The sequence below is a fragment of the Papio anubis genome, chromosome 10 (genome assembly GCF_008728515.1).
Source record: "Papio anubis isolate 15944 chromosome 10, Panubis1.0, whole genome shotgun sequence".
Taxonomy (NCBI): domain Eukaryota; kingdom Metazoa; phylum Chordata; class Mammalia; order Primates; family Cercopithecidae; genus Papio; species Papio anubis.
Genome location: NC_044985.1, coordinates 16,427,328 through 16,715,685, shown reverse-complemented (window position 1 = coordinate 16,715,685; position 288,358 = coordinate 16,427,328). Strand labels below are relative to the sequence as shown.

The 288,358-nt window shown below is 40.9% G+C and overlaps 1 protein-coding gene, 3 long non-coding RNA genes and 2 other non-coding genes across 15 annotated transcripts; 2 read left to right on the top strand and 4 right to left on the bottom strand.

Moving 5' to 3' along the window:
* Positions 1-60,863: 60,863 nt before the first annotated feature.
* On the bottom strand, positions 60,864-72,153 carry LOC103877279. Of its 2 annotated transcripts, none has more exons than XR_004176494.1 (4): positions 72,107-72,153; positions 69,339-69,432; positions 66,466-66,601; positions 60,864-60,911 (listed from the first exon to the last, which is right to left on the bottom strand). It is a non-coding gene; the product is annotated as an uncharacterized LOC103877279 (long non-coding RNA). The 2 variants fall into 2 exon arrangements; XR_636916.4 differs by lacking the exon at positions 60,864-60,911 and adding an exon at positions 64,421-65,886.
* Positions 72,154-74,229: 2,076 nt separating this feature from the next.
* Positions 74,230-74,333, bottom strand: LOC116269334. Its single transcript, XR_004176808.1, has one exon. It is a non-coding gene; the product is annotated as a small nucleolar RNA U13 (small nucleolar RNA).
* A 10,303-nt stretch (positions 74,334-84,636) lies between these two features.
* LOC116269143 lies at positions 84,637-120,160 on the bottom strand. 5 transcript variants are annotated; one of them, XR_004176490.1, is made up of 5 exons: positions 119,824-120,160; positions 118,475-118,625; positions 101,802-101,847; positions 94,382-94,664; positions 84,665-84,711 (listed from the first exon to the last, which is right to left on the bottom strand). It is a non-coding gene; the product is annotated as an uncharacterized LOC116269143 (long non-coding RNA). The 5 variants fall into 5 exon arrangements; XR_004176492.1 differs by lacking the exons at positions 101,802-101,847; positions 119,824-120,160 and having other exon boundaries at positions 84,637-84,687; positions 117,649-118,841; XR_004176493.1 differs by lacking the exons at positions 101,802-101,847; positions 118,475-118,625.
* On the top strand, positions 118,869-193,797 carry ACTR3 (actin related protein 3). Of its 2 annotated transcripts, XM_017947906.3 has the most exons (12): positions 118,869-119,254; positions 142,597-142,652; positions 146,307-146,431; positions 156,427-156,537; positions 160,374-160,469; positions 163,094-163,201; positions 168,424-168,567; positions 170,634-170,807; positions 183,684-183,776; positions 183,947-184,072; positions 187,841-187,924; positions 189,583-193,797. In XM_017947906.3, the coding sequence occupies exons 1-12, from the start codon at positions 119,211-119,213 to the stop codon at positions 189,676-189,678; spliced, it is 1,257 nt and encodes a 418-aa protein (XP_017803395.1). In that variant the 5' UTR covers positions 118,869-119,210; the 3' UTR covers positions 189,679-193,797. The 2 variants fall into 2 exon arrangements, with proteins under 2 accessions (XP_017803395.1, XP_021779218.1); XM_021923526.2 differs by lacking the exons at positions 183,684-183,776; positions 183,947-184,072; positions 187,841-187,924; positions 189,583-193,797 and adding an exon at positions 183,075-183,658.
* A 10,209-nt stretch (positions 193,798-204,006) lies between these two features.
* LOC103877280 lies at positions 204,007-221,455 on the top strand. 4 transcript variants are annotated; one of them, XR_004176488.1, is made up of 3 exons: positions 204,007-213,846; positions 217,248-219,573; positions 220,872-221,455. It is a non-coding gene; the product is annotated as an uncharacterized LOC103877280 (long non-coding RNA). The 4 variants fall into 4 exon arrangements; XR_002516040.2 differs by lacking the exon at positions 204,007-213,846 and having other exon boundaries at positions 217,144-217,384; positions 218,004-219,573; XR_002516041.2 differs by lacking the exon at positions 204,007-213,846 and having other exon boundaries at positions 217,144-218,093; positions 218,722-219,573.
* A 19,267-nt stretch (positions 221,456-240,722) lies between these two features.
* LOC116269353 lies at positions 240,723-240,938 on the bottom strand. The gene has a single exon (XR_004176819.1). It is a non-coding gene; the product is annotated as a small nucleolar RNA U3 (small nucleolar RNA).
* Between the last annotated feature and the right edge of the window lie 47,420 nt (positions 240,939-288,358).

Sequence of the window (288,358 nt, the reverse complement as noted above, 5' to 3'; positions counted from 1 at the left end):
CTACCTCTCCTCCCACTTAATCCCAGCTCACAAGATTCCAGCCAAAGCACCTTCATGCTGTTCCTTCATGATTCCTTGCCTAGGACATTTGCATTCTCTTCTTTTACGTTATTTCCAAAGTGTTCCAACATTACTTCCTCAGAGAGGCTTTTCCCAATCCACCCAATCTAAAATTACTTCTCCTGGCCGGGCGTGGTCACTCATGCCTGTAATCCCGGCACTTTGGGAGGCCAAGGTGGCAGGATCACTTGCGGTCAGGAGTTTGAGACCAGCCTGGCCAACATGGCGAAATCCTGTCTTACTAAAAATACAAAAATTAGCTGGGTGTAGTGGTGTGGTCCCAGCTACTCAGGAGGCTGAGGCAGGAGAATCACTTGAACCCAAGAGATGGAGGTTGCAGTGAACCAAGATCATGCCACTGCACTCCAGCCTGGGCGACAAGAGTGAAACTCCATCTCAAAAAAATAAATAAGTAAAACAAAATTACTTCTCCCATCGTAGTGTGTGCACGTGCATGTCCCCCACCCCCAACACACTCCCATCACTCTTCATTCTCCTACCTTCCCATATTCTCTTTAAAATAGCACTTATGGCTGGGCATGGTGGCTCACACTTGTAATCCCAGTACTTTGGGAGACTGAGGACAGCGAATCACCTGAAGTCAAGAGCTCGAGACCAGGCTGGCCAACATGGTGAAACCCCGTCTCTACTAAAAATAAAAAATAGCCAGGCCTGGTGGCGGGCGCCTGTAACCCCAGCTACTCAGGAGGCTGAGGTGGGCGAATCTCCTAAACCTGGGAAATGGAGGTTGCAGTGAGTTTGAGATTGCACTACTGCACTCCAGCCTGGGTGACAAGAGCAAAACTCTGTCTCAAAAAAAAAAAAAAAAAAAAAAAATATATATATATATATATATATATAGCACTTATCCCTAATTGGAACTATTGTATGTGTGTGTGTGTGTGTGTGTGTGTGTGTGTGTGTTTTCCCACCAGAATATCAGCTCCATGAGGGCAGAAACTTTTTCTGTCGTGTACAGTGCTGCATTTCCAGCACGTAGATCAGTGCCTAAAGCACAGAAGGAGCTCAATTATTTGTTGTTTAATTTTTTACTTTTTTAGAGACAAGGTCTTGGTCTGTCACCGAGGCTGGAGCATAGTGGCACAATTATAGCTCACTGCAGCCTCAAACTCCTGAGTTCAAGCATCCTCCAGCCTTAGTCTCCTGAGTATCTGGGACTACAGGCGCATGCCACCATATCCAACTAATTTAAACTTTTTTTTTTTTTTTTTACAGATGGGGTCTTGCTATGTTGCCCAGGCTGGTCTTAAACTCCTGGCCTCAAGTGATTCTCCTGCCCTGACCTCCTAAAGTGCTTGGATTACAGGAGTGAGCCACTGGGCCTGGCCTCAATTAATATTTATTGATAAATTAAACGTATGACAAATGTTCCCTGACAGTTTTTTTTAAAGAAGCCTTCTGCTCCCGTGTAGTCAGCTTCAATTGATGGCATTGGAACCATTATTCTCAACTTTTCAGAGCTCATGCTGTTACTGCTCCCTTGTCCTCCTAGGAGCTCTTAAAAGCCAAGAATATGAGGGCAGAGAGAGAGAGATTCAGTTTGGAGGAGATCCATTCCCTTTTCAGTTTTGATTTACACATTGGTGACAGAGTAGGTGTCTGAACACACAGGATTATTTGAGACAACAGGAAAGGCAACTGTGATTTAAAAAAAAAAAATACCTTCTCTCCTGGACTATCATCACAACTGAAATTCAACTCTTAAGGATTAAATTATTCAGTTATCTACATCAAGATATTGATTCTTCTTCAATTATTCAGACCATTAACCAGTTCTTAAAAAATGGTGTTCTCCCTTCTCAGTGCCTAGCACATGCCTTGCACAGAGAGGTATTCAATAAATATTTGTTCAATAAATGAACAGACTCCCGTTTCTGAATTTACTACTTCCTTTTCCTCAGCATTCACTTGAATCTCTATTCTGCATGTCTCGCCTTTAGCACTCTGAACTCTGATAGTTGTAGTCCACCTTTAATCATACTCCTAGACATTTTGCCACAATAAATATGCTAGCTATTGGGTAACAGCAAAGACCTTGGCAGCTGACATGAAGGGCACAGATGCTTTTCTGAAATCTAATCTCTCCAGCCTAACATTTAAGCTTGCCAAGAAACTGACTCCAGCCCATGTGTTCCACACATATCTGCCCAACTTCCTTATCAGAACCCTCTGTTCCAAGGTGGCTGGCCTTCTCACTGTCCTCCGAGGCACTTGTACCTCCACCTTTATAACTGCTTCCATGTTTCCTCACTCCCTTTCCTTCTTCTGCCCATGGAAACGACACCCATTCGTTAGGGATTAGATCAAGGAACAACTTCTCCATAAATCCACCTCGGACCACGCTAAGCTAATTCATCTCACGTTCTTCTGAAATCCCACAGTGATGAGCATTAGTACCACTTGTTTGAACATATAATTACATATTATCCCGGGTCATAATTTAATTTTTCCTGCATTTATCTTGTCTGTATGCTCAGAGAATTTATTTTATTTTTCTTATCTATTTCTTTTATATTTCATATAGAGCCCAGCTGGTTGCTTTTACTCAATGCTATATCTCAGTTCGTACTTCTTTTAATTGAATTGAACTATGAATGAAATACATTTGACTATAGAAGAGATGTAGCTGTTATCACGAAGCTCTGGCTAAAGCCAAAGATGAATTCTAGTGGTTGGCATTGACAGCGAGACATCACATAGAAGAACCCTGTTTCAGGACTGGGAAGGGATGAAGGCTGATAGGAAACATGACAGAGATCTTTCTGTGAAGTCAGCCCCCATAAATATGGCCTGGCTTTCCTGCGGAAATACAGTAGAAATAATTATACTGCCAGATTAAGTATGTTGAATTTTTACAGCATATTTTTACACATAATTTGTCCTGGTAACCAAATTACTTAATCTTTCAAAAGTAACCTCTTTTCAGATACATTAGAAAATAAGTAGACCTTCCATCACTGGATCTACCTGTACATTATAACATCAAGTGCTGAATGCCTGATTTCAGGTCTGCAATACCCTGTCATATCAGAAGCAAGGAAACTATCAAAGATGACGGTGGCCATGTGAAAAAGATTCTGAAACCTCTTCATGAGGCTCCTCCTGGCAAAAGATGGAACAATTTTACCAATAATCAGAGTAGTGATTGTCACAGATTAAAATATATCAAATATGTTTTAAATCCATAAAGTAATTTTGAAAAATACTTTAAAAACTCATTTGTCACCTTTCTGGTTACCTTTTGTTAGTTTATTTAAAATCCATAAATTTTTTTTTAAATATGTTAAAAACTCATTTGTCACTTTTCTGGATTTTGTTTGTTTGTTTGTTTGTTTTTGAGATGGAGTCTCACTCTTGTCATCCAGGCTGGAGTGCAGTGATGCAATCTTGGCTCACTGCAACCTCCACCTCCTGGGTTCAAGTGATTCTCCTACCTCAGCCTCCCAAGTAGCTGGGACTACAGGCAGGTGCCACCATGCCCAGCTAATTTTTGTATTTTTTTTTTCGTACAGTCAGGGTGTCACCATGTTGGCCAGGCTAGTCTCAATCTCCTGACCTCAAGTAATCTGCCTACCTTAGCCTCCCAAAGTGCTAGGTTTACAGGCATGAGCCACCCCACCTGGCCATTTGTCACTTTTCTAAAGTGCTAAACATTAGGTAATCATTTTGAAAAACTTGTTAGTTTTTCTTTCTAGAAGTATTGTTGCTATTCAATAAAGGAAGAATAATAGTGGAATATCACTGACTGGTAGATTATGTTATTGACATAATTCTTCACCCATTGCAGTAGCCATATCTCTTTTCTTTTCTTTTTCTTTTCTTTCTTCTTTCTTTCTCTTCCTTTCCTTCCTTCCTTCCTTCTTTCTTTCCTTCCTTCCTTCCTTCCTTCCTTTCTTTCTTTCTTTCTCTCTCCTTCCTTCCTTCCTCCCTTCCTTCCTTCCTCCTTCCTTCCTTTCTTCTTTCCTTCCTCCTTCCTTCCTTCCTTTCTTTCTCTCTCTCTCTCTCCTTCCTTCCTTCCTTCCTCCCTTCTTTCTTTCCTTCTTTCTTTCTTTCTTTCCTTCTTTCTTTCATTCTTCCTTTGGACAGACTCTCACTCTATCACCCAGGTTGGAGTGCAGTGGCGCTATCTCAACAATCTCAGCTCACTGCAATCTCTGTGTCCCGGGTTCGAGTGATTCTCAGGCCTCAGCCTCCCGAGTACCTGGGACTACAGGTGTGCACCATCATGCCCAGCTAATTTTTGTATTTTTAGTAGAGATGGGGTTTCACCACGTTGGCCAGGCTGGTCTCAAACTCCTGAGCTCAAGTGATCCACCCACCTAGGCCTCCCAAAGTACTGGGATTACAGGCCTGAGCCACCACACCTGGCATGTAACTTTGTTTCTACGTAGCTTTTCCATGTAACTCCCTCCTGTAGAGCTGCTAGCTGTCAAGGTGGTCAATTAGGACAAGACTAACTTAAAGTAACAATTAAGCCTTATTCATTACTGTGATAATGCAGGCAAGAGACAAAAGAGAAAGGCACCAGCTTCCCAGTGTCCCAGTTTTCCCAGGGAACATCACCAGACTAGGGTCAGATGGGTACAGCAGAGACAGTGGGAATCATCTCATTGCTGAGGAACCCTGAAAAAATCGAGTAAGGGACTGGAAGAAGGGAGAGAGGGAAGGGCTCAGAGTGCAAAAGTACTGAGTTAAATTACAGAAAAAGGCCTCTGTCAAGGCCCCCAATAAGGGGATCTTGGAAGATGCACGTCGGAAGTACCTTAGCTGAGGCCCCCAGTAGAGAAACCTCTGAACGGAGGCACCTAAGTTAGGAATGCAGAATGTATAAGGACATGGCTGGCCTGCGGAGAGGGCCACGGGTCCTTGACTAACTTCCTGCAGAGACTGCAATGCACTGGCTGTGCCCAAGTGTGGTGTGAAGAGGGCAGCTTCCCGCCATGAGTCTTGCCAGGTAAAGCTTTCTAATTTCCCATCATCAGGTCTGGAAGATCACACATAAGATTCTGGACTGGAAGCTGACTCCTCACCTTCCACTCGAGGCAAGATTACTTTGTTACCGCTTGACTTTGGATTTGGCCATATGACTTGCTTTGGCCCACAAGATGAGGTGAAGGTGATGTTAAATAAGTGAAATAAATATTTACTATTGTATGCTGCTGAGATTCTTTGTTTATGTTCTTATGCAGGTATAGCTAACTAATGCAATCTTCATTTTGCAACCCAAATTAATTGATGGATCAAGGCAATGATTATCAATGGCCGCTAACATCATAGAACAAGAGGCAATCTGATATGATGTGTCTCCTGATAGAAGTATACACCACCACCGTGAAATAGCCTTGTCAAAGATCAAACGTGAAATGGATCAAGGCTCTAGATCTAACTACCAATTTACAGGAGACACAGGTAATAGGAGAAAGTGTTAACAATGCTAAAATCCAGGATGGGAGTGGTGCTTCACACCCACCTGTAATCCCAGCATTTTGGGAGGCTGAGGAAGGAGGATCACTTGAGGACAACATAGGAAAACCCTGTCTCCCCTGAAAATACAAAAAAATTAGTCAGGAGTGGTGGTGCATGCCTGTAGTCCCAGCTACTTGGGAGGCTGAGGCAGGAGAATTGCTTGAACCTGGGAGGTGGAGGTTGTAGTGAGCCAAGATCATGCTACTGCACTCCAGCCTGGGTGTCAGAGCAAGACTCTGTCTCAAACAACAACAACAAAACAATACTAATTTCCAATTATGGAAAATTCTGAGAACAAATTATATAGTTTCTTAAATAATTTGAAACAGAAAAAAACAAGAAAGAGGAAACTATTAAAAGAGACTTAGGAAATATAAAAATCAGCCAGGCACGGTGACTTATGCCTGTAATCCCAGTGCTTTGGGAGGCTGAGGCAAGCGGAACACTTGAGGTCAGGAATTTGAGACCAGCCTGGCCAACATGGAAAAACCCTGTCTCTACTAAAAATACAAAACATGGCCAAGCATGGTGGTGCACACTTGTAGTCTCAGCTATTTGGGAGGCTGAGGCAGGAGAATAGCTTGAAACCAGGAGACAGAGATTGCAGTGAGCCAAGATTACACCACTGCACTCCAGCCTGGGCAACAAAATGTGACTCTGTCTCAAAAAAAAAAAGAAAGAAATATAAAAATCAATTACCCTGTATAGCCCTTATTTAGATCCCACTTAAAGCAAAATATTCAAGATAATTTTGAAACAAAAACAATTCTTCGTAGCTGAGCGTGATGACTCACACCTGTAATCCCAGCCCTCTCGGGGGGCTGAGGCATGAAGATTGCTTGAGCCCAGGAGTTCAAGACCAGCCTGGACAATATAGTGAAACACTTGTCTCTACAAAATAATAATAATAGAATTATTTCAAAAGATTAGTTGTGATTCCAACAATGGATATTTGATATTTTAGGGAATTATTGCTAATTTTTTTAGGAGTGTTAATGGTTCTGTGATTGTTCCATTTTATCTATTGCAGCATAATAAATAATCCCAAAACTCAGTAGCTTAAAGCAACCACCATTTTATTAAATCTTACAACTCTGTGAACCAGGAATTTTGAATAGGGCTCCGCTGGATGGTTTTTCTGCTTCACAGTGGCTCTAACCAAAGCCATTTGGTGGTATTCACTTGGCAGATGGGCAGATCTAAAAGGTCTAAGATGGTTTGACTTACATGTCCGGTGCCTTGGAAACGAAGACTGGAAGGCTAACCTCAACTGAGACTTTACACTAAAGCACTGACATGTGATCTCATCAGCGTAGCAGTTTCAGGGTTTTCAGACTTCTTATATGGAAGCTTAGAGTTCTCAAAGGATGTATCCCAAGAGGTCAAGATGGCAGCTTCAAAGCTTCTTAAGACCTAACTTCAGAAGTTCTGGAATAATACTTCTGCCACATTCTACTGATCAAGCAAGACTCTATGGCCAGCTGAGATTCAAGATGAGGGGAATTAAACTTCCCCTCTCAATGGGAGAAGTAGAAAAAATGTAAGATCATCTATAATCTACCACCATGCTTATATTTTTAAAAGATTCTCTTATCTTTTAGAGGTATATACTAACTAAAGTATTTATAGATGAAAAATATGTGGTCTGAGATTTCCTTCAAAATATTTGGGGTAGTAAAGGTATGGAGTATGGATGAAAGGAGGATTAGCCAAGAATTTATCATAGTTGAAGCTGGATGATAGGTATATGGGGAGTTCATTATATTATTCTACTTTTATATATGTTTGAAATTTTTCATAAAAATAAATTTCAGGGCCAGGCATAGTGGCTCACGCCTGTAATTCCAGCACTTTGCGAGGCCCAGGTGGGCAGATCACGAGGTCAGGAGATCAAGATCATCTTGGCCAAGGTAGAAAAACCCCTTCTCTACTGAAACACACACCCACACACCCACACACACCCACCCCCCCACCCCCACACACACACAATTAGCCAGGCATAGTGGCACGTGCCTGTAGTTCCAGCTACTCGGGAAGCTGAGATAGGAGAAGCGCTTGAACGCAGGAGGCGGAGCTTGCAGTGAGCAGAGATCGCGCCACTGCACTCCAGCCTGGCGACAGAGCAAGACTCCGTCTCAAAAAAAGAAATTTCAGAACAAGTAAAGATTTTTTTCCCCCTAAAAGCTGTGTAATGTGAAAGACAAGGCCACCAGATACACCTCTGGTACCATGAATTTGGTATATAATATATCTTTACTGTTATCAAACATTTAGAGAGCCTGAATAAATTACTACTATGGTAGTAGGAATTTCACTTTGGGAGGCCGAGACGCTCGGATCACGAGGTCAGGAGATCGAGACCATCCTGGGTAACACGGTGAAACCCCATCTCTACTAAAAAAAAGTACAAAAAACAAGCCGGGCGAGGTGGCGGGTGCCTGTAGTCCCAGCTACTCGGGAGGCTGAGGCAGGAGAATGGCTGAACCTGGGAGGCGGAGTTTGCAGTGAGCTGAGATCGCACCACTGCACTCCAGCCTGGGCGACAGAGGGAGACTCTGTCTCAAAAAATAAAAAAAACAAAAAAATAAAAAATTAGAATTTGAAGGAGAAAGTTTCATTTCCTTAAATTACTAGTGTGCAATTATATATATGGTTTGAATTTATAGATGTTTTGTATTTGCTATATTGTTAGTAATTTTAGAGTTCCATAAAATGCTTGCAGTACCTAATACAACACAAACCTCAACTGGGTGCTGGTTATGTGGCTTAAAAAGTTTACTTTTAAATAGTTATATTGCTCACATCCTTCCAGGAAAAGAGTCAGCTATTTTTCAGTTAAAAATTAATGTGCTTTAATAACCACATTTTTCCTTAAGGCATGATACGATGACTGAATTTTTTTCCACTCTGGTAGACTTGCCACAGTATCTCTAATCCAGGCACAACTCAAATGAATAACTAAATGAAAACAAGAATTGCATGACATCTGAATGTGTAAAATGCATGCAGCACTTTCAGTTTCCCTAAACACTTATTTTCATGTTCACTCTGCCTATTGTTGAACAATGTGCAACTCTAAATAATCTGATTCTTGCTGATCTCTCTTTATGCATAAAAATAGAGAGGCCAGGCCACTAACACTTCCATTACTAACTATGTGACCAAATGCCCATAACTACCACATTGGTATTGTGCCGTATGGAGGATTCAAATCCACACAGTCTCTGGATTTGATGCCAACACTTTCTGTTACACTATAGTGAATGGAAGTCCTAAACAGTGGGTGGGGAGGTTCCAGCCCCGTTTAACAAACATACGGTGATTCAGAGGAAAAACAGCTTGGGGAGAAGACAAATGAAGTGACACTGGTGCTCTGTTTGTGTATAGCAACTCGCATTCCCATCTCAACACTATGAAAGCCCTGTATAGAAGCATCTCCTTCCCACAGTCCTTCCGCATGATGCTAAAGTAGGAAAACTAGAGAATGAATTAGATGCATTAGCCGTGTGACCTTGAGGAAGACATTTACTGTTTCTATGCCTCAGTTTTTTTGTTCTTTTGTCTCGTATTTCTGAGACGGAGTCTTCCTCTCTCACCCAGGCTGGAGTGCAGTAGCACGATTTCGGCTCACTGCAACTTCCGCCTCCCGGCTTCAAGCGATTATCCTGCCTCAGCCTCCCGAATAGCTGGGACAACAGGCGCATGCCACCATGCCCTGCTAACTTTTGTATTTTTAGTAGAGATGGGGTTTCACCATATTGGTCAGGCTGGTCTCGAACTCCTGACCTCAGGAGATCCACCCACCTCGGCCTCCCAAAGTGCTGGGATTACAAGTGTGAGCCACTGTGCCCAGTCTATGCCTCAGTTTTATCATCTATATAATAAAGGTTACAATCTGTTTCACCTATCACACAGCACACTGTTAGGACCATCAACTTGTATAATGTTCTCTGAAACAATTTTGCAAACCTTGTAGCTCTCTACAAGTTATTATTAGAATTAGTATTCAACATACATAAACATTTTTCTACTAAAAGAAATCTACAGCTATTTTACCCCCCCAAAAAAATCTTCCTCATTTCCAGTCCCTCTAGAATCTTCCATCATGTATCTTTAGACAATTAAATGCTATCACTTTTAAGATTAAAAAAAAAAAAAAGACTGGGCACGGTGGCTCAAGCCTGTAATCCCAACACTTTGGGAGGCCGAGCCAGGTGGATCACCTGAGGTCTGGAGTTCAAGACCAGCCTGGCCAACATGATGAAACCCTGTCTGTAATAAAAATACAAAAAAATTAGCTGAGCATGGTGGCAGTTTCCTGTAATCCCAGCTAATCAGGAGGCTGAGGCGGGAGAATCGCTTGAACCCAGTGGGCAGAGGTTGCAGTGAGCTGAGAGCACGCCACTGCACTCCAGCCTGGGCAACAAGAGGAAAACTGTCTCAAAAAAAAAAAAATCTGAATTACAAGGACATGAAAGTGACTTCTAGTCACCTACTAAATATTCATTCTGTCCTTCTTCTATTCCAAAGGAACCAAGATTTTATTCACAGTGACAATGTGCCCAGCTAAAAAGCTGTATTTCCTGTTCCATCTTATTACTAGTTACAGTCTTGTAACTAAGGCCAATATTGTGACAGGTTATTTAGAGATTTGGAGGTGAACACCAAAACAATCAGATGAAGGAGTTGAAATCACATTTTTCTCTCACTCTCTTGTCACTGTGTCTATTTGCTAGGAATACTTTTCTGTGCAGATACCACACTTTTTCCAAAATGCTCTCAACTGGCTGTCGAATGTGGAAAATTCTGATTCATTCATATTAAAGCATTAATGGCTAATAGTAATATAATGTTTGAAACTCTTTAAGGATGATTGAACTTAATATGATCCCCCAGTCAAAAGAAGGAAGAGCTTAAGAAAACTTAATTTTCATATACTATAATAAAAATTTGATAATGTCTAAAATGAAGGAATAGCGTAAACTGTGGCAAACAAAGGAAACAGCAAAAAGATGATAAGCATGGAATGAAGATGGTGAGTGGGGCAAGGTCCTGTTCTTAAGGAGACATCATTCCTATGCTGTTCTAAACCTTCACATTTCTGCTGCTTTTCACCAGGCACGGTGGCTCACGCCTATAATCCCGGAACTTAGGGAGGCTGAGGCAGGTGGATCACTTGAAGTCAGGAGTTTGAGACCAGCCTGGCCAACATGGTGAAATCCTGTCTCTACTAAAAACACAAAAGTTAGCTGGGCATGGTGATGCACACCTGTAATCCCAGCTATTTGGGAGGCTGAGGCAGGAGAATCGCTTGAACTCGGGCGGAGGAGGTTGCAGTGAGCCAAGATCACGCTATTGCACTCCAGCCTGGGTGACAGCAAAGTCTGTCTTCAAAAGTGTCCTTGCTACTTTTGCTACCATTCAAAAAAGCCATAAGTACTTTTTTGTTTTCTTTCTTTTTTTTTTTGAGATGGAGTCTTGCTCTGTAACCCAGGCTGGAGTCCAGTGGTGCACTCTCAGCTCACTGCAACTTCTGCCTCCTGGGTTCAAGCAATTCTCCTGCCTCAGCCTCCCGAGTAGCTGGGACTACAGGCATGTGCCACCACACCTAGCTAATTTTTTGTATATAAGTACATATTGATTAGATTCTTAAAAAAAATGTAAATAGTTGTTGTGCATAGTAATATCATAAGATATATCCAGTGCTTCTATATCATCTTTCCCACAACCAGGTGCTACTATTTATTAATACTGTTCACAAATATCTTAAAAATGTATGTATTAGCTCAACACCTTAATTTTGTGTAGGACTGTGCCTGTTTCTATTTATCTTCACTTGTTTTGTGTCATGTGACCACAGCTGAAACAATTTCCTGACCAAAAAGGCAACTAGTTATAGGTTGAGCTGGCCTTGCTCAAAAGGTCAACCCAACTGGAACATTCTGTATCAGATGTCAACTCAGAGATTCAGATACATTTTCTCTTCAGAAGATACGAATGCAAAAGAAAGAACAATTGGGCTGAGCACGGTGGCTCACGCCTATAATCCCTGAACTTTGGGAGGCCGAGGTGGGTGGATCACCTGAGGTCAGGCGTCCGAGACCAGCCTGGTCAACATGGTGAAACCCCATCTCCACAAAATAATACAAAAAATTAGCTGAGTATGGTGGTGCGCACCTGTAATCCCAGCTACTTGGGAGGCAGAGGCAGGAGAATCGCTTGAACCCGGGGTGCAGAAGTTGCAGTGAGTCGAGATTGGGCTGTTACACTCCAGCCCAGGTAACAGAGAGAGAGCCTGAGGAAGGAAGGAAGGGAGGGAGGGAAGAAGGGAGGGAGGAAGGGAGGGAGGGAGGGAGGGAAGAAGGGAGGGAGGGAGGGAGGGAAGGAGAGGAGAACAATTGAAATGGAGGCTGAGTAGAGGAAGACATGTACAGAGAGAAAAGCTACCTTGCAATTACGGTGAGGTCATGAGAATAGGAATAGTATGTCTGCTTTTGAGGTGGCCACAAGCTTACTGGGCAACACAAGTACTGTGCAACCCTCAATGATGTTAGGTTTTCTATGCAGTCAGTATGTAGAACTGCAGAGAGGTTTCCCCGCCAATTTTCTTTTTTTTTTTTTTTTTTTGAGACGGAGTCTCGCGCTGTGTCACCCAGGCTGGAGTGCAGTGGCGCGATCTCGGCTCACTGCAAGCTCCGCCTCCCAGGTTCACGCCATTCTCCTGCCTCAGCCTCCGAGTAGCTGGGACTACAGGCGCCCGCCACCACGCCCGGCTAGTTTTTTGTATTTTTAATAGAGATGGGGTTTCACCATGTTAGCCAGGATGGTGTCGATCTCCTGACCTCGTGATCCACCCGCCTCGGCCTCCCAAAATGCTGGGATTACAGGCTTGAGCCACCGCGCCCGGCCTTCCCCGCCAATTTTCTAAACTTATAAGAAATGCCTCTTATCTGACATGTCTGTGCCGTAGAATATAGTGGATGCTGTTGTGAGATGTAAGATTATAATGGATGCTGTTGTGAGATGTAAGATTATAATGGATGGTGTTGTGAGATGTAAGATTATAATGGATGGTGTTGTGGGATGTAAGATTCATCTCCCCCCTCACCTGGTACCGTCTTTTCAGAAATACAGCACTGATTTTCCTAGCTGCTGGGAGTATTGAAGGCTGACAGCTCTCAGCTGAATTGCCTGAGCTGCCTCACTCAAGGTCACTGCCCTGGAGGCAGCCCTTGTCTAAACATGGGAAGGGCGAGGATGAGAGGAATCAAAGCCCAGCATGCTTGCCTCTACTGGGGACAACTTTACAGGTCCACAGTGTGTCCAGGGATCAGCTGAGTCCTTTATTGTGACTACACAGAAATTCATCATTTCTGTCTGCTTATTCCTGTGTCCTTCACTCCCCCGCAGATACTGATGCTCAAAATACCCACCATGCATCAGCCCCCATAGACTCCCTACATGCAAATCTCAGATTCCCAATGTATGATTTTCAGGGAACACAGCCTGCCACACAGATTAACACACACTGGTCCTTACGCCAAATAAGACAAGCAGTCCAACCGTTTCTGTCACCCTGCCACCAACATCGCTGAGAGTTCCTGCCAGGCTTGAATTAACAGCCATCACGCTCCTCTTCCCAAATACAACTCAGTTATCAGCACTGGGAAGTACAGCCAGCTCAGCCTCAATAATGTTCAACTCTAGAGCCACAGAAGGTATTTCCTGGATCCTGCAATGACGCAGAAAAGCAGCCACTGCCTTCTCAGCTGCCTTTTCCAGGGTCCATTTGAGCCTCCATTACCACTGGCTAGTTAGAGATCATGAATGTACCACTGCACAGGGCACAGAAATTAATGTTTCAGGTGTGGATGCCACAGACCTGAAATGCTCCTCTGGCATGGGTGTGGCCACCAAACAAGAAGTCTTGGTGGCAATGGCTTTACCTGAGCCAGAGGTCTGCATTTGGTTTCTGTTTGTCATCTTTAGGGAGATGGCTGGAGCACTTGCAGCTAGAAGCCCAAACTGAGGAGACTCTGTTGCCACAAATAAGAACGGCAGACTGGCCATCTGATTTGACCATGCAGGTGAGCAGGAGGGAGATTCCTGTGGGATTCCAGCTAAATTCAAAATGGCAGTGCCAATGTGATGTGTTTACAGGCAAGCCAGGAACTTTGTCTCAGCCCCAAGCAGCAGACATTAATAGTGATGGCGTTAAGGAAAAGACATCGGCTATGTGTTATGAATGAATATCAGTGCACAAAATGAGTTATCCAAAAAAACTACATGTCTTTCCTTTTTTTTTTTTTTTTTGAGACGGAGTTTCACTCTTGTTGCCCAGGCTGGAGTGCAATGGCGTGATCTCGGCTCACCACAACCTCCACCTTCCGGGTTCAAGCAATTCTCCTGTCTCAGCCTCCCAAGTAGCTGGGATTACAGACGTGCACCACCACGCCTGGCTAATTTTGTATTTTTAGTAGAGACAGAGTTTCTCCATGTTGGTCGGTCTGGTCTCAAACTCCCGACCTCAGGTGATCCACCCACCTTGGCCTTCCAAAGTGCTGGGATTATAGGCATGAGCCACCATGCCAGGCCATCTTTACTTTCTTTAAATTAACTTCACTATGGCTACAAGCCTGTCTCCTTCAGACTGGTGAGAAACTCAACTTCACTCATTTGGGGAGTTGTCCTCCAGGGAGAGTTGTTCAAGGGTTCTGGAGTTAACTTAGTGTGATACTTGTAAAAAGTAAAGTAGAGGTTCCTCTTCAAAGACTTTCCTCCCCGTCTAATTAGGAATAAACAGTAACTTCTCTTAGAAGCAAAATGTATTCAAAGACCTGTGCTAACATTCTTTAGTATCTGCTAGCCGTAATAAAGAAATCGATGTACTTTATGTTCTTAGCTCCCACAATTCAGCCTAAATATTTGCCCTGGCATGCTTATACTGGTCCAAGCAAGCATTAGGTCATAACCTGTTCCTCTTCCTTATTTGAAGGTGTTTTTACCTTTCTCAGCATTCCACAAGTTAATTCCTCCCTCCTTTGTTCTCTGCCTTTGCCTCTTTTAAAAAGCTCTAAGTTGCTAGCCAATCGGGACAAATACAGAATGTGAGGTCCCGTTCTAGCCAATGGAAACCGGACACAGCAGTCAGGTGGACGTGTCAAGTTATAAATGACTCTGTCTCCTTTGTTAGGTGTACTCTCATGACAAAACTGCTGGCTAGTGTTCCCTTTCTGCAGAAAGTATAAAAAAGGCCTTGCTAAAGAAATTAAATTTGTGTTCAAGTGCTATTTCTTTACGGCACCAGGGAACAAGCATTTCAAACATGCTGGTTACCTCACAAACACACTAATGTGTAGTTTAGCTGCTTCAATCCATCCCCCATCCCAAGTACCCTACAAGACCATTCCCATGGTCTCCTAGTGACAGTGGAAGGGAGCAAAGCCAGGGTACTCACAGCCCAGGATTGTAAATAGATTTCATTGCCTCTGGGAACATTTTCTCCCAGCTGTTGGAGCTTCTCAAAGCAATGTTTCCCCTTCCCTTCTCCTCAAAGAAAACTAACAGAAGCCCTTCAGAGAGATAAAGCTTCAATTAACCCTAGAGGATCCTTGGCTTCAGGCTGCTTTTGCTTTCAGCCTCATCATAAACCCTTAGACAAAGAAAGGCAAAACCTGCTGAAAATGAGGTAGGAAAGAAAATTTTTTTGTTGTTTTTGTTTTTTGTTTGTTTGTTTGATATGGAGTCTTGCTCTGTTGCCCAGTCTGGAGTGCAGTGGCGTGATCTCGGCTCGCTGCAACCTCCACCTGCCAGGTTCAAGTGATTCTCCTGTCTCAGCCTCCCAAGTAGCTGGGACTGCAGGCGCCTGCCACCACCCCTGAATAATTTTTATATTTTTAGTAGAGATGGCTTTCACCATGTTGGCCAGGCTGTTCTCAAACTCATGACCTCAAGTGATCCACCCGCCTTGGTCTCCCAAACTGCTGAGATTACAGGTGTGAGCCACCACACCAGACCAGAAAAATGTTTTAAGAACAGGCCGGGCACAGTGGCTCATGCCTGTAATCCCAGCGCTTTGGGAGGCCGAGGTGGGCAGATCATGAGGTCAGGAATTTGAGACTAGTCTGGCCAACATAGTGAAACCCCATCTCTATTAAACATACAAAAAATTAGCTGGGCTTGGTTGTGTGTGCCTGTAATCCCAGCTACTCAGGAGGCTGAGACATGAGAATCTCTTGAACTTGGGAGGCAGAAGTTGCAGTGAGCCAAGATCGCGTCATTGCACTCCAGTCTGGGTGACAGAGCAAGACTCTGTCTCAAAAAAAAAAAAACAAACCACATACACACAATTTAATAATTCAATAAAATTCTCCTGCTACCATTCAATAGCTTCCCTTCCCACTTGGCATACAATTCCGACTTTGGTCTACAAAGTCCGACATGATTTGATCTCCTGTTGCCCCTCAGATCCTCTTTCCTCATGCAGCCCCTCTCTCATTCTACTGTAAGCACATTGGACTCCTTCATGTTCCCAGGACTTGCCACCTTCTCTCCTTATCAGGGCCTGTGGTCGCCAGGCTCCAAATTATCCCCAGTGGTCCCCCCCCATGGTGTTCATGAGGCGTACAGTCCTACACTGAATAGGGTGGACCTGTGAAACAACTGGATATTGGTGGTGTGTGACTTCTGAGGCTAGGTCATAGAAGACGCATGCCTTCCTCCTTGCCCCTTCTCAGACTTCTTGCCCTGGAGAAATTCAGGCATCTACTATGTCATGAGGACACTCAAGCAACTTGGAGAGGTCCACACAGGGAGGAACGGAAGCCTCCTGCCGACAACCACATGAGGTGAGTGAATCACTGGAAGTGGGATCTTCAGACCTTGTCAAGCCTTCAGGTGTGATAGCCCTGGCTGACATCTTGATTATAATCCCTGAAGAGACCCTGAGCCAGAACCACCCCATAAAGCCACTTTCGAATTCTTGACCCACAGAAACTGTGTGAGGTAATAAATATTTCTTGTCATTTTAAGCCACAAAGTTTGGAGATAATTTGTTTTGCAGCAATAAATATCTATTACAGGCCTTGGCATGCCTTCAGCTGGAATACTTTATATCAAAACTCCTACATGATTGCTATACTTCCTGTCTCCTCTAATGTCACCTTATAATAAGGCCTGCTCTGACCACCTGTGTAAAATAGCCCTCCCTCTCCACTGTGACATCATGCTCAGTCCCCCTTTCCCTGCTTTCTTTTCCTTTAGTGGCATTTACAATACACTTGTTTACTATGTGTGTCTCCACACTCAAATAAAGGCTTTTTGAGAACAAGGATTTGTCTCATTCACTGCTGTGTCTCCAAGGCTGAGAATAATGTCTGCCCTCATCATATGGTAGATATCATGCCATGCCTGGCTTTCCCCAGGACAGGCAGTCCAAGAATGGGCAAGGGGGAAGCCGCATGTCTTTTATGATCTAACCTCAGAAATCACACACCGTCATCTCTGCAATATCCGGTTGTTTCACAGGTCCACCCTATTCAGTGTAGGGCTATACACCTCATGAACACCATGAGGTGGGGACCACTGAGGATAATTTGGAGCCTGGCTACCACAAGGTCCTGATCAGGAGAGAAGCTGGCAAGTCCCAGGAACATGAAGGAGCCCAGTGTGCTTACAGTAGAATGAGGGAGGGGCTGCATGAGGAAAGAGGGTCTGAGGGGCAACCAGAGATCAAAACCTGTTGCTGGGTGAGAAGGAAAGCTACTGGAAGGCGGCAGGAGAATTTATTGAATGCATTTCCAATCGCCTGACATATTATGTATTTGTCTACTATCTGTATCTCCACACTCAAATAAAAGCTTTTTGAGAACAGGGATTTATCTCAGCCACTGCCGTATCTCCAAGGCTGAGAATAATATCTGTCCCATAGGGCGCTCAATAAATATTTGTTGATGAAGGAAAGAAGGAAATGAAAAGTCAGTGAAGGATCATCACGGAATTATGGAATCTTGCTAAGCATATGAGGTTCAGCTTGGGCCTTGAACACAATAATGACAGATTGTTGTTGGAGTGGTATAATCCAGCTCTGGTCTAGGCAATTACACCAAAGAGAGGTATGCAGAATGAGAGTCTTGTAGGAGAACAATGAGGGACTGAACAGCTAGAAAAGGTTGAATCGACTGGGCGTGGTGGCTCGTGCCTGTAATCCCAGCACTTTGGGAGGCAGAGATGGGCAGATCATGAGGTCAGGAGATCGAGACCAGCCTGGCCAACACAATGAAACTTTGTCTCTACCATAAATACAAAAAATTAGCCAGGCATGGTGGCAGGTGCCTGTAATCCCAGCTACTCAGGAGGCTGAGGCAGGAGAATTGATAGAACCCGGCAGGAGGAGGTTGCAGTGAGCCGAGATGGCACCATTGCACTCCAGCCTGGGTGACAGAGTGAGACTCCGTCCCCCATCAAAATAATAATAATAATAATACCTTTTGTAGAAGAATTCAGTAGAATATCATTGAATTAACAACAATAACAACAACAAACAGGGATTAGAGTAGAGGTGGCTATTTTCCAGAATATATGTAGAGTGGGTCACTTACGTGCGTCAGCAACCTCTTTTGCTTAAAGTGCCAGAAATGAAATCTTTTTTGAGGAGAAAAGAATCAGGGGCTGTCGATCAGGGCCAGCAGATCATATGGTTTTGTTAACATCTTGGCATGTACTTTTTGGTAGTGGTTTATTTTTCGAAATGTCATTTAGGGCCAGGCGCGGTGGCTCACACCTGTAATCCCAGTACTTTGGGAGGCCGAGGCTGGCAAATCACAAGGTCAGGAGATAGAGACCATCCTGGCTAACACAGTGAAACCCCATCTCTACTAAAAAAATACAAAGAAAATTAGCCGGGCGTGGTGGCGGACACCTGTAGTCCCAGCTACTTGGGAGGCTGAGGCAGGAGAACGAAGTGTGAACCCTGGAGGCGGAGCTTGCAGTGAGCTGAGATCTCACCACTGCATTCCAGCCTGGGTGACAGACTGAGACTTCACCTCAAAAAAAAAAAAGCATTTATCTCTTAAGATACATTAAAATATTTTAGTATATTCGATCTCATCTTATTTTCATTTCTCTTTCTTTCTCGTTCTTTTTCTAACATTCTGGCCACTACAGGTTTATATTTACTGAGTTTGTTAGTCCATGGCTATTCAGTATATTTGTTGAAGATTGGAAAGAAATTATTTTCCTCCTTCTCTATTATTAATATTATAATATAGGCTCTATGTGTTCCAATTGGGCTCAACTCCTATCATTATCGCTTGTTGAATGTTTGGACAGTAACCCTATTGAATATTTTCTTATCAGAGCCTCCTTTGCAAATACTAATGCCTATTGTTTACCTGTTTTACACCTTGTATAACACATTCTTATTGCTCAAAAATGGTAAATGATAACAAAAACATTTATTGAACAGCATGGTCTTTAATAAATATATATTACTACTTTTCACAAAATGACCCAAAATCATGCTTTGACCTCTTATAGTGTCTTCCATTTGACACATAAATGTTTGAAGGAAGGCCAATCTGTTTTTTTCTCTATCTACCACAGTTCAACTTGGGGAGGCAAAATGGCATAATCAGTGAGTCAGGAGAATTGTTCAGGAAAGAATCAGGTTGTTTTTTGTTTGTTTGGTTGGTTTTTTTGTTTGTTTGTTTTTTGAGACAGAGTCTCACTCTGTCGCCCAGGCTGGAGTGCAATGGTGCAGTCTCAGCTCACTGCAACCTCCGCCTCCTGGGTTCAAGCGATTCTCCTGCCTCAGCCTCCTGAGTAACTGGGATTACAGGTGTGTCCCACCATGCCCAGCTAATTTTTTGTATTTTTAGTAGAGACGGGGTTTCACCATGTTGGTCAGGCTGGTCTCAGACTCCTGACCTCGTGATCTGACCGCCTTGGCCTCCCAAAACACTGGGATTACAGGTGTGAGCCACCGTGCCCGGCCAATATTTTCAAGCCTGTTTTATGATCTTCTTGGCAGACTACTTAACTTGCACTTAATGTGAAAGGAGAAAAAATATAAAGCCATTCATACTTCTACAAGTTGACCTTAAATATATCGTCAAGCCATAAATTGACTTCTAGAAGAGGACAAAAGGAAACATGCCTATAAAAATCTTAGAACAGCCTCTATGATTGTCCAATTGTGAAGATTAAAGCAACTCCATCTTGGATGCTATCTGCTATGTTGACTTCTGATTGACCCCTGTTCCAGGAATGCCTCTAAGATTTCTGCCTTATCTACTGTTACTGTAAATCCTGCCCTTTGTTCAAAACAACCTTTACCATACAGCCTGCCTTTAGGTAGATTCACATTGCCTTCTTGCCTTTCCCTGAGGGGTCAGCTTTAATTGTCCTACACATTCCTCCCCTACGGTGTATACCCTGAGTCTGGGTGGTAATGTCCTGGGAATCCGCCATCTCTTTCTGTGGCTGCCTAGGACATACCTTCCATTCATAACTCCCTGTTAAATGTTTCTTTCTGAGGGAGTGGATTTGTCAGCCTCATTCTTCAGCCTCTCAGCTTCCTTGGCCTTTGGGGTTAGGTTTGCATAGACTTACTCACTGTGGAACATCAATGAACCTACAAATTCACTTGCCTGAGACATAGTGTAGGAATTACAGCAGATACATGAACAGAACATTGTCAAATGAAATAATGCTCTGTGCATGATTATTTAAATAGGCATTTAGTATCTTCTTGTTGTAATATATAGTATACTAATAAAAACTAACAGTAGGATATTGATGGGGAAAGCCTTATTCAGTATAAAACTGGTATTTTAAAAGACCCTATCATATGTTTGCAAATATACAGGTGGAAAGCCTCTGGAGAATTTAAGTTATCTTTTCAACTTCAATGTGTACATGGAAATGTCATTGCTAATGACTGCAATCGGCCTCTTCTGTCAATAGAGTCAGCAATGTGTTTTTTAATTCCATGAACCTGCTGCATTGTTTTACCCAGGTTTATCCTTTTTGGCTACTGTGGCAGCTCCTCCTGATTACATTTCCTATACTCCTTTGCAGTTAGATTGACTATATGACTGAGTTCTAGTCAATGGAATGTGAAGTTATGTCTCTATCATGTTTTTTCTTTTCCCTGTGTCCCCATCAGATGGATACAACAGTGGGGAAGTACCAGAAAATTCCCACAAGGTAGAAAAGCTTGAATCCCTAAATTTCCTGTAGAGAAAGCCATGTTCAACCAGGAACCCCTCAATGGACAGTTACATGCACAAAAAATAAATTTCTATTATGTTACACCATTGCAATTTTATTTATTATAGCAACCAGAGTTACTCTAATATAGTGACCTAAGCTAAGGAGTTTCCCACAATACTGGGTAAAACACACACACACATACACACACATTACGTACACACACACAAATATACAAAAACACACAGGCACACTTTGCTTTTTTTTTGTTTTTTGTTTTTTGTTTTGAGACGGAGTCTTGCTCTGTCGCCTAGGCTGGAGTGCAGTGGTGCAATCTTGGTTCATTGCAACCTCCGCCTCCCAGGTTCAGGTGATTCTCCTGCCTCAGCCTCCTGAGTATCTGGGATTACAGGCACACACCACCACACCCGGCCAATTTTTGTATTTTTAGTAGAGACGGGGTTTCATCATGTTGATCAGGCTGGTCTCGAACTCCTGACCTTGAGATCCACCCACCTTGGCCTCCCAAAGTGCTGGGATTACAGGCGTGAGCCACCGTGCCCAGCCTCACTTTGCTTTTTTAATAGGGCTATAAAGTTCCACAATCTTTCTGGAATACAATTTGACAGTACTTATCAAAACTTTAAAATTATATACTTACCTATTTGTGCTTAACTATGTGATTACCTTTGACCTACTTCTAGGAATTTATCCTGAGTAAACAATCACCATTGATACATGCAAAAGATTTAGCGCCAATGATTTTCAGTGTAGCATTTTTTTGTTTTGTTTTAAGACGGAGTCTCTCTCTGTAGCCTGGGCTGGAGTGCAGTGGCGCAATCTTGGCTCACTGCATCCTCCACCTCCTGGGTTCAAGCGATTCTGCTGCTTCAGCCTCCTGAGCAGCTGGGATTACAGGTGCATGCCACTATGCCCAGCTAATTTTTGTACTTTTAATAGAGACGGGGTTTCACCATGTAGGCCAGGATGGTCTCGATCTCCTAACCACGTGATCCACCCATCTCGGCCTCCCAAAGTACTTGGATTACAGGCGTGAGCCACAGTGCCTGGCTATATTTTTTTTTTCTATATTAGGAAAAAAATGGAGGCAACAGAAATATCGAAGACTAGTAAATGATCTGAATATTTTTTGGCACTTTAGACAATGGAATATTTGAGATAATTAAAATATTATAGAAGATTACTTTAGGATAGAGAAAAGTGGCAATGATATATTGTTAAAAGAAAACAGCAAGTGATAATATGTTATATTTGTATAATTAATTGTTTTAAAGTGTGTATCTCTCTGTGTGTATATATATTTTTTAAAAGCCCCCAAAAGACTGAAAGGAAATGCCACAACATATTATTAGTATTAATATCTAGATAGTGAGACTAAAAGTGATTTAAAAATTTTGCTTTTACTCCCATATCTTCTACATTTTCTTCAATGAATCTACACAGTTTTGTTTTAAAATTATATATATTAATATATGTTTTATATATCATATATAAATAACTGGGAAACGGGGATGATAATCCTCCTGCAGAATAGGCTTTCTCCCAGAATAGAAAATGAGGAATCCAGATCTCTGGTAGTGGTAGAGACATGAAAGAAGGAAGTGGTTTATTAAGAAAATAAAAAGGACGAAGAGGCACCCAGTAGAAATCATACCACATTAAGTTGATTCTGCAGAGAACTACAGAGGGCACTAAAAGAACACTGAGTATTTTGCATTATAAAACTGTAAAAATTTTACTGGTCCCCACAGTACTCATGTGGTGATTCTGGCCTAGCATCCATGAGTTATTCCCATGCTAACCACTATTTCACAATACTGCAAAAGGTGTGCCTCTGTCCAGGAGAACAAAGGTTATCATGGCAAATGTATATTTTGTGTTTTAACATCCCCCCACTTCCTGCTTCTTTGTCCTCTTCTCTGTATTTTCTCCTATTTTAAGACAATATTTCAAGGCCGGGCGCGGTGGCTCAAGCCTGTAATCCCAGCACTTTGGGAGGCCGAGACGGGCGGATCACGAGTTCAGGAGATCGAGACCATCCTGGCTAACACGGTGAAACCCCGTCTCTACTAAAATACAAAAAAAATTAGCCGGGCGAGGTGGCGGGCGCCTGTAGTCCCAGCTACTCGGGAGGCTGAGGCAGGAGAATGGCGTGAACCCGGGAGGTGGAGCTTGCAGTGAGCTGAGATCCGGCCACTGCACTCCAGCCTGGGCAACAGAGCCAGACTCCGTCTCAAAAAAAAAAAAAAAAAAAAACAAAAAAAAAAACAATATTTCATAAGTCATTTGAGACTTGAACTCTGCTAACCCTAGCTTCTTTCATACTGGACATGTGATCTTGAGAAAGTCACTACACCTCTTGGGACTTTGTTTATATCATTCAGTGAAAGAATTAGATCAGGGTCCCCTCCCACTAGAAGATATGGAGATTCTGTGTTAATGAATAATCACCTGATACTGATCTTGAAATTCACCCAAGGTCCTTTTTCCCAAGTCTCTGTTTCCTGCCCTAAAATATACCTAGTGCCCAAAGACTGCAAGAATCTTCCTCTCTCCTTCCCTCCTTCCCTTCCTCCCATCCTTTCTTCTTTCCTTCCTTTCTTTCTTCTTTTTCCCTTTCTTCCTTCCCTCACCAAACACTAAAAAAAAGTTTGAGGTATCTGGTCAAATCTTTTGTCTACTTCTTAATTGGCTCGTTTGTCTTTTTATTATAGAGTTGTAAGAGTTCTTTATGCATTCTAGACATATATCTCTTATCTGATAAATAATTCTTTTTTTTTTTTTGAGACGGAGTCTCGCTCTGTGGCCCAGACTGGAGTGCAGTGGCCGGATCTCAGCTCACTGCAAACTCCGCCTCCCGGGTTCACGCCATTCTCCTGCCTCAGCCTCCCAAGTAGCTGGGACTACAGGCGCTCGCCACCTCGCCCGGCTAGTTTTTTGTATTTTTTAGTAGAGACGGGGTTTCACCGTGTTAGCCAGGATGGTCTCGATCTCCTGACTTCGTGATCCACCCATTTCGGCCTCCCAAAGTGCTGGGATTACAGGCTTGAGCCACCGCGCCCAGCCCCCTGATAAATAATTTGAAAAAATAATCCATTCTGTAGGTTGTCTTTCCAATTTTTTCCTTTTTTTTTTTTTTTTTGAGATGGAATTTCGCTCTTGTTGCCCAGGCTAGAGTGCAATGGCGTGATCTCGGCTCACTGCAACCTTCACCTCCTGGGTTCAAGCAATTCTCCGACCTCAGCCTCCCAAGTAGCTGGGATTACAGGCATGTGCTACCACGCCCGGCTAATTTTGTATTTTTAGTAGAAATGGGTTTCTCCGTGTTGGTCAGGGCTGGTCTTGAACTCCCAACCTCAGGTGATCCACCTGCCTCGGCCTCCCTAAGTGCTGGGATCACAGGCGTGAGCCACTGTGCCCAGCCGACTTTCTAATGTTTTATGGTGTCTTTTGAAGCATAAGAGTTCTAAATTTTGATTAAGTCCAACCAATCTATTTTTCTCTTGTTGCTTGTGTTTTAGTTGTCCTATCTAGAAAACCACCACCTAATCCAAGCTCTGAAGATTTATGCTTATATTTTGCCTAAGAGTATAATAGCTTTACCTCTTACGCTTAGGTCTTTAACCATTTCCAGTTAATTTTTATATATGGTGGCGGGTAGGGGTCTAATTTCATTTCATTACACTTGAATACACAGTTGGTGTCCCAGCACCATTTATTAAAAGGGACAGCATTTTGTTTGTATTTATGTTGATAATTCAGTGGCCTATACGTGCTTTCTGTGTGGCCAATGGCCATCATTTCCCTTTGAATCCCCTGAAATCTTCTACAGTAGTGGTTTTTATTTTTTCTCTCAAACCTCTAGAGAAGGTCATGAAACTAACTTAGTGATTCATAACCAACAAAATACAATAAGAAATAGAATTTTAAAAATCAGGCCAGGTGCAGTGGCTCACACCTGTAATCCCAACATTTTGGGAGATTGAGGCGGGAGGATTACTTGAGGTCAGGAGTTCGAGACCAGCCTGGCCAACATGGTGAAACCCTGTCTCTCCTAAAATTACAAAAATTAGCCAGGTATGGTGGCGTGCACCTGTAATCCCAGCTACTAGGGAGGTTGAGGCACGAGAATGGCTTGAACCTGGGAGGCAAAGGTTGCAGGGAGTCGAGGTCGCATCACTACACTCCAGCCTGGGTGACAGAGTGAGACTCCATCTCAAAATAAATAAATAAATTAATTAATTAATTAAAGTAGATACATAGGTACAAGCATTAGCCTAGAAGTCTCCAGGCTGGGCACAGTGGCTCATGCCTGTAATCCCAACACTTTGGGAGGCTGAGGCAGGTGGAAGCTGCTTTAATCAGGTCTCAGTTACGAAACCGTAATTCATGTATTAATTCAGTCATCCACTGAAAATAAACTGAATGCCTACTTTGTGTCAGGTAGTCTTCATGACAAAGTCTCTGCCTTCAGGAAGCTCACTTTTAGTGGGGGTGAGAGAATACGAATTATTAATGAAAACTAATGATGAAGGTCTTGCAAAGATTATTGATATGGAGCAGAACTTTAGGTCTTTGGTTAATAGGCATTTATGAGTGTGGTGACAAAAATATAAGTGGAGTAGAGTATGACAGTCCCAATTCCAGCTCAGCTCATCTTCCTCCATTCTAGGTATTTCACTGAACCCAGAGATTGGAAGATATTAAAAAGATTTAGTTTCTTCCTTGTCCTGGGGCTACTCTGTCTCTCCACATTGAAGGATTTAGTAAGGGAAATAACATTATAGGCTATAGAATGCCTCAGATGAGTGGGAGCCAAACTGCCTCTGTGAGTAGATTTACAATTTTTTTTTTAACTCAAGAAGGAAAAATATTTGTAAAGCAAACAGCAACAATAGCAACAACAAACCATACCCTCCCCCTACAAGTACGCTTTTTCATTTTGTCTTAACAATATCAACCACCTCTAGGAGGAGGGGAAATACTGATTAGTAACACTGTTGTTTAAAGAAGTGGTACATAGCACCCATTAGAAAAAGATTTTGAGCAGTTTCAATTGATACGGAAAATTTCCCACAACAAAAGAAGCAGGCAAAAACAAGCAAGCTAACAAAAAAAAGTCAAACAGCTTCTCCAGTCCTGGCAATTCCAGAGGTGCTAGCTTGCTGCATCAGTCTCTGAGTAACCTCAACAGGATGAGGCTGCTTTCTTGAAAGGTGACTTAGCAGTGACTTAGGAATCAAGAAGCAAAATCAAAATTTAGCATTCAAAGACCAGGATTACAGAAGCAAAGACCTATCTACTTTTCTACAGGGTTGAAATAACTGATGCATGGTAAACATTTTTGTCAGGCCTCTGAGCCCAAGCAAAGCCATTGTATCCCCTGTGACTTGCACATATACGCCCAGATGGCCTGAAGTAACTGAAGAATCACAAAAGAAGTGCAAATGCCCTGCCTCGCCTTAACCAATGATATTCCACCACAAAAGAAGTGAAAATGGCTGGTCCTTGCCCTAAGCGATGATATTATCTTGTGAAATTCCTTTTCCTGGCTCATCCTGGCTCAAAATCTCCCCCACTGAGCACCTTGTAACCCCCACTCCTGCCCGCCAGAGAACAATCCCCCTTTGACTGTAATTTTCCTTTACCTACCCAAATCCTATAAAACGGCCCCACCCTTATCTCCCTTTGCTGACTCTCTTTTCGGACTCAGCCCGCCTGCACCCAGGTGAAATAAACAGCCTTGTTGCTCACACAAAGCCTGTTTGGTGGTCTCTTCACACGGACACACATGACAATTTTATACTGAGCTAGTCAGCAAAAGTCTTAGAATTTGCAGATTAAAAAAATCTTCATTCCAGCCCTAAATAAAGGATTTAGATTCCAGCCTTAAATCCAAAGATAACCCCTTGGATAGAAGTTACTGGCTCACACCTGTAATCTCAGCACTTTGAGAGGCTGAGGCGGGCGGGTCATCTGAGGTCAGGAGTTCGAGACCAGCCTGGCCAACATGGAGAAACTCTGTCTCTACTAAAAAAAATACAAAAATCAGCTGGGCGTGGTGGCAGGCACCTATAATCCCAGCTACTAGGGAGGCTGAGGCAGGAGAATCACTTGAACCCAGGGGATGGAGGTTGTAGTAAGCCAAGATCGCACCACTGCACCCCAACCTGGGCAACAGAGTGAGACTCTGTGTGAGGGGAAAAAAAAAGAAGAAGTTACTTAAATTTGCCAAGCATACAATTTTTCATTTATAGAATGAAAGTAATAATACCTGCCTCACGGATGTAACGGAGTAATACACACTGTTGAGTACTGTTTGGGTGAGGGAAAAGGGACAAGATGGAGGAAGGTGAACAAGATGGAGCAGTCCCTATTGTTTCCGGGTTCTTCATCACAGATTTTCCCGTGCCCGGGAAAAGAACCAAATCAACTGAGCATGCGCAGAATGACGTCAAGCCGGGGACACCGAAATTCAAGAAGCCACTCCTACACACACGCCCCAAACTCCTCCCCTTCCAGCTCCCAGGCATAAAAGTCCGCCGCCGGCGGGAGCTGTGGTGACTTCTTCGGCCCCCCGCATTCGTGGACCGGAGAACATCACCCGAGAGCACCGGGGCGACTTCCCTGGCCCTTTCTCACGGACCCGTGAACCTCGTCCGAGAGTGCGTGCATATTTGCAAATAAAAGGGGCTGCCACTTTCTTCGCTCGTTTTGGCCTTTATTGATATTTAGTCTTTGCGTCTATTAATATTAGTAATAGAGAACCAAAAACGAAACAAAACAAGTACATCATACAGGTACTCAATACAGTATTGAGCAGAGGACTAAGCAATCAATACCTTTTGCCATTAGAAATCACATCAGCAACAATAATGAAACAGATTCCCACTGGAGGAGTTAAATCACCCAAGTTACTCCAGACTCACTCTAGGAAGGGCTTCTGAAAATCTCCCATAACTCAAAATATGCACAATTCCAGATGGATTTTTCCCTTGAGAATGAATGTAATGCGAGAAATAACAGCCTCCGTGCATATAAATCTAGGGCATTGTAGTGCATTTCTTATAACAAACTTACCATTGAATGCAGAATAAACAAGTTTTAGTGTGAGGAATTTACATTCTTTCAACTTGTGTGCTTAAAGTGAGACTTTAATAATATTTTTCATCTCTCACTGTTTTGAATTTGCTAATTCAAATTAGTGCAAAATATGACTGCACTGTTTATTCAGAGGCCACTCAGTATCAGTGGCTATCACCTGTATAAGAAATGAGGCACAGACGAGTGTATAATCGTATTTCAAAATATATACTCTAAGTAGAGGGGGAAACAGTAGGAACTGTAAAACCTGAAACACCCAGAACTTAAATTATTAGAATTTCTTTTACAACGGGGAAGCCCATAAAAAGATACATTTTATCTGCAAAGAAACATGAATGCAAAACACTACACCAAAACCCCTTCCTTCATTCCCAAGACACTTGCTGTGATGGGAGAGGAGAATACAAAACCACTGGACAAGAGGGTCTCCTTACCAACTTCATGAGCAAAGCCCAATTTCTCGTAAAGATTTATGATTGTGGCTGCAAGGTTTGGATTTATGTGCTTACACTTCTACCTCTTAGAGGTGGACAGAAAGCCCTACCTGGGACCCTGGCTCCAGATTCCACGCTTAAAGCCAGAGTTCCACTCACATACTAGTCCAAAGATCATCATAGCGTGATGAGGCTTTACTACCACAATTCCAATGCCAGAAACTGGAAAAGAGAGAGTTTGGGTTTTGTTTTTGCTTTTTATTGAAAGGAAGGATTTCTTTTAGTTAATGATTCAGAGGGCTGGGCACGGTGGCTCAGACCTGTAATCCCAGCATTTTGGGAGACTGAGGCAGGGCGGCTTACTTGAGGCCAGGAGTTTGAGACAGCCCTGGCCAACGTGGTGAAATCCCATCTCTACTAAAATACAAAAATTAGCAGGGTGTGGTGACCCCCACCTGTAATCCCAGCTACTCTGGAGGCTGAGGTAGGAGAATCGCTACCTCAGAATTGCTCCCGTAGAACTCGGGAGGCAGAAGCTGCAGTGTGCCGAGATCACGCCACTGCACTCCAGCCTGGGTGACAGAGTGACACTCCATCTCAAAAAAATTTTTTTAAAAATTATGATTCAGGCTTTGATCTTTAGTTATTCCTATTTTAGTTTTCAAAATAGGATGTGAATACATAATTTACACGGCAATAATTATATTCAGGAGATAAGGACCTGAAAACCTCACATAACTCAAAACTTGCCTAATTCTAGACAATGTATTCCTCCAGAGGAATAAATATAACGTAAGGAAAAGTATTCTTAGAACACATAGGCCTATAACACTGTATAACGTTTCTTTTTTTTTTTTTTTTTTTGAGACGGAGTCTCGCTCTGTTGCCCAGGCTGGAGTGCAGGGGCGCGATCTCGGCTCACTGCAAGCTCCGCCTCCCGGCTTCACGCCATTCTCCTGCCTCAGCCTCCTGAGTAGCTGGGACTACAGGCGCCTGCCACCATGCCCGGCTAATTCTTTTTGTATTTTTAGTAGAGATGGGGTTTCACCATGGTCTCGATCTCCTGACCTCGTGATCCACCCGCTTCGGCCTCCCAAAGTGCTGGGATTACAGGCGTGAGCCACCGCGCCCGGCAACACTGTGTAACATTTCTTAGAGCAAATATTTAAATGCTTAAAAAAGGGCTGGGCACGGTGGCTCATGTCTGTAATCCCAGCACTTTGGGAGGCCGAGGCGGGTGGATCAGGAGGTCAGGAGTTTGAGATCAGCCTGGCCAGCATGGTGAAACCCCATCTCTACTAAAAATACAAAAAAAAATTAGCCGGGCATGGTGGCACACACCTGTAGTCCCAGCTACCTGGGAGGCTGAGGCAGGAGAATTGTTTGAATCTGGCAGGCGGAGGTTGCAGTGAGCCAAGATTGTGCCATTGCACTCCAGCCTGGGTGACAGAGTGAGACTCCATCTCAAAAAATAATAATGATAATAAATTTAAAAATAATCAAATAAATAAATGAATAAATGCTTAAAAAGCAAACTTCTCATTTTGGAATAATTTTAGACTTATAGACAAGTTGCAAACACAGTATAGAGAATTTCCACATACTCCTTCACTCAGTTTTCCCTGTTGCTGATATTTTTGATATTTTACATTACCAAGGTACATTTGTCAAAACTAAGAAAACAACATTGATAAAGTTAACTGTACTTTAGATCTTATTTGAGGTTTTCTGATTTTTCTGTTTTCCCATTAATGCACCATTTTTTTGTTGTGGTTCTAGAATCCAATCCAATTTTAGTACTTTTGGTTTAGGGAGAATTCATATTATTCATAATTTGCACAAACTAATAACATTTTTATATAGCTCTGTTTCCAATTTGTGAAATTTAAATTGGTATGAAATGTAATTGCACTATGTATCAAAGACTTTTTGTTGGTTTTAACAAAAGAGTAGCTGAAGAATTAACCTACTAGAGTGGGTTGAGCCAGTGGTGTTCAAATTAAACTGGCAGGCGAGATGTATTTTGTATTGGGTTTCAGCTGAAGATTCCATTGAAGAAAATCACCAGTAGAGAGAATCCAAGGAAACTATTCAGAATAATTTAAGGAATGCTAAAAATGAACAAACTCAAAACTGGATATGATGGCCTTATAAGAAACTTTCAGAAAATTTTCTAGCCAGGCATCATCTTTATATCAATAGTTTAAGCTTTTTACTGCAAAGAACACACAAGTAAACTATGTGGTCATACATATTGTAAAATATCCTCCATTTATTATGACTATTATTAAAATAGTAAAAGCTCCTACAAATCAATAGAAAAATGAACTGAGGGTATAATCAATTTATGACTAATAAGCATGTGAAAAAATGTTCAAACTCATTTTCAAAGAAATGCAAATTAAACTGCAACATACGTATTTTTTAATTTGTCAGACTGGTGATGGTAATGCAGTGTGGGCTTCTATTGGAAGGATAAGGCACTCCCACGCATTGCCAATGGGAGTAAAACTTGATATGGCTTTATTTAATGACAGCCAAGCTGTCATTTTATTGCTAATGAACCACTCCAGGCTAGGCGCAGTGGCTCAAGCTGTAATCCCAGCACTTTGGGAGGCTGAGGTGGGTGGATCATGAGGTTAGGAGATCGAGACCAGCCTGGCCAACATGGCGAAACCCCATCTCTACTTAAAAAATACAAGAATTAGCTGGGCATGGTGGCGGGCTCCTGTAATCCCAGCTACTCGGGAGGCTTTAGCAGGAGAATCTCTTGAACCTGGGAGGCGGAGGTTGCAGTGAGCTGAGATCGCGCCATTGCACTCCAGCCTGGTTGACAAGAGCAAGACTCCGTCTCAAAAAAAAAAAAAAAAAGAACCACTCCAAAATACAGTGGCTTCAATGCACAGTTTATTATTTCTCATATTTCTCTGGATTGGTGAGGCTGTCTTCTGCTTCATGTAATGTTGGCCAGAGTCCCTAATACAGCTGTACTTAGCTGGGAGCCAATTTGAGGCAAGAATGCCTAAGGCTTCCTTCCTTTTCTACTTGTCCTTTCTTTCCATTTGGCCTCTCATCATTCATGAGCCTATCTTGAAGATCCTTCAGGTTGGGTGGATTTCAAGGAAGCAAAAATGGAAGCTGACAGAGCTCTCAAGGACAAGGTCTGAGAGTAGTGACATGCTGAAGCCAATTTGTACAGGCTCATGAAAGCCAATTGTGCTTGTCCATTCCCAACTCCATGGTCGGTGATATCACATTGAGAGCTTGAAATCAGCCATGGCAGGAGTATTTACACCACAGAAATAGGTAAATGATATTAATTAGGGCTTTAACAAATTTTTTTATAGAGCTGGTTTTCCAGAACACTACTGCCTAAAAGTCACACAGCAACTTTGTTGCCTTCTGTTTGTCCAAGCAAGTCACAAGGCCAGTCCAGAGTTCATGGGGGGGTGGGGGTGAGGGCAAATAGACTCTGTCTCTCACTCAGAGAAGTGGCAATAAAACCATGGCCATCTTTAGTCAACTACAGTCTGCCCTTTGGCAATAAATTATTTACGTTCTTTCAACCCCTCCCAACACACTGCAAAGTCTTATCCTATTAAAGCATCAGGCCTAATATTCACGATCAGGTTTATGTCCAGATGTGGATGTAGCTCCTCTGGTACAGCTTTCCTGGATCTAAAGACCTGTAAACTGTTTTCTGATCCCAGATACCTCTAACTCCCTCACCCCCACCAGGATTGCAATAGTGAGAAAGGGACAGGAAACCCACCACGGACGTTCCATTCAGTTGCGGCTGGAATATATAAAATCACTTCTCATCTTCTAGGCCTTCTCCAGGTGACCTCTCTTCATTCAGTAGTCCAGCCCAAAGTTCTTTATACCATAGTAGCTGGCTTCTGGAGGGCAAAAGGAGAAACTGCCAGGCCTCTTAAGGCTACACCTAGAACTAGAAGAGTGTCATCATACGTAGTGTTGCCAGATTTAACAAATAATAATACAGAATGCCCAGGTAAATTTGAATTCCAAATAAACAACAAATTTTTTTAGTGTAAGTGTGTCCCATTTTTCTGTTTACTTGACATTCAAATTTAACTGACAAGAGAAAAAACTGTTTTTCTGTACTCCTCACACAACACTTCTGACACCAAATGTGTGGGGTTTTTGTTTCCCCACACCAACCAATTCCCCAGTTCTTAGTGGACATTGACTGAGCATCTTACAATTTTTTTTTTTTTTTTTTGGGATGGAGTTTCACTCTTGCTGCCCAGGCTGGAGTGCAATGGCACGATCTCAGCTCACTGCAACCTCTACCTCCCAGGTACAAGCGATTCTCCTGCTTCAGCCTCCCAAGTAGCTGGGATTACAGGCACCCACCACTACACCAGGCTAATTTTTGTATTTTTAGTAGAGATGGAGTTTCACCACGTTGACCAGGCTGGTCTCAAACTCCGGACCTCAGGTGTTCTGCCCTCCTGGCCTCTCAAGTGCTGGCATTACAGGCATGAGCCACCGCGCCTGACTGCATCCTACCATTTAACTCAATTCTGACACTAACTGGCCAGAGTTAGTGCAAACCCCATAGGTTAAGGGTTGAGTCCCACAAAACCACCCCCATCCACACACACTTCAGATGCCAGTCACAAGTGGTGGGCACTTGTCCACAACTTCTGTATGTCTTGGCTACAAATCAAAGGCTCCCACAACCACCTCTTCAGGTTCAATAATGAAACCGCCTTTGCAAAATTATGAGAGTAAGAGCAATCTGACAGTGTTCTTCATCTAGCTTCTAACCTCCAAACTGTACTTGGTTATTCCTGGGCGTAGACCAAGATAACTTTGGGAGGAATTTAGTTTACAGCTTAACCTTAAAGATGATAATAGCCTTTTCCAAAACTAAACCGCCTTTGTAAAACTATGAAAGTCCGCAAGGTTATGGTTATGAGGGAGGCCTGAATTCTGCCAAGATGTAAGCATAAACAAAAACCAGCCATTGCTCCATAGGTCACAAGATTTGTAACTTATTCCTGTAGATAACATCACTGTTTTATTGTATTGTAGATCCTAAGATTGGCCTTTTGAGATGTCTTTTCAGACTTTGGCGTTTCTTTTTTTTTCTTTTTTTTTGAGATGGGGTCTCACTCTGTTGACTAGGCTGGAGTACAGTGGCACGATCTCTTCTCACTGCAACCTCTGCCTCCTGGGTTCAAGCAATTCTCCTGCCTCAGGCTCCTAGGTAGGTGGGATTACAGTTGCCTGCCACCATGTCCTGCTAATTTTTGTATTTTTAGTAGAGACTGGGTTTCACCATGTTGTCCAGTCTAGTCTTGAACTACTGACTTCAAGTAATCTGCCTGCCTTGGCCGCCCAAAGTGCTGGGATTACAGTCATGAACCACTGCACTCAGCCAGACTTTTGCATTTCTTATCCACCCTAACCATGCGGTCTGTGGCCCTCACCCAAAGGCCACACCCATATTACCTCATCTTCAGCCAATCAACATTCCCTATTCCCTAGCCCCCAAACCAAGCTATCCTTGAAAAACCCTAACTAACTGTGAGCCTTTGAGGAGACCAATTTGAGTAATAACTCCATCTACTGCAATGCTGCAGTCTCAGTGAGTTGATTTTATCTGTGCACCCATTGTGCAGTTACAATAATTTGCTAGAATGGTTCACGAACCTAGGGAAAGCTTATTTACTATTCCTGATTTCTTACAAGAGAAATTTTAAAGGATACATATAAACAGATGGAAGAGGTGAGAAATAAAATAAAATCCTAATCCCCCCCCAACCAATGGAATGGACCTCCTCTTGGCCAAGAGAACCCCCAAGAAACCTTGGAAATTGAGTTTCCAGTGATAACTCTATGGGAGATAGGACACATCTCATTATACCCCCTTCCTTGCTAGCTGCCATTAGGCTTTCTTCCCTAAGGGTTAAACAGAAACCAACCCTTTCAAAAAACTCTTTGCACCACTGATTTCAGCCAACCATCTGATGCTGCTTCTCCCTTCTGTGTTTTTGACAAAGCAACTGACCAGCATTCCTTCCTGTTAAGAGACCACTGACAATGGAGTGGTTCTGGCCAGTCTATGGAGAATCCACAATAAGGGTTCTCATGTCCCGTGCTTCACCTTTTGACATAAGAGGGCTGAAAACTCCAACCTCAGATTATGCTAATGAGGCCATTTTTTTGAACAGGGGTCCCATGAAGGGACATGAAGCTCAATTGTGCATGCACATGTTTCTCCTTTCATAAATATTCATGCCTCCTCCTATAAGTTATTAAATATGTATATTCAGTCACCCTGCTCAGCATAAATTCGTGTTCCTTTTGTCACTCCCTCAAAGTATCTGTTTCCAGCTTCTGACCAGAGGCTGTATTTCTCAGCCTGCCAGAATAGCCACCCTCAGGCCTGCAACCCTTTATAAGGAATAAAGCACTCCTTTACAAATGTATGAACCTCATCATTCTTCAGTTGACAGATGCACGGCACAAGGTATAGCGGTGGTATATGCAGCTTCTATGCCCTCTCTGGGTCACCACTCTCCTAGCACCTCCATGTGTTCATCACCCTGAAAGCTCTCCAAAACCCTGCCATGCAGGGTTCTTACAGAGGTCCATTACATTGCCATAGTATACGTAATTAAATCATTGGCCATTGGTGATTGAACTCAATCTCTAGCCCCTCTCCCTTCCTTGCAAGTCAGAGGATCGGCTGAAGGGTCCAACTTGCTGAAGCCTCAATCACCTGGTTAGTTCTCGTGACAAACAGCTCCTCATTCTAGGGCTTTCCAAAAGTCTTTTCCCTGGTTAGAAGGGGCTTGCTATGAAGGACAAAAGACGCTCCTTTTCCTCTATAACTAAGAAACTTCCAAAGGTTTTAAGAGCTATGTGCCAGGAACTGGGGATGAAGACCAAATATATATATTGTATTATATCACAATATTATAACTGGGTATTTTATTTGGTGGCCCTACTTCCACCACATGATAAAGGCAAGTGATCCAAGGATAAGGGAGTAACATCACCTTTTGATGGGATGAGGGGCTTGCTCGTACAGGAAAGAAAGGAGTTAATGGTGTTCAACTTTGCAGACTACCACCCTATAGCAAGAGCCTTGAAAATGTATACTTCACTGTTAAACCAGTGATTCTATTTCTAGTGATTTATTTAAGCACATGAATAAATATCAGCCAAAGATTTAGCTACATGGATGTTCATTGTAGAAGTGATTATAATAGTGAAAAATAGGGAACAACCTAGATATACAAAGAGACAAATTTATTTACTAAATTATGGTATATCCCTGAAACAATGCTGTGTAACTGTTAAAAGTTATGTAGAACATCCATCTCTTTATTCTTTTTTTTTTTTTTTTTTTTTAAACAGAGTTTTACTCTGTCACACAGGCCGGGGTGCAGTGGCGTGATCTCAGCTCACTGCAGCCTCCGCCTCCCAGCAATTCTCCTGCCTCAGCTTCCCAAGTAGCAGGGATTAGAGGTATGCACCACCACAACCAGCTAATTTTTGTATTTTTAGTACAGGCAGGGTTTCACCATGTTGGCCAGTCTGGTCACAAATCCCTGACCTCAAATGATCCACTCACCTCAGCCTCCCAAATTGCTGGGATTACAGGCATGAGCCACTGCACAGGCCTCTTTATTCTTTCTTCAAAAACAACAAATTTATTGAGCTCCAAATATGTGTAAAGTACTATGTTGAGCCCTGAGGATACAGTAAACAATGCAGCAAATTTCTGGCTTCAGGGATCATAGAGGCCAAAGAAGGAAGTTTGACGTTAAAGAGATAATCTGACTAATTGACTATAAGTGGGATCATTACTCAGAGAAAAAACTATTAGGTGTTATGAAATCATCAAGGGACCTAATGTACTGGGGGCTGGTCTAGGAATAGGGGCAGGAAATGAAGGCAAAGGGTAGGGAGAGAGAGTATGAGGCAGAGGAAAGAGGAGCAGAATTCTAAATGTATATTCATTTACACTGAATGATGATCATAATATACAGTTAGGTATCAGATGCTAATTAGACATCCAAGTAGAGACACCAAGTAGTATTTAGATATAGAGGATGGATGGGACTCTAGGGAAGATTAGAGTTTGGTATTGATATAGTCTGGATCTGTGTCCCCACCCAAATCTCATGTTGAACTGTAATCCCCAATGTTGGAAGTCAGGCCTGGTGGGAGGTGATTGGGTCATGGGGGTGGATTTCTCAGAAATGGTTTAGCACCATCTTGTTGGTGCTGTTCTTGTGATAGTGAGTGAATTCTTACAAGATCTGGTTGTTGAAAATGTGTGCAATCCCTCCCCTCTCCTGCCCCATTCTCATCATGTGATGTTCCTGCTCTCCCTTTGCCTTCTGCTATGATTGTAAGTTTCCTGAGGCCTCCCCGGAAGTAGATGCCACTATGCTTCCTGTACAGACTGCAGAACCATGAGCCAATTACACCTCTTTTCTTTGTAAATTACCCAGTCTCAGGTATTTCTTTATAGTAATGCAAGAATGGCCCAATATAGATACATACATTTGAGAGTTACTATCCTATAGTCAATAAAGTAGACAGTGCTATTAAAAAAAATCGGGAGAGTGGGGTATTATGTAAGCCAAGATAAGAAAGAGTTTCAAGAGGTAGAAAGTGGCCACTTGGAACAAAGGCAGCTGAGGAGTTGAGTAAGATGAAATCAGGAAAGTGACCATTGCATTTGGTGACGTGAAGGTCACTGGCTAATCTCTTAGAAGTTTCAGATGTAGTGGGAGGACAGAAATCTAATTGAAATGGATTGAGGTGAGAGAACAGGTGATGTCATGGGGAAAGCCATTCATTCAGCAGCTAGACAGGAATGGGAAATCAGGAGCAAGTTTATTTACTGGTGAAAAAAAATCCCCTGGAGAGGGAAATTAAGAATGCAAGAGAGAAAGGTTGATTTGTAGGAGTAAAGTCCGTTCTAAATTACAAGAAGGTAAGATCCAGAGTAGAAGTGAAGGGTTGGCCTTAGCTAGGAGGCAGAGACACATTCCTCCTATAGAAAGAATGGGTCCCAATTCAGAATGCTAGAGAGATGAGAGAGTGCTTGTTTGCTTCTTTTTTTTCATGAATCATGAATCAAGGTCATCAGTAAGAAGGAGAGGGAGGAAAGGGGAGATTAGAAACATACCAGAATAGCTTCAGCCTGGAAGGAGGAGGTTGCAGTGAGCCAAGATAGTGCTCCTGCACTCCAGCCTGGACAGAGGCAGACTCTCTCAAGAAAGAAAAGAGAGGAGAAGAGAAGAGAAGAAAAGAAAAGAAAAGAAAAGAGAAGAGAAGAAAAGAAAAGAAAATTCCCCAAGTGTACTTTAGATCTCAGGTTCATTACACTAATTTGAAAATAACACAGGTACACAACACTTCCACTTACCCAATAAACTCTACAGTTTCTCAGGGCCCCAAACAAGAGAAAAAATGACGAGGAGGAGAGCCATCGTAAGTATCAAGAACAATAGTGCACCAATCAAGATGAATTTTTGGAAGAATTTTATTTAAAATCCCTAGGGGAGGCTGGGCGCAGTGGCTCATGCCTGTAATCCCAGTACTTTGGGAGGCTGAGACGAGCAGATCACTTGAGGTCAGGAGTTCGAGACCAGCCTGGCCAACATGATGAAACCCCATCTCTACTAAAAAGTACAAAAATTGGCCAGGTGTGGTGGTGAGCCCCTGTAATCCCAGCTACTCGGGAGGCTGAGACAGCAGAATTGCTGAACCGAGGTGGCGGAGGTTGCAGTGAACTGAGATCGTGCTGCTGCACTCTAGCCCGGGTGACAGAGTGAGACTGCATCTCAAAAAAAAAAAAAAAAAAAAAAAAAAATCCCTAGGGGAATTTAGTAATCACATGTTAAAACTGTATTGTCTTAGTCTATTTTGTGATGCTACAAAAATACCTGAGACTGGGTGATAGGGTTTGGCTGTGTCTCCACCCAAATCTCATCTTGATTTGTAGCTCCCATAATTTCCACATGAGAGTCACCTGGTGGGAGGTAATTAAATCATGGGGGCGAGTCTTTCCCATGTTGTTCTCATAATAGTGAATAAGTCTCATAAGATCTGATGGTTTTATAAATGGGAGCTCCCTGGCACAAACTCTCTCTTGCCTGTCACCACGTAAGACGTCTCTTTGCTTCCCCTTTGCTTTCTGCCATGATTGTGAGGCCTCCCAGCCATGTGGAACTGTGAGTCCATTAAACCTCTTGCCTTTATAAATTATCCAGTCTCGGATATATCTTTATTAGCAGCGTGGGAACAGAATAACACACTGGGTGATTTATTTATTTCTACTTTAATTTTTTAAAATTTAGAGACAGAGTTCGCAGTGTGGCCCAAGCTGGAGTGCAGTGGCTATTCACAGGTGTGATTATTGTACACTGCATCTGGAACTCCTGGGCTTAAGAGAATCTTTCCACCTCAACCTTCTATGTAGCTGGGACTACAGGCACATGCTACTGTGCTCAGCTCTAAGACTGAGTAATTTATAATAAACGGAAATTGATTGGCTCATAGTTCTGAAGACTGGAAAGTCCAGTATCAAGGTGCCAACATGTGGCAGGGGCTTCTTGCTGTGTTACCATATGGTGGGAGGTGAGAGGGCAAGAGCAGAGGGAGAGAAACAGACGGACAGAGGAGGCCAAACTTGTCCTTTTATAATGGCATTAATCCCACCAATGAGGATGTAGCCCTTGTGACCTAATCACCTCTTAAAGATGTTACCTCTTAACACTGTTGCAATGGCAATTAAATTTCAACATGAAAACAAAAACAAATTTAAAAAATAAATTTCCATACAAGTTTTAGAGGGGACAAATATTCAAACCGTAACATTCATTAATGTTAATGTAGCAATCAGGAAAATTCCTAAGTCATGGATGGAAGAAGGTGTCAAAGTCTTATTCAGAGTAATGCATTATAGAATGAACACAGACCCAGTGCAATAATGTCTAGTTTAGTGACTTAACCAATGCTTTACATTGTTTATCTAGGCAGGCATGGTGACACATGCCTGTCAATCCCAGCACTTTGGGAGGCGAAGGCAGGCGGATCACCTGAGGTCAGGAGTTTGAAACCAGCCTGGCCAACATGGTAAAACCCTGTCTCTATTAAATATACAAAAATTACCCAGGAGTGGTGGTGCACGCCTGTAATCCCAGCTACTCGGGAGGCTGAGGCAGGAGAATCGCTTGAACCTGGAAGGCAGAGGTTGCAGTGAGCCGAGATTTTTATTAGAAAAGAGACTAAATAAGCAATTAAATGATGTCTTTATCATGACCAAGGCCGACAAGACATGAAAGGACTTGTGAGATGAAGTCACTATGATTAAATGCAATGAACTACTGGAAATTGCACAAACTACCTAATTGACACCAAGAGTTGATCCTCCTGAGAGTATTTTTCAGAAGCTATTAGAAATAAATGAAATTTGAGAAGAGCTTTTGGGTCATCAGCATCTATATTTAGACTTTTCACATAATCATAGATCGCAGCACTTTGTCACCAAGAGGAAAATGAAATGGGGTTATCTCTTCTTTTCATTGCTTTTTTCTTTTTCATTGAATACACTAGCAGTTTCTGTGATGAGACAAATCCCATTCTAAGGCTTAAAAATAGATGTTACTATTTTCACATGGGTTAAAATACAATCATTTAAAATGTATTAGTATTCAAAATGTAATACAAATTTTTTAAAGCATGGCCAGGCATGGTGGCTCATGTCTATAATCCTAGTGCTTTGGGAGGCCTAGGCAGGAGGATCTCTTGAGGCCAGAAGTTTGAAATCAGCCTAGGCAAGATAGCGAGACCCCCCACTCTCCATAAAAACTAAAAATTAAAAATTTAATTGGGCATGATGGCATGCACCTGTAATTCCAGCTACTTAGGAGGATGAGGTGGAAGGATTGCTTGAACTCAGGAGTTCGAGGTTGCAGTGAGCTATAATCACGCCACTACACTCCAGGCTGGGTAACATACTAAGACCCTGTGTCAAAAAAAAAAAAAAAAAAAAAAAAAAAAAGCAAACACTTACTGAGCACTTAAGTACTAAACATTATTCTTGCTTGTACTTTTTGTTTGTTTGTTTGTTTGTTTTGTGAGACAAAGTGTCGCTCTGTCGCCCAGGCTGCAGTGCAATGGCATAATCTTGACTCACTACAACCTCCACCTCCTGGGTTCAAGAAATTCTCCTGCCTCAGCCTCCCGAGTAGCTGGGATTACAGGTATGTGCCACCATGCCTGGCTAATTTTTGTATTTTTAGTAGAGATGGAGGTTCGCCATGTTGGGAAGGCTGGTCTCAAACCCCTGACCTCAAGTGATCTACCTGCCTTGGCCTCCCAAAGTGATGGGATTACAGGTGTGAGCCACTGTGCCTGGCCTGCTTGTATGTATTATTTTAAGTAATCTTCAAAACACCTAAAACACCTTTATGCTATTTACTATTACTATCTACATTTTGCAGAACAGGAAACTGTGGTTCATCAAATCCAAAATAACAAAAACAGATACTTACAAATACTGCATAACTGTTCTAAGCCAAGTGTATTACAGTTGTCCCTCAGTATTCTTGGGGATTGGTTTTAGGACCCCTGCAGATCTTTCAGGTCTGACTACAGGCAATTATGAAGGCAAAATCCAGGCATACTCAAATCTTGCAGTGGGCCCTGGGGAAACTACCTGTACAAAGATTGGCCCTCTGTATCATGGGTTTCACATCAAGAACACTGTATTTGTCATCCTCTTTTCGTTGCGGATGTGGAACCTGAGGATAAGGAGGATCGACTACATTTATTGACAAAAACTTGTATGTAAGTGGATGAGGATAGTTCAAACCAATGTTGTTCAAGCTGTACCATGTTCAGGGGATGCCGAAAGTCTGTTTGGAGGGTCAAAAAAGTTTCACAAAAGAGGTATCATCTGAGCTGGATCTTTAAGGATGAATAGCCAATGGGAGAAAGACAGATAAAATAACTGGAGGCTAGGCGCAGTGGCTTACGCCTGTAATCCCAGCACTTTGGGAGGCCAAGGTGGGTGGATCACGAGGTCAGGAGATCAAGACAATCCTGGCTAACATGGTGAAACCCCATTTCTACTAAAAATACAAAAAATTAGCTGGGTGTGGTGGCGCACGCCTGTAGTCCCAGCTACTTGGGAGGCTGAGGCAGGAAAGTCGCTTGAACCTGGGAGGCGGAGGTTTCAGTGAGCCGAGATCACGCCACGGCACTCCAGCCTGAGAGACAGAGCGAGACTCCATCTCGAAAACAAAACAAAACAAAAAAACAACTGGAAAAGTGTACAGCTGGGACAAGGTCCTGGTCTCACAGGAAACTGAGCATTGAGTGCAACCTGAGCAGAAAATATGAAGTTAGGGAGTGGTGGGAAATGAGGCTGAAGATGTAATGAGAGGCTGACTGTGACGGTCAATGTATGAAGCTGTCAAGTTTGGGATGAATTCTGCAGTCCCACACCGCATCAGAGACATACCCACTGAGTGACAGGATCAGCTTTAGAGCGAAAAGGATGAGGTCTACAAATAAGATATTGTTCATGAACGTAAGCAGAGAAGCCACATTTATAATATGTTTCTGAGCAAACATATTAAGCTTTGAAATTTAATGACATAAAACCTGGATTTGTCACAACGTATCTGCATTATGGACTGATGCTGGCAATTACCAGGTAGTATCATTGGAAGGTTTTCAACTAATAGACAGCTACATCACAGCTGCCACCTGCTTGACAGGAATTATAGAAAGCCATCCCAATTAAGATGCAATCTGATTTTAGATACGTTAAGATATAAGGGGGGAAAACAGGTTTAGAATGAATGAAATGGGGGGCACTGAAATAGGGGGCACTGCATTAAAAATATATCCAAAAAGGCTGGGTGCGGTGGCTTATGCCTGTAATCCCAGCACTTTGGGAGGCCGAGGCAGGTGGATCACAAGGTCAGAAGTTCAAGACCAGCCTGGCCAAGATGGTGAAACCCCGTCTCTACTAAAAATACAAAAATTAGCCAGGCATGGTGGCAGGCACCTGTAATCCCAGCTACTGGGGAGGCTGAGGCAGAGAATTGCTTGAACCCGGGAGACGGAGGTTGCAGTGAGCCAAGAGTGAGCCACTGCACTCCAGCCTGGGTGACAGAGCAAGACTCCGTCTCAAAAATAAATAAATAAATAAAATAAATAAAAAATATATATATATATAAATCCAACCAGCTCTCCCTACTTCCAGTCTCATCTCTCTGGTCCAAACAAACGTCATCTCTTTCCTGGATTATTACAGTAGTCTCCTGACAGGTCTCCCTGCTTCTGTCCTTAATATCCCCTCCTCTTCTCTCCCAAATCTGTTCTCAGGAGGGCATCTAGAGTCAGAGCATGTAATTCATGCAAAGTCCTCAGTGGCTTCTCATCTCACCCAGAGAAAAATCTCATGTCCTTACAGTGGCTAGAGGGCCCTGCAAGACCCAGTGCCTCATTAGCTCTCTGTCTCCATCATCCCTGCTCCTCTCCCTTTGCTTGCTCCACTCTGGATAAACGGGCTTCCATCTCCTGAAATTTTTACCTTTTGTTCCCTCTGATTGACCTGCTCTTCTCTTGGGTAGCTGCAAGTCTCAATTTCTGAAGTGTTTCAACAAATGCCACCTTTTCAATGAAGCGTCCTTTGCCTGTCTCTGACTCAAATTGCTATCACACTCCTACTCCCTAACTCTCATTTACTGCCTATCTGCCTTCCCTACTTGCTTGCTTATTTATTTATTTATTTACCTTTTTTGTCAGCACTTACCACTAATACAGCATATATTTGACTTGTATATTTCTTGTCTAGAATGTTAGTGAGGAGTCTGGCTTTTGCTTAAGCCAAATGTGTGATCTTTCAGGCCCAACTACAGGCAATTACGAAGGCCTTACCTGGCAGACCTCACACAGAAAGCTGCCACCCTCTGAGAGACATTTGGTGCACAGCCAGTGAGTCACGGTCTCTGAAGGAAGTTGTAGTCAAGGACTCAGGCTCTCCCGGTCAGTCATGCTTTTTCTGTATTTACATTCCTGGCCCCAGAGTCTTCATTGCTAGATGGCTAGCAGACCTTGGGTAGACGTCCTTTTCAGATGCCTTTGCCAAGACCTCCTTATGCGGGGAGGAGGGAGACCTTGATGATGCATTTCCCTACTCTGACTCATCACCCAGGACTTTTCCACTCCAAGCTCTCACCGCTGCCCTCCTGCTTCAGGGTCCATACAACTGCTTTAAGCTCTTGCTTTTACCATTGCAGCGAGTGATTAAAGGGTCAGTTCTTTCATCGCTGGCTTGTTGCTATAACCGGCTACTCTGACAGCTCTGTCTCTCCCTGCTCAGCTGAGCTCCTGACAATTCGTTTCACAAGCGTCAGGGTTTGCTCTTTGTTTTCACTGCTGTATCTCCAGCACCTAGAACAATATCTGGCACATATCAAGTGTTGAGCAATTTTTTGAATGAATTAGTAAGTGTCTGTTAAACTAATATAATTAATTAATTCTTGGAATTGATGCCTTCTTTGTTTTAAAATTTTATTACAGATTGTTAAACCAATGTATTATGCACAATGTGAAAGGAGTTATTACAATAGATTAAAGCTTCAAATAATTCTGATATTTTCATTGCGCATGCCTTAGCTTGGGCTGCTTGTAACAAAGTCCCGTAAACTGGGTGGCTTCTAAACAGCAGGCATTTCTTAGAGTTCTGCAGGTTGCCAGTTTGAGATCAGGGTGCTAGCACGGTTGGGTTCTGGTGCAGACCCTCTTCTGAGTTGCAGATGGCTACTGTCTTGTTGTGTCCTCACATGACAGAAATAGGACAAGCTAGCTTTCTGGAGTCCCTTTTATAAGGTCACCAATCCCTTCATGGGGGCTCCACCCTCATGACCTAATTACCTCCCAGAAGCCACATTTTCTATAACACTGGGGGTTAGGATTTCAACCTATGAGTATTTTGAGGGAGACTGGTGGGGGGACACAAACATTGAGCTCCATTGTCGCTCATAACTTTGTTTCTTCTTCCAACCATATAATCACAGCTAAAAGGGCCAATGTTTTCTAAACTGGAAAAAAAAAACAAAAACAGAACAGATACAGTTTTGTTTGGTGTAACCAAAAGGAAGAAGCCCGGGGAATTAATATTCAAAAAGAGAAGGGGGGCCAGGTGCAGTGGCTCACACCTGTAATCCCAGCACTTTGGGAGGCTGAGGCGGGTGGATCACCTGGGGTCAGGAGTTCAAGACCAACCTGGCCAACATGGTGAAACCTTGTTTCTACTAAAAATACGAAAATTAGCCAGGCGTGGTGGCGCACGCCTGTCATCCCAGCTACTCGGGAGGCTGAGGCAGGAGAATGATTTCAACCCAAGTGGCAGAGGTTTCAATGAGCCAAGATTGTGCCACTGCACTCCAGCCTGGCTGACAGAGCGAGACTCAGTCTCAAAAGAAAAAAAAAAAAAAGAGACAAAGAGAAGGGGTAAGATCCTGGATGTTAGGTCCTGGTGTTCCATTTGTCACTAGGTTGCCATTTGAAGGGTCTATACTAACAGAAACAAAATCCAGTGTGCAAGTGGCTTTTCTTTAAGGGTTTCGAAATATCAATGGGGAAAGGGAAAGCAAATTAGAGAAAAATGTCTGGGGAAACTAGAGACATTTGTAATATTGTCAGCTTTCAACCAATCGCTATCATTGTTACAGTTCAAGAGTTGCATGCATTGGGGATGCACTCTTGCGCTGTGTGTGTAAGAGCAAGGAAACAAGTACTGACAGACTCAAGAGCCTTTCACTTCTTCCAAGAAGTTCCTGGGCTGCCCCAAAGCTCAGACTGTCCCAGTCCAGAGGAATTCAGTCCCAGGAGAAGTTCTTAAAGGACACTACAAAGTGAAGGACTCCTGGACTGATGTGCCCTAATGAAGCCTTTGTGTATTATAGGTACATCAATCCCACAAGTCCCCTTCCTCTAATTGCAGCTTTTTCCTACCTTACCTTTCCTCGCGCTGGAGCGGCATGGTAAGGGATTGTCTGACAAGACCTGTGTTAGTCTGCAGTCTGGGTGAGTGAGAAAGAAACAGGATCAACAATGGCCATAGCTGGGTGTGGTGGCTCAGCCTGTAATCCTAGCCTGTAATCCTCGGCCTCTGGGAGGACGAGGTGGGCAGATCACCTGAGGTCAGGAGTTCAAGACCAGCCTGGCCAACGTGGTGAAACCCCATCTCTACTAAAAATACAAAAAATTTAGCCAGGCACGGTGGCACGTGCCTGTAATCCCAGTTACTTGGGAGGCTGAGGCAGGATAATAGCTTGAACCCAGGAGGCGGAGGTTGCAGTAAGCCAAGATGGTGCCACTGCACTGTAGCCTGGGCAACAGAGTGAGACTCCATCTCAAAAAAAAAAAAAAAAAGAGGAAGAAGAAGACAATGGCCACAAGACCCCTGCATCCCTTCTCTCCCTTGAAATGTGGCCCAGTCCTTTTATGCCACCTCTAGTCCCCTAAAGCTTTTCCCAGTAAGACTCATCCACCATTCACTATTCCAAGACATTTCCTATTTCCTCCCCACACATCTGAACTGTTCTTTTGTTTTTTTGTTTTGTTTTGTTTTTTGTTTTGTTTTGTTTTTTGAAGCGGAGTCTCGCTCTGTGGCCAGGCTGGAGTGCAGTGGCCTGATCTCAGCTCACTGCAACCTCTACCTACTGGGTTCCAGCGATTATCTTGCCCCAGCCTCCTGAGTAGCTGGGGCTACAGGCACGTGCCACTAGGTCCAGCTAATTTTTGTATTTTCAGTAGAGACAGGGTTCCACCACGTTGGCCAGGATGGTCTCGATCTCTTGACCTCATGATCTGCCCACCTCGGCCTCCCAAAGTGCTGGGATTACAGGTGTGAGCCACTGCTCTCTGCTTGAACTTGTTTACTCAGTATTCCATAATGTTTTCTTTATTTTTTATTTTATGTTATTTTTTGAGACGGAGTTTTGCTCTTGTTGCCCGAGCTGGAGTGTAATGGCGCGATCTCAGCTCTCACTGCAACCTCCACCTTCTGGGTTCAAGAGATTCTCCTGCCTAAGCCTCCAAATAGGCACCCACCACCACGCCCGGCTAATTTTGTGTTTTTAGTAGAGATGAGGTTTCACCATGTTGGTCAGGCTGGTCTTGAACTCCTGACCTCAGGTGATCCACCCACCTCGGCTTCCCAAAGTGCTGGGATTACAGGTGTGAGCCACTGCACCCAGCCCTCATGATGTTTTTTACTAAGTCAATAAACTAAATCATAGGAAGTGACTGAACAAAAATGGCGTAAAGCACTGCCTCCTCCAGAGCACTCAGTGGTCCCTGTTCCTACCAGCTTCAAATGTAGCCAATTAAGATTGCAATGATGGACAACAGGCTTCTCCAGCTCTGTATTATCCTGTCTATAGCTGACCTCATCTACCCCCTCTTGCTGACTCGCCACTGGAGGAATAACTGTACTACATGGTTGGACTGACTCATGAGTGACGGACCAAGGGCCAGGCTGACCGGCATCTTACCTGTTCTGCAGGAACTCAAAAGCCAACCTCTTACAAAAGTTGAGTAGAGTTGCTGGGTGAAGCATTCTGGATCTGTTTATCATCTCACTGCACAACTCCTGGACCTGAGATAAGTTCCATGACAATTGTGCTGTCATCAGAAGACTAATTTATCTCAGATGTGTCAGAAAAGGGGCTGCACAGGCAACCTAAAAGTTCATCCACTCTACAGCTGGAAACTTCACCTTATGTGAAGTGGGATTTTGTTGGATTTTGTTTAGCTGTAAGGAAGACAGCTTGAATACACATTTCTCCAGAAAAGACATACAAGTGGTCAGCAAGCATGTAAAAGGATGCTCAACATCAGTGGTCCTCAGGGAAATGCAAATCAAAACCACAATGAGGCACCACTGCAAACCAACAGGACCTCTAAAATTGGGGGAAAAAAAGTGGGAAAAAAGTCCCAAGTCCCTCTGGGGAATTCCCACAGTGCCAGGCAAATTGAGATGATTGCTCACCCGAGGGCCACCGATAAAGCAAATGGACCGTGGAGAGCAGCTGTTTGTATTGATTCTTGTAACCAACAGGCCACGGCAGGCAGAAGTGATTACAATCTCTTCTGCCACAGGAAATAGATTTTTGTCTGTTCCCCTGGTGTCCTGGGGCTCAATACTGCCTTTACTCACCTTAGAAGAGTTACCAGAGTCCAGAAACAATTCATGACAATAAATCATAATTCAGCTTTAAAAGCACCAGAAAACACATCCCACTGGTGAAATTCTGTCTCACCCAAATATTAGCACCATGCTGGAAATTTACAGCAAAATTTATAGTATATTATACTGAAGACAAGCCAGGAAGAAAAAGAAAAAGAAAAAATATAAAATATAAATAGAATTTCTGCCAACAAGCAGAGATTAAATAAATCATAAATTCCAACCTGAAATTAAAACTATGGATGAAAAGTGTTCATGGGTGATGAAGACTTCCAAGATTCTATGTGCTTCCCTAGCTAAAAAATGTCCTAGAATCATAATCATAGCTCTCTGAAACGTCCATTTAATAAAATTTGTAAACTATACCCAACCTCAAATCCGATCAGAATAAGCAATATAATATTAAAGGATTGTCATTTTATCCATCAAAACTAAATTCCTGTATTCCACAGGGAAGATATAACATCCATTTATAATCAGCTACCAATGTTTTTGAAAATACATATTTTCTTTTACAGTGAGACACATTAATGTTTTGAGTTTGGAGAATCTCAGAAACAATGGCCATCTGAAAATAGGTCCAAGCCTAGGAGATACAGGGAGACCCCATCTCAACAAAAAATTAAATAGTTAGCCAGGCATGGTGGTGCATGCCTGTAGTCCCAGCTACTCAGGAGGCTGAGGTGGGGCCCAGGAGGTCAAGGCTGCAGTGACTTGTAATGGTGTCACTACACTCTAGCCTGGGTGACAGAGTGAGACCCAGCCCCTCCCCACCCTTACTTCCCCCCAAAAAGAAAAAGAAAATTCCTTCTCAGGAATTTTATTCAGGCTTCTACATTCTATTCAAGAAACTGTAAAGGAAGTGAACAAATAGTAGTAGGAAAGTTTTATGTAAAAGAAATGACATCTCAATAGCAATACCCATGATGTAGGCCTACCCTGACAGTTCCTTAGCTTCTGTGTAGCTCATCCAAGTGATGTCTTGCCATCAGCAGAACCAGACGGTTTTATAAAAATAAACTGATATGAAGACCTTTTCTCCAGGATTCATGCAAAGAAGATAATTACAATTTAAGATGAGCTGCCAAACTCTTCCTCTTCACATGATGAGCTTGTGGTTTCTTAGCTGTTGCACATAAAAAAGACATTTGACCAAAAATGACTCATTTTGTTATATAGCTTATAAATATTTTTAAAAAGACAACCCCTTTTTCTTCTTCCCTTACTATCTATCTTATCTATCTATCTATCTATCTATCTATCTATCTATCTATCTATCTATCTAGCCTGACTTTCTATAAGAGAGAGAGAAAAAGATAAAGCGAGACACAGTTTTACAATTGGCAGGGGCCAGAGGCATTTCATGGCTTTGGAAGTCAAACACATGTTTGTTACTCAATTGATAAATTCCACATGACAATCATAGGATGAGTTCGTTGTTTTTTCCAAGGCGTCACTACATCATGCTTCTCCTCTTGCTTAAAATTGCTCAGCATCAGCGGTGTCCTATTCCTCAGCAATACACTTCTTTGTTATAAACTTAAAGTCAAATTCCATACTACTTCTATAATGAAACCTACAAGAATATCTTGGATTTCAGCGCATCGTGTTAAACTTCATTTGGAAAACGAAGGAGGCAGCTGCTGAGGAAAGCAGATCAAAAGAGGATGTGCTTCTATCATCTGCTACCACACCTGAGGCTGATACGCCTGTCCCCAGGCCCAGGGCCCTCTTTCATTAAGCCAAAATAATAGGATTGTCTCTTTCCTTCTCACGTCCCTCTATCTAGGTTGTCTTTTAAGGACTTTTCCCCTTCAGATTTGTTCTTAGAGATCAGATAAAGTTTTTTTTTTTTTCCCCCCAAGGGCATGGAGTCTTGCTCTGTTGCCCAGCCTGGAGTGCTGTGGTGCAATCTTAGTTCATTGCAACCTCCGCCTCCCATGTTCAAGCGATTCTCATACCTCAGCCTCCCAAATAGCTGGGATTTCAGGGGTGCACCATCATGCCCAGATAATTTTTGTATTTTTAGTAGAGACAGGGTTTCACCATGTTGGCCGGGCTGGTCTTGAACTCCTGACCTCAGGTGATCTGCCTGTTTGGGCCTCCTAAAGTGCTGGGATTACAGGCGTGAGGCACTGTGCCTGGCCAGATAAAGCTATTATCACCCAGATATAGTTTTATTTGATCCAGCTTCTCACAGCTTTGGAAACAGTACAGGATCCTGCTTTCCTTGAAGATAGATGGCTTTGAACCATCCACGTCCTAGGGCGGATATCAATCACACTACATAATTTTAGTAACTACAAATTTAAAAATAATTTAAGGTGCAAGAAGGCCTCCTGCCTTACTCTGGGCTTAACTGAATCAACTTTCCATTGTTTCAACTGTGAGAGAAAGAAGTTCCTCTCCTCTGGAAGGGAAAGTGTGGGAATACTTCCCGGGAGGTCCTGTCTGATCGGAGAGTGGGGAGAAGGAACGGAGCGTGCTCAGCTGAGTCCCTTTGCTGTATTCTGTTTCTCTGTCCTACTCTCCTCAAGAACTCCTCCTTCTACATCTCCATGAGAGACTATGCTTTTTTTTTTTTTTTTTTTTTTTTTTTTTTTGAGACGGAGTCTTGCTGTGTCTCCCAGACTGGAGCGCAGTGGCGCGATCTCGGCTCACTGCAAACTCCACCTCCCGGGCTCACACCATTCTCCTGCTTCAGCCTCCCCGGTAGCTGGGACTACAGGTGCCCGCCACCACACCCGGCTAATTTTTTGTATTTTTAATAGAGAGGGGGTTTCACCGTGTTAGCCAGGATGGTCTCAATCTCCTGACCTCGTGATCCGCCCGCCTCGGCCTCCCAAAGTGCTGGGATTACAGGCGTGAGCCACCGTGCCCGGCCTGGGAATATGCTTTTTATATCAGGATCTGGCCCTACAGTGGAGAGACATAAAATTTGGGATGGGTAGGATCAATTTAGAGGGAAGTTATTAGGAACCCAATTTTATCTAATGTCTATGCTTTGTTCTCCAAACCAGCCCTTTCAGTAATAGAACTGGGCTTTCTTTTTTCTCCAAGCTGTCTAATTCTTCTGTTCACTTCCGAAGTGGCTTTGAAATCAAAGGATTGATAGGAAATTATTACTTCTATAGAAACAAAGAATCCCCAAATCCTAGTGGCTAAAACAACAAAGATTTATTTCTCACTCCTGATACAAGTTCACTGGGGGTCCGATCATGTGCTTTGACTATGAGTTGCCACACAGTGGGAGTTTAAATTTTTTTTTTTTTGTGAGACAGATTCTCGCTCTGTTGCCCAGGCTGGAGTGCCATGGCATGATCTTGGCTCACTGCAACCTCTGCCTCCCAGGTTCAAGTGATTCTCCTGCCTCAGCCTCCTGAGTCACTGGGATTACACGTGACCATCACCATGCCTGGCTAATTTTTGTAATTTTGTAGAGATGGAGTTTCACCATGTTGGCCAGGCTGGTCTTGAACTCCTGACCTCAGGTGATCCACCGGCCTCAGCCTCCCAAAGTGTGGGATTACAGGCGCTCACCACTGTGCCTGGCCCTTTTTTTTTAAGAGTTCTTAAAGACCAATTTCAAGTGTTAGCACCTCTGAGTAAGATTTTATTAGAAAATAGAAGTAGAAGCAATTTTCAGATTTGAATCCTGGGATGTAATTACAAGGACTGTGCCAGAGTAGTGTTTTTAAACTTAACGCTTTCTATCGGGGAGCCACATTTATAATAAACAGCAAAAAGAATTATCATCAACAACTGAATAGGCCTTTTCACATCCCCCAGATTTGCTGAGAATTATTTTTGGGAATACTTAATTCAGAGCTTTTCTTTCAGGGTGTTGGCACTTTCCCTTTTTGGATATGAGTTATACAAGACTAACCTCTATTATTTCTGGATTACATGTCAGTGATGGAAAATGAATTGAGTGCTTTGAGGGGGAAAGAAATCATTACCAGAAAAATGAATAGACCGATTGTACTGGATTACTAAAAGTCGGGGCTCTGGAAAGATCTTTGGTTTGATTTTCCGGGAAACGTATCTTCTTGGATACTCTTCAGAGTTGTGATAAATTCCTCCAGCAGCAGGTGGGAGGTAGGCCTATTTATACCACACTTTCTCCTGGTCCTGGGCTTCCTAGGCTGACTTCAAAGAGAGGCCTTTTCTTTGCTGTGTGGTATTTAAAGAAAAAAACTGCTTTGAACTCTCAGATATCGGGCATTTTGGGAACAGTCAACAGCCAGCCAGATTTACATGTTTATCACTTTTGCCAGAGGATGCAGAAAATTTTTTCCCTCACTCAGTGAACAATGGTATGTATCTGTTCCATAGGTATGTACTATGTGCCAGATAGTACTGTGTACTGATGATACAACAATGATCAAGTCTGATACAGTTCTTACCTAACAGAGCTCTCAGTTATGGATCAGGGAGGTGGATCTAGACAGGTAAACAGCTTACAATTCAGGGTGAGAAATGCCATGATAAGGACATACCAGATGCTGTGGGAATCATGCAGATAACAGAAAACCAAACACCACATGTTCTCACTCATAAGTGGGAGTTGCACAATGAGAACACATGGACACAGGGAGAGAAACATCACACACCAGGGCCTGTTGGTGGGTGGGGGGCTGGGGGAGGGAGAGCATTAGGAGAAATACCTAATGTAGATGACGGGTTGATGGGTGCAGCAAACCACCATGGCATGTGTATACCTGTGTAACAAACCTGTACATTGTGCACATGTATCCCAGAACTTAAAGTATAATAAAAGGCAAAGAAAAGAAAAGGAGATCAGAGAAGACTTCCTTAAAGAAGTGACTCATAATTGTGATCTGAGGGATCGTAAGTCATAACCAGAGGAAGAGAGGGTGAGCAAAGGCCCTGAGAGTGGAGACAGCGCGGCATATTTGAAGGACTGAAGGTAGAAAGTATGTGTGTAGGTGAGGGGAAAAGACACTGTTTTTAGGGAATTGTTGAATAGGAAAGGAATATGGTGTGAAGTTAAAGTGTAAGCAAGTACAAGGTCCTGCAATGTCTGGAAAAACCTGTTAGGACTCGCAGCCTCTATCCTCAGGGAAAGTCACTGAATTACTTTTAGCAGACAGGATGCATAATTGAACGTAGGTTTCTGGAAACCACTTTGATTGTTCTGTTGCCAATGGATTAGAAGCGACAAAGTCTGGAGATAGGAGTTGGAAAGACCAATGGAGGGGCTATGGAGGCATCCAGGTGAGAGATGGTGGTAGCCTTGAGACTATACATTGGCAGTGAAAGGCACAGACTGGGTAGATTTGAGAAAAGTTTAAAGGTAGAATTGACAAGACTTGGTGACAGACATGATATAGATGGTGTAGGAAAGGGAGGAATCTAGCATGATACTGAAAAGGCTCAAGGTTCTGGCTTGGCAGTGAGATCATTTAATAAGACAGGAAACCCAGGAGAAAGAGCAGACTGGGAGGTTAAGATCATGAATTCAATTTGGGGCATGTTGATTTGAGGTATTTATTAGAGGCTGTTGATGACCCACTCATATCCCCTTGACCAACCATTGAAGCGAGTGGCAAAATTGCCCAGTGGCTGAAACAATGGACTATGGATGCAGTCAATGCATGTTATAAATCATAGTTCTTTCAATTAACTAGCTGTGGGTCATGGTACATCTTCTCTTATCTGTTTCCTCCTCTATAAATTGGAGACAGTCACTACCTCATGGGGTTGCTATACATACTAAATACCTGTATGTATAATATAATTTCCCATGTAAACTCCATCATCAAGCAACATCTGAACTCTACATAGCAGAAGGCTGTTCTCTCCTTGTCCACTAAGCACTTGCTATTTGTGTTTGCAGTTATAGCACAGGTATTCTCATATCAGTATCATCTTTATTGACAAAAGCCCTCAGCAGCAGTGTATTAGTTTCCTATTGCTGCTGCAACAAATGAGCACAAACTTAGTGACATAAACCAACACAAATTTATTACCCTGTAGTTCTGGAGGTCAGAAGTTTGAATTGGGTTTCGTGGAGCTAAAATCAAGGTGTTGGCAGGACTACATTCCTTCTGGTGGAGGCTCTGGGGGAGAATCTGGTTTTTTGCCTTTTTCTTTTCCAATTTCTGCATTTCTTAGCTTGTGGCTCCTTTCCTCCATCTTCAAAGACAGAAGGTAGCATCTTCAAATCTCTTTCTGCCTTACTCTTTGGGCTCCCTCTTCTACTAAAAGGATCCTTGTGATTACACTGGGCCCATGCAGATAATCCAGGATAATCTCCTTATCTTAAAGTCAGCTCGTTAGGAACCTTAATTCCATGTGCAACCTTAATTCCTCCTTGCTATGTGTGTTAGTCCACTTGTATTGCTATAAAGGAATACCTGAGACTGGCTAATTTATAAAGAAAAGAGGTTCATTTGGGCTCTGCAGGTTATACAGGAAGTATGATGTAGGCACTGGTTTCTGGTGAGGGCCTCAGAACCTTCCAATCATGGCAGAAGATAAAGGGGAGCAGGAGTGTCACATGGCAAGACAGAGAGGGAGCAAGAGAGGAAGGGGAGGTGCCAGGCTCTTTTAAACAACCAGCTCTCGCAGAAACTACCAGAATGAGAGCTCACTTATTACCATGGGGTGGGTACCAAGCCATTCATAAAGAATCAGCCCCTATAATTCAAACACCTTCCACCAGATCCCATCTCCAACACTGGGGATCACATTTCCATATGAGATTTGGAGAGACAGGCATCCAAACTACATCACTATGTAACATAACATATTCATAGGCTCTGGGGACTTAGGGATTCTTTTTTATTCATAGCTCCATTTTTCATACTGTCTTATCATTGCGTTGTGTCACCCTCTGCTAGGACTGACATTTCCAAATCTTGTGATATTCTTGCACATAATACATGTTGTGCAATAAAAATAGATCTGGCCTGAAAGCAGTAGTGATGATTTTTATTTTATTATTCATAATTTATATGAGAAACACAAAACTCAAACTTTCAAGTGATATAGTAAATAGGTGGTACAAAAGAAATATCCACAGGACTTTTTCCCCAGTCTTCCTAACAATGACAAGATAGCAGCTGGAAGATTATGAGAAAGCAATAAATATTAAACACCAATGGAAACAGTGGCTGTCTAAAGGCACCCAGAGCACACAGTCAATCTTTACTAATGATTCCTCTCCAGACCTGAAGTTCTCTGTTGGCACTACCCCTATAAAGCTTTAATGAGCTCTATTCCACTCTGACCTGGGAAGGAAGGGAGAAGTAAGAAAGGGAAGCAGAAATGTAGTGTCATAAATATGAACAAAGACCCCAGAGTATGAGAAGAGCAACCTCAACCACCCACCCAACCATCCTCTAGTACAAGAGGCCAATTCATACAGGGGCCACAGCCCAGGCTGCCAGGCTGACCTGTGCCAAAAGAGACGTTACCTGAAGGCCGCTGAGTGGTCCCAGCTGGCCGCAGCCTGAAACACTTCTTAATCTGTCTGTCTCTAAGTAGAAAAGTCAAATAAAGTCACTAATACCTCTGCAATAAATAGTTTACAAGATTGATCAGCAGATTAGCAAAGGATCCAAGAGAATGGGACCTCAGCCTAGCAAAGAAGCAGGCAAAGTTCCCCAAAGGTCTGTTGCAGGTCATCCTGGGCAGAGTAAAGGAACTGAGCACCAAAAGCATTTAAACAACTTCCTGGAACCCCCCACATCCTCATTTTCAGATACATAAAATTGGCATTAATGACCTATCATACGAAAATAGCTTCTACTTTCTGAATATGAATTAAACATCAGACCTGGTACACTAGGTACATTATACTTATTATCACTAGTTCACTGGGTTCCTTTCAGCACCTACAATTAACAGAGAGAGCCAATTGCAGTGGCTCACGCCTATAATCCCAGCACTTTGGGAGGGCAAGGCAGGCAGATCACCTGAGGTCAGGAGTTCAAGACCAGCCTGACTAACATGGTGAAACCCCATCTCTACTAAAAATACAAAAATTAGTCGGGCATGGTGGTGGGCTCCTGTAGTCCCAGCTACTTGGGAGGCAGAGGCATGAGAACTGCTTGAACCTGGGGGTGCTGAGGTTGCAGTGAGCTGAGATGGTGCCACTGCATTGCAGCCTGGGCGAAAAAGTAAGACTCCATCTCAACAACAACAACAACAACAACAACAACAACCACCACCACCACCACCATAGAGGGATCTGATGCCAGAGAAGTTCAGTTACTTACCTAAGGGCACACAGTTGATACATTTCACGGCTGGGATTCAAATTCAAGATGTCTGACTCCAGAGCCCTACCTTTCAATCAGGAAGTACCTTATATAGTCTTTTCCACAGGATGGTTTCTTCCTCAGTGGGAGAATGATTTAAATCATCAGCTCATCATGTCCTACGACAAGTGGCTTTTTCTAGGTTTATTTGGGACAAATGCATAAACTAAAAGCTATGCAAGAATATCAGCAAGGGAAATAAATGAATGAGAGCTAGGTATATTGCTCCATTCTGCATCTCCAGAAAGGGTTAACTTTTGGCAGTTTAGCTGAGATGTAGGAGAACAGATGTGTAATACTTTGTATCAACAAATATTTAGTGATGCCAGAAACAAAGATGGCTTCTGGTATTTCACACCTAGCCTTCAGGAAGGCCTGTTAGACTTGATTTTCCTCTCTGCCTTGGAGAGACACGAAGTTGCTAAGCTACCATGGGGAAGGCAACTTCCGCTGTAATTGCTTTCCCAGTTTTCATACTGCCCTAGAATTTTTAGTTTTCCACTTTTGCTGAATCATTTTCACACCAGCACCTAGGACAATGACAATGAACTGTAAAAGCATGTCACTGGGTACGTCAGGACCATCCACCAAAGTCTAATTAGCTGGTGCTTTCACATGGGAGAGTACTTACTGTCCATAGCCACTGTGTTCTTGTAAAAATAGGCTAGACTTACTCTCTCGCTCTTTCTGAAAGAAGTAGGGAGAGGATTAGGGTTATTGTGTTGAAAGAGAACAGGATAATAACGGCCACCAAATCAAATCACAAGCAAAACCTTGTTGATACAACTCTATTTTGGTTTTTTTATTTGCTTTTTAAATTTTTTATTTTAAATATTATTATATAGTGATTTTGAGTTTTTGAATTTTATTTATTTATTTTGAGACAGGATCTCGCTCTGTCACCCAGGCTGGAGTGCAGTGGCACGATCTCGGCTCACTGCAACCTCCGCTTCCCAGCTTTAAGCGTTTCTCCTGCCTCAGCCTCCCCAGTACCTGGGAGTACAGGCACATGCCACCACGCCCGGCTAATTTAATGGCTGATGAATGTATCATCATCCTTAACCTCTTAAAAGTTAATTTTTTTTTAATTGAGATATAATTTATATACCATAAAATTAACCACTTTACCTTGGTTTTGAAAAAGAAGAAATCGATCACGTGATAATCCTCACCCTATAAAAAGATAACCTTTAAGCTGGAAACAGATTTCTGAACATGCCATGTTTGTCTAACTTTCTCTGGCTTCCTGCCCCTTGTTCTTCTGCCTTTGCAGAAAAAAAATCAAATTATTTCTATATTTGGAGAATTGTTCAGTACAAGTTCCTTCTCCATCTGCTTGCACTCATGTTATTAACAAATGTTCACTCTTTTCTATTGATTTCATATTGGCTCTCTAACATTCTACACAGCTTTTTTATTAATTAATTTTTTAAAGATAGGAATACTTGTATTTTGCACAAAACACAAAGTGGAATACTGAGGTAAGTCTCCCTTACCCTGTCTCTCCCAGCAACTCAGTTCCTTTCCGAGACCAAAATTTTCTCAACTTTCTTAGGCATCATTAGAGAGCTATTCTATTCATTTACAAATATATACATATACCAATGTATACAAATATATGTATATAAACATATATAGAAGCATACAAATATATGTGTATATGTGCATATAAAATATAAATAGGTACATAAAATCAATGCATATACATACATACACATATACATTTTCCTACACACAAATGAGGGCATATTCTACCAAATGTTCTATGCTTTACTTTTTTCTGTTAATAATAACCCTATTCTTGGGATTCTTTCCAGAAAAGTACATTTATAGGAGTCTATTGTGTCCATTTTACTATATTTTAGAAGTATATAATAATTTACTGAAAACCATCAAATTACTGGCTGGGTGCAGTGGCTCACGCCTGTAATCCTAGCACTTTGGGAGGCCAAGGAGGGCAGATCGCGAGGTCAGCAGTTCGAGACCATCCTAGCCAACATGGTGAAACTCCGTCTCTACTAAAAATACAAAGATTAGCCAGGCATGGTGGCGGGTGCCTGTAATCCAAGCTACTCCGGAGGCTGAGGCAGGAGAATCACTTGAACCTGGGAGGCAGAGGTTGCAGTGAGCTGAGATCACACCACTGCACTCCAGCCTGGTGACAGAGGGAGAGTCCATCTCAAAAAAAAAAAAAAAAAAAAAAAAAAAAAAAAAAACCTATCCCATTACTGTCATGTACATTGTTTCCAAACTGCCCTTACAATGTCTTACAAAGTTCCAGAACAGTTGCAGGCTCATGTGTAACTTCCGACCTCAAGTCATCTGCCCACCTCGGCCTCCCAAAGTGCTGAAATTACAGGTGTGTGTCACCGTGCCCAGCCTGCTGCCCTTACAATGAATACACAATTTTATTAAAACCATTTCACACATATGAAACCAACTCTGTAAGCCAATTACTTATAAGTGGAATTTTTGATCAAAAAGTATGTACGTTTCTGCTTTTGAAGGGTATTGCCAAACTATCCTTCAGGGAAATTGCATCAATGTGCACTCTGTTAGCAGTGGAGCGCGGTGTTTCTACATAGTCTACTACGTGTACTTAGTAACTATTGTAACATAATTTCAGACTAACTAATAATAAATATTCAATGAGTAATATCAGGAAATTAGCATTAATGGTTTCTCAATCTTTATTTTCATGACATTAACATTTTTGAAGAGTGCTGGCCAGTTACTTCAAAGAATAGCCTTCAATTTGGGCCTGTTTTTTTCTTTAAAACAAAGAACCAGAGGGGGTGGGGTAGCATAAAAAAACAAAACAAACAAAGAAACAACAAAGAACCAAGTGCTGGTGGGGGGCGGTGGCTCATGCCTGTAATCCCAGCACTTTGGGAGGCCGAGGAGGGTGGATCAACTGAGGTCAGGAGTTTGAGGCCAGCCTGTCCAACATAGTGAAACCCCATCTCTACCAAAAATACAAAAATTAGCTGAGCATGGTGGCCTGTGCCTGTAGTCCCAGCTACTTGGGAGGTTGGGGAAGGAGAATCACTTGAACCCAGGAGGTAAAGGTTGCAGTGAGATGAGATCATGCCACTGCACTCCTGCCTGGGCGACAGAGCGAGACTCTGTCTCAAAAAAAAAAAAAAAAACTAAATAAAAAGAACCAGCTGCAAAAACTCAAAGCAGAAAAACAAAGAACATTTGCAAGGCATAAAAAAGAAAAAGCAAAGGCGGGGCGTGGTGGCTCACGCCTGTAATCCCAGCACTTTGGGAGGCCGAGGCAGGCAGATCAGGAGGTCAGGAGATCCAAACACGGTGAAACCCCGTCTCTACTAAAACTACAAAAATTAGCCGGACGTGGTGGCACGTGCCTGTAGTCCCAGCTACTAGGGAGGCTGAGGCAGGAGAATCGCTTGAATCCGGGAGGCAGAGGTTGCAGTGAGCAGTGAGATCACGCCACCGCACTCCAGCCTGGGGCAACAGAGCGAGACTCTGTCTTAAAAAAAAAAAAAAAAAGAAAAAGAAAAAAGAAAAAGCAAAGGCCAGGTGTGGCGGCTCATACCTGTAATCCCAGCACTTTGGGAGGCCGAGGTGGGCGGATCACCTGAGGTTGGGAGGTCGAGACCAGCCTGACCAACATGGAAAAACCCTGTCTCTTACTAAAAATGCAAAATTGGTGGGGTGTGGTGTGACACGCCTATAATCCCGACTACTCCAGCTGAGGCAGGACAATCGCTTGAACCCGGGAGGCAGAGGTTGCGATGAGCTGAGATCAGGCCATTGCACTCCAGCCTGGGCAACAAGAGTGAAACTCTATCTCAAAAAAAAAAAAAAGAAAAAACAAAGAAAAATAAATGTTAGAAATAACAGTTTGTTTTTTTAAAGACTATTTAGTATTTTTCTTAACACTTATGCCAGATATTGAGTTACGCATTTTGCACAGTGGCAGTAGCTAGCATTATTACGCAAGACAAAGTGCTAAGCACCTTGTACGCATTGTCTCATTTAATCCTCAAAAATTCTTTCAAGTTCTCCATATTATGGATAAGTAAACTGTGGTACAGAGAGGTGGAATTGTTTGCCTCAGGTCACAGAATTGGTTCTCTTCCTCTTCCTCTTCTCTTCCTTCCCTGTCCTTCCCTTTCTTTCTTTTCAAGTTACAAAAGTTATGCATGATTATTATAATAAATTAACATAACTCAGAAGGGGAGAAAGTAAACATGGAGTGCCCTAGCCCCTCTCCAGTGTCCCACACCAGAGGTGACCTCTTTTAACAATTGGCGGGCGCAGTGGCTCACACCTATAATCCCAACACTATGAAAGGCAGAGGTGGGTGGATTGCTTGAGCGCAGGCATTCCAGACCCGCCTGGGCAACATGGCAACGCCTGTCTCTATGCACACACACAAAAGCCCAGCACGGTGGATCATGCCTATAATCCCAGCACTTTGGGAGGCTAAGGCAGGCAGATAACTTGAGCCCAGGAGTTCGACAGCCTGGGCAACATGGAGAAACCCTATCTCTATTTAAAAAAAAAAAAAAATTAGTTAGGTGTGGTGGCACGCACCTGTAGTCCCAGCTACTTGGGAGACTGAGGTGGGGGTATCACTTTAGCCCAGGAGGTTGAGGCTGCAGTGAGCCAAGATCTTGCCACTGCACTCCAGCCTGGGTAACAGAGTGAGACCCTGTCTCAAAAAAAAAAAAAAAAAAAAAAAAAAAAAAAAAAAAATCATGAGAAACAGAAGCTTAGAGAGAGAGAGAGGCTGGGCGTGGTGGCTCACGCCTATAATCCCAGCACTTTGGAAGGTCGAGGTGGGCAGATTACCTAAGATCTTGAGTTCAAAACCAGCCTGGTTAACATGGTGAAACTCCATCTCTACTAAAAATACAATAATTACCTGGGCGTGATGGCACAAGCCTGTAATCACAGCTACTCGGGAGGCTGAGGCACAAGAATCACTTGAACCTTGGAGGCAGAGGTTGCAGTGAGCCGAGACCGTGCCACCGCACTCCAGCCTGGGCAACAGAGTGAAATCTGTCTCAAAAAAAAAAAAAAAGAGAGAGAGAGAGAGAAAGAGAGAGTGAACGAGAACAAACAACTGTGCATGTTTATTTCCAGACCGTTTTCAACTAGAATCAAGAATCCGATCTGAATCCAAAGCCCTTCTTGATAATGAATATTCGCTGTCACCCTCCATATGCAAATAGCAAAGTTATATTATTATATGTATACTATAAAACAAAATGACTCTTCAAACTGTTTTATCATTTTATCTTTTTTTTTTTTTTAGAGACAGGGTCTCACTATGTTGCCCAGGTTGGTCTCAAACTTCTGGGCTCAAACAATCCTCCCACCTCAGTCTCCCAAAATGCTGGAATTACAGGTGTGAGCCACCACACCTGGACTTGAGGTTTTGATATATGTATCAAAACATATTGATACATATATCAATATGTGATTGTAAAATGATCACCACAACAAAGTTAATCGACATATCCATCACCTCACATAGTTACCATTTTCGTGACTCACTGCAGCCTCGACTTCCTGCACTCAGGTAATCCTCCCACCTCAGTCTCCCCAGTAGCTGGGACCATAGGTGCCTGCCACCATGCCTGGCTAATTTTGTAATTTTTGTGGAGATAGGTTTTCGTCATGTTGCCCAGGCTGGTCTCCAACTCCTAGGCTCCAAAGATCTGCCCTCCTCAGTCTCCCGAAGTGCTGGGATTACAGGCTTGAGTCACTGCACCCGACCTCTTCTTTCTTTTCTAACTTCTTGAATTGTACATTGAATGCTTAATTGACTTATCTTTAATTTAATTTCTTTTTGATGTAAACACATTTTAAGGCTCTATCACTCAAGATGAAACTTTAGCTGAGGGTGGCAAAAAGCAGATTTCCTGGGTCTGGATCCCAGCTCTTCACTACTAGCTACAAGACCTTGGGCGAGTTATTTTATTGCTCTGTGCCTTGGTTTTTCCTTCTTGTTCAAGTCACTTATTCTTTGTCCTTATTATGTTTTAAATACTTGATCCATCATTGTCTGATGTGCATGTGTTAATTCTCCCAGTTTGAGAATTAACATATTCCAGGACTTTTTTTTTTTTTTTTTTTTTTTTTAGTGCATACAAGTACATGATGATTCTATCCTTTTGGTGAACTGTTCCTTATCATAGTGTTAATCCCTCTTGATTCTTTTTTTTTTTTTAGACAGAGTCTCGCTCTGTCTTCCAGGCTGGAGTTCAGTGGCGCAATCTCAGTTCACTGCCACCATCACCTCCCGGGTTCAAGCAATTCTCTTGCCTCAGTCTCCCGAGTAGCTGGGACTACAGGCACATGCCACCATGCCCAGCTAATTTTTTGTATTTTTAGTAGAGACAAGGTATCACCATATTAGCCAGGATGGTCTGGATCTCTTGACCTTGTGATCTGCCCGCCTCGGCCTCCCGAAGTGCTGGGATTACAGGTGTGAGCCACCATACCCGGCCCCCTCTTTATTCTTAATAATGCTTTTTTATCTTAAATTATATTTTTGCAAATATTAGCATTTTTATACCAGGTTTCTTTTGTTTGGAATAGATGTTGACAGGTTTATATTTTTTCATATCTTCGTTTTCAAAGACACCCAGTTTCATTCCTGCATCCCCTGACCCCCAGTCCATTATTCTTTTTCTCCTGTCTCAATATGTCTCAGGTCCACCTTCTTTCAAGATTCAACAGAAGTCACTCTTCACTTTGAGGGTCTCCCAGCAACTCAATCTATTGTGATTGCTTCCTCTTCTGAGTGCTCAGCGTCCACAGTACTCATCTGATCCTTAAAATCTTAAAAGTATGCTATCTTGGTTTTGTGTTGATATCTATCCCGGAAGTTCTTTGAAAGCTACAATATGAATTATATCTCTTCTGCAGACTACTCCAGAATTACTTTACTAGGGGGGCTAGTGGTACAATCTGATTGGGAAGGCAGTGCCTACGGGACTTGTCTTGAAACTGCACTTGCATAGCAGACATTTCATTTTATTTGCAGTGATAGAGGGTGGGTGTTTGGGAAGAGGTAAGCTAATGCCCCCATATGCCACTCTGTCAGCTGTCACTGACCTCTACTGGCTTGCCTGTGATAGTGGTTTCCAACAAATTTAGCTGCTCTTCAAAATCGCCATGGGAGTAAGGTTTTTTTTAAGTACTCATTTTCAGATCTCCCTCCAGAGCCACTGAGTCAGAATCTCTTGAGTGGTGCTTGGGAACCTAGTGTTTAAGGAGCTCTGTTCAAATTCAAGACATCTAAGCACCTAGTCCGTAGGCAGTAACTGCTTGTAAATACACGATGGGTACCAAGTCGGGAAACAGAAAAGCTTTAATTGACATTACATTATAATGTATAAGAAAGTGATATCTGTTTCCAAACTCCCATTGCTACAAATGGTTTAGTGTAAGATAAGCTCTATTCAATCCAATTTAGTAAGCATTTCTATATGAAAGAGGCATGTAATAATAACAAAAGTAATATCTGACATCCACTGAACACCTAATATGCGCCAGCACTTCGTCGAATGTTGTATGCACACCGTCTCATTTATTACTCACCAGGCTTCTCTGTGTGCCCTATAATCAGGGTCAACTTATCCATTAGGCTCAGTAGGCACTATGTCTAGGGTCCATGATACTATTAGAGGCTCGTAAAAATGTTTTTGTTCATTTTAGCATCAGAAAGGAAAAAAAAAAAGAAAATAATCCCTGATGAATTATATTAGTCTTTATACCAACACAGTCACAATATATAATTGGTGATCATTTTCATGGAGAAAGAGGCCTATGAAGGCAAAAGTGCCTTGGGGCTCTGAAAGTCATAATGCAACCTTCACCATAAGCATTCCCATTTAACAGAATATAAATTAATGTCTAAATTCAGTGACAGATCTAGATTGTGTGGGGCCTGGGGCTTTTACAATTTAAATGATCTTCTTAAGGAAAATAATGCAAAATTATAAATAAAAATTAGGTACACAGTCTTGGAGGGGACTGTCCAAGTAAGGGGCCCTCAAGGGTAAGCCTCCTTAGCAATATGGCCTATCCGCCCTTGCCTAAATGTCTTTGGGCCTAAAGAAAGCCAGGGAAGGAATCAGTGTAAACCAGGGCATATCAGCAAAGGACTCAAGGAGGAAATGGGACTTTGCAGTATGACTGTGAGTTGGGCACCCTGAGTGCAAACCCTGGGGGCTGAGTGTGAGCATAACATGTTTAGGGGAAAGCAGAGAACTCACCCAACTGTCTGGGGTAGGGAGAGGATCCAGGGTTCCCTAAGGAAAGTGAGGCCTGTTTTGTATATATTTATTTATTTATTTATTTATTTATTTATTTATTTATAAGACAGGGTCTCACTCTGTCAACTGGCGGGATGCAGTGGTGCAATCACGTTTCACTGCAGCCTTGACCTCTCAGGCTCAAACAATCCTCCCACCTCAGCCTCCTAAGTAGTTGGGACTACAAGTGGCTAGTTTGTTTGTTTTTTTTTTAATTTTTAATTTTTTGTAGACACGGGGTCTCCCTATGTTGCCCATGCTGGTCTTGAACTCCTGGACTCAAGCAGTTCTCCAGCCTTGGCCTCCCAAAGTACTGGGATTACAGGTGTGAGCACCGTGCCTGTTGGTGCCTGTTTTAAATACCAGGATGGAAAGACCACTGGGAATCCTTATACTTGCTCTTGGGTCTTACGTCATTACGTAATAGTAGGGCAGGACTCTTGGGAGGGTCAGGAAGAGGCACAGAGGTCTAATTGGAGGATTAATCTGGGTGTGTTTTAATAAGCACCTGAAATTATGGTTGGCTGGGAGGAGGGAAGAGAAAAAAAATGAGTAAGCATCAACAAGGTTCAGTCAAGTAGACAATGAGGACTACAGGGGAAGAAGAGTCAGCCGTCATTTATACATTTTGAGCCTGGATCACTGAAGGAACGGTGTGGGATTGCCAGAAATGTAGAGACTGGTTACATTGGTTCTAGAGAAGTTAAATCCAACAAAATAATCACCACAGAGAGGCATCCTGAACTAACTTGACCAGACCCGCTGGCCTTAGCCTTTGCTGTTGTTTTCCAATTGCCAATGCCCCATCTGATTGAAACACTTTTTTCTCAGTTGTGTTAGCAGCATTAAGACATTACAGTCAGGTTGGCCTCCTCTTCTTGCTGGCTAGGAAGCTATGGTGTTATTATATATATATATATACACACACACACACACATACACATTTCTGTCCACAGTTCCTAGACCATATCTCCCAGAGCCCTCGTTACAATCTTTCATTATAAGGTTGGGTGTGTTAGGCCTCAGGAGCAGATTGAGAAAACAGAATCTCTCTGACCTTTTCGTGCCCTTCTTTCACCTTCCCCAAGACAGGACTCTAAACTTACCCCACCTTTCTGACTACGGGTCTTAAGATCCTCTCCGGAGATGGTCCTGCCCTATAAGCCGGGGGAAGGAATGCTGGCATCATGAAGCTTCCATAAAAACCCAAGAGGACTGGATTCAGGGAGCTTCCAGATAGTTGAACACATGGAGGTTCCTGGACAGTGGCGACCCAGGGAGGGGATGGGAGTTCCACGCCTCTCTCCCCATACCTCACCCTATGCATCTCTCCATCTGTGTCCTTTGTAAAGTCCTTTATAACAAACCAGTAAACTTAAGTGTTTTCCTGAGTTCTGTGAGCTGCTCTAGCAAATTAACCCAACACAAAGAGAAGGTGTGGGAACCCCAACTTGAAGCTGGTTGGTCGGAAGTTCCAGAGGCCCAGATTTGCAACGGGTGTCTGTGGAATGGGCAGTTTTGGGGACTAAGCCCCAAACCAATAGAATCTGATGCTATCTCCAGGTAGATGGTGTCAGAATTGAACTGGAGGACATCCAGCTGGTGTCTGCTGCTACGTGAGTCAGGAAATTCCCCACATATTTAGTCAAAGAAGTCTTCTTCCGTGTTGCTGATTGTTGCTGTGGTTGCTGATTGTTGCCAAGAGGAAACTGGGTTTGAGAGAATTTTTGAAACAGAAGCACTTTGCCTTTAACACGGCTTTTGTTAAACACCGTCATTAGATTAGTTATAATTCAACTCCCAGAGTTACAACCCTCTCCACTGCCTTTCCAGGCGAGCAGCCAGAGGACTAGTCACAACGAAATAGAAAGAGGAGAAGGGATTTGAGAGGGCATTACAGAGGTATAAAAATTGGAGGCCGGGAGCGGTGGCTCATGCCTGTAATCTCAGCACTTTGGGACGCCGAGGTGGGCGGATCAGCTGAGGTCAGGAGTTTGAAACCAGCTTGGCCAACATGGTGAAACCCCGTTATTACTAAAAATACCAAAAATTAGCCAGGCATAGCAGCGGGCGCCTGTAATCCCAACTCCTCAGGAGGCTGAGACAGGAGAATCACTTGAACCTGGGAGGCGGAGGTTGCAGTAAGCTGAGATTGTTCCACTGCACTCCAGCCTGGGCAACAAGAGCTAAACTCTGTCTCAATAAATAAATAAATAAATAAATAAGAAAGGGACTGGAAATGAGAAAGAGAAAGGAGTCTAACAATCATTTGAAAAATCTTTACATACCTGTCAGGCTCTGGGCTTGGAACAAAAGCCATTAATGACAGAGATGCAGTCAGTACCCCAAGGGTATCTGAGATTTCCAGGATGGGTGTTTGTGGGAAAGTGCTGGAGTCAAGTGCCGCATTAGGAACAACATGTTCTAGAGAGTGGGGAGGCAGATGGTAAATTTAATTTTATCCATGTAAAATTTGGCATTCTGAAAATGTAAAGTGGAGATGTCCTGTACGCAGTTATAAACATGGGAAAGAAGGTCAACAGAAAAGTCAAGGCAAGAGACAGATGTTTTAGAGTCTATCTGTTGGCATAAAGTTTATGAGGCCAACATGAAGGAGGCGGAGGTTGCAGTGAGCCGAGATGGCACCATTGCATTCCAGCCTGGGCGACAGAGCAAGACTCCATCTCAAAAAAAAGGTTTACAAAAATTGACTATGTCTTATGTCTCGAAGTGAGTCAACGAACACCACAGTCATTATTATATAGACCGGGGTGATGGTAGGACAAGTGGAGGCTCCTAACAGAGCTACAGATTCTTCAAACATCAAGGAATTGGGGCCAGGCAGAGTGGCTCATGCCTGTAATCCCAGCACTTTGGGAGGCTGAGACAGGTGGATCAACTGAGGTCAGGAGTTCGAGACTAGACTGGCCAACATGGTGAAACCCTGTCTCTGCTAGAAATACAAAAATTAATCGGGCATGGTGGCGCATGCCTGTAATCCCAGCTACTCGGGAGGCTGAGGCAGGAACATCACTTGAACCTGGGCGGTGGAGGTTGCAGTGAGCCGAGATCGTGCCATTGCACTCCAACCTGGGCGACAAGAGCGAAACTCCATCTCAAAAAATCAATCAATCAATCAATCCATCCATCCATCAAGGAATTATACAGAAATGGTGAAAGAAAGGAAAAAAGTTAGATTGGTGAACAAAGTGCAAAGAAGTCAGCAAAACGAGGAGGAGGCTCAAAACCAGAACTTGCCTTTTGGGATATGAATTTCTCTGTAAGGAATCCTCTCCCTGTGCCCCCATAGCAATCCACAGGAAGTGGAGAACATTTTGCCTTTTCCCCCTGTGCCGCCCCAGGTTGCAGTCAGTGCTTCCCATTGCAGAGCCTACCAGGTTGCCAGGGACCATGGGAGCTGGAAAATGCTAGTTCCTTTTTATAGAGAAGAGTAAAGAAGAGTTAACGCACAGAGGGGTTAACTATCTTTTTGTTCCTGATTTGTAACTCTATTATATTGTGATAAGGGAATGTGATCTATATAATAATGACTGTGGTGTTTGTTGACTCACTTTAAGACATAAGACATAGTCAATTTTTGCAAAAAAAATTTTTTTTTTTTTTGAAATGGAGTCTTGCTCTGTCACCCAGGCTGGAATGCAATGGCGCAATCTCGGCTCACTGCAACCTCCACCTCCCAGGTTAAGCTATTCTCCTGCCTCAGCCTCCTGAGTAGCTGGGACTACAGGCATGTGCCACCACTCCTGGTTAATTTTTTATTTTTAGTCGAGGTGAGGTTTCACCATGTTGGCCAGGCTGGTCTCAAACGCCTGACCTCAAGTGGTCCGCCTGCCTCGGCCTCCCAAAGTGCTGGGATGACAGGTGTGAGCCACCACGCCCAGCCAATTTTTGTAAATGTTCTAAGTGTTGTTGTGTATTCTTTATTTGTGTGTGTGTGTGTGTGTGTAGTGTTCCACATATTTCCATAAGATTTGGATCATTAATTGTGTTATTTGCACAATAAAAATAAATCTTTTTGAGTCAAATGACTATTTTGTCTGCATGAAGTCAGTTTTTGAAAGAGTTTTTTACCAGCCCGGCTCAGTGGCTCATGCCTGTAATCCCAGCACTTTGGGAGCCCGAGGCGGGCAGATCACCTGAGGTCGGGAGTTTGAGACCAGCCTGACCAACATGGAGAAACCCCGTCTCTACTAAAAATACAACATTAGTCGGGTGTGGTGGCGCATGCCTGTAATCCCAGCTACTCAGGAAGCTGAGGCAGGAGAATCGCTTGCACCTGGGAGGCGGAGGTTGCAGTCAGCCCAGATAGCACCATTGCACTCCAGTCTGGGCAACAAGAGTGAAACTCCATCTCAAAAAAAAAAAAAAAAAAAAAAAGATATTTTTAAAAATCTCTCATTATGATTATGGATTTATCAAATTCATATGTCATTTATATGGAGAATAGTCTATAAAGGAACATTAATGGAAATAGTTGGAAGGATGGTGCAGTGGTCTGGGTGAGACATGGTGGTAGCTTGGCCTGAGATGGTAAGAATGTGGAGAGAAAGGGAAAGAAAACAATTAATCCTGATTATTAGGTTTCTGGTGTGGACAACTGACTTCATGGTTGGTGGTACCAGTTACCAAACGGCATGCCACTGACCAATGTTTTTCCTTGAGCAGATTACATAAACTCTCTGGATTCTATTTTCTTATTTATAAAAATGGGTATAACAATAGATTGTATTTCATAGTGTCACTGTGATGGTGAAAAGAGTTAATATATGTAAAGTTCTTAGCACAATATTTAAGTCATTGTTCAATATATGCTTTTGTTATTACCAATTAGGATATAGTTAAAGGAGGAAAGCTTTGGGTTTGTTCGAGGTGGGAAATGAAGTTTGTCTACGGGGGCTCATGATGTGTAAGTTGTTTTATAAGTTATCTGTCAGTAAAGAGGGTCTGAGCCATCTTCACAAATGCCGCCAGGGCTGAAAGAGAATGGAAGTGAGAGAAGACCACCGGAAAGTCAAAGGTAACTTTCAAGAAGTGGCAGAATGCAGGAAAGATTTTCTTAAGGTTGGGAAGGTAAATAATGGTTTCAGGCCAAGAATGAGAAGACGTTTCACAAAGAGATGAAATACCTGATTCTACTTACTTTCCTGTTTATTTTTGTTTTTTCAGTGTCGTGGTGTGATTGATTCTGGGTATGGAAGCCAGCCATCCCCAAAAGGCTGCAGGAGAGCACAACTCTGGAAAAAAATGACGGCAATTAACAGAGTAGCAGGAACTTGCAGAACAACAGTAACTTACCTCAAGTGTGATTTATCATATGATTAGTAAACAGATTACGCTAGCGACAGTTGTTAAGAAGTCTGTTTTAAATTTTTGGTGCAAAAGGAAAAAGTGATTAACTTGACAAAGATTCATAAGCACATATGTTTCCAGCTCTGAGTTGTGGGGCAAAATGAAAACTGAAGTTGTGAATTCTATAGTATTCACTGCCTTGGCAGATTTCAGTGTGAGATTATGCGTGACTACACCCCTCCCACAAGTTTACACAGGCTTAGGAATTTTCTTATTAAGGCTGTTATGCAACCTGCATTTTAGCAAGGGCATACAAACGCATGGAAAGAATATTCCCATACACAAATCTCTTGTTAACTTTTGTTTTTGTTTCTGAGACAGAGTCTCGCTCTATCGCCCAGGCTGGAGTACAATGGTGTGATCTCGGCTCACTGCCACCTCCGCCCCCAGGTTCAAGTGATTCTCATGCCTCAGTCTCCTGAGTAGCTGGGATTACAGGCATGTGCCACCATACCCGGCTAATTTTTGTATTTTTAGTAGAGACAGAGTTTCACCATGTTGGCTAGGCTGGTCTTGAAATCCTGACCTCAGTTGATCCACCCACGTTGGCATCCCAAAGTGCTAGGATTACAGGCATGATCCACCGTGCCCATCCCCCATACACAAATCTTGACTTATCTGTATCCCCCTTCACTGGGTTAGTGCTGAGTTGCTTTTTCTTTTCTATATTTTTAAGGAGAAAGACATTGCTTTAAGCCTACTATAATTGAAGCCATCTTTCATTAACCAGTTTTAGATCTATCACAAACAAATTATAAGCTAGATTCAATTATGAAGCCATTAACACACTTCCCATAAATGGAAAATGAAAAGCAAGCTTTGTGTAAAGGTAGGAGATTAACATACACTTTTATGTTGTTGACTTCCAGGAATCCCAGTTAAACTACCAGTAAATAGATATTTTAAGGCTTAAACCCAATAGATGGCGAGAGCTGAAGAAGGGACAATTTTGGAAGCTGGAAAACAGATGAATACATAGTGATAGAATGAGCAGATTTGAGAAGTTTAAATCTCATCAGGCAGAAGAGAAAACTAAAAACTAATCTGATTTATAGCATATCTGAAGACTTGGAAACTAATGGCAGCAGGTCCCTGAAGAAGTGAGGGTAAAAGGGATATGGACTAAATAAGGAGGATTGTTTGGAAGTATTCTTTAGGAGGAATTGGATTGGATCCCTAGCCTTCTCCCCAGATCTGTGCAGCATCCCAGAGACTGCACCTTCCTTAACTGGCAAAAGAGTGATAGCTTATTTTCAGAATGGAGTAAAATAGATGGTTCTACACTAGAAGAACACCAGTGCAGTTGAGTGTGAGAGAACTGTACTAAAAATAGAGGATTAAGTGAATTTATGCATATTAGCTTCTGGGATACCCCATACCATATCCATCTTTTCCTTCTCTGGGCCAAGAACACTGAAAGTTAGACCTTCACCCTCCAGGCAGGACATGGAGTCTTCTCTGGGAAATATGCTTGGTCCATTATGAAATACCTGACCTTGGAAAGATATTGACATCAGAAGTTCCCTCAGTAGACCCAGCCCACCCTGATGCTCTTACAGTGAAACCCACATCAGACCAGCCCAGCTCTCATATTCTCAGGGCTTCAGCATCTCACCCTTAAATATTATCAGATACAAAGATGATAAGATATGTGAGGAAAGCCTTTAACTCGGAAGATAGAAAATGAATAAAGAAAAAAAATTAATGTCAAGGAAATAAAGATAAAATAAAAGTCAAACATCTCACAAAGAGAAGCTACTATAACCACAAAACAAGAAAATAATTCTATGCAAAAATAAATAAGCAAATAAATAAATGGAACAAAACGCATACAGAAGGTCTTGAAAATTAAATATGTAGCAGAAAGGAATATTTTATTTTCTTTCTTTGTTTCTTTTTTTGAGACAGGATCCTTCTCAGTTACCCAGGCTGGAGTGCAATGGCATGATCATAGCTCACTGCAGCCTGGACCTCCTGGATTTAAGCAATCCTCCCACCTAAGCTCTCTGAGTAGCTGGGACTATAAGTACATTCCACTATGCCCGCCTAATTTTTTTTATGTTTTGTAGAAATGAGTCTCATTATGTTGCCTTAGTTGGTGTCAAACTCATGAGCTCAAGTGATCCTACAGCCACAGCCTCCCAAAGTGCTGGGATAATAGATGTGAGCCAATCCACCCGACTAGAAATTAATATTTTCAATAGAAAGTTCAGAATATAAAGTGGAGAATTTTTCCAGCAAAAAGAAAAGGGGATGGAAAATAGGAGATACAAATGTAAGACAATTAGGAAATTGGTCAAGGGTGTTAGCGTCTGACATGGTCTGGCTCTGTGTCCACACCCAAATCTCATCTTGTAGCTCCCATAATTCCCATGTGTTGTGGGAGGGAGCCAGTGGGAGACGCTGAATCATGGGGATGGGTCTTTCTCATGCTGTTCTTGTGATAGTGAATGGATCTCACGAGATCTGATGGTTTTAAAAAATGGGAGTTTCTCTGCACAAGCTCTTTTTTTTCTGCCTGCGTGCCATCCATGTAAGATGTGACTTGCTCCTCCTCACCTTCAGCCATGATTGTGAGGCCTCCTCAGCCATGTGGACCGTAAGTCCAATTAAACCTCTGTCTTTTGTGAATTGCCCAGTCTTGAGTACGTCTTTATCAGCAGCAGGAAAATGGACTAATAGAGCACCCAAAAGAAAAAAAAATGAAGAGAAGTTAATAATCTGAATTTCTAGACAGAAAAATGTATTAAGTGAATACAGTCTTAGGCTAATGCACACATTGTGAAATTTCAAGCATTGAAGGCAAAGAGAAGAGCCTGCAAGATTGTAGAAAGGGGAAAAATATACAGGTCATATACACAGGATCAGCAATTTATGAGAATAAAAATGTTCCCCAAAACTTAGTGAAAGGCAATTGTTCTGTAGTCATAATAAGAAGTAGCTATCAAAAACTGGTTTTAAACCCATGTAATCAATCAACACAATCCCCCTCAATGTACACACTTTTACAAGCCAACTCATCAGATCAGGTCTTCGTTTCTGAAAAACAGCCAGTGGTAGATGAACTCACTCCTGTAAAAACACCTTTGAGTGGTGAACAATCAATGAAGTTTCCCCGAAGGAATTGTGATTCTGCAAATGATAACATCCTACTGCAGTCTCTGAACTCCCTGAACTCATCATGCTTCCTCAAAACTCTAGTAGTCTGCTCTGTATGGAAAGACTGTTTCTGAGCATCATAGCTCTCACTGGAGCAAGGAGTAAATTCAGCTTTGTCCTTTTATTTCAGATACTAAGTGGTGATCTCATCATCTTTTGGCATAGACTTTTAACTTGTGAACAGGAGTACTGGCTACAAAGCAATGGAGAAAGGTTTTCAAAATGTTAAGAGAAAACAGTTAATGACCTAGAATTCTACTCCCAACCAAACTAGCACTTAAACATAAGAATCGAAAAAAATTTTTAAAAAAGACATTTTCAGACATGCAAGGTTTCATACAATTAATTTACTGCTCATGTACTCTTTCTTGGGAAGTCACTGAAGGAAACCAAGCAAGAGGAAGACGTGGATTACTAGAAATATGAGATCCAATACAGGAAAAAAGCAGAGGACAGCCCCAGGATGATGGTAAAGAGACATCCCAGCATGGTATCTGGTTCATGCTGCAGCTTGTATCAATTATTTTGTGCTGCATAACAAACCAACTCAAAACGCAATGGCTTAAAACAACCATCTATTTAGTTCATAATTTTGCTAGGCGGTTCTTCTGGCTGATCTTAGCTAGGCTCACTCATGCATCTGTGGTCAGTTGGCAGTTTAGCTGGGGCTGACTGGTTCCAGATGGCCTCAGTCAAATGTCTGACACGTGTCTCGGTGTTGGCTGCGGTGATGGGATGACTGGACTATGCTTCTCTCCTCATCAAGAAGGTGAGCCTAGTTCATCACATGACAGCAGAGGTCCAAGAGCCCAAACCACAGGGACTCTTCAAGCCTCTACTGTGTCATATTTCATTGGTCAAAGCAAGTCACATGGTCAAGGTCAGAGCCAAAGTAGAAAGTACACTCAGAGTCACAGAGCAAAGGAACACAAACACAAGAAAGGGAATCACTGCTATTGTTGCTGTTGCTGGCCTTCCTCTTTTTTTTTTTTTTTAAAGTAAGGATGAGGTCTTGTTTTTATGCCCAGGCTGGTCTAAAACTCCTGGGCTCAAGTGATTCACCCGCTATGGCCTCCCAAAATGTTGGGATTACAGATGTGCACCACCATGCCTGGCCTTATTTAATATTTAGTTTTTTATTAGCTGTTTCCCCTAACAGAATGTAAAGTCCCATGTGGGCAGCCTTATTTGTCATATTTGTCCCCAAGTGCCGAAAACAGGGTCTGGTGCACAGGAACTACTAATCTGTTTCTTTAGAATAAATTAATAAAAACAAAAAATACACAGCGAAAGGAAAAAAAAAGCAACTCTTTATAGTGGCTGCTTTGGGAGAGGAATTGAGAACTTGTCAGGAGTGGAAGAGCAGGAGAAATGAACTAACTGTTACTTCTTTAGGTCCCCGTCTTCCAATCCCTACAGCTTTCAGGGTCCAAGTGGTGGTCTCCACAGCGTTGCACACCCACAGGGATCCATGAGAGTGAAGAAGGGAAATGTGAGAACTATTTATCTACGATTTCTTTTCATGTCAGATGGGCAAAGTGCTGACATTGTGGCAAGGTTTGAGGATGGCACATCCCACACTTGAATGTGAACACCGAATCATCATGCTTATGAACTGCAAAAGCATCAAAATATTTATGTTTGGTTTCTTCCTAAGAGAAAAAAGGCATTATTAATATTTAATTTATAGATTTTGAGTACATGCTTATAATTTATAAATTATATTCTAATGCATGCTCAGTGATTTTATTGACAAGAGTATGGAATCAAAGACATTTGGTCTGAAGAAGTTTAGTTACAGACTAATAGCCCATAGGTCTTGTAAATGGTGAACATGTTTGACTTGTCTTGTACTGTTTTAAAATGGTTTAAATAAAATCCAGAGATTTCACATAAAATTCCACAGTTCCGGCTGTTTTGGGGATGCTAGAGGAGCTGGCATTGCTGGTCCTGTGATTTGCTGGAGCTGGAGACCATGTGCACGTTTAGAAGTGTGTGGGTATGTGTGTGTTTGTGTGTGTACGTGTACTCTTGTGCACCAAGGTCTTCCTGATGGCTTCCTTTGGGTTCTCATATTCAGTTCACTTCACTAATTTATCAGCCTGGCCTTGCAGACATTTTAGTTTATTGCCCTTTTCTGACAGTTTCTCAACATCAGTCAAATCACTTGTGCCTGCTAGCAGTGAAAGTGATGAGATTTGCTAATAATGTAATTTTCTTTTTAAAGACTGATTTGAGAGCTACTGCTACCCTAACACTACACTTACATTCAGTCCTGGTGAGTAAGAATAACAGGGCATGTGTTGACACACCAGAAACCGGGCTTAACAGGGGAGTGTGTCCTTGTGAATCACCATTCCTCAGGTGTGTCCTGGCTGAAAGCAGGCTGACAACCACTGATCTTCAGTCGACAGTTTTGTACCTTGATATTCTAATTATGTGTAGTCCTCCTTTGTTACATATGTAACTATAGCTTCCTAGGAACTTCTTGCAGGTACTGCTTTATCACATCGATCACCATGGTTTGCATAGTGAAATACAGAGATGGTAAAGGAATACACACACACACACACACACACACACACACAGATATATGTACATATAGTAAAAGCAGGAAGAGAATATCTCATTTTTGTTTTGTGGTCTGTCCTTAATATCATTTTTTCATTCAATCCTTATAATAGTCATATATGGGCAGATTTTTCTTTTTATCTTAATTTTAGAGATGAGAAAATGAGGCTTAGAAAAGTGAAATAAGGGCCGGGTGCGGGGGCTCACGCCTGTAATCCCAGCACTTTGGGAGGCTGAGGTGGGTGGATCACGAAGTCAGGAGTTCGAGACCAGCCTGGCCAATATGGTGAAACCCCGTTTCTACTGAAAAATACAAAAATTAGCCAGGCGTGGTGGCGCGGTCCTGTAGTCCCGGCTACTCAGGAGACTGAGGCAGGAGAACCGCTTGAACCCAGGAAGCGGAGGTTGCAGTGAGCCGAGATCGTTCCATTGCACTCCAGCCTTTTCATTCCAGAAAAGTGAAATTAGTATTCCAAAGTCACAACTACTAAATGACAAATCCAAGATTCAAACCCAGGTTTAATTCCAAAGGCAATGGTCTTTACTAACTAATATCCCCCGCATTCCAAAAAACAAAACAAAATCTCTTGATAAGATACTGAAATTTCTCCAATAATATATTTCCAACAAATGATTTCTTTGTCAGTGAAAAGAAACTATAAAATCAATATATTCTACTACAGCCAATGGAGAAGTTAAAGATGTCTTCAGCCACATTAATAGAGGGAAAACTCCAAAGGGTGCCCCAGAGCGGAATTCAGTACAGGTTTAAGTACACGGTCAAAAAAAGCTAAAACCTTAACATTTAAACATTTTTATCAGAGGTTAGAGATAACCTTGAAAAATAATAGACCATTTACTTGTTTCAAAAATGACAGATTGCTTCTTGGTTGCAACTTCTATTCACCAGAGACAAAAAGTACAGACTAAATGAATTTTTTTTTTTTTTTTTGAGACGGAGTCTCACTCTGTCGCCCAGCCTGGAGTGCAATGGCCGGATCTCAGCTCACTGCAAGCTCCACCTCCCGGGTTTACGCCATTCTCCTGCCTCAGCCTCCCGAGTAGCTGGGACTACAGGCGCCCGCCACCTCACCCGGCTAGTTTTTTGTATTTTTTAGTAGAGACGGGGTTTCACCGTGTTCACCAGGATGGTCTTGATCTCCTGACCTCGTGATCCGCCCGTCTCAGCCTCCCAAAGTGCTGGGATTACAGGCTTTTAATACAAGATCAAAACTCCAGTTTCACTCATGCAGTAGGAGGCTTTCCAATATGACCAAGGGGTACCGTTGGACAAAAGAGACATAAACAGTTTAAAGCCTCAGGCCCCACTCACAGGAAGTTTATCATTCACCAGAGGAGCGGAGAAGTCTACCTCTGGGTGCAAGAAAGTACTAGGTCAAATGAGGCGCTATTCCAAAGTGTCCTGACAGCCAGGCAGAGAATTTTGGACTGACAGCTGTCAAAAAGGGAGTTTGGGGCAGCAAAGGGTTAGGAGGCCACTCTGTGCCCAGGCCGCATTAAACTCAGCGTGTGTACTACTAAGAAAAAGAGATGTGGTAAACAGAGGCTTTCACAATGAGATAAGATAAGAGGCTTAAGTAAATTAATCGAAATGGTTCTGAACATGATAAGATGTAGGGTTTAGATGAAAGAGGGTGAGGCAGCTGCTAAAAAAGAAGAGATGTACATATTTCTCCAGCAGAAACAGGTTATGCCATCCAGGGCAGCTTGTACAATGGAAGGAAAATATGTTAATTAGATGGAAAGTGGGCTGTCTATTATGGGTGTGTGTGTCTTGGGGGGCAGAATTATAAGTGAAAAATCAGAGATGAACTCCTAAGCAGAGCTTTCATGGGGTGATATGAGGGAGGTTTTGTAGTTTACTTTTACAATTTTTCTATTTTTTTCTAATTGAATAAATAATACACAAATAAATTTTCCTTGAAATAGTTACAAAATTTATAGGTCAAAATGAAGTCCCCTTTGACCATCTCTCAACTTTACCCTGCTAAATCCCAACACCCTCCCCAGTGTATCTTTTTGGGAAATCTGGAGTACAAACATATGTAGTATTTCAGCATGATGAACAAAATAAAAAAAAAATTATAAAAAAAAAAAAAACAGGAAAAGGAAAGCTTGCAGTAATCCTAACGCTAACACCCTTTTCTTAAGCAGAGGCTGTGTTAGTTACAGATAAGCTATTAGCTCATTCAGCAAATGTGCTGTGAGCAACTACGAAGTACCAGGAACTGGGAATACAACAATGACCTCAAGGAGAGCATAACCACTTCCAAGGCTGGCATCATTTCCCACAATATACTGATAAGAAAAGTGAGACTCAGAAAAATTACACAACTCACCCAAGGTTACTGCAAGTTAAGTGGTAGTGCTGGGATTCAAATTCTGGCCCTCCTTCTACAACTGTCTTCAAAGCCTGGCTCTCCTTCTAAAACTATCTGATGGTTTTTAAACCATTTGTTATAAAAGCAGAAGTCTTTTTAAAATTTGTAATGAAAATATGATAAAATTACTATATTGTAGTTCAATATAGAGAAAACAAATGTAGAAGTGGATGTGCTCTGTTTCATTTGAAGTGGCCTACTCAGAAAGATGATTTTGTTTTTATTAAGACGACTGGAAGGGATTGCTTATATGAAATACCCCAAAGGCCGAAGTCTTCTATTGCCAAACAGCTTTAGGTGTAACTACTAGGCATCGTTGGTAGAGATCATCAGGGCTAATGAATTACAAACTGGGCAGTGCCTGGGAATTACCTCCATTGCTAATTTTGAATTCAATAGGATTCAGAGATCAGCAGTTGTTAAAAGCTACCCTTTGGTGACTCTGATGATCAGCCAGACTTGAGAAGCGATTCTAGTGCAACTTGTTGTTTTGCTTAATTCCTCTCCTTTAGGGATCCTGCTTTGCCACCCCATCCTCCACCTGTTCTTTCAATCTAGAAACAACTGATCAGACTTGTGCCGTAGGGACACTGTGTGGAACGCCCAGCTCTTGTGGATTACCGTCCCAGAATGCCTTGGTTTCCTTCCTTCTGCTCTGATTTTTTATTTCTACTCACTCTTCAGTTATGAACCACATAATCCTTTCTAGAATGATACAGGTCTGGTTATTCCTAGCCCTGCTCTAATCATTGTTTCCTAATTACCACTTTAACTTCACATCTATCATTGCTGAAATTTTAAATTCCCTCCCAGGTAATAAATACCAAGGATATTTCATGTGGCATCTACACTTCTTTTCCTGATGGTGTGTCCTAGTAGGACTCCATGTGCCTCTGCTGCATGAATCTTCCCAGATTAATCCCAGCTTCTTGTTCTCAGGACACTACTGTCTATTGCAGCAATCATTTTTATAATATCCCCCAGTGAGCAATTATTCAATGTCTGCTTATGTCCAATAATAGAAAACCCGTTTTAGGAAAGAACCTGTTCTACTGTTGAAGAATAGTAGCTGCTTTAAAGAAAGATTCCACCAGATCTTGAGCTAAACCTAGCTTTTCTGTACCTTCTGTCCACTGGTTCTTCCCTCCTGAACAGTGGTTCTCAGTGTGGTTCAGCCCCAGCAGCAACAGCTTCACCTGGCAACTTGTTGGGAATGCAGTTCTCAGGCTCCACCCTAGACCTACTGAAGAGAAACTCTGGGGAAGATGCTTAGGGATACAGCCCCCGAGGGATCTGATGGACTCAAGTTTGAGACCCTCTGCATTAGAAAGCAAAGCTTCTCCCAGACCACTGGTCTGGATACTTTTAGCCTGGCCTGGAATGATACTACATCTCTTGTTGACTCAATCCCCAAAAGACACTTTAGTTTTCCAATGTAGTTTACCTCTTGGTCTAAGGGCATAATATTTATTGTAGCCTTTGGATGGGGTGGAAACAAGTGAAGCTTTCAGTATTCTGTTTCTAATCATGTTTAGGCTTTCCTGGGGACAAAATATTCTTTAGGTTTTTTGACACCATTGGCCAGTCACACAAAGCAATCAATATATTTCTAGCATAAACACAGAATATTAGTTTTTGATACACAGTGTGTCTTGTATATATTTAACGGATAGATGGTTTGGAATACCTGGGAGCTAGGAGGGTTAGTTTTGGTCAATATCAGGGGTTGTTAATTAAAAGGACTTCATGAGGGCTGTGAGAATTATGGTGAACTTTGATAGATGGAAGTAATGCAATTAGGTTATTAATTAGTTATGCTGGAGTTCATCAAAAGAGAGATAATCCTAGGTGAGCCTAACTTTTAGAAGATAACTTTTGGCCAGGCATTATGGCTCACACCTGTAATCCCAGCACTTTAGGAGGCCAAGACAGGAGTTGCTTTAGCCCAGGAGTTCAAGACCAGCCTGGGCAAAATAGAGAGACTCCATCTCTACAGAAAAATATTTAAAAATTAGCAGGGTGTGGCAGTGTGTGCCTCTAGTCCCAGCTACTAAGAGGCTGAGGTGGGAGGATTGCTTGAGCCTAGGAGGTCAAGGCAGCAGTGAACTGTGATTGTACTACTGCACTCCAGCCTGGGCAACAGAGTGAAACTCTGTCTCAAAAAATAAAAATAAAAATAAGAAGAAGGTAACTTTCTTGAAGGTGAAGACTCAGAGAGACTCTGCTGGCATAGAAGAAATCAAACAGTCCTTGAGAAGAGGTAAGAGTAGCTACAGGAGCCACTTGGTAAGAAGCTGAGGGTGACCTCTTAGAGCTGAAAGCAGTCCCTGACTGAGAGTTAGCAAGAGTTAGCAATGACCTTGGTCAGTGTCTTAGTCTGACTGTGCTGCTATGACAAAACACCTTAGTCTGGTCAATCTAGAAACAACAGAAATTTATTTCTCACAGTTCCGGAGGTTGTGACAGTGAAGATCAAGGTGCCTGCTGACTCAGTGTCTGGTGAGAGCCCACTCTTCATAGACAGGCCCCTTCTCTTTGCAAAAGGGCAAAAAGGGCAAACAAGCTCTCCATGGACTCTTTTATAAGGGCACTAATTCCGCCCTCATGACCTACTCACGTCCCAAAGGTCCCGCCTTTTAATAACATCGCTTTGGGAGTTAGAGTTTCAACATATACATTTGGGAGGGGGGAATGCATACATTTAGACAATAGCAATCAACGTACTGCAAGGAAATGAACTGTGCCAACTACCAGTGCACCTGGAAGAGGACCCTGAGCTTCAGATGAGGTCATGGCTCCAGCTTACAACTCCATGTCTGAGCTGGTGAGACCCAGAGCAGAGGACCCAGGTAACCCACACCTGCACACCTGACCCACAGACACTGTGAGAGAACACATTTGTTTTAAGCCACTATGTGTGTAATAATCTGTCATGCAGCAATAGAAAAGCAATGTACTACACGTCAGCAAATTGTTGCACTCAAAGAAAAACGTTTCTGAAGTTAGTTACCACTGTGCCCCACAAACGGTGAATATTTAATAAGCCTTGACTGTGGATGTAATTTTGGATGACCATGTTTGAGAAAGGAAGGTGATGAGGGGTAAGGGTCCTGTTGAGAAAGAGGAAGTTATGTGCTGCTTTGTGAGAGGGCATGGTTAGTGATGCGCATGTGGCTACATGAGAAAGGCCTCAAGCCCCGTGTTCTTTGAGGACCACTTAGGAATATTGGAGAGATGTTTCAAGACCCAGTTGGTAGGGGACTGAGGCACCAGTGGGGGGAAGCAGTCTCTGGTGAAGTGGAAACTGAGGACATCTGCAAGGCCACACTCGTTGGGTCAGGAGGGTTTTTCTCCAGGTAGGAAGATAAAATCTGGTCCATAGACCAGCTGTGGATCCTGACAATGCAGCAGTCAGCAGTGGCCTTGCACCTGGAGTAATGAGGCTGCTTCTCAGACCTCCACCCGGGCTGTCCTCTGAGCTTTGGGATGCTTCCCCCATCAGATCTTCACCCGGCGCCTCCCGAAAGACGCCCCTGGTCAGACTCACCCGGGCTGTCCTCCGAGCCGCATGCCTCCATCAGACTCACCCGGGCGCTGTCCTCCTCTAGCTGGAGCCACCACCAGATCTCACCCGGGCGCTGTCCTCCCAGCTTCCCCATCAGACTCACCCGGGGCGCTGTCCTCCGAGCGCATGCTTCCCCCATCAGACTCACCCGGGGCGCTGTCCTCCGAGCTCACGCTTCCCCCATCAGACTCACCCGGGGCGCTGTCCTTCGAGCGGATGCTTCCCCCATCAGACTCACCTGAGGCGCTGTCCTCTGAGCAGATGCTTCCTTCCCCTGCCACAGACTTGAGTAGGATCTGCAGTGTCCCTCTGCCTGACTTGCAGCTCGGGAGTCTCCTGTACTCAAAATTCCTCTTGCCAACTGAATGAACTCCATCACCTTTCCTCTGACCGTTATCCTATTAAAAACCTCTTCCTGAACTGACCTCATCGAAGCCTTACCACTAATTTCTGCTGGTTTTGACCTAAATAGGGTCAACCTCAAACATGGTCCACAACTGCTCTGATTTCACCAAACTGAATTCTTGTTAATCTGACTGAATAGGACTCTTTTCAAAAAGAACACATTTTTTAGGAATTGACTGACTGAAAATAATTAATGGGTGAACAACTTTCATACGGTTTGAACTTAGGATAATCTGAAGTGGCAGAACATTGACTAAATTATTAAAATTGTGTATTGAGAACATACAACAAGCAAAGTGCTGTATCACATACTATGGAGATTCGGAAAGTGGAAGGTGTGGTTTATTTTCATCTCATCTTATTTGGTAGATAAAGTAGAACATAAGAAATTAACAACACAGGCCGGGCGTGGTGGCTCACGCCTGTAATCCCAGCACTTTGGGAGGCCGAGGCGGGCGGATCACAAGGTCAGGAGATCGAGACCACGGTGAAACCCCGTCTCTACTAAAAATAGAAAAAATTAGCCGGGCGCGGTGGCGGGCGCCTGTAGTCCCAGCTACTCCGGAGGCTGAGGCAGGAGAATGGCGTGAACCCGGGAGGCGGAGCTTGCAGTGAGCCGAGATTGCGCCACTGCACTCCAGCCTGGGCGACAGAGCGAGACTCTGTCTCAAAAAAAAAAAAAAAAAAAAAAAAAAAAAAGAAATTAACAACACAAATCACATATAATAAGTTAATATGGCAAAACAAGAGGCTGATTACCAATGAATGACAAGGATAAAAACTTTGATACAAGTTCTATAAGGATCAAATCACAGTGAGCTCTTTGGATCAGGAAACTTCCTGGAGAAGAAGAAAAGAAATTAAAAAAAAAAAAAATTTTAAAGAGACACAGTCTCACTATGTTGCTGAGATGGGAGGTGAACTCCTAGGCTCAAGCAGTCCTCCTGCCTCAGCCTCCTAAGTAGCCTGGGATTGTAGGTGTGTGCCTTTGTGCCTGGTAAGAAGTAAAATTTTGATCTGCATTTTAAAGCATCGGCAATGGAATGGGCTGAATATTGCCCCCACCCCCAAATTTAGATGTTGAAGTCCTAACCCCTAGTATGCCAAATGTGACTGCCTTTTGTATATTTTGAGATAAAATCTGCTATGGTTTGAGTGTGTCCTTTCCAAAATTTAAGTGTTGCCAATGTATTAAGAGGTGGGACTTTTAAGAGGTCATTAGGCCATGAGGTCTCCTTCCTCATGAATGGAATGAGGTGCCCTCATAAAAAGGCTTGATGAAGGGAGTTCGTCCCTTTTTGTCCTTCTGCCTTCTGCCCCGTGAGGACACAGCATTCCTCCCCTCTGGAGGTCATGGCAGTCAAGGCACCATCTTGGAAGCAGAGATCGGACCCTTACCAGAAAATGAACCTTCCTGTGCCTTGATCTTGACCTTGGCCCAGTCTCCAGACTGCTAAAAATAAGTTTCTGTTTTTTTCTTTCTTTCTTTCTTTCTTTCTTTCTTTCTTTCTTTCTTTCTTTCTTTTTTTTTTTTTTTTTTAACAAATTATCCAGTCTGTGGTATTCTGTTAAAGCAGCACAAACAAAGACAGGGTCTATAAAGGGACAATTAGGTTAAAATGAAGTCATTAGCGTGGGCCCCATCTAATATGACTGCTGTCCTCATGAAAAGCACAAATTAAGACAGACACACAGAGAGGAAAGACCTTGTGAGGATACAGGGTGAAGATGGCCATGTACAACCCCAAGAGAGGCCTCAAAAGAGATGAACCTTGTGGACACATTGGCCTTGGATTATAGCCTTCAGAATTGTGAGAACAACTTCTGTTGTTTAAGTCACCCAGTCTGTGGTACTCCATTACAGCAGCCCTACCAAAGCAATACGAGAAATATCTGGTAACATTTACTCTTTTGAATACAGGGAATTAACTAATTCTATAAGAGAAAGAGGGGATAAAGGGAGCAATAGAAGAGATTGGATAAAAACAAGAAGATGAATTTCAGGAAATAGTGGAGATAGCAATAAGAGGATAAGAAAAAGTGGCCGGGCACGGTGGCTCACGCCTGTAATCCCAGTACTTTGGGAGGCTGAGGTGGGCGGATCGCGAGGTCAGGAGATCAAGACCATCCTGGCTAACACAATGAAACCCCGTCTCTACTAAAAATACAAAAAATTAGCCGGGCGTGGTGGCGGGCGCCTGTAAGTCCCAGCTACTCGGGAGGCTGAGGCAGGAGAATGGTGTGAACCCGGGAGGCAGAGCTTGCAGTGAGCCGAGATCACACCACTGCACTGTAGCCTGGGCGACCAAAAAAAAAAAAAAAAAAAAGCACCAGGGATCCCCAACATGAACTTTTGCTGATGAAAGAAAATCAAGATTACTTACTCCAACAGGGACGCCTTTGTCTTGAGACAGTGGAGAAAACTTCATGAGCTCAATGAGAAAGAGGCAAGGAAGAAGCAGGAGAGAACTTTAGGAAAGTGAATGGAATGAAACTAAAAGGAAATGAGCAGCACTATGGAGATACCTCAGCTACTGGAGACAGAGTACAGGAAAGGGAAGTAACATGAATCCCAAGATTAAAGAAAGTAAAACATGAAGAATGTGAGGGAGTAAAAGGAGTTCAAAGGAAACCTGGAGGAGCTAAAAACGAACCATACACATATGGGCCAAGTGTTATGTAAGTGAGAAACAGGTCACTGAGAGAGCATTAGATCATTCAAACTCGGAGTCACAGTTTATGGGGATCAGAAAACAAAGGAAATAGGGTTTAATTTTAAAATAAGAAACAGGCTGGGCGCAGTGGCTCATGCCTGTAATCCCAGCACTTTGGGAGGCTGAGGCAGGTGGATCATGAGGTCAGGAGTTCGAGACCGACCGACACAGTGAAACCCCATCTTTACTAAAAATACAAAAATTAGCTGGGCATGGTGGCACGCACCTGTAATCACAGCTACTCAGAGGGCCGAGGCAGGAGAATCACTTGAATCCGGGAGGTGGATTTTGCAGTGAGCTGAGATTGTGCCATTGCACTCCAGCCTAGGGAACAGAGTGAGACTCCGTCTCAAAAAAAAAAAAAAGTAAAAGTAAAAATAAAATAAGAAACAAAGTTATATGGGAAGACTGGACTCGGACATCAACTTTTTAAACCTTTCCTGGATCCTGTGAGCCAATAAATTCCTCTTTTTGTCTAAATTAGTTCAAGTTAGGTTACTGCCTTTCAAAACCAACCAAAGTAAAAAAATAACTATAAATGGAGGAGGAGTGAGACATCTCTTTTTGGCTATATTGAATAGATGAGATATAATTTACCCAAAGTGTAGTGTACAGACAAGCCAGTCACCACACAGCCCATTTCTGGGGGGAACTGCGGAGCCTGCAGGTCCTACTAAGAAGGTCGCCATGTTCTATGCCACGTTCTCTACCCAGCCTCTAGAACCCCTCAGCCCCCAGTTCCCCAGCTCAGCTGACTAGAATCAGCAATGTGCTCATGATCCAAAGGCCATCAAGTTTTCTATGGGTTTATGGCCCACGAGGAGGTTTAGCATAGAACCTCTGTTTTAGTAAGGATACTATTGAGTCAAACAGCCATTATTACCTAGAAAATTCGTGTGGAACTGACAAATTGTGAATAAGTTGAAGTTTTGAGTTATCAGAAAGGATGAGTGAGCAGTTATGAACAAGCAGAAGCTATAGGTAAGCCAAAATCAAAAGGTATTTATAGGAGAGTTGAAAAATTAGTAGAAATGGGAATGGTAGCAGTACAGATGGAGGGATGCTGAGTCACTGTATCTATGGGATCCCTGAACTTGCCAAGGCAGCAAGAAGATGACTCAGATCGGTGACTCTTCCACGGGATGCTTCTAGTTCCTGAGTGACTTCCAGAGTCCAAGAGGCCCAGCTCGACAGCTTTTCTTGATACATCAGAAGATTCTTAAAGTCCTTATTTCATAAATACCGTCATGATACCCCTGCTCCCATCACCCAGATGAACCACTGTTCTTTGTAGTGAAATGGTCTTAACAAACATCTCAATAATAACATTGGCTAACACTTATTTAACATGTATTATGTGCCAAGCACTGAGATATTAATTTGACACATTGTACCTCACTTAATTTTCTGAACAATCCTACAAGGCAGGTACATATTATTCTTATCAATTTATGGATGGAGAAACCTAACTTAGAGAGGTTACCTTGCTTGTCCAAGTCACATCTTCTGTGGGGGAGCTAAGTCTGAAGCAGAGCTGTATAACTCTGGAGTTCAAACATGTAATTATATTTAACTTCTCTCAAGTTACTCAGTTCCCTTGGGATCATTTCGGATGTACAGAGTGGAAGTAATTGAAGTCATAAAATCAGAAATGTAGCAACCAGAACTAACAGGGAAAAAAAGACTCATCATGAATATCATGTGTTATAAAATAATCATGTGTCTTGCTGAAACTTCATAAAAGAGAAGTTCTAGAAAGTTCTCCCAAACAAGAAATGGTGAATGGGAATAATTACTAATTTCAGATACATAATATGTGCCAGATGTATTATCCTATTTGAAGAAATGGTTAAGGAAAACATGTGTTCTTTCTAGTTTAATAGTGGCCTCAGTTTTCCTAATTTGCTTCATAAAGTCTTATGCTCTTGACAGGGAATTCTCCTACAAAGGGGTTTTCTGAAATCAACCATGGATGTAGAGAAGAGACTACTTTGCATTAAAAAAAAGAGAAATGAAACTGTAGAGTTAAAAGAAAAAAAAAATGTGGCCAGGCACGGTGGCTCACGCCTGTAATCCCAGCACTTTGGGAGGATGAGACAGGCGGATCATCTGAAGTCAAGAGTTCAAGACTAGCCTGGACAACATGGTGAAACCCTTTCTCTACTAAATGTACAAAAATTAGCTGGCTGTGGTGGCGTGCACTTGTAGTTTCAGCTACTCAGGAGGCTGAGGCAGGAGAATTGCTTGAACCCAGGAGGTGGAGGTTTCAGTGAGCTGAGACTGTACCACTGCACTCCAGCCTGAGCAACAGAGCAAGACTCAGTCTCAAAATAAATAAATATATAAATAAAATAAAAAATGTTATGTGTAAGAAAAATAAGCTGTGAGATATGAAGTGTAAGATATCAACACTTCTAATTATGCTGCATTAATAACTAAAATTTATTTCTCAAAAACTGGAAAATTTAGCAGAGATGTAGCTATTTAAAAATGAATAATAATGTTGAATATGTGTTTGCTCCATGAGGGCATAGATTTTTGTGTTTCCTTCACTGCTGGATCCTTAGAAGCTGGAACAGACTATGTTATATAGTAGATGCTCAATAAAAATCTGCTAAATAGAACGAATAAATGACTGAACTCAGAAGACTGAGATTATTCTCTGAATTGTATCTCTGAATGATACATGAGCAAGTCATTTAGCATATTTGGATGCAAGTTTTATTTATTTATTTGTGGGATTTTTGTTTTTAAAAATATACTGCAAGGAGATGGAATTTGTTCCACTAGACATAAAACCTAACAGCATGGTACTGGTTTAGGAACAGGCAATAAGTCAAAGGAACAGACTAGAAAATTTAGAGATAGACTTTGTATACACACACACACACACACACACACACACATACACACACACTGTTAGTATTTTAAATAACATCAATATATAATATAAAATGAACTGGTTTATGACATCTGGCCATTGATTAGGACAAATCATATTAATTCCCTCTCAAGCCATATACAAAGCCACATTCCAGATAGATCAAGGACTTGAACATTTTTAAATAAAAAAGCAAAGTATGGCCGGGCATGGTGGCTCATGTCTGTAATCCTAGCACCTTGGGAGGCCAAGGTGGGTGGATTTCTTGAGGCCAGGAGATCGAGACCAGCCTGGCAAACACGGCAAAACCCCATCTCTATTAAAAATACAAAAATTAGCCAGGCACGGTGGTACACACCTGTAATCCCAGCTACTACTCAGGAGGCTGAGGAATGAGAATCACTTGAACCCGGGAGGTGGAGGTTGCAGTGAGCTGAGATCGCCCCACTGCACTGCAGCCTGTGTGACAGAGTAAGACTCTGTCTCAAAAAAAAAAAAAAAAAAGCAAAGTATAAAACCACTAGGAACAAAATTCACAAATTCATAGAAATGTTTTTATAACCTTACCATGGTATACCCTTTATAAGAGTAATGCCAGGCTAGGCACAGTGGCTCATACTTGTAATCCCAGCACTTTGGGAGGCTTAGGCAGGTAGATCACTTGAGCCTAGGAGTTGGAGACCAGCCTGGGCAACAATAGTAAGACCCTGTCTTTATGAAAAGACAAAAAAAGAAATTAACTGGGTGTGGTGGTACACACCTATGGTCCTAGCTACTTGGGAGGTTGAGGTAGGAGGACTCTTTGAGTCCTGGAGGCAGAGGCTGCAGTGAGCCATGACTGCACCACTGCACTCTAACCTGGGTGACAGAAAGATACCGTGTCTCGAAACAGTATTTTAAAAGAGAGTAACACCAAAGCCAAAACTATAAATAAAACAGATTAACGTATGAACAATTATATGCATTAGAGTGCAGGAGAAAATAAAAAGTGTTATGGAATTAAGAGGGAAACTTGGACAAATGAAGATGGTACCATAAATCCAGGCTAATTATGTTACTTTAAAATATTTCTTATGCCTGTCACAGTGGCTCACATCTGTAATCCCAGCACTTTGGGAGGCTGAGGTGGGAGAATTGCTTGAGCCCAGGTGTTCGAGACCAGCCTGAACAACACAGTGAGAACCTGTCTCTATGAAAAATAAAAAATTAGCCAGGCATGGTGCCATGCACCTGTGGTCCCAGCTGCTCAGAAGGTTGAAGTGGGAGGGTCACTTGAACCCAGGAGGTTGAGGCTGCAGTGATGGCACCACTGTACTCCAGCAGTGAGACCCTGCTCAAAAATAAAATAAATAATATATTTCTTAAATTATGAAACTATTATCACATTCTCAAAACTTTAGGGAAATAGAAAATAGAAGAAAATCCCCTGATTATAACACAATGACTATCATTTTTGTTTATTCCCTTGCAATATTTTTCATAGGAATTTTTTTGTTAAGATATTTCACATGCCATAAAATCCACTCCTTTAGAGTGTACAATTTAGGGGATTTTAGTATATTCACAAAGATGTGTAAGCATTACCACTCTTTAATTCCAAAATGTTTTCATCCCCCACCCCAGAAAAAATGATGACAACACATTAGCAGTTACTGTTCATCCCCCTCCCTCAGCCCAAATCTACTTTCTGTCTCTATTTGTCATAGGCATATTTTAAACCCATTTGAATTGTAGAAGCCTCCCTTGTTTCATTTAACTGTCTGTCAGAAACAAGCTTTCCATAAGTGAATAGTCTTCAAACTTTTGTATAGAAAAACCAACTCTAAAATGTTTGCAGAGGGCAAAAAATAAAAGGAAGAAAAACAGAAATAAAAAAGATCATTCCAGGACAGCAATTAAAAGACGAAAATATGCATAATTTATTAAAAAGTATACAATACAGGTCAAGAAGTGAATAGGGGTTCTTTGATTCTTCCACCTTCTTAGTAAACTTGCTTTCACTAAAAAAAAAAAAAAAAAAGAAGTAAATAGGGCCAGGTGCGGTGGCTTAGGTGCGGTGGCTCACACCTGTAATCGTAGCACTTTGGGAAGCCAAGGCAGGTGGATCACCTGAGGTCAGGAGCTCGAGACCAGCCTGGACAATATGGTGAAACCCCATCTCTACTAAAAATACAAAAAATTAGCCAGGCGTGGTGGCGGGCACCTGTAATCCCAGCTACTTGGGAGGCTGTGGCAGGAGAATCCCTTGAACCCAGGAGATGGAGGTTGCAGTGAGCTGAGATCGTGCCATTGCACTCCAGCCTGGGCAACAAGAATGAACTCCGTCTCAAAAAAAAAAAAAAAAAAAAAAAAAAGTGAAAAGGCACTAGGTCAGATTATTGAAGAAAGGAACATTTTCTTGGGTCTGATGATTTTACTATTGTGTTATCTTCAAAAATTTTTTTTTAACGAAAGCAGTACATGCACATATTTACAAAAAAGTCAACAATGCTTAAGAGCTTATTGTAAGAGGTAAGAAAGCTTTGCTGCTCTATCCCGCCCCCAACCCACCCCTATGCCTTCCACTCAAACCCTAGAACCAAGTCTGACTTTTTAACGGCTACAGTTTTAAAAATTCTTCTGGGTGGTTACTTCCCTATCTCTAAATACTACAGTCATATCGCCACTTCTTTATTTATCAGACAGACAGGCTTTATCTGTGGACTTCCTTCCTATTCTGATAGATGAGAACTCAGTTCACTTACACCCTCCTCCCTCCCGATATGGATGTCTCCTTATTTTTAGTTCCTCTATTGTAATTTTAGGTAACTTATTTACTTGAGTTCCTCTTTGTAATTTTCTTAATATATGAATATTCGCTTCCTGTTCTGCTAACTGTAACTTGTATCTCTCAAGTCCCCACTTTGCGTGGGTCCTCTTCCCTTCTACTTCCAAAATTCTCTCTGCATGTTGTTTTCTATAAGATTTCAACAGAATAAGTGAAAAAGTTCAAATGACCAGCACAATGGAATATGACGTTTTAACAATGGCATTCAAAAAACTGTGAAGTTGTTCACGCACATAAGCAAGAAACTAATAAAGGAACACACATCCATCCATCTTTCAGCTTTTTCAAATCTTAACATTATCACACATTTGCTTCCCTTTAAAGAGAGAAAACACTGTCAATCCACTGAGGCCCCATGTACTATTGATTGTATTTCTCTCCTACCTCAATGTTCATCATTATATAAAAATCGCTCTTATTCACTCAGCATTTACCATTCTACCACTTGATTTTATACTTTTGACACATACTTTGGCATCCATAAACATTATGTATTAGGCTGGGCATGATGGCTCACGCCTGTAATCCTAGCATTTTGGGAGGCTGAGGCGAGTGGATAGCTTGCACTCAGGAGTTTGAGACTAGCCTGGGCAACATGGTGAGACCTCGTCTCTACCAAAAATACAAAAATTATCCAGGTGTGGTGGTGCACACCTGTAATCCCAGCTATTTGGGAGGCTGAGGCAGGAGAATCACTTGAACTTGGGAAGTGGAGGTTGCAGTGAGCTGAGATTGTGCCACTGCACTACAGCCTGGGTGACAGAGCAAGACTCTGTCTCAAAAAAAAAAAAAAAAAAAAAGTATAATATACAATTTTGTATGTCATACTTAAAATTTAACATTTTTATTGACACAATTTCATTCATTAGACTTACCATTCTGAATATCATTTGATAGTGTGCTTAACATCCTAATTGCTTACTATTATAAATGATGCTGCTATAAGTACTTTGGGTATTCTTAGCATAAATGGGGGAAAGGAATGCTAAGAAAAATTAGCAAATAAATTTTTAAAAGAAAAAAGATAAATGTGGGAGATTTAGAATTTACCTTTGGATTCAATGGAACTGGGTCCTGTTTCTTATACATTAATTATGTTTTAGCCTAACCTAGTAGCTATGAAGTTCTGCTCACAGAATTAAAAAAAAAATCTGGAGACATTTATAAATGAGAAAAAGCATAGATGATAATAAAAAATATACATCTACCTCCTACAATTAATCAATGTTCAGCAGAATATTTTTTTTTTTTAGAGGCGGGGTCTTGTTCTGTCACCCAGGCTGGAGTGCAATGGTATGATCATGATCATGGCTCATTGCAGCCTTGAGCTCCTGGGCTCTGGCAACCCTCCTGCCTGAGCCTTCTGAGTAGCTGAGACTACAGATATGGGCCACCACACCTGGCTAATTCTTAATTTTTTTTTGTAGAGATGAAGTCTTGCTATGTTGACCAGGCTTGTGGGAGTTCAGTCAGGCTGGTGGAAAAAATTTTAAAGATAGTTATAAGAAATAGAGCAAACCTTCTTGGAAGTCTGTGGGGGTTTACATCGCTTCAGTAACAGATTTGGCTGAAGACAGCCTAATCCTTTCTACCTTTAGCTGACAGCAAAAAAGCAAATAATAAGGGAATATGGGGAAGTTTATCTGAATAGCTTGTTTACTCATGTAGTCCTAAAACCAACCTTTGATCAACCTCAGGTGTATAATTGCTCTCTATTTGGGGGTTGAGCAATGTTAATTACCCTCTAGTGGTGTTTACTCGAGACCTTTGTCATTTAATCTGTACTAAATAAATGTGAACTTTGCTAGCTTATTGAGATGATGCTCCAGACCAACAGCAGAGCCCCTTATCTAGACTGACAGGCAAAATATCTGTGTCAGTGTATGTCTCTCATCTATCACTGGGTCAGGGTCTGCGGGCTGAATTCCTGCACAGGCTGGTCTCAAACTCCTGGGCTCAAGCGATCCTCCTGCCTGAGCCTTCCGAGTCGCTGAGACTACAGATACAGGCCACCACACCTGGCCATTTTTTAAATTTTTTAGTAGAGATGAAGTCTTGCTGTACTGCCCAGTCTAGTCTTAAACTCTTGGGCTCAAGAACTCCTCCTGCGTTGGCCTCCCAAAGTGTTGGAAGTACAGGCATGAGTCACGGTGCCAAGACAGACGTGTTTTTAAAAATAAAGGAATACTCCTGAAATGCTGAAGTCTTCTTTGTACCCCTTTGTGATAACATGAGTAGCCTCTTAATGACACCAAGGAACAAGTTAGTCCCAAAGTAGCTCACATAAATGGTGATAGAGGAATGAGGGGTGGGTGTGATCTATGCAAAAAACCTTTTCTCTTTAACGGGTTGCTGTTTCTAACATAATTGCAGTAGTACCCTATGTTGCTATAATGCATTATAGTTTTCAACGTGCTTTTGTGGCCTCCATAATAGAGGGGTTGTGAGGTAAGCTTCAACCACAGCTGCCCCACTACCCAAGAGAGGATACACAATGATGAATAGGTGAATTTCTGCCTCTTAGTTTCTTAGCTGGGGAGGGGCACTTACTGGAACAGCACAGAAAACAGAGTCTTTGGCCCAGTTGGGGAATCTTTATCAGGTTATGCTACTTCAAGCTTTCCTCCTGTTAAATGTGAGAGGAATAAATCCCTGTTCCTTGGATCAGTGTGACTCTGAAATAGCTGGAGGAGAGATAGCTTTAGGTAGGTTGAAACAGAGAGCTCCAGCATGTGTACTTTTTTTTTTTTTTTGAGATGGAGTCTCGCTCTATTGCCCAGGCTGGAGTGCAGTGGCATGATCTCGGCTCACTGCAAGCTCCACCTCCCGGGTTCATGCCATTCTCCTGCCTCAGCCTCCTGAGTAGCTGGGACTATAGGCGCCTGCCACCACGCTTAGCTAATTTTCTCGTATTTTTAGTAGAGACAGGGTTTCACCATGTTAGCCAGGATGGTCTTGATCTCCTGACCTCATGATCTGCCGCCTCGGCCTCCCAAAGTGCTGGGATTACAGGCGTGAGCCACCGCGCCTGGCCTCAGCATATGTGATATTAGGAGAAAAGATTCCTAAGGGTTAACAAGAGAGCAATGCTGGGCATGGAGCATCTCCTCCAAATAAAGAAAGCAGCACTTTCTAAAGCTCAAGCCGATTTGAAAGTTGCTGAATTGAATGGAGCTTTGAAAATAGAAACAGGGGCTACATATAATACGATAATACTGGGCTTGCTCCACTTTTCCAGGGATCCAGGTGCACATTGCTGGGTCCCAGGCTGGGTGGTGCTGGCAAACTATAAGACAAGCATGGAGAAGAAAATACATGGTGAAAAGTAAAGACAGAAGTCTTAAAAAAGAAGAAAGAAAGGTATTTTTGAAATTAATGTCAAAGGAGTGTGTGTGTGTGCATGCATATATATACATATATAAAATAATAATAACTGTACAGTAAGGTGACCCCAGTTTTGGCGAATTCAGGGGAAATCACCAATTATATCTACAATGTATAACAGAAGAAGCATGGCTTCAAGCCCTTGAACATTTAAGCTAGAGAAGCAAGACCAATAGTCACAAAAGAAAGCCCAGTATTTCTAATATATACATATCCCCGATAGACACACATATGCATACATATATATGTATGCATACACTCACACACATATACACACATATGTATACATATATATACACACATTTGTGAAATAAACATTTATGTATAAATTGAAAAGATTAGTCAGGCACAGTGGTTCACGCCTGTAATCCCAACACTTTGAGAGGCCGAGGCAGGCAAACAGCTTAATCTCAGTTCAAGACCAGCCGGGGCAACATGACAAAACCCCATCTCTACAAAAAATACAAAAAAATTAGCCAGGCATGGTGGCATGTGCTCGTAGTCCCAGCTATCTGGGAGGCTGAGATGGGAGGATCACCTGAGCCTAGGAGGCAGAAGTTGCAGTGAGGCGAGATCATGCCACTGTACTCCAGCCTGGGTGACAGAGTGAGACCCTGCCTCAAAAGAAAATAGAAGAATAAGGACAAACTCGAGCTTTCAATAAACTCCATAAGTTATTTCATTTTTACATAATAACTGCTGGCTAGATTCAACATGAAGACCCTAATTAGCATCTGTATTCCCCATTGTGTGACACCTTCTCTTTACCCCCTAGCTAGAACTGACCATACCCCTTCTGATAACCACAGAGGATTTTCATCTTGGCTCATATTTCAGCATGAACCACCACCATAATGTGTTACATTATTTCATTTGTCCTTTCCCACTAGGCTTTGACATCTTTAGGATAAGAACCACGTTCTTACCTTCCCATCTCTGGCACCTGATGTGTTATTTGGCCAATGTATGTACTCAGCACATCCTCAGTGAGTCAGCACATCCACTGCCAGTCACAGAGAGATGGGTTGTGCTGTTGAAGCAACTTCTTCCTACCATCTCGTGCAGCCCTTGCAGCTTTGTTCTCTTCTTTAGGCAGACAATCAACAGCTATCGTATCTAATTCACAGGGGCTTTCTTATATTTTCTCCCATGGGGAAATAACTGCCATCCCTCTTTCTCCAAGGCTAAGATACAAATTCTTCCAATGTGCTGTTAAAAAACAAAAAAGACTATTAAGGACCTAAGATTGAGACAGAAAGGAAAAGTTTTACTGCCAAGTGGGGAACCTGGCACAAACAGAGGCAACAGTCTAGGAGACCCTCAGGGATGAGATTTAGAAGAGAAAGGAGGTAGGTCCTTTAAAACAAACACTGAAACTATCTCTGTCCCACATTATGAAAGTAAAATGTCTGGGTGATGTTGATTGGCTGACAAGGTCTGCGTTTGTTGTTACATAATTCTGGAGCTCGTTGGGCTGGTCACTGTGCACTGTTGGGGCCATCTTGGGATAATGGTATCCAGGTGGACCTCAGGCGATCTTCCTGCCTCAGCTTCCGAAAGTGCTGGGATTATAGGCACGAGCCAGCGCACTGGGTCTCACTTCTCTATTTCTATGGAGATCATATGTAACCCTTGTCTCCTAAGCGGTGGGTGACTCCTCTCTTGGGCAGTGCTCCTTCTATGAGACAAGGGAGAAGAATGAAACTCCTTCAATGCCTACTATATGGCAGGAACTCTACCGCACTCAGAAACTTACAAACAACATTAAGTGGTTATCATCATTTACAGAGGACACCACAAAGCTATTAAATGGTAAATTTAGGGTTCAAAGCCAAGTCTAGTTTGGCTTTCAAACTTTGGGTGATAGCCCTGGATGTCCTTCAACAGCCTCAATAGGCCACAGTGACTCTCCCACTACCAATGAGTGACCGAGCAGCTGGCTATGACATAGGAGGCCAGATATGTATCCCAACCCAGACTTCTAGGTCTTACAAGTCCTGGTTAGTTCACTAAGTGAAGGACTAGCAATTTGCCAGTCAAGAGAACTGCTCAGCAGCATAAAATGCTCTCTAGTCAGGAGGAAAGACAAAGGAAACAATAAAGAGAAAACTGTGAAAGGTTGAAAGATTGAGGTTACAAGAAACTAATTAACTATGCTAACCTTATATGGGTTTTGATAGTGAAAAAAGCAGTATGTAAAAAACACATGGTATAGAAAATGCCTTTTATGCTAGACTGTACTGAAATTTAAATGAGGTAATGCATCTGAAAGCGCATTACTTTTTTTTTTTTTTTTTTTGAGACGGAGTCTCACTCTCTTGTTCAGGCTGGAGTGCGATGGCACAATCTCGGTTCACTGCAACCTCTGCCTCCTGGGTTCAAGCGATTCTCCTGTCTCAGCTTCCCCAGTAGCTGGAATTACAGGCACCTACTACCACACCCAGCTAAGTTTTTGTATTTTTAGCACAGATGAGGTTTCATCATGTTGGCCAGGCTGGTCTCGAACTCCTGACCTCAGATGATCCACCTGCTTCGGTCTCCCAAAGTGCTGGGATTACAGGCATGAGCCACTGCACTCAGCCAAGTGCATTATTTTTAAAAGTATAAAGTATTACGCAGCCATGAAGGATTATTTGTGCAAGAAGAAAGCTTTTACAGGAAAAACTTGAAACATTGGTATTTTTGCCTCCTTTTTAACAACTAGAGTCGTTTTGGGAGTTGTTTCTTGTCAAAGAAACAACCCATGTTTATTTTCCCAGTATGGCAGGACCATGTAGGAAAGCAAAATTAGCGCTCAGGAGAGGAAATTCTCTGAGACTCTATGAGACTCCATTACCCTCCTCTAAACTATGGCCAAAAAGATTGGATAGCACTTTTTAAGGTAGTTTAAGAAAAATAGGCGGTGCATGGTGGCTCATGTCTGTAATCCCAGCACTTTGGGAGGCCGAGGCGAGTGGATCACCTGAGGTCAGGAGTTCAAGACCAGCCTGATCAATATGGTGAAACCCCATCTCTACTAAAATTACAAAAATTAGCCAGGTGTGGCGGCAGGTGCCTGTAGTCCCAGCTACTCAGGAGGCTGAGGCAGGAGAATTGCTTGAACCTGGGAGGCGTTGGTTGCAGTGAGCCGAGATGGTGTCACTGCACTCCAGCCTGGGTGGCAGAGTGGGACTCCATCCCAAAACAGAAAAAAGAGAGAAAAAAAGAAAAATATATAGTGAGCACAATAAAGCTGTATAATTTAAATTAAATGTGAATAGCATGCCTGGAGACGTTGTACTAGAAAAATATTTCTGGCCGGGCGCGGTGGCTCACGCCTGTAATCCCAGCACTTTGGGAGGCCGAGGCGGGCGGATCACAAGGTCAGGAGATCGAGACCACGGTGAAACCCCGTCTCTACTAAAAATACAAAAAATTAGCCGGGCGCGGTTGTGGGCGCCTGTAGTCCCAGCTACTCGGGAGGCTGAGGCAGGAGAATGGCGTGAACCCGGGAGGCGGAGCTTGCAGTGAGCCGAGATCGCGCCACTGCACTCCAGCCTGGGCGACAGAGCGAGACTCTGTCTCCAAAAAAAGAAAAAAAAAAAAAAAAAGAAAAATATTTCTACCCAAAAAATCAAATTTTATTTTCTCTTATAGATATTCAATCTGCTTTCATCTCAGTTCTCCCTACCTTATCAAACCTCTCCCCACATTTCCTATTCTTTTTCTCATCAGCCTGATGTCTCTCATTGTACTGCTTAAGAGAAATGTTACGTTACTATTCTTTTCTCCCAGAACTGTTTCTCTGGTTCTTTAAGGTATCTGAGTACACACTGTGCCTTCTTCCTTTTAGCCCTCCCTTCTCCTTGTTCCCTGAGCCTTACCTTTATGACCTTAGAACTTCAAGTTCCCACTACAATTTTAAATATAGACTATTTTGCTTTTCCTCCTACGAGGGAGCTTAAATTGCCTCTAATTATACTGTTTTCCCAAGTCCTTCCTCTCCTTTGCAATTTAGATATGGCACAGAAGTACATTTTGCTTGACTGTCCTCTGAACTGTCATGCTGTTTTGATGCGGTTCTATGGTCCAAGAGTCTTGGTTAAATAATGGCCCAGCACCCACCTGTGTTTAAAAGAACTGCTTCACAGGCAAATCAAAAAGCCCATGGATCCGAAGTCACAATGGGCGTTGCTATTCAAACAGCACCGGATTGCTATTCAACGCTTGGTTGAAAAATAAATTTCAATTTCATTCACCTAAAATGTTTCCTTCTATTTTGTAGGATTGTATGCTCTCACTTCAAGCTGGACTTGATCACAAGTGGACATTAACATAGTCTTATAGATTAGCCTGTTTTCATTGGTCCAGAGTATTCTCCAAATAAAGCAGGGTCTGTGCATTTGAAGCAACTCCCCTGAACAATTTCATGGGCATTCTCAAACTTGAGAGCTACTTGAAAAGCTGTGTTGGAGAAAAGAACAACCAATGAATGTGGCAGGACAGAATGTTGAACATTAACTTCCCTTTTCCTCTTCCCCCATCTGTTCTCTTCCATTATCCCTACCACTCCACTCAGTCTCATTATTCAGGCAACAGTTATTTGCCTTTATTTCCTCAAGAAAGGAACAAAAGAAAACAGAATTGCTTTCTGATTTTTTTTTTTTTCATTTTAAAATGGACTTTGAAATCATAAGCAAAGAAGTGTTTAAGAGTCTTTCCAAAGTCAAACATGAAGGTTTTGAAATTTCGAAGTCACTGCCTTGAAGAGACTCGAGGCTTGGAGTGTGTACAGTATGTCAGAGCCGGACTTTTCTCCTTCCTGAGACTAGATAATTGTCTGAATCCAAGACAGTCTTCACGATTTCAGAGGAAGTGGTCAAGTGGTCTCTGAGGTAGACCTTCTGCTTAAGAGTAGTCAGGAGGCCGGGCGCCGTGGCTCACGCCTGTAATCCCAGCACTTTGGGAGGCCGAGGTGGGCAGATCACCTGAGGTCGGGAGTTCAGACAAGCCTGACCAACGTGGAGAAACCTCGTCTCTGCTAAAAATACAAAAAATTAGCCGGGCATGGTGGCACATGCACTCCAGTTTGGGTAACAAGAGTGAAACTCCATCTCAAAAAAAAAAAAAAAAAAAAAAGAAAGAAAAAAGAAAAGATAAGGAGCAGTCAGGATGTATGCCTCCAAAGCTGAGGTAGGTAGAAAGACACCAGAGTTCTAGAGGCCTGCCAGCCACAGCAGCAGCAGAAGGAAGGTGTGGGGGGGGGAACAGGGCAGCTAGGTCTGTGCCACCTCCCAGACACAATTCTTGGGAACGGAGGGTAAGTGGTGATGGGAGAAAATCTTGACTTAATTTATGTTAAGATTAAAGAAATGCCATCTGGTGTCATTTAAGTTCACACATAGGTAAAGAAAGTTATGCATTTACTGTGAAATTCATCCCACTATTTAGTAGAAACAGGAGCTCTGGGTTCAGGTCAAAAGTCTCTTTTGTCAACTGTGGCACCACTGAGCAACCGCTCAGCTTTTGTGAATCCTGGGTTCTTCATTATTAAAATGGGAACATTAACATTGGATTGAGTATAAGAAATGGACATTTCTGCAGGTCAAAAATGGTTGAATATTTGCATTTTCATATGATGTAACCTAATACTTACTTCACAGGCATAAGGAAAAAACCAGAATAACATACAAACAACTGTCCCTGGAGTAAGTCCTTAATAAATACATGATTTATAAAGAAGATACGTGAAAGATACTTGTTAAGTACATGATTTATAAAAAGATATGTAAATATGTACACCCTTGTTGTCTAATGGTCATAGAATAACCTGAGCTTAAAATCCCTGCTCCCTACCATACAGAAGGCAAAATGCCTATTAGGGGTTTTCTTTCTTCTCCCTCTCCTTCTTTTTCCTCCTCCTCTTGACTCCTCCTCCTCCTCCTCTTTCTTCTTCCCTTTAAAGTTTAATGTCTAAAAAGGGGCTGAGCACGGTGGCTCATGCCTGAAATCCCAGCACTCTGGGAGGCTGAGGTGGGCAGATCACCTGAGGTCAGGAGTTTGAAACCAGCCTGGTCAACATGGCAAAACCCCATCCCTACTAAAAATACAAAAATTACCCAGGTATGGTGGCAGGCACCTGTAATCCCAACTACCCAGGAGGCTGAGGCAGGAGAATCACTTGAACCTGGGAGGCAGAGGCTGCAGTGAGCCAAGATTATGCCACTGCACTCCAGCCTGGGTGACAGAGTGAGACTCTGTCTCAAAATAATTAATAATAATAATAATAATTTCTAAAAAGGTAATATATTCTCACAGTTCAAAAACCAAAAGGTATAAAAATACAGCAAAAAAGTCCTATCATATCGCTGTCTAGAGTACTATTTCTTATATATTTTCCTGATTTTTGAGTATTTTAAAATGTGAGTATTGGATATGAGTGTTGGATTTGAAAAGTTTGATGATAATTTGTGTATATTTATGTGTGTGTGTGTGTGTGTGTAGTAGTCCAAGACGATCAGTTTATGAATAATAAGAGGAGACCCACGGAAAACCAGTCCCTTTGACCAAGTTCACTCAGATAATCAGCAGCAGGGCTTGGACATTAACTACACTTATCCAACATCCTTTGAGGTCTCACATGACAAATTACAAATATGGAGTGTAAATGTAACCCACTCGGCTAGGCAAATAAAGTCCTCTTTTTAATTAATTAATTCATTAATTAATTTTTTGGTTTATAGGTAATAGAAGCCAGGGTGACGTACAGTCAAATCTCATTTCTCATGCCTTTCATATCTGCAAATTCTCGTACTCATTAAAATTTATTTGTAGCCCCCAAATAAATACCCACAGCACTTTTGTGATCATTGGCAGACATGCACAGAAAAGAAAAAAAAATTGAGTTGTTGATTGTACACATTCCCATCTGAATTTCAACAAAGCAACACTCTGCCTTCCCACTTCAGCTTTCTTACTATATGTGTATCCTTTTCCTGTTTATTTAGTATCATGTTTTTCACACTTTTGTTCTTCTTGGTGGTGACTTTGCTGTTTAAAATTGCCAACAAGTATAGTGCTAAGTGCTGCCTAGGATTCTTAAGCACGAGAAGGCTATGATGTACCTTACAGAGAAAATATGTGTGTTGGATCAGTTTCACTCAGGCATGAGTTATGGTGCTATCAGCTGTGGGTTCAATGTTAACAAATCAACAATATATGCTAAAGTGTTTTTAAACAGAAATACACATAAAACAAGGTTATATGTTTGGTTGGCAAAAATGTCGTGACCAGAAGCTTGCAAAAACCTAAATCTGTATTTCCTTTAAGAGCAATGGTTCATTATTCACTAATTCAATGTTTACAGCAACTTTATAAACTATAACTATCATGAATAATGAGAATTGACTGTATTTTAGATCATAATACCTGAAGTGAACTTTTCCATCATGGTTTTTAGTTCTTAGAGTCCCTTGGATTAAGTTTTAAAAAATATGATAACTGTGCTCTCATATCCCACATTCTTGAGGTAAAAAAATTATTTTATTGGGTACAGAAATGGCTCCTGCATGCATTTTTGGAGGGGCCGGCCCTCTGAGGAAGCCATGGTTGGCTCAAGTGGTTTAAATGTATTGCTAATTTCATAGCCTCTGAACCACTTATGAAATAATACTGATGATATGTCAGCAGCTGTGTTTGCAGCTCCTTCAGGCATGCTTGTATCTTTTACTACTGGTAAAGAAGAAATTTATAGTAACATATTTTTTTTTTTTTTGAGATAGAGTCTCACTCTGTCACCTAGGCTGGAGAGCAGTGGCTTGATCACGGTTTACTGCAGCCTCGATCTCCCAGGCTCTCCCACTGTAGCCTCCCCAGTAACTAGGGCCCCCACACATGCATCACCACACCCAGCTAATTTTTTTATGTTTTGTAGAGAGAGGGTCTTACTATGTTTTCCAGGCTGGTCTCGAACTTCTGGGCTCAAGCAATCCTCCTACTTTGGTCTCCCAAAGTGCTGAAATTACAGGCATGAGCCACTGCACCTGGTTTCTGGTAATCTTAAGTAGAGACTTATGAGTGCATACCATTGTATCACCAAACTGGGACTCACTTTTATCTTTCTGTTAATAGCCAATGCAGTTTTTCTGTTAATTACAATGAAAATCAATGGTTGCTTAGCAAGCTTTTACTCATAACTCCAAGTTTTGTGACTTATAATGAGAAATGGGTATAACTCTTTGTAATTTGTTAAAATGCAGATATTTCCAGGAGAGATAACATATAAAATATAACAGTTTCCTATCATTATTTTTATCCTTTTGAACCACTGTATACTACGGACAGACAAAGGCAGTTTTGGCCACTTACTCCTCAGTGTGAATAAGTTGACCAGATGTTTTCCAGACCACAGGTTCTGTTAAGAGACAATGTGGAGAGAAATGGGTGGGCAGGTATGGAAAGAAGAGTCAGAAACAGATAGAGAGCTGATCTCTATAAATGGCTCATTATCAGTTGAACTGTGTTCTCTTCTCCGCAAAAAGATACGTTGGAGTCGTAACCCCCAGTACCTCAGAATGTGGCCTTATTTGGAGATGGGATATTTACAGAGGTAAGTTAAAATAAAATCACTAGAGTGGGTCCTAATTCAATACAACTGGTATCTTTATAAAAAAGGGGATATTTAACCACAAATACAGACACACACATAGGGAGAGTGCTAGTGAAGATGAAGTCAGAGATTGGAATGATGTAGCAGAAGCTTAGGAATGCCAAAGATTGCCAGCAAACCACTAGAAGCTGGGAGAGTCGCGTAGAACAGATTCTCCTTCGGTCCTCTGAAAGAACCAACTCTCCTGACACCTGAATTTCAGACTTCTAGCCTCCAGAGCTGGGGACAATGAGTTTCTCTCATTGAGCCATCATCCAGTGTGTGGTACTTTGTTATAGCAGTCTTAGCAAACGCATGGTTCCTTAAACCATGCATTTCCATGTGTTTATTTTGTTTAAATAATAAAATGAATCCCTCTTGTGACTCGTAGTTCTGTTCCATTTCAAAAAAACCAAAGGAAGATTTATTTAGAAGCTAGACATGATGAACTGGATCTTGCCCAAGGTCATAAAACCACAAAACCCTTTACAGAGCACAGAAGTCTGATTTTTTCAAAGCTTGTCTCAAAAGATGGGTCACTCCTTAGTCATTTAGGCCACTGACAACTGCCCTGGACTCTTTTATATATATTAAGCTTATTATACGACTTATAATTGATGCTTTCACGTCATGAGAAGATCAAATTAATGCAGACAGCGAGTATGTTTCTGGAGGGAGAGCAGCAGGGGTCTTGAGAGGAACAGCAGTGTTGACTGTGCTTTGCTACCTACTCTGGGTGCTGATTACATCTTTCTTTTGTGCAGGCAAATCCACTTGGAGCTATTCTGGGCTCAGTGTGGCCATCATTCTTTGTACACTCTGCTCCTTTCCCCCATGGTTTTTCTATTGATGGGGGATTACTAAAGAATGAACGAAATGAAAGTGGCTTTTAAAAAATTTAAAATGACTCTCACTATGTACTGTGTATTTTCAGTAACATATTCATTAATTATTTCATGTCTCCACTGGACGTTTTGGAGATGTGAGCCTTGTAATACCTACATGAATGCTTCTAAGATTATGATAATTGTTCTGCTCTTTGCCTAACAACTTGCCAAGTATTGTCAGCCTCAGTGTGTCAGGTGGGGTCCACTCAAACATCAGGGCCCAAGTCAGGTAGTTCAGTGACTTTAATACTAGGAACTAGTTACAAAGGAGTTGGAATGGCTGGAAAGTCAAACTGGAGAAGAAGGGGAACCCCAGAGAGTAGTAATAGCAGGAAGCCTCTACCATCTACCTCTAGGACTGGGGAGGAGCTGAGTTAACAAAGCCCTGGACCCACTGCCAGGGAAGAAGAACCGCAATTGCAGAGGAAAAGTGGCCATTGTGAAGAAGGTGATGGTGGAGAAATTGTCTGAATCAGAGGGGAGAAGATATGTTGGCTCCTCCTCTTATTCTACCAGTGCTCCTACTTTATCTCCTTATCTTTCATTGTCCTAATTCATTCTGGGCATGGTTAAATGAGCCCAGGAAATGCAGTTGGCAGGAATCAGCTTCCTGTGATATAGACAGAGTAAGAGAAGGACAAAAATGAATGAATCTGAGAGCAAGCAGGCAAATGACCAGCACATTAAGCCTAGCACACAATATGTTATACGTGGTTTGGGATAGCAAAAGACGAAGGCAGGTCAGAGAAGCCAGAACCAGGGGGTCGGCAAAGCCAATGAGGTATGACGGGTATTGCATACAGGAAGCGGGTCATAAACAGGAGTGGAGTCAATAATACAAGAGACTAGTATATGAACATCATATATATGAGTAGAGAAGCATAAAACAGTCTCCTGGAGATCAAGGAAACAGGAAGTTATAGATTTTTCAGGATAATTCAGCCATATCCAGGAAACAGAACATCAACACACACAAGGAAGTAACAAACAGTCAATAGGCTTAGAGTGGCACAATTCATTATGCACTTGTAGGAATTCATTCCAAATAATAGGCTGAAATGTAGACATGAGAATCCAAAAAAGACATTTTCTTAGTTTTTGCCAATATCTTAGCTACGTTTTTTTGTTGTTGTTGTTGTTCTCCAAAGCAAGTTAATGCTCACGTCTGCTTGGAAATTGTATTTAGGAACAGCTGCCAGGGTGCAGTGGCTCATGCCTGTAATCCCAGCACTTGAGGTGGCTGAGGCAGGAGGTGACAGAACAAAATCCTACTAAAAAAAAAAAAAAAAAGTCAGGCACGGTGGCTCACGCCCATAATCCCAGCACTTTGGAAGGTCGAGGCAGGTGGATCACAAGGTCAAGAGATGGAGACCATCCTGGCCAACATGGTGAAACCCCGTCTCTACTAAAAATACAAAAATTAGCTGGACGTGGTGGCGTGCACCTGTAGTCCCAGCTATTCAGGAGGCTGAGGCAGAAGAATTGCTTGAACCCAGGAGGCAGAGGTGGCAGAGAGCTGACATTGGGCCACTGCTGTCCAGCCTATCGAGACTCTGTCTCAAAAAAAAAAAAAAAAAAAAAAAACGAAACTACTGAAATAGCTGATAATTAGCTTGCTTACTTGTTGTTACTCTTTCTCATGATGGACTATAAAGAAAAGTTATAGCTATTTGAATTTTCTGCTGATTTGAAATCTCTATATAAACAGTACATTCCTGTTTGGCTAACTCAGAGGGCACTTATCTGCAAGAAAGGCAAAGAAAACGGAAAAGTTAATGAAAAAGGAATCATCCAATCCATGAACAGAACAAAACCATATACACAGTGAAGACACTTACTTGTCTTTTTTTTTTTGAGATGGAGTCTCGCTCTGTCGCCCAGGCTGGAGTGCAGTGGCCAGATCTCAGCTCACTGCAAGCTCCGCCTCCCGGGTTTACGCCATTCTCCTGCCTCAGCCTCCCGAGTAGCTGGGACCACAGGCGCCCGCCACCTTGCCCGGCTAGTTTTTATGTATTTTTTAGTAGAGACGGGGTTTCACCGTGTTCGCCAGGATGGTCTCGATCTCCTGACTTCGTGATCCGCCCGTCTCGGCCTCCCAAAGTGCTGGGATTACAGGCTTGAGCCACCGCGCCCGGCCCTTGACACTTACTTGTCTTACATTTTCTTCCTTGTATGACTTATCATTCATCGTAGTGACTACTTTGGGGCTTGAGTAAAGCTTCTCTAATTTATTCAATGTAATGTCACATGTGAAAAAGACACACAGATACTTTAGACATGATCATAACACTTTATTATTTATTTATTTATTTATTTATTTATTTATTTTGAGACAGAGCTTTGCTCTTGTTGCCCAGGTCGGAGTGCAGTGGTGCCATCTCAGCTCACTGCAACCTCTGCCTCCTGGGTTCAAGCGATTCTCCTGACTCAGCCTCCCAAGTAGCTGGGATTACAGGCATGCATCACCACGCCCAGCTAATTTTTTGTAACTTTAGTAGAGGCGGGGTTTCACCATGTTGGCTGGGCTGGCCTCAAACTCCTGACCTCAGGTGATCCACCCGCCTCGGTCTCCCAAAGTGCTGGGATTATAGGTGTGAGCCACCGTGCCTGGTCCATAACACCTTATTTAAAAATAATCTCTCTGGATCCATACAACTTGTCTGGGTAACTAAATTGAAAATTATTCCTTGTTTTAAATTAATTCAATTGAAACATTTAAAAATTTTTTTTGTTGCTAATCAAGCACTTTTTGGTGGAATCTAAATTAGCACGTGTAGGAGATGCCTGTTTCACTAATTATACAGGCATCTTGCAGTAATTAATGTTTGGGAGAAAGGAATGTCTTTTGCTTATTCTCTTATTCATCACAAAAATGTGAATTTTGGAAAGTAATAATGGAAGCATGTAGAATTACAGAAATACAAATGTATATAATTATCACAAAAAATGAGGCCAAAGGACTATTCGGATATAATGAGGCTGTGGTAGCTGTAATTATCTAGGAAATTAATAAAATTCATTCACCTAGAAATTATTAGTGAGTATCAAATATGTGTCAGCACTAGGCTGGGGTCTGAGAACATACAGATAAACCATAGTTCTGGCTTCAGGGAGTTATATAGACTAGAGATAAAACCTAACTACAGGGGCTGGGCACGGTGGCTCACACCTGTAATCCCACCACTTTGGGAGGCCGAGGTGGGTAGATCACCTGAGGTCAAGGAGTTCGAGACCAGCCTGGCCAACATGGTAAAACCCTGTCTCTACTAAAAATACAAAAATTAGCCAGGTGGTAGTGTGTGCACCTGTAATCCCGGCTACTCAGGAGGCTGAGGCTGAGGCATCTCTTGAGCCTGGGGCGGACGTTGTGGTGAGCTGAGATCACGACACTGCATTCCAGTCTGGGTGAGAGAGTGAGACCCTGTCTCAAAAAACAAAACAAAACAAAGAAAAAAACCAAACCTAACTACAGGGTTATGAGAGATGACTACTGGCATGAAGCCACAGGTACAACAAAGGGGATGTGTCCCCAGGCAAAGGGTAGTCAGCAAGCCTGCAACCTCAGGGTTCCCAGATCTGAGCCTCTGGCTCTTGGCTAGCCAAACCCCAAGCCTTGGCCTTCTGCCATGGCAAGCTCCAGCCTGGTCTCCCACCTTGAGCTAACATTCAGCTGTTGTACACGTAGCCACGCTTCCTGCTTACCTGTCACTTCCAGTTCTCAAGGGCACCCTTTGCAAACTAAAATCCACCCCTTTTCACTTTTTCACATCAAACAGATCATCTGGTCCTGTGGATTACATTTCTCAGAAATACCTCTGAACATTTGCCTCCTCTCCACCCCCACTGCCTCTGCAACAGTGCAGGTGCTCACCATTTCTGACTTGTTCTGTCACACACTCTCTTATCAGGTCTCCCCGTCTCCTGTTTTGACATGCTGTAAAGCAATTCGCCACTGGAAAAAAGGGCTGTCTCTCTCTCTCTCTTTTTGAGACGGAGTCTTGCTCTGTTGCCCAGGCTGGAGTGCAATGGCATGATCTCGGCTCACTGCAACCTCTGTCTCCCATGTTCAAGTGATTCTCCTGCCTCAGCCTCCCTAAAGGCTGGGATTACAGGTGCACACCACCAAGTCCAGCTAATTTTTGTATTTTTAGTAGAGGCGGGGTTTCACCATATTGGCCAAGTTGGTCTCGAACTCCTGATCTCAGGTGATCCACCCGCCTTGGCCTCCCAAAGTGTTGGGATTCTAGGAGTGAGCCATCGTGCCTGGCCTCTCTTTCCAAAGTATGTCATTATTTTTCCCAAGACCCTTTGACAGTTCCTCATTTCCTACATACCGTGGTTCTCAAACTTGGATGTGCTCCAGAATTACATAGGAAATTTTTCATTTTTTTAGACGACGTCTTGCTGTATTTCTCAGGCTGGTTTCAAACTCCTGACCTCGTGTGATCCTCTGGACTCAGTCTCCCAAGTAGCTGAGATTATTGGTGCATGCCACTGAGCCCAGCTGGAATTTTTTTTTTTTTAAACACAGATTCCTGTGAATCAAAATTTCTAGAAGTGAGGTCTGAGCAATCTGTATTTTTAACAAGTTATCCAGATGGTTCTTTACTGTCAGTCTGGTTCTAGCTGAGGGAGTTTTAGAATTACAAGGCAAAGTCCAAACTTAGCACACAAAGTCATTCACATCAACTCTTCCCCTGTACACACCCTATGTCATAGCCAGAGTTGTAACCCATTTCTTAAACACCCAGGGTTCTTTTAAGTCTCTGTGTCATTGCATGTTATTTTCTCTAGAATTGCCTTTAACCTCCTTTCCACCCTGGAGAGCATTCCCTAAGCCATCTTTGAAGCTTTCTCTGATCTCTAAGTTAGAGTCCTCCTCTGCTTCTCAAGCCCTGTGTTAATCACTTGTCATGGTGTACTTGAATTTTTACTTGTCTGTTTCCCTTTACTGTACTTTGACTTCAAAGGGTGGGGCTGCAAATTAGTCATCTCCTTAGAGTCTAGCCTTGTTCCTAGTTCCTAACTGGCACATAATATAAACGAATGAATGAAAGGACAAATGAATGAAGAGAATGCTAGTTATGATAAGGAACTGGCTGTGTATGAGACGACTTCTCTTTATGAACTAAATATATGCCTTTTAATAAAATACTATCCACGTGTAGCTAGCACAAGCTCATCAGCATTTGAGATGATATGGAAACCAAAATAAACAAATGCTACCACAAAAACATAATGACTGCTTTCCCCAGTGCAGGATTGATGGAATCATCAAACATTGAGATTAATGTAATGTTTGGCAGATGTCCAGTGTTTTTAATTTTCATTTGCCTTTGCGTTCATTTATGGGCTAACAATATAATAAACACACACTCACAGTACATCTTTTTTTTTTTTTTCAAAGCCCACAGTTTTTTTCATTGCATATTATTTGTTGTCGTCTTTTACAGTATCCCCTTACTTAGTGTTGGTAGTATTTTTTTAAAGAAATATAAATCCCTAACCACTAAGCAAGAAATGAGACTCTTAATTGCATTAGTTTACAGTTCAATGTGAGTGTAAATAGGAATTTTTTAATGGACTTTTTTTCCTTGTTTTTGCTTGCCTTACATTCATTATCCCTCTCTGGGTAATAAACATTTATTTTTCCTTTTGTAATCACTCCTCCCCTTCTGTCCATGTGGTTCTTTAGTGGCGCTGGTGGTAGGCATGCGGTATGAGATTCAAGTTTGGCCACCTGGAGTTACAGTGTTGTGCTCCGGCAGGACACCTGATCCAAGTAAGCCAGTGAGAGTCAGTCCCAGGAGTTTTGCTTGGACCACTGAGGAAAAGTGTACTCTGCCCTGTGGTTGATGAACCATTAGGACATAAGCCATTGTTGCCACTGTGTGAGTAAAGCTACCTGAGAATGAAGACAACACAGTGGCAAGCAACACCAAGAGAGAAAGAGAGGCAGATTCTGATGCCATTTTTGAGTCTTTGCATCCAGCTATGCCTGAATCCAATTTATCCCCTGGAATTTACACTTACTTGAGCTCCAACCACTTGAAAGAAAAAAATTTCTTTTTATTCTTAGCCTGATTTGAATTTGGCTTCTCTCATTTACTACCCAAAGTGTCTTGACCACTAGAATATTATGCCAGACTTCATAGCATCATTGAATTTGCTATTTTCCAGAAGAGTTGTGTGAATTTTCAATGTAGCTTTTACCTTCTATGAGTATCTAGAGATATATTTATGTAGAAGTACTTCACTAGTTTGTTGTGAGATCTTAAGTCACTTAATTTCTCTGTATCCTAGTTCCCTCATTTGCTAGACTACGGAGCTATAATGTTCCATCTGCAAAATTATTATTTTGTGAAATATTCTGGAATATCTAACTGATACACTGCTAGAACAACTGACTGCTATTTAAGAACAATTGGCTGCTATTTAAGGATCATAATTCTCTAGGCATAACTGCTGTGAGGGCACAGCGTGTGCATCAGGGGCTGGGGGGGTGGGGTGGAGCAGAAAGTATGAGGAGAAAGTTTGATAAACTTCCTTTGGATAAACTGAAAACAGTCAAATAATTTATAATTTATTATATTATCATCATTAGCTTCTTCTATAATTACGAGACTTGTTCCAGAAAGTGAGAATTGTCACAAGTTGTCAATTTCATCGAAGGATGAAAATGGATGCCTCATTAAAAAAAAAGGATTCTCAGTCCAATTTCTTCTCATCACACTGGAATAAACTGCAGTTTTAGATTGAGATGAGGAAGAAAAAAATCAAGGTACCGTTTGTACCATTTCCTGGATTTTCTCCTAACTGGCAAGGTCACATGTTTATATATTAGACTCCCAGTTTAACATACAGCAGACAATAACTTTTTTTTTTTTTTTTTTTTGAGATGAGTCTCGCTCTGTCACCCAGGCTGGAGTGCAATGGCACCATCTTGGCTGACGGCAACCTCCGCTTCCCAAGTTCAAGCGATTCTCCTGCCTCAACCTCTCGAGTAGCTGAGATTACAGGCATAGGCCACCACGCCCAGCTGATTTTTGTATTTTTAGTAGAGATGGGGTTTCACCACGTTGTCCAGGCTGCTCTCGAACTCCTGACCTCGTAATCCACCCACCTCGGCCTCCCAAAGTGCTGGTCCACCCCTCCTTCTTTTCTCCCTTCTATCCTTCTCCCTTTTATTTCATTTTCTAAATATTAGACCATACTACAAATCAAAAGTCACAAACTGATAGGCTGCAGTGTAGATACAGCTGGGAAAATGTTTTGCTTGCAGAACATCGGGGAAATTTAACATGAAAAACTGGAAGATCTCAATCCACATGGCCACATGGTAATAATATTATTAATGTTGCAGGGGCTTTCCAATTCAATATGTCCTCTGTATCCCTACTATTTATACTGTCACTCATCCACCTTTCTGTATTACTGGCCTATTACCTATACACATTTATTTGAGTTTATATTCTTCTGGCATTACTTAGCAACTTAGTTTTTATATTTAACATTATAACATGGTATTATCAATTAGTATTTGATTCAGTTGCATATAACCAAAAATGACAAATTATAATGGCTTAAACACTAAGGGTTTATTTTTCTGTCATACAAAATAAGTCTGGAGGTGGGTAGTCCAGGGCTAATATGACACTCCAGTGTCACAAGGTACCTGGGCTCCTTCTCGTTATCTTTCACAGGACATGGCTTCCAATCTCAAGGTCAGCTTGTCATCCATAATGGCCAAAGAGCTGTAGTTACCTTACCTGTTTCAGGCAGGAAGAAGGGTGGAGGGCAAGAAACAAAATGGTGCCCCTCCTAATTGAGTCAGCCTTCTTTAAAGATGTTTGCCAGATGTTCCACCCAGCTTTTTTTTTTTTTTTTTTTTTTGAGAGACAGGGTTTTGCTCTTGTCACCCAGCCTGGAGTACAGTGGCATGATCATGGCTCGCTGAGGCCTCAATCTCCTGGGCTAAAGTGATCCTTCCATCTCTGCCTCCCAAGTAGCTGGAACCACAGGCACACGCCACCATACCCAGCTAATCTTTTCATTTTGTGTAGAGACAAGGTCTCACTATGTTCTCCAGGCTAGTCTGCAGTTTCCAACTCCTGAGTGCAAGTGATCCTCCTGCCTTGGCCTCCCAAAGTGCTGGGATTACAGGTGTGAGCCACTGTGCCTGGCCCAGCTACTTCTACTTATATCTCATTGGTCATAACTTGATCACACAGCCACATCCAGCTACAATGGAGATTGAGAAATGTAGTCTTTTGGCTGGGTACACTGCATCTGAATAAAATCCAGGTGGTGTTACTAAGGAAGAAGGAGTAAGTGTCCATCTCTGCTTCATATCTCTCTAGGTTAATACAGACAGATGGAAGAGATTGCTAGTTGCCCCTCAAGATCCAGCCTTGCCTTCTGGGATAAGAAAGCCCCTGCGATTTACCTGGCCATAGTGGCACTGGGAACAAACAATATATTTCTAAATACTCTGATTTTAAAATCTTTCATAATCACGATCTCTCCAACATCCGTATTTGTATATCTTTAGAATTCAACAAAATGAAATTTCTAAGTCTAATATATGTGAATGTTAAGTTTTAGTGGACACTGCTAGATAACTTTCCAGAAGGGTGTGGCAATTCACATCTCCACCAGTGATCAGCATGTTCATTTTCCATACAGCTCTGGATAGTTTTTCTATTTTAAAATATTCTCTTCTAATCTGTAATTTAAAAATGTATCTTAGTTAGTGGGAATTTAATTGCTCACGTAACCAAATCTTCCCACTAATGGCTATGGGTTTCTTCTTTTACTTAAGAAAGTCCTCCCCACCTTGAGATTATATAAACTTTTTTTTCTAAATTCCCTTCTAATTTCTTATAATTTACAGTTTTATTTTTGTTATTTGATTCATTTATTCTCTCAACAGATATTTATTGAGCACTTATTACATGCCAGACTCTCTTCAAAGTTCAGTGGGAGTATTTTCTAACTGGGAGAGACAACCCTAGTTGATAAGAAACAAACAAACCAATAAGTAAATGAGACATTTCCCCCAGAGAATTAACACTTGGTGACGGGGGAGACAGTGAGACAGGCTACTATACATTGGGTGGTCAGGAAAGGCTTCTCTGAGGAGGCAAGTGATTCTGGATTAATTGATGACTGGTGGAGAAGTGCGGGGAGTGGACGCAGGTGGGAACAGCCTGGTGGGTGTGCACAGCAACAAGAAGGTTAATGCAGCTTAATGGAACGGGGGTGAAGATGAGACAAGCTGAACACTGAGGTGGGCACCAGATCATGGGGGACTTTGTAGGTCCCAAAAAAGGGGTATGGATTTTATTGGATACTAGAGATTTGTCATCCATTTTTATATATAACAGGAAGTGTATATGTTTGCGCAAGTGTGTGTGTGTGTGTGTGTGAGAGACAAGGGAGATAGGGCATAACTTCTCTTTCAAACTGAGAGTCAAAATTGAAACTATTCATACTTTACAGGCAGTGAGGGGATTAGGATTCTATCCCACAGAATCTCACCTCATTTCAAATGTTGTACAGACATTATCGCTCTGTGAAATATATTTTCAGGCTGGGTGCGGAGGCTCACATCTGTAATCTCAGCACTTTGGGAAGACGAGGCGGGTGGATCATTTGAGGTCAGGAGTTCGGGATCAGCCCGGCCAACATGGTGAAACCCCGTCTCCACTAAAAATACAAAAATTAGCCAGGCGTGGTGGTACATGTCTGTAATCCCAGCTACTTGGGAGGCTGAGACAGGAGAACTGCTTGAACCCGGGAGGCGGAGGTTGCAATGAGTCTAGATCACGCCACTGCACTCCAGCCTGAGCGACAGAGCAAGACTCCGTCTCAAAATATATATATATATGTATACATACATATACATATATATATTTTTTCAATGAAATCAAGCATATAATGACTATTTTTATCCCAGCGTCTTGGCTTGTTCAGACTGCTATAACAAAGTATCCCTAGTGGAGCATCACCAATCTGAAAATCCAAAATCCAAACTGTTTCAAAATCTAAAATCTTCTGAGCACCGACATGACACCACAAATGGAAAATGCTACACGTAAACACTTATATACAAATTTTGTTTCATACACAAATTAAAAATACTGTATAAAATTACCTTTAGGCTATGTGTATAAGGCATATATGAACTATAGATGATTTTGTGTTTATGCTTGGGTCTCACCCCCAAGATGTTTCATTTTGTATATGTGCATATTCCCAAATCTGAAAAAATCCAAAATCTTAAATATTTGTAGTCCTAAGCATTTTGGATAAGGGATATTCAATCCCTTATACAAAAACAATTTATTTATACATAATAAAAATTTAGGCTTTGTAAAAAATAGAAATTTGGCCGGGTGTGGTGGTTCACACTTGTAATCCCAGCACTTTGGGAGGCCAATGCAGGTGGATCACTTGAGCTCAGGAGTTTGAGACCAGCCTAGTCAACATGGTGAAACCCCATCTATACCAAAATTACAAAAATTAGCAGGCCTTCGTAGCGTGCATCTGTTGTCCTAGCTACTCGGGAGGCTGAGGCAGGAGAATTGCTTGAACTCAGGAGGCAGAGGTTGTAGTGAGCCAAGATTGAGCCATTGACTCCAGCCTGGGCGACAGAGTGAGACTCCAGTTCAAACAAACACACACTGTAGAAATTTATTTCTCATAGCTCTGCAAGCTGAGATGTCTAAGATCAAGATGTGAGCAGATGCACCTTTGGTGAAGGGCTGCTTTCCAGTTCATAGATGGCTGTCTTCTTGTGTCCTCACACAGTGGAAGGGGTAAGGCAGTTCTTTGGGGTCTCTTTTAAAAGGGAACTAATCCTATTCATGAGGGGTCAGCCCTCATGACCTAATCACTTCTCAAAGGCCCCACTTCCTAATACCATCACCCTGGGGGTTAGAATTTCAACATATGAATTGGTGGGGGGATGAGAGAACACAGACATTCAGTCTATAGTACCCAGGGATGTGGCCACTGAATAAAATATTCTAGAACTGCATTTTAAAACCAGGGTAGAGGCAGTTTATAAGTCAAATAAGAAAACCAGTTTTACTTATAGTCACATAAAACTTCTGATAAAACACAACCCTAGTTGATAAGCCATTTACTTACTGGACTTGGCTCTGAACAAATGACTTTTGGCCAATCCTGAAAATGAAATCTACTCACAAAGGGCAAGATCTGCCACCAGTGAAGACATTTAAAACAATGTGCTGTAGGCTTTGAAGGCAAGTCTAGAGAAGAGCTTCTAAAAATATTTTGCACAATGGTAGCATCAAAAGTGTAGGCACACGGGCCCCAAGATAACACCTGGGAAGAGGACAAGCTTTTGTGTTTCATTTTGTATGTTTAAGTAATAAGTCAGTCATGACTTTATAACTAAACCATTTTCCTCTTGATCTGTCCATAATAAAATCACTCTGTAATTTACAATAGGTTTCTTACAAAATTCAAGCTTTATGACAACCCTATAGGTTAAATATTCCTGTCAATTTTATAGATGAAGAAACAGAGTAAGTCAAAGAGTTCATACTCAAGTCTTTTGATTATAAAATCGGTGCTCTCCCTACACAGTAAGTTAGTTGCTAAGATCAGTCCCTCCCCTCTGACCACTAGGCTGCATGGGGTACCTCGACCACTTATCTGCTCTGAATTGATGCTCTCTGTGAATCTGGTTCATCTGCCAATTTGCAAAGTCATCCCTGTAGTACACACCTAAGTTGATTTTTAAAATACTATTCTTCATCTTAAAATAATGGAAATTGAGTGGTATGAATTTCCTGGACACTTTTTAAGATCCAAAGACAATTTGCTAATTTGTCGTTACAATTAAAGAGCCCCTAAAAGGCGTAAGAACTAGATTTTGGTTTAGACTCTGTTCCTTAGTTTCTTTAAGATTTTGGAGTCCGGAAGTGGTGGCTCACACCTGTAATCCCAGCACTTTGGGAGGCCGAGACGGGCAGATCATAGGGTCAGGAAATCAAGACCATCCTGGCTAACAAGGTGAAACCCCGTCTCTACTAAAAATATACAGACACACACACACACACACACACACAAAAGCCGGGCGTGGTGGCAGGCGCCTGTAGTCCCAGCTACTCAGGAGGCTGAGGCAGGAGAATCGCATGAACCCAGGAGGTGGAGCTTGCAGTGAGCCGAGATCGCACCACTGCACTCTAGCCCGGGCAACAGAGCAAGACTCCATCTCAAGAAAAAAAAAAAGAAAGATATTGGGAAAAATCACTTAAACTCTACGGGCTTCTGTACCACTTAGGCTTCTCAAATTTGATGCAAGTAACGGGAACTTGCTATGGCTTACTTGAGCCACAGGAGAAAGGTACTGCAAGACTCACAAATGATTGAAAGGTTGGGAACAGGTTTGGAAATGGGTAAGAACCAAGCACCAGGTTGACCTGAACTGAAAGGAAACTGAGGTGCTATCAGGGAGAAATATGAAATGAAGGATGAAATGTGTCTGACATCCTTTGCTTCTGTGTTTGGAGATGAGTAAGCAGGGAGGGGGTGCATATGCAAACAGGGTGGTCAGAAATGCTTTGGCCGGATGTGTATCTGAAGGCTATGTGCAGCTGAGGAAGGCTGGGCCACCACAGGAGCAGAGTGGCTGGCCAAGTTGGCATGCAGCAAACAGGAAGTAGAAGGGATCTTAAGCAAGCAAAGTGGGTAGACAAGATTATGAGGAATAAGCACCAATGACGTTTTCAACAAGCATTGAAAGCTTCCAAATGCTTCTAACAGTTACTGCCTTTACAAACACAGGACAGTCTTGACTATGTGAGACTGTGACAGTCTCCTCATGCCTAGGAAATGACAGATAGTACTTAGCACTGACATGAACTTCATATTTGAAGGCAACAAACTTCTGAACCACATGTAGCTTCTGAAATCAAAAGATGCAAACTGGCAGGCCACAGGTCAGATATGACATGCAGAAAAAAACTAGTTACTGTCTTAGTCTAGTTTGTGCTGCTTACAGAATATCAGAGACTGGGTAATTTATAAAGAACAGAAATTATTTTTCATAGTTGTAGAGGCTGGGAAGTCCAAGATCAAAGGGCCATCATCTGGTGAAGGCATCCCTGCTGTGTCAAAACACCATGGAAGGCATCACATGGGCAAGAGAGAGGGAAGGGGGGCAAACTCCTTTTTATCAGGCACCCAGTCCTGTGATCCATTTATGAAGACAGTGTCCTCCTGGCCTAATCACTTCTTAAAGCTCCCACCTGTCAGCACTGTTGCATTGGAAATTGTATCTCTTACACATGAACTTTGGGGGAACACATTCAAACCGTTACAGTAACCAAAGATAAAAATGCAGATTTCAGACTTCTCTTGGGAAAAAAAAAAAGGCTCTGGCAATACCAGGGCTGTATTTCCACATGGCAACAGTTGTCTGCTGCCTTCTGTTGGGTTGTGGGCTCTTCACATTGCCATCCCTCCTTATGGCCCCCTTCACTCATAACAGTACCTGCCTAGACCTCGAAGCACTAGTTTCCAACCCTGCTTGAGTTAACGACTTCCATGACAACGGTGCAAGGCCAGAGTGTGGGCAGCCATCTTGAGGGTTACTGGCATGGGCTGCCCAAGTGACCGAGGGTATTAACCTCTGCTCTTGGAACTTCTTTAGTAGGATCTCTTCACTCCTGACTTACTACTTGTAACTGCTGGAAACAATCATTTATTCTACCCTTACTAAGCCACATCTGTCTTTTCTGTCAGAGCCAATCTTCAAGCATATGCTTCCTCAAAGGACTTTAATTACCAGATAGTAGAAGTGGGAGCAAAGAATCCCCATCTAGCACCTTCTAAAAGGTAGTGGAGAAACCAACGACAACAAATCTGAGAAAACCAGTTGTTTGACTTCTTTGAAAACAACCTCTAAGAAAAGCCTTCTCTTGTGAATAGCTGTAGACATGCTGGACACTAATTAATGATGATGCCCTTTAGTGAGTCTCCTCTGCACATACCTGATTCCATCTGGATGCTGACCCTCACATACTTCTATCCCTGAACTCTGGAACACAGCGTATCATACAATGTATGATTTAATCTGGACTCTGCTGGAGCCATTCTCTACAAAGCAGCCACAACTTTTTCTTGCCTAAATCCTGTCAAGTTGCTTAATTTTTATTTTTAAACAATTACCATAAATCTACTTTATCAAGCTGCTTTTAAGATAAACTTTAAAATGCTTAGAGCAGTCTACAAATTCTTGCACTGTTTGACTCTTCCTTATCTCTCAGGCTTCATCTCCCATTGCATCTTCTCTGACTCTTTCGTTTTGACCATATGGATCTTCTTTCAACTTGTGGAAGATGCCAAGCTTGTTCCTGCCTCAGGTCCTTGATACTTGCTGTTCACTCTCCTGGGAGACTCTTCCTCCCATCTCAGCTTTTAAATACCAGCTGGTCAGACTCCTTCCCTGCCTTCCACCTTCCTCCCATTCTCCCACTCCTTGCCCTCATTTCTCAGAGTCCTCAGCTCTCCTTTCTACTGCTCTTAACACAATTTGTCTGTTTTCCGCTAATCTGCAAACTCTACGAGACCTTAACTATTTTGTCCCACCGAATACTGAGTCAGCACAGTCCCTGCCATAATAGAGTAGGTAAGCAATACTTACCTGTCAAGTGAATAAATGAAACACCCGATTCCATCCCCCAGGCCAGCTTAATACCACGTTAGATGATCTCACGGACTGAATAAGACATCCTTCCTTTTACAGAATATTTTTATTTTAGCTTCACATTAGCAAACTCAGAATGGCTTATTGTAAGATGAGCCTGGTAGAGAGGAAAGCTATTAACCTTCTAGGGTCCTAAAGTGGAAGTAGGAACTGATTAGATACGCAGATTTTCAGGCATTATTTCAGACAGCCCAGTCAGAGAATTCTGGGGGTGTGGCCCAGTAATCTGTTTTAACAAACCTTTCGGGTGATTCTGACACACACTAAAGTTTGAAAGGTTTCTTTAAGGCTTTCCAGTTTTCTTTTCTTTTTGGGGGGGGATGGTGGTGGGGGGGGTCTCCCTATGTGCCCAGACTGATCTCGAACTCCTAGCCTCAAGCTATCCTCTCCTCCCACCTCGGCCTTCCAAAGCATTGAAATTACAGGCCTGACCCACTGCGGCCCGCCTCCGTCTTTAACTTAAAAAAAATTTTTTTGGGGGGCTTAATCCTTTCTATTATCCTGCTAGTAGAATCTTACTACTCCTGAGGGTAAGCTTTGTCATAGTCCAAAAGCCTTGAATAAAGGCTGTTTGTAGTTTTGCAGAATATATTCCTGGGCGGTTTGCCTTCCTCAGGACTCAGGCCTTGGGAGGTGGGGGTTGGGGGGCAGGGCTACATTCTGAAGTCCTGTAACAACGCACAAGTACAACTGAATAAAACTCGGAACAAAGGCATCAGGGCCACGGTGCAAGCCTTTGTTCATCCGTTCCCCGACTGCTCACCCTGTGTGATATCGCTCTTTTCCACCCAGAAAAGCAGCCACTCAAGTTTTAAGAATGGATGCATGCCGCGGACGTTTTCGATTAGGCCGTTTTCTCCCAGGCACTGGAGGATAGTCGTGGCTGCAGGAGGCGCTTCCACTCTTTCCTCAACCTAGCAGAGAAGTAACTGAAACTAACCCAAGGGCTACCACCGAAAAGCCCCTTCCAGCTTCAGAAGCAGAACTAGAAGCTCGGCTAGACTTCTCCGTCTCTACCCTCCTGGAAAACCCGCAGTGGATTTCACTAACTTCAGGATCGGAGCCCCCGCAGGCGAACGCACCTTATTGCGCATGCTCGCTAGCCCCTCCCGCTCGGAGCGGAAGGGGGAGTGCTCGGGGCCTGGGCCTGGCCTGGCCGGGGCGTCGGCACCGGCGGCCATCTTGGCTTCCCGGGGAAAGGCGGCGTGAGGGGAAGAAGTTGTAGGGTGGGGGCAGGAGTGGGGAGGAGGGAAGAGAGAGGGGGAGGAGGCCGCGGCGGGGCAGGGCGGGGACTGCCTGCCTGCTTGGGTTGCGGAAGTGATAGCCGCTGATCGAGCCTGCTGCTTTCTTGCTACTGCTTCGGCTTCCCGGCTACCCCCCGGACGGTGAAGGCGGCCCGGCTGTGGATGGTCAGATAGCGCCTGTCTCCCGCCGCCAATCTCTGGCCCCTAGCAGCACGGAGCAGACGGCGGCAGCAGCAGCAGCAGGCGAGGAGGAAGATGGCGGGACGGCTGCCGGCCTGTGTGGTGGACTGTGGCACGGGGTAAGGGGGCTTACGGGCGGGGGTGGGGAAACTGAGGCGGAGGAAGGAAAATGGCGGGGGAGGGAGGAGGCCGGGAAATGAATGGTGCGGCGGGGTGCTGCCGCCGGCTGTCAGTCCTAGACTCGCCGGCCAGCGAGGGGTGGGGCCCGGAGCCGGGGCCTCGCCGGTCCCCTGGTTTCTCCCTCCTAGGACTGGGGCGGGGGCGCGGGCCCCAGTTTCAACCCGCAACCCTCCCAGCAGCTTCCTCCGCGCGACCCCTCCCGGCCCTTCCCCCACTGCGGTGGGCAGTGCCGCCCAGAGAGTGCTAGGGACGGTCGTCTTAGGGGTGGTCCCCGGGCCCGACCCATCCGGCTTTGCTTTCCCTCCGTGTGCCTTTTTGCCAGTCGGTTTGGGGACCCAGGGGCCGAGCTCGGGGACTGGCCTGGTAGAGGAGCTAGAAAAGAGAAGCGCTCCTGGTAGGTTTTGCAAGATCGCTGTGACAACATTCTGCCCAGGGTGTGGGTGGGGAAAGGGAAGAATCGGACTCTGAAAATGGGAACCTACAGTGGGGTTTTCATTTGACCACCCACCTTCTCCTTTCGACTCCCGGTCATTGCCATCTCCCTCTGCGTTTCAACCGGTGAACCGAGTCACATTTTAATTCGAGGGAGAAAGATGTCATGTGTTACTTCTGTAGCCTCAAAAAAGTCCCCCAGTGAGCAAGCGCGCTGTAACTTCCTTAGTTTTGTCAAAGCCGCTTCCTGCTTTCAGTCTTTTATACCCTTATAAGGTAGTTTTTAGTTTCCAACCTGAACACATCTTATTAGAACTTTTAAAATTAAGCAGATTTTAAAGAGACTGAATTACAGGTGCTTGGTATCCATTTATATGACTTAAAAAATGTGCTTATGTTTCATGGAGAGGGGTGAAAGGAAGCACCCTGGGAAATAAACTAATTTAAGTTGTATTCGTTCATTCTGTAAAGGTATCTTGAAGGAAGCAGAAAGGTGTAGAGGTATATAGGAATGTGTTTAAGTTGCAAGTAGTTACTCCTAGATCTGTAGGGTAGTTTGCTAAAATGTAGAATGGCTTAAAAGTGATCTTTCATTTTGTATTAATAGACATTTTAGAGAGTTGTACCACACTCATAACTACATAGAGAATAGACTACTCTTATTTTAATGTAGAATCACTGCTTCACGATGACTTATAGGAAAGGGTTTTTTTTTTTCTGTTCTGATTACATCTCTCCAATTCCCAAAACACTCCCAATTTTTTTTTTTTTTTTTTTTTGAAGGGGAAGGCAGTGAGAGGCTTGTTTTTTTATTATTAATTATAATTATTAATTTCATTATTGTTACTTAAAAGATTGTGTGTCCTTCACTCTTTATGTGAAATTTCTTTAATCTTCATTCTCATAACTAGCTAGTGTGGCAGTTTCTAAAATCCCAGTTAGGTAGAGAGAAACAACCAACTTCTTAATATTCTCCCTAGGAAAGCACTAGCCTAGATTAGCCTTGGAACTTCCATGTATTTTATTGATGAACACTTTATTATAAAGTTTTTGATGAACACTTTATTATAAAGTTTTTTCTTAATTGGTTCTCATTTCTCGGAACCAATAGTTTTTTTTATTTCCCCCTTCTTAGTCTAATTGGTGAGTAGTTTTATGTCTAAGTTCAGTTTTAAAATTAGATTTGGCCTGAGTCAGTAGGATAGAACTTTTTAAATGTGTTTTGTTAAAGTGACAAATATTGCTACATAATTAATGCTTTAGAAATTACTGAGTTGTCAAAAAAATAGTGTAAATAACTGTGGCCCTAAGAAATAATATGGTAACATCTCAAGTAGTATGTTACTTTTCTAATCTCCATTTTTCCCTCTTTGAAATAGTTTCGAATTAGTATACAAGATGTCTCATTGAGGTCAACTGTCCTTAAGTGACCTCCTTTCCTAAAGGGCAACCTTGAATTTAAAACATGCTGAATGACCAGTAGGATCGGGGAGAGGGGTTCAATTTAACCTAGAGTATTTCTGTTTTAAAATTACAATTATTACAATAGTATATTTTTAAGTTATTACACTGGTTTCTCTGATAAGGAGAGGTTGTTACTGCACATTGATGATTTGAATGGAACTGATTCGGAGTCCCCTTGCCACCTCCCTCCCTTTACCATTTGTCACAATCTGAAATTCCCCCTTTAGAGTTTCAGTTATTTTGGTCCTCAAAAGGCTTTTTGGTCTTGCAGGTTGCCAGTGGTGCCTCCTGGGAAGTTACACCTTCAGCTTTATTAGCACATGGAGGATAAGTCCTTGAGGTCGAGGACCCTGAGATAAACATCTCTAAGTATGGCCTTAACAGGGAGCTTTTACATTTCAAAATTCTGTGGGCCCCGAATGCAAATTGTGCACCTATAATTTGTCTATTTCTTTATGCTTTAGAGAATGCATTCAGTTCTTAGGTCTCTAAATTACAATTACCCACTTAGTTTAAGTAAAAAGTTGTAACCTGAATCAGGTTGCTCATTTCATTCGTTATATAAATTAGGGAAAAGGTGGCTGGAAAAAAGTGGCCGTCTGTAAAACTTGATCGTCTTAGATAAGAAAGCTTTTAAGAGTTAGGAAACTTGAAACTTAATCCCAAAACTTGTCGGGATCGTCCAGCAGAACTCAACATATGAATCACCTAGATTCAGGTCATAAAAGAGAATGCTTATTTTGAAAAGAATTTGAAAAGAAATGCTTCATTCACATTGATACCCTTATCTACACACTTTTTTGGTTTGTATTGGAAAGTATTGTAAAATACAATTTGGGCACATAGATTCCCATTGATGGCTTAAAAACTAAACAACAGAACTCAAACTTGCTATTAGTGGTGAAGAAAGCATTTTTTTAAAAAGGCATTCACAAACATTTAAAAAAAAAAACCATTGTAACACTTGTACGATCATCCTAAGGCTTTTTTTTTTTTTTCTGGGCAGTGGAGGGGATCATTTTTTAAAATGTGTTTTTTTTTTTTCTGAGATGGAGTCTCGCTCTGTCGCCAGGCTGGAGTGCAGTGGGACGATCTTGGCTCACTGCAACCTCCACCTCCCAGGTTAGAGCAATTCTCCTGCCTCAGCCTCCTCAGCCTCCTGAGCAGCTGGGACTACAGACGCGTGCCGCCATGCCCAGTTATTTTTTGTGTTTTTAGTAGAGATGGGGTTTCACCATGTTGACCGGGATGGTCTCGATTTCCTGACCTTGTGATCCGCCCGCCTCGGCCTCCCAAAGTGTTGGGATTACGGAACTGAGCCACCATGCCCGACCTTAAATGATTTTTTAAAATGCATGTTTTTACTCAAGTTTCTCCATCGTTCAAGCCAAATGAGGGGACTCCTTATATACTTTTGTTAAATTGTAGCTTGGTTACAGAACTGCATTGTGAATTTCCTTTTCCCTTTTATGTCTTTTTTTTTTCCCTGTGGTAAATACAATATTGGTAAATTAGTTTCATTGATTATGATAGCAGAGGTTAATATAGCCTTATGGTCAAAGTCTTGGATATATTCATATCTGGAGTGGATTAAGGAATTTTGCTAATTGACTTCAACTTCTTAGCAATCTTATAATGTAAGCATAAATATTTTGTAGGAGTCAGTGAAAGAGGAGCTGTTCATCTTGTGGCCACATTCTAGCAATTAGTGCAGATAAGAATGATCTTGTTTGAAGAGCAGTAGGGAAAAGCTGGGTAAATGAGGGAAATGTATGTGGGAAGTTCATGTTTCTTCCATAAATTCTGTGCATGTTGTTTAATAATAATGCTGTTTCTTTTTTTTTTTTTTTTTTTTTGAGATGGAGTTTTGCTCTCGTCTCCCAGGCTGGAGTGCAATGGCATGATCTCGGCTCACTGCAACCTCCCTCTGCCTCCTGGGTTCAAGTGATTTTCCTGCCTCAGCCTCTGAAGTAGCTGGGATTACAGGCGCCTGCCACCATGCCCGGCTAAATTTTGTATTGTTAGTAGAGACGGAGTTTCACCATGTTGGCCAGGCTGGTGTTGAACTCCTAACCTCAAGTGATCCACCCACCTCATCCTCTCAGAGTGCGGGGATTACAGGCATGAGCCACTGCACCTGGCCGAATAATGCTATTTCTTTAGCCATCTCCAAAGGCAGAAATACTCACAATATCTTAACCAAAAAGCACTCATTGAAATTCTTATTCCTTGATGAGTCATGTTTTGCATGCTGTTTGAAGTAAGTACAACAGACATGCTCCTGGTGAGAAGTCAGATTCTTACTTAGACTTAGCGAAAAACTCACCCTCCTTTCCTGCCTACCAGTTTCATGTTGAGATATTGACTTTGGATTGCAAATACTATATGGCGGTGAATGAACTTTCAGGCTCATTGTAAAACACAGTTCAGAATTTTAGGCACAGAAGGGAAAGGTCTGATAGAGGACCTGCTGGCCATGCTTTCTGTGACACCTATTTTTTAACCTAATTTTATAAGTGAGAAAACAGAATTAGAGAATTTAAATTACTTTTTTGATGCTGTCTAGCTGGCAGGTGGTTCAATCTGCTATTTGGACCTGAGTTCTTCTGTATTTAAGTCCTGTGTTCTCTCTGTTAACACTTTGGGGACTCCTGACTGCCTTTTCAGAACTTTATGTGTTGCTTCATTTTTGTTAGTAAAGTTAACTCTATTTCTGTTTAAAGAAATCTTACAAAAAAAAAAAAATCTCAGCCTTATGAATTTGATTCACCTAATTAGAGAAACCCCTCTGTGTAATCATTCTTACCTGGTTTAGATTCCCCCCCGCCCCCCCCTCCGCCCCACCTGGATGTGTGAATGCCTAGACTATTTCCTTGTTACTTTGCTTAAATTTAATCTCTAGAAAAAAATTACTCTCTAGGTTGTGTTTCTCAGGAAATAATAATAGCTAGCATTTATCAATAATTGTATGTCAGGCCCTGTGCTAAATGCTTTATATTATCTCAACTTTATATTATCTTAACTTTCACAAAAGATAACCTGGAAAGTATTGTCTTTGTTTTATAGGCTAGAAAATTTAGACTTAAGAGAGGTTAAGCTACTTACCCAAGATACTGTAGCAAGTAAGTGTGTCTGAGCCTCTACACTAGATCTTCCTTCTGTAGAAGATAAACCTTTGACATGGCTTGGTGGATAGTAGGAATTCAAATCTTTGTTGTGTGGATGAATGAAGAATTAGGAGTATGGTTTTTAAAAAAAACTACACATCAGAAACACTCCATACCCAGTGACTCAGAATCTCAAGGGTTGGGCTGTGAATATTCATTTACATAGGCTTCCTAGATGATTCTTCAGCAGCCCATTCAAGGGCCAACTTTGCAGAAATTCTGAAACCTAGTATTGGCAGTGGAGATGGAGCAGAAGAGATAAGTTAGAAAAAGATTGTTTTTTTCTTTTCTTTTTACGTTTCTTCTGGCAGTTATATTTTGGGTTATTTTATTTATGGATAGCAAAGGCTTTGTAGTCGTCTGTTTTTGAGTTCAAGCTCTATCACTTAATAGCTATATGACTTTATACACTTCAACCTCTGCAGGTCATATTTCTTCCCATCCGTAATTTGGAGATGATAGTGTATACCATATAGGGTTTTTTTGTTTGATTTTGAGACGGGGTCTCTTGCCCAAACTGGAGTTCAGTGGCAAGATCATGGCTCACTGCATCCTTAAACTGCTACGTTCAAGCTGTCTTCCTACCTCAGTACCCCGAGTAGCTGGGACTACGGGCACGTGCCACCGTGTGCGGCTACTTTTAAAAATTTTTTGTTGAGATGGGGTCTGACTGTGTTGCCTCAGGCTGGTCTCAAACTTCTAGGCACAAGTAATCCTCTTGCCTTGGCTTCTCAAAGTGTTGAGATTATAGAAGGGAGCCACCACGCCCAGTGGTTTTTTTTTTTTTTTTTTTGATAATGCATGAAAATGGTTCGGTACAGTGCCTGGCACACAGTAAGAGCACAGTATATTATACTAATCAGTTGGGTTTTTTTTTTTTTTTTTGAGTTTAAGTTCTTAAAGAAAGGAATACAGTATGCTATGCTTATTTTCTTATCTCCTGTAGGCTTTGGCCTACCTACCACACACAGTTCTCTGCACAGTCAAAATGTTTTTGCTGATTTGAGAGATTGAAGGAGGTATAACTAGGACTTGGCAGTTGATTCCAGTGGATTGTAAATAGGCATCAATGAATATTTCAAGATTGTAAGCCTGAGTGGTTGGGACAATAAGGGAGTTAGTTTTAAGAAGCTGAGTAAAATTGGAATTTGTTGTTGAATTTGGAATGATGATTTATAATCGGAAACATTCTAGAGGAAATTAAAAATACAGGAGCTTTGGGAATGAAGGTGGATATTTGGGAATCATAATTTGTTAACTGAAGTTAATCAAATGAGAGCATTCAGAGAGAAAAAAACAAAGATTATCAGTTTCCCTTCTTTAAAAAACTGTGGATATGTGATCTAGCTTCTTGAGCATCACAGTGACTGATCAGCTCGTGGTGATTGATCACTATGCTGACAGTCATTCTCTACCTATCTCATTCCGTTTTCTAAGAGGCAAAATCCTTCATCAGGAGGAGAGTTCAGCTCTAGCTAAGTTTCCCTTGTCCAGCATGCTCCTCCTCCCCCAACTTGTGGAAACAGTTAAAGGATTGGACTAGGAGCAGAAGTTTGGAATGGTTAAAATGTAGCAACATGTGTTTCCTGAAACAAAATTCCACCATAATAAAAAAGCATTTGAATGCTCCCTTGTAATTCTATTAGACATGTAGCCTTTTTAATGACACAGCCATAATCAGTGATAGGCAGTAGCATAAAGAAGCAAGTGCAAAGCGATTAAGTAATAATAGCACTACAAAAATGTGTGCTGTAGCTTACCAAACACAACATTTATGAATTATTAGATAGGAGATAAGGCGATGTTGGATTGTTTTAAATTTAGTTCTTTAAAATAGGATAGTTACTAATATTAGTTTGTGTGCTGATTTTATAACTATGTGGGCCTTTATATCAGGAAACAACATAACTTACATAATTGACTAATAGCAGAGCAAAAAAAAAAAAATCTAGTTTTTTTAAAGACGATTTTGCAGAATTTTAATGATAATTTTGTTTCAGAATTTTCAAAATTCTTTCCAAACTGTTGATTTAAACTCAAGTCATTTTTGCATACTCCTTGAAACCAGGAAAGGAATAGCATGAATTTGTTTAGCTAGATGTATTCTTTTTTTTTTTTTTTTAATTGAGGCAGAGTGTCACTCTGTTGCCCAGGCTAGAGTGTGGTGGCGTGATCTTGGCTCACTGAAACCTCCGTCTCCTGGGTTCAAGCTATTCTTTTGCCTCAGCGTCCCGAGGAGCTGGAATTACAGGCACCTGCCACGATGCCTGGCTAATTTTTGTATTTTTAGTAGAGATGGGGTTTCACCATATTGGCCAGGCTGATCATGAACTCCTGAGCTCAAGTGATCTGCCCGCCTTAGCCAGATGTATTCTTTTAGCTTTCCTTCTGCGCCCCAACCCTAATACACCTGAGAAAAATATTCATCTGTTCGGTTACTCAATATGCCATCTTTTCCTCCTGCCCAAGGACACTACCTAAACATTTTGTTTTTAAACATTTTGTCCTTGCTTTGGGACTTCATGTCATTTGTGAAACTGCGATACTCTTGGGAAGGGTTTTGATGCTTTTCAGTATTTAGTGTAAAGGAGAGGTTACAATGAGGAGGATAAAAGTCCTAGAAAGAGAATTAGGGTGCAAAAGACCTTGTAGTTTAGGGTTGGCTTAATCTACTGTAAACGTGTAAACCCTGTTTTTAGTATTAGTGTATAACAGGACACAAGTGTTTGCCTAGTTATAGAGATTATTTTAATTAAATCTAGTGTGTTTTTCTTCTGCTATAAGCATTTTTAAAATTCAGTTACTCAGGGGTACGAATATAGCATTTTATGTGTATTTGTGAAACTTGCTTTAGTAAATTAAGGGAAATGCCTAATGACTCACGCAGAATTATAGAGCTGAAAAGGGATTTTGAGAGAGAATTTAATCCACTCTTCATTTACAAATGAAACAGAGGCTCAGAGTTGAGAAATGTCTTTTGGGAGTGTTCCTAATTATTAATTGATAGTATTGTTGAATTCTCTTAAATTTTCTTGTGAGTTCACATTTATGAGTTACAGTAGTTGAAATGAAGTAGTTGGAATAACAGAATGTATTTTATTTATAGTTAAAGTAGTTTTAGTTGAGGCCTGCATCAGAATTCTTCAGTGTTTCATTGTAATGCAGAGGCATACTGTATGGCACACATGAGAAACTAATTTTATGTTTCCCAATAATAATGTTTTAAACCAAGTTTAGAGACTTTTTTAAAGTTGTACTCTGTAGGTGCCAGGACAGATGACATTCATAAAATGAATGCTGTTTTTAAAAAACTTTTTCTTTATGGTTTCAGAGATTTATATCTTTGGATTTTAGTTATTAAAGATGTGTTAAATGGGATGTGTACCAGCAGCCATTTCAAGGCCCTTTACACGTTTTGTTTTTTATGTTATTACCTTTTCAGAAGGCTTATGAGGTAGTTACTGTTATCTAAATCCCATTTCAAAGATAAGTAAACTGACGATATAGTTAAGTGGTAGATTTAGAATTTTAGCCCTGGCATAGTCTCATTCCAGAGCTCACAACTCTACTGTTCCCTAATTAAGATACATCCAAGGAGAGTAGTCCAATTATTAGTCCAGTTTTTAAGAGTGTTCATTTTATACATACTTAAACCCAGAGCTACTAATTTTTAGTACAAATATGAAACATATAGGGAGGTCTTAGTGACCAATTCACTGATGTGATTAACCTATAACACATTAAAGTGAAATATGGATTTACTTACTGCTTATTTGCATATTGCAAGGACTGGTAATTGCTGATAAATTCGGGACAGCTCAAGGAAATGATGCCTAATTACATATATCTTCAAAAGGAAGGCATACATATTTCTGAAGCTGCAATTTGAAAATGAATAATCTCCACTGAACTATATTTTACTCATTGTGTATTGTGTGCTCATTAATGACTGCACAAAACACAAATGAAAGTAAAAAAAAAAATAGAAGAACTTAAGAAAGTAATCAAGTATTTATTTCAATCTCAGTTCTATGCTGAACGCCATGGTATATACAAGAAAACTAAGGCATGATTTTATACTTGAGGTTTACAGTTTAGTTTCAAAGATGAAACTAATATGTGTGAAATAGTTATGGATGGCTTATTAGCATTTAGTTATTTGGGGAGATTAATAAGGGCTGTAGTATTTGGAGGATGATTTATGAAGAAGCCAAACTTGATCAGATCTTGGAAGAGCGTGAATAGGATGTGATCGATATATGGGAAGGAGGACTTCAACAATCTAGGATGTGGCTAAACTGAAAGCTCCATAATGGCAGGGTTTATTTCTTTTCATTCATTCTCTATTCAAGTGATAGCCTCCTGCATGGTATTAAATAATTCCCAGTAAATATTTTACTGATGAAGGGAAGACATGAAGGAGTTTCAAAGTATTTGGGGGATGGGTCAGTTAGGAAATTGCCCTACCTGGAATTCAGATATTTCTATTGGGAGCTGTGGGACAGCAAGTAGTTTATTTACTCATCTTGCCTTATTTCAGAAGGATTTTAAATGGGGCAGAATGGTTTGCAATTTATTTGATAGGCAGTAGTAGATTGTGTAGATCATTAAGCAAAAGAATGATAAAAGGTAAATTTATGCAGTATTAGTCTGGGTCTAGTATTTTATTTTATTTTTATTTATTTTATTTTATTTATTTATTTATTTATTGAGACGGAGTCTCACTATGTTTCCCGGACTGGAGTGCAGTGGCGCAATCTTGGCTCACTGCAAGCTCTGCCTCCCGGGTTCACGCCATTGTCCTGCCTCAGCCTCCCCAGCAACTGGGACTACAGGCGCCTGCCACCACGCCCGGCTAATTTTTTTGTATTTTTTTTTGTTTTTTTTAAGTAGAGATAGGGTTTCACCGTGTTAGCCAGGATGATCTCGATCTCCCGACCTCGTGATCCGCCCACCTCGGCCTCCCAAAGTGCTGGGATTACAGGCGTGAGCCACCGCGCCTGGCCATTTTATTCTATTTTTAACAGCTTTATTGAGTTATAATTCACATACCATAAAGTTTACTCTTTTAAAGTGTGTAATTGAGTAATTTTTAGTATAGTCACAAGGTTGTGCAACCATTTCCAGTCAATTTTATTTTATTTTTTAATGCCTGGATGCTACTTATTGGAATCTAGTCAATTTAGAACATTTTCATGACCCCAAAAAACCCCACACCCAGTGGCAGTCATTCTCATTACCTCTACCCTCAACCTTTGGCAAACACTAATTTACTTTCTGTCTTTATGGATTTGCCTAGTTTGGCCATTTCATGTAAATGGAATCATAGAATCTGTGGCTTTTTGTGACTGATGTCTTTCATGGGGCAACTGCTGACTGCTGTAGTTGTCTTCAGTGGGGATAGTTGGACGTGTAGCAAAGGGATTGGGAAGACATGGTTGAGAATCTTTGAAAGCAAAATTAAAGGAATGGGTAGAGGGATAAAGGGAGGCCTATGGATAAAGGAAAATCATCTTGGGAGGGAAATGTTTACCGAATACTTAGTGATTTCTATTCACTATTAGGTCGTTTAATACTTATGACAACCTCTGAATTTAGTTTTGTTCCCTATGCATTAGGAATAGTCTATGATCACAGGATCACAGGCTAGTAAATGGTGGAAGAAGCATTCACTAGTGTCTTTTTAATTTCAAGGTTCATGTTCTTTTCTCCCCACTAGTGAAAAGCAAGTTAAGATTTTAAGGTTTAGGCTTGAAGGGACCAGGAGAATGTTTCTGTTGACACAGAGTAGGCGTCCAGGTTCTTCCACTCAACAGTCCATCAGTATTTTTGTGTCAGGTTAAACATTGACTTGCATGTAGTGAGAAAAATATTGGAAGGAATTGGAAAAGTTTTTTAAACCATTGCTGTTTATCTTTATAGCTAATATTGTCTTACTCTACTTGACAAATTTCCCTGTGAATTAGCCACTACATTCTTACTTTAAAAGTGTCTGGCTGGGCACAGTGGCTCATGCCTTAATCCCAGCACTTTGGGAGGCCGAGGCCGGCGGATCACCTGAGGTCAGGAGTTTGAGACCAGCCTGACCAACATGGAGAAACCCCATCTTTACTAAAAACACAAAATTAGCTGGGCGTGGTGGCACATGCCTGTAATCCCAGCTACTCAGGAGGCTGAGGCAGGAGAATCGCTTGAACCCGGGAGGCGGAGGTTGTGGTTGGCCAAGATCGTGCCATTGTACTTCGGCCTGGGCGATAAGAGCGAAACTCCGTCACAACAACAACAGCAACAACAAAGTTTCTAACACCAAATTACCTTTTTGAGCTTTGGTATTGTATGACGAAAACTAAGTTGAGAATTGAGATATTATGGGAGTAGGCATTGGGATCAATTTGTAAACCTCTATTTTCATTTGGGATTTATTTGGTAATCATATCTTACATAAAATTATGTAAGATGTGCTTTATTTTTATGATATGGTAAGGGTATAAGCAAGTCATTCATACTAGGATAGAATTATTTGAACTTTAGTGGTTGTCAGTATTAAGGTTTTGGAAAGAGTTGTGCTAGATCCTTAAAGTCTCTTCTATCCTTAAGTTCTGGGGTCTTGTATTTATTTTGTTACATCATTTCATTTGTTGAACTATTGAAAGTTAAAACTTGTTCCATATATAGAGGCACAGGCAGAGTAGATTTAGCATCATTCTTAAGGGCCCTATAATTTTCAGAATTATAATGGAACATTGGCTTCAAAGTCACCACTATATTAACCCCTAACAAGACAGTATAATTGTACATGCTTTTAATGTACAAGCATTTGAAGTTTGTAAAATTAAAAATAATATCCAAGGCAAGGGATGTTAATGCTCTTACAATACAGGCATAAATTGTTTTACTACTGAAAAACGTTCTTTCTTTTAATGGATTTCTTTTCTTTTAGATAAGTACAGTCAATAATATAACAGATACCTGAATTCATTGTTTTAAGGAACAAAACAGCGTTATTGGTGACTGTCCCCGAATCCACTTCCCCTTTCCTCAGAGGCAATTACTGTTGTGACAGACTCACCTTTTTTTTTTTTTTTGTATAAAACTCATCTTTCTTTTGCTGTTGATTTCTGCCAGTCCAGCCTCCTCTCTCACCTAGCCTTCTTATATTTCTATTGTTATTCTTCTAGTCACCAAGGCTTTGATAGCTTCAAAAGTGCTTTTGAATTCTTTTCTCTATATTCCTTTCTCTAAGCAAGTCATTTTTAAAGTCCCTTAAAACTTTCCTTTCCCAGCCAAAATCAGCATTGTAGATTTTTTTCATTGCTGTCATAGTAAGAGCTTTTCTTTGTATTTAACTTGCTTCTCTAAGGCACAAAGAAACATTTTCGGTTTAGTTTTTTTTTTCTTTTTGGAGACAGAGTCTCTCTCTGTCACCCAGGCTGAAGTGCAGTGACGTGATCTTGGTTCACTGCAACTTCTTTCTCCTGGGTTCAAGCGATTCTCCAGCCTCAGCCTCCTGAGTAGCTGAAATTACAGGTGCTCATCACCACGCCTGGCTAGTTTTTATATTTTTAGTAGAGATGGAGTTTTGCCATGTTGGCCAGGGTGGCCTCAAACTCCTGACCTCAGGTGATCACCCGCCTGGACCTCCCACAGTGCTGGGATTACAGGCATGAGCCACTGCTCCTGGCCACAACCTGATGTTTTGATATAAGAAAATCTTGTGTCATGAGTCTTACGTCAAGCTAATTAATGTATTTGTTACCTTTTTTGTGTGATAACACTTAAGATCTCCTTTAGGCAAATTTTAACTGTAAAATACTGTATATTATTAACTGTAGTTACTATGCTATAGCTTAGATCTCTAGTACTTATTCATCTTATAACTGGAAACTTGTACACGTTGATCAACATCTCTCCAATTCCTCCATCTCTCAATACCTGGCAACTGCCATTCTACTTATTTCTCAGGTTCTATTTTAGATCCCCATATATGAATACATTGTTTTGCTTATCTTTGATTTTCAGTAGTTTGACTTTGTGCCTAAGTGTGGTTTTCTTTATATTTATTCTGCTTGGGTGTTCTTGAGCCTCTTAAATCTCTAAATTTCTTTCACTAAATTGGGAAAATTTTTGGCTACTATTTCTTTTTATTTGTTTGTTTCTAAGACTGAGTCTGTGTCGCCCAGGCTGGAGTGCAGTGGCGCAGTCTTGTCCCACTGCAACCTCTGTCTCCCAGGTTCAGTGATTCTTGTGCCTCAACTTTCTGAGTAGCTGGGATTACGGGCTCGCACCACCATGCTCGGCTAATTTTTTTGTTTGTTTATTTTTGAGATGGAGTCTCGCTCTGTTGCCAGGCTGGAGTGCAGTAGTAGCGCGATCTCGGCTCACTGAAACCTTCACCTCCCGGATTCAAGCGATTCTCCTGCCTCAGCCTCCCATAATTTATTTTTAGTAGAGGTGGAGTTTCGCTGTGTTGGCCATGCTGGTCCTGAACTCCTGGCCTCAGGTGATCCGCCTGCTTCGGCCTCCCTAAGTGCTGGGATTACAGGCATGAGCCACCCCGTCTAGCCCGCCGCTATTTCTTTTAAAAAATATTTTTACTACACTCTCTTCTCCTTCTGGGACTTCAATGTGTCACTTTTTCTTTTCTTTTTTTTTTTTTTTTCTTGAGACGGAGTCTTGCTCTGTTGCCCAGACTGGAGTGCAGTGGCTCAATCTCAGCTCACTGCAAGTTTTGCCTCCTGGGTTCACGCCATTCTCCCACCTCAGCCTCCCAAGTAGCTGGGACCACAAGCGCCTGCTACCGCACCCGTTCAATTTTGTTACTGTATTTTTAGTAGAGACGGGGTTTCTTTGTTAGCCAGGATGGTCTCGATCTCCTGACCTCATGGTCTGTCTGCCTGGGCCTCCCAAAGTGCTGAGATTATAGGTGTGAGCCACTGCACCTGGCTGTGTGTTTCACCTTTTTGATATTGTCCTTGATAAGTCCCTGAAGCTCTGTTATTTTCTTTCTTTGTTTTTTTGCCCACCCTGTTTTCAGAATGAATAATTTCTACTGCTCGGCCTTTATTTTTGTTTATCTGGTGATATTTCCTTTATTATCAATTGCAAGTCTATGTTAATACTCATTGTTGATTCGAAGTCTTTATCTGATAATTCCAGCATTTGGGTCATCTTAGAATTGCCTTCTGTTGAGTGTCTTCTGGGAGAATGGGTTACGTTTTCCTGGTTCTTCTACGTGAAGTAATTTTGGTTTGTATGAATGTAACACTCTTGTTTATTCATTCTCTTGTTAAACATTTGTTTTGCTTCCAGTTTTGGGTCTTTATGAACTATTCTGTTGTGAACATACATGTACACAATCATGTGGACAACTGTTTTTGTTTTTCTTGTGTGGATTCTAACTAGAGGTAGAATTCCTGGGTCAGATGGTAAGTGATTGCTAAATTGTTTTCCTAAGTGGCTGTATCATTTTGCATTCTAACTAGTAATGTTTTTACTTTTGTTGTTGTTGTTATACAGCCCTCCCTCTAACAAGTAATGTTTGAAAGCACCTCAGTGCACTTTTAATTTGCATTTAAAAAATCCCATGGAGTTGAGTGTCCTTTTGTTTAATAACCATTTTTCTTTTTCTGGGAATGGTTAGTGTCTTTTGCCTTTCCTTCTTTTGTTTCCTCTCTTCCTCCTCCATCCCTCCCTTGTCATGAACATCTAGGTACCCTTTATATGTTGAAGAGATTATCTCTGTCTCTCAGTGTAGATAATTTTTCTCTATTACTCATTTTTTCTTTTGGCTACTTTAGGTGTGTTTTTGTAAAGAAGTTTTTAATCTTTACATAATTGAAATAAACTTTTTCAGTGTATGGATTTTAAGTTAGAAAGTCTCCTGCACTCCAGGGTTATAAACTATATCACGTTTTCTTTTAAACCTTATATTTGATATATTTAGATTTATCCTGCTTTAACATGTGCAGTAGGTATCCAGTATTATTTTCTTTCTCATAACTGCTGAGGCTGGCAGGTCACGAGGTCAGGCATTCAAGACCAGCCTGACCAACATGGTGAAACCTCGTCTCTACTAAAAATACAAAAATTAGCTGGGCGTGGTGGCCGATGCCTATAGTCCTAGCTACTTGGGAGGCTGAGGTAGGAGAATCGCTTGAACCCAGGAGGCAGAGGTTGTAGTGAGCCAAGGTGGCGCCATGGGACTCCAGCCTAGGTGACAGAGCAAGACTCCATCTCAAAAAAAAAAAAAAGTGTGTGGTAGAATACTCATAAAGTTTACTGTTTAACCATTTCTAATTGTGCAGTTTAGTGGCATAAAGTACATTCACATTATTGTCTAGCCATCACCATCCTCCATGATCCAGAACTTTTTTATCTTCCCAAACTGAAACTCTACCCATTAAACAGTAACTTCCTATTCTCTCCCCACATGCAAAGTCCCAGGCAAATACCATTCCGCTTTCTGTCTTTATGAATTTGACTTTTCTTTCTTTTTTTTTTTTTTTGAGGTGGAGTCTCACTCTGTCGCTCGGGCTGGAGTGCAGTGGCTGGATCTCAGCTTGCTGCAAGCTCCGCCTCCCGGGTTTGCACCATTCTCCTGCCTCAGCCTCCCGAGTAGCTGGGACTACAGGCGCCCGCCACCACACCCGGCTAGTTTTTTGTGTATTTTTTTTAGTAGAGACGAGGTTTCACCATGTTAGCCAGGATGGTCTCGATCTCCTGACCTCGTGATCCACCCGTCTCGGCCTCCCAGAGTGCTGGGATTACAGGCTTGAGCCACTGCGCCCGGCCGAATTTGACTTTTCTAGGTACCTCCTGTAAGTGCAATTGTACAATAGTTGTCCTTTTGTGATTGGTTTGTTTTACTTCTGCTGTATTCAAGGTTCATCCATGTTGTAAGCACGTATCATGTGTTTCCTTTTTAAGGCTGAATAATACTCCATTGGAAGTATATATCATATTTTGTTTATCCATTCACATGTTGATGGATGCTTAGGTTGCTTCCACCTTTTGGTTATTGCGGATATTGCTGCTATGAACATGCATGTACAAATACCTGTTCAAGTTCCTGCTTTCAGTTCTTTTGGGTATATACCCAGAAGTGGAATTGTTGGGTTGTGTATTTAATTTTTGGAGGAACTATTTTATAGTTTTCCACAGCACTGCACCATTTTAAACTCTCACCAGCATTGCACAAGGGTTTCAATTTCTTTACATTTCCCCAACATTTGTTATTTTCTGGTTTTTTTTGATAGTAGCCATCCTAATGGGTGTGATGTGGTATTTCATTCTGGTTTTGATTTGCATTTTCTTTATTATTAGTGAGGTTGAACATCTTTTCATGTGTTTATTGGCCATTTGTATATTTTCTTTGGAGAAATGTCTGTACAAGTTCTTTGCTCATTTTTCAGTTGGGCTTTTTTTGATTGTTGTGTTGTTCTTTATTCGGGATATTAATCCCTTACAGATAGTGATTTGCAAATATTTTCTCCCATTCTGTAGATTGCCTTTGCACTGTGTTGACTGTGTCCTTTGATACACGAAGGTTTTTACTTTTAATGAAGTTTTTCTCTTTTTTTCTTTTGTTACTTGTGCTTTTGGTGTCATAGTCAAGAGATTACAGCCAAATTTAGTATCATGAAGCTTTTCACGTTATGTTTTTTTCTAAGAGTTTTATAGTTTTAGCTCTTGTGTTTAGGTCTCTGATCCACTTTGAGTTAACTTTTGTGTATGGTATAAGGTAAAGGTACAACTTCATTCTTTTGCATATGGATATCCAGTTTTCCAGCACCATTTGTTCAAAAGACTGCCCTTTTTTCATCTTAGTAGTTATGGCATCCTTATTAAAAATCATTTAATTATATATGTGAGAGTTTATTTCTGGGCTCCTTATTCTGTTAGTCCTTATGCCAGTACCATACTGTTTTGGTCACTATAGCTTTGTAGTAACTTTTAAAATGAGAAAGTGTGAGATCTCCAACTTTGTTCTTTTTCAAGATTATTTTGGCTATTCAGGATGCTTTGAGAGTCATATGAATTTTAGGATGGATTTTTCTATTTCTGCAAAAATGTTATGAGGATTTTGATGGTAATTGCCTGAATCTGTGGATCGATTTGAGTAAATAGCTTTCAGATATGCAAGTTTGTCCCAAGTCTGAATGCTATACTAAATGCAGTTGTCCAGATGGCAAAGTTAAGAAAAAAATGAAGCCATTTAAACCTATTTTTAAAGCTTATTAGGAGGGAATGAGATCAGATTGCTTACTAGCTGTCCAAAAAAGAGTTTTTGCCAAAAGTAACTTAGAGCAGGGGAGAAGCTGCTTTTATGAATTACTTTTTTGTTTATTTTTTATTGTAATTTTATAATAATTTTTTTAAAGACGTGGTCTTGCTCTGTTGCCCAACTGGAGTGCAGTGGGGCAGTCATAGCTCCTCCATGGCTCAAGTGATCCTCCCAGCCTCCCAAGTAGCTAGGACTACAGGTGTGAGCTGCTATGTTCAGCTGATTTTTAAATTTTTTGTGGAGATGGGGATCTCGACTTGTTGCCCAGGCTGGTGTTCACCTCTTGTCCTCAAGTGACCTTCCTGCTTTGGCTTCACAAAGTGCTGGGACTACAGGCGTGAGCCATCACACCCAACTCATAAATGACCTTTTTGAATATCCAGGAAAACTTTACAGAAAATTGCAAGGGCTATGGAAAAATAAATTACACTTGTAGGATTTATAAATTCAAAGCAAAAATTTATTTTGGAAAAGTAAGGTTAAAAGCGGGTTGTGGCCAGGTGTGGTGGCTGACACCTGTAATCCCAGCACTTTGAGAGGCTGAGGCCGGCCGCTCACCTGAGGTCGGGAGTTGGAGACCAGCCTGACCAACATGGAGAAACCCTATCTCTACTGAAAGTACAAAATTGACCAGGCATGGTGGCTCATGCCTGTAATCCCAGCTACTTGGGAGGCTAAGGCAGGAAAATCGCTTGAACCTGGGAGGTGGAGGTTGCGCTGAGCCGAGATCTCGCCATTGCAGTCCAGCCTGGGCAACAAGAGCAAAACTACCTCAAAAAAAAAGAAAACAAAACAAAAAACAAGAGCCTTGAATTTAAACATAGTGATTACATCCTTAAATTATAATTTTAAAAGTTCGTATGTCAAGTGCCAATTAATTGTTAGGCAACAGTTTTTTTTTTAATCAAAGAAAAAGCGAGAAAAACTTCTACCATCTGCTTGTACAAAATTTCTTCTTTATGGTGACTATCTAATTTTTAGAGTTCATAAAAATATCGTAATAATACGTAGTTATTTCATGTGTAAAACTCAATAGAATTGGTAGGTTAATGGAGGCTAGTTTACATTTGAAAAGCTTTTATTTTGAAGTTTTAAATAAATTTAATATTCAATATACTTTCTCATTTTTTTCTTTTTTCTTATTATTATAAAGAAAATTCAAATGAAGTTTGTAAGCAAAACTTATATAGCTGTATCTAAATCCCCTCCAGTTTACTTGACTGTGCTTCTCTAATACTACTGTATTTTACTTGTGTTAATTTGAAAATGGTTGGGGATATACTTTGTCCCATTGTATCCTTTTAACTCAGTTCAGCATTTCCTTCAGGTCTTTCTGGACTCAACTTTTAAATCTCTTCTTGTCCTTAAATGTTTCGTATCTCCTATATGAGCGTTAAAATATTTTTATATGAGTGTTAAAAAGTATTTTTTTTAGTCTCAGATTTCTACGGTTCTATTCTTATTTTTAAAATTATTGCAGTGTATTTTCTGTATGCTTGTTCTCTGAACTTTGACTTGTGGTTTTTTTTTTTAGTTTCAAATCTTAATTTTTAAAGTTTGCTAATAATATAAGACAAGTGGTTTTAAAGAGTGATGTTTTTTGGTCATTCAGCACTTTCCTCCCTGATGGAGAAAATGTGAGTTTTTGAAGGTTGAGCCTTCAAACCTTTTTTAAAAGTTTAGGAGATAACTTTATTTTTTTAGATTGTATCCTGTACCACATTTTTTTTTTGAGCCAGGAACCAAATTAGTTTTTAGAGTCTAAGTAATTTATAAAGTTAAGTAAACTGTGATATTTCCCCTCATATTTTTTAAGAATTGGTGAAAATACTGTTGTCTTTGATTATTATCAAATGCTGTAATTTGGCAGTCTGCAGAACTAATGTATACAGACTTTACATGATTTAGTTCTCTTGGGATATTAAAAATTTAAATCTAAGGTAGTAGAACATTAGTTGCTGCTCCCCAAAATGTAGTGGATTATTTTGCTGTGGCATTTAAAATGCATTAGAGGTAATTAAGTAAATTACGGTATATCCATACAGTTGGATACCATATGCATTTATTTTTGTGTTTTGGGAATAGCATATTTGTTTTATGTATTGACTGTTTTGTATTAGGTTCATTCGATCCTTTTGGTGTTTATTATGAAAGTAATTCATTGATGAATATACTCAGCCTAGGAAATTCGATTTTGGCCAGGAATGGGGTCTTGATCAGTCTGGTAAGCTAGTTAAATGAATGTTTCTTAAGGGAATTTCTACTGCAATGTGGTTTGTACTTCAAATATGACTGTTGTATTTAGGAGATGGTATTTACACACATAAAAATATGTGTGACTTGTAGTTGAAATGAAGAGTAATTGAAAGAAAAGATGCCTGATAGTTAAAATGATCAAGAAAGACTTCCTGGAGAAGTTTTAAGTTGTGATAAAAGCTTTTCTTTTTTTTTTTTTTTTTTTTTTTTTTTAAAGCGGGTGCAGTGTGAGCGTAGATAATGTGGGGGAGGGGGAATGGACAAGATACAGGGGAAAAAAGAGTAGCAGGTGTAGTGAAGCTTAGAACTGGGTTTATGTAAGCAAGTGATAGCAGATGCTTATAAAAATTGGAAATGATTATGGACAACTTTAATATTCAGCTGCAGGAATCAGAGAATGATATAATTGTTCATGTGGATGGACCTTTAGGAACAATTTTACAATGAGTAATTTTACAGAAGTGGAAACAAGCTTGTACTTAATCTTGTAGGCAATAGAGCATCATTTGAAGATTTTTGAGTTAGGCCGTTTGAAATTGGGAAATACATATTTGGTCTTCAACCCTGTTTTCAGACATACAACTCCTAAAATTCTTAGAAACTCCAAAGTGATGTCTGTTTGAGTGCTAATGGGATGACTGTTGGCTGGCAGCCCCTAGGTAACTTCAAGATGGGGCTGGTCACTTGAAAGACCGAGGCATGATTAGTGAGTTGGGACTTCCAGCCCCACCCTCCAACCACTGGGGCTGAAGGTTAAGTTGATGAACAATGGTTTAATCAATCCTGTCTGCACTGAAGCCTTTATAAAAACCCCAAAGGACAGGATTTGGAGAGCTTTCAGATAGCCGAACACGTGGAGGTTCTGGGAGGGTGGTATGCTCGAGAGGGTGTGGAACGTCCACGTCTCTTCCCACACACCTCACCCTGTGTGTGTCTTTATCTGTATGCTTTGTAATATTATTTATAATAAACCAGCTAATGTGTTTCTCTGAGTTTTGTGAGCCACTTTAGCAAATTAATTGAACTCAAAGAGTTCATCTTCAAGCTGGTGAGTCAGAAGTTCCAGAGGCTGGGGCTTGTGACTGGTGTCTGAAGAAGAGGGGCAGTCTTGGGGACTGAACCTTCAACCTGTGAATTCTGATGCTATCTCCAGGTAGATAGTACTGGAATTGAATTGCAGAACACCCAGCTGGTGTCCACTGAAGAACTGATTGCTTTTTTGTTGTTGGGAGAGACCCTGCACACATTTGGTGTTGGGAGAAACCCTCCACACATTTGGTCACGGAAGTCTTCTGTGTTGATTGTTGTGGTGGTGGTGTGAAAGCAGAGGAAAAAACAATTTGAGCATTGGTTTTTAGGTATATTATTCTCTTGTCCTTTGTAGGAGTTCTAGAGTTGAAAATACTGTTTTGTCCTGTTTTAGGGTATTGTTGGATATAGCAACTTGAATTGCAGTGGTGACAAATAAGAGTAAAAGTAGAGAGATTAATATATGGGATCAGACCAAGGAATAGTTAGGTGTTAATAATTCACTAAGTATTGGTCAGATAGTAGTAGGCTTTTAGATAGAGTGTTTTAGTTCAACAGTTTTAGACTGCCTTGTATTAAACAAGTTTTTATTTTCATATAGTATACTAGTCAGTTTCATTTGTCCACTGGTAAGGTATTAAACTATACTGGATGGGAAGGAGAGCACCTAACATAGTAGGAGCAGTGTTAATAGTGGCTTGGTGGCATGAAATGGGTTGGAGTGTTGAGAAATTGTCAGCTGTTTTTATGGTTAAGGAGTTTAATGTGGTGTCAGGGCAGCTGGGAGAGGTCAGAGGCCAAATAATAAATGGACTTTTTTGTGTACCTTACAAGGAAATTTTTGTTTTGTTTTGTTTTGTTTTAAAAAACATGAACAGTGGGGAACTGTTGAAGAGGTTAGTCAGTAGACCAATATCACTTTTTTTTTTTTTTTTTTTTAAACAGATTACGGTTTCCCCTTATTTTTGATGATTTACTCTATTTGGCACACCCTTTTTTTTTTTTTTTTTGAGACAAAGTCTTGCTCAGTCACCCAGGCTGGAATACAGTGGCATGATCTTGGCTCACCGAAACCTCCGTCTCATGGGTTCAAGCAATTCTCCTGCCTCACGTTCCTGAGTAGCTGGGATTACAGGCGCCTGCCACTACGCCCTGCTAATTCTTGTATTTTAATAGAGATGGGGTTTCCCATGTTGGTCAAGCTGGTCTCGAACTCTTTACCTTAAGTGATCGTCTCTCCTCGGCCTTGGCACACTCAGTTCTTGAACTTAATTTAGAGGCTAAAATATTCCCCAAAGGTATTATTTATTTATTTGTTTATTTTGTGAGACAGAGTCTCATTCTGTCTCCCAGGCTGGAGTGCAATGGTGTGATCTCGGCTCACTGCAACCTCCACCTCCTAAGTTCAAGCGATTCTCTTCCCTCAGCCTCCCAAGTAGCTGGGATTACAGGTGTCCACCGCCACGCCTGGCTAATTTTGTATTTTTAGTAGAGTTGGGGGTTTACTCATGTTGGTCAGGCTGGTCTTGAACTCATGTCCTCAAGTAATCCACCTGCCTCAGCCTCCCAAAGTGCTGGGATTACAGGCACGAGCCGCTGCTCACAGCCTAATTTCTTTAGTTTTAGTAGCGAGGGTGTTTCACCATGTTGGCCAGGCTGGTCTCAAACCTCTGTAGCCCAGTAAGTTTTTTTGTGTTTTTTTTTCCATTTTATCTTAGAAAAAAAGATTCTACAGATATTAAGAGTCCAAGAATGTCACAGCAATTACCTGTCTGCTATTTAGCAGTGAGTTTGAATATGGAATAAAATAAAATGTTATATTCTCTTTAAAGCCTGCTTATAGTTAATAGCTTTTCCCACATAGCTAAAAAGTGTCCAGCTATCTCCTAAGTAGCCCCCACATACTGCTTGTCAGAGCTCAGCTTTTATAATTTCTGATCCTTATTTATGTTGTTGTTATTTTGTTAGAAGAATATAGGCCAAATCTGCTGTGACAAAACATTAAATATTTAATTTGGTATGAAATGATGTACAGTGAAAAAAATCTCCCTCTCATTTCTGTTCATCACCTCCCCAGTTCCCTTTTTTGGAGACAACCAAAATTATTCTTGTATAGTCTTCTAGAGATATCTTGTGCCTATACAAAATATTTTATATGTTTTTACTCCTCCCCATTACTTTTATACAGATATACCATACTTGATACTTTGTTCTGTGTCTTTGTTCAATTAGTAATACATTTTGGAAATTGTTTCATATCGCTGTACTAAGAGCTTCCTCAGTCTGTGTTTTGTAGCTGCATAATGTTCCATAGTATAAACTTAGCATATTTCAATAGTTTCCAGTTTGATTGTTATTTCCAGTCTTTTGCTGTTAGAAGCAAGATTGTAGCTAATGACCTTGGTTGTATATTATTTCACATATATTCCTGAAGGATCAATTTCTTGAAGTGGAATTTCTTTTCAAAAGCTCTAGGCATTTATAATTTTGATACAATTGTGAAAGTGTGGTTAAATGAAGTGAAACTATGGAGTTTGGTATATTATTTACCTACGATGGAACCTCACTTCATAACAAATGAAATTCCAAGAAATAAATGTATAATTGCTAAAATATTAGTGAAATCTTTATAAATTATTTTGTTTTGCAGGTATACAAAACTAGGATATGCTGGAAATACAGAACCACAGTTTATCATCCCTTCCTGTAAGTATTTCTTTTAAGCCACAAATGAGCTGATTTAAAATATCTCCTTCCCTTATAATTTAAGTAAAAGAAGTAATCAGTTCTGAAGTCCTGTAAGATTTAGTCCTTTAAAAACATGATTTGCTAAGTTCTTAAGTGTAGCCCCATTTTTGTACCTCTGACCATTCATTTCAGCTTTCTGTTTAGCTCCCCATTTGCCTTGTCTACCAAATATCTCTTTTTAAAGAAAAAAAGAAATGAACTGATAATAAAACAGTACTCCCATTTTTAGGGTGATATTGTAGTTAATAGTATGTGGGTATAACTAATTATCAAGTAGTCTGTTCCTCATCATGTACCTATGAAGACTGTCCTTTGGTTTGTGGATATGACTACTTTTTGCAAGGCCTATATCTGTTGACATCCTCACTGAGTGTCCATGTTTCAAAATAAGGATGGAAGGACAGTATCTCACCTTTAGAGATGTTGACCTCAGCTATTTTCTAATATCCTATAACCATACTGTTGTATATTATGTCTTTAGAGTACTTTTGTTTTATCCTGTTTTTGTTAATCTTGCTTAAGCTGACCATTAACTTTCAGTAGTTTTTAAAAAATATTCTGACATTGGTTTGTTAGTGCTCTTGTTTGTTAGCATAGATCTGTTCCTCGATGAACGTAGTTTTACACTTTTGACTTGCAAACAGTTCACGTTTTTTGTACATAATATAGTAATACTTCTGATCTATTTGTCTTACATCCAAATTAAAACTTTTGCATACCAAATGACAAACCTTTTGAGCCATTGCTTGATGATTCTCACTCCTACATATTTTAATTTTGAGAGTGTCACTAATTTTTCACAGTCTTATTTATGTGACTGAATTTTTTGTATTTCATTGTTACTCATTTATGAAAATAAGAAAATGGAGAAATGAATATGTAGAGAGTAATGAAAGCAGTGTATGTTTCAGAATCAGTGAGGTTGAGAATAAGATAGGTATTGTTATGCTTTGCCAAAAACTGGATCTTTAGTATCGCTTGAGTATTCATTGGACACAAGAGGTCAACTGTTGTGTCATTTGTGTAGTAAGAACAAAATTAAATGTGTGACATTAAAGAAATAACACTGGCCGGGTGCGGTGGCTCAACTCCTGTAATCTCAGCACTTTGGGAGGCCGAGGCAGGCGAATCACGAGGTCAGGAGTTCGAGACCAGCCTGACCAACATGTTGAAACCTGTGTCTACTAAAAATACAAAAATTAGCCATGCATAGTGGTGCGCACATGTAATCCCAGCTGCTCAGGAGGCTGAGGCAGGAGAATCACTTGAACCCGGGAGGTGGAGGTTGCAGTGAGCTGAGACCACGCCACTGCATTCCAGGCTGGGTGACAGAGCAAGACTCAGTCTCAAAAAAAAAAATAAAATAAAATAAAAAATAAAAAATAGAAATAGAAATACACTGTCAAAATTGCACCTAAAAAGGGAAATGTTTTTAGGGTTTTTATCCACTCCTCACTTTCTAGAAACAAACTTACTTGACTTTTGCGTTTCTCATATTTTGATACACTTTTCTAGAAATCGATGATGTAAGAACTTAGGCTACTACTTAAATCTAACACTTTTTTAAAACCCAGAATGGATTTTAGGTGATACTGAGGAAACAGCTCATTCATGTGAGTCTAGTGACCTTTATTATTACCTTTTAAATATTTTATTCATGCATGTTTGTTGTCTGCTGAACATGAAGAACAGGTTTGCTTTTCTTCATAGTTTTTCCCACATTTATATGTCAATACATTGATTGTTTTTTTTTGTCTGTTTTAAGAATTCAGTGATACATGTTGGCTTTATTGCTGACTAATGTAGAGGTACTTCTTTGGGCTAGTACTTGACTTTAGTTGTATTTCAGTTTAGTGTTAGACCATTGTGTATGTACTTACTGGTTTCTTTAAGCTACCGTAACAAAGTACCAAAACCTAGTTGGCTGAAAACAACAGAAACTTACAATTCTGGAGTCCAGAAGTACAAAATCAATGCGGCAGCAGGATCGTGGTATTGCTGGTGTCTTCTAGCTTCTGAGGTTTCCTCAGGATCCTTGGCTGGTAGATGCATCACTCCAGTCACACGGCTGTCTTCTTGCTGTGTATCTTTAGATCATCATCCTTCTGTGTGTCTGTGTTCAAATTTTCCCTTTCTGTGAGGACACTAGTCATATTGGATTAGGGGCCACCTTGATAATCTTGTTTTAACTGAGAAGACCCTGTTTCCAAACATAGTTACATTCTGAGGTACTGGGGGTTAGGACTTCAGCATATCTTTTTGGGGGTGCACAATTCAACCTGTAACAATGCTGATGGCTTTTAACCTTTTGTGTATAATCTTTTGTTATGATTGTTTCAGGAGACTACTAAAGTTATTTCTGCCATCTTAGCAAAATTGGTTTTGGTTATATTCTTAAATGGCTGTGTTAACTTTTTATTGGAGGCCTACATAATCTTGATTGTTTGAACCATTGGATTTCATCGCTGTTGAATTCATTTTTTATTTTATCTCTCTGCCAAAATGTGAAGTCTTTGCTATGACTTGTTGCAGTATGTTAAAAATTCGTTTGCCTGGTATAAGAAAGTTTTTGATTCTTGAGTGTTTTTTCTTACCCAGTTTTAATGCTGCAGGTACAGTGTTTATAATTAGCAGATAAAGACATTGCCACTATCTTTTACTGATGAGTATTGATATTTGATCTGGAAAGCCTATGCGACTGGTTCCAGGCTTTTTTTTATATACATGTATGTATATTTTTAGGAAATTTATAGTGAGCCACCCGGATGTCTATGTACATTATAAGTAAATTGCTAGAAAGAATTTCTGGCATTTAGAAGGACTAGATGGTGGATTTAAAATGTTTTTTCTTCCAGTTATTTTCTGCCCACTTTCTTAAGGATATAGCTGTTACTAAATGAAAGTAACAGTTGCATGCCAGATCAGTTTAAGTGCATTCAGACAATTATTTTGAATGAAGAACTGAACTTGAAGGATGCATACATTTATAACTTAATCTAAAAATACATAACAAGTTTTAGCTTTGAAACTGTATGCTGGATTTCTGAAATTATTTAAGGATATTGTTGTGGGTTTTACCTAAATGAATTCAGATTTCCTTTTGTGTGTGTAGTTTAACAGATCTGTATTACATTTAAATTACTAGACCACAATAGTAATTACTATTACTAGACCCAATCAGTATTACTAGACCCAATAGTGATAGGGTAGAGATATAAAGAAAGTTGAAAAAATTATCCTTGAAGTTTTTTTCTCATTTGTGTTTTTCAGTTTTTTCTTTCCAGTTGTTCATCAAGCATATGTGGACTTGGTGGGATTACAGTTTTACTCAGAATCTAAAGAGGATTTTTATAATTTAAGAAATATATATTTGAAACATTCACACAGATTTTTTTTTTTTTTAAGTCCTTGTCTCTGAGTGGGAGTTGAGGTTTCATTGTGTAAAATGAATTTTGTCACTAGTTTCTTATGATTTTTGTGAATTAGTTTGACAATTTAAATATGCTAGGTCATGTTTTACTTTGTAACACTTTGTAATGGAAGAAGTGTAAGGTAAAAGTTTGTCTCATTTGAAGAAGATGAATTATTTGACATGTCTTACTTATTTTAAAGGTATTGCTATTAAGGAGTCAGCAAAAGTGGGTGATCAAGCTCAGAGGAGGGTGATGAAAGGTGTTGATGACCTAGACTTCTTCATTGGTGATGAAGCAATAGAAAAACCTACATATGCAACAAAGGTATGTTTTCATGATTTGTATAAATAACATTTTCAAAAATTAGTTTGTTCAATGCTTGTGCCCTCTGGAATACACTCTATAATAGATCTTATTAATATCCTCAAACCTCTTCTCAGTAGAAATTTCTTTTTCCCTGTGGCATCCTTCCCTGTTGCTTTGACTTTGCTTTTTTTTTCTTTTTCTTTTTTTAATAACCCCTAGGAGGAAAAATTTAGCCCTTTCAAATGAGCAGTTATTATTTTTCCACACCCACTGGATCTCATGGCTCTCAATAAAATTAGCTTTACTTCCACATTGCTACTTCTGCAAACATTTTTTCCACGTCTTTATTCAAACCTATACCATTTTTCTCTTTTTTGAAGCTTATGCCATCTGTAAGTGCTGTTCTGTTTCTCCCTCTTTTTCTTTTTCCCTTTTTCTTTTTTACCCTTTTCCTTCCCTCTTTTATTTGAAGTGTAAGTATGTAAGTGTTAATTATATAGTTTGAAGAATTTTTATGACGGTAATCATAACAGGTAGAGATACAGAACAAATCTAGTAACCCTGAAGCTTTCCTTGTACTTGTTCACACAGTCACTACTCCAATCCCGCAAATAAATAAATGCTATTCTGACCTTTATCATCTTATTTTTTGACATTGACTTTGTCTGGTTTGTAAATATCCTCCTTTGTACTTCTTCCCTTCTCATAATTTATTTATTAATGAACAACTAATAAATACTTTGTAAAATACTTTGCCAAGTATCATGAGTAAAATGGTGTATAAGAAAAATAATTCCCCTGAGTTCAAGGCTATTATAATGCGGTGGACTTCAAGGCTATTATAATGTGGTGGAAGACATTGAAGAAATAATTACAAGTGTGTTGGGGATTAGAAAAAGGGAAACATACACAAAGTGCTCTGGACATGTATTACAGGAGTAGCTAACCTAGTGTGGGGGTTCAGGAATGTCCTCGAGGAGTAAATCTTTAAGCTGAGGCTTGAAGAATAAAATAGGAGTTAGCTGCTGAGGTAGGCAGGCTGAGTTGTTTTAGGTAGAGAAACCAATATATGAAGAGGCTTTACTATATGAGGGAGACTAGAAATGCATGACCAATATGCCTGAAGCATGGAGAATGAGGTAGAAAGAAGTGAGGAGGCTGGATAGGTAGGCCAGGAAAGAGCACTGTAAGTGTTGTGAGACCATGCTAAAGAATTTGAACCCTATCCTATAGGTAACATTATACCTAGAGGAATAATTTTTGCGCTTAAAGTGCAAATATTGGAATCTACCTGTTTGAACTTGAATCCTGTCTATGCTAATTTCTAACTTTGTGATATCATTCAGTGACTTAATCTTTCTTAATTTTGATTTCTTCGTCTGTAAAATGGAGATGTTATTAGTACTTCAGGATTTTTTTTCTTTTTTCTTTTCTTTTCTTTTTTCTTTTTTTTTTTTAACACAGAGCCTCACTTTGTTACCCGGGATAGAGTTCAATGGCGTGAACATGACTCACTGCAGCCTTGATAGCCCAGGCTCAAGTGATCCTCCTACCTCAGCCTCCCAAATAGCTTGGACTACAGATGCATGCCACCAGGCCCGGCTAATTTTTTGTATTTTTGGTAGAGGTGGGATTTCATCATGTTGACTGGTCTTGAACTCCTGGGCTCAAACAATTTGTCCCCTTGGCCTGCCAAAGTACTGGGATTATAAATGTGAGTCACCACGCCTGGCCCAGGATTGTTAAAAGGCTTAAGGAGATGTGTATAAAGAAATTGTTATACTCTACTGCTTTGAACATAGTGATTACTCTGTATATGTTGGCTATTTTTACTTATAAAAGATTACTCAGGCCACATAGCAATGGAGAGAAATTATTTGGGTAAGATAAGCATGATTCTGGGGAAACCAGATAATTGACTATTGCTGTAATCTAAGCAAGAGATATTAGTGACGGCAGTAGGAATAGAAAGAAATGGAAATTGTGTATGTGCAATCACACACGCAGACATTTAACTTTTATTGTAGAAAACTTCACATGTCAAAGAAGAGAAAATAATATCATGAACCCCTGTGTGCGTACACACAACTTTGGCGGTTATCATCTTTGGACAATCTCATTTTGTCTATAATCTTTCCACCCCCAGCCTCCAATTATTTTGAAGTAAATTGTACATACTATTTCACTTACAAATATTTAACTCTTAAATATGAAGACTTCTAAAAAAGAAAATTGTGACACCTTAATTTAGTGTGCAGTTTCTTTACGTGATATCTAGTTATTGCTTAAATTTCTTTGATTATTTTCTATATTGGTTATTCTATTTGAATCAGCATTAAAATGTGGTCTACTCACTGGGTTTAGTTGATAAATCTCTTAAGTCTCTTTTTATCTGTAGGTTCTTTTCCCTGTGTGTTATGTTTCTTTTCTTTTTTGTTCTTGCCATTTATTTATGGAAAAAAACTTGGAAGTCTTGTAAACTTTCCTATATTGTAGGGATTCTGATTATTACGTCCTCATTGGGTCATGTAACACGGTACCCTACTTCCTATATTTACTTTTTGTTCTTGTAAATGGTAGTTAAATAAAAGTCTGATTAGATTTATAGGAGATTTTTGTTTGTTTCGACAAGGGGAAAACAGTGGATAATTAAAGAGTAACAGGGCGTGATTAATGGGATATTGGTGATAAGCTAGATGTATCAATTGAGGGTAATTCCCAGCTCTGAGATAGTCTTTTTATCCCTTATCTGCTGAAATTGAGAAATTTAAAGGAGAAACATCTAAAAATTATTTTATTTTTTTGAGACAGTGTCTCACTTTGTTACTCAGGTTGCAGTGCAGTGGCACAATCACAGCTCACTGCAGCCTCAAACTTATGGACTCAAGAGATTTTCACACTTCAGCTTCCTGAGTAGCTGGGACCACAGGCGTGTGCCATCATGTCTCACTAATTTATTTTATTTTTATTTTTGAGATGGAGTCTTGCTCTATCTCCCAGGCTGGAGTGCAGTGGCATGATCTCACCTCACTGCAACCTCCACCTCCTGGGTTCAAGCGATTCTCCTGCCTCGGCGTCCTGAGTAGCTGGGATTACAGGCATGTGCCACCACGCCCGACTAATTTTTTGTGTTTTTAGTAGAGATGGGGTTTCACCATTTGGCCAGGCTGGCCTTGAACTCCTGACTTTAGGTGATCTGCCCACCTTGGCCTCCCAAAGTGCTGGGATTACAGGTGTGAGCCACTGCATCCGGCCTTTTATTTTATTTTTTGTAGAAACAGGGTCGCCTTCTGTTGCCCATGCTGGTCTCAAACTCCTGGGCTCAAGTGACCCTCCCACGTTGGCCTCCCAAAGTGTGGGATTACAGGCATGAGCCACTGCACCTGGCTTTTGAAAAATTTTTACTTGTCATATAATAATTGTACATATTTATGGAGTACTTATTGATGTTTTGATATGTACAATGTTTAGTGATCAAGTCAATTTAAGTAGCATATTTACCTCAAACATTTATTTTTTGTGTTGAGAATACTCAGAATTCTCTGTTCTATCTAAAAATATATAATAAATTAACTGTAGTCGTCCTATAGTGCTATAGAACACTAGAACTTATTCTTCCTATCCAGCTGTAATTTTGTATCCTTTATTCAAGCTCTCCCTATTCCCTTCTTTCCCCTCCCCTTTCCAGCCTCTAGTAACCACTTTTCTACTCTCTACTTACATGAAATCAATTTTTTTAAGCTTTTGCACATGAATGAGAACATGCAATATTTATCTTTTAGGTCCTGGCTTATTTCACTTAATGTCTTCTTAGCTCATCTGTGTTGCCAGGAATGACAGGATTTCACTCTTTTTTTATGGCTGAATAGTATTGTGCATATATACTGCACATATGGACACTGAGATTGATTTTATATTTTGACTATTGTGAAGAGTGCTGCAATAAACATGAGGGTGCAGGTATCTCTGATATAGTAATTTATTTTCCTTTGGGTATATATCCAATATTAGGATGGCTGGATCATATGGTAGTTCTATTTGTGGTTTTTTGAGGAGCCTCTGTACTATGCTTTATAGTGGCTTTACCTGTTAACATTCCCTCCACGGTATATATGAGTTCCCTTTTCTCCACATCCTTGCCAGCATTTTTTTTTTTTTTTTTGTCTTTTGGATAATAGCCATTCTAACTGTGGTGAGATGATATCACTTTGTGGTTTTGATTTGCATTTTCCTGATGATTAGTCATGTTGGACTTTTTTTTCATGTATTTATTGGCCGTTTGTGTGACTTCTTTTGAGAAATGTCTATTTAGATTATTTGCCCTTTTAAAAAATCTTTTTTTTTTTTTTTTGCTGTTGAATTGAGTTCCTTATATATTCTAGATATTAATCCCCTGTCAGATGTACAGTTGGCAGGCATTTTGACCCATTTCATAACTTGTATTTTCCTTCTGTGATGATTTTCTTCACAGAAGCATTTTAGTTTAATCCCATTTGTCTATTTTTGCTTTTGTTGCCTGTGTTTCTGAAGTTGTATTTGTAAAATCTTTCCCCATAGCAATGTTGTGAGAAGTTTCCCCTAAGTTTTCTTCTAGTGCTTTTATAATTTTGGGTCTTAGATTTAAATCTTTAATTCATTTTGAGTTGATTTTTGTATAAGGTGAGAGCCAGAGGTCTTGGTTCATAATGAGAAACACTTTTGACTGTGGTAGTATAGAGAGGAGAAAATAAGTTTAATTTTGAACACATTCTGTTTGAGGTACCTGTGATACATCTGAGATTTTGTTAGAGTCAAATATGTGGATTTTGGAGCTAAGAAACAAGGCAGAGCTGGAGACAGAGATTCAGAAGGTGTCAATTACCTTAGAGGGGATGAGATTACTTAGGGGAGCATTTCACAGGGGAAGAGAACTAAGACAGAGCTTGAGCAGTGTGCCAGTTAGGTTTGAGTAGAGGAGGAAAAGTCTGTGAAAGAGACTGAGAATGCATGGGTAGATATGCAGAGGTAAACACTGTAGAATGGTGCTGAGATGAGCTAGAGCCCATAGGTAATTTGCTGTCTTTAGCTACAAGGTGGTCATTTGTAACCTGAATGAGAATAGTTTTAGAAGAGTAGTTGGGCTAGATGGAAGTAGTCTTTTGAGTGATAGGCCAGGAAAAATGTAACAGTAAGAGTACTGTTCATTGAGTTTCAGTTGTGATTGGGAGGGAGAGATGAAGAGACACATTTCAAGGTTAAGATGGAAGACATGTCTGAGTGCTAATATGAAAGAACTTTTAGAAAGAGATTAAAGTAACAGGAAAGTTAAGGTATAATCAAGGTCTCTGAAAAAGCTGGAGGGATGAGATCCAGAACACAGATGACTGAATTGACATGAGGAATATCTTACATTACAATGGAAGTAAATGAGAAAAAAGACTGTGGAATCCATTTTACAGATTTGAATTCTTGACTGTTGGATTCTGCTTCTTCTGCGAAATATGTAGTGACATCATCTGCTGGTCATGGAATGGATGCGGGGAGAAGGTGAAATCTGAGTGGCAGGGGCAGCATTGAAAATCATCATTGTGGAGAGTAAAGATGAACAGAGTAGAGGAGCAAAGTCTTGCCAGGCAAGGTTAGGTCCATTTGAGAATAATGATTATGAATTCTTAGTTTTAACACCCCAGTTACAAATGTTTCTGCAGTATAATCAGTATTCTGGATATAGGCAAGTTTATGTCAGGGACATATGCTGGGTTGGATTTTGGTAGATGGGATGAAAAGAGGATACGTGAAACAAAAGTGATGGGTCAGAATCTAGACTGTGTATATTGATGGCTAGGGAATAATTAAAGCAATCACTGGACCGAAAGTCTTAATTGGTGTTCAGAAGAGATCTCCTGAGGTGGTTGAGTATGCTAGAATAATAAGAGGTTGTGATCAGAGAAGGGTATACCTGCATTTCAGGGATTGAGAGGTGATAGTGATGATGATATAAAATCTATACTGGCCAAAATGCAAAAGAGATACATTGAGAAGTCAGTCAGTCAAGAGGCCAGAGTTCCTTTCCAATGATTCTGTCCACTCATTTTAAACACATTTTCAAGTCTTCCAAGTGCTACAAACAAACCAGAACAAAACTACTCTCAATCTTTATTCCTACCTTCTGTCCTCAGCAGTTTAGCTATCTTTCTCTTTCCTTTTAAAATGACACTTCTTAGTGAGTTTCAAGATATTTGATATGCTCTTTGTTAAATCCCATTATATGTAACAGTTTTCATCCTTTTTGATTTGTCTTTGTTTCGCAGGATTACTCTGATGGTTCTCTTCCTAACATGGAATATTTGTTTTGTTTGTTTTTATTTGTTATTTCTATTGTCACTGATTTCTCCTTTACCCACTACTGAAATGTTGATTTCTCCAGGCACTGCCTTCAGTTCTCTTTTCTTTTTTTTCTCTTGTAAAATGGTGTGACTTAATCTTTTATTCTTTCATTAAAGACTTTCTCTAGGTGATCTCATCCATTCCTTTGTCTGCAACCACAGACTAGATCTCTACTTTCAGTTCCTTGACTACATCTTTACCTACCTATTTTATGGCTCTTGAGTTTTAATATATCTAAAACAAAATGTATTATATGTGCTCCACTCTTGTTTATTCCAAGATCAGAAAAAACACAATTTTTATGTTTTGATTAATGAATCTTGTCCATTCTAACTTCAAAGCTAGAAAACTATTGGTATCTTCTGACTTTTTTTCGAGACAGATGTCTTGCCCTGTTGCCCATGTTGGAATGCAGTGGTGAGATCTTGGCTCACTGCAGCCTTGACCCTCTGAGCTCAAGTGATTCTTCCACCTCAGCCTCTTGAGTAGCGGGGACTACAGGTGTGTGCCACCACACCTGGCTAATTAATTTTTTTTTTTTTTTGGTAGAGGCAAGGTCTCACTACGTTGCCTAGGCTGGTCTCAAACTCCTGGGCTCAAGCCATCCTCTCACCTTGGCCTCCCAAAGTTCTGGGATTATAGGTGTGAGCCACCATGCCCCGCCCTTTCTTATTCTTATTGACTGAGAAATCTTCAGTGTGGCCCAGTGTCATCCATACCACTATTGGTACTCTTGTTCTCACTTGGTTCTGGTTCTGTTAAGCTTCATTTGAGCTTTCCCAGTGCTGCTATAATAGTCTTCCTAACTATTAAAGCTGTTCTTATTCCCCTGCTTAAAAGTTTCTATGCTGTTTTATTTCTTATAGAATAAAACCTAAATGCAAGGCAAATTTTTGAGAATCTAGTCCCTTTGATCTAGAACTGGTGTATCTCCCTACATACCTTTCTTCAAACCTTTTGGCACATGCATTTCTCATTGATATCTTCACTTTCGTTTTTGTATACCATGCAGTGTTTGTCTTTCTATACATCTTTTTCTGTTCTCCACAAGTTCCTCCATACCTCTCATTCCCCTGCCAAAAAAAAACCAGAAAGCAAAACTGAGAATGTTGCTTCTTTAAGACTCAGCTTAGATGTGACCTCCTCAGTGAAACCTTTTCTCTCACAAGACAAGGTGATCATCTTGTTCAAGGAACCATTTATTTATTTATTTATTTATTTGACAGAGTGTTACTCTGTTGCCCAGGCTGGAGTGGAGTGATGTGATCTTGGCTCTCTGCAACCTCTGACTCCTGGATTCAAGAGATTCTCCTGCGTCAGCCTCCCCAGTAGCTGGGATTATAGGTGCCTGCCACCACGCCTGACTGATTTTTGTATTTTCAGTGGAGATGAGGTTTCACCGTATTGGCCAGGCTAGTCTTGAACTCCTGACCTCAAATGATCCACCCATCTCAACCACCAAAGTGCTGGAATTACAGGCGTGAGCTATCATGCTGACTTTTTTTTTTGGAGACAGAGTCTCACTCTGTCACCCAGGCTGGAGTGCAGTGGAGTGATCCTGGCTCACTGCAACCTCTGCCTTCCGGGTTCAAGTGATTCTCCTGCCTCAGCCTCCTGAGTAGCTGGGATTATAAGCATGCACCACGATACCTGGCTAATTTTTATATTTTTTAATGGAGACGGGGTTTCACCATGTTGGCCAGGCTGATCTCAAACTCCTGACCTCAGGTGATCTGCCTGCCTCGGCCTCCCAAAGTGCTGAGATTACAGGCATGAGCCACCACGCCCAGTCAGAACTTTATTTTTTAAAAAACCTGTAATGTAATATTTGTTCATATATATTTCTCTTACTAGACTTGAGTTTTTTGTGTGCAGGATGTCTGTGTCCTTGCCATTTGTGCCAATGGCTTATAGTAGGTACACAGTAATAATTGGTGAATAAATAATACTTAAAACATTTAAATTTGTAAACTTCCAATAATGTTAAAAATTGAATGAGACAGTAAACTGCAATTTTTCCCTTCCTTAAAGCAAACTGGGGAGTAGAAGTCATTTTATAAATATAATGCCTTAAAAAGTAGTGTGGAAACTAGAGTAAGAAGTAGATGTTAGGAATTGATACTGCAAGGTGTTTATTTGTTCATTAATTTGTTTAACTTTAGGTTTTGAATGTGTTTTATGTTCATGGAACTATATTCAGTTGCAGAGGTTCACAAACTTTCTCAGTGCCATTAGGGTCTCAGTAACATTTTTCACTGTGCCACCTAGATCAAAAGAAATGTCAAATAGTTCTGCTTATTAAATACCTAGGTCTAGGCAACTTAGTAGCCACATGAAATAAAATAGGACACTTAAATTGGAAGTATTATTTCACTGCTGAGTAATCACATTTCTGTTAGGGTGCTTAGGCACTGAACAACTTCTCAAACCTGGAATCAGATGGGACATTGCCACCCTGATTTCTTGTTTTACATTGATGTTATTTTATGTGATAACTTGGTTTTTATCCCAGCAACTGCTGACAAATCAACTTCTCCAAGAAATAATGTCATTGAAAGGAATATATAATAGTATGATTTATTGTTGAAACTGACTTACTGTGACTTGTAAGATCATGCAGTGTCCAACTGATGTTGAGTAACACTGTATTTCCCTGGAAAATTTAAAATAACTTTGTGGTGCCCTTGTGAATTTATGGTATTACACTGGGGTGCTGTCTTAGTTCATTTTCTGTTGCTATAATGAATACTTGAGATGGAGTAATTTATAAAGAAAAGGGGTTTATTTTGGCTCGTGGTTCTGGAGTTGAGGAAGTCCAAGATGAGTTGGCCACATCTGATCGACCTCTGGTAAGGACGTTATGCTGCTGCATAACGTGTTGGGAAGTGGAAGAGGAAAGGGACAAAATACAAGGGACAGCCTTACTTTATAACAGCCTGCCTTCAATTCTCTGGAGAATTAACTCAGTCCTGCTGAGAGCTGCATTAATTCCTCTAATGACCTGGTCACCTCTTAAAGGCCCCACCACCTCTTGATACTGGAACACTGGCAATTAAATTTTAAATTTTAATATGAGTTTTGGTGGGAACACACCACATCCAAATCATAGTAGGTATCTTGGCACACAATTTTGGAAGCATGACTCTTACACATTTATAAAACTTTTCTTATAAAATTTTATATGCTTGATTCTTATGATTATTCTAGGTATGTACTTACCAGGTGCACTTTTTATATTTGGCATACAACAAATACTTGTTAATGACCTAATGAATTAAAAATTAAGGAAATTGTGATAAAGTTTAGTTTTTAGGTTTAATTTTTGTAGGCTAACTTACCTTTTATTAGAAAACTTTTAAAATCTGGAAAGACTAGTACAATGACCTTCCATCTAGATTTAACAGTTTTTAACATTTTGACATATTTACTTTGTTTTTATTGAGCCATCTGTCTGACAATGCGTTGTTGAACTAATTTATCTCTAAATCCTTAAGTACACATCTTTTAAGGATGGTCTATAGTATCACACCTAAGAAAATATATCCTCATCTAATATCCACTAATGATCTAATATTTCCTTTTTTGTAGTTTTATTTATTTTTTATATTAATAAGATTTAATTTGTATTTCCCTTTTTGTTTTGATAGTGGCCAATCCGCCATGGTATAGTTGAAGATTGGGACTTAATGGAAAGGTTTATGGAGCAAGTGATCTTTAAGTATTTAAGGGCAGAACCTGAAGACCATTATTTTCTTTTGGTAAGTTACAAATTATAATTTCACTGAGGAAATTTTTGAATAGACTTAATGAGAACATTTTCATCACACTTCTTTGGTATACTTTGGTTATTAAATTGTCATATGTCTAAATGATTTTGTAATAAAGCTGTATCTTTAAGACCATCTAGTTATGGCTACAGGAGAAAGTAGTATGTCAAAGCACCACATTTTAAACACTTAAGAAGTGCTTTTGGTAATTAATATCTAATCTTTATGATAGAAACAGTAAGGTTCAGAACAATGTTGGAAACCTGTGGCACTTCCTTTTTTCTTTTAAAAAAATAGTCCGATTATTATATCATTGGTATTTCTTCATAACAAAAATATAATATGATTTAATTTTTAAATGTCTTTTTATTAAAGCAATGCATGTTCATAACTTAAATCAAATGCCTTTGTAAGATTTAAAACAACAAAATAACACTTTCCTTTCTTACCTCTCCCAACCTTTGATTCATATTCCCCGGAGGCAAACATTTTCAGTTTTTAAAAAAGTTTGCCCTGGTAGTAGTCTTATAAATTTAATGTGTTTCTTTTATTTCTTATGTTTTTAAAAATATTATGCATGATTTATCAACCTCCTAATAGGAAAACATGAGAATTTCCCTTTTTTCCTTTTCTCTCCCTCTGCACAAAATAACTGTCCTTTCCCTTTCCTCACATTGTAGTTATATCACAGTTTTTGGTTAAATCAATATTCTGTGTCTTATGGTGATTTTGATGGACTATAAAGTTGAAAGAACCGTACTATGGACACTCATACACCCACAATCTAGATTCAATGATTAACCTTAACATTTGGCTATAATTGCTTCATGACATCTATCCATCTGTCACTTCATTTTAGTTTTTAAATCACTTCAAAGTGAGTTGCAAATGGGAGTCATTTGACCCCTAAATACTTTAGCACGTATTTCATCAACTAGAGCTATCATTTGTGTATGGTTATTCTTTTCATATAAAATTTACATATCATAAAATCACTGATCTGCACCATTCAGTAGATTTTGACCAGGGATTGGCAAACTTTCTAAAGGAGCAGATAGCAAATATTTTTGGCTTTGCAGGGGATAAAGTCTCTGAGGAAACTTAGTTCACTTTTTATACAATGGTCCCTGTCACAGCTACTCAGCTGTGCTGTTGTAGCATGTTAGCAGCCATAGACAATACTTAAATTCATAGGTATGTCTGTGTTCCAATAAGTTTTTTTTTTTTTTTACCAAAACAGGTTGTGGGCTATATTTGACCTACAGGATGCATGATGTGGTTTGTCCAATCTTTGTCAGTTACATACATCTGTGTAACCTAAACTCTTACCAAGATAAAGAAAAATTACTATCAGCGTGGAAAGTTTTCTCTGCCCCCATGCCCTAGTGACAACCACCGTTTTGTTTCTTTTTCATCTGAGATTAGTTTTGCCCATGTTTGAGTGTCAAATAATGGAATCATGCAATATGTGCGTTTTGGTGAAACACTTTTACTTAGCATAATCTGGAGATTGATTCGTGTTATTGCATATACTAGTGATTTGTTGCTTTTTGTTGCTGGGTAGTATTCCATTGAATAAATTTGCCTCACTTTATCCATTTTCCTGTTGACGAACACCTGGGCTATTTCTAGTTTTTCTTTTTTTTTCCTTTTTTTTTTTTTTTTTTTTAAAGACAGGGTTTTGCTCTGTTGCTCAGGCTGGAATACAGTGGACCAATCATGGCTCGCTGCAGTGTTGACCTCCCAGCTCAAACAGTTCTCCCAGCTCAGATTCCTGAGTATCTAGGACACACAGGCCCGGGCCACCACACCTGGGTAATGTGTTCTGGTTTAGAGATGGAGTCTCACTTTGTCACCCAGGCTGGTCTTGAATTCCTGGGCTCCAAGGGATCCTCCCTCCATGGCCTCTTAAAATGCTGCCACCATGCCTGGCTTAATTCTGTTTTTTGTTATAATAAAATAGTTTGACCATTGTGAACCTTCTTCTACAAAACTTTTTGTGGACATACATTTTCATTTCTCTTGTCTAAATAACGTAGGTATGGAATTGCAGCGTCATAGGGTAGGTACATGATTTTTTTTTTTTTTTAAGGGAAACTCAAGGGAACTTTTCCCAAGGTGTTAAACCTTTTTGCACACCCCCCAGTGATGCATTAGTAATCTGGTTGCTCTATTCAAGATTTGGCTTGTCAATGTTTTATACTTTTTTTTTTGAGACAGCATCTTGCTCTGTCACCGAGGCTGGAGTGCAGTGGTGTGACCTTGGCTTACTGAAACCTCCCTGCCTCCCAAGTTGAAGTTATTCTTGTGCCTCAGCCTCCTCAGTAGCTGGGATTACAGGCAGGCACCACCACACCTGGCTAACTTTTGTAATTTTAATAGAGATAGGATTTTGCCATGTTGGCCAGGCTGGTCTTGAACTCCTAGCCTCAAGTAATCTGCCCACCTCAGCCTCCCAGAGTGCTGAAATTATAGGTGTGAGCCACTGTGCTGCTGACTTGTCAGTCTTTTAAATTTTAGCCATTCTGGTGGGTGTGTAAAGATTTTTCATTTGCTTTTAATTTTAATTTTCATTTTCTGATAACTGATTATGTTGAGCAGTCTTTCATGTACGATTATTATTATTAGCTATTTGTATATTTTCCTTTGTGAATCCTCTGATTATCTTTTATGTAGATTTTTTTTTTCTTGGAGTTTATAATTTAACTGCCTTGGTTTTTAGTTTACTTAATGTTGTGTGTATTCATCAGTAAATTATCTCCAGACTTTTAAACATAGCTCCAGAACTCTTCTAAATAAGTTTAAACGCCACAGGGAGTTTAGCTTATAAAGGTTTTATGTAAGGTAACAGTGTACTTAGTTGTTTTACTTTATATTTCTTTTGAAATAATAATTTTAAAAAGATAATTTTTAATGGATTCAAGTTTTATCACTTTTTCCCTTTGTGATTTGTGCTTCACAAATTTAAGGAATTATTCCTTTAAGGTCAAAAAGAGAATTCTGTATCTTTTAAATTAAGGAATTTTTCTTTTACATTTAAATATTCGAGATACCACAGAGGATTAGATTGTCAGTCAGACTCACAAGAATCAGAGGTCTTACCCAGTGTCAATCTTTAAAAATTAAAACGATTTAAGTGATCATGAGGCATAGGTGAAATATGAAGTCCGACGCTGCCAGATCTCTGAGTCCTTTCTTGCCTCTTTAGAGTGCCTTCTGTCCCAGACTTAACCTATGAGATTTCTAAGTGATGTATGCAGTCACATAACTTAAACAGAAGAGTGCTCTGCAAACATCTTGATTCTATGTTCTTAACAGGTAAATTAATATAACGTTTTTCAGAAAGCTATACCATTCGATCTGTAGAATCTCGGCTTGTTTACTGTAATCCTATATAGTTCGGGGACATTCTTCTAAAAGTGTTACTTAGATGAGGGCTCTCCTGTGGCAAATACTATCGATGTTTTTTCTGGAGGTTTGTCATTACTGTATTTAAAGGATGATTTGACTGGACCACCTTTTCCCTACCTTCAACCCTCTCTCTCCCTGCTTCATTTCTTTTTAATGTTTAATCTGTATGAGTGGTATGATACAGGCATTCAGGGCTTTTTTTTTTTTTTAATGTGAATTACCATATTGTTTTCAGATATGTATGGATATGTTTGAATTCTCTATAGTTTTCCTTTGATCTCTGTGTCTTTCTACTTGTAAATTTAATGCATTTTAAATAAAATGTTTGGAATAAATTACTTCTTGTTTTAAAATTGTCAAGAAAGTTATCAAAATAACCTGATATTATCTATTTAAAATGTTATTTATTTCAATAGACTGAACCTCCATTGAATACTCCAGAAAACAGGGAATATACTGCTGAAATAATGTTTGAGTCTTTCAATGTTCCAGGCTTGTACATTGCTGTGCAGGTAAGCAAGTTCATATTTATCTAAGTTTGATTCTTAAATTTTAACCTAGTTTAATTTGCTGCCTAAAATACGTACTTTTTTTTTTTTCCCACAAAGGTTTAAACGTAATGTCAAAGCATGTTATACTTCTCTCCTGAATTGTTAATTTAGAAGTAATATTATGGGAAGTGGAGATATTTAGTCAGGAAAAGAGAAGTGTTAAAAAAGTAAGTTAATGGTGTTTGGGTATTTCAAGGACTTTCATAGGACAGAAATAAAGGAACTAATATTTATTGAATGCTTACTCCATGACAGGAACATTGTATATATATTTATTTATCCTTGTAAATAATCCTGTATCATTTATCCTTATGCATCTTTTTTTCCTTTGTTACAGTCTTTTTGATTGACTTATCTTTAGGTATATTTGATACCCTAATATTTCACTTCTCTTAATTTGTACATTTATCTGTATGGAACAGCTTCTCTCCCACCCCTTAGGATCAGAGCTTGCCTCATTTTTTTTTTCCTTGTAGCAAAGGCAATACCTGACATAACACAAATGCTTTATATGTGTATTAATTCATTATTTCTATTAAATGTAGATATTTTTGTTTCTGTTTTTTTGTGGAGGAAGAAAACTAAAGTTGGAAGGCACCTTATTCAGAGTTAAATGGTTAGCTGTGATACCAGGCAGCTGAGGTCTGTCTGACTTTGCTCTTTGTTGGGATCACACTGGTTTTTGTAACTCCAGGGTACACAGAATCAATAAATGATAATTATGGATGAATATTTTAACTTGGATAGCAAAGAACTTTTTAATGTTTAATGCAATCCATAAATTTAGTGAACTGCCTTTTTAGTTCTCTGTTGCTAAAAATATTTAAGGAGTCACATACACCTGTCTTGATCTTTATAGAAGAATTCAGTCTTGAGTGGGAGACCCTTTTTTACTTCTTAGAATCTGAATAAAGTGAGGAGTTGGGAAGAATCATCTTTCACTTGGGAGTTTTTGCTTCTCATGTTATATTAAATATAATAAACTTATGTTTAACCATATTGTCAGGTATAGCTTACTTTAAAACACTGGCATCATGAGCTTTGTTTCATTCCTCTGGAGTTGTAATTTGGTATTTCAGTGATTTCCTTAGTGGCCTCTGAGTGCTCTTAATTTCATTATTTAATCTCTGTTCTGTTTTATTGATGTTCAGTATTCGATAACATTTCTGTAACATGATGTGCCGATGCATATCTATTCTACTTTGGGACCTTAACTGTTTACAAAAGACTTGTAAAAGTGATCAGAGGTAATTCTTGGTTATAGATAGTTTTGAATTTACTTACAAAGGAGGGATATCTCATAATGAAGTCTAAACACTGTGTGTGTGTGTGTGTGTGTGTATATATGTGTATACATATATGTGTATATATATATACACACAACTAGTATTAGGATGGAATTTTTCATTGTAAGGTTGTCAAAAAATAATGTTTAGTTCTGTTAGCCTATGGTGATTATGTGGTGATTGTGTTAATATATTCTTGTGTTCAGATAGGAGGGTGACCTAGATAGCTTTCTAGGTCCCTTTTAGCTATTATAGTTCAGGTAGGTAAAATAAGGCCAGTATAAGTTTAGTTGTTTTTAATTATTAGTCATATACTTTGTTTGAGTCTTGGATTATAAGAAATTTAGTTTTTTTAAAATGAGCTATGTTAATTTCTTAATTCTCACACTTAAAAGAATTGTGTTGTATTGTCTGTGCCAAGGTTTTTCATAGAAAAATTTTGTCAACTTTGCTCTGTAATTAAATTAGAGTAGTATTTGGAAGTGTGCGATGGCATTTTCTCTATGTCATATAGTCCTAAACACATGTTGCCTTAAAAAAATTTGAAGTTAGGCTTGGCACGGTGGCTCATGCCCTATAATCCCAGCACTTTGGGAGGCTGAGGCGGGTGGATCACAAGGTCAGGAGTTCAAGATCAGCCTGGCCGAGATGATGAAACCCCGTCTCTACTGAAAATAAAAAAATTAGCCGTGCGTGGTGGTGGGCGCCTGTAATCCCAGCTACTCTGGAGGCTGAGGCAGAGAATTGCTTGAACCCAAGAGGCGGAAGTTGCAGTGAGCCGAGATTGCTCCACTGCACTCCAGCCCTGGGTGACAGAAAGAAACTCTGTCTCAAAAAATAAAAATAAAAATAATTTGAAGGTAATCTTTTGGTAATAGTTGTTCATAGACATATATGTATTGAATAACTGGAGGTTGGGTGATTGTGTACTTTTCGCCTTTCATTGCAGTTTGTAACAGGCCAGCCCAAGTGGACATAGTTCTGGCAAGTTAGTTCTATACTATTTAATGCAATCTTCCACATTTTTAGCTTTAGGACAGAAATAGCCTTTATAAAGTATGTAAATCTTATAAAACATGCTCCTAAAAGCAAATACAAACCTGTAAGTTTGTCTTAGTGAAATGTAGGGAGTGAGCTATTTTATTGCATAATACAAAATTAATTTTATGTGTTTTCTTTCCACAGATAACTACATTTAAAATTGAATAAAGTACTCCAGGAAACTAGTTTTTTTTTTTTTCGATTAACTCTTTGTTTTTTTGTTTTTTTGTTTTTTTGCCTTCTTTCTTTGTGCTCAAGGCTGTTCTTGCCTTAGCTGCATCTTGGACCTCAAGACAAGTAGGAGAACGGACGTTGACCGGTACAGTAATAGACAGTGGAGATGGTGTCACTCATGTCATTCCTGTGGTAAGGCTATTTTACAGTTACTGAACAGAACATGAAATAACACATCTGGCAAAGTTAAATTATATGAATTAATATTAGTTTTAAAAAACTTTAAATATGACACTTTAAAATTTTGCTATAATTTGGTCTTTTGTTCAGTTATAGCTATATTTTGCTTACCTTTTAAAACTTTTATAAACATTTCAAAATGTTTCTTTTACTGTAGGTTTGTACTGCAATTAAGAAAATTATGAATTGCAGTATCTGGAATGGAAGTATATTAATGGCTTTCATTCTGTTTTCCAGTTGGATATGTGCTAACCATTTGATGACCTCTTTTATTCATAATTAACAGATTTCAGACTGGTATACAGGGTAACTGTGTAACAGTTAGTTGTAAGTACATGAACTTTAGTAGATACTTTATGGGTTGTATTTAATAAAGCATATTAAGAAAAATGCATCAAATTAGATTTTTTGCCACAAATAACATTTTTCTTCCAAGGCCTTTGTGCTTCAATTCTTAATGATAAATCAGGTTTTTAAAAAATTATGCCTAATGAATTCAAAATGACTACTAGAATTCATAATGATTATTATTAAATGGGTATATATAGAAAGGTTTATCTTTTAAAGTAATTTTTATATTATAATGAATATCGTTTAAGGAATTACATTATTTTGAACTTTTATTTTTTTATTATTCTCACTCCAGTGTTTAATGCATGAGGCAATGTCTGTTGAAGATTACATCCTCAGGGTGACTACCTTTGGATTAGACTCCTGGTCCTCCTCCACTTTCACCCTCATGATGTGTCATAATAGTTTTAGTAATAACTGCCATTGTTTAATGATAACTTTATTAAGATAAAATTTATATACCATACAATTCACTTGTTTAGAGTGTACAGTTCATTGATTTTTAGTATATTCACAAAGTCCATCCATCCCTACAATTTTAGAACATTTTCATCACCCTGAAAAGGAACCCTGTATCTATTCACAGTCACCACCCATTTCCCCTTGATACCTTTAGCCCCTGGCAACCAAGAATCTACTTTTTGTCTGTGTTAGATTTGCCGTCCTGGCCATTTTATATAAATAGAGTTAAACACTGTGGTCTTTGTGACTGGGTGCTTTCACTTAGGTGAACATTTTCAAGATTCATCCATGTTATAGCATGTATAGTATTTCATTTCTTTTTATTGCCAAATAATATTTCGTTGTGTGGATATATGAGATTTTATGTAGCCCTTGGGAGGTATTTTAGTAAGCTTGGAAATTAGGATGTGTTCAGCATTTGATAGCTTTTTTTAGTTTGCTTGGCAGTTTATTTTTCGTTCTTAGTGGTACATAAAATAATTGTTCATCTTAAAATTCTCATTTAAATATGAAAATCAGTCTGTGATGAATATTATATTTTTCTTTGAGTACCTTAGTTTATTCATTAATGAAAATGCAAATAATTGTCTTGCTTAAGGTCACCAAATAATAGGTAGTGAGGCTAGGATTTGACCTGGTTCTGCCTTTCTTCAGTCTTTTCTTAACACCTACACATCTGAGCAGTACTATCAGTATCTTGATAATTAGAATAGGTAATTTTCAGAATAGAAGTTATCAACATGGAACAGAATGAGTTTTAGTAAGGACATTAAGAATGGGTATTCTGGCTGGTATGGTGGCTCATGCCTGTAATCCCAGCACTTTGGGAGGCCGAGGTGGGCAGATCGCTTGAGCCTAGGAGTTCAAGACCAGCATGGGCAACATGGTGAAACCCTGTCTCTAAAAAAAAATGCAAAAATTAGTTGAACATGGTGGTGCATGCCTGTAGTCCCAGCTACTCCGAAAGCTGAGGAGGAAAGATAACCTGAGCCCAGAGAGGTTGAGGCTGCAGTGAGCCATGATCTCACCACTGCACTCTAGCTTCTCTAGCTTGTGCAGCAGAGTGAGACCCTGTCTCCAAAAAAAAAAAAAAAAAAAGTGGTGGGGGGTGGGTGGGTATTCCTGTTTATTGTTTACTTTTCCTTCCTTCTTTAGAATTAGTGGAGTATTTTTTATTATTCCATTTTCTCTTCTTAATTGGCTTATTAGCTATGCTATATCTGTTGTCGTTTGTTTTTGGTCGTGGTTGTTGTATGGGTTGTAGTAAACATCTTTAACTTATCACTGTCTAATTACAAATAACATTCTGCTACTTCATAACTAATTATACAACAGCTTTGACCTTCTAGTCTTTGTTCCTTTATTGTCATTCATTTTACTTTTATATGTTGTGTACTCAATAATACATTATTAACTTGTTTCATTTTGAGTGGTGTGTTAGTTTGCTAGAACTGCCATAATAAAGTACTACAGATTGGGTAACTAAAGAATAATTTATTTTCTCACAGGTCTGGAGGTTAGATGTCAAAGATCAGGATTTTGATAGGGTTGGTTTCTTCTGAAGACTCTTCTTGGCTTCTAGCTGTCCATCTTCTTTATATGTCTTCACATAGTCCTCTCCATACATGTCTGTGTCTGAATCTCCTCTTAAGGATACCACTTATGTTGGATTAATGAGTTCATTTTAACTAGATACTACTTTGAATACCTTATCTCCAAAAAATAGTCATATTCTGAGATAGAGGTTAGGACTTCAACATGGGAATTTGGTAGGGAGGAAAAACACAATTTTAAGCCAGTAGCAAAAACTTATCTTTAAAAGATAACTTTTTGGAGACAGAGTCTTGCTCTGTCGCCCAGGCTGGAGTGCAGTGGTGCGATCTCAGCTCACTTCAACCTCCGCCTCCTGGGTTTAAGCGATTCTTGTGCCTCAGCCTCCCGAGTAGCTGGATTATAGATGTGTGTCACCAGGCCTGGCTAATTTTTTTTGTTTTTTTAGTAGAGATGGGGTTTCACCATGTTGCCCCCAGGCTGGTCTCAAACTCCTGGCTTCAAACCATCCACCTGCCTTGGCCTCCCAAAAGTCCTGGGATTACAGGTGTGAGCCACTGTGCCCGGCCTTGAAATAGAGTTCTTTAATTCACATACCATATCTAGTGCTCTCTATTCCTTTGTGAAGGTCCACATTTCCACCTGGTATCGTTTTCCTTCTGTCAAAATGACATCCTTTAACATGTCTTATAGTGCTGATCCATTGGCTCTGAATTCTTTCAACTTTTGTACATCCTTTGAAAAAGTCCTTATTCTCTTTTAGTTTTGAAAGATGATTTTTGCTTGGTATAGAAGGTTGACAGTTTTCTCCTGTAGATGTCACTCCACTGTCTTCTGGTTTACCTTGTTTCTGAAAATAAGTCAGCTGTTATTCTTGTGTGTGTTTCTTTGAATGTAATATTTATTTGGGTGGCTGTCTTCAAGATTTTCTTTTTATTCCGGGTTCATCGGTTTTTAGCAATTTGATTGTGACGTACCTAAGTAAAGTTTTCTTTGTCTCTTCTCCGTAGGGTTCATTGAGCTTCTTGTATATATAGATTTGTAATTTTCATCACATTTGGAAAGTTTTTGTCTGTTATTGATTACATATTTTTTCTCTTCCCCTTTCTCTCCTTTTGGTACTCTGATCACATGTGTATTAGGCTGCTTCACAGTGTCTCAAAGGTCACTGATGCTCTGTTCATTTATTTTTTTTATAATCTTTTTCTTTATTTTTTTGGATAGTTTTTATTACTCTTTCTTCAAATTTACTATTTTTTCTTCATTGTGTAGTCTACTGTAATGTCATCTAGTGTTTTTTCGTCATCTGGTAGATTTTTAAATTTCAGATACTATGTTTTTTTCTTTAGAAGTTCCATTTGGGTCTTTTTATGTCTTCCACTTCTCTCTTCCTCATGCTTATTGTTGACCTTCTTCATTATGTGGAGTATATGGTTGCTGTTTTAATGTCCTTGTCATTCCTCTGTATTGATTTTTCTTCTCGTCAAGTGTTGTGTTTTTCTGCTTCCTTGCATGCTTATAATTTTTGATTTGGTATGCTATCCACTGTTGTGTGCTGTATTTTTGAAGTTCTTTGTAAGTATTTAGGATTTTTTTTCCTGGGACATAGTTAAGATACCAGGAATTGGTTTGATCCTCTCAGGGGCTCTTTTAAATGTTATTAAGCAGATCCATAACAGGTTTTTGTCCAGGACTGGTTTGTCCCCATTCTTGAGGCAATATTTCTCTGAGGACTCTACTTGTTGTCTTGTATTTGAAAACATCTTTCAACTTTGGCTAGTGGGATCAGGAACTATTTCTGGCCATGTGTGAGCTCTGTTGGTGGTTCTGTCTACTTTTTTCTAGAGGTTCTTTCTCTGACCTTGATGGTTTCCTCACAGGAATGTGCTGATCAGTATTCAGTTAAGGAGATACTCTCTTCACATCTTCCCAGCTCTCCGTTGGTGCAACTCCTTCCCCTCCAATAATTTGGCCTACAAACTTTAGCCACTTTGGCTTTCTGACCTTTAAATTCTATATCCCTAACTTAATGAGACCAGTTCTGTTTTAGTTCTCTTCCCCGTTGTTGTGGCCTAGTAACTTTCCCTAGGCAGTAGGATAGAGTGTTTGTAACATTCACTTTATTTGTTTCCCTTTTCTTAGAAGGTATCTCTGCCCTACTCTGCCAATTGTCAAATGTCTGAAAACCTTTATTTCTTATAAATTGTCCTTTATTTAAGTTGAGAGGGTAAGTTCAGTCCCTAATATTCTGTCATGGCCGATGAAGTCATCCTTAATATTCTTTCCTAATTAAATTTAATTTTGCCACACTATTTGTTATACTTCTGACACATCAGTGAATTTGTGAATCAGTTCTACAGAATTTAGTTATTTGACATTATGGTGGTGTGTGGAAAGCTTCAGGTTTGTGAAATGGATACATACTTCATTAGAAAAATGATAGGCACTTTGTCAAATTTCTTATGACGCATTCTAAATTATAATTACTGAAATTATAAATGATTTTAAAATAGTACTATCTGATATAAAGTCTGCTATCTAAACCATTTGATATTTCTATTTTGAAATTTACTGTTTCTGTGTTGTTATTTTAGTCATAGTTATAAATTGTCAATGGGAAAATAAATCTCAAGTTGCTGGCCATTCTTAGTTATCGTTTCTGATGAATAAAGGTGAATTCTGGGATAAAACAGTACTTGAGAATATGAATACACTAACTTGATAAATTGGTCTTTAATGGTTCATATTTTTAGGTTATATTAATTTTCAAAGCATTGAAAGTAAATTTGAAATCTTTTTCCCCCCTCTAGGCTGAAGGGTATGTGATTGGCAGCTGTATTAAACACATTCCAATCGCAGGACGAGATATAACATATTTTATTCAGCAACTGCTGAGAGACCGAGAAGTAGGAATCCCTCCAGAACAATCCTTGGAAACTGCTAAGGCAGTAAAGGTAAAAAGTGTGATAGAAGTGTAATTTAGTTAAAAATTAAAATCACATTTATAACATTAACATGAGAAATTTTTAATTGAAGAACAGTACTTAAAATAATCTTGTTAACCAGTTATAAATTATTACTGTTAAGTATATTTACATTTTCTCTGTATTTCTTGCAAGAAAATTATTATTACAACAGTTTGTCTATTTTCTTCATATTTTATATTTGAGAGGAGTAATATATAAGAACATTTTACCAAATGACCTCTCCATAAATTTTTGTGATTCTCTTTATTAAAAATAATTATTTCACTGTAAAGTGCTTGCATCTCAATTTCTTCACTGAATTCTTTATTTTAATTCTAAAAGCTTTTGTCATAAAAATTATTTTGATACAATTGATTCATTGTGCTATAGTATAGAGGCAGTGTTAACTCAAGTGATAGGGCACATAGAAGAAAAACATTAAGGCTATCTAAAGTATTTTTTAAATTTTTTCTGCCATGTAAGTATTATATCAATGCTTCATGCAAACTATCAAAATGCTTTAACATCATCTTTCAAACTTATTATTTGCCACATAACCAAAAAATTTCAGTGGGTCTCACATGTTTTGAAAAGTAAAACTGCCCTGGCAAAAGTAACTTTTACTTATGTGTCTCTCTTTGCATGTTTTTTTTTTTTTCACTTATACATTTTTAAATTTTTTATTTCTTATTTTTATTGATTTATTTTTTATAGAGATGGGATCTTGTTCTGCTACCCAAGCTAGAGTGCAGTGGCACAGTCATGGCTCACTGCAGCCTCAAACTTCTGGGCTCACGTGATCCTCCTGCCTCAGCCTCCTGAGTAGCTAGAACTTCAGGTGCATATCACCATGTCTGGCTAAGTTTTTGTAGAGATGGAGGTCTTGCTGTGTTGCCCAGGCTGTTCGTGAACTCCTGACCTTAAGCAATCCTCCTGCCTCAGAATCTCAAAGTGCTGGCTGTGAGCCACCATGCCTGGGCCTCTTTGCATGTTTATGGGATTTTCCTTGCTCGTCAGAGCTTAAGAATGAAAATTTATCAACTACTTCCTAGGTAGTAAATTAGTAAAGGACTGCCAAAAGTTACCCCAAGTTGGTGGCATAAGAATTAAATATATAAAAAGTTAATGTGAATACTACTGATTCAACATCTTTGGGAAATCTGTAAAATTAAAGCAAAATGAGAAAACACCAGAGATTTAAATCTATTCCAGAGAAGATTGATGGTCAGTGTGAATGTCTTTAAAGGAGTATCATTTCTTGTCATTCCCACTTCCAAGGTTTGGAGAAGACCTCAAATAGTGTAATCAAATGTCTTTCGTTTCCAGTATTTTTTCTCTTTGTGTATTTTGATTATTACTAGTAATATTTGCAACTATCTCGGATGGAGCCTGTGATGTATAAAAATACTGGAAAAGGAAGGCTTTTTAAAAAATGTATATATAGGCTGGCAGTTGGGAGTTTATAAATTACAAATATGATGTTATAATCTATAATATATTTTTCAATGTTTTTGATAAAACTTTTACTTAGGTGTCATATAACCAAATATGCAACAAAATGGAGTAATTTATATTTTTAGCATTCTTTCTTTGCTCATTTATTTACTCAGACTGTAATCAGTTTTGTTTCAGATATTAAGGATCTAATTAATTTGTGTGGTTATCATAATTATTACTTATTCTTCAGTTCTATATTTTATTTATTCTCCTTACGTAGAGCACAAGATTCATTATTACTGAGACAGAAAATGTTGAATGACATTAATGAACATTTTCAGGAAATAACACTGAAGTAGTAGAAATCAGCTCTCCAATCTCTCAAATATTGTTTATATTTAAAGTCAGAAAATATGTGTAGGAGATGAGTATGTTTATTTGTACTACACATATGATAACATCCTAACATAAATTTTACTCCCAGCTTAATTTCCTAATTTTATTTTCTGAAGAAGTTTTTTTTTTTTATTTGATTCTAGTTTACTGAAAACATGCCATTCTTTTTTACTGTTCCTATAATAAGCAAAAAAAGTTACTTTTGTTTATTTGTTTTTCAGGAGCGTTATAGTTATGTCTGCCCAGATTTAGTAAAAGAATTTAACAAGTATGATACAGATGGGTCAAAATGGATTAAACAGTATACTGGAATCAATGCTATCTCAAAGAAAGAATTTTCTATCGATGTTGGTTATGAGAGATTTTTGGGACCTGAAATATTTTTTCATCCAGAGGTAAGTTTTTTTTAACGGAATTGTTTAAAAATATTCAGCAGCAAATATCAATTAATGGATATTCAGAGAGAATTGATCTCAGAAACTTTTATTAGTATACTAAAAACCGTTTGAGTTTTTATGAAAAGTTTTATTTAAATGTTTTATGAAATTTTTAAAGAAAAAATTTGCTTTTGTTTAAACAAGTGAAATTGTTGCTATTTTTTGTAGATTTAGAAAAAGCTTTTTTTTTTTTTTAAATATGGGGGCTTATGTGGGGGGTCATGGGAAGAGGGGAGCCCTTAAACTTTTTTTTTTCTTCCCTCAGTCGTGGACTCAGGTAAAGTTTTGTAATCATTTAAATAAAATATTTTGGGAAAGGTTATAGAAAGCTCCCCCCTCCCCATTTGTGTAAAATGACCATTTTACAAAGAACCTTCAATTGACCATTAAAACATAGAACTAGTAGCAAAATAGTCTTCTCTCTGTGAAGTTTTAGCAACATAAAGGCTTTATTAAATTAAGAAGTACATGCTTTTAATAATGGAAAATTCTTCTGGTAACTTAGTATTAGAATTGTAACTTTGTTAATAGAATTACTAATATGTACTTTGCTTATTTAATGTTAATAATAGTTATTTTTAAAATTTTGTTTATTCACTCAGCAAATGTTAAATGGTTTGGATTTTCATGATCCCAGCTTAAATTAAGCACTGGGTATTCAAAGATGAAAAATCATTTTATCTTGCTCTTATTGAGCTCAAAGAATAAAAGAGATGAATATTTAAACAGGTAGGGTTACAGATGCTTTAATGAGTGCATGTATCTGGTGAGGGCACAGGAACAAAGAGCATCTAAGTCTGCTTGGGAGAACATCTCAGAGGAGATAATGGTTGAACTGAGACTTAAAGGATGAATGGGTGTTTGTCAGTTGTGTGGTAGGGGAGTATATGTATTTTTGTCAGAAGGTTAGCTAGGCAGAGGTCTTAGACATGAGAGTGCTACATAAGAAAAGTATAAAGGACAGATTAGTAGGAGAGGGATCCAGATAGGTATTCATGGACCAAGTCTTGAAGGGCAGATATGCTATGCAAGGGAGTTAGCTGGATTCTGTAGTCATGCAAAAATTTTAAGCATAGAAAATATTATTTACCGTATTAGAAAGGTTACTCTCACAGCATTGGTTTGGACGGGTTGGAACAGAGGTGTGAATTGTGTTGGAAACAGATGATTTTACTACAGTATTTTAGATGAAGGATGAATAGTATTTGTGGGTCAATGAGAATGAGGAAGGAAGTGAGAGAAAAATAGAATCAACATAATTAGTAATTGCTTAGATATGAGGGGAGTAAGAATATGAGGAATCTGTGATAATTCCCAGGTTTGTAACTTGGGCAGCCCAATGTGCCATCCATTGAGATTTGTAATACTGAAGGGGAGGAGTAGGTGAAATAGACACAGATGAGTTTATTATATGCATCTTTTAAAAGGTTCAGAAACAAACACTTGGGTGTTGTAAAGTCATCACCATATGTGGGGCACAAAGGAAGAGGTTGGCTGAGAAGAGACTGTGGAATGGAAAGATGAAGAATAGGGCATTCGTCAACACAGACACATTATAGCTGATTAAGTGGAACCTGCAAAGAATCCTGAAGATGACAGAGAGGTAGAAGCCAAGCTAAAAGATTATGGTCATAAAATTGAGAGAAGTGAATGTTTCAAGAAGGAAAGGTAAATAGTGCCAGTTGCTGCAGTGAAGTAACATTAGAGGAAACCTTAGAAGTACTTGGAGTTTTTCAGCATCTAGGTTGTCAGTGTTCATAGGGGAACAGTTTCAATGGAGTGATACATTAGAGCAGCTTGTTGCCTCAATGAGAGGTGAAGGTTTGGAAATCAGTAGTGTGGACATTCTGAGAGATGGCTATGAAAGAAAAAGACAGTGGACTAGTAAGAATTCAGTTACGAGAATAAGGCTCAAGATAGTTTTAATTTTTAAGAGGGCTTACTCCCGTGACAGGAGGGAAGGAATTAAGAATAGGTACAGGAAAATGAACTAGGAAGGGCAGAGGCACAGGTAGGTAGTTGAAGAAGTTCATCGTCATAGTTTATAGTTTTAATTTTTTTGTGAGGTAGAATCAAGCTTATGTTCTAGGAGAAGGGATTGGATGTAAAATTGAGGGCTTGTGAAGCATAATGACTTCATATTTACTGTTGAGGGGAATTGAGAGGGTGACTAGTGAGCGCTCTACTCAAGGTAGCAGATTAGATACCCAAAACTTTTAGTTGTACAATAGTGTCCCCTCCCCTCCCCCAGACAGGTGTGGGAAAGGAGCAAAAGGTTTTGACAAAGCAGAGATTAAAGTATTGCAGCATAGAGGAGAGAGCAAATCCTGAAAGCCGAATTACCTAGGGATAGTGAGGGACACAGGGATTGGAGATCATGATAAATTGACACATAATAATTGTGAATTGGTAGCAGAGGAGTGAGCATGAGAAGGATAAGGAATTGTGGTCAGACTAGTATACTGGAGTGCGAAGGTTTTTGGTGGTACATTTTCTTTGCAGTTTCTCAAAAAATAAAAAGGATGTATACACACAGCTTTAAAGGTCAGAAAACACTGACAGACTTAAAATTAGCAGCTCTTCACCCTCCTGCTGCCATTGTGTTCTATAGAGCATCCTTTAGCTGTTAGTTACTGCTCTTGATATTAACCCCCAGGTTTCTAAATACTGTGATGGTATTACAGGAACATGGATGGAGCTGTTTCTTGATATGTCACTGTTAGTGGTTTCAGTGCTAGCCCCCTTTTAGTTATTTCTAGACTCTCTTTTCTTCCAGCCTGCCCACGTGTGAGGTTATTGTTACTAGGTAAATCATTAGTATTGTGATATTTATAGTATTATACCTGAGACTGTTGTTCACTTTTGAGGCAAGTAATGTGATTCTTTTCCCTTAAAATTCAGCTTTTCCAAAACTTTCACCTTGTTTATTCATTTGCTTCATTTTCTTTTTTTTTTTTTTTAACTTTAAGTTCAGGGGTACAGGTACAGGTTTGTTATATAGGTAAACTTTTGTCATGGAGGTGTAGTACAGATTATTTTGTCCCCAAGCATTAAGTCTAGTATCCGTTAGCTATTTAAAAGTGAGAACATGCAGTAATTGGTTTTCTGTTCTTGCATTGGTTTGCTGAGGATAACGGCCCCCAGCTCCATCATGTTCCTGCAAAGAACATGACCTCATTCTTTTTTTTAGCTGAATAGTATTTCATGGTGTATATGTACCACATTTTCTTTATCCAGTCTACCATTGATGGGCATTTGGGTTGATTCCATGTCTTTACTTTTGTGAAGTGCTGCAGTGAACATATGTATGCATGTGTCTTTATGATAGAACAATTTATACTCCTTTGGGTATGCGGGATTGCTGGGATGAATATTTATGTTTTAGGTTCTTGAGGAATTGCCACACTGTTTTCCACAATGGTTGAACTAATTTACACTTCCACCAACAGAGTATAAGCGTTTCTTTTTCTTTCCAACCTTGCCAGCACCTTTTTTTTTTTTTTAAATTTTATTTATTTTAAAAAAATATTTTCTCTTTCCTTCATTTTTTAGGAGGGATGTTGTGAGAATATTTTTTGACTTTTTAATATCCATTCTGACCGGTATGAGATGGTATCTCATTGTGGTTTTGATTTGCATTTTTCTAATGATCAGTGATGTTGAGAGTTTTTTCATATGATTATTGGCCACATGTATGTCGTCTTTTGAAAATTGTTCAGGTCCTCTGCCCACTTTTTAATGGGGTTGTTTTTTTCCTTGTAAATTTATTTAAGTTCATTATAGATGCTGGATATTAGACCTTTGTCAGATGTGTAATTTGCAAAAATGTTCTCCCATTCTGTAGGTTGTCTGTTTACTCTGCTGATAGTTTCTTTTGCTGTGCAGAAGCTGTTTAGTTTAATTAGATCCCATTTGTCATTTTTTGCTTTTGCCATCTTGATCATGGAATCTTTGCCTGTACCCATGTCCAGAATGGTATAATTTGCTTCATTTTGTTCATTCATTCCTTCATTTATTTATTGGGGTTCGAATTAACTTTCTTGTTATACAAGGTCTGGAAGGGAACCGAGGAGGGTGGGTCTCATTCTATTTAGAGGATTTTAGCAGTTTCTTTCTTTTTTTTCAAGCCTTGTTTCACCTTTACTTATATGGTTTGTTACGCCTTCAATTCCTGGGACTTTAGAAGGTTCTTGATTGACTTCTTACCAATATGCCCTTTTAGTATCTCTTTTTGCCTTCCAAACAGGATTGAAATCTTTTATTTATTGTTTTTTTGCCCCCGTTTCATCCTTGGTCATTTACCTTTCCTTTTAATTCTCTTGCTGTCATTTTAGTGGAGACAGTTTAGTCTCTCCAAGAGACTGGAGAGATAACCACACATAGCTGGAAGTTGGGACAGATATTTGTATAGACCGTTTATATGTGAGTAGATTAATAGAAGTGTGTGAGACCGCATTTCAGTTAAGACACGTCAATTAATATGAAATTGAAATCTTAGAGAAAAATATTAAAGCTCCAAGTTGGGGACAGGAATTAGAAAATTGCAGAAGATCCTGAACAAATATCCTGTATAAATAGGATTATGACCACAAGATGGATAATAGCATGGGATATAGGAGATGAGCATTTGAATGGAATGTGCTTGACAAATGAGCTTAGCTGATGCCTTGGTTTCTTAAAAACCTTGAAGTAGGCTGGTTGTGGTGGCTCACGCCTGTAATCCCAGCACTTTGGGAAGCCAAGGTGGGCGAATCACTCAAGCCCAGGAGTTTAAGACCAGCTTGGGCAACATGGCAAGAGCCCATCTCTACCAAAAAACACAAAAAATTAGCCAGGCATGTGGTGTGTGCCTGTAGTCCCAGCTACTTGGGAGGCTGAGATGAGAGTATTGCTTGAGCCCAGGAGGTTGAGGCTGCAATGAGCTGGCATTGTACCATTGTACTCCAGTCTGGGCAACAGAGCAAGACCCTGTCTCATAAATACGTAACCCTGAAGCTTTAGATATGTAAATGAAATGTGTTTCATATTGCTTAGGAAAGATATAGTTGGCTGGATGAAAATGTGTCTTGCTGCTAATGTTTCATGTATCATTTTTTCTATTAATTTGAATAACCTTTATTGTTTGATACACCAATTTTTCTTTGTTAATTTTTTAACTTTAAAACATTTTCTATTGTGTATAGCTTTATGTTCCTTATAAGTAATTTCTTCCTATGAGAAACCTGTTTCTTTTTAAAAAACCTGTTTTGTTTTCTCTTTTTTTAAAGGCTGTTTTTAAAATTCAGTTATATATATGCACGTGGTTTAAAAGTCTTGGTCTACAGATCCTAACAAAAACTAGGAGTACCCTGCATATTTCTTTCCCTGTTTTCTATTTCTAGAAATAACAACTTCAAACTCTTCTTAGTTGCTTCTTTTGCTGGTTGCCTCCTTAGCTATGTATTGCTTGGTTATATTGCCACTTCAAATTTTTTTTCAGTGTTAGGCGCTTTTTTTGTTTTCTTTTGGGAACAGGGTCTTGCTCTGTCACTCAGTGCAGTGGCTCAGTCATGGCTCACTGCAGCCTCCGCAGGCTCAGGTGATCCTCCCACCTTAGACTCCCAAGTAGCTGGGACTACAGCTATGTGCCACCACTTCCAGCTAATTTTTGTGTTTTTCGTAAAAACAGGGTTTTACCATGTTGCCCAGGCTGGTCTTGAACTCCTGGGCTGGAGCAATTCACCACCTTGGCCTCCCGAAGCGCTGGGATTATAGGAAGGAGTCACTGTGCCCAGCCCTGTGTTAGGCGTTGTCTGTCTAATTCCAGCTATGGAAGAGGAAGATTTTTTTTTTAATCCTTCTTCTATCATCACAGACAGAACCTTTCTATTCCCTTTTCATCTCATTTGTTACATTATAATTTCAAGTAGGTTGAAATTCAGTGCTTATGTTTTTGTGACCACAAATTTTGTTCATATCTGAGCCATGTAGTTAACCATGAAATCTTTTCCCTTCCTATAAGTAACTGTTTTCCATGAAGTTATTAATAAACTGTTTGCTTAGTGCTAAAATAATACCATTCATTCACCTCCAAATCCTCTTCATTCGTTATATAAATCTCTTCTCAGGATATTCAGATGTATAGGGTTTATTCATCAGTTTAATTTTCTGAAGTGTCTGTTACATCCCAGTCTGAACTTGCTTCTTTCTGTACCCAGTATAGAGTGGCCGTATTCCTTTAATATCATTCTAGGGATTCCCTTTCCCTCTCCCGTGTTGGATCTCTTTTTCCTGTATCCTTTGTCTTTTTCACTCCTACTGTCCAGTTCTTTATTTTGGTGATCATCTGCCAATACAGTTCCTTTTAGGGTATATGAGAGAGGAAAATGTCAAGACCTTATGTGTCTGAAGTGTATTCATTTTATCTTCACGCTTGTTGATAGTTTGGTTATAGAATTCTAGATTGGAAATAATTTTCCTTCAGCAATTTGAAGCCGTTGCTTAATTGCTTTCCATTATAACATGAAGTTAATAAAAGCTGATTTATATGTATAGGACCTGTTTTTTTGTTTTTTTGTTTTTTCATCCTGTACAGATGCTTGTAGGATCTTCCCTTTGTTCCCTAGCATTTCTGTTTTTTTGTTTGTTTGTTTGTTTTTGTCTTTTTGTTTTAATCTGTAGGTTATTTCTTCAACTTTACCTACTGAGTTTTCTATTGGAGTTTTAAAATTTCTGGCAACATTTTTAATTCTCAAGAGCTTCCCCCACCCCTACTTTTGAATATTCTTTTTTAAATGCTACCGTTTTCCTATTTCATTGTTGTCTATCTTCTGGCTCTTTAAGGATATTAATCATAGGGTTATTCTTTGTTTTGTTTTTGTTTTTTAGTTTTCTTCTTTCTATAGTCTCTTCCAAGTTGCTTAGTCTGTTTCGAGTTGGTTTTTCTCTGTTTCGATTGCTATGTTTTTCCTGCTAGAGACTTTTGCAGACTAGTCATTTAAGAAGGGGACACTAGGCTGGGCGCAGTGGCTCACGCCTGTAATCTCAGCACTTTGGGTGGGTGAATCACTTGAGGTCAGGAGTTAGAGACCAGCCTGGCCAGTTAGAGACCAGCCTGGCCAATATGGCAAAATGCCGTCTCTACTAAAAATACAAAAAATTAGTTGGGCGTGGTGGCGGACGCTTGTAATTCCAGCTACTCAGGAGGCTGAGGCAGAAGAATCGCTTGAACCTGGATCGCGCCATTGCTCTCCAGCCTGGGCAACAAGAACGAAACTCCACTTCAGAAAAAAAAGGGCTTGTTGACTGTGGCCTTTTCTTTGGGGGAATGCCATATATGTGTTACTTTAGGTCTTTTTAGCTACTTTCCAGAGAAGACTCCTGGCTGCAGGGTAACGGCTGGCAGCCAAGTGGGAAGAGACTTTGCAGGTTGCCTACCTTCACGTAAAACTCCCCTTTTAGTACTTTCTGCTGTGTATTACAGTCCTGAAAACTCTTTTCTTCAGTGTAGAGAATAGGATTCATCACTTTTTTCTTTGGATGAGGAGGCGGCATTTGTTGCTTCTTTGGAGAGGATCTAGAGCTTTAACAGCTTCTTAGAGAGACTTTCAACCCGTCCTTCTTCCTGGCCTCCTTCCACCTCAATTCAAAGCTACCCGGGTCAGCCAGTTCTTTGGGGAATGTGGAGAGGGAATTTTTGGTATAAAATAGCTTGGTTCTTGTTTTTTACTGATGACTTATTGTTTTGGAGTGTTTGCAACGTCTTGTCCATCTGCTTTCCAGCTTACCAAATTTGTTGCTGGTTTTGCTTTGCTCTCAATACTTTTATTTTTCCTTTAAAAAATTATCCGGCCGGGTGCGGTGGCTCACGCCTGTAATCCCAGCAGTTTGGGAGGCCGAGGCGGGTGATGAATCATGAGCTCAGGAGTTCAAGACCAGCCTGACCAACATGGTGAAACCCTGTCTGTACTAAAAATACAAAAAAAAAAAAAAAAATTAGCCGGGCGTGGTGGCATGTGCCTGTATTCCCAGCTGCTCAGGAGGCTGAGGCAGGAGAATCGCTTGGATCCAGGAGGCGGTGATTGCAGTGAGCGGAGATGGTGCCACTGAACTCCAGCCTGGTGACAGAGTGAGACTCCGTCTCAAAAAAAGAAAAAGAAAAAAAATTCTCTTTACTGATATTTTGAGTAGTGTTTTGGAAGAGAACAAAATTAGATACATATGTTTATTCACCATGTTTTCTCAAAATAGACCTGATTTTTGTATTTTATAAAGTGTGTCATACACACTTTTTTTGTGTGTGTGTGATTTTAGATGGATACTTCTGTGTCCTAGTTCCTCTGTCATTTGAAGGATTCGCTTGGTTTTTTGTTTCAGCTAGATGAAAGTGTAGCCATCTGAACTGTCCAGTACTTCAGCGCTGAGGATAAAATGTATGAAAGAATAAGGAAATTTATTTTTGTAGTTCTGTAAGTTCATCACAAATACTAGAAATAGCTGTTTTTAGAAGAAGTGGGTTTGGCATTTGGATTTTGTTTTTAAAAGGAAATTTTTTGTTTTTTTTAAAGAAAATCATCCTAAGGTTTTAAAACTTGTGTAATAAGTTTCCAGGTATAGGAAATATTTGGACTACTGTGTTTATTTGGGTATATTTGCTACTTCCTGTATTTTTTGGAGAAGGGTAAAGATATTCTTTCCTTGATAGTCTCTTCTAATTTTCTCAGCATCAGTAGTCTTAAGACTTGACCAGGGAGCAGTTAGAGGCAGAACTGACTATTTTGCTGACAGTAAAAGAAAAGGCCTGAAAAATAGTATGAGAGACCCTAGGTTGAATCTGTTAGTATTAAAGCATTGAATACTCTTAACAATTTATTATCACTTTTTAAATTTGTTAATTCTTTTTCTTCTTCATTTATGTACTAAATAGTCATCGCTTACTGCTTTACTCTATATTTTACCAGTTCTCACTTGGGGTTCTGTTGTCCAGTAGTTCCTATACTTTTTTCAAATATATACTCAAGTCAGACTTCATTTTTTTAAAAAATAAATTAGCATTTCTGTATGTGGATCTAGGGTATGTTAATATTTAAAGGTTCTGTATTTTTCTTCTGTGCATTCTTTTTTTGTTTGTTTGAGATGGAGTCTTGCTCTGTTACCCAGCTGGAGTGGAGTGGCGTGATCTTGGCTCACTGCAGCCTCCGCCTCCTGGGTTCAAGTGATTCTCCTGCCTAAGCCTCCCAAGTAGCTGGGATTACTGCGCCTGGCCTCTTCTGTGCGTTCTTGATTAAAAACTACTATAAAAAGGGCACAGGGCCTGGCGCGGCGGCTCACGCCTGTAATCCCAGCACTTTGGGAGGCTGAGGTGGGTGGATCACGAGGTCAGGAGATCGAGATCAGCCTGGCCAAAATGGTAAAATCCCATCTCTACTAAAAATACAAAAATTAGTTGGACATGATGGCGGGCACCTGTAATCCCAGGTAGTTGGGAAACTGAGGCAGGAGAATCGCTTGAACACGGGAGGCGGAGGTTGCAGTGAGCCGAGATGGTGCCACTGCTCTCCAACCTGGGTGACAGAGCGAGACTCCATCTTAAACAAAAAAAAGAAAAAAAAAAAGGGAGGGGGGCACAGAGATATAGCACAGTACTGAATAATCTTATTTTTTCCTTTTACTTGAGCATGGTATAGCAGATAAACTATCTTACAGGTAGGAAAAGGACTATGGGGTTAACGTGTGTGTGTGTTACTGTTTTAGGCAAATACTGAAGAGTACAGCCGACAAAGGACGATGTAAAAATTTACAAGTTCTGTGTTAGCAATTTGATAACACTTTTAAAAATGAGTATTATGGAACACATTTTTGTGAGGTCGTTAATATTCTCTGTACAGATTTTGGAGAAGTAAATCTTTTCTTTATAGTTAGAGCAAATGATAGGTTCTCAGGTTAAAGTGTCACTTTGGGATCATAAAAATACAGTGTTTTGAGAACTGAAGGCTCTTTAGAAGATTTCACAGTCTGAAACTGAAAATGGTTGTTGAAGATCATGGATGTGTTCATGGAAAATAAAATTTTTAGGATTCTGATTCTGCTGCTCACTACACTTAATCAGTAACTAAGTCATTTTCTGCCAGCGCATGAGCTTGTCTTTAAATTACTTATAGAGCCAGCTGAGTTGAGCTCTATTCTGTTTTCCTTGACAGATAAAATTTACCCTAGTCTGTAGGTTGGGTTCTAAAGGCTCAATATGAGCCACATTTTCATACCCAGTGTGTATTCCTCTTAGAGTTCCTTATGTACACTCCTCAGCATGCTTCAAAAAGATAGATTTTGACTGCCAGGTTCTTTTCTTTTATTATAATAGAGGTCAGTAGAATCTTTCTTAGTGATGTTTTACATGATCTAAATTAAAAGATTTTGTATTAGTATGTGTCACTTCGATAACATTAAATCTCTTTTCATTGTATGCACAACCTGTAAATAATTTAAAACTAATCTTAAAAACTGGAAAAAGGCTGGGCATGGTGGCTCACACCTATAATCCCAGAACTTGGGGAGGCCGAGGCAGGCGGATCAGTTGAGGTCAGGAGTTCAAGATCAGCCTGGCCAACATGGCGAAACTCTGTCTCTACTAAAAATACAAAAATTAGCCGGGCATGGTGGCGGGCGCCTGTAATCCCAGCTATTTGGGAGGCTGAGGTAGGAGAATTGCTTGAACCCGGGAGGCAGAGGTTGCAGTGAGCAAAGATTGCGCTGCTGCACTCCAGCCTGGGCGACAGAACGAGACTCAGTTTCAAAAAAAAAAAACCTGGAAAAAAATTGACACACGCCTACTAATTATCAATACAGTTACAGACTCAGTTTAATAAATAAAGGAATATTGTCTCTCAATTAGTACAACCTAATTATAAAAATAAGTAGCTGAGGGGATAAACAGTACTTGTTTGTTTTTGACTAATTAGAGCTAGATTTTGATTATTTATTTAGAGACAGAGTCTCTCTCTGTCCCCCAGGCTGGAGTGCAGTGGTGTGATGATAACTCGGTGTAACCTTGAACTTGTAGGTCAAGCAGTCCTCCTTCCTCAGCCTCTCAAGTAGCTGGAACTACAGGTGTGTGCCACCGTGCCTAACTAGTTTTTAATTTTTTTGTAGAGACAGTCTCACTATGTTGCCCAGGCTGGTGTCAAACTCTGGGCCTCAAGCAATCGTCCTACCTTGACCTCCCAAAGCACTGGGATTATAGGCATGAGCCTCCATGCCCAGCATCAAGTTATTGTTGTTTTTTTAAAGTTTTTGAAAAAGTGTGTCTTTCTTTAGTGCCAGCTGTTTGGAAATAGTAAGTTTATTTTGACTGTGGTATATCATTGTTTGAATATACAGCTGATGTTATTCAAAGTAGATGTGCCAAAAAGTTCTTGAGAGCACTGAATTAGTGAACACTGAGCTGTTGCTCCTAGGGGAAATACAGTGTTAGATTTCTTTGAGCCTCTGGTAACATTTTTGTTATCCCATTAATGTATACCCTTGTTTCATGTATGTTTCTTTTTAAAGGCACTGCATTTAGTGTATTATTTTAGTATATTCATTTATATTCAATAGCACTAGAACACATGTCTGAGCAAAGCTATCTAACTTGGCTTTTTCTCTGTAAGACACATCACAGCTTCCTTGTGTTTAGTAGCCAGCACTTCAGCAGTATGCTTGGGGGCCATTTTAAATAATGAAATCACTAACAAAAATATGAAAACTGTGTCACTAAATAGAACTGTGAAAAGGATACTTGTTTATAGTATGAGAGCTGAAACTAGAAAGCAGAGTATCATCTTGTTCAACCTCAACTGGGAATGTGCACATCAGTGGACTCAAATTTTTGTTGCTCTGCACATGTGCATGTCCATGAATAACCATATTTTGATTTGGGGGTTATAAATATGTTTTAGCGAGCAGGTAAATTCACAAATATGGAATCATGAATAATGAGTTTAGACTACGTTTATTTATTTCATCCCCTATTGATGGACTTACAGGTTTTTCCTCTTAGAAACAAGGCTATAGTAAATATGCATATGTAACAGCATACATGTTTGAGGAGTTTCTTCAGGGTTTGTCCTAAGAAGTGGAGTTACTAGTATGTGCATTTACAATTTTGTTAGCTATTTGTATTAGTCTGTTTTCATACTGCTGATAAAGACATACCTGAGACTGGGCAATTTATAAAAGAAAGAGGTTTAATTGGACTTACGGTTCCAGTGGCTGGGGAAACTGCACAATCATGGCAGAAAGCAAGGAGGAGCAAGTCCTGTCTTACATGATGGCAGCAGGCAAAGAGAGAATGAGGAAGACGCAAAAGCAGAAGCCCCTGATGAAACCATCATATCTTGTGCAACTTATTCACTCCACAAGAATAATATGGAGGAAACCACCCTCATGATTCAGTTATCTCCCACCAGGTCCCTCCCACAACACATGGAAATTAAGGGAGTACAATTAAAGATGAGATTTGGGTGGGGACACACAGCCAGACCATGTCACTATTTTATTGTTGCCAAATTATTCTCCAGAGTGGTTGCATCAGTGTATACTCTCACAAGCATTATATGAAAGTTTCCATTTACCCAGATTTTTGCCAGCTCATAGTATATGTATGACTTTACATGTTTGCTATTCTGATAGTTATAAAATGGTATATATCATCATAATTTTGAGTTTTCTGATTTCAGTGTCTTCAATTTGAATCTGTTAGAGACCAGTATTAATAGTTTCTAAAACAGTTGTTTTTGAACTGAAGACTTTAACCTTTTATTGTGATATTTGTCAGTAGTGATATGATCTCTATTATATATCCAACTTATTTTTCAGTTTGCTAATCCAGACTTTACACAGCCTATCTCAGAAGTTGTAGATGAAGTAATTCAGAATTGTCCTATTGATGTCAGGCGTCCTCTCTACAAGGTATTTATAGCAAAATTGTTATTCAAGGTCTAACTTAAAAAAAACTTTGATGTAGTCTGTCCATTTTTTGATATTAAACACCTCTCATAAAAAGGATATAATAGCATTTCAGTACTGTATACCTTTAAACTTTTCTTTTTAAATATTTATATTTATTTTCTCTCCACTAGAATATTGTCCTCTCTGGAGGTTCAACCATGTTCAGGGACTTTGGACGTCGCTTGCAAAGAGATTTAAAAAGAACTGTAGATGCCCGGCTGAAATTAAGTGAGGAATTGAGTGGCGGTAGATTGAAGGTTGGTTTTTTTGATTATTGGTGAGAAGGTTGAGGGTGCCTTCCTTGATTGGGATGAGAAATATTTGCCAACATTCCCTCTGATTTAGGAAAATAAGAGGAACCTGTCAGGTATTCTAATGGAAATGGTTAATGTTATAGATTTATGTCTATGATATTATGGATCATTTGATTCTTTTAGGATATTGTCTGTATTTCTGGAAAATAATTCTTAGTAATATCTGTGGAAAGACTTTTTTTTCTATACCTCTCTCATAGATAATTAATATAGTAGATTTCTTTGGATACACCAACAATAAAATTAATTTTGGATCCACAAAATTTTATGTACTATAGAAGGACAACGAAGCTGAGTTGAGATTGACACCATTGTTGAGTAGTCAAGCCTGCTCTCAAAAACTGACTTTAGCTACCACATAGCAACCTCAAAGTGTGCAATCAAATTGGTGGTTTAACAAAGTAACTTTTGTATTACATGTCCTGGACCTTTAGGCTTGAGGTAAAAAAAATCAAAATTAATTTAAAATTCTCAGATGTCTGCTTTCTATATTTAGAGATAGATTTTTCATTTTTTTTCATCCTTGTTAAATATTGAAGCAGAACATTGATTTAGAGGATAAGTTGCTAAATAAAATACCTTCTGCTTGGAAAATTACCAAGAATGAGCACTTTATCTGAGACTTCCACAATCATTCAGAATTACTTGAAAGTAAAGCACAACACTCTAGGGTTTGCTGATTGTTGAGAAATTGCATGATGGCTGACTCTTTTCAGCACCTATATTTTGATTCTCTTGAGTAAACCTAGCCATAGGAATGCAGTAAAAAGTGTGTGTTTTGGGTAGAAGGCAAAATATTGAACTCTGTCTCTATAACGTCATGACTTCATACTTAAGGAAGTCTACTCAGTAAACTTTTAAAATGTTGCCTTTGCTTTTGCATCCCCTTCCCAACCAACCAAACCACCAGCCCACCCACCCATTCATCCATTCATCTGTCCATCCATCTACTCTCCTTATCCACATACCTATCTACCCTACCTCCTACCTAAAAAAGAAGTCATTGGGTTTTGCAAGTATAATTTAAAATTCTCTGTACTGAGAATCCTACTAATCACATTGATTATGTGAATGAACGTAGTGCATATTCCGGTTTTTTTGTTAGAATGCTTAAGAGATTGACATTGATTGTCTTAATGGTGTGGTTATGGATGTATTAAGTAGCCATTTAGCTTTTAATAACTCATTACAGATATATAAGTAAAAAACAATGCTGTATGTTTTTGAGTACAGTATTTTAATAAAGTAAGATCATTTAACATTTTTAAACTTTTTACACTTGTAAATAAGAAATAAATTTACCCAGTGATGAGTACTGTATCCACATATCGAAAGAAACAGGTTGGGTATCCCTTTTTTGAATTGCTTTGTACCAGAAGTGTTTCAGGTTTTGAGTTTTTCTGGATTTTGGAGTATTTGCATTATATACTGGTTCAATATCCTTAATCCAAAAATCTGAAATCGGGAGCATTTCCTTTGAGCATCATGTTGGTGCTCAAAAAGTTTTTGGATCTTGGAGCATTTTGGATTTTCAGATTTGGGACGCTCATCATGTATATGAAAAACCTTGTGTTCAGGAGGACTGCCTTCTTCACCTTAATTTTTCTTGCTAGTAACTTTTATAGGTCTTAATAGCATGTGTTTATATATCTATCTATCTCTGGCTTCATTCTCCTTCAGTCTGTAATTTTTAATGGCAACCAAACAGCTTTGAAAAAAGCCCTATCATTCTGTTACTATAAATATGTGTGTACACACACACACATACACACACATACACACACACTGAATTGCAGATATGATGGTTCATTATCCCCAATCATTTTAGTATATTTCTAAAATCAGGAACATATTACAGTTGTCAAAATCATGAACATAACCTTGATCATCCAGTGTTATCTAGTTACAGAACTGATTCTAATTTTACCAGTTGTTTCACTAATGTCCCTTATAACAAAAGGAAAACCAAATACCTTTTTTTCCCCCTTATCCAGGATCCAGTCAAGGATTGCATGTTTCATTTACTTACTGTGTTGCTTCAGTCTGTTACATACTCAATGTTTTTTGTCTTTCTTGAATGAATGTAACATTTTTGAAGAGTACAGTCATTTATTTTGTAGCATATCCTTCAGCTTGGGTTTGTTTAATATTTCTTCTTGACTAGGTTCAGATTATGTAGTTTTGGTAGTGATGCCACAGAATTGAAGTTGTATCATTTTTAGGGCATTGTATCAGTAGACACATGATAGAATTTGTCCTGTGTGTGGATTTTGAGCATTTGGTTGAAGTTGTGTCTGCCAGATTTCTTCACTATAAAGTTATTTTGTTTTCCTTTATATTTAGTAAGAATCTTATGAGGAGACACCTTCAGACTATCCTGTTGCTCATTAAAGTTTCAATCACTAGTTTTTAGCATCCCTTGTGATTCTTTCCTAAAACAGTTATTGCTGTGGTAGTCGCTAAATGGCATTTTGCAAATTCCATCATTCCTTGTATGTTTTTAAGTCTTGTTTTACTATAAGGAGGAGTTTTCCCTTCTCCCACATTCATTTATTCTTTTAGTAATATCTATATGAACTCCTGATTTCTCATTTTGTGGTCTGTATCTTTAATATCACTGTGATATCATAATACCAGTAATACCACTCATCATTAATTTTAATGCCACTTTTTTTTTTTCCCCCCAGATTTGACCAGTGGGAGTTATTCAAATGGCTCTTAGATTTTTTTTTTTTGGATGTAGCCACATCTTTTTTTGCCTACCTCTGTACTTCCTGGCATAGCAAGGTGTTTCAGGCTGATCTTGTACTTTCTCTTTCTGGCCCTGGAATCAGCCTTTTTCCCCCCTTTTCTTTCTTCAAGACATCTTTGTCTTGTTCCTTTTAGTGGAGAACATTGCTAAGAAACCAAGCTTTGTGCTCATTACTACTGGGGTATCATGGAGTCTAGGACTTCTCAGTGATTAGAGTTAGGGGTGTGTGTGTGTCTCTCTACATCTATATCTAATTCTCTACGTAAATTAAAAACCATGAATTTTTACGGATGTCTCCAGTTGTAGAGGGTTCACTCTAGTTTTCTGCCCTTCAGTATTGTAATGCCCTTCTGTGACAGTGAGAAGCCTGGCTCCTGTTATCTGTGTAATATATTTATGTTTTTGCTTAATCCCAGAATATGTATATAATAGTTTCAGAATTGTTAATCCATACTGTGAAAAATAGACCCAAAACTAGAGTTCAGTATTTGCTTATATTTTATCTTTAGCCTGAAGGCTTATAAGATGCAAAATACTGTGTTCACAAGTTGCTTGAGTTAGTCCCTTTCCTCACCTTAGTATGCTTATGTTTGAAAAAAGTACAATTAGTTTAATTTGCTTTTGCTGGACTTTGTTTTGCCCCAACCTCCCCTTCTTTTAAGGTATTATTTTTAAATATGTAAAACACTAACATTTAGGTTCTTCAAGTCAGAACTGCATAAAACGTGTACTCATTGATGTTTTCCTTCCATTTATTCTGCTCTGTTCCCTCCCAGTCTCTTCCACAGTGTTCCCAACCACTTCTCTCTGAGACAGCCAGTCTCAGTTGTTTCTGGTTTGTAAGATACCACTTGAATTTAGTACAAATATTATTTTTGTGTATGTACATTTAAGGTTAAATGACACAGAAATTGTTATTTGAATTTACTATGAAGATGATCTTACTATGTCTTTCTTAGCCAAAACCTATTGATGTACAAGTCATTACACACCACATGCAGCGATACGCAGTTTGGTTTGGAGGATCAATGCTGGCTTCCACGGTGAGTGTGATGAAGCTTACTTTTATTTTATTTTATCATTACTGTTTTCTTATTTTATTTATTTATTTATTTATTTTTGAGATGGAGTTTCGCTCTTGTCACCCAGGCTGGAGTGCTATGGCATGATCTTGGCCCACTGCAACCTCCGCCTCCTGGGTTCAAGTGATTGTCCTGTCTCAGCCTCCCAAGTAGCTGGGACTACAGGCGTGTGCCACCACACCTGGCTAATTTTGCATTTTTAGTAGAAACTGGGTTTCACCATGTTGGCTAGGTTACTCTCAAACTCCTGACCTTGGGTGATCCACCCATCTCGGCCTCCCAAATCATTGGGATTACAGGCGTGAGCCACTGCTCCCGGCCTTTATTATTATTTTTTATTGAGATGAGGTCTTACTATGTGCCCAGGCTGGTCTCAAACTCCTGGGCTCAAGTGATCGTCCCACCTCAACCTCCCAAAGAGCGCTGAGTTTATAGGTGTGAGCTGCTGCGCCTGGCTGAAGCTTATGTTTAAATTTATAAATATTTTTTTAAGATAGAAGAGTCTATCTGTACTTAGTGAAGAACAAAGCAAATTCCTTTAAATTTTATCTAAAAATAATAGGAAACTTTGTCTATATGTATTTGTAGTATTTTAAAAATTGGAAGTAATTTAAATTTAATTGGAAGTCATTTTAATTAATTTATTTTTTTTTAAGCTTGCTAGCCATTGTTTTAGAGTGACCATTTTATACTATGTTTTAAAGTTTATCTGTAGGGAAAGTTCTATTAAAGCTGGTAATTTAGTCATCAGAAGGTCCTTGTTTGTTCTGTTTAAGTATTTAAAAACATTAAGGTAAAAGTTAAGTTTCATTGCATAGAAAGGATGATGTTCTCCACTGAGTAAAGGGAATTATTCTAAATCCTGTCCCCAAATTAAAATGTCTTTAAAGCCCCCTTAAAAGGTATTCTAGTGTTCTAATACCATTAACCTAGGAAGTATTGGTGTTTTGTTCTGGTAGTGCATGGAATATTAAAATGAAGGAGCTTTTATCTGAATTATTGAATAACTGTACAACTTTGGATTTAAAACCATTTCCAAAATAGGAGGTGAAAGTTATTTTCTTCCTCAATTTTAGTCTTCTTCAGTTGGGCCTTATAACCTAGTTGAGTTTGTGACTTTGCCTTGAGAGATGAGGTAACACAGCATGGAACAGTCTATCTTTTCCAGACCTTGAGTGAGGAAGGCAAATGATCTAGACATTTCTTAGAACTAGACGAAAAATGATCATAGCGTGACTAGGAGTAGTTTATCTGTAGTTAGGCGAATGCTGCTTCTTTACATTATTGGTGCAATGAAAGTGTGGGAAAGTCTCAACAGAAGAGACTAGGCATTTGAGAACCTTCCATTCTTCAAAATTTCAGAATCCTCGCGGCAGGTGTGTGAGAGAAGGATAGGGGGACAGGAGTTAATTGCTCTTTTGGAGTTCCGATAAAGATTTATAGCTGGTTGTAAGTCATGGCTGCTTGAATTTCTAAGCTTTCATGCCATGAATGGACTAATAATAAACATTTTAGACTTAACATCTATTTTAAAGCATCACTCTTTAAAATTTATTTCAGTATACTTTGAAGATGGTAGATTTTTGACCTTTATAAAAATACACATTTTTTGTTTTCAGCCTGAGTTCTACCAAGTATGCCACACCAAAAAGGACTATGAAGAAATTGGACCTAGCATTTGTCGTCACAATCCAGTGTTTGGAGTCATGTCGTAAAATTGACTTCATAGTTATTGGGGTTAGGGAGGTGGGGAAGAGATAATCTTTCTGATTACCTGTTTTGTCTGGATGGCTGGTTTTGAGGTTTTAAACCTGACTTGAAATAGTAACACCAAACATGATTATACAGGAGTATTTTAATAAGTGTATCAACATGCAGATGTAGAAGAGAGCGAAAGTGATTGTGTTTTTCTTTAGATTGAATATTTGAATCTTATGTGTAACAAAAAGAAGTGGGTTTTAGTTCTTTCTGTGCCCTGATATTTTGTATATTAATGAATTATCCAAGATTTGATGGGATTTATCAGTGTGTAGATAGCTCTATAATGCTTGAATTGTACACTTCTAAGTGTGCAGTGCAAGAGCTTGTTTATATTTCATACTTTTTATACTTTGAGGAAAAAAAGTCAAAGAAAAATTGTATTTGAGGGAAAAAACCATGACCAAGTAAAGGATAAATTCAAAAAATAGCCTCATGAGACTTGGCATACACACTCATGGGATTCCAGTTATTATGGAGTGCTTCCATCCCTCTCCACCCCTTCCCCCGAAAAGATTTTCTTTGCAAGTGCTTTTGGAACTAAGAGCTAGTATCTTGGATTAACTGATGCCTGCTAGTGCTTTCTGATTACTTGCATTCTGTTTCTTGCTTTAAAAGAAGAGTAAAGACAAGAGTGTTGGACCAGTATTGCAGTTCTGTAGTGTTGTTTCTTATAAAAAAACAAAACAACAACAATAATTTATCAAAATTGGCATATTTAAAGCCTAACAACATTCTAATAAAGGCACAAATTTCTTTTTAATACTTGTTTCAGGCTCTTTAATCTCTTTATAAGTTAACTAATAAATCTATTTTCTTCAAACTTCTGCAATAGTTCTTTAAAATCACAACAGTTGTTAGCAAGCTGACTTTTTTAATGTGCTCAATACAAATACTTGTGAACTTTTAATATGTTGAGTGCTTTCATTTTGATAACTGGATCTCCATTTGATATTTTCATTTGTATAACTCATTTGCAGTCTGAAAATTTTTTTTAGTGCCAGTCCCTAAACATACCATTGAAAGTTAATTTTCTTTGCATTTTAAAATATCTGGATTATGAAGAAAAAGTGATGAAAATAAATTAAAACTGAATTACCTTTTCTAATGTTTTTTTTTTTTTTTAAAGTAATGTAATTCTACTTTGTTTTTATGTATGTGATATGATATCTGTTTCTGTTGAGATTTGGGAGTTATTGAAATCTCTGTAATGTGTATGGTGGAAAATTTCTTGTGACCTTAAAATTTTACCAGTTATTTATAGAAAGATAAAATGGGAAATGTTTCATAGGCTTTTTACTAGCAATTGTCAGTGAACACTTGAACTCCATTATTCATGAAAATAACACGTTAGGATTAGAATACTTCTATTCAAAAGTGAAATAATATAAAGTGTTTAGTTTTTTGTTTTTACTATGAAGATAGAATTGGGGAGTAAACTTCAGTTTTTGTTTAGAGTGGATCTGAATATTTAAAATCCTATAATCATTTTTGTGAATCTTCCTTCTTTGAGTATGGAATTGTAAAAGACAAACTATATATCCTATAGTAGTATCATCGTCAGTATCAAAGGTCCCCCCCTTTTTTTTAACTGGAAAAAGTATTCCACAAACATAAAAATACTATTCAAACAGTACCAAAGAGTAGATTAGCAAAAGTAAGTTTTTTTTCCCTAGCCTGTCTCATTTTTACATCATTACACAGACTATTTGGAATGTCTTAGATGTCCTTGTATTGTAATTTTCTGTGTAGATAGAAATAAATGTAGCTTTCTTATTTTACACAAATAGGAACTTACTGTATATACTGTTCTGCACTTTGCTTTATTAAAGATCTTTTGATAAAGAACTATATTGATAAGCAGTAAAGATGTCTTGCTGCTGGCCCAATAAAATATTGTTAGCATCGTCATAAATGTCTTTTCCACCGGCGATGGTTGGGTAGTAAGTGAATAAGCTAGAAAGACATGTGTATAAAGCTGTTTGATGACAATCTCAGGCATATTTATACAGAGATGTTCTTAACTGTTTGCTACAAAAACGTGAAGGTCAAAAACTTTCTTTAAGCTTACATTTATTTGGGGAGACAAAACTCCAGCCTTTCTTGTGTATTTCCTGATACCCCTTTTGCTCTACTTTTGGAGGAGTGAACCCTAATAGGATGGTAACAGCATTCTTGTTTCTTTATATCTCTCTCCTGTGATTGTATATCGTTTTTTCAACTTAAAGCAACTTCAGCTGGAAATATGTAGAGGTTGACCAAGGTGAACTAAAAAGTCTGTAACACTGATTAGATATCAAGCAACATGAGCACGGTACATTGGAAAAACACCAACTGAAGCCAGTGATTGAATTTTTAATTCTGTTTCTGATAATTGATGATATAGCTCCTCGAAATCTGTTTTTTGTTAAAACTTGGAAAATATATTTTTATTATTTTGGACAAAGTATTTGAACTCTCTGGACCTTAATTCCATTTATATATCAGGTAAAGGCATTATGCTGGATTATCCTGCAATTTCTTTGAGTTGTTAGAATATAATGTAGCTTAATAATAGCAATATTAGCAGTGTAGTAGATTCTGACTGCAAAACCTAGCCTTTTCTGTTGATTCATTTGTAGTAGTTAAAGGTGTTTTCTGATTTATCCTTTTTAATAGGCAGTGCTTTGATCAAGTGGGCAATAGTAATGGACAAATAAAATCAATGGTCATTATCTTAACTTGATGCCTGCTTTTCAAAAAGTGAGCAATTTTCACGTCTTAACCCTTAGACATTAATTCATGGCACCTACTATAAGTACTCACCCTCTTACCTATCTTCTTTTCTGTAAGAGATAAAGTGGTTATTCAGACCCCCCAATACAATTTTTTGCTTTATATTCACAGCTACTTAAAGATCAAAATAACTATTCTTGCAGATATTTCTAGGAATATATTTAGAAATAATATGAAATACAGGGATAATAGGCCAATTATGATCTTTATTCTTAATTTCTACAGAAAAATACTGGAGAATATATTTATAGAAACTTCTTTCAGATACTAGAATGTTTATAAAATTATTGAGGAGATTATTTGTGTTGTAAAAGACTTATTTGTACCATAAAGAATGTTTTTGTTCCCTTCATTCTGGGCTAATCTGTCAGTAGTGAAGTCCAGTCTTAAACCCTTCTCTTACCAGCTCAACCTTGATTCCTGTGACCCATTCTTTCTGAACTTTCATAGTTCATAGTCACTAGGCATGAGTACCTTGGATAGCGCTCTGAAGTCTCTCTGTTAGCACCCAGATTTCCAACTCAGGTTAATTGGTACTAATTCTATTAGCTGGTATAAATAATCCAAAATCTATGCAAACTCTGGGAGCAAAATGTTCTACTCAGTTTGGAATCCTGTGCCTTAAAATATATTTCATTGTAACAGCACCTTGTATATATAGTTGGCCAAAGACAGAGTTATTATAAGTTATGTGGGACTTTCATAGCAAATCTTGACAGTAAATGCTTGGTTCCTATATTAGGTCTATATCCTGAATTGACCTTTAGCAAGAATCTTTGGATCTGCTGGAGGGCTGGCATGGCTTTTGGACTTCAGTGAAAAAGAATTTCTGCTACTCATTGTTGATAATGCTTCAATACTGTATAAATGTTTATCCTTTTCCATATAATTTGTTTTCTATTATATGAGAACTTTTATTATAATTTGCCTTGGTCTTGATAGACTCTTAACAAAAATAAATTAAAATATGTGGTCATCTGAGGTATTCTCCATGCTATAACCCACTTTAGCTGATGCATTTGGAGCTTGGGTGCTGAAATTAAATATAACCTATTTGAGTTAAGGATTTATTACTAGTGCTCCAGTGGTCACAGGAACATTAAAAAAGAAACGATAGAAATACATGATCTAGGAAAGAAGACAACTGAAAAACATGAAAGAAAAAGATGAAAAAGTAAAAGTATATGATATTCTATTTTGATTTAGCAATTGTTTTCTAGTGTTCTGTCAGTTTTTGGTGACCTTTATAATTACATTAAAACTAAGATGCTGAATTAAAATAAAGTTTCCCTTTTATTCAAGCACCAGCATTCACTTATATTACCTATGTATTGCATCAAGTTTTGGGCCTCCAATCCCAGAACATTTATTGACTGTCTACTGTGGTTCAAGTACTGTGCATAAAGATGAATTAATATTCTGTCCTTGGCTTAGAGGCTAGTCTAATAGTAAAGGCACTCTTAGAGGAGGGACAAATATTTTGCCTAGATAAGATCTGAGAGACAGTAAGTGTGAAATTTCTGTTTCTAAAAATGGTAGTAATAGTTGTTTAGAGGGAGAAATCCAGCTATGTAAGGTGAAAGTGGGGCTTGTAAAAGTGGATCTGTGGTTTAAAAATAGTACTTTGCTCCTAAAATTTTTACCTAAATGTTACATCTAACAACAGATGAAGAAAGTAATTCTACAGTAGCATCTTCTTTATTCATTTCATATTTTCAGTGCCTTACGTATTGCTTGGCATATAGTAGTTGTCTCAGTAGATGTGTTTGATGAATGAATGAATGAAAATTATTTTTCATGTTAAAATTAAAACTGAATTACATGAGTATACAACTTTTGTTCCTTCATAATACCCATATTTGTCAAATATGACCAAGTTACGACTTTTTTTCTGTTCACTGGTTTCCACCTTAAAAGTGAAATTCTGCGTAAAATAGTGGGGGATTACTAAGTGATCATAACTTTTCTGAAGTAGGTCTTAAATAATTGTCTAAGTCTTCGGTCATTTCCAAATCTCTGTAGTGTAAATGATCATGGGCTCTAAATCAGATCGTTGTACAAGGATAATTGAAATGTCCTGAAATGTCTTGTAACATTCAACATGAGCAGTAGAAACATGACTAATTTCTACCTCTGGCTTTTATTGATCAATTTTGACTCTCTTTTATTGTCCAGAGCCCATGTTAAACCACTTGATTTAGAGATGGCTTAATTCTAAACTTCCTCCATTTTTGATGAATAAGATTCAAGGTTGCAGTAGATTGTTAATCTTATTTGGAATTATTTTAGAAAATTGATATCGGAATTGGAACCATACGTCTTTTTCTTATTGGGGGTACATGGGCTCTTTCCCAAATAAATTCGTGAACAACAAGAAAATCTGAGACTTGTTTTTAATGCCATAATGATTAGTTGGAATAATGTATATATTCATGAGATGACTAAAGCACTAGTGGGGTAGTTTCTACTGCAGTAGACTGATTTTTCTTACCCCAGACCTTGAAAGATGAATGTTTTAATAGATGGAGAGTAGGTGGGGACAATGTTTTAGATATGGCAGAAGCAACTTGAGTTACAGCAATTGGGGAAGGGAATAGAATATTGTGATTAGGAGAAGTTAAGTTAGGAGAAGAGTGGGAGGGAAGATTGAAGGATATCTGACACCTTCAAACACACCCTTGAATACAAACATTGGCTGAAAAAGTTGATGCAGTTCAGGGTGAAATCACAGACATGATTGACATAAATAGCATTGTGGAAAAAGTGACTGCAAAGACCACACAAGTAGTGGCAGAATAGAACTTATTGGTTATAATTCTTTTGATATTTTACTGAATAACATATGGTTTATTAAATGTTTTTTCAAAATTAATTTGGCAACATTTCTTACCTTCTCTGACTAATTCTATTGGGAAAGCTGATAGCAAAATTACTGTGCTAGACTACTAGAGGGAGGTATCAGATGACCAAGTCATGTTTGATACTACAGTTACCAGGCTAATGTGCGGAACTAATGCAGGAACCTAAAACTCAGCACTCTATTTGAGATTGGATTGGACTTTATGAATAGGCAATGAGCTCTTAAAAGAAAAATGACATTCCATATACAGAAAAACCATGGGGATTTCACACCACCTAATCTAGCTCTGCCACGGAGCATAGTTGAGGTCTTTCACATTTTGGCTATGTATCTCCACGTTGGTGCTAAATTTGTGTACCTCGTTTCTGATCTCACTAATACTGAAAGTTCAACTTGCCAGTGACATAACAGGATCTTTTATGAAATAGTACCTCACTTGACTTATAAAGACTAGTAAAACATTTTTAGGCTACAAGTAAAAGGGAAGTTTGTGATGATGTTATAAAATACAATGCTTGGCATGTGGCAGATGCTTAAACATTTGGTGAATAAAGTTATCTTCCTTTTTTTTTTTTTTTTTGAGACGGAGTCTCGCGCTGTCGCCCAGGCTGGAGCGCAGTGGCCGGATCTCAGCTCACTGCAAGCTCCGCCTTCCGGGTTCACGCCATTCTCCTGCCTCAGCCTCTCGAGTAGCTGGGACTACAGGCGCCCGCAACCTCGCCCGGCTAGTTTTTTGTATTTTTTTTAGTAGAGACGGGGTTTCACCGTGTTAGCCAGGATGGTCTCGATCTCCTGACCTCGTGATCCGCCCGTCTCGGCCTCCCAAAGTGCTGGGATTACAGGCTTGAGCCACCGTGCCCGGCCGTTATCTTCCTTTTAAGATGGTCCACTGAAAAAATGGATCAGCCCTTATATGTGTATATATGTTTTAATGACCTCAAGCTCAAAGATCTGCTAGTGATCGCCTTTAGGTAACATCTGAGTTAAATGTCTCTGGAGTCCCCTGCCACTGGTATATCTCAAAAGAAATAGCATTATTTGGTTTGGGCAGTACTATCTTTTTCTATTTATCTATCTACACCTTTATAAAGTGGAAGGTTGCAACTCTGGGGGCAATATTCCTCAGGGTATTAGAACAAGGAATGAAATGCTTTTATGTATTTTCCCCTCAAGGAGAAATGACTTCTTAAACCCCAAGTGGAAGATTTTTCATTCAATCATTAGTATTCTAGTATTCTTTCTGAAATTGAAGTAGCAACATCCCTTTGACCTGTTTCACAAAGTTGACAAATGGCTTTTTCAGACATTTAGCCAAGAGATGGAAGGAATGGCAGATGTGGCTTCTGAGCTTACTCCTTCCCTCCACCCACTAGATGTCTCTCTCTTCTGCCCTTATCTATAAGTGAATATATTTCAGTAAGGCTTACTATTAAAAGCAAATTGAATCTGGACCATAGGAATAATGCGTTTCGTTTTCCCATTTAAAGCACGCCATTTTCAGTCATATACCCATGACTTCAGTAAAACTAAAGATATTCTTTAGGCTGTGACAGTAATTTGCAGTGGGATTTATTTATCAGCAGTATTGATTTGGAACATTCTGTGTGCTAAGCACTCTTCAAGGTGCTGCGGGTAGTGGTGAATGAAACACGTGAGTTTTGCATTCTGGAACTTTAAAAGTATATTCAGGTTACAACAAAGTAATGTTAAAATTTCAAAATCAGAAATAAGATTGTGTACATTCTTGCATTAATGAAATCCAGGAGAGGTAAAGGATTGAGTAACATTCTAAGATTCTTTTTTGTTTTTTTCTGCCCTTAAAATTCTCTTTTTACAGTACTTGCTAGTGTTCTCTACATTTCTTTTAAGGTTAGACTTTGTACAATTTCTGCAGTTGAAAAGATGAGAAGTTAATTGCATAGTCTACTGAAACATGTAAGACATTTTTACCCCTTAATATTACATTACACATACATGATAACTGGCTTTAATTCATCGTGGAGATTTGAGGCGCTCATAAACTGGCTCAACATGTGTCCGTTGAGAATGTATGTACTATACATGAAGGTTTCTTCCCTGGAAAAGAAAGTTGAGAAACTATTTCCATATTTGCAACATGTGATCTAGAACTGCATTAAGTGGTGTGTTTTTCATGTTTCAATCTGAATCCTAAGTGATAGCACGGATTGGTTTAACCAGTTGCTCTTTATTATTTTAACACAGAACTGACATTGGTATGCCACTCCCAAGATACTTTTTCCTAAGGTGAACTTTACCATGAAAGAAGATTGTGATTTTGATTTTATATCCCAAAACATATTTACTCAAGGTATACTCTCCTCTGTATCCTAACAATTTAAGTTGGCTATTTTCCACAGAAAATTTCAATAACTTAAAAATGCTCAAAGTTATAAAATTATGTTAAGAACTAACTGAAATTGTGTGGTGTTCTGAGGTCCAGGCATTACGTGCTCGGGGTCACTTTATCCTTGGCTAGATCATTACCCTTTCCAAAGCAGCTGGCCTCTTTGGGCTTATTATAAACTTACAAATGAGCAACTATAGAAGGAAGTAAAGTTCCTTAAGAAAGTGGATGCAGGCCATTTTAGCTTAAGTAGTAAACAAACCAGCTGAAGCTATACTTTATCAAGAAAGCAAGCAGCTTTCTTTCCTCCATGTGCTGCCAGATTCTTTTACAGTATCCTTACAAACCTGCAAAATGGACTCAAAATTGATAGCTTAAAGCTAACATTTATAAAGAAGATCCTCATCCCAGTTTGTGAATTTTGGGGATAGCACTTCAGATTGAGATAAAAGCTGCCTGAGGTTAGATACAAATGAAAGCTTGTAAGTATTTTGAAAAATAGAATAAGTATGTGTTCTGACAGTACAAAAGTCTTTTAGGTAGCCTTGAGTTATTTTAGAGTGAGGGAGCTTTGCATCTCATTGTGCCAGGTAGGACTCCTGCTCTAAGATGTCTCTTACACATCTGACTCAGCTGTAGTAATGCATGTGTGATGTCGCTCCTGACCTCAAGAGGGGGCTCCACACTTAGAGTAAAAACAAAGCAGTCTTACATGGAGAGGCCTTCCTGACACTTGTCATCACTGCTGCCTTTGAATGTGTACCTTATGTGTCATCTCTGAGATAAGGGCCAGTTCTGGTACATGTGGCTGATCACCAGGACATGGTTGCTGATCAACAGGACATGGTTGAATACTTGGCAAGGACTTCTCTTTAGGAATGGTTTTCATGTATTAGTCTAGTTTTAATTAAGTAATTAAACATTGATGAACTTGATTATATTTTGGTGCAGAGCTGAACTGCTTTATCAGATGGGAAGTTTTGTCTCATGTTCACTAAATCCCAGTGAGTTTACCCTAGGATTATTAAACACAGAGAAGTTCTAGTTTCATGTCTTTCACTCTTCTGAACAACAGCTTTTTGTACTGTCTGTTCTCTGGTTTACACCCGCTAGACTAATTTACAAACAACTCCTTGCAGTGTATTAACATTTCATGATGAGATGAAGTGGAAAGTGTTCCTATGACACAAAAGCCCTTTACCGCGGGGTTGAGAACAGCTTTCCATTCCAAATGGTGTCATTATGTTCTCTATAATGGGTGTGATTGTTTAGTAATGATATATTTGAGCTGAGATGATTGAACATACATTATTTGAGTAATAACTCGATAGGCTATGCCTTTTTAAGCAGTTAATGTATGCCTAGGGTAAGATAAGACGGAAGAGGCTCGTTGTCATCATCCATAAAAAGAGCAACATCTAAAAGGTGCAGGTTTGAAAGTGTATTTATGTAAACAGAATTTACACAGGCTGTCCTGTGTGCATAGCTGTTTCCTTTGAAAAGTTCCCTTTGTAGGATCAACTTTGTTGAATGGATTCCTAGTGAAATACTGTTTTTTGTTTGTTTTTTTTGTTTTTTTGTTTTTTTTTTTGAGACGGAGCGAGACTCCGTCGCCCAGACTGGAGTGCAGTGGCCGGATCTCAGCTCACTGCGAGCTCCGCCTCCCGGGTTTATGCTATTCTCCTGCCTCAGCCTCCCGAGTAGCTGGGACTACAGGCGCCAGCCACCTCGCCCGGCTAGTTTTTTGTACTTTTTAGTAGAGAACGGGGTTTCACTGTTAGCCAGGATGGTCTCGATCTCCTGACCTCGTGATCCGCCCACCTCAGCCTCCCAAAGTGCTGGGATTACAGGCGTAAGCCACCGTGCCCAGCCTATTTATTTATTTTAAAAATCAATTTCTTTTTTTTCGGGGAGCCTGCTCTCACTGTGTCACCCAGGCTAGAATGCAGCAGTGCAATCATAGCTCACTGCAGCTTGAACTCCTGAGCTCAAGGGATCCTCCCATGTCAGCCTCCCCAGTAGCTGGGACTACAGGCATGCAACACCACACCTGGCTAATTTTTTTGTGTGTATTTTTGGTAGAGACGGGGTTTCACTGTTAGCCAGGATGGTCTCGATCTCCTGACCTCGTGATCTGCCCATCTCGGCCTCCCAAAGTGCTGGGATTACAGGCTTGAGCCACCGCGCCCGGCCGTGAAATACTGTTAAAATAATGTTTTTTCCAGCTGAGGAGGAGTGGCTTGCCTTCAGTTTTGCAAGTGGGAAGCTCTTCTAATTATAGAAGAGCTCCCTAACCTGCCACTTGACCTAACCTCTTTAGGTTGATGAACTTGAAATACTGCCTCTTCTTGGTAATCAGGTTCAGTCCAAAATTTTTTTCCGAGTATGTACCATATGAGAGACACTGTGCTAGACCTTGGTGGGAATACAGTGCACTTTGTATTTATAGCCTACCAGGGAGACAGCCCTGAGTATTACTAACAAAATGCAGGACAGTGTGTGTTTAATGTTGTAATGGAAGTGGGTAAGTAAAAATTAACTCAGACTGAGAAAGTATAAATCTGCCTTGTCCTTCATCACACACAGATAAAGGCAGGAGACAATATTTCTCCCAAGGACCTGCTGCAGCTGTAACCTGTCATAACTCCCTTCGAGTGACTATTGCCTTCTCTCTCACTGAGAAACTTTGTTCTCTAAAATCATAGACTATCAGAAATTTTACTGTTGAAAATTCTTTCAGTAAGAATGAAACATCCCACTTTTATGTAATTCACTTTAACACAGAGAAGCAGCCTTCATTCCCAAAGGAAATGCAGAACTTCAGATAAGGACTTCTTGGACACACATTCTACATCCATCTTAACTACAGTTTCCACGGATACAGGATACTAGGCCCACTTGCACACCTGATCCCTTTAGACACAGCCCTGCTTTGTTCTGAGCCTATGGAAATGCTGATTCATTTGAATTTTACCCCTCCCCTAAACCTTAATTTCCGTGGTTACTCTGTGCATAGTTTCCTTCATGATAATGGGTCATGTTTGTCAGCCTATAAGTTGGTTCATAGAGGCTTTGGGCTGATTGTGCTAGATAGAAGTACATTCCAAGTGAAAAGTACAAAAGGATAGAGAAATTGATTTTAACTGAGTGTTCAGGAACACTTTAAGAAAGCAGTTGTATTCATAGTATTTATTGTCACTTTTTTTTTGAGACCGGGTCTTGCTTTGTTGCCCAATCTGATCTTGAACTGTTGGGCTCAAATGATCCTCTTACCTCAGCCTCCTGAGTAGCTGGGATTACAGGTAAGAGCCACTGCACCTGGCTGTTGTCACTGTTTTTAACAGTATTTGATACTGCAGACATGAACCAAGAAAACTGTATTGATTTTTTTTATTTCAGTAATTCTCAATTTAGCATTATGTATGTGTATTTACATAATATGTAACATATATCCCTTTATCCTGTGTTTTCCACTTTTAATGGTTTTGTGTGTATTTCTCTTTTTCTTTTTTTCTTTTTTTGAGACAGAGTCTTGCTCTGTCACCCAGGCTTGAGTGCAGTGGCACGATCTCAGCCCACTGCAACCTCTGCCTCCTGGGTTCAAGTGATTCTTGTGCCTGAGTCTCCTGAGTAGCTGGAATTACAGGCATGCACCACCACACCGAGCTAATTGTACTTTAGAGACGGGGTTTCACCATATTGGCCAGGCTTGTCTCGAACTCCTGACCTTAAGGGCTCCGCCCAACTATGTCTCCCAAGTGCTGAATTACAGGCGTGAGCCACCGTGCTCAGCCAGTTCCACCTGATTTTTAAAATTGCCTTGGCCAGCATTGGATACACAGTAAATATTTAGTAAATGCTTTCCACATTGAATCAAATAAGTTTCCCATCTTAGCTAGTTCCTTGAAACTTTCCCGAAGTTTGAAACCTAATAGATCATCAGTGACATCCTCTTCATCATAGTTTCACCTCTGCCTAATAAAGCACAAATTACTCTTAAGCAATGAGGCGCTGTGCAATTGAAGCCTTTTATAGCTCCATTTGTCTGCAGTCACCTAAAAGTCAATGGATAGATGTGTTTGTCATAATGTGTGATAAGTGCAAATAACCCTTGTTAGTAGTGTCGTTAGAGATGAAATAGATGCATAGGAACTAAGAGGTCATAAGCTGTCAGGTTTTACTGTAAGGAAATATAGAATGTCATTTGCACCTGAAAATGTGCAGAAGTAAATGGACAGTTCTTCACCACAGTCTAATTTGTTTTTCAAAGCTTTGCATGTTTACATTTGTTCACCCACTACCTTAGTCATGGCATAGCAAAATAAACCATAAATTAAAAGTAGCTCAGTATACCACTGAAGAAGTCAATAGATCTGAATATAGTAGCGTAGAAAAAGCAGCTTCAGTTTACTGGATGTGCCTTCAAGGCAGACCATGCCCTTTAGGTAGAGGATTAGTGGAGAACAGAAATCTCTGCCTCTCTATGGCTAGAAGTGGATCTATGTCATTGATCTACTGACAGTGACACTTTTCCTTACTTGAAACTTGGGTATGCAGTGACCTCACCTACTCATAGAATCTGCAAAAGTGGGGAATTAATAATAGAAAAAGGCTTTTGAGTAGCCAAAAAGGATTTGATAAAGTTAACATTCTAAGTTAGCCTGTTCTCTTACCAGATAGTATGTCTGCTCAGTTCTTGCTTGCTTGATGTGAAGTTCTGAAGCTTTGTTGTCTGGTATCTGTTCCCTAACAAGTGCCACTATATTATATTTTGAGCTAGTGACAAGGGACTTATCTTTGTCCTTGTTCCTACATCCTTCTAGACTCCAACTGGTTTAATGAAGCGAGAGTACCTCAAGAGATATATACATGCCAAGAACAGCCTGTAACAGTTTTATTGCCCCTCCCCTGCCCAACTCATTGAAGGAAACAGGAGGGAGTGAACCCCAGTCTCTTCTGTTAAATCCATTGCAGTCCACCCTTGTGTTCTAATGAGTATATTACAATTGCAGTCTGAAGTCATTTCAGAGCTCCTATCCTTTACTACAAGCTGACTTAGGCGGGACTGCTCCAGCAACTCGAGGCTGAGGCCCAGGGTCTGACTTCTCTCCCCGGTTCCCTACTCCTGTTCTATTAAGGGTGAGAGGTTGGGAAGTTTGCTCTCCTCTCTGTGATGAGTTGTTGCTGCCAATCTGACTCCTAATGCTATAGATTTATTAAGGCTGGATGGTGAAAGATCGGGCCCTGATGACAACGGAGCCATCCCGAGTTCCTCTGACAGTGATGAGCCTCCCAGGAGAGGCAGCCACAGCTGAAGCACACACAGCTCCCTTCCGCTGTGGCAGCCCCACAAGCCTGCAAACCCGTATCTCATCACAGCCTCGGTTCTCAACTCTGAGGCTGGCCAGACCTCCAACTGGTGGGTAAAACGCAGACATTTCCAAATACCAGGAAATGTTTTCTTGGGTGGGTGGGAGTTGGGGGACAAACTGAATTTCTCCCTTGGACCATGGGAAGGGGAGAGAACCATTCTTGAGAAGAAAATTATTGTGAGGTGGTAACACTTTCTCCCTCTGCAGCTGTCTTTATTGCCCCAGTTGGGAACCACTGTTTTATACATCACTGTCTTATGTGTCTGCTGATGGAGTTTCCTGATGCCAAACAGAACGTCTCCAGGTCTCCAGGATGGTTTTCTTCCTGGGTGGGTCTCTTTCTCCACCTTCTGCCAAGGCCTGCCTGCCCCAGTCCTTCTCTGGGAGATGGGTCTAGTGTTCAGGACCAGATGCATTGCCAGAGAGTGTCAGGCCTGTGTCGAGCTCCTCTTCTCACATTTGACTGCAACAGTCTACACACGTCAGCAAATCCTGAATGCACTGTGTTAAATTAAAAATAAGCTTCTCAGTCATGATCTTAAGTCTGGTTTTGATCATTTTTCCATGAAAGATTATTTAAGTTAAATTCTTTAAGATAAATCGGGTTTAGAAATGATTAATAGGCCAGGCACGGTGGCTCAAGCCTGTAATCCCAGCACTTTGGGAGGCCGAGACGGGCGGATCACGAGGTCAGGAGATCGAGACCATCCTGGCTAACGCAGTGAAACCCCATCTCTACTAAAAAATACAAAAAAAAAACTAGCCGGGCTTGGTGGCGGGCGCCTGTGTCCCAGCTACTCGGGAGGCTGAGGCAGGAGAATGGCGTGAACCCGGGAGGCAGAGCTTGCAGTGAGCTGAGATCCGGCCACTGCACTCCAGCCTGGGCGACAGAGCAAGACTCCGTCTCAAAAAAAAAAAAAAAAGATTAATAAGAGAAAGTACCTAAAGAAGTACATCTGGAAAACAAAGCTGCCAAGTAGGTAAAGATAAAATTACTATCAAGCGCCTGCTCTGTGCCAGGCAATGTTTCAGATGTTTTGCATTTGATCCTGCAGCCATTTCATGAATTAGCATTGCTAACTCCATTTACAGAGGAGCAAATTGACACTTTATAAGGAAAAAGGACTTGACCAAGGTTACACAGAGTATTGCCTAGACCCTTTTGGATACAAGTAACAGAAAAATCCAGTTCCAATTATTAAATAAGAATGGCATCTCACCTCAAAGCAGTCTATAGGTAGGTGGCTCCAGGACTGATTGATTTAGTGGCCCACCAGCATCATCAAGGTCACAGTATTTTCCCATCTTTTGTTCTGTCATTCTCAGTGTGGAGGTTGTGTCCTTAGGTTGCCTCCTCCCTTTGTTGACAGACGGTGGTTGCTGTTTCAGGCCCGGACATAATCAAATCCATGTGAAGAAGAGAGATTTATTCCTGGGTGGCCCTTCGCAAGAGAAAGGAAATTTTCCTCTAAGTCTTCCAGAAGAGTTCTTTATGTCTTAATGGTCAGAACTGCACCATGTGTCTAGGTTGAATAGATTTCAAAGACAGGCTTAGTGAGACACCAAGTGAAAGGGTGTGTCCTACTAGAACAAAACCAGCTCTCTCTGGAAGATGTGGGGACTGTACATGTTCGTTGTTGGATACACACTAGCATTGTCTGCTACAAACACAGTAGAGTGGGGATTCAAACCCCAGTGTCTCATCTCAAGCCTGCGTTTGTCTCTCGTTCCCTAAGTCACACGCATATGGGGGCTTACTATGTTTGGCTATTATGAAAAATGTGGTTGTAATAAACCCCAGATTTTGAGCAGTTTACACTTAAGATTATATTTGGGTTAGATAAATATTAAAATTTGTTCACTTTCTCTGAACATGGGCCAAATGGTGTGTGGAACCAGTTACGGTCTTATAGAGTGTGGCTTTCTAATAACAGGACCACAAGCATTTAAAACTTATTTCCTTCTGTCTGGTATTAATAATCTTTTTAACATAGTGTCCCCCTCTTTCTCTCCCCTACTGGGGAGTGGTGGCTAATGAGGTTGGAAAGGTAGAGAGAGAGAAGAGGCCCTTGAATGTTAGGTTAAAGGATATAGATTTTTATCTTCCTTAAGGAATATGGAATCATTGAAAGTGTTATCCGGAGAAAGACATCACCCAAGCTATAATTAGGAAGATTAATTTGTCAGAAGTGGATGAGAAGAATTGAGAGAAAAATTTGAGGTGTTTACTTTTGTAGGGAGTATGACTCTCAGTCACCTGAGTCTGTTGTGCAAGAAATGCCCATTTCCTTATTTTCTTCAGGTTGTGTTTCAAGTTCCATTCTGCTGGGCTTGTAGAAAATTCAGTCTGGATCATGATTTGGTATTCCTGCTTTCCCAAGTATGTTCTCGAATCTGGAAAGATGACTAGGAGTCTGGGAGTCCTGGGAAGGATTCCTAATTACCATCCCATCATGGTTGCCATGGACATCTTTGAAGCTGGGAGACCTCCTGTGGCTTAGGGCATAGGAGCTTGGTCTCTAGGGACGAGGCCACACAGCCATCTCCTCTGAAATAGCGCTGCCTCTTCAGGGTGCTGCCATCAGTATGGCTTGGGAGGTTGCTCCCTTTACTCTCAGTCTCTGACCTTTGTAAACTGTATTCAGTGAAATTTATAGACCTTATTTTATAGTTTGATGTGCTCTGTTGAATACTCACGTAAGCACACCCCAATCAAGATGCAGAACATTCTTATCACTCTAGAAATTCTACTGTGCTTCCTTCCAGTCCATCTTCTCCCCGCCTGAAAGCAGTCACTCTTCTAAATTTTATCCTCATAGACTAGTTTGCCTGTTCTAGAAATTCATATAAATAGAATCACGCAGGATACGCTCTGTAGCGTCCTGCTCCTTTTACCCAACATTGTATGTGTGAGATTTACCCATATTGTAGAAATCAATAGTTCATACCATTTTGTTGTTTAGTATTTCTTTTTTGTTGCTGAGTAGTATTCCACTTCTTTTATCTTTAAGTCTTTCCCTCTCCTCTTGTTGTCCTCAAAAACACTAAATGTGCTTTCTTCAATAAAAGCCAGGAAGCCTTCACCTAAAGCCAAGGATGCACAGGGTGCTCATTTTTTCATGGAATAGATAAGGGGAAAGGCAGCACAAAAGACACAAGTTAGTATCTCAGGCAATTGGCCTGCCACATAATTATCCAGAGAAGAGACTGTGAAGACCTGGATTAGGGTGGAGCATGGGAACAGGGAGGAGGGGGGCTATGAGAAGGCTAGTACAGTGGTGGCATTGATGGGGTTTAGGACATAATTAGACCTGGGGAAAGGCAGTGGCGGAAGGCCAATGCTGAGTTGTTTAGCCTGGGAGGTGACCGAGGTGCCTGGGGTAGAGGTGAGGATGACTGTTGGTACAGTATCTAAAATAAGAGGAGCATATTTAGGAGGGAAAATGGTGAGTGCAGTTTGGTACCTGTTGATTTTGAGGGGTATATGGGAGATAATTTCCATGATCTAGAAACAGATCACCAGCTCAATAGCATCTTCAGAACTGCAAGTGAAGATGTAGGGTAATGCATGAAGAGGTGAATGCTGAAACCTTGAGAAAGGAAAGGTAAAGGAGGGAAATAAGAACAGGGCTTTGGGGAATGACATGCAGGAGACCCAAGGAAAAAGAGGAGTCAAAGAAGGAAGGAGGGGGTGGCCACAGTGTTAGGGTGGGTGGGGGCAGGGTGTCCTGGGAACCAGGAGAGCAAAGGACATGAAAGAAACAGCTGGCAGAAATGCCAAAGCCTGCAGAGAGATGACAAAGATAAAAACTGAATAAAAGGTCATTACATTTCCCAATTGGAAGATCACTGGTGGCCTTTGAGGGATCAACTTCAGAAGGGAAATGGGAATTGACGAGGATTGCAAGGAGCCCCGGAGTAAGAATAATGAGACGGCTCCAATCATTGGAAACAACTTTTGTTATTATTATTATTTTTTTCAAGAAATATGCACTTAAAGAAAAAAAGCTCAAAGGGCAGGAGGATAGGTTGGAAACAGGTTGCTTGGGTTCGTTCACCTGGAAGCCTCAAGCATACCTGTGCACTGAGGCTAAGGAGGCAGAAGTGAGAAGGGATGGGTTTGACTCAAGCTTCCAGAAGAGGTAAGAGATGGTGGGATGGAAAGTGAGAGAAAAGTAGGTTAATCCTGGAAAAGAGTGAGGGGTCAGTCCTCTTCTTGGAAAGCAGTGGAGAAGAGGATGGGTGATACATTCCAGGGTGAGGAGGGAGCAGTCCCAGCTCTGGTTGTCTCCAGCATGACCACAACCCCTCAAGAGGTTTTTTTTTTTGTTTGCTATATTTACTCTGAATACATGAGATTTATAAAATGTGACCTTTAAGGACCAGGAGGCAGGATTTTGAAGCAGCACATATAGAGGAGGCCTTTTCCGACAGTTACAGGCAAGATGGTAGAGTAGAGATCATCCCCCAAACGTCATTCTGTAACCACTCTATTGTGTTCATAGCAAATGGCAGCAAGCCCAAGGTTAGGAACCTTACTATGAAGCGTTAATAAGAGACACTGGGCACATGTCCTTTGATCAGATTAATCAGAGGCCAAACTACACAGCATTAACAATGGAGATTAGCATTGGCTGGGTAGGTTGGCAAGGCGAAAGTGGGAAATACCAGACCTTGGATTCAGAAGCACTTGTTTGCACTCGTTTTCAGAATTATGTCTGCAGCACAAAAGGGACGCCCAGCAGATTGAATTGGCTTCACAATTAACATGATGCTTGCAAGCACACGGTTTGCTCAGGCTTGAATTGTTCTGTGCTTCTTGAATGCACATCCGTTGGTGGTACAGGGGAGCAGTGATGCTGTGGTGGTTTCTACCTGACCTCCACAGTCCTGGCTATGTGCTGGAGGGCTGTGGTTGCTAGAAATCTGGCTACTCTGTAAAGGAATGTTACAGTTCTTGGAAATTCTAGTGAGTGTTCTCAGTACGCCCAGTGCAACAGGCCCAAATATACATCTATTAAACATATAGGAATGTATTTGTTGACCTTCTAGGGAGAAGGCACAGGTCCAAAGCTGCCCCACTCACTCATGTAGTGGTGGCTTCTTTATTCTGTATTACAGATTTTATCACTGATAACCTCTGGAAGAAAGTGTCACTTCCCACCTCCTTTTCCCACTCCTGTGGATCTTAAGAATTTTTGTCAGTTTCTTCTCTTATCATGGTCTAACCCCAAACAACTTACGGTGGGTGCCACAGGTGTTAATATACAAAAGAATAAACAATACAGCTGGGATGATCTCTTCTTTCTGGAAGATTACTGTACTCAAAGACACAACATTTTCTAAACATTTAGAAATGAATTCCTAAAATTCTATCAATGCAAACCGAGTGGGAATAATTCAGAAACTGAAGGCTGCAATGGTTTGTCTCCTTCCAAATTCAGCCTTCCTTCCCCTCTCCCACAATGACCCTGGCCTTTTTTTGCGTATAAATTACCTCTGCCTGGGGTTGGATGGGGCACTGTGCTAAACCTCTGGGAGAGGATGTGCTCTAGGCCTCCAGGAACTCATACTCTGTGACAGATGGTGGCAAATTAAACTGGCAATTGAAAAAGCCAGAGTGTTTCCAGGGCTTCTGCTAGAGGAGTGGTTCCAGAGGGGTAGAGTCAGGCAAGAGGAATAGCTGGAAAGTGGCCAAAAGCAATCCGTGCTCTGCATCAATTTGGTTAATAAATATTGCCTGAAAACCTATGTAGAAGAAGCTATTCAGACCCCGCGTGTGCACACAAAGATAAAAGAGACCTATTCTGTCCTATAATCTGGTAAGACTGACAACACACTGAAGGGAGCAGTGACAATGCTAGGCTGAACAGGAGTAGGAACAAAGGCTGATACAAGAGTGAGCCCAAAATTACAGCTATAGTGTGAAAATGTGTGTGGATGGGTGAGCCTTGAATGACATGGTAAGAATGAGAGAAACTGAGTCCTGGGGCTGGCCAGGACCCTAGGGATGATCTAAGCAATCCCCTCAATTTAAGCACGAGGAAACTGAGATCCCTCCCCAGCAAGGTGAAGTGACTTGTCCGAGGTCAGGGTCACTCAGGTGCTTGATACTCAGTGATTTAATAGTACAAATAATACAACCAGTGGCTAAGATGATGAAGCACCTATTCTAAGTGCTTCAGATGTACTCACTAGATTAACTAATCACATCCTCACACCAGCTTCTTTTCGCTTGACAGATGAAGAAACTGAGACAGAAGAGGGTAAGTACCTTGCCCAAAGTCATGGGGCTGCTAAATGTTGAAAATGAGACTTGCCCAGCGGTTGGGCTCCAGGGCCTGTGCTCCGAACTTCTGGGGTACATGGCCCCTCGGCCTCTGATTCCTGGGCCAGTGCTGCTTGTCCTTGAACCGGGCCTGGAAGGGACTGGGGAGACACTGTACTCTCCTAAACAAGGGAGTGACCTGATGAAGGTGGCATTTAGTGATGCTTCGTATGGCTTCAGTGGTCAAGGTAGACTAGAGAAGAAATGGAGAAGGGAGACCAGGTAGGACATGAACGAAATTCAGTTATGATGCACATCTGGACTGCAGCAGGACTGGAGAAGATGGCGCTGGACTGGAATGGTTAGTCAGCAGTCATTTACTCCACGGGATGAACTAGCCCGTCCTGTTGCTTATCCTGTGGGAAAAGAAAAACAACGGAAGGAAGGAATGGAGAGAGGGGAGAAAACAAAAAGGAGAGGAGGAATAGTATGTAAAGGGAAGGGGCAAAGGAGCAAAAGTAGAAATGGAACAAGATTGATGATGACTTCACAGTATTTCCTCACCTAGTCCCTGGCCTTTTGGCTCTAGTTTAAACTATCCATTTCTGTCAATTTCTCATTGAAGGAACAGAACGGGGAACGATGCCATCTCCTAGTGAGCACGAGATCTTAACAAGGTAGTAGAGATCTCATGAGGAACCCAGCTGGGGTCCACAGATCAGGAACTCCCACAGGGAAGGACTTGCCACCCCAGTGCTAGGACCCCATCAGCATACAGCAGACACTGATAGGACCCCATTAGCAGATAGCAGACAGCTATAGGCTGTAGAGACCCTCCTCGTCCAAGGTCGCAGCCTTCATGGAGCAACCCACATCCAGCGACTGACTGACACAGAAGGACAAGGCCAGGCCATTTTAGCCCAACATGGGTAAGCCTGACAGGCCATTAAAACTCCAAAGCTCCCTGTAGGGTGGGCCGAGGCTGCTGCTGTGCCCTCTCACAGCTCAGCTCCTCCCTCTACCCACTCCTGCCTTGTCTCCCTTCCTTCCATAGGTGTGGATCCGAGAACACTCCTTAATAAACCTCCTGCCCACTGAACTCTGCTCAAAGTCGGCTTCCGGGGAGCCCAGGCAGCATCGCAGAAACGCTCTCTGGCCGCCTCATCCCTCCCCACCAAAACTCCAACTTCCTTCTTTTGGTTAGGGAGTGCCTCCTTCCTCCTGCACCGTGCACTTCCTCCACAAACCGTTTACGTCACGGGCGATGATCTTTCCTGTGGAGACAGCCAGCTTTTCAGCTGGGGCAGAGGCTTAATGGCCCCCCTTGCTGAAGCCTTCAAACAGGCTGGGGGCAGGTTGCTTTATCTCCCCGTTGACTGCAGATGTATACGGAACATGGAATCCTTTGACATTTTTTTTTTAATTGAAGCTTTTTTTAAAAAATTTCTGTGAGACCCACTGGGTCAGGCTTCAGGATCTGCTGATAGAACTTTGTCAGCAGGGGTGTGTGCTGTGTGTGTGTGTGTGTGTGTGTCTAAATGTAAGTAACCACCAGAGCTTGCTTCAGTAGTCAAGGGGAATTCATTGTTTTAATAGAATAACCCATGAAGTTCAAGGGCCAGAACGCAGCCCAGTGATGTGGACTGCCTCAGGGCATAGGCAGAAGGGCCTCTCCAGCTCTCTCTGCTCTGGGCTGGTACTCACGCTGCAGGCCAGGCAGGGCTGCTGCTTTGTGCACATGGCAGAGGCAGCATGGTCCTGAGTGCCGGGATCCACCCCACCGCAGATCCAGCCGTACTTGTTCGTGGTTTCTGAATACCGCTTCCAGATCTCAAGAGAGTGAAAATCTGACTGCCCAGCTTGAGCGAGTGGTCAACCCTGCTCACCCTGCTGTTAGGGGGCTAGTCCCACAAACGTGGCAGACATCCCCTGACCTCCTACAGGGGGTGCAGACTGTGGTGAACAAAGGGGACGACCCTCCACAAAGGGCCCATGACATGGTGTGAACATGCCCACAGTGGGCTAGGTGCACCAATTAGACAATGTTTGCATGCGATATGACTAGATTTCTCAAGAGACGACTCTCATAGATCAATGTGCCTGTCACAGAGGAGCAAGGAGTATGCTTGAGAGGAAGAGACAATGAGTAGCTATTTGAATTCATTGTGAACCGGGCAAACTGTAAACAGGGATGACACTGCTTCCCACATAGTCACATACACAGCATCACATAGTTAGGAAGATCAGCCACATTGAGTGTGGCGCTCTCCTCCTCTTGGAGCAACGTTCCCATTGACATTCAGAGAGGCGCGCTGCCCCCAGATGCTCGTTTTCAAACACAGGACGTGAGCAGTTTCACAAATATCCACCAGATGGTACCTTCCTACCAGAAATTAGGTTTCAGGCTGTGAAAATCCAAATTGTTTTTCCACTCTACGGACAAGCTATAGAATCAGATGCCTGCCCTGGCTACGGTCAAAGGAAAGAAAATGGGTGAGAACCAATTCCAGGGGACGACCCACAGTGTTTTTATTCTCAGGAATACGAAAGAGAATTTGCAGGGTCTTTGTGTGGTGGAGGGAGGGAGCTGCTGTGGATGAGTCATGGAAAGGCCGCGTGCAAGGGAAAGACCACGTGCAAGGGAAAGACCTTGAGGTTATCTCCTGAGAGGGGTTGGTTGTAAATATCCTCAATGGCATCTTTGTTTTATCCCACTGGTTGCCAAATACCTGTGAGTCTGCACAGCGCTCCTGGAATGCTCAGAAATGATGACTGGTTACCCTGTCAAAGAAGGCCTTTGTTGGAGAAACTTCCTCATTTGTTCAGGCCTTTGGGTTCTAAGCCCTGAGCCATAGTCTCCCCAGGTTGTCTGCCTGTGTGGGCTGGGGAGGGTAACTGATGTTCACCATGGGGTGACCCCCTTGTCCTGGTTTGGCGGGTGCCTTCCTGCCTTTAGCACTGACAGTAAAGCAAACCCAGGCGGTTGGTTATCTCGGTGCACTGAGCTGTACACACTAGGGACAATGCTGGATCCTCACGCAGGTTCAAGGAGCTGGGCGATTTGAATATCTTCACATTATTAATCATTTTATTCTTGGCATTTGCTTACCAGATCTCCCTGCTTCATTTTGCCAGGGAGGCATATGTCAGAAAAGGTAAAGTTATGGAGAAAGAGGTTTTTTCTTGGCTTTTGAGTTCAGGCATTACAGAGGTAAAACCGAATAGATGTGGGAGAACATGTGGTAAATAGATACAACTTTCCTGGGTTGGGGAGAGAAAAGAGAACAGTGAAACTCCGTCTCCACTAAAAATACAAAAATTAGCCTGGCATGGTGGCACGCGCCTGTAATCCCGACTACTTGGGAGGCTGCGGCAGGAGAATCACTTGAACCCAGGAGGTGGAGGTTGTAGTGACTCTGTTCCCTGCATTGGAAGTGCTCCCCACCAAACTCTCTAACAGAAGGGGTGGGATTTGCAGGCTCCCTGGGTGGCGTGCTTTCAACACCTTGTGGGCTGCCTTCCACTCTGGTATTCTCCTCTGCCTGCTGATGCTTGAAATTCCTTGAACCGGCCACACAGACCTGCATTCTGGAATCAGAGATAAGACTGGAAAGGCAAGGTTTCCTGGGACGGGAAAAGAGTGATTTAAATTCTCGCCGAGACGTAAGCTGCGGATGGCAGGTTCTTTCCTGAGAACCGCCTTCAACTAGGAGGAGGAGGTTGGAAGCAGGACCCTGAGCTGACCTGTCGATCAGGAGAGGAGTAAGCAGAAAGGAGGGACGCGTGGGTGGCAGGAGAGAAGGCTGGGGAGCCAGGGTGGGGGTCGCTGCCCCCAGCCCCGCGAGGCTGAGCTGATCCCCACATTCCACACTAATGGGTCTCTGTTTTGATTTTACAAGACTAAAAAGTAGTTTTCTAAAAACATTCTGGAATGCAAAAAGGTTCCCACTATTTATTTACTTACATAAGAATATTAACAATAAACAAACTCTACCACGTATAGTCACCACCATTCACAAAAGAAAGGATGTTTGATTGACAGAAAAGTGAAAACGACAATCTCCAAGTAGGATAATCCTTTACATTAGATGCACATAGCTTTATGGAAGAAGAGAATGACTGTTTTGCTTTTTTCTACCCCCCTTAGCCGTGATCCCATGAAAATGCTGGCAGAGACTGGCATCCAGGCACCAACTGGCTTTTGCGAATCACTCACTGTTCCCGCCCGGATTCTGAAGCCCGGAGCCGTTTATAGTTTGAGGCACCTTGCTTCCCCCTGGTGGCCACAGGGAGTTACTGTCGCGGCTAAAAGGGCGTCACAGTGTATACACAGCGCGCCCTATCCCGCCATACATTCTATGCTTTTTGAACACCCGCCGTGAGCTAAGCATGGGACCCATGTGGGATGCGGACACATGGAGAAGAAGAGAGCCAGGCCTTTGCTGCCAAGGAACTTTCTTATAACACCGATGCTTCAAACAAAAGGTAGTGAAAGTTCCTGGGTTTGTGCGTTGAAATGTCTTTCCCTTCAACTCCCCAACAAGGTGCTTTTACTCCCTCTTATCACCACTGCCTGCTAGAGGCAGTAAACTTGGGTCCAGCTGGCCGCTGTCAACCTACACAACCACACAGTGAGAGGCCCTGTAAAAAAAGGCATTTATTCAGGAGCAGAGCATTGCAATGGTAATATGCATGCCACAGTAAACTATGTGCATATTCAAGGAGGCAAAGGAAGAAAGAAAGAGAAAGGTTTTCAAATAAAAAATGAGGAGGATTTCATGCTTGTTTTGAAATGGTTATCCTTGGTTACAAAGATCAATAACAAAGGGGTTGCCAGTCCAAGGTTAGCCAGGCAGTTGCTGGGCGGATGTCCTTGCGGAGGGTTTTTATTTTTATTTTTTTTTTAATGTGGAAGGCTGTGATGGCCTTTGTGCAAGGTTGTGGTTTTGCAGAGTCTTTTGTGTTGGTTTTTGTTATCAGGCATACAAATGTAGGAGCCCTTTCTTCTTGGCTTTCCCTAGCTCTATTTGTCAAGTTTCCCCCCACCCCCAGATGGAGTCTTGCTCTGTCCCCCAGGCTGGAATGCAGTGGCCCGATCTTGGCTCACTGCAACCTCCACCTCCCGGGTTCAAGCGATTCTCCCTCCTCAGCCTCCTGAGTAGCTGGGATTACAGGCACCCGCCACCACGCCCAGCTAATTTTTGTATTTTTAGTAGCGATGGGGTTTCACCATGTTGGCCAGGCTGGTCTCGAACTCCTGACCTCAGGTGATCTGCCCACCTCAGCCTCCCAAAGTGCTGGGATCACAGGTGTGAGCCACTGTGCACAGCCTGTTGAGTTTTTTTGGGTTTTGTTTGTTTTTGCTTTTTTTTAAGAAAAAACGTTAGTAACTCCATTTTGATTCTTACAACTTCCACACCACCTCGCACTGTATCTCCAGCCCTGCAGCGACAGCTGGTCTTGTAGACTCTGGCAATTCTGGACAATCATCTCACAGACAAACCATGATTACTCATTTCCCTGGGGAATGGCTGCTCTCAGCCCTTCTACAACCCCAGTCCTACTTACTTGGTTATCTCCTGGCCAGGCAAACCTCCTTTCCCCATGAAGTCCTTCCATGCCTGCTCCAAACCCACATGGCCTCTTTATTTTCAGGAATTTTCTCTACCATTATTATTATTATTTTTTTTAATTTTTATTTTCCAAGTAGCCATGAAGTTCTCCGATGGCTGAGGCTGTGTTATACCAATTTTCTACCCGTCCTTCCTTCTCAAATTATGTCCCAGAGCTCCCAAGTTTCTCTTTTATTATGTACAGAAACCGTCTTCTTCCTTTCAAATATTGAGGCTACACTTAGGCCTCTTCCACATATTCCCTCATCAGAGATGGGAAGTAGTTAAGTCAGGATAGGCTAAGTTATTTGGCAGTAACTGTCAGGTCTCTGAGCCAAAGCTAAGCCATCATATCCCCTGTGACCTGCACGCACACATCCAGATGGCCGGTTCCTGCCTTAACTGATGACATTCCACCACAAAAGAAGTGAAAATAGCCTGTTCCTGCCTTAACTGATGACGTTACCTTGTGAAATTCCTTTTCCTGGCTCATCCTGGCTCAAAACCTCCCCCATTGAGCACCTTTTGACCCCCAAACCCCTGCCCACCAGAGAACAACCCCCTTTGACTATAATTTTCCTTTACCTACCCAAATTCTATAAAATGGCCCCACCCCTATCTCCCTTTGCTGACTCTATTTTCGGACTCAGCCCGCCTGCACCCAGGTGATTAAAAAGCTTTATTGCTCACACAAAGCCTGTTTGGTGGTCTCTTCACATGGACGCGGATGACAGTAACAATCCCCAATCTCTGTGGCTTAAAATAACAAGGTTTATTTCCTCCTGAGGTTTCACGACGACCGTGAATCACTTAAGGATAGGGTTGCCAGATTTAGCAAAGAAAAATACATGACATTCAAATTTGAATTTCAGATGATCGGCGAATTTTTTAGTATAGGTATGTCTCAAATATTGCATGCTGAAAATTAATTACTTTTTCCTAAAATTAGTCAGATGTAACTGGGCATCCTGTATTTGAGCTGACAATCTTGCTGAGAGGTCTGCTCCACGTCTTCACTCAGGACTCAGGCTAACGGTGCCTCCACATGTCAATATCCCAGAAGAGAGAAAGGGGATGTGGTAATTTGCACAACGGCTCTTGAAGTTTTTCGGGTGGAGGAATCCACAGCACTTCCCATCGCATGTCTTTGACCAAGGCTATCCAGGAGGCCATTCCTAACCTGGAAGGGGTGGGGAAATGAAGTCCTTACCCTGTGCTCAGAAGGAGTGAGCACTAGGTTACCTGTAAACAGCCCAAATCACCCCCACGGTTAGAGATATTTCCATAACTGCTGTTAGGAAAAAGTGATTTCTCCATCTGATTAAAAAACAAAAAAATTAGAGGTGAGGGTGGGGGTGAAGGCAAAAGAAAAAAAAAGAAACTCGTATTAAGCATAATCTTTTTCCTTGTTATTTCTATCTAGTGGTTAACCATTGCTTTCTAGTGAGCAGAAAAAAGCTTTCCATACACTACTTAAATATGTGAAAATAAGTAAATGTTGCATTCCCTTATCTTTTCTTCTCAGGATTATGTGTCTCCCCTTTTTTTTTTTTTAACCACACTTTCCTCATATGATGTAGTTTCCAGAACTTTATTTACCATTGGTAATATATACTAACCAAATTGTAGCAGGCTGTGTTCACTAAGTGAACGCAGTGGGAGAAAAAATTTAAAAAGTAGTTTCTGGTAAGGAGAATCCAAAGATGACTTTTTGCCTAGATCCCTGGGTTTCTTCACCGGCATCACCTATGGAAGATCAGCAGCTTCTCAACCCTCAACCACAATGGAAGCACCTGCAGAAATTAATCAGTGCTGTGGAGGCTTCTCTGCCAGGGACTCTGATTGAAGCGGCCTTGAGTGGGCCTGGGTATCTGTATTTTTTAAACAATGTTCTTCTGTTATCTAGAGCTGCATAACAAGCTAACCTAAAAGTAAGGGTCTTGGAGCGAAAGTAATCATTTTATTTATTTATTTTTTCCAGACGGAGTCTCGCTCTGTCACCCAGGCTGGAGTGCAGTGCCGAGATCTTGGCTCACGGCAACCTCCACCTCCCGGATTCAAGCGATTCTCCTGCCTCAGCCTCCCGAGTAGCCGGGACTGCAGGCATGCGCCACCACGCCCGGCTAATTTTTGTATTTTTAGTAGAAATAGGGTTTCACCATGTTGGCCAGGATGGTCTCGTGATCCGGCCGCCTTGGCCTCCCAAAGTGCTGGGATTACAGGCGTGAGCCACGGCGCCCAGCCTCATTTTATTATTATCTTTCATGGTTCTAGATACAGACTACACTCAAACATAGAAGAAACCAATTTACATTGTAAGAGAATTGCACAGGCAAAGGAGCCAGTGGCTGGAGTGAAGAGACTGTGCGTGGCTGAGGCTTAAAACAGCCTGTGGACTCCAACATCTGTAGGTAGGAAGCAGGCTGAAGGCCAGCTTGGCATCCCAGGGAGTGCACATTCTTTAAGGTCCTTTTCAGCTACAGCTCAGGCAGGTAGGAAATTGAGAGGCCCTCCCGGTGGGCAGAGCCTGGGGCCAGAGAGAAAAATGGGGCAGAAAGTTTCTCCCAGGGAAAACAATCAGTGGGGCTGGTCAAGGAATATTCCCCACCCTTAGGAAAAGGGCTGCTCACGATTGTCCCCTGGGAGGACTTTAAAATGACATGGGTCAGGGACTCCTGTGTGCCTCCCACGCTTCTCTTTCCAAATGAGAGTGTTTATTGTGTCCCTGTCCCCAGCTGCATACTGGGATTGTGTGTGGGAGCAGGTCACTTGCCTTGTTATTTCTTTGGTGTCCCCATCTAAAGGAGGCGTGTCCAAACCTGCTCTAGACAGGCTTGTGCTTTAGCACAGATCCTGGACTTTCAGCTCTGAGCAGTGCCTGGAGGGGAGTTTTGGGTTGTGTCCCTTGGGGAGCAGTAAGTGTGATCTACTGTGAGAAGAGGGGAGAGAACTGTGTGTTTGGTAACCAGAGAACAGACTGTGGAGGATCATACGAATGTTCACCAAATACTGTGTCACCCTCCTCTGCAGGGCTTCTCCCTGCAGCGGGAGGATTCTACGTCCTTGCTCTGTTGAATGCAGTGTGACCATTTGACTTGCTTTAACCGAGGACACACGCAGGTAAGTGACAGGTGTAGCCTCTGAGCAGAAGGATTAAGAATCACTGTGTTTACCTTTCCCTCTGTAACAGCAACTGGCACTGTCCCAGACAGAAACTGCTTTCTCAGTCCTGGTCCTGGAGTAAAGATGATGCGGAACAAAGCCATAACTGACTCACGGTGAAGGCAACATATGAAAAATTAACGTTTTGTTGTTGCAAGCCCTTGGATGCTCTCAATTCATGGGGAGGGCTTGGGGACCCTGGGAACCCTAACAGGGCCTGAGTTCTTCTTGCACAATAGCTATCAGCTGCAAAAGCACACAGCCCATTTCAGGCACTCAGTTTCCCTGTCCTTCCTGAGAAAATGGAGTTCCCCTCCACATGTCAGCAGGCTTCACATCAGGAAAACAGTAGTTGACAGAGAGCTTCCAGGGAGCGCCAGCCTCCAGACAGCCTCCCATCCACAGTACAGGTCTCTGTGAAGCAGAAATTGTGAGGAGTTTTTGGCTATCCGGGTTCCAGGCTGATGAAAGGCAGCTGAACACAGCAGACATTTTGAGATGGTGGCAAGTCAGGGGAGCCTCTAGGTCCTACTTGTTGGAGGTCTTTTGTTGCCCTGGGACCTCTCATCTTTGGCTTCCTCATTAGGTATTAAAGACATTGGCAGTGACACTGGAATGGATGCAAAGATGGGAGACGTCTACCCATAGCCCCTTCTACAGAGCAGAACTGAGGCTCACGTGTTGAGGTTGATTAAAGATGGCTGCCAATTCTGTGCTGCTTGTCCCATTGAGCTGTGAAGTCTTATTCCCCTCCTCGGGTCTGGAACAGCCTTGAGGACTTGCTTATTACAATGTGGTACAAGTGATGGTGTATGACTTCCAAGGTTAGATCAGAAGAAGCCTTGAAGTTCCTGCCTTGGTCTCCTGAAACACTCTCTCTAAGTGTCAGCTTACCGTGTAAGAAGTCTGATGCCCTGAGACCGCCATGTTGGCACAGTTATGGGTGGATGCTCCGGTAGACGGATCCAGCTGAGCCCAGCCCTCCAGCCATTCCCACCCCCAAACCATGGGTGAAACTGTTTTGGACCCTCCAGTCCAGCCCACTCAACATCTAAATACCACAGACTGACCTCAGCTGATACCATCACCCAGCTAAACTGTCCCTGAAACTGACCCGCAAAATCACGAGATAAGCTAAAATGGTTGTTGTCCTAAGTCACTAAGATAATAGAGCAGATATATATGCACTTAACACTCCTCCTGGGGGCCTGCTTTTCCTTTCCCCATTTTGTGTTTCATGCCTGGTTGTTCTCACAGATTTCACAAGTTGGGAGGTGTGATGAGCCTGGGATATTCATCTTCAACAGAAACGATCCAGATAAGCTCTTCATTCAAACAGGGTTTGGGCTGCACTGCAATTTTGTTGTCAAATTGGATTTGGAGGTGCTCAGGTTTAGTGAGCACCTCCGTGGGAAAGAGAACTCCGTAGGATGGTAAGGTAAGAGGACTCTGCCTACAGAAATAAGGTGAGACAGCTCACTGCAGTTTAACAATTGTGTCATGTGCTTAACTAATCTCTTTCTTACAGTTACTCTTTGAAGTGAGTATTATTTCCATTATATAGACAAGTAAATTGAGGCCAGGCAGCACAAGCAGTAAGTGCCAGATGGGATTTCAAACCAGGCTAATTCATCAAATAGGCTACCATGAGGTTAATGCCTAAGAGACAGAGCTAAACATTCATTTTATAAATGGGAAGACTGAAGACCAGAGAGATTAAGTCGTTTTGCTGCTGTGCTCTGTGACTAACCACGCATTTTCAGGCCAGTAGACTCCAGCCTGATCCTCAAGGGTCTCTGGAGTGTAGGCCAAAGCCATGCTGAGTGTCTTCAGGAGTGCTATTTTAGGAGGGAAATAGAAGAGATGATGTCTGTACTGCCATTTCTCGTATGTTCCCAGAGAAAGCAAGTCCCTCATCACCTTTCTGTTTCACTCCTGGCAGAAGGGTGGGGACTGTGATTTGATGGATGAACAATTGGTGGGTCCAGAATACTGGATTGCTATCATGTGCTTTTCTCTGGAGAGAGCATCCTCTCATGAAAACATCCAACCCTGTGGTCTGGCAGAGGTCACAAAGATGGTTCCGTCTTTGCTCCAGAGCATGGAAAACGGGACATACAGTAAATCAGTGGGGATGTTCTGGGATCATAGGCTACTCAAAAGGCCATTCCTGGCTTCTCTTGCATCTCTCAGGCCGCCTGGATGCAGGACCCAAGTCAGCATCCATCAGCAGCAGGGGGAGTGGTGCAGAACATTGCATATTTACAAATAGAACAAGGACCCAGTGTGACTTGGATAAAGAGAAGTCCAAATAGAGTCAGAAATTCTAAGTTGAAATCACTGTGGAGATTAAGTATTTATGAAGCACTTTGTACCCACAAAATAAATTTGAGTCATTTATCATCCAAACTCACAGTATCGTAGTAACATATAAGTATCTGGGTTATGGCTAAGGACCCAAACTTGAAGTACTACCTGTATAAAAAGAGGACATTTTTATGTGCTTGGGTCCTGTTTTTAATGCTATTGTGGAGCAAAATCAAGAATTTACAAAATAAATACCTGAGTCTTGATCCAGACCCATCATGACTGTGCAAACCTGTAATTCTCTCCTGTGGCACTTCTGAAGTGGTGACTTCCCTGTCGCAGGCAGCAGTGAAAGGCAGATTCTTTCCGATGAATCTCTAATAACCCTTTCTTCTTTGTCTCACAACACGATGATTTGCCTTTGTGTAGATCTTTGTGTTCGGAGATGAGCAGATGACAGACTGGGATACTGGAGATTTTGAATGTGCACCCGGCTGAGAAGACCACACCAATGGGCCTATATGCAGAATTCAAGGTGAAAACTGCTTTGGATGGTAGTAGTTGACACTGTTTGCAAAACCAGAAGCTGACGGTGGCTCTGCTGGTCATCCAGAAGCCTCCAGGAAGTCATAGCTACGTCTCATTTCTTCTCTGACTGTTCAAATGACCTCTTTTACAAAAATACTTCTCTACTTAATCTACCCTCTCTCTCCAATTGTCTAAAACCCCACTTTACTTCTTAGAATTATTGACCATAGGATCTAAAAGGAATTGTATAGATGATTTCATCCAACCTTCTTATTTCATTAATGAGGAAACTGAGAGTCTAAAAGGTTAAAATAAGACCAGAATGCAAGTATTTCAAGTCTTCTTTCAATCTTGTAATGTTTGATTTTGTTAAATATGTATCCCATAGCTACACTGAATGTTTTTTACTTTGGATTCTTTTCCATCCCCTAGTATGCCTTACTCAGGGCTTGTTCATAGCAAATAAATGTCTGATCAGCAGTTGACTGGTAATGGCTGCCTGGAGTGCTGTCCTGAGGAGGAGCCAATGAAATAGATCTCATGGTTTCTCTCCAAATGTGACCTCTACTGAGATAACTTTGACCACCCTAGCTAAAAAGTGTTCTCTCTCCACCATTCCCTCAGGCACACACTATCCCCTTTCCTTGCCTAATTGTATTTCCTTGCCTAATTGTATCCTATCACCACTCATTATCTAAAATTATTTTTCTTGTCCCTTGCCTTATTTCCCCACGAGAATGTAAGTTCCAAGAGGGCAAGGACTTTGTTTGTCTTGTCCACTGCAGGATCTGCTGTGTTTGTTAGAGTGCTGACACATAGGAATCACTCAATAAATAATTGTGGAGTAGATGGCCAAATGCTGTAATTGATTAGTGATGTCTGCCATGGGCAATGGAGAGACAAATTACCAGGGTCAATGCAAAGCTTTTGTCACTGGTGTTTATTGGCCAACCAACCAATCCCAGATGCAAGACTGGTTTCCTTTTGACATTCAGTTTGATGCTGGACCATTGTGGGATAACCAGTTATTAGGTGAAGGAAGAATTCCCAGAATCACTAGTTAGGCAACTGAAAAGAAGAAAGGCATATTTTCTGCTATCTCTTCTCCTCATTGTCTTATTCATCATGACACTTCTACAACGTTGCAGAATTCTTAGCACATAGTAGGTGCACAATAAATATTTATTCACTGACAATTTGTGCTTTCTCAATGTCATTTTAAGAGGATTTTTTAAAACTTTCCTGCTAATCTGAAAGAGCTGCACCACAGAACACAGTATATAGCTCACAGTACACAGTACACGTTGGTGTGCCTGATTGAGACTCAGGTGTACAAAGTCATGAGCGGAGTTCAGGTAAATATCCAAATTAAACTGTTCTAAAGTAGGGTAAGCAGCATCCATTACCTTAGCCCTGAATATTGGCTGTTCTTATCCATCTTCTCCTTGAAGTCAATATTTGAAATAGGCTTTTGTGAGGCAGGAGAGGCTTAAGAAAAATAAAAAAACCAAAGAGGGATTTAGTGCTTAAATATATTTATGAATTCGTCTCAATTTCTCTTTATCTCTTTTTAAAGAGCTGTGGTATATATGAAAACGTTTGTAGCAGGTAGAGGTTTTGGAAAATTGGCTCATTTTTAACCCAATAGATACTGTTGTTTCATGTCAAAAGCAGGATATGATGCAGTGCCCTGACAGATCTGATTTAATATTCTCTAGGACTCTGGGGTTGTATACCATCTATACTCTCCTAAATTTGATGGTGTCAATATGACCTGACATTTAATTATTTGCATTGCCTATTTAAAATTAAAATAGCAACGGGCTCTGAGTTCTTTTCAAGCTTTAATACACTCTCCCTTTAAAAATATATTTTTCATAAATTACTCTGCTGTCTGGCAGGCCATCGCATTCTTCAGTTCCTGTAATAAAAGGGGATGGTGTGATGTGGGTGTGAAACGCAGAGGAGAGCACCATGGTTAAACAAGAGCGGATACTGATCAAGTCCGTTAATCAAAGTGCCTTTTAAATCTCTGCAAGTTGAGAACTGTAACATCCAGGGATTTGATTAAAGAGGAAATATAAAATGGCAGAAGAGGCCAATAGCTGCCTGGGCAGGTCACATCTCAGAGCCCCTGATTAATGGAACATTGCTTTCAATGGAATTTGTTTTCTCTGGATCATCTTTTGGAGCTTATTTGCTAAGAAAAGGTGGATTTGAGCTGCAATATCTTCTTGCGGCTATTGGAAAAACCCTAATATGGCAGAAACTTGAAAATCTCTCCAGGCCGGTCTCTTATGCCTTTTCCTCTTTGGATTATCCTGACTCCCCTGATTTCCACATAACCCAAATAACTTCACAAGGCTAACATCACTATCCAATTTCAGTGTTCTAAAGGCAAGGATTCCTAAGCACTATTGAAGCAGGTTTTCACCCTAGAGGTGAATACCTATTATCATCAGCGCCATTCAGTCATTCTTTGGTTTGTTCATTTTATTTAAACCATTTATTCAGAAATACTTCTTGAATATTTATGTCCAAGCCCCAAATTACATGTCAGAAGAAAGGTGAAAAGCCTCCATACCTATCTAAGTGCCTTCAGTGTGATGGAGAGAGGTCAAGAAACACCTGCTATAAAATATAGCGAGATCTGGCTACCCTGGAGGCTATGCCCTGAAAGAATGATGGGAGCAAGTAGGAAGGAACTCTGAAACCTCTGGGGGTTGGTGTTGGGGAGTGTTCCCAGGGAAGTTCTCAATAGGAGAGGAGTTGGGAGGTTGGGCAGGGGGAGAGCCAGGGTGAGTGAAGGCACCTGCACTGAGTGGAGGAGACAGAGAGTAGAGTGCTTGGGAATGGCAAGTGCAGCCACAGTGTGGAGGATGCAGGTGCAAAGGTGTGGACAGGCCAGCAGGAGCCTGTGGGAGAGGACTTCTATTTCAGGGGGAGATGGGAAGCCATTCCAGGATTTTCAACGGGCAACATGCTAGAAAGATGGCTCCTGGGGCAGTGTGGAGAATAGGTAAGTGTCGGAGAAGATTTCAGTGAGGGCGAAAACTAGGAGCTGAGCCCTAATCTTGGAGAGAAATGGCTAGAACATGAGCTAATAAAGGAAGGGGAAAAAGGAAATTTGAGATGTATTTGAGAAATCTATAGGATCAATGTGAGGCAAGCCAAATCTGGTGAGAAGTACGACTTCACCTCTGTTCAAGGTTGCATTTACTTTGGTTTGCTTACAAAACCTCAAATCAGCAAACTAACGCCATTTGTGGGATCAGAACAAAGGCCTCCCACTGCCCTTCTTGTTTCTAGAGGTTTCCCATATTTTGCAGATGTTGGTAATCCACGTAAGTGACATGTCCACCAGGCCAGAGAGGCTAAGAACTGTGAGTTTTATGGGCTTGGTTACATTAGCGCCTAGAACCACTGATAGTTTCATGCAAGGCAGGTCACACTCCTCACACTAAACTCTGAATTCTGGGTCTTGAAGTTCTGGATTGAGCAATTTCTCTTTTGTCTCCATATGATTCTGGGCCTGAACACTTCTTATCTATTTCGTGATCTTTCTCTGGGTAGGACTGGCCAAAGCTTATGATACAAAGCTTTGTATCATAAAGAGAAGAGTGTAGGTGGTCTCCCAGGCTGCTGGTTCAGGTGAATGTGTACATGGTTGTGCCATTCATTCACCCTCATGGTAAACACAAAGAAGAGATAGGATTCAATAAGGGAAGAAACTTTAGGGTGTGTTTGCTTGAGCTGTTTGTGGGACCCCAGAGAGATTTAGGTCTGGAGTTGAAGTTTGGGTCTCCCTGGGATAGTAGTACATACTTGAGATTTTAAAAAGATGTGGTGAAAACCATCAGTGTGTGTGAAGGGTGGAGGATGCGTAGAACATCAGGACAGAGCCCTGTGAAACATTCATATTTAATCAGAGAAAGAGAAGTGCTGTGGACTGAAGGTTTGTGTTCCCCTCGAATTCATATGTTCAAGCCCTAACTTCCAGTTTGATGGTATTTTGAGATGGGGATTTGAGAGGTAACTAGGGTTAGATAAAGCCGTGAGGATGGGGCCTTTCTGATGGGATTAGTGGCCTTATAAGAAGGAAGAGGGAGAAGTCTCATTCTCTCTTCATGTGCATAAACTGAGAAAAGGAATGTGAGGACATAGCAAGAAGGCAGCTGTCTGCAAGCCAGCAAGAGAGCCCTCACCAGGAACCAAACCAGCTGGCACCTTGGTCTTGGACTTCTCAGCTTCCAGAACTGTGGGAAACAATTTCTGCTGTTTAATCTGCCCAGTCTATGGTGTTTCATTATAGTAGCCCAAACTGACTGAAACAAGAAGCCTATAAAAAAGAATAAAAAGACTAACAAGGCCAGGGGTGGTAGCTCATGCCTGTAATCCCAGCACTTTGGGAAGCTGAGGTGGGTGGATCGCCTGAGGTCAGGAGTTTGAGACCAGCCTGGCCAACATAGTGAAACCCCGTCTCTACTAAAAATACAAAAAATTAGCTGAGCATGGTGGTGGGTTCCTGTAATCCCAGCTACTCGGGAAGCTGAGGCAGGAGAATCGCTTGAACTCTGGAGGCAGAGTTTGCAGTGAGCCAAGATTGTGCCATTGCATTCCAGCCTGGGCAACAAGAGCAAAACTCTGTCTCAAAAAAAAAAAAGTAACAAGCGGGCTAAGGGGAGAAGCAGGGCATAATAGCTCCATGGAGGTGAAGTAACTAGGCAGTGTAAAGAGAAATGACAGTTCAACTGTGTGAATAAAAGATACAGATTTTGGGTGTCCATTGGGCTCATAGGTCTATTTTGTGCTTAAAGTTTTGTGTTGTTGTCCATGTGTGTATTATATATGGCACTTTCAGATGGAATAAATGAATTAAGAAACACCCATTCTGATCACCAACATAGTTTTGGTTAAAAATTTAGTTTTTTTCATATTACAATGGTGACAACTATTTATTATAGAAAAATATTAGATTAGGATAAAGAAAAATCAAAAATATGTAAAAGAAATATCTTTCCTAATACTACTATTCAGTGAAACTGCTTTTATTAGGTTGTTGCAAAAGTAATTGTGGCTTTTGCTATCACCTTCAATGGCAAAAACCACAATCACTTTCGCACCAACCTAATTAAATCTGTTTCGTGTATGCCCTTCCTTGTTCTTTTATTCTGTCTCTTCCACATTTACCTATTCACACATATTTACACATTCACATGTGTATATAATAAATAAACGGGATTGCATTACTCTGTAACCTGCTTTTTCAATCTAATGAACGCAGTCTATGCCAATAAATATCCATAGAATAATTTTTAAAATGGCTATAACCAATCTCTTATTGTTGGATATTTGGGTTGCTATTATAAATAATATTGTAAGGACTATTTTTATAGCCACAAATTAATTCGTATTCTTAATTAGTTGCTTAAGTTAACTTCCTTAAAGTAGAATTGCAGAATCAAAAAGTATTCACATTTTTAAGAAAGCATCGTTAGTATTCACTTGTTTGTATGTTATATATATGCAATACTGAGAGATAGTCTTTAAATTAGACTTTGTTAACTTAGGTAATTGTTGAATTAGGTTATTGACTAATCCATTACCATTTTATTGAGACCTGTATGCAGCTCACTATGCATATTTATGTAACATGAATACTAAAATATTTAGAGCAAATTCTGATGGCAACTTTTAGTTATTTTACATCAAAGAAGTGACTAGAATCCATAACTGGTGGGGGCAAGAGAATAATCTCTCTTAAAGGCTATTTTAGATATTTTTCTGTTTTCCACATGCTGCACTTATTTGTGCTAAATTCTTAGTATTTAGTTGCTCAGTTGTTCAATGTTCTGTCTTAATGTACTGAATTTTTCTTAAGTGTTTTCGTTGGAAGATTTTATTGCTTGCTAGTCACCTGCTTTTCTGCAGATGAGAAATGGCACGGTGAGGTCTGTCTTCTGCCTTTCTAGGTAGAACTTCTGTGCTCCCTGAGGTGATGAGTACTTTTGGGTACCACGATGGTTGAGGAGTACTTTAAATTTATTCTGGTGGGAAGAGCTCCATGTAGGTGGTAGTCTGAGCTGAAAATGGATCCTTCACTTAGTAGTATTGCAGCGATTCCCATGCAGGACTGAGCATATGACTGCTTACCCACTTCATTTATCCATGCCGTAAACACTTATCAAGGATCTGCTATGTGTTGGGCACTGTTTGATGACACTTGGGAGCAAAACAGACAGCACCTCTGTCCATGCGGGGCTTTCGTTCTTGTAGAGGGCTCAGAATAAAAAAAAGAAATCAAGATGGTATTACACGATTGTAAATGTCATGGTGGCAATAGAACATATCGATCTAATAGGTGTGACCAGGGAAGTGGTAGGAGGATATGTCATTGGATTGGTTGAGGAGTTAATGTTTGAGTTGAGAATAGAATAATAATTAAGAAGTAGCCAGCCTTGGGAAGATCTGAGGAAATGCTACTTAGTGGAGAAGACTGTAAATGCAGAACCCCTGAAGAGGACTAAGTTGGGTATGTTTGAGCCACAGAAAGAGGGCCAGTGGGGCATTTTGATCACACTTTGTTTTGATCACACAGAGGGAGGTTGGAGATGAGCTGGAGGCAGGTGGGGAAAGATGATGCGGAGTCTGTGGGCCACAGCAAGGAAAACCGGATACATTCAAAGGGCAATGAGAAGCTTTAGTGTGTTTTAAGCCAGAGAGTGACATGACTGTTTTACATTTACAAAAGTTTGTGGGAAATGGATCCCAAGTTTAGCCAGGAAATTGCCTGTTATGAAATCAATAAGGAATTTTTAGAATATGAGAACACTAAAACCATGCTGAATTCTTCTGAAAGGCCAAGTAAGATGAGGGCAGAAAATCATCCTCTGGGTTCAGCAGGGTGGAAGCCTTTGAGGACTTGGGCAAGAGGGTCTTCATGTCAGAAATCATGATGGAAAACTGAGTACAGTGGGCTGAGGAGAGAATAGCGCTCTGGGGGAAAACTGAGATGAAGAAACTCTGGGCCTGGGTCAGTCACACAGCTAAGACGAGAAGCAAGGCAAGGAGGTGAAAAAGAGACCAAGGGAAACTCGATGTACTGAGCAGGGCAACCTCCAGCGCCCTTGGCTTTCTCAGCAGTCACGATACTGGCAGCCATCCCTATGTGTGCAAGGCAGGAGTCTGGGGGACTTCTGTGTGGAGAAACTGTCTAGTGGAGACAAAAGAACTCCAGATACTGACATCTGAGGAACCAAAACAAAGGGGCCAGATACCCACCCCGTGACTGTACAATGAGGCACACCAGTCAGTATATTGCACTCCCACACCCATGCCTTCTGGTTGCATTCTCATGTCTTACTTTAAAACATGTACAGAAACCCAGTGAAGAACATACATTTGAAACATCCTCTACTGTGAAATACAGAGACTGAACCTGACAAACAGGAGAAAAAAACCCAGAGAAAACAGACAATGTAGAGATCAAACACTTCAAAACACCATAATTAATATTTTCAGAGACATAAGAGGGGATTTTACATACATAGGAAAAGCAGAGGGTACTATTAAAAAGGACCAGAGAAAAAGATAGAGGATTGGAATTTTAAAATATGATAGAAGAATTGGCACAGAAAGTTGAGGAAATCTTCCAGAATGTAAAACATAACAAGAACAAAAAGAGATGGAAAAAGAAAAGAAAAATTAAAAAATTGACACTGCTTTGATAAAATAAAAATGAAAGATAAAGTTTAGTAGTTTGTCAAAATCAAAATGTTAAGCTACTATAAAATAGAAAATTTTTAGTGCTGGGTATCAAATGAAATGAAAAAAGCATATTTATTGACATAGAAAGGTGGTTACAATCATTTAAGCTAAAAAGTACAATTTACAGAATATTAGCTGGTTTGCTAATTTTAAAAAGTTATATCCAAGCAAAACAAACCATAGAATATGTACATCAAAATAAGCTTATCATTGGATTGTGATATTATTATGGGTTATATTATTTAGGGTAGGCTGAAGTCTTATAAAAAATAGACCCCAATATTTAATGGGTTCAAACTGTTTTCCAACAACTCTATTGAGATATAATTAATATGCCATACAATTACCCTACTTAAAGTGTACAATTCAGTGTTTTCCAGTAAATTAACAGAAATGTACAATCATCACCATAGTCAATTTTGGAACATTTTGACCTCCTCAAAAAGAAATTCTGTACTCTTTAGTTATCATTCCTCTAACCCCCGCATTGCCACCCTCCCAACCCTAAGCAACCACTGGACCTACTTCTGTCTCTGCAGATTTCCCTATTCTGGATATTTTACATATATGAAATCATATAATATCTGGTTATCTTTGTTCAATTTCTGTTGCTTATCAGAATACCTGAAAGTGGGTAATTTGTAAAGAAAAGTCATTTATTTCTTGTAAATATGGAGGCTGAGAAGTCCAAGTTCAAGGGGCCACATCTGGTGAGAGTCTTCTTGCTGTTGGGGACTCTGGCATGCCAAGGGGGCTGAGTGTGCTAAGGTGCTCTCATGTGCTAGCTCACATATCTCTTTCTTCTTTTAAAAGGCCAACCATGATAACCCATATAATCTGTCAATCCATGAATGGGTAGGTCCAGTGATGAGGGCAGAGCCTTCATCATCCAGTCACCTCTTAAAGTCCCCACCTCTCAACTCTGCCACACTGAGAATCAAGTTTCAGCACGAGTTTCAGAGGAGATATTAAAACCATAGCAGTGGTCTTTTGTGACTAACTTCTTTCACTCAGCATAATATTTTCAATTTCATTAATTTTGCAGCGTGTATCAGGACTTCATTACTTTTTATGACTGAGTAATATTCCATTGTATGAATACACCATATTTTGTTTATCCATTCATCAGTTGATGGACATTGTTTTTTCCCCCACCTATTGGCTCTACAATGCTGCTATGAAGCCTTATGTGCAGGATTTTGTGAAGACATATGTTTTCATTTCTCTTGGGTATATACCTAAGAGTAGAATACATGTACTTAGGAGGGTCATATTGTAACTGTATATTTGATAGTGTGGGGAATTGCCAGACTGTTTTCCAAAGTGGCTGTATTATTCAAAATTTCCACTGCATATGAGGATTCTGATTTTTTCACATCCTCATCGACACTTGTTATATGACTTTTTTATTTTAACCATCCGTAATCGGTATTAGGGTTCTCCAGAGAAACAGAACCAATAGAATAAATATGTATGTATGCATATCTATCTATCTATCTATCTATCTATCTATCTATCTATCTATCTACCTATCATCTATCTGTCTGATATAGGCATATGAAAGGAAATTTGTCAGAAGAACTGGCTCATGTAATTATGGAGGGTAAGAAGTCCTACAATGTGTTATATGCAAGTTGGAGAACAGGAAAGTCAGTAGCATGACTCCATCCAACTTTGAAGAACTGAGAACCAGGGGAGCTGATGGTGTAACTCTTAGTCCAAAGCAGATGGCCTGAGAACTGAGTTGTGGAGCACTGATGAAAGTCACAGAGTCTGAAGGCCAGAGAGTCTGGAGTTTTTATATCCAAGGGCAGGAGAAGATGGGTTTCCCAGCTCTAGAAGAGAGAGAGAGAGGGTGTGAGCAAATTCTTTCCTTTGCCTTTTTGTTCTATTAGGGCCCTCAGTTGATCGGATGGTGCCTACTCATATCTGGGTGAGGGCAGATCTTCCTTATTGAGTCCACTAGTTCAAATACTAACCTATTCTGGAAACAACCTCACAGACAGACTCAGAAATAATGCTTTGTCAGCCATCTAGATATCCCTTAACCCAGTCAAGTTGACACCTAATATTAACCATTACAAGTTCGCTGTTTGTCAACTTAGCATCCACATGTATCTCCTTAAGCCATACTTAATCTTCAGATGAAGACAATAACAAGGTCATAGTTCAACCTAACATGATACACCTGAAAATGCACCAAACCCTTCCTGAGAAGAGGAGGTAAAGTCTTTGAGGGATATTTACTCTTCTCCTGATAGTCCATAATTTAAATACTATGACATAAAATTAGCAATACTTAAATACTGATATAAAGTTAATACATCTTATCTTACATGATAAAGGAATAGGAGAGGAAATAAAGCAAAGATATTTGCTTAATATATGTATATATACACATAAACTTTTTTTAAATACTTTAAGTTCTAGGGTACATGTGCACAATGTGCAGGTTTGTTACATATGTATACATGTGCCATGTTGGTTTGCTGAACCCCTCAACTCATCATTTACATTAGGTATTTCTCTTAATGCTATCCCTCCCCCATCCCCTTACCCCATGACAGGCCCCGGTGTGGGATGTTCCCCGCCTGTGTCCAAGTGTTCTCATTGTTCAATTTCCACCTATGAGTGAGAACATGTGGTGTTTGATTTTCTGTCCTTGTGACAGTTCACACAAACATATTTTTAAGCAAAATAGAGAAAAATACTCATGACAGTTACAGTCTTTATTTCTATAACTGGTCACATGGTCATAGCTGGTATTGATAATTACCTTTTTGTACTATCCATTCTGTATTCCCATTGTCTTCAACAAGCACCTTAGCTGGTGATGGTTTTCTCACCTAGTGAAGTGACCCAAACCTTCATTTCATTTGTAGTCCTTAATGGGTTGGGTTGTTGTATTTTTCTACTGACCTTAATCACAGGGCATAGTTATATGAAGAGACACCCTAAGGGATCTCCTCTATTCCAGACATACTCTTCCTTCCTCCACTGTGGAATAGTAGTCCAATTTCCCAGTGGTAGTCTGGATCAATCATGCCAGCCAACACTGTAATTCCCTTCTTAGCCTGTTGACTCAGAGACATGAAAATCCCAATGTGGCTGGGTGGCATTTTAACCTTCAGTTGAATGGAGTCATTGTTGTGTCGCCTGATGGAAGCATTCTTCCTTCTGGAACTAACTTCTAGGCTGGCAGAGCATAAAGTTGTGGGAATAGGAAGCAAAAAGTTTGCTAGTGGGTCACTAGGGATAATGGTGAGTGGTGGCCTTTCTATTTCCCCTCCTCGATTCCTGGACCCATGAATGCTGAAATGAGAGAAATAGTAGCATATATTGGATACTGATTCAGAGCATATTTAGCAGTCTGGAGAAATTTGTTCCAGCCCTACAAAATATTGTCACCTAGCTGCGCTGCATCTGTGACTTCAAAATGACATTCCACAATTTTAGCAAGCCAGCTGCTTCAAAATGACGAGAAACATGGTAAGACCAGTGAATTTCATGAACATGAAACCACTGTCACACTTCTTTGGCTGTGAAGTGAATTCCTGTTCTCCTTTTCCCCTGCAAAGGGAAGTGATGGCTGAGGGGATCCTCCTTGGCAACAGGATTTGGGGGTGAGAGTGTAGTATGTGATGACAGCATTGGGGTTCCAGAGTGTAGGTGTGTGTGAGGTGGTGTCAGGGCTGGCATGTGGGATGTGGCAACTCTGGCACTAGGGATGGTGCAGTAGCAGCTCTTGCTCAGGGGAGGGGGAGCAGTGTGGACTCTGGGCAGCTCTGTCACTAGTGCAGCTTTGACAAAGACTGTGGGGGTCCCTGGTGATAAAAATTGTGGTGGCACTGCCGATCTGTGCCAGATTGCGTGATGGGGTGATGCAGGTAAAATGCTTCCTATGTTTTTCTACGTGGTCATTCTCAGATTTTCCTTCTCTACTGGGTTGCTGCAGCTTCTTCACTGTGCTTTGGAGATTTCTTGGATTATTTCTGTGTGTGCTAGTTGTTAAATCATTCATTGCATTTGTGGTGGGATGTGGGTTGGGACTTCCTAGTCTACCACCTTGCTGATGTCACTCTTTGTAGAAATAGTTTCTGAGGTCAGTGTTTAATATTTGTTCTAACATCAGGGCTCCCCTGAGCTGCTTTATTCCCCACCCCTCTCCAGTAAACTAGCCAGTCTACAGTCTAGGCTATATCTTCATTAGATCCATGAATCTCTTCCCACTACAATCTCCAATGTTCTTGAGAGTGCTCTTAGGCTTACTCTGTTGCAAATAAAGTCAGTTCCTTTGGGAAGAGTTTAGAAGCTATTTGTTTTATGGCCAGTTTTCCCTTCTAGGCAAAAATCTCTGAGTCAGGACTCTGGAGCTGGGGGTAGGGACAGTGCCAAGCCTGTTTTTGAGTGACACTGGTACTCCAGAAGCTTAGCGGGTGGGCTGCAGCCTAGGGTTCTCTCAGCTTCCCAGTCCTGGTGTGGAGCCACTGTCTCATGAATGAAGGCAAGGGCTATCAGGCCCCAGTATTCTCAGTGTGCCACATCTAAAATGAAGCCTTCGTTTCACGGCTGGGAATTGGAAGAAAACAGAGAGCACCCTACATCTTGACTGCAGTCACCCAAGACTTGGCCTTGGCAACAAGGTGCTAAGGGCAGAATAAGAAATGTGACAGTCTTGCCCTATGTTCTTGGCTATAGTAGTCTAGAGGGCAGTTTCCACATTGCTGAACTGTGGGGAGGGAGATAAAAGGAGTCTTGATTCAAATACCACAGACCTTCACATTTTGTATGGAATTTTTATATATTTTCTTGAGTAGATGTTTCTTCATTGGCTTAGGGTAAACTCAAGTCCATTTCCAGAGGTCATTTACAGACCAAGACTAATATTGACTATGCCACTTTAAAAACATGGTTTCCAAGCTTGCTGTAGTCTTTGCTATTCGATTTTGCAGGAAGAAGAAAGAGTACAGAGGGGTGTCCATGGGGGATTTTATTGACCTTGCCGGAAAGTAGGACACATCACTATCACTTGTATGTTACAAGGGGGTAGAAATAATGTGTTTCACTCACCAGTGAAATGCAAGTGTTCACCCCAATGGTAAGGGAAGCTGGGAAGTATCATTTGCCATGGGTTTAACAGTTTTGCCACACGGGTACTTTAAGTTTTCACTTAGCTTATTTGTATTTTCTAATTTTGCACAATGGATCTATATTTCTAATGCAATGTAAATATAAATAAATTAATAAATAGAGAACAAGCAGTGAGGCAGTAAGTGTAGGGAGTAGAGATAATCTCTTCTAAGAAGTTTTGCTGGTGCCATTACTGGAGTGAGAAACTAGGTTAAGAAAAGGTTTCTAAATATGAAGATTCTGATATATTTTTGAAAGTTGATAAGAATCATCCAGAAGACAGGAAACAGTTAATAAGTGTTTGAGTTGATTCTCCCTAAAAACTATATACAGTGTCTCTTTCACTTGAGAGAGGAGAGGGAAATAAAGAAAGAAGGGTTTCAAAATGGTCTCCCTTGCTATTTCTTCTCGCTAGATGGTAAGGTTCAGGATTTCAAAGCTTTCCTTTGAACATTTGCAAGCAGAAAAAAACAAAAAAAAACAAAAAAACACCAACGACAAAACCAGTGCTTACTGAGCTTGACAAAGTAACAAATTGTGGACATTTCCAAAGCTAATTATTGCTGTTTTTCTAAAAAATTCCTTTGATATGCTAAGAGTTTTAATTAGAGTCATTAAATACAGAAACCCTTGGGTTGCAAAGAACATAGGAATAGCCTGCTGATGTGTTGATTATGGGTGGGTTGCTATTTATCAACAGAACTTACCCGTGACATACAAAATGAGACTGTAATGCAGTGGGACTGCCTTTGCAAACTTTCATGGAGTTAACTCCAATACCAGACAATCTACTGGAAAATTCTATGACAGATAAAAAGAGGGCACTGCGGGAACATATAAAGAGAGAAGTTAATTCTCACTGAGGGAACTGGGATCAACTTTAGAGAGGACATAGCATTTGAACACATTCCAGAAGGCCAGTAGGGATTTAGACAGGAGAACTTGGAGAGAAGGCATGCTAGGCTGGGAGTGCCAACATGGCTGGAAGGCAGAGGATGAGCAATAGGAGGCGTTGGGAGTTAGCTTGGCTGTGGATGGTGAATGTGCAGAAGCACAGTGGAAGGTCAGTCCAGAGAGAGACAGTACAGCCTGGAGGATGGAGGGTGATGCATGCCAGCTTAAGGAGTTGTGCTTTTAACTCTTAGTTCTGACCAGTTTTTAGAAAAACTAATCTACTAATAATATGGAGGCATGGGTGAGGGTGGAAGAAATATTGGAAGCTGACTAGAAGGAGGTGAGTGCACAGTTTGTTCAGGAGGTGATGATGACACATTGATTAGAGCTGGCAGAGAGATGTGGGGGAGATATTAAGACACCCCTAGACATGAGGAGGACTTTTTACAGCTTCCAGAGAGGAGAAAGTGGTGATCACAGATCTGCAGGGCTCTTTGAGCCTTCCCGAGATGTGGGACAGAGAAAGTTTGAGGTAGATGCCGTTTTAAGAGCCAAGACAAGGATTCTCCCTCTCTGCAGAGCATCCTTGCAAACTCTCGAGGGAAACCAGTGCTTCATGTTGTTAAAGTTTTACAAGTTATAACATAAATTGTTCTTCAAGTGCCAAATGCAGTGACCAATAAATCACTGAGAGGATTCTCTGAGATTTGCAATTGTGGAATCATCGATTTTGTACCTAGCCTTGGCTGCACTGAGCCGGGTCTCCTCTGAGGCAGCATGCTGCAGCCCTGCCCTGTCCAGTCACCTCACTTTCACCGGGAAGAATCTTGTTCTTTAGTGAAAATAAGGCACAGAGGTCCTCACAGGTGAATGCTCCAGGTGCACCCCAGAGAGCTGCCCCACTAGCTCTGGCTGGCTGATGCCGTGTTTGGCTCCAAGCACTTCTCGCTATAAATCCACCACAGGTGTCCTCACTCTCCATCACCCAGTCCTTTGTTCCGTCATTCATTTAGCAAGACTTCACTGAGCCCTTAGAGGCTCGCTGCTTCCCTGTGGGGCTACAACAGTAAACACCACAGACAGGTGCTGGTGGGGAAGACAGCCAAACAGACCAGGAATTATAAAACACCTCGAAAAGTGCTCTGATGGGGGAAACACAGAGTGCTGAGGAAACAAGTGGGAGAGTTGTTGGGGAAGGTTCTGGAAGGAAGTGGCCTGGTGAGAACTTCAGTCATCTTGGATGAGTTCCTCTTCCAACGCTCCAGCCCCACATACCATCTTCTATGCGTTCTGTTGATTCTTCCCTATGACATCTACCAGGTCAGTCCTCTCCTTTCTATTATTTCCCATAAGGAATTTTTCCAACAGCTTCTCTGGGAGGCAGAGTTAGGAAACCAGGCAGGCCCGGAAGTTTCAGCTGTGTGGCCTTGAGCGAGTCACTAAACCCCTCTCAGTCTCAATTTCTTCAACTAAAAAATGGGGACAATAATGCCTTACTCGCAGATACATCTTGAAAAACAAATAAGAAAATATTTCAAAAAACAGCCCCAGGTCTGGCATTTAAAAGATAATCATTCCAGTTTCCTTTCTGAGCCTGCAGTCTCTTCTCTTGTTGAACATACTCTCTTGACAGCTGCCAAACTCATCTTTCCCAAACTTTAATCTTATCTCTCCCTTGCTCAAACATTTTCAGATTCCATAGCCTATGGAATAAAGGCTGTCACTCAGGATCTCTGCAGAAATGACTAAAGAGAACATAGGAAGGAGAAAGGTAGGGGTTCCAGGAGCACAGGGCAGGGGTCTCGCTCACACAGGCCGTTGGACATCTGGAAGGTTCCCAGAGGAAGCGATCCCAGAGCTGAGAGATAAAGGCTGAACTAGGTAAGAAGAGGGGGAAAGGAGGTGTCCAGATAAAGGCTGTTAGGGAGGAAGCAGCCAGTAGTGCTGGAGTGCAGAGAGCAGGGAGGTGGTGAGATGGACCAGGGCCTGTCTGGAACCCAGAGCCTAGTGGGTCAAGAGTTTGTTGGCTTATTTACCAGATGTGAAGCAATGAAAGCCATGCCAGTGCTGTTTCCTCTGTTGTGTTTTATTTTTGTTCGTGTTCGGTGACACAGGGTCTTGCTCCATCACCGGGCTGGGTTGCAGTGGTGCCATCTTGGTTCATTGTAGCCTTGACCTCCCAGGCTCAAGTGAATCTCCCATCTCAGCCTCCTGAGTAACTGGGATTACAGGCATGCACCACAATGCCCTGCTCATTTTTGTATTTTTTGGTAGAGATGGGGTTTCACCATGTTGTCCAGGCTGGTCTTGAACTCCTGAGCTCAAGCGATCTGCTTGGCTCGGCCTCCCAAAGTGCTGGATTACAAGGTGAGCCACCGTGCCTGGCTGTGCTAGTGTTTCAAGCTATTGCTTGTTGACACATCAGTTTTTCTTGCTTGGACAGGATGATCTCTGTATGCTTTATGGTAAACACCACAGGTGTTCAATACATTTAACTGACCAGGTGAATGCAGTTGTAACTATAGAAATGGAGGGAAAGAATTCTGGTCACTGCATCTTCTGATTTTTCAGGTGAGAGTTCCTTGAAGCTTCACGGCAATTCCCCAGCCACAGAGTGTCTGAAGACTGCTGCAGGTCCGGTTTAGTTGCTTTTACTCTCCAGGAACACACAGATGTGACTAAAAAAATCTGCATTCCCCCAAAGTAACAAAATTCATGCTACTCCAGAGACCCAGACAAAGGGGAATTAAGCTTGCTTGAACTTGAGCCTGGGGACCAGGACGCTGATGGAGGCTTTGCAGATTCTTGGGGTCTCCATGGAGACCAACAGATTCTGGCAAAATTTCCTTCTTGGGAGAAAGGCAGTGTTGGCTGCTTTCTTTCCTCTGGACGCCGTCAGAATGCAAGACTCATAAAAGTGCTGTGTATAGATTCTCTGCAGGCACGGGGCCATTTTGTACCATTTCTGGCTTCTTCAGAGCCCTCCTGAAGAGCTGTCTGGCATTCAGCATCCAGGGTGTCCCGCTGCCTCCACGAGCAGTAAGAGCTCATCAGTAATGGATGACACAAGTCACACAACCAAGAGCCATGTGTCTGATTCATAACACCTTACGCAAAGTGAATGCTCACGATGTTTTTTAGCAAAAAATGTGTGGAGAATAAAAAGGAATAATAGCCAAGTTTCCAGGTGACTCTCTTCCTTAGAGCTAAAAAACAAAAACACGTGGTTCAGGCTTCTCAAATGTTAAGGGCTTACAATTAACCTACAATTAACCAGAGATCTGGTTATAGAGAAGCTTCTGATCTGATTCAATAGGTCTGGAGTGTAGTTGGAAGCTCTGCATTTCTAACAAGCTCCCTGGTGGTGCTCATGCTACTGTTTCGAGGACTGCCCATAGGGCCACAAGGAAGTAAATGGGGCAGCCAACTGTCAGTCAAATTCTGAGCCAGGGCAACAGTCACGCTTGAGTTTACGTGCATGAGGTCCAGTGTAGTGTTGGAAGATTCATTTCTTTTACACCTGTGAAAATACATGAGCATGCATACTGTCTTCATCTGTTTGTGTTGCTATGAAGAAATACTTGAGGCTGGGTAGTTTAATAGAGAAAAGACTTTTATTTGGCTCACAGATATGTAGACTATACAAGAAGCATGGCCCCAGCACCTACATCTGGTGAGGCCTCAGGCTGCTTCTATTCATGGTGGAAGGCAAAGGGAGCCAGTGTGCAGAGATCACATTGTGTATGTGTGTGTGGGGTGGGGAGGTGTGTGTGTGTGTGTGTGTGTGAGAGAGAGAGAGAGAGAGAGAGGTGGGAAAGGAGGTGCCAGGTTCTTTTTTCAGGAATGAATAGGATAAGAATTCACTTATTACCTTGAGGATGACACCAAGCCATTCATTAATCTTCTCTCATAACCCAAACATCTCCCACCGGGTCCCACCTCCAACATTGGGAATCACATTTTAAAGTGAGATTTGGAGGGGTCAAACAAACCAAACTCTAGCATATACCAAGCACACAAATTGAATGCTATCTTTACACCAAGGAGACAAGTGTTGTGGGCAAGTCAATACAGCACATGATTTTGAGTGATTTTTAAAATATTTCAGAATCATTGAATATTTTTAGTTTTTTTTCATCATAGCTTCATTCCCTCAACAAGTATTTATGGAATATTTGTCATGTATTAAGCATCTCTCATAGCCGTGGAAGACACTCTTCCTATTCTCCTTAAGTTCCCTGTCTAGTGAGTGAGGCAGAGATAAAACAAATGATAATAGTATAACAGTGTCGTGATAGTTCACACCAGCATTGTACAGCAGCATTATGTGAGCCATGGATTCTAGCCTCCAATGTAATTTAGAATTTTCTAGTTCCCATGTTTAAAAATGTAAAACAGCACAAACCCCATGTGAAATTAATTTTAACAGTATATTTTATTTTAATCCACTGTAGTCAAAATTATCCTTTCAATTCGTAATCGATCTAAAAAGGCATTAGTGAGATATTTTGCATTTTAAAAAATGCTAAGTGATAGATAGATTCCCCTCCAAATCTCTCGCTGAAATGTGACCCCCACTGTTGGAGGTGGGGTCTGGCGGCGGGTATTTGGGTCATGGGGGCAGATCCCTCATGCATGGCACCGTGCCCTTCTCATGCTAATGAGTGAGTTCTTGCTTTATTAGTTCCCACCAGATCTGACTGTGGAAAGAGCCTGGAACCTCCTCTTTTCTGTTGCTTCTTGTCTGTCCATGTAACATACCTGCTTCCCCTTCACTTTCCACCATGATTGGAAGCTTCCTGAGGCCTCACCAGAAGCAGATGCTGGCACAATGCTTCTTGTATAGGCTTCAGAAGTGACAGCCAAGTAAATCTCGTTTTTTTGTAAATAACCCAGCATCCAGTATTCCTTTACAGCAACGCAAAATGGACGAATACACTAAGTTATCAGAATCCGGTGTGCATTTTGCCCTTAGAGAACATCTGAATTCGGACTAGCCATGATTCACACACTCAGGAGCCACACATCTGAGATGATTGCAGTTGTCAACCACAGTGCACCAAAGACTTACTCATGTAACCAAATGCCACCTGTTCCCCAAAAACCTATGGAGATCAAAAATTTTAAATAATAATAATAAAAAAAAGAAAATGGGGGCTCAGGAGATGAAGGCACCGGTGGAAGATCCAATAAGCGATAAGTAGCCAAATCAGGATGGAAGCTGAGGAGTGGAGTGGGGGACAACCGCGTTTGCTGTAGAAGCTGAGGGGTGGGTCAGGGAAAGAGGTAATCTACTGCACTGCAGGGAAAGGTGGGAGAGTCACATCTGGAGGGGTAGAGAAGAGATTTGAGAAGCTTCTGCTACCCGTCCCAAGGAATAGATGGGTGTGGTGGGAAGGTGGGTCGCCACTCCTGGAAACAGTTGAGAGGGCAGGCTTGGTGCTTAGAAATGGACTCAGAGAGAAACCTTGGTGCTCTCTCATCCTGCATCACTCACCTTCCCTCTCACCGGTGGCTGGCTGAGAGACTGTTGTGTCCAGAGGCGCAGTGTTTCTGGCTTCTTGTTCTAGCCCAGTGAATCTATTCTGAATGTGTTCTGAGCCTAGGATGGAGCTAAGCCTTGTGGCTTCTGTTCACTGAAGGTTGACTATCTTCTGTCTTCCTTCAGGGCAGGCTTGGAGTGACTCTGTCCTCCTGCCTGTTTTTCTCTTGCTCCTAGAGCTCCAATGCTTCTCTGAGATGATGCCACAGTGGAGCCTCTGGCACTTCAGGAAAAGAAGGAACTGCTCTTGAGAGCTCTTTCCAATAGGCTGTCCTAGTCAGCTAAAGCAGTGGCCATAGAGCGGTGGCCATAATCAAGGGGCGCTCATTCTGGTTCTGACTCTGACCAGAAAGGTGAGACACTGTGCCAGGCTTTTTACAAACATTCCCAACTTATCTCCCCACTTTTTTTTTTGAGCTACCACTCAGACTTACATCCTCTCCCTCTCCTTCTGCCAGAGGAGGAGAAGGACGATCATCCATGGCAAAAGGTAGTTGCAGTGAAGCAACACCAACAGCCGGCTTCAGCTTAGGAGAGGATGCTGCGCCTCCACCTGGTGGTTTCCGGGGCTCTACCTGTTCAGAGAAACTTCTCTAGCAGCAAACTATAGAAATAATCCCTGAAAGTACAGTCTTGCAATTCATTCCTCTTAATAAACCAGTGGACAGGTATTGGCGTCCCATTTTACAGATGTGAAAACCACAATGTGATACCAGCTTACTCCTGCAAGAATGGCCATAATTAAAAACTAAAAAAGTTAATAGCTGTTGGCGTGGATGCCGTAAAAAAGGGAACACGTCTACACTGCTGGTGGGAATGTAAACTAGTACAGCCACTGTGGAAAAGACCGTGGGGATTCCTTAAAGAACTAAAAGTAGAACTACCGTTTGATCCAGCAATCCCACTACTTGGTATCTACCCAGAGGAAAAGAAGTCATTGTACAAAAAAGATACTTGATCACACATGTTTAGAGCAGCACGCAATTGCAAAAATGTGGAAGCAACACAAATGCCCATCAATCAACGAGTGGATAAAGAAACTCTGATATATATATATATATATGTATATATATCCATCCAATGGAATACTACTCAGCCATAAAAAGGAACGAATTAATGGCATTTGCAGCAACCTGGATGGGATTGGAGACTATTATTCTAAGTGAAGTAACCCAGGAATGAAAAACCAAATATCGTATGTTCTCACTCATAAGTGGGAGCTAAGCTATGAGAATAAGAATGACACAATGGACTTTGGGGACTCAGGGGGAAAGGGTGGGCAGAGGGTGAGAGATAAAAGACTACTAACTGGGTTCAGTGTATATTGCTTGGGTGATGGGTGCACCAAAATCTCACAAATCACCACCAAAGAACTTACTCATGTAACCAAATGCCACCTGTTCCCCCAAAAACCTATGGAGATCAAAAATTTTATATAATAATAATAATAAAAAGAAAATGGGGGCTCAGGAGATGAAGACACTGGTGGAAGATCCAATAAGTGATAAGTAGCCAAATTAGGATGGAAGCTGAGGTGACTGTGCTTCCCAAGGCCCCTGCTTTCTCCACAGTACACTTCTGCAAACACATAGATCCCAGAGATGTGTGTCTTGTATTTTATACAATAATCAGTCAACAAGTGTTTAAGACTGACAGGTGGGGAAGAATGCTATGCCAGGTGTGCAGAACATAGTTCTCTCCTCAACAGCTTACGCTCTAGGATGACATGCAAAAGCCTGTGACAGGCGAACAAGCAGTGAAATAGCAAACAAACAAACAAACAAAAATCAAAATAGCTTCAGGAGTAATTTGTGAGTGAGCCTAGATACAATCAGTTAGCATTTAAATTCATAAAAGCTTTAACCTTGGCTGGAGGAGTGTCAGGCAGCAGCTTGGACATAGGTGAGGCATATTTTGAGCTGAGGGCAAGTGGGTCTTCCTAGACTTCCTGAACTCACACTTACAATTTGCCCAGGATTTCAATCTTATTGTTTTCCAGGCAGCAGTGAGGATGCCACGGTCCCTGGGTTTCTAGAAGACAAGTTTTCAGCTGCAGATATAAACATTAGGACGTCAATGTATCTGTCAGAACACCTGGGACAGTGTTGAGAACACAGAACCTGGAGGCTAAACCCCCAGCTTTCTATGCTAGCTGAGAGTCTGTGGGCACATTACTCAGCATCTCTGAACCTCGTGCTCCTACCTCTGTGACATGCAGATTGCTAAACCCATCTCACAGGGCTGTCTTCTGCATTTAAAGAATAAAATAACACATGAGGGGTCTAGGCGTCTATCAATGTTTCTGACCCACTTATTTTTTATTAATCCTTTCCCTACACCTAATACTCTAACTAACCTTTTGGATTCTCACTTAATGAGAAAAAGCAAAATTAATTTGAGCAGCTTTGCTATGAACATTTGCAAGTGGTTTCAGTTTGGGAATTCGCCTTCATGGAGAAGAGTGGGTGGATCTACAAGGCACACACCATTTCTTTTCTTTTTTGAGACGGAGTTCTGGCTCTGTCACCCAGGCTGGAGTGCTGTGGCGCAATGTCGGCTCACTGCAACCTCCGCCTCCTGGGTTCACACCATTCTCCTGTCTCAGCCTCCTGCGTAGCTAGGACTACAGGCGCCCGCCACCTGGGCCGGCTACTTTTGTTGTATTTTCAGTAGAGGCGGGGTTTCACCGTGTTAGCCAGGATGGTCTCGATCTCCTGACTTCAGGCACACACTATTTCTTGACAACTTAAAAGTCATTCCCAATCTCCTTTCCCCTCAGGGCCTCTTCCTCAGAGGCCAGAGCACCAAACACTTGCTTATAAAGGCCATGCAAGTCAGTTCTGCCCCATCCATTCTCTCATGCTTCTATGCAGCACTCAACAGAGGGTATGAGGACATTCAATATGTGCCAGGCACCATTTTGGTCACAGAGGAGACAGGCAGAAAAGAGAAATAGGTACAGTCATGCTCCACATGAAGATGTTTTGGACAATGACAGTTGGCATATATGATGGTGATCCCATAAGATTAGAAGCCCATATTTTTACTGTACATTTTCTACGTTTGAATATGTTTAGATACAGAAACACTTATCATTGTGTTACAATTATTCAGTACAATAGTATTCAGTACAATAGCCTGCTGAACAGGTCTGTAGCCCAGGAGCGATAGGTCATACCATATAGCCTAGGGGTGTGCATGCTAGGCTATACCATCTAGGTTAGTGTAAGTAAAATGTAAGATGTCCACATAATGATGAAATTGGCTAACAACACATTTCTCAGAATGTATCCCTGCTAAGTGACACATGACTATATATGTATTAGATAATGCTATGAAAAGTAAAGCATGGAAAGGATGGGGGAAGGGAAGCTGGAATGATGAATAGGATGGTCGGGGAAGGTCTCACCGCAAAGCTGAAATGTGAGCAAAGGCTGAAGGAGGTGAGGGGGTAAACTGGGAGGTTAGAGGCGGACATCATGCCAGACGGAGGGAACAGCAAGTGCAAAAGCCTAGTCAGGGAGAGTGCCTGGCCTGTGACAAAGCAGTGGGAGCCCAGGCTGGAATGTGCAGTAGGAGGAGACAGGAATATGCAGTAGGGGTGAAGTCAGTGCAGAGATGGGCTGGCCAGATCACGCAGTCCTCCTAAGCCCCCCTGAGGAGCCTGGACTTTACTCTTGAGTGTACTGGGAAGCTGTTGGAGGGTTTGGAGCGGAGGACTGGCACGGCCCCACTTCTCCTTCAATGTGCTCACTGTGGTTGCTGTATTGAGAACAGACAGAATGGGGGAAGGGAAGAAGGTGGGAGCCATCCTAGGCACTGGGTCATATGATGGCACCTCGGACCAAGGGTGGTAGTGGAGGTAAGCAGACATCAGCTGGAGGCTTCTCGAAAAGGTTTTGATTTCCTAATAAAAAGAGGCAGGCCGTGCTGAAGTGGCCCTTCTGCCTTTCCTCTTCTTCATGGCCATGACGCTCTGACTTGCAGCAGCCATTTTTGGCTAAAACACATGGAGAGACATCGTCTCTTCATATTGGGTTCAAAGCTGAACCTCTGAACAAAGGGCAGTGACTACTTAGCTGCAGAGTTGTTGTTTTGTGAATGAACAGACTCCTGCCTGGGAATGCTCTGCAGTCAGGCTTTCTGTGGCTTGCAGCTGAATGCACCATCTTCAGTGAAACCACGCCCTCAAAGACTCCCCGCTCTCCTGAACCCCTTCACCAAGACCACACCAATGAGAAAGGCCAGATTTGAAGCTGCTCATGAGCTACTCCAAAAAGCAAAAGGCCCGTGGGTGACTGCAGGGGGAAGGGATCTCAAACACGTTCTCTCTTAATCCCCATTCATCTGAGCTAATCTCCAAATGGACAAAGTAATCAATTTAAGTAATAAATATGGCTTATTCCAAGGGCTGAATAAATGACTGGAACAATTCCCCAAACTGTGGTTTCCATTGAATAATTGAAATTATGCAAGGGCATGGAAATTTTTCAACAAATAAAATATGTCTGAAAATCTATTAAAGATATGTCTGCAAAAATCATTTGAAAAGGCCCAACTCAGCAATAAAAAATAAATTACATTTCCGTTCTTGCTCTTGCTCCCTTTGGGAAAGAGTCCATTACAATCCACTTCGTGGACAAATGAAACAGATACATTTCAGAATAAATGACTCCCCATGTTCTAACCAGGATATTTAGACCATAAGATAATGATTCTACACTGAAAATAGGAAAACATCCCTTCACTGTTGCTCTGATAATATATCTGCTGTTGTGTCTCATCCATGGGGCTTTTGGAATCTGAGTTTTCCACCTGTGAATCTGAGTGACAGACAACTTTACTCAGAGATGTTGGAGCTCATGTGGGCCAAGTAGACCAGCCCTGTGGGGACTGAAGCCTTCACGGGAATCTCTTATTTGTGTTTTCATCATATCCTGAGCACCAGGGCTCAGAGGAGAAAGGCCCTCCAAAGGCTAAGCTGGAAAGTTGATCAAAGGAATGTAATTTTTGAACTGTGAGTCTAAAGGCCTTCTGGGTAATTTCTTTCCAATGTGATGTAGCTTTGTAAGTTGGCTTCAAACGTTGGTTGAGTTTGTGGCTCCACCAGTCTCCTACATTGTCCTCTTCATATTGGGTTCAAAGCTGCTTCCTTGACTCCTCTTCAAATAAAGACCACATAGCTTAAAGCCATAATCTTTTTTGCTTCTGTTTCTTCTCATTGGTTTTTATTGTTGCTCTGAGAGCTGGCCTGCATTCTGCTAAATGCCTTGGGCAAGGCATGATCTGTGGTTTCCCCTCTCCAGATGGGCACCAGCATGCAGAGGCTGCACATTTGTGCTGGATTGGGCTGGCCATCCGTATTCACCTTCAAGCAGAGGTGATTCATTCTCTGGGAAACTTGGAATGGGCAAGAGACACAGCTTCTCCTCACGCTGAGTCCAGACCTCCTCTCAACTGAGAAATAGCAGATTCCATTGCTTAAAGAAAGCTAGTTTCCTCTAGCCCCAGATGAAGAAATAAATAAATAAATAAATTGCCCACATGAATGGCCTGCTGCATGGAAGGCAGGCAGCTCAGTGGGGGCGAGATGATAAGTAGTGGTTGAAGTAGGGCCGCTTCCTCCAAACACAGAGAAAACTACAGCTGTGCTACCAGCCTTTATCTTGTAAGCAAGGGAAGTGGATTCTCTTAAACAAGACCAAGGCTCTTGCTGGGTGTGGGAAGGGAGGTAGAGAATGGTTGTCTTTTTTCTTCCATGGTGACAGCAAGCCTACTAATGATTAGAAAGAGAAGGCTGAGATGAGATGATTGCTTGAGGCCAGAAGTTCGAGACCAGCCTGGGCGACATAGTGAGATCTCATCTCTACTAAAAATAAAAAGATTAGGCCAGGCATGGTGGCTCACGCATGTAACCCCAGCACGTTGGAAAGCTGAGATGGGCAGATCACTTGAGCTCAGGAGTTTGAGACCAGCCTAGGCAACATGGAGAAACCCTGTCTCTGTTAAAAATACAAAAATTAGCCGGGTGTGGTGGCGTGCCACGTGCCTGTAGTCTCAGCTACTTGGGAGGCTGAGGTGGGAAGATCACCTGAGCCTGGGGAGGTTGAGGGTCTGGTGAGCTGAAATGATGCCACCGCACTCCAGTGAAGGCTACAGAGTGACATCCTGTCTAAAAAAATAAATAAATAAAACCCACAAAAATAGCTGGGTGAGGTGCTATGCACTTGTAGTTCCAGCTACTCAGGAGGCTGAGCTGGGAGGATTGCTTGAACCCAGGAGATGTAGGCTGTAGTGAGCTATGATTATGCCACTGCACTCCAGCTTGGGTGACACAGCGAAAATCTGTCTCTGAAAAGAAACAAACAAACAAAAAACAGAAACAGAGTGCCTTGGTAATAGAATTATGAGCACTTTCTATCTGCCAGACAACAGAGCCAACGATTTTATATATTTTAATTCATTCAATGCACAAAGCAATATCATGAGGAATCTGCTCTTAGCCCCATTTTACAGGTGAGGAAAAGAAAGCTTAGAGAAGTCAAGTGCCCGGCCCAGGGTACCAGGTAGCAAAGGGGGTGGAAAGATTTGGAGGCAGGCAGTCAAAGCCATCACTCAGCCTGTACAGGACTGCTTTAAGGGCTGCCAGGATGGCTTCTGTAGTTGCTCAAGGTGTGTAGAATTGAGTTTCTATTTCTTAGTGACCTGAAATCTGCTCTTTTACTCAGGTGTGAGCACCTCCTCTTTTACATTCTCTCTCCCTGCCTCTTCCTCAATCACCCCTTTATAATCGAATAAAGGGAATAGCAATGGCTACCCTGAAAGGGGAAGTTGCTTTTGGAGCTTTTGGCTTACAATAGCTTTCTTTTATTCACAGGGGATCTTTCCCAAGACTGTCAGTGGATGCCTGAAATTGCAGATAGCACCGAACCCCATATATACCCTCTTTTTTCCTATACATACATGTCTATGATAAAGATTAATTTATAAATTAGGCACAGTAAGAGATTAACAACAATAATAACATAATAGAACAATTATAATAATAAGCCAGCATCACCATTCTTGTGCTTAAGGCCATAATTAAGTAAAATAAGGATCACTTGAACACAACCACTGTGATACTTGGACAGTCAATTTGATAATTGAAGACAGCTATTAAATGACTAAGGAGCAGGTGGCACAGACAGTGTGGAAATGCTGAGCCAAAAAAGGATTCCCATCCCTGGCAGGATGGAGGAAGACAGCCTGAGATTTTGTCGTGCTACTCAGAAGGTCATGCAGTTTTAAACTTATGAACTGCTTATTCCTGGGATTTTTCACTTAATGTCTTTGGTTGACTGTGAGTAACAGAAACCGCAGATGAGGGGGACTCCCGCTCTGGTAGTGGAGCACTGGCAGGCTGCTCAGCTGACCTTGGCAGCCCTGGTCCCTGGGACAGTCCATCAGCCTCACTGATTTTTCTCCCCTCAGTGGCAACCTGAAAGTAGCTTCGCCTGTGGCTTGAATAGCATCCGGTAATTTCACTGTGGATTGTTGAGTTCACTGGCATGGCTGGAGGGGATGGCAGTAGAAGCATCTGTCAGAAGCACGTCAGAAGCGAGAGAACCCAGTCGGGAGTACAAGTACCATTTGCCAATGCCCTGCTGCCACGAAGTCGGGCTGTTGACTGGGAGGATAACTGAGATTAATGTGACTTCCAGACCCCAGGAGGGTCTCTCTCCCTACCATCCATTCCTATCCTGATTTTTGAAATGTTATAATTGGACATTTTCATTTAAGGCTCTTTGTCTTAAAAATCAATGGTGGATTAGCCAGTGAAATGAAAGAAAGGAGAAAAGTTTTATTTTAATGAGAAGATTCAGACTTTTGTAATCAGAAAATCTATAAGGAACTTTTTATATTACACCATACATGTAAGCTATTAATTTCAAAAAAATAACATTATATTTTGAGTTACACACAGAAGCAACTGTGGAATGCCAAGATCTTTTGATAACTTTTAGTGTCTATTGGTGCTTTCGGTCTTAATATGGGCATAGTTAAAATAAAAGTACTCTTGAAAGATCACAACTTTGCATGAGTTTTCTATTGCTTTATAACAAATTACTACGTATTTAGTGGTTTCAAACAATGCCCATGTATTTGCTTTGTAATTTCTGGCAAGTCGTTTCCATTTCTGGACTTCAGGTTTCCCCTCTGTAGTGTGCAGTGGGAAGTTGGTGAGTTGGAAGCATTTCCTAAGGGCCTTGTCAGTTTAGACTTTCTGAAACTTGGTTCCAAGATAACAGAATTCTCTAATTTTACAAATTTTTGTCATTAATGACAAGGTAGAGTGACAAAAGGAATGAGAATGGCTCACAAAAATGGAAACCTATGGAATAACTACTACTAATAGAGCCTTTAGGATTGCCTTGGTGTATGAAAAGAACTTTCAAATGGTAGTTTATGTCAGAGAAGAAGCAAGCCAGGAGTGGCCAAACTTGTGTCTCACAAGTTAATTCATTCAGGCACTCTTATCTTCAAGCATCAGGAAAAAACTCTATAACACAAGTTTCAAAAATTAAAGTAAAACCCAAGGCCAGGTGAAGTGGCTCATGCCGGTAATCCTAGCACTTTGAGAGGCCGAGGAAGGTGGATCACTTGAAGTCAGGAGTTCGAGACCAGCCTGACCAACCTGATGAAACCCCATCTTTACTAAAATACAAAAATTAGCTGGGTGTAGTGGTACACGCCTGTAATCCCAGTTTCTTGGGAGGCTGAGGCAGGAGAATCCCTTGAACCTGGGAAGTGGAGGTTGTAGTGAGCCAAAATCACGCCACTACGTGCCAGCCTAGGTGATAGAGTGAGACTCCACCTCAAACAACAACAACAACAACAACAACAAAACCCCCAATAATAGCAAGGCTTCTTATATTTAGGAGCAGAGAGTGAGAAAGACAGTGTTTCCTCCTGTCCTCCTTTAGCCACAGTAAGATTGTACTTCTCCCCTCTGAAGATGGACATTCTATGTGATTTTTCCGGTCAGTGGAATGTGAGTGGAGGAGGGGCAGGTCTCTTCTAGTTGGAAGTATTTGAGAGCTGGTCCTGGTGTGTGGTTCTCTTCCCTCCTGCAGTGACCATGCAAGTAGATGGTGATATGGTAGTGCTACAGTGAAGACAGTGTCTGGAAGGTGCAAAAACTTAGGTTATACTTTTGCATGACTGAGAAATAAACCATTTTTTTTTTAAAGTTTCTGAGACTTGGGGGATGTTTGTTACTGCAGTATAACCCAGCATATCCTGATGGATACAGCAAGAAACGGACCACACAGTTGACAAATAGTAGAGATTGTGATCTAGAGAAGTATCAGTTTACTGGAAGAGGAATTAGAAAAAAACTCTCGTAATCCAAATTCCTGGATAAACTATTCAGATTTTCTTTATCTGCTCTCTCTCAGGCTTGAGAGAGTTGCTGAAATGTTAGAAAGCAGAGAGCAGGGACCTGAAAGAGATGAAAAATCAGTTTGGATTCACAGATTGAACTGCCGACCTCTGGCCAACTGAGAGTTGCAAGTTTGCAAGCTTGGTTTTCTAAGGATACACCTTTTACAATATCTTCTAAAGTCTTCTCCTGATTTGCTTGTTTTAGTTCTGATGGGCTGCATACAGTAAAGACATTGGAATCTTGTCTTTAAACTAAATAATTTAGGATTTCTTTTTACACTGTTGCTATGTTTGGGCCAATGTGTTTCACCTGCTTTCTTAAAAAACTTTTCTTGCTGCTTCTGACTCAGATCGATTTCCTGGAATATTCCTCTGAGCTAACTCTTTGTTCTCTCTCTTTCTTTCCTTCCTCAAGAGGAGGATCTGTTACAAGTCAGACATCAATCACCAAATCTAAAATTTAAGTCTTCCCCCTACTGAAATTGAGCCTACGTTAGTCTTCTCAATACCTCCCATCCCATGAGATAGTCATTCTCAGACCCCAGAAGAGATAGCATAAAGTTCAAAAGTAGGTATAAGTAAGCTTAGAAAAAAAATAACCAATTTATTTGCTTGTTTATTTTTAAATCAAGTACTAAACGAACTCATTTTCTTTCCTTGTTTAAATTTAATTTTTTAATCAGCAGTATACTTATGTGGTTCAAAATTACAAAGATGTAAGTGGACATTTAGTAAAGTGTCTCAGTCCCACCCCCTTCTCCCAGATACCCAGTGCCTCTCTCCAATATGATTAATTTATTATGTACATTTAGGAATATCTATTATGCATAAAGGATACATTTATATTTTTTATGTACTCCTTCTTTACTCTTTTATATAACTAGTATCATTCTCTCCTTGTTGTTATGCTCCTTGTTGTTTTTGCGTAACAGTATATCTATCTCGTAGATGTTTCCACAGCAGTATGTAAAAAGCTTCTTCAGCCCTTCAAATTCTGTTGAGTTCATTTAGCCAAATTTCACATTGATGGACATTTAGGTCATTTTGAACCTTTGTTTTACAAACCGTGTTGCAATAAATAATCTTGTTTCTAAGCCAATTTACATTTGTGTGAGTATATCTGTAGAAATAATTTCTGGAAGTAGAAGAGCTGGGCTGGTGTATTAGTTTAATGGTGAATTTAAGGCATGAATGGGTGAGACTTCAATGTGTATGCTCAAAAATATACATATTCCCCCAAACCACACTGGTCAAGCCTAGCATATATATTTGTTCGTAATTTCCAAGTGTTATCATACCATACATCCACTAAGTATTTATGCTGTGACTATTGTGTGCCAGGTACTAAATAGGTGCTTAAGAGAAAGCAGTAAACAAAATGTGTAAGAATGACGCATTATAATGACTCATGAGGCAGGAGGGCAGTGTGATGATCAACTTTGTGTGTTAACTTGGTCGGATTGTGATGACCAATTGTTTGGTCAAACGCTAGTCTAGATGTTGTATGAAGATATTTTTAAAGATGTGATTAACATTTGCGGTCAGCTGACTTTAGCAAAGGAGATTACCCATTACCATGAGACTGGGCCTCATCCAATCAGTTGAAGGCCCAAACAAAGACTGAGGTTTCCCAAAGACTAACAAGGAATTTTCCTTACCTCTGTAATATAGTAACCCTGCCTGAGCTTCCAGCCTGCTGCCCTGCAGAATTTGTACTCATGACATCAACTTTGACTTGAATTTCTAGCCTACTGATCCGCCCTACAAATTTCAGGCATGCCAGCGGCCACAACCCCTTGAGCCAATTCCTTAACATAAATAGTTCTCCGTGTATATATCCCATTGGCTCAGTTTCTCTGGAGAGCCCTGACTAATACAGGCAGGAATGATGACCTCCACCCAACAGACGAGCAAGTAGAGGCTGAGAGGGTCCACATCCCCCTAAGAGCCCAGACTCTAAAACCAAAGCTCTTTCCACTTCCCTGCCTTGCAATATTATTAAAACTCAAGGTAGGATATTCACATTGGTAATTCCATTACAGAATGTTAGGCATATCTAATAAAGTGGCCAAGAGGTGATTATAAATATTTCACTTTTTTACTTGATTTTTTATTGAAATGGAAAAGAGGCTAGTTCTTTATTTTATTTTATTTTAAGTTCTGGGATACATGTGCTGAACATGTAGGTTTTTTACATAGGTATACATGTGTCATGGTGGTTTGCTGCACCCATCAACCCATCATCTAGGTTTTAAGCCCTGCATGCGTTAGGTATTTGACCTAATGCTCTCCCTCCCCTTCCCACCATCCTTCAACAGGTCCTGGTGTGTGATCGTCCCCTCCCTGTGTCCATGTGTTCTCATTTTTCAACTCCCACTAGTGAGTAAGAACATGCAGTGTTTGGTTTTCTGTTCCCATGTTAGTTTGCTGAGGATGATGGTTTCCAGCTTCATCCATGTCCCTGCAAAGGACACAAACTTACTCTTTTTTATGACTGCATAGTATTCCTCACATAGTGTATATGTGAGGCTAGTTCATTTTTTTTTTTTGAGACGGAGTCTCGCTCTGTCGCCCAGGCTGGAGTGCAGTGGCCAGATCTCAGCTCACTGCAAGCTCCGCCTCCCGGGTTTACGCCATTCTCCTGCCTCAGCCTCCCGAGTAGCTGGGACTACAGGCGTCTGCCACCTTGCCCGGCTAGTTTTTTGTATTTTTTAGTAGAGACGGGGTTTCACTGTGTTAGCCAGGATGGTCTCGATCTCCTGACCTTGTGATCTGCCCGTCTGGGCCTCCCAAAGTGCTGGGATTACAGGCTTGAGCCACCGCGCCCGGCAAGGCTAGTTCATTCTTATTACACAGTCACCATCTTGAACATACTTTCCCCATCATTTCTCTTTTTAATGTCCTTTTCTAGGGTAGCAGATGTCTCTTGGAAAGCCTTTGTCTTCTACTCTCACTTCCTTATCCCTAAAAACTATCACCTGAAAGTGTAATTTTTTCTCTCTCTTCTCTCTTTTGTCCTATTCGGAATCTCTAAACTTGCAGGACAGCCCAGAGGCTGACCTGGCTTGAAGGAATTCTTTCTTCTTAGAGGCCACAGTGAATGGTTACACATGCTTCTTTGTTGTACTTGTTTTACAATAATATTTTCATTCCTATGAGCTACAGTTATTGAGACTGCTAACACTAAACAAAGGTTTCTTAACTTTGAAGCTTTTCACTGAGTTTCTTCAGTGCTATTTTGGGATTGAGCTTGGTATGGATTAAAGGATTATATATTGGCCAGGGGTTGGGGGATCAGAAGATCCGCTCCTATTGGATTCATCACCTTGGAAAAATCACTGAACACAAAGATTATTTAGTTGCTTAACCTGTAAAATAAGCAGGGATTAATTTCTGAGGCTAATTACTGAGAAGGTGACCTCTGAGGTGTCTGGTTTTGGTAATAGGTGAAATTTTGAGTAATTCTTTCCAGGTCTTAAGTGGAGGAGAGTGCTTGACACCATGTGTGTTGCCAGAACAAGTCAATGCTGCTAAGGAAAGTTCCTTTTTCTAACATGATTTTTCAGTGCAAATGCAGAATGTTTGGTCTTATATTGAGTCATGAAACATGTCAAGGATGGTTTATCAGTCTATAACAAGCAAAAAACGTTTTAACAGTTTTAAGGGAAATTTGATTCATCCTGCTCTTTGCCATTGTCATAGCTTCCTTTTCTTCCTTCTTTCTTTCCTTCTCCTTTTGTTTAATCTTTTCCATGGCAACTACAACTTGTGATTCCTAACATGGGCTGGCTTTACTGTACCATGTTCCCCTACTGCATACTTTTTCATGAACTGTTACAAAATATTTCTGTAAGGACACGAAATATTCACATGTACATCAAGCTACTAACTTGAGGTAACTTTTCTGTTTCAGTGTCTCCCTGGACTTTTAATTTTGGTGACAGCTGTGTTGAGACAAAATTTATATATCTCACAACTCACCCATTTGAAGGGTATAATACAATGGCTGTTAGTATATTCCCAGAGCTTTGTAACTATCACCACAATCAATTCTAGAATATTTTCATCTCCCCCCAAAAAAACCCTTAGCAGTCACTCTCCTTTCCTCATTCCCCGACCCCAGGCAACCGCTGATCTACCTTTCGTGTCTGGCTTTTCCTACACTGGACCTTTCATAGAAAGGAAATCTTACTGTATGTATTTCTTTGTCACTGGCTTCTTTCACTTAGCATGTTATTCATGTTCATCGGTGTTGTAATATTCACCAATATTTAATTCCTGTTTATGGCCAAATAATACTCTATTTTATGGATATAGCATATTTTGTTTTTCCATTGATGAACCATAGCTTTCTTCCCCGCCACCCCTATTTTCTCAAACTTAGTCTGAGAACTCTGCTAGGAATGTCAACCTTTCAAAAGCCATTAGACGTGAAACCCACAGCTGTTTCCTTTACCAGAATCGGCCTTATCCGTAGGTTGGAAGAGCACCCCCAAGCTGTTTGTGTGAAGAATACATACAAGCCAGTTGACCCTTTGTTAAGAACAGGAGACTTCTCAGGTGGCACTGGCGGGAATCGGCTTTATCGCATACTCTCAAGCAGCACTTAGCCTCTCTAAGCCTCAGTGTTGTCATCTTCAAAATGGGAATTATACTGGTATCTTTCTATGGCAGAGACCGCTGGTCAGCCCTACTTACTGCTCTCACTTACAAAGTTGATAGAACCCCATTTTTTGACTAGGCATATGGCTGTTCAGGATGGAGACTGCATTTCTTAGCCCCTCTTTTGGTTAGATATGGGGCCATGTCTATACCTTCTGGCCGATGATCTGTGAGCAAAAGCATCATTTAGCAGCTCATAAGATCCTTCATTAAAAGGCATCTTGAACTTGCCCTTTTTTTTCTTTTTGACTTTGTCTCTTCCTCTATCCTCTGTGGAAGCTGATACTATAATCTCAGATCATGAAATCAAGGCCAAGAATACAAGAGCTACAAAATAGAATCTGATCCCTGAAGTGGAGGCTGTAAGTCACAGAACCTTAGCTTGTGACATAGGATTAGTTGAAGTGGCCAGGCAGTGGGTGTGAAGATACAGACATTGCAGGCTAATAAAAAGGAACAAGATCATGTCCTTTGCAGGGACATGGATGGAGCTGGAGGCCATTAGCTTTAGTAAACTAACACAGGAATAGAAAACCAATTACTGCATGTTCTCACGTATAAGTGGGAGCTACAGGTTGGTGCAAAAGTAATTGTGGTTTTTGCTATTAAAAGTAATGGCAAAAAACCTCAATTACTTTTGGACCAACCTAAATAAATGATGAGAACACATGGACACATAGAAGGGAACAACACACACTGGGGCCTATCAGAGGATAGAGGGTGGGAGGAGGGAGAGGATTAGCAGCAATTACTAATGAGTACTAGACTTAATACCTTGCCGATTAAATAATCTGTGCGACGAACCCCTATGACACACATTTACCTATGGAACAAACCTGCACATGTACCTCTGAACTTAAAATAAAAGTTAAAAAAACACAGATGTTGCAGGCCAGCCAGCTGGTGAACCTTGCTAGGTGGTGGCAAAACATTTGGTAAAAACTGTTCCTTGAGTGTGTGGGGAGCAGACCAGGACAGATTGGGTCTACAGCATTAGGAGACTGGTGGGACAATGTTGGCATGCCGTGCTTGTTGGCTGGTTCTTGACACTTGACATAACAGAGATGAACTCTGGCCAGAGTTGGTGGCGTCTGACAGTCTAAGTCAACTGAGAGTCTAATAACTGGGGACCTGGCAGAGTGGAAAGCCCCCATTCCATTTGTACTGCAAACTGAAGCAGTGGCTCATGACTGAGGGGGCAGCTTGACCAGGAGATAAGTTTATGGTTGCAGGTTTTTCTCAAGCATCTTCTATTAAGAGTTGTCTGGCAAACACCACCATCGGCAAAGTAAAAAGGCAGAAGACAGCTGGGCGCGGTGGCTCACACCTGTAATCCCAGGACTTTGGGAGGCTGAGGCGAGTGGGTCACGAGGTCAGGAGATCGAGACCATCCTGGCTAACACGGCGAAACCCCGTCTCTACTAAAAATACAAAAAATTAGCTGAGTGTGGTGGCAGGAGCCTGTATTCCCAGCTATTTGGGAGGCTGAGGCAGAAGAATTGCTTGAACCTGGGAGGCTGAGGTTGCAGTGAGCCGAGATCATGCCACTGCACTCTAGCCTGGTTGACGAGCGAGACTCCGTCTCAAAAAAAAAAAAAAAAAAAGACAAAAGGCAGCACAGATGAGATTGGGTGCTGCCTTCCCTCTCCAGCCTACAGTTCAGATGGCCTCATGGTGGCCAGTATGAAGATGAAAGAGAAGGGTATGGCATGCAGGGGCTGGTGAGTAACAGACCAGAGTGGGGTTGGCAACCCGGGCAAATCTACTGAACAAATTTAGCTTGCCACTTGTTTTGGTGTGGCCCTGAGTTAACAAATGATGAAAAAGAAATCTATGTACATTTGTTTTCTCTCTTATTACATAAGTACTTCCATAATATCCTTGATTTTGCCTTTTGGCCCAGAAAGCCTAAAATATTTACTGTTTGGTTCTTTACAGGAAGCATTTGCCAACCTCTAGACTAGGGTCTTAGGCATAAATATTAGGTCTAGATAGGATCTTGCACACAGAGTGACTGACTGCAGGCAAATACATAGGTGAGAAGTTTAGCAAATGTTTGAGGGAATTGTATTGCTATAAGCAATCACTATCTTTCCTGCAAAAGCCTGTAATTGTTCCATCCTTCCAGCAATGCCCCTGATCCCCAACCTGCATCAGCAGAAAGTAGGCTATGCAAACTGGCAGCCTCCAAGGAGAGCACACTCTCCAAGGCCTTCCCCACTCTTCCAGTGTGACACACACGGTGACCGGTGGGCCACCAAGCAACTTGTTCCACAGGCTAGGAGGGGCCTTCTCAATCCATGCCCTGTGGAATTTGAGAAACTACAATGGCCAGTGACTGCTATGTGCTTCCCGAGCCTCTCTGTTACTGACAATAGTCTTATTTGCTGTTATTGAGTCTTATTCCATCATTACACATTGAGTGTATGTGTGTGTGTCCTGTAGTTGATAGGCCACTGAGTAAGGGCAGCCACATGTGTTCCTGATGGAAGGGACTGAGTATCTCTGGAGATCCCGGGCACGAGGAGACATGCTGTGAGTGGATGTCTGTGAGCCAGTCCTGAGAGAGAAGACTCTAAATCCAGAGTTTCTTCAGACATTTCAAACATTTCTATGTTGTGTGCATTGTATACACAACACCTGTCTAACTTGTCTTAAGAAAATAAGAGCAATAAGATTAACTGATCCCCAATACGCAGTGCATATTGGACCGTGGGCAATGTTCATGGGCTCCCTTCAAACTCTCGAAACACAGAGGATACAACTTTTACATTTTAACACACAAACCTCAGGGGCTCCTTCTCAATCTATAATCAGTCTTGGGAAAGAGGTGAATTTGGTCATACTGCTTTTGTGCTTCTAAAGTTGTAGATTTTTTCATTTTTCTCATGCAATATTTTAAGATAAAATTTCTTGACTCTTACTTTTTCTCCTTTGAGGGACAGATAATTCTCATTAATTAATTATACAATCATTAGAATTATATTTTAGTAAGTTTAGGCATTAGAAAAATAGTACCATCAATAATAACCAAAAATAATGCCATCGCAATGGTTCTTCCATGACCTAACACCATTGTTAGTAACATCAGTGCTACTAACGTCACTGTCAGGTCATGGAAGAACCACTGTGATGACTCAAGTCCTTTTTAATATTGATTTTTAATGGCTACAATCATAACCTACGCAGCATTTTATGCTTTTTTTAACTAAATATTAGGAAAAAGAACCTATGGTTTTACATAGTCTTTTAAATTGAGTGTTTGAACGACTGTACTTTGCTCTATCCAGTAGAGATCTGTGTTCTAGGCATCTATTGACATACAACAAGCCACTCAGAACTTAGCAATTTAAAGCCACACCAATCATTGTATTATGTCTCTTGGTTTGTGTGTGTCAGGGGGTTAGGAAGAACTTGGCTGGGTGGTTTGAGTTCACAGAGTTGATGTCATAGAGTGACTAGACCTGAGAAGCTGGGGACTGGGGGACCTCCTGTCTTTGTGTGTGGTCTGAGAGCATCTCGGTGTGTACTTTCATATGGGCCAATTTGGGCTTCCTTACAACATGGCAGCCTCAGGATGCTGGGACATCTTATGTGGTGGCTCAGGGCTCCAGCACAAATATTCTAGCAAGCCAGGCAGATGATACGTTGTCTTCTGTGGCCTTCACATAGCACCATTTTGGCTGTACCCTACTGGCTAACTAGTAATCAAGGTCAGCCTTGACAAAGGGAGGGGATATGTCTCAGTGGTAGAAGGAAGGAAGAGTTTGCAGATATTTTTAAATTGCCACAGTTCCATAACTAGTTTTGGTGTTCCCTTTTCATTGGGCATTTATTTACTTTTTTTCTGCTATTAAAAATAATGTGATAAACATCTTCATGTATATAGCTTTTCCCACATTTTGTATGAAAGTAGAATTAGTAAATCAAATGATATAACCTTTCATATGGTTCCTGAAATATATTGCTACATAATTTTCTAAAGGATTATGTCAATTTATAATGCTACAAGCAATGTAGATGACAATATTTTTGATACACAATTACTGGCAATATAAATTACCATTAGACTTTTATTTTGTTAATTTAATAGGTACAACGTGTACCTTAATGTTTAATTTGCATTATTTTTATAATTGACAATGTTTTCTTCTGTGTTTATAAGTTTTATTATCTTATTGTCTTCTGCTTTATTTATTCAGGTCTTAGCATTTATTCCAAATTGCATTAACTTGTTTTTTCGCCAAGAATTCTGAAAACAATCAAAGCATTAACTCTTATGCCTCAAAAATATCAATCACTTCTATATTGTATTTGATCTATTTTTTCTTTTGTTAAAAATTTTCCTTGTAGTGTAGGCATTTTAATTTTTCTATCAAATCTGTTCATTGTTCTTTCTAATTTATTTTATCACATATATAGTACTTAGAAAGTCTTTTCTCCTCCAAACTTTTCAGACGTACTAAACTGTCAATTATATGAGTGTCTGTGTTTGTATTTTCATGATTGGAGCTTTACATGGAACTTCTTAATTCATGAAAAATTTATATGTTATATTAATTGTGTCTAAAGTCATTCTTCCCCTAATGCTAATCAGCAAAATGAATATTATTGAGTATTTCTACCTTTATGTTTATTGGTTTATGCCTTTTTATATGTATTATGTTAAATTCTTATTTTGTAATACAATCTAATTCTAGACTGTATCTTTTATATAAATTAAGTAGTCTTTTTTAAGGTTTTTTATTTTTTTATTTTTTTACTATGCTTACCTGTTTTTTTTTCTCTTAGGTGAACTCTAGAATTAATATATACTATGTTTGAAGAAAAAATTTGAGAATATGATGGAGATTGTCTTAAAGCTTGAAATTCATCTTGCGAGGACTTTGCAAGATTTAATTTGCAAACACAGATGCATTGTGTATCTCCTCAATTATTTAAGCTTGTAAAGAATGCTTTAATTTGTAGTACTCTCTACCTGTGTCTACATGCTTGATTTAAAAACCAAGGTTTCTTCACTTCTTAAGGACTACTACCTGTAACAGACAGATACTGGACTAGGCTTATGCATGATAGTCTTTTGATTGATGTTCATGCAGTCAGGTTTCTCTTGAATAATCCTTTCAGTTCTTTCTTTATTACTTCCTTCCTTCCCTTTTTTTTTTTTGCATTTTATTCAAAACACCTGTATAATTTTTGTCTTAAAATTTTTTTGATATACTTGATGTTCAGAAGCCAAACAACAGTTAGAGTTGATGGGGCTGGGGAAGGAGAGTTTGCAGATTTCATTCTTAAGAAAGAAGAGGAGGCCAGGAGCGGTGGCTTACGCCTGTAATCCCAGCACTTTGGAAGGCCAAGATGGGAGGATTGCTTGCATCCAGGAGTTTGAGACCACCCTGGGCAAAAAAGCGAAACCCCTATCTCTACAGGAAAATAAAAATAAAAATAAAAAATTAGCTGGGCGTGGTGATGCATGCCTGTAGTCCCAGCTACTCAGGAGGCTGAGATGGGAGGATTGCTTGAGCCCGGGAGATTGAGGCTGCAGTGAGCCATGATTGTGCCACTGCACTCACCCTGGGTGACAGAGCGAGATCCTGTCTTAAACAACCAACCAACAAACAAACAAAAAAAAGAGGAAGGGAGGGAGCAGAGCTGGTAGAAGCTGAAACAACAACAGTTGTCTCAGATTATACTCATGGGGTTCAAGATGCATGTGCAATCCATGTCTCTGTTGGGGTCAACAAAGTATGTTATAGAAAATGACCGCAACAGACATGCCCCATCTGGAAATTCTTGACAAGCTTGGAAGCCTGGGCCCTATCCTGCTGCCATCCAAACAGTGAGAAGGGACTGATGCCCTCTATTGGGCAGAGGGGCCTGTAGGCTGCTCACATCATGGGATGTCAGGGCTCCAGGAAAGGGCCATTTCCTAGCCTGTCAAATTATTCCACTTCTCCCTACTGGATCACATCTGAAATTTTTTTGAGAAGAACCTACATATTTTACTCCACAGTCAGAAATGAGGGGTAAAATGTCTGGGAGAGAGGAGCCTTAGATTGAAGTGTAAACAGTGAATAGGACATCCTCTTCTATCTGCAAACAGATGGGCGTTCGGAGTGTGAGGAGGGATTGGGTAAGTCAGGGTTGTGATGACAGGCAAAGGGGAACAGAGCGAAACACGGGGAGGACGTACATCCAGTGCTCTAGATACGTATTTGCCCTCACTGGATGGGTTTGTGGAACTGGGGCATCTGGAAAGATGTGTGGGCAGTAATGAAGGCATGCAATGGCTGATGGTCCTGCAGCATAAGCCTGTGTTCTTTTTAAATGTCCCGATCTCTGAAAGGCAGATGCATAACAGTCAACCTCTCCTCCAGCAGGATGACCCCACGGTGGAGTCATTTGAATTCACAATCAGTTCCAGTAAGTGCTGAGAGGGCTAGAAGCCTTATCCAGGAAAAGAGAGACAGAGAAAAAAGAGAGAGCCAGGAAAAAGGGACCAAAGTGGGAGGGAGGGAGGAAGAAAGGGGAGCGTAAAAGGCTCAGAAGTTGCCCAACCGGCCATCATCATTACTGCGCACGGAGGAAATGGGATTCACACTCCATGTCACCACCAAAGTCACCTCTGCTGAGTGTCACGCTCAAGTCCGTGCTCCAGTGAAGGCCAACCAAAGCCGATTCTTGTTTCAGGCAAAACCTCCCATTTAACGTTGAGGGAGCACATACATCACACACTATTAAAACTGCCAGTTTCCATCCCTTTCACACCATTAGTAGAATATATATATCATTAAAGGAAGTGAGTTACAATGTAAAAATATGGTAATTCAGACTGGCAGGTCACAACTGACAGCACATTCAGGAGGCTGCTTTCCCAAGCTGTCTCTAGAGACCCTATATTTAGCAAAAAGACGTTTCCCAGAAAAGTTTTCATAAATATTCTCCATGGGGGAAAATGTGTATTTATCACTTCATATAAAAAGAAATCTAAAGCAAATGTTTTAGTAGCTGACTTCTCAGAAATTGGATGGATATTTTTAACCTATAGCAGGGAGAATTTTTCTTATCAAATTGATAAGAGTCAACAGCTGCTGTAGCCTGGGTACCCACAATGTTATTAGCAGAATTATCCTTATGTTTTCCCCCTTCTTTGTCCTCTCTGCAGCCATACTGAATACCCCATGTTCTGATTCTGGTGTCGGAGTATGTATTAATCATGCTTTTAATTCCATGTGTCTTATGATGCTTTGATATCTTGGGGCTTTGCTGACTAGGGAGAGACTGCCCTCCTGGGGCTAGCTAATTCCTAGAGATAGCAAATGACTCCCCTGTGAGAACAACTTCCATATGCAAACCAATGAATCCAAAGCCCATATTCCCCGAACACCTCCTTTATGGGGCAACTTTCCCTCTGACCCAATCAGCCCAGGGCCGGGTACAACTCAGACAACTCAAGACAGCCCCTAGGCCCCAGAGCCCACTGAAACTATGCAAACTAGCCAGTCCTAAACCTTCAGAACTTGGATACCCTGCCTTGCCCATTCCTTCCCTCAAAAACCTAAGTCTTTCACCCATACTTTCTGCTTGCCCCCCAGCCTCTGGACTGAACTGGGGCATACGCTGTTGCCCTCACCCCCTGTGGTGTGGCATGCCCCTTGTCTTAGGAACTGCGAGTAATAAACTATCTCTTAGGAACTGTGAGTAATAAATTATCTTTTCCATTGCAATCATCTCCTAATCTCTTTGTCTCACTAGAATGGAATAATAAAGCTGTTGTTTCAAAACAGAGAGGTGGAAACAGATTTCACGAATCTGCTCTCCAATGGCTCACAGTATTGGATTGAAGGATTATCCCTTAAACTGCATATAAATAATCCCAGCTGGCCACTGCTGTGTCATATTTGGTCTCGGTTAAAATGAGACTTTTATGGCTCAGTGGGTCATCCTGCCTACTGTCTGAGGAGAAGCATATATTGATGAAAAGCTTGGGAATCCAGCTGCTCCAGGAGAGAAGCATAAGGAAAATAAACTCCAAAAGGCTGATGGAAGATAAGGCAGGCCAGGCAGTATGGGAAGTTCAACGGGAAGAGAGACTACACAGAAAGGGGCACTTGGGGGAAAAAGAGAAGCACTTGTTGCAGGTGGAATGAGGTGGAGCAAATATGATTCAACAGATTCCTTTTAGGCAGAGCACGGGGTTCTGATGAATGCCTTGACAAACGAGCTGGGCCATGGGTTCGTTCCCTGGCAGGCCAGGCCTCACTAATGCAGGCCTCCATAACAACTGTTTTAGTACTGACTGAACAATTAAGTATTAAAAGCTAAAAGAGCTAGTGCCCTTATACAAAGGCTGGAATATAACAAAAGCCCACCCAGAGTTCTGCCCAGGCCTTTCCTGGGCCTTAAAGCACGAAGAGATAATGAAAGAATTCTTAACGGGACCTGTTTAAGATTAAACAAGTTTTACTGGGGGGTCTGAAAAAACTCCCCAGATCCCCACAAACAAATTTATCGGGGGTCTGAAGGAACTCCCTAAACCTCCAGGATAAGGGCAGTCCCCCCAGCACCTGGACCCATTTATATTAAATAAATTTACTGAGGCTCCAGCGGAAGGTCTTCAAGACTCACACCTTAGTTACAGTAGATTAAAAGAAGTTATCACTTATGTCTTGTGATGAATGCACACTTCCGTGTAGACATGTAGCTTAGAAGGTAGATAAGCTCTGGAAAACTTTGTAATTTTGAGTTGATCTGGTGATATTTTCCGGGCCTTCTCCTCGTAACTGGTTACAGAAGTAAAAAAGCTCTCTTCCTCCCCAGTTCATCTGCATTTTGTTATTGGGCCACAAGAAATAGCAGCCCGGCCCTCAGTTTTGTTCGGGAGCACAGGGACACAGATAAAAAATGCTGAAGTGGCTACGTTAGGATGTCACAGGTTTTTAGGGTAGGCATACATGGAGAATGGGCTTCCCTTCCTTAGTGTGAGTACCCATGGGGTACATTGAGTGGCTATGTGAGCATCTCTGCCAGGACGCACTGACAGAGAAGTCATCCCCTAGAACCCGGAGGCATTTGCCTGGAGCAGCATAAGCGGGAAGGGAGGTATTTTGAAGCTGGTTCCAAGCAGAGCTGACAGATTGTGCAAAGGCAAGAGAGAAAGGGAAGGGGAAGGGTTTACACAAGGCAATTATACAGACAGATTTTAATTAAATTTTTAAAAATTGTGGTAAACATTATGTAACATCAAATTTACCATCTTTACCATTTTAAGTGCACAGTTCAGTAGTCTTAAGTATATTCAGGCTGTTGGTACAGCAGATCTCTAGAACCTTTTCATTTAGCAAAACTGAAACTCTGTACTCATTGAAAAACAAATTATCCTTTGCTCAACCCTCCAGCCCCTGGGAACACTATTCTGCTTTCAGTGTTTATGGGTTTTACTGCTCTAGTTACCTCATGTAAGTTACCTCATATAAGTGGAATCACACAGTTGTCTTTTGCGATTAGTTTATTTCACTTAACATAATGTCCAACTTGTAACATGTGACAGCATTTCCTTTCTTTTTAAGGCTGAATAACATTCCTTTGTATGTGTACACCAAATTTCCTTTATTCATCTATTAAATGGACACTTGAGTTGCTTCCACTTCTTGGCTATTGTGAATAATGCTGCAGTGAACGTGGGTTTGCAAATATCTCTTTCAGACCCTGCTTCTGATTCTTTTGGATACATACCCAGAAGTAGAATTGCCGGATCATATGGCAGATTTTCATTTTTAAAGATCATTCTAGTGACTGGCTATAAAATAAACAGGATGGGGCAAACGTCGGAGGTAGGGAGACGTGATTGAAGAGTTCAGGCAAAAATTAACAGCTTCTTTTTTATTGTTTTTATTTTTTATTTTTTTACTTCAGTAGGGTTTTGGGGAACAGGTGGTGTTTGGTTACATGAATAAGTTCTTTAGTGGTGATTTCTGAGATTTCGGTGTACCCATCACCTGAACAGTGTACACTGTACCCAGTGTATAGTCTTTTATCCCTCACCCCCCTCCCACCCTTTCTCCCGAGTCGCCAAAGTCCATTGTGTCATTCTTATGCCTTTGCATCCTCATAGCTTAGCTCCCACTTATGAGTGAGAACATATGATGTTTGGTTTTCCATTCCTACGTTACTTCAGTTAGAATAATGGTCTCCAGTTCCATCCAGATTGCTGCAAATGCCCTTATTTTGTTCCTTTTTATGGCTGAATAGTAATCCATGGGATATATATACACCACATTTTCTTTATCCACTCTTTGATTGATGGGCATTTGGGCTGGTTTCATATTTTTGCAATTGTGAATTGTTCTGCTATAAACATGCATGTGCAAGTATCTTTTTGTGTAATGACTTCTTTTCCCCTGGATAGATACCCAGGAGTGGGATTGCTAGATCAAATGGTAGATCTATTTTTAGTTCTTTTTATTGTTGTTGCCCAGGCTGAAGTGCAGTGGTACAGTCTCAGCTCACTGTAACCTCTGTTTCCCGGGTTCAAGTGATTCTCCTGCCTTAGCCTTCCCAGTAGCTGGGACTACAGGCGTGGGCCACGACGCCTGGTTAATTTTTGTATTTTTAGTAGAGATAGGGTTTCACCATGTTGGCTAGGCTGGTCTTGAACTCCTGACCTTAAGTGATTCGCCCACCTTGGTCCCCCAAAGTGCTGGGATTACAGGCATGAGCCACCACATCTGGGCTACTTTTAGTTCTTTAAGGAATCTCCACACTATTTTCCATAGTAGTTGTATTAGTTTACATTCCCACCAACAGTGCAAAAGTGTTCCCTTTTCACCATGTCCATACCAACATCTACTTTTAAAAAAAATTTTTTTGATTATGGCCATTCTTGCAGGAGTAAGATGGTATCACATTGTGGTTTTGATTTGCATTTCCCTGATCATTAGTGATGTTGAGCATTTGTCCATATGTTTGTTGGCCATTTGTATATCTTCTTTTGAGAACTGTCTATTCATGTCCTTAGCCCACTTTTTGATGGGATTGTTTGTTTGCGTTCCTTATAGATCTTGGATATTAGTCCTTTGTCGGATGCATAGATGGAGAAGATTTTCTCCCACTCTGAGTAAACAGACAAAGCGTTGCCTGCTTACTCTGCTGATTATTTATTTCATTGTGCAGAAACGTTTTAGTTTAAGTCCATCTATTTATCTTTGTTTTGTTTTGTTTTGTTTTGCATTTGCTTTTGGGTTCTTGGTGATAAAGTCTTTGCCTAAGCCAATGCCTAGAAGGGTTTTTCCAATGTTATTTTCTACAATTTTTATGATTTCAGGTTTTAGGTTTAAATCTTTGATCCATCTTGAGTTGATTTTTATATAAGGTGAGAGATGAGGATCCAGTTTCATTCTTCTACATGTGGCTTGCCAATTATCCCAGCACCATTTGTTGAATGGGGTCTCCTTTTCCTACTTTATGTTTTTGTTTGCTTTGTTGGAGATCAGTTGACTGTAAGTGTTTGGTTTTATTTCTGGCTTCTCTATTCTGTTCCATTGGTCTATATGCCTGTTTTTATACCAGTACCATGCTGTTTTGCTATGACCTTATAGTATAGTTTGAAGCTGGGTAATGTAATGCCTCCAGATTTGTTCTTTTTGCTTAGTCTTGCTTTGGCTATGTAGGCTCTTTTTTTGGTTCCATATGAATTTTAGGATTTTTTTTCTAGTTCTGTGAAGAATGGTGGTGGTATTTTGATGGAAATTGCACTGAATTTCTAGATTGCTTTTTGCGGTATAGTCATTTTTACAATATTGATTCTATCCATCCACGAGCATAGGATGTGTTTCCATTTGTTTGTGTCATCTATGATTTCTTTCAGAAATGTTTTTGTAGTTTTCCTTGTAAAAGCTTTCATGTCCTTTGTTAGATACATTCCTAAGTATTTTATTTTTATTTTTTTGCAGCTATTGTAAAAGGGGTTAAGTTCTTGATTTGATTCTCAGCTTGATTGCTGTTGGTGTGTAGCAGTGCTACCGATTTGTGTACATTGATTTTGTATCCTGAGACTTTACTGAATTCATTTATCAGTTCTAGGAGCTTTTTGAACGACTCTTTAGGATTTCCTAGGTATACAATCATGTCATCAGCAAACAGAGACAGTTTGACTTTCTCTTTACCAATTTGTATGCCCTTTATTTCTCTTGTCTGATTACTCTGTCTAGAACTTCCAGTACTGTGTTGAATAGAAAGGAAATAACAGCTTCTTAAGTTAGGGTAGGAGAGGTAGAAAGAGAGGAGTGGATGGATTGCAGGTGGGAAGATCCTGACTGTGCTGCCTCGTGGGTGAGAGGAGTCAATAGTGGGGTTCAGGTTTCTGGTTTGGGTAGCTGGCTGGATCACCGAGTCTGTCATTGTGGTAAAAGCACAGGGAGGAGAGGTGGATTGGATGCTAACTGTGTTTTGGAAGGAGCCTCAGGCAGCAGTGGGAGAAAGCCTGGAGATGTGGAGGCCAGCTTTGTAGTTCCAAAAAGTGTCTGGGCCTTGGTGACAGCAGCACAAGTGGAGAGGAGAGCCCAGACCTGTGAATCTGCAACAAGGCCTGGTGACCTGCTGACTGAGGGGCCTTGCAGGAGCGATGTCTCTCATAATTTTGATAAGATTTTGAACAGATGGATGGTGATAGGAGACTAAGCTGCCTAAAATTTTTATAACAACTTTTTTATAGTTTTAGATATTTTGTTTTAAGATATCTGTGAAATATATACAGATATCTAGTTGGGAATAATAGAATACTAGTTTAGTACTTTTTTATACTTAAATAGTTTTTTAGTACTTAATTATACATTTTAATTAAAGCTTAGTGCAGGGGTCAGGGCTAAAGATATGGATTTAGAAATCAGTCAGCAACATATAGGTGAGAAACGAGGTCACAGGATAAGCACAACTTTTTTTGAGGCAGCATCTTGCTCCGTTGCCCAGGCTGGAGTGCAGTGGTGCAATCATAGCTCACTGTAACCTCCAACTACTGAGCTCAAGTAATTCTCCTGCCTTAGCTTCTTGAGTAGCTGGGACTACAGGTGCATGCTACCATGTTCAGCTAATTATTTTATTTTTATTTTTATTTTATTTTGTAGAAATGTGGTCTCACTATGTTGCCCAGGCTGGTCTTGAATTGTTGGCCTCAAGTGATCCTCCCACGTTGGTTTCCCGAAGTCCTAGGTTTACAGGCATGAGCCACTATGCCCAGCCTGATAAGTGACATTTAAACTTAGGAAGGCAGAATGGAGGGTTAAGGGTAAAGCTTTGTAGAACACCAAAGTTAGGAGCAAGTAAAGGAAAAACAGTCACAAAGGAGAATGGAAAGGGCCAGAAATGAAACAAAGGAGAGAGAGATGCTAGAGAAACAATGGAAGGCAAACAAAAATACGGCAAAAAAGACTTTTGGGGTTGTGGCCAATTCTGGGCTAAGAGTGTGTGAATAGAACTGACATACAGGGAGTGCTGTCCTATTCCTGCCTTGAACCATTTAATTAGTCTGTAAACACAAAGTTTTCCCAAGTTGGTGATGTCATATTTCTGTTTCTCTGTATGGACTAGTGGTTCTCTATTGGGGGGCAGGTGTGATTTTGTCGCCCTGGATGATACATTTTTGGTTTTCACAGATTGGGCAGTGGTGCTATTGGCATGTAGTGGGTAGAGGCCAAGAATGCTTCTGAACACCCTGTCATGTGGGGGATGGCCCCCAAACAAAGAATCATCCAGCTTAGCATATCAAGTGACGAAGCTGAGAATCGCTGCTCTAGACTTTGTTGGATACACTCATTCCACACACCTTTTTAAGGCTTCAGGCATTGTGTTTACAGTGAGACTGCTACCACATGGCATCTAGCTCTTTCTAGTCTGTGGTCCATCCACGGGGCCTTCTTTGAAAGTGGGTATTTGAAAGACTCTAGCTACCAGCCTACCTTTTCAACCAACTTGATCTGTACATTAGTACGGTAATTTTAGAAATACTTTTTAGTACACGCTGTAACAGACTTAAGGAAAATTTATTCAAAGAATTTAACATCTGAACTCAGCAATGTTGCTCTTTATTTAGTAATCCCCCTCCCAACTGCTGCTGTAAGTGCACTCACTGTAGAGTCTAGGAGTGAAAATGAGTCTTCGTTGAACTCTCAGTATTCTTTGAAACTTCCGTCCTGCTGATAGTCCCGGGCATGTTGGTTACAGAGCCCTAAGTTCTCTTTAGCTTAGCTTATTACACTAGAGGGTTTTTCTTTCTTTCTTTTTTGAACGCGCTAGCTAATGACTCCATTTCCTAGAAACCAAATGGCATTAATTCCTACTGCTGGGTGGCCAAGCTTCCTGATTTTCCTACCGATTCCTGTGGGGCCTGTCCCCAGGGACTCGTTCCTGCTCCATCAGTGGGATGGAGGGGGCGCAGCAATGGGGCATGCTGTGTGTTCACACAATCTCTTGCCCATGTGTTCGTCTCCCAACTCTCAGAGCTCGAGGTTGGAGAGTCCGTGTGGGGCCTGTACAGCTGGAGTAGAGCCTACTCTGCCACCTGTGTAGTGGACAACATGTGGGCAAGTGACTCAGTATTGTTTTTCACGCTAATTTCCTCATGTAAGATGAGAGTAACAGTACCTTTTGCGAAAGTTGTTTTTGGTAAATACATGTGAAGTGCTCAGAGCAGAGCCTTCCACATTGCAAGTCCTCAAAATAATGGCAGTGGCATTAGTTCTTAGATACCGTTTTAGTTTCTTATGGCTGCTTAAAACTGTACTACAAGTTGGGAGGCTTAAAATAATAGAAATTTATTTTCTCATAGTTCTGGAGACTAGAAGTTCAACATCAAGGTGTTGGTGGGGACACGCTACTTCTGAAAACTCTAGGGAAGAATCCTTCCTGACTCTTCCTAGCTCTGCTGGTGGCTAGTAATCCTTGGCATCCCTTGGCTGGTAGCTGCATCCCTCCACTTGTACCTCTGTCTTCACGTGGCTTTCTCACCTGTGTGTATCTGTGTAGCTCCATGATCTCCCTGCCCTTATAAGGACCCCAGCTATTAGCCTGAGGGCCTATCCTTTGTCCAGTATAATTTCATCTTAACTCTGTAATTATATCTGTAATTATATCTGTAAAGGCCCTATGTCTGAGTAGGTCATATTCTGAGGTTCTGGATGGACATGAATTCCAGGGGGACGTTATTCAACCCCCTATAGCACTGTTAAGGTTAATCAACAAATTCATATTGATTCAGCAATTACTTCTCCTGTTAAGAAAAACCTACCAAGATGTTTAAATTTTGTAGACACACTTTAAAAGCTGGTTCTTTAAAACACTCTGCCTGTGATAGCCTGAACACCATTCTGTAGAGATAATTTACAAAAAGTCAAAAACAGTGTTTGGTTCAGACTTTGTCTCGCATGAGAGCTGGCAAGGAGAGGCGGGGTGGGCAGAGGAGGCTTCCAATTCAGCCCACCACCTGTCTGCTGACAAGGTGACAGACCTCCAAGCAATCAGTTCAGGGCACAGCAGCTTCTGTAATGGAAACAGTCACCTTTTTGGCTTATGCTAAACAGAGCTGGGCCTTTGTGTTCAGAACACTGAGCCCCACGGTGCTCCAGTGCGGCATCTGAGAACATGTAGTAAGACAATAGTGCCTGCCAATACTCTGTTTATGAGCAGAAAAGCCACACATAGATCTCTTTAGGCCGGGTGTTCCCTCCCCCAGGTTTCCAATGTGGGAGAGACTGCCAGGCACACAGACTTATCTGTGCATTCCCTGGCATATGCTGCCTGAAGCTTCTCCCTGGTCCCAGTCCAAGGCACGTACTGATACCCTTTTCATTCTTGTCGTGTGTGAGTCCCAGGTGATGCTTACCAAGTCAATATCGGAACATAGTCAAATATATAAATACCCATTTAACTTTCACAGAACACACCTGAGAGCATTCAACTATTTTATATTTGTTGATGACAGTCCTTATGGGCACATCTTCAGGAAGGGTGGTTTGTGAACCTCTATGTGCACACAAATCACCTGAGGATCTTGTTAAAATGTGGATTCGATTCAATATGTCCCAGAGGGGTCCAAGAGTTTGCATTTCTAGCAAGCTCCCAGGTGATGCTGTGCAGCTTGTCTGTGGCAGGAGCAATGGGTAGTTTAACTAGCAAGGCTCTATGCCAATTACCCTACATAACACCTTCCCCAGCAATTCTATAGCCCAGTGAAAGGGTACTTGTGGAATAAAGCTCATGGAATCTCAGGGTGAGAAATACACTCACTGACTGAGGGCTACATCTATATGTAGAGGAAAGAATGCCAAGGCAGACACTGGGGAGCGGGTATTGTATTGTCCTCGCTTTGCTACTGACTAGCTACATAATCTTGGATCCATCATTCTGCCTCTCTAACACCTCAGTTTATGTACCCATGCAGTAGGTATAATAGGTGTAATATCATCTTTAACTACCTTTCATTTGGGGTTGGTGAAAATTAACTTAGGTGACGTATTTTCAAAAACATTGTGAAAAGTGCAAAGCACTGTTAAAAACAAGTTATTCTCTCTAGACTGTTGAGAGAACGAGACTGGTGTTGGTCCCAGCGGAAGAGCACTGTGACCTAAACAGCTCCATTCCTGGTGTCATTACGTGCCTCTTTGAGAAATGCATCCTTCACAGTGCTTCAAGACAAAAACATGCGCAACCATAAAGCTTTTATTAGTAATTTCTAGCAAGTCAATATATCTAGTGTTCACTCAGCTCTTTGTATGCACGAGACATCATCCTTGGGCTTTGGATGTATCAAGATAACTAAGGCAGAGCTCTGGCTCTGGAAGAGTTTAAGCCCATGATGAGAGAGAGAGTCCATGCAAGGTAGAGAGTGGACTCACGTGTAATGCGGGTGGCATCTCCACTGTCTAGTGCCACTGAAGTAGCCTGCTGGCCTGCTCCTTCCACTTCCTACCACTGCTGCTTTGGTCCCCCTGTCCCCATTTCTGGGAGTCTTAGGTGCATCCTGGGTAATGAGAGACAGTGTTATACAGTGGTGGAAACCAGGGACCTGAAGCCAGACTGCCTCAGTTTGAAGCTCAGCTCCTGTTCTTTATTTATTTACAGGTTATTTGACGTCTTTGTGCCATGGTTTCCTCATCGGCCCACTGGAGATGATACAAGAGTAAAACTGGCTCTTCACATCCCTGGTATTCCTTATCCATGGATTCAACCAAGCATGGATCAAAAATATTTGGGAAAAAAAAGCAATACAAAATAACAATAAAACAATAAAAATACAAATTTAAAAATACAGTAAACAATTATTTACATAACATTTACATTGTATTAGGTATTATAAGTAATCTAGAGATGATATTTTTAAGTATACAGGAAGGTGGGTGTAGGTTACATGCAAATACTCCATCATTTGATATAAGAAACTTGAGCATCTGTGGATTTTGGTATGGGGTGGGGGTCCTGGAACCAACCCTCCAAGGATACCAAGGGATGACTGTACTTACTGCTGAGGGTTGTTTTGAGGATTTAATAAATAAATTAATATAAACATACATGCACACACACAACACAGTAAGCTCTGTGGTTAACTAGTATCTTAATGTTGAATACAAACAAAATCCACACAAGACAATGAGGGTGGGGTTCAGCTGGTGTTGAACACAGGCAGAGCACAGGCTGCTGAGGGTGGAAGGCTCCAACAGCACCACGAGATAAACACCAAATGGGACTTCTGATGTGGACAGCATGGCACATTATGTGGTAATTTGTGACTCTAGCTGCTGGCTTGGCTTTTACCCTCTGGTGAGGCTCCCCTGCCGCTCCCTGGTACCAGCCATCTGGGGCCTGACTCTGGAGCTGCCACTCCTCTCACCCTGGTCCCCAGACTAGAACCTGTATATCTCCTCCTGATCTCTTTTAAGATTTCTGTAAGAGGATGGATCCCTGAATGGCCCTGACCTTTGCAGCTCCCCACAACCTCCTGCTTATAGTTCTCAGAATAACTGTAGAATGCACTTAGAATGCAATGTCCTGAGACAAGGAAGAAGTGTCGAAAACAGCTCAGGCTATATCCTCATTCCTCCCAGAACAGGATGTCCTGTGGTGCTTGAGCTCAGCAATTCCAGTTATTCCCAGAGTATAAAATTCAGGGGGGAGCACTTTTGGGGTGCCTTAATTGCTATATAATGTGGATGAGCATGGAAGAGACCCCATCCACCCCGGACAGCTTTCCTGAGCTCTTGGGTACTGGTTCCGTGGATCCTAGGCTTTTGTTTATCATTGGTGCCTGTCTGTGAGTAGTAAATTTGCTTTGCCTGACGTGTTGTTGCTTTGCCTGACATGTTGTATAAATGTTGTTTCTTTCCAGACTCATGCAAGTGGCGGAGAGTCTTTGAAGTCAAACCTTATGGCCCTCCCTCCTGGTGACCCTCTTCTTGTCTCCTTGAGGATAGAATGAGTTGGAGTTGGGTGGTCTTCTTTTCTCTCTATTCTCAGTCCAATTCAGTGGTGGTACATAATACCACAATATACTTATTTTAGGCCTTCTTATCTCAGATCTCCTGCTGTTTTAGCAGTAAAATTTATAGACATTCATTCTCTCTATACAACAACCGTATATCTCAGGCAAAGTGGAGGCCAGGAGAAAAGACATGTGCACAGATATAGGGACAAAACCATAAAATTCATATCAAGATATGAAGCTTCTACCTGGATGGCAGGAAAAGTACAAACACAGAAAAATGAGAGCAGAAGAGGTTGCCAGCAACCAACCAGCATGTATTTGTTAATTGTCATTTCCATGCAAGATGTTGTAGGGATAAGCAGAGAAGATTAGGTCTGTAAAGCCCAGGTCTCTCAGTGGTGTGTGACCTGAGACAGATCAATGTTCAGAGAATGTGACAGTGAGGAATATGTTCACTAAGGGAAGTTCCAAGGTGTTGAAGAAAGAATGCCAGCTTCCTAATTGTCACCTCTTCCATAAGCCTTGCTAGCTCCAGCCTGGAAGACTTCATTTATCCATCCATTAATTCACTCAACAAGGGTTTTTGGTAGACCTTGCTGTTTTCTATTATTTCAGGCCATCTAAAGCTATTACAATGGTTTATACATTTCTCATTATTATGTGATAAACAGCCTACCTCCCTTTAAGTAACAGCATCGATCAACATGAATGTGGCTTTCCATGAGAATTCCAAGAATGGCAAAATGAAAAGAGTGACTCTACTGCGTACTGACTGTATGATCTTGAGCAAGTTGTTTAATCTTCCTGAGTCCAGTTTTTTTTACCCACCAGATAAGAATGATAATAGTTGTATTAGGCAGCTCATATTTTCATAATAAAATACCATAGACTGAGTGGCTTAAACAACAGAAATCTATTTTCCCACAGTTCTGGAAGCTAGAAGTCTCAGATCATGGTCCAGCAGAGTCAGTTTCTGGTATGACCTCTTCCTGGTTTGCAGATGACCACCTTCTTTCTGTGTCCTTACATGGCAGAGAGAGAAGGAAAGAACTCTCCTACCAGGTTAGGGCCCCATTCTATGATGTCATTTAATCTTTGTTACCTTTTTAATGTCCCTGTCTCCTTATACAGTCACATTGTGGAGTTAAGGCTTCAACATAAAAATTTTGGGAGGGCATAATTCAGTCCGTGACAACATGCATGTGACCATTTTCCACAAGCGTCTTTCTCAGTGATGGAGGCAGATCTGGAGGGAATCCACCAGGGCCAGCCCCAGCCCTCCTCAATGAGGGGCAGGACCTAAGCTGATTAATGTTCCCCAGTGATGACACATTTCTCCTCGGGAGCCTCAACAGCTGCTACCATTGTTCTTTCCCAACAGCTGCTACCGTAGTCCATGGACATGTTCAATAACTTTAAATGCAACAGGCAGGGGCCTGGACCCCACCCCCCTGTCTACCAGAAGACTTCCGGGCCCTGGGTTAAATTAGCAGAGGCAAATATAAACACCAGGAAAGGGCACAGACAGACTTCTACCTCTCATAGCAAAGTTCTGCTCCTTGCTAAGACAAAAACATCCAGTTATACTCTTCTTCCAGAATGAATGGGCCCTTGCCTTAACCTAAATAATTTAGAGAGACCACTGAAATGCTTCTTCTCAAAACAATGATCTGCTCCAAAATGGATTTTTTTGCTGCTTGTGATAGGAAGGGCTGAGACTCGAGAAAGTCAGTTCCTCGCTACTAATTAAAAGCATAAATTCATATGTGATGAAGTTCTGCTTTGCTGGGCATGCCATTATAGTTCTTTTTTTCTTTTTTCTTTTCCTTTTTTTAAATTTTTTTATTTTTGAGGTGGAGTCTCTCTCTGTTGCCCAGACTGGAGTGCAGTGGCACAATCTCGGCTCACTGCAAACTCTGCCTCCCAGGTTCAAATGATTCTCCTGCCTCAGCCTCCCGAGTAGCTGGGATTACAGGTGACCACCACATGCCTGGCTAATTTTTGTATTTTTAGTAGAGATGGGGTTTCACCATGTTGGCCAGGCTGGTCTCAAACTCTTGACCTCAGGTGATCTGCCTGCCTTGGCCTCCCAAAGTGCTGGGATTATAGACGTGAGCCATCACACCTGGTCTATTTTATTCTCCAGTTTTATTGAGGCTATTTTTTCTCCAGCTATTATTGACAAATATAAATTGTATATATATAAGGTGTAAAACCTAATTTCTTGGGACAGGGTCTTCCTATCACCCAGCTGAGTGCAGTGTAATGATCATAGCTCCTCACTGTGACCTCGACTTCCTGGCCTCAAGCAATCCTCCTGCCTCAGCCTCCCAAAGTGCTTAGATTACAGGCATGAGTCACCATGGCTGGCCTTGATGTTTTGATATATGCACACATTGTTAAATGATTACCAGAACCAAGTTAGTTAACATATACATCACCTCACATAGTTACCATTTCCTTTTTTGAGATGAAATAAAATCAACCTTTTTTTTTTTTTTTTTCCATTTGGATTTATTGTACTTCTGGTTGTTATCTGCAAGGCTTTTTGCCAGAAGGAAATATGGAGAATGTGAAGTGTGAAAAGCAGGCTTCCCGCTATTGGAAAGCTTCCAATATAGCTTGAAAAACAAAATACACATATCTGAAAAGATTAATACGGTGTGGGAGTTAATAATACTTTAGGAAAACAAAGTGGGTGTCCATCTGCATTTCGTAGGGCCGTGGTGAAATCCTAAATTAGTGAGGAAAAGTGAGGTGGTAAGGGCCTCCAAAATATTGGTTCAATAGGTGAATAAATGCATGTATGATAGCCAATGGGGATGGGGCAAGAAACTGTAGCAGCCAATGGGGGTGAGGCATGAGACACATGACAACCAATGGGATGGGACGCCGGGGGGGCATTGCCTGTTTCTGAGTCAAAGCCTTGGAGAATGCAGGCACTCAGCATGGTTGAGGAGGAGCTGCACTTGTCAGTCACTCAGGGATCTCAGCGAGGCTCAGCCCCGGGAGCATTTGGATCAACCATCATTTCATAGTGCTCATGGGCAAGAATGAATTGATTCAATTTTTTTTTGGCCTTCCCACTTTTTGCTTTTCAATGGATAGAGCAGATGGAAATCTTGTTTCTCAATTATTCAGTGTCCCCATTTGATCTGAGTACATCTGGAAAGAGATTATTTGAATACATTTGCTTTTTAAAAATGAGAATGAAAACAGACATGGAGTAGGAGGAGGGGGATTTTATCTTTTTCTTCCCGCCTGTCCCATCAATATTGTTTCCCAAGAAAAACAAAGAAATAAACTCTTACAACATTAAGTCACAGCAGGGACTACTTCTGTTCCATTCCTCTCATCTCAAAATAAACTTAATTTATAAGGACTGGGAGGGCTACAGTGATATTCTGCAATGCAAATAAAACACAGCGTGAACACACACACAGGAAGAAAGTTTTTGGGCTCTTTAGAGAGGCATAAAAAGTTGGGGCAGGCATTAGAAATGATTACTTTGGAAATGAATTGCAATTTTCCATTTTTAAGGGAACATATGTTGCTACAGTTTTCTCTTCCTGGATTGACTAGAGGGTGGCCTTTAGCCAGTTTTTTTACCCTGATTGATTTGGCTGACTGGATTGGGTTTGAAATACCCATGACGATGCTGTTCTTTCAGCATCTTCACTCCCACTTACTTCTCTTCTTGCAGCCCAAGCAGTTCAGAGCAATGTCATCACTGATTATAATTCAACTATTTATTTTATCTGGCAATTAAAAAGTGTGCTAACCAAGTCACGACTGACATACCAACTGAGGCATGTCCAACCATTACTTTCCTGAAGCTCCATTTACAAGGCAACAGCAAAGACTGAAGGACAAATCTTTTTCTGACCTTTTTATTAAGTTAGATAATGATATTGGACACGGCAGGGATCTAAGACTAGCTCTCAGCAAAACACTGAGAGCAGAAAGTTTGTCTTGGGCACTGGCTACCTTTCTGATCTGCTGCTGGCCTTTCAAGAACTCTCTGCAGGTTTCATCTCCCATCATCCTTGTTCTTCCAGTTAGGCGGAGGGCAATCTGATGACGGCTCATGCCAAGGTATCGGAGACATAGCGAGCTACCCATTTTGAAACTATTCGAATGTATTAAATAATGTCTGCAAAGAGCGAGGCTTAATGAAAAACAAGTTAACAGTGGAATTTCAGGCACAGTAAATCTTAGTTTGGGGAAAATATTCGAGAACGTAAAAGCTTTCTTGATATTTAAAAACACACATATCTGTCCATCCATCCAACCATCCATCTATCTATCCAAACTTCATCTCACTTTATTATTTATGATAACTAGCTGGCTATGCTCACACATTTATGGAGCATGAGGTCTCTTTTAAGGTGAGGGCAGAGTACTCCTAACATACGCTCTACCTTACGCCTGTGGAATCTGATCCCTCCTCCCTGCACGTAGGGAAGGGTCTGGTTATGGGCAGTTTGAAGGAGCAACATTTGTTGCATTTACTCTCTCTTTCCAACTCTTCTCTTCCCCAAGTGCTATTTGGGGACACTAGGATGTCCTTTATTTCTTATATTTGAGATGAAATTAAGGTTACTAAGTGAGACTAATCACTAAAAGGTGAAAAGTTTTAAATGGAAGCTGAATCCCGAAAGTAAATGGAGAGAAACTTACCATTATTGAACAAAATCAGTGAAAGGGACACTCAGTGATTTAATTTAATGCTTTAAAATTATTTAGATTTATTTTAATGGCACAAGAAAGTGTTGCTGACACTCAGTATTTAATGCAGAGTCATCGCCCCAGTGACCATGGAGTAGTTTCTTAGACAATATGATCAAAGGAGCCAGTTTGTCAGGAGGCAAGAGCAATCTGGCTCTAGGGGTCTCCCTTTTGGCAAGGATCATAGACTATTGACCATGGGGTCTGTTTAACGAGGAGATTGGACTGGTCACTGCCTTCTTTTACGTCTCTTTGATCCTCCCTTGGGTCACTCCTTCTCCCCAATACATCATGTATTATATGTCTAGTACTATTTTGAGTGTGTTCCATAGATCAACTCATTTAGTCATCATAACAACCCAAGATGTAGACACTCTTATTATCCTGACCCTAGAGGAAACTGAGGCACAGAGAGATTAAATGACTTGCTCATGGCCGCGGATTTGGTGAACAGCAGTGGAGGAATTTGAGCCAAGATAGTGTCTGGCTTCGGAGTCCAGGCTGTCGATCGCTCCACCTCTCTGTTTCTTGTCACACTGTCTCAGAACTGATTTATGTTTTTTGTATAGCAGCTACTCTGTCCTCTACTGTGGTTGTATCATCATTGGCCTCTTTTCCACCACAACACTTGGTCTCCCTGGGATTAGGAATTGCTTCTTATATTATTCCCTGTGATGTGTTGCTGGCACATAGTGGGTAAAACACACATGTTTGCTAACTTTATCACAAAGTAACGTTAGAGTAATTCTCTGGAAATACACCAAGAGAAAAAGAGGATGCTTGTGTATGCCCTGGGATTTTCTGCCTCTGTTGTCCTCAGCCCAAGGGACTGGGAGAGGAGCCACCTTGGGCCTTTCTCGCTAGGTTCCAGTGGGGAACTTGCTGGGACCTGGAGAAGGGTTATTGGTGGGCTGGGGATCAAGGTAGGCTTCTTGAGTTGATTGTCTTTGTCCTAAATAATCTTACTGTTGCCACAATGCCATGGGTGCAGATGGAGTGAAGGAATCTCTGAGTTGAAAGAGGCCCCTAGAAGGTACCTCCGGGTAGACGACTGTCTGGCCTGCTGGGCAGGTGTCTGTTTCCTTCTGGAAGATCTTCACGGTGAATGATGGTGCAGTTTTCCTCAGTTACTCATCTCTGATTTCGCCTTAATTTGTACTCCTCCTTGTGAAAGAATGTGAGCTTTCATATAAAATTCAATATAATGTAGAAGAGTTGGGTTAAAAATAGCAGTAGAACTCATGCTTTAAAAGGAACAACAGGAATAGATGTTCCCGGGCACCTAGGATGTGCTAATTTAACAGTTTTTCATTGATCTTGGCTTCAAGCTTTCCACATCAAAACCAAAAAGTGAACTAAAATTACATAATTTTCCTTGTCAGATAAAAGAAATCCTTCAAAAATTTTGATAAATAATAAATGTTCCCTGGGACTAAACTCAAGGTGGAATTTACCCACAAGTTGCTTTAAAAGGAGCATTTAGTCATTAGTGAGCAATGTCTTTAAATATGAATGACAGCATGTTGCATCAGGCCTATCCCTGAGGCATACCTTACCAAAGATGTTTCCACAGATATTTGGAGGTTTATGTTATGGTAACAAGTTGGAGAGCAAGCATGCGAGGGTGTTAGCATGTGCACACACACGTGATCACCCTGGTTCATTATAAGAACCCCTTGGAGGTCAACAGCACATGTATTAATGTCTTTATGTCTCATGACAAATAAGTGGTAGGTCTGGGACTTGGAGCCAGGGCTCCTAACCTGAACCCCTTGCCCTATGTATGTAAGGTCCAAATCTCTGGCTTTCTGATGACCTAATAAGAAGACAGCTTAAAGGTCCTAGGAAATCATGTGGTTGGTTGTCTATTACAGTGGCTCTCTCAATATTCAGTCTATTGACAATCAAATTATCTAGCAAATGTCTACAGCACTGATTCTTAGTATTGTGAAAATTCTGCAGTGTTGATTAAAGTGATTAGGGAGGCCAGGTGTGGTGGCTCATACCTGTAATCTCAGTGCTCTGGGAGGCCAGGGTGGGAGGAGCACTTGGGACCAGGAGTTCAAAGAACAGCCTTGGCAACATAGTGAGACCTTGTCTCTACCAAACAAACAAACAAACAAAAAACCAGTCATGGTGACACAGACCTGTAGTCCCAGCTACTTGGGAGGCTGAGGCAGGAGGATACCTTGAGCCCAGGAGTTCAAAGCTGTGATGAGCTATGATTGTACCACTGCTCTTCAAGCTGGGTAACAGGGCAAGACTCTGTCTCAAAAAATAAAATAAAATAGTTAAACAAATTTAAAAAGTGATTGGAGAGACAAGCTCACCATTCTGTTGAAAAAATAAGTTTTCGGTCCTCACCCTGACAAAAGTTACCCTACATGGCAAATGGGTCTTACATCATCTAGTTTTAAAAGGCCCAGGGAGGCTGTCTTCCTCTGGGCTGAGATAGGTCTGAGGTTGCACGTGAACTTGGCAGAGATGCTTGGTGATAGATGCTTGGGGAAAAGCAGTGCTGGCATGTGGGCCATGTATTAGTCAAACCAGAGACAGAAACCTTTCTGTTAAAAGAAAAAATACAGCAGATGTAAAAATCATTGGCAAATGTATATAGTTTAGACTCCAAGGTCTGTATTATTTATTTTGAAAAAGTGGAGGGCACACATTACCATCCAAACACTTCACTCACCAAAGAAGGATATTAGAATAATCTCCGTGAAACTTCTGACTTCAAATTTAGCTGCATCATTGGAATAGGCCCACTAGGATGAGTTTTCCATGAAGTGCACTCTTAAGTAGACCATGAAATTACTTTATGGGCAGGCTTGTTTATGAGAAATTGGATATAATGTGCCAAATGCAACTATCTGAGCCCTTGCGCAATGAGAAGCTGAGCTGCTTTTTGGACAATAACCAGCCAAAATGTTCAAGTACTTCTGATACTATTAGCTTCTTATTTGAGCCTTCTACATGCACCAGGCAGTGTCCTAAGCACCTTGTGGGTCTTAGGTTAATCTTCATAATACCTATCTGGTAGGTTATTACTGTCATTCCCATTTTACGGATGAAGATGATGAATCAAAACGAAGTTAATTATCTTGGCCAAGGTTGCACAGTTGGTAAATGGGAGAGTCAAAATTCTAACATTATAGACTCTGCGGTGCAAAATGTAGCAAGAGGGGGCCTTGGAAGATTAATTGTATGACAGTTGTTTGATGCCCACAGAGCACCTTCCTCACCAAGGATGTCTGACTTGGAGTGGGAATCACACAACAGGTAAGTTCAGGGTGAGGTTTTTGTAAACCTGACTCTTTACTTCTAGGGTTGAGAGCTACAGAGTCTGATACTGCTTCACTTGTCTCTTTCCATGACAGAGACATTACAGAGATACTGATATTTGTGTCATGTCTAAAGTTCTGAGGTGAGATGGATCTTGTAAGTTTAGGAGATATTCCTTATCCGATGCCTCGAAATAAATTGCAGTGATGCTACCCAAAGAAGGGGAAAGATGCTGCTAGTTGGGAAACAGCACCTGTCTGCTACAGCATCCATCCAACTTGTCCAGTAGCCTAGCCTACCAGGAAAGCAGCTCATTAAATCGTCTCAGACATGGCCACGTTCAGCACCATTTAGATCTGAGATTATTTCTGCCCTGGGACTATCACTCACTCCCTACTCTGATTTCAGCACCAAAATGTCAAACTGGCCTTTTCCCCTCCTATTCCCATTACCACTGTCCTAGATGGATGCCTCAGTAGTCCTTTCTTGGGTTATTGCAGTTGCTTTCTATCTGCTGCCCGTGTCTCCAGTTCCCTTACTCTTTGATTTTTGTCCTAAGTACTAGTTTAATAATTAGCATCTATAGCACAGATTCTATCCTGTTACCCTCAGCTGAAATTTAAGAATTTCTTTACTTCTTTTGAATGGTTTTCATGATTCTCTAAAATTTTTCCTTTATCTATTTATCTAATTTTCTTTCCGGTGACTTCTCTTGACACATTAGGCCTCTCAGCTAAATGTTGAATGTTCTCTACCCCCTTGCTATTGCTTATACTATTTTCTCTAGCTGGAATATTTTCAATTTTGTCTCATAAAAATTCTACTCATCTTCTGAGGCCTACACCAGATAATGAGTCTCTGTGATGCCTTCAGTAATCAACTATGTTTGCCCATATGCTGTTGCTGTGTTCTCAACTCCCTTTTATGTATTGTTTCTGTGTTGTTTAGGATATTTTGGATTGCAGAACAGAAACTAACTTTAGTTAATCTAAGGGAACAGATAATTTGTGTATGGATATAGAGCATGTCATCAGCCCCAAGGGCAGGGATGCAGTCAGTCAATTGCAAGATAACCAGGAAGCAGAAAGTGTACAGAATCACTCTCTGTCCGTGTCTTTGTATTTACCCCATTCTCACTCTTTCTCTGCAGAATGATTTTCTCTGCTCCTCTATTCAATATGCCCACCTTTCCAGCTACAGCGTTTGATAGGATTTTCAGTCCAATTCTTGATTCCCAGAAGAGTAATAGAACTGGCCTATCTTGAGGAATATGTCAGGCATAGGTCCAGTGGGCTGTGGCTAGTGAGTGGCATTATCATGCAAACGTAGCCCTTGAGGACCCTCTGAAAAGTGGGGCGTGAGTTTCCGAAGAGATGGGGCATTAGACAATTGGGACAGATCGATAATTTAAAAAAGTTTCTGCTATAGTCTCCACTAGGTTGTCTTAACCTCAAGAATACAAACTGTATTCTCTTTCTCATTTGTTTAATTCTCTCTAAACTCTCATCTTCCCAAGGTCTAAATATGACTGGTCATATAGTGGCACTCTGCAAAATAAGGCAATTTTGTTAAGGATGATACATGTAGAAGAGTAACAAGTTGTTAAATGTTATTCTTACCCTCATCTCAGATTTTCAGTGAAGATTCCAAAGGCTGAGAACAAACCATCTACTGCCAAGTATCCACACTCATAAGACAGTGTGCTAGACGAGACCACCTGAGCAGATTGTGCAAGGAGGCTGTGAAGTTGGTTCTGTGCTCACTGACCTACCACCCACTTCCAGCAATTGTAGGAGACAGAGGTGGAAGAAGAGTGGAAAGAGAATTTCTTTGGAGAGAGCTGAGAGGGTTCTGTGCATTTCTTCCACCCTCATTAGTACTTTCCACTGATTTTAAGCCAATGAAGAAGGGATTCAAGGAAATTACTCAGAAAGGCCAGCCACATTCCTTCTAATTTGGTATACTTAGAGATTGACATCTTATTCTCATCCAAAATGAATACAGGCAGGTGGCTGAGGCTGTGTCTGGTCAGCAGTCCAGATTCAGCGAAATCTAGAAAGAGATAGCTGAAGTGAGAGTGAGCTGAAATTCTGCCAATAGGGGGATAAAGAAATATATTGTCTGGGAAAATGAGTCTTACGGGGGAGATGGCTTAGATGAATCCTTTTGGTCACCCAAGAAGGTCACTTGGAAGGTTGATATGACCTAACTGAGAGATGAGTCCCTGGAAGCAGAAGTGGAAGTTCAAAGCAGAAAGGCATTGCATGAGGCAACAAAACTGGAGTCAAAAGAAGAAAATCTCTAGAAAACAGCAAAGCACATCAGGAGAGGAAGAGTCCACTTCAGACACCTGCAGTGGCCGAAGGGTACTATCTCCAGATCTCCACTATGACAGCAGCTGGTGAGTAGAAGAGGAGGTGGAGCAGAGAAAAGAGGAAAGGTAGAGTTAACCACTGCCTCTTTTCCATGGCAGGCTTCCAAGCCTGAGGAAGGTGCCAGATAAGGGAAAGGAAAGGGCTTTGTTAAATAGGAGTTTCTACATTGTATGGACCTATATTGACTTTGTGTGATTATACGATTAGATCTGGCTCATATTCTGCTCCTATTACCTTTCGTTGGACATTTTTATATCTGAAAGCGACCAAAGCAATGGGAATATACAGCAAAATTTCATCAAAGAGGTGGTAAAGAATAACTGTGTTGATCAAACTTATGGGGAAAAGTGATGAAAAATAAAACTAGTTTTCACTTGTTCCTGATTAAGTCTGGTTTAGTCAATAAAGCATTATTGAAGTTCAAAGGAGGAGGGACTCACTGTGGGTGAGGATAATCAGAGAAAGTACCATGGACTAGGAAGGGCTTGAACTGTGTTTTAAAAGCCTGGGCTGGACGCAGAGAGACGTCTGACTTTGTTCTTTCCTATGAAGCATTTATGACAAAAACTCATTTTCTGTGCTCATTGGTTCTTGGAAGCTCTGAAGATTCTGACAGCACTCAAATTGAGATGGAGCAAATGAACTGTGCAAATCTTATGCTATTTACTGACCACTGGACAGGAGCTAAGCTTGACAGAGGCTTAGCAGTGAGTCAGGAATGTCACTTGAAAGGCTTAGGCTGCATCTTGAAATGTCTTGTTAAAAGGCAATGTTTGGGGAAACTTCAGAGAGAGGCCAACACCCAAGGCAGCATATCTCTATTAAATGACTTTGCATTGATTCAAAATATTCACATTATTTGAGCTCAGATAACTCCAATTTGGCCAGTCTAATACATATGCCACTGAAAGACTGAGATTGTATTTCTTCCAAAGAATTTTCACATCTGATCTCATAAGGTCTGTGTGAGAAAAGGAAGGATGAGGATTACTTTTCCTGTTTCATAAGAAGATTGTAAGACTTGTTCATACTGACATCGTAACAAGCCATAGTCCGTTAATATGAATTGCATTATACTGGGAAGTTCTGTTTCTGGCAAGAGGTATCTGAACTTAACCTCTACTCAGAAGAAATTCTTCAAGAGCAAGAACAGGTAAATTCTTATATATTTCTATCACAACATGTAGTAGACTACAAAAAAGGCTGCAAATTATCCCCCTCCTTCCATCCACATCCCTTGGTAGTGTTACCCCACAATGACTCTGGCCTTGAGACTAGCCTTGGCCAATGGAAATTAAGCAAATGAAATACAAGCAGAAGTACTGGAACTTTTTCTCTTGATGTGCCTGGAACACAGGTAAATGAGCCCATGGCAAACTGCTATGGGATGAATCATGTCCTCTACACATTCCTACATTTAAATCTTAACCTCCAGTATGTTAGAATGTGACTGCATTTGGAGATAGGGTCTTTAAAGGGGTAATTCATGTTAAGTGAACTCACGAAGATGGGTCCTAATCCAATATGAATGGTGTCTTTATAAGAAGAGTAGATTGGGACACAAACACATACTGAAGAAAGATCATGTGAGGACACAGGGAGAAGATGGCATCTGCAAGTGGAGGAGAGAGGGCCTCAGAGGAAACAATCTTTATGACACCTGGATCTTGGACTCCTAGTCCTCAGAACTGCAAGGAAAGCAATTTCTATTGTTTAAGCCACGCAGTGCCTGGTACTTTTTTGTGAGAGCCGTAGCAGGCCGAGGCACCAGCTTGGTGGAGGATGAGATGTCAGTAGAAGAGAATTGAGGTACCCTAGTCAAAAGCCAGCCAGCTGCCAGACTCGTGGTGAGTCATGCTAACTCACCCAGCTGCAAGCTGACCTTAGACATCTGAGGAAGCCTGGCTGAGATGAACTGGCGTCAGTGAGAGAAGACAGAGATCCTTGGATACTTCTTTCCTTTCATAGAGAGGCTTGCTGGGCGCATGTTTGTGTTACAGGAGAGGGACATTGGCCCCCCGTTTTATCCTCTTTTTATAAGTAACTGGGATAATCACTTTGTCAGGGAAGGGAAAAGTAGTCTATTTGGATGCTAGCTAGTCCAGAAATAGGTGCCAGATTTTCTTTTAGGAACTATTCTAGAAAGTTGGCTGCCAAGCACCTGGTGACCTCAGGCCCATGGGAGCTTGCTGCCCCTTCTGCCAGGGGCACCATTGTTGTGGGAAGCTGAATGTGGGTGCAGGTCCCCCACTGTGAGAAGGGAGGAGCCCTCAGTGTATACTGGCTCCTTGTCTGGGAAACCCCATGTGAACTCCAAGGATTGTTTTTGGACAGTCTTTGTCATACCACACTTTGACTGTCTGTGAAAACCCAAACAAAGTCAAAGAGAAAGAAGAAGCGGGTTACATCTTAGATTCTCATTGGACTTTCCATTGTAGAAAGGCAAATTCTTGTTTTTCTCACTAACAGATGGAAGAACCAAAGATAATGCTATGGAACTGTGCCATTCTTCATATATAAAGGTGATTCATTTCTTCGGTTAGTGGGATAGATCTGCCCTGAGCCATTTACTGATTCTCGCTAAATTTCCCTGTTGTTCAGAGGAGCACATTTTCTTAAATGGCTGGTTGGATTCAAGAGTGCTGTCTGTGACTGGAGAATAGACGGAAATGAGCTGAGTTACATGGAGATCTTATTCACCTTTATCTTATTGTTGTTAGCTTTCAGTAAATTAGGCTAACCCATAAGGCTTTCTCCCAGTGTCTTATCCTTATGGTGCCTGTTCCATGTGGACTGTGAAATCTGAAGGAAAAAAAATTCATGTTATACTAATTTGTCCTTTCACCTTTAGACTCAGATTTAGACATTGGTGTGCATAAAAACTACTCTTTTGGACTATTTCTGCTCAAAATCAGCTTACAGAAAAAAAGTACAGTATTATTTCAAAGGAGCTTACTGTCCTCCCTCCCTCCCTCCTTCCCTACCTCCCTCCTTCCCTCCCTCCATCCCTTTTTCCCTTCCTTCCTTCTTTCCTTCCTTCCTCCCTTTCTCCCTTCCTTCTTTCCTTCCTTCCCTTGTTTCCTACCTTCCTTCCTTCCTTTCCCTTCTCCTTCATTCCTTCCTTCCTTCCTTCATCCCTCCCTCCCTCCCCCCTCCCTTTTTTCCTTTCCTTTCCTTTCCTTTCCTTCCTCTCCTTCCTTTCCTTTCCTTCATCTCCTTCCTTCCTTTCCTTCCTTCCTTTCCTTCCTTCCTTCCTTCCTTCCTTCCTTTCCTTTCCTTCCTTCCTTCCTTTCCTTCCTTCCTTCCTTTCCTTCCTTCCTTCCTTCCTTCCTTCCCTTCCTTCCTTCCTTCCTTCCTTTCCTTTCTTCCTTTCCTTCCTTTCTTCCTTCCTTCTTTCCTTCCATTCTTTCTTTCTTTCCTTCCTTCATTCTTCCATTTCCTCCTTCATTCCTCCTTCCATTCTTTCCTATTCAGATCATCTCATTCATTCCCTTTTCCTTCCTTTACTAACCTTCCGTCCCGTCCCTTCCTTCCTTCCTTCATTCGTTCCTTCCTTCCTTCCCTTCTTCCTTCTTTCCCTTCTTTCTTCCCTCCCTCCCCTTCCTTCCTTCCTTCCTTCCTTCCTTCCTTCCTTCCTTCCTTCCTTCCTTCCTTCCTTCCTTCCTTCCTTCCCTTCTTTCCTTCCTTCCCTTCTTTCCTTCTTCCCTTCCTTCTTCCCTTCCTTCCTTTCTGTATATTTTAAAGCACTATAGGATCAATAGGTAACTCTGACACTTCATATCAGTTCTTGATATCAGTTTCATTCTGGTATCTGTTGGGACCAACATTTCAATTTCAGTGGGAGTCTTTTGAAACCTGCTTACAGATAATCTGTCTGAAACCTTTGATTTAGAAGAGTGGAAAGGGGAAAGATAAGTGACTAGGTTTTTAGAAAGTTTTGAGATCAAAGGATTTGGTTAATCCTTTATGATGTTTGCTATAACTTTATAAGTTTGGGTTTACAAGATTAGTCTCCACAAGTCATTTCCTGCTGCTACCCTACCACTACGTGGATGATGTTTCCTGGGTTATAGGCTCATGGAGCCCACAAGATCTCTTAGGTTTGGTTAAGTTCATCGGTTCTCACCCTGGGCTGCATATTAGAATCACCTGGGGAGGCTTAAATTTTACAGAGGCTCAGAACCCATCATTAGAGTAATAAAATCATATTCTCTAGGGGTGGGACTAGGAATCCGTACTTTTAAAACTCTCCGGGTTATAATGTGCAGCCAGGATTGTGAACCATTTAGACAACGAAATCAAAGAAAATATAAAAACCATCCCCACAGAATTAATCTTTTTTAAAAAAACCCCAAAGCATTGAAGTGAGCTATTAAAACCCAGCATATGCATTACCTTTAAATAGGATGTATAAATTAGGTAAGATTGTAAAATTCAAAGAAATAGAAAGACCTTTGTATAATTAGGTACCAATTTAATGGAATGGTCTACGTTTTTCAATTATTGTTTGACCTTTTCTTCTCTAAAATTTTGTGGTTTTTCTCTCTGATTTCCTCAGTTTTGAACAGGTATTATACACTTAGAATCTTTCTGCTTATAGTGAAACATCTTCCTGCTCTGTAAATGTGCACATATGTTCAAGATCTTCCAGTGAGCTTAAGTGTCTGCAGGGCTTTTTTCTCTGTCACATGGTCAGTTTACTCTCTTATCAGATAGTGTTAACTAAAGTGTTGTTACCGGAGGTTGTGAACCAGCAACATTAGCACACCTGGGAGCTTGATAAAAATTCAGAAATCCATATCCTACTCCAGATCTTATTGAATCAGAATCTGCATTTAACAAGATTTCATAAAATTCATCTACACCTTAAGTTTGAGAAACATTGAGTTAAAAAAACTCTTTTCCTATTTTTGCACATGCCTTTGCATCTGGTTTTTCTTTTCTAATGCAGGCATACACAGAAAAATAAAGATTTCTATTAAGAACTCGTATGTACATGTGTGATTCCTGCCTTTGTATTTTAACTGGAATGGATTTGCAGAGCTCTACGGTCACTTTTCTTAACGTGAATTGTTTGTTCATTGAAAGTAGAAGCCATGTCATTTTCAGGTGA

Coding starts and splice junctions, on each gene's coding strand:
- ACTR3 (XM_017947906.3), top strand. CDS start 119,211: ATGGCGGGACGGCTGCCGGCCTGTGTGGTGGACTGTGGCACGGG. Junction 168,568..170,633: donor AAACTGCTAAGGCAGTAAAG/GTAAAAAGTGTG, acceptor TTTGTTTTTCAG/GAGCGTTATAGTTATGTCTG. Junction 184,073..187,840: donor TGAGTGGCGGTAGATTGAAG/GTTGGTTTTTTT, acceptor TGTCTTTCTTAG/CCAAAACCTATTGATGTACA.